The sequence below is a fragment of the Squalius cephalus genome (assembly GCF_949319135.1).
Source record: "Squalius cephalus genome assembly, chromosome: 22".
Lineage (NCBI taxonomy): Eukaryota > Metazoa > Chordata > Actinopteri > Cypriniformes > Leuciscidae > Squalius > Squalius cephalus.
In genome coordinates this window covers 4365802-4644956 of record NC_137143.1, presented here as the reverse complement: position 1 = coordinate 4644956, position 279155 = coordinate 4365802, and the positions used below count along the sequence as shown (strand labels likewise).

The 279155-nt window shown below is 39.0% G+C and overlaps 2 protein-coding genes across 11 annotated transcripts in view; both read right to left on the bottom strand.

Moving 5' to 3' along the window:
- Positions 1-62982: 62982 nt before the first annotated feature.
- Positions 62983-248757, bottom strand: cpne5b (copine Vb). 2 transcript variants are annotated; one of them, XM_079857316.1, is made up of 21 exons: positions 248312-248731; positions 191535-191575; positions 189894-189940; positions 171228-171331; positions 168665-168704; positions 168401-168418; positions 168211-168287; positions 135346-135409; positions 117138-117241; positions 116342-116446; positions 109021-109062; positions 108856-108931; positions 103155-103208; positions 102385-102446; positions 92620-92666; positions 89854-90035; positions 89392-89519; positions 87716-87818; positions 68741-68798; positions 67675-67748; positions 62986-65928 (listed from the first exon to the last, which is right to left on the bottom strand). In XM_079857316.1, the coding sequence occupies exons 1-21, from the start codon at positions 248419-248421 to the stop codon at positions 65740-65742; spliced, it is 1725 nt and encodes a 574-aa protein (XP_079713442.1). In that variant the 5' UTR covers positions 248422-248731; the 3' UTR covers positions 62986-65739. The 2 variants fall into 2 exon arrangements, with proteins under 2 accessions (XP_079713443.1, XP_079713442.1); XM_079857317.1 differs by lacking the exon at positions 168401-168418 and having other exon boundaries at positions 62983-65928; positions 248312-248757.
- An 18898-nt stretch (positions 248758-267655) lies between these two features.
- kif21b (kinesin family member 21B) overlaps positions 267656-279155 on the bottom strand; it is a 99689-nt gene continuing 88189 nt past the window's right edge. For 5 of the 9 annotated variants that reach the window (XM_079857305.1, XM_079857308.1, XM_079857307.1 and 2 more), the window contains 4 exons: positions 278593-278763; positions 275724-275923; positions 273987-274121; positions 267656-269078 (listed from right to left, as the gene is read on the bottom strand). In XM_079857305.1, coding sequence (XP_079713431.1) covers positions 274022-274121; positions 275724-275923; positions 278593-278763 — 471 coding nt within the window. In that variant the 3' untranslated portion in view covers positions 267656-269078; positions 273987-274021. The remainder of the gene's footprint in view (positions 269079-273986; positions 274122-275723; positions 275924-278592; positions 278764-279155) is intronic. The other 4 variants (XM_079857310.1, XM_079857311.1, XM_079857312.1 and 1 more) reach the window with 2 other exon arrangements.

Here is a 279155-nt window from a genome sequence, read left to right as displayed (position 1 = left end):
TTGGTTCTTGCTGAAGCTCAAACTCAAATCCGATCCAGCACCTCATTTGGGGGATCCATCATCTCAAAATACCTCTGAAAGATATTTTTGTTATGACCAATGTTCAGGAAAATTAAGTATACTAATAATTATAATGTTATCAATAACTTGCTATATCCATATTAAATGTATAAAAAAGTAAGAAGTGGAAGAAATGCCTCTACAAAGTGCACTACATGTCATGTTTTGGCGATGATCTATTGGATTTGACTGCTATTCGTGTTTCCAACACAACAATATAATAGGCTATAAAAACTTAGATGCGCTTCTGTTATTTGTGAAGCAGTTTTCTGAAATGTATCCATGGCATAATTGGCTTATTTTGACTGTTGGGCTAATGTAAGTTGCAAGATAATGAGGTTGCATAATACGCAACTTTAATGGTTCTCTGAAAAACTTTACGATATGTTTTGATTATTGCCAGAAGACGTGAACAAAATCTCCAAAATTAAACTTGTACACTCGCTTGAGAAGGAATGTAATATGTGCATTTAGAAAGCGTGGCTGAATAATTCATTCATAATTGGAATAATCGGACAAATCAACACATCTGAAACTTTGATCAAATCATAAAATGTAAAATCATTCTGAAATTTGGTGTTCTAAAATTCCAAAGCCAGATTGTAGAGTCGAATCTGTCGAATACAAACTTAAACTGTTGAAGAGTAATCTTTATAAAGACACTTTATACATCTTAGATTTAAACTGCAAATTCATAATAATGAACGAACGCATATAGTGCTCCAGGTGACACGGTGCTGTGCTGTCATTCCCAGAAATTGGACATGTTTTATCATGTTTTGGCTGTTAATATCTTATTAATATTAAAGTCATTGTTAGAAATCCCGGGAAGTGATGATTTTGTTCTTTTGAACAGAACGAGAAGAGATGGAAACGAAGGTTAAGTTGCATATATTTATACACATAACTTTGGTAACAGGGTTGATGAATGTAATCAACACTATGGATTGAGATTATTTTCCCATCATACTCTAGAAAGAGTTCAAATGATGTCACTTCCTGGTTGTTGCCATTTTATAAGGAGGAAATTGTTGATTGATTCAATGTTGAGTGAAAAATTTACAATGGCTAATTAATTGTTCATTTTAAATTAGTAAGTAATTACAACTTTTTTATTAAAATAAATGTAAAATTTTTCTGGGAGACTGTCAGAACTGTATTACTGTTGTATAGTTTTAAAATGTTAATATTATTTTAGATAATTGTGCAGTTGATCTAATATATGCTACAGAAACATGGGACTTTTAACTATCATTTCAGATGTGATGCTGGAGAATGAGGAGAGTGAAGAGGAGGAGAAACATCCTCATGTCAAAACTAGAGAAACAACTCATTTACAGACTGAAAGTATTTCTTCACTGAAAAGAAGAGACAAGAAATGTTTCACCTGCCGTCAGTGAGGAAAGAGTTTCACATACAAACAGAATCTCAAGGATCACACGAGGATCCACACCGGAGATAAACTGCACGAATGTGATCAATGTGGCAAAACATTTCTGAAGGCTTCAAACCTAAAGAGACACATGACAGTTCATTTCTCCTGTGGTACATTCATGCTCTTTATGTGGAAAGACCAAATTAAAAGATCATCAGAAAATGCATACTGTAAGAAATCATATGTGCTTTGAGTGTGGGAAGCCTTTTAGCTGAGCTGGAGAGCCACCCAGAAATTGCTTTTATCTGTCCTGGCTTTTCATACTGAAAATCCTCTCTTGGTAAGCTAAGGTGTTCAATGAATGTGTGTGTGGAAAAACCACGAGGTGGCAATGCTAGCTCCAATTAGTGATTATTCAAACATTTTCTGTTGTTTTGAAGGAATGTAACATGATAAAATACATTTATTTCATGGTTTAAGAAGAAATGTAAACTAATTTGGCATGTATTACAAAAATATGCTTTCGTAACATTTTTACCTTGTGGTATATATGTGACTAAAGGTTAAAGTTACATACAGGAGAATATAAAATATCATTTTAAGTTATTTAAAGTGGTTAAATCAGCAAATGCTGTAATTCATATAAATGGTTTTCAATTAAAAACTATATTTCATTTATTTTGATTCAAAATCTAAAAAACATCCTATGTAAAAAGGGATTAAAAGCAGAGAGAAAAAGTTCATTAGTACAATGTGTTCCTATAATTACATTCATTGTAATGACATAAGGTTAAAATGGTATATTCTAACTTTAATTGTTAAAATAGCTATTGTTTTCTTCATGTGAACTATGCTATGATATTTTCCGAACAGTAATATAATGTTGTACAACACTTCAAGAACTAGTTGATATCATAGATTCTGGACTGAACCTGTTCTATATACAGGTCAGGTCTTTTCATGAGGCGAGCAGAAGTTCCAGAAGCTCCAGTCCTTGAATCATACCAGGTGAACCATTGATCCATAGATGGCGAGCCTTTCCAATGAACTGTGAACCTTCACCACAGCATTCCGGAAGCCTGTGGTAGGATTGTGTCAGTTCAACAAACCGACACCAACGAGATTTTCCCTTTCGAATATTTACTCTTGACTTTGACTATTCCCCTTTGACTAACTGACTCGAACTCTGGATTGAACTCTAGGATCCCTAAGAACAATTTCCAAGGGACATTTTCAAAAAGGACATTTATTTTATTTTATTTTATTCTAAATTTATTTTGGGCCTATAGGTAGTGTGCACACAATTGTTGTGAAGTGTTGAAATATTTTGTTGAACTAAAAAGTTTACACATTTCAAAACGTTACACCTGTGTTGCTTGGTTATTACTGTACTCTTCAGCTCCTACGAACCTAGGGTGTACATACTCTGAAGTGGGTTACAGTACTGTGAGGGAGGCTGTTGTTGTCCGCTTCTGTGGCTTCCTGCATGACACACTAACCCACCTGAGCAACCTGTCTGCCTGTCTGCAGAGGTCCACAATCACCATAGCAGAAGCCCACAGCTCCTTGTGCTCAACACAGGCAGTACTAAGAAGTACAAAACCAAGTATGTTAATTTAAGCTGCAATAAGAAATACTTAAAGAGAATTAAGAGAAATGATTACATCAATAAGAGAGGGAGAATGTGAAAGAGTATGTGAGAATGTGAAAGAGTATTAGCATTTTATCATCAGAAAAGGGCCCATGATGAAGGCCACAATGGCCAACAGCTATGAGGGAGTTTCGCTGACCAGAGGTGACAGCAAGACCCTCGGCCTCATCGTCTCACAGGACAAAATGCTTGACAGTCTAGTGGAGAGTATGACTGACAGGTTCCAGGATGCCAGTGTAGGGGTTCTGAGTGCAACCAAGCTGGTCAGCTTCACCAACTGGCCAGAGTCAGGAGATGCAGCAGCAGGTTTCTTTATGTTTTGTATTACAGGGCAGTCAGGTTAGGTTCAGGTTCATGATCATATTTTTATAGTTTGAGAAGTAAAACTGCATGATGCTTTTTGTAATGTTGTATAACATTATTCTAGATTTTGGTGACACTAAACTGGAAACCTTGGTGGACCACTTCAAGCCTGTCCTGGAGGCCTCTGGCATCCATGTTGAAAAAATCCCTGACCAGTGGACAGTCCTAAAGGTTCTGATATACCAAGAGCCCCAGTCCCTGGAGAAGATATCCTGGTTCCATGTCAACAGGAGCCATCAACATTCCTGCCCTGATTTGCTGGCTTTGGTTGACCTAGTCCTGTCCTTCCCTGCCTCCACAGCTGAATGTGAAAGAGGTTTTAGTACCATGAAACAGGTGAAAACCGATTGGCGCTCCAACCTAAAGTCTGATACACTGTCAGATCTCCTTATGGTCCAGCTGTCCTCTCCAGAGATCAGGGAGTATGATCCAAGCAAAGCTGTGATGCTGTGGCACCAAGACTCTGTCAGGAGTAGGAGGCCAGAATTCATGGACCATGCAAAAGGGGTAGAGACTGAGCAGTGGGATGAGTTTTAAGTTAATTAGATTATGAGCAGTGGGATGAGTTTTAAAGGACAAGTTCGGTATTTTACACTTAAAGGTAGGGTAGGTAGGAATTTTATAAAAAAACTTTTTTCCAAATTTGTTTAAACTTTCTATACACATCAATACATAATTAAAATGTAAGTACTCTGAAAAAAAGAGTATAAAAATCGAGTGACTCTAGACCGTTTAATCTGCATTAAACACAGCTCATTATTTCCATTCGGGACGAAACAAAGGATTGGCTTAGGCGACTGTTACTCTCTCGCAACCATGGCAACCACCCTTTTGCCACACAGGATCTGCCCACTTGCGCGAACCCGTTTGATTTGAGGAATTCAACAGGCACGGAACCTAGGAATAGCAAAACAATGGCAGAGAAAGAGCAATCAAAATTCACATTACCGGCATATGCAGTTAGTGAAGGCAAACAAGGCAAAAAAGGAAGACAGTACTAGAAAAGGTAATGAACAAAAAGTCTTTGGATAAACAAAGAAATAAAACACATGTCAATATCCTCAGACCCAAGTTGCACGGCCTCTTGCACGACCTCCTCTGCTTCGCCCTCGACCCCGGACCTGTCCTCGAGCTGACGACGCGGTACTTGTCTCCGGAGTGTAGTCCTCATCAGAGTCAACAATGTTTTCATCATGGAAACTCTTACATGCAGAATACCATATATGTTATGAATCTTACACGAAATTCATCTTCATCACAGTGTAACTATAGCCCCTTTCACACAGCGCTTTGAACCCGGGAAATTGCCGGCAAATTGCCAGAGTGCCTTCTGTGTGAACGCAAACACGACCCGGGATTTATACCAGGATCGATGCCGGGTTGGGGACCTAGTAACATTGCCGTGTTCAGTCCCGGAACACGCGCTGTGTGAACAAAAGCCGTAATAATGCCGTGTCGTAGTGATGACGCTGAAGCACGGGATCGTTCGCCAGCTGTGAAACGGTACGTAATGCGCAAGTTTATGATCGAATCAGAGAAAAAAATGCACAAGGGTGGTTTCTCTCGAGAGAAATCGCAGCTCATAAGCAAACTTAAAGGACAATTCCGGTATTTAACACTTTGAGTCTATTTTGTAGTTTGTTTTGGATGAACAAGAGTGGTGGACAAAGAAATTTTGACAATGGTTCCTGTCGCGACTTTTTGACTATTTAAATGGTAACAATGTCGCGACAGGAACCATTGTCAAAATTTCTTTGTCCACCACTCTTGTTCATCCAAAACAAACTACAAAATAGACTCAAAGTTTTTAAATACCGGAATTGTCCTTTAAGACGCTGCTGAGACATTACAAGTCACATCGATGTCACGTGTCTTTACGGGATTTTTACGGGTTGTGTGTGAACGCACTCTGTGAATCCGGAAAATCACTGGCAGTGTGAATGAACCAAAATCAAAAGAACCCGGGTCAAATCCCGGGTCACTTTATCCGTGTATTTTCCGGAATCTCTGTGTGAAAGGGGCTTGGGTAATGGAAAAACGTGTATCAATGCAACCTGTTTTTAGCTTTGCCGTATAGATATAACTAGCTCGTTAGCGAATCAAAAAAAATATATTTTAAACTTTACCAATATCAATATGCTAGCTTGATAGTGAGTACTAAAATACATCTTATTTGTTTATATTCATAATGATAAAGTTAGATTTTTTTATTACATGTGATTCTGACATGATGTCACTACATGCACTGTGCTCCTTCCTCTCCGCTCGTCTCAGGTAAATAATGCGTCCTCCAGCTCAGCGGTCGGAGTCGCGCGTTCATGTGTTTTGGGGGCGTGGCTTTGGAAGGAGCTCAGAAGGGAGGGGGTGGAGTGAATGGAAATAATGAGCTGTCTTTAAAACAGTCGTGAGAGGTCTACAGACACTCGATTTTTATACTTTCTTTTTCAGAGTACTTACATTTTAATTATGTATTGATATATAAATAAAGTTTAAACAAATTTGGAAAAGAAGTTTTTTAGACAATTCCTACCTACCCTACCTTTAAAGCCCTGTTTACAGAATGATGAAATAGAACGGTTAAGATGCTGCACATGTCCACATTTTAATCTTAACCGTTCTATTTCATCAGAAACTATCTGTAAACAGGGCTTTAAGTGTAAAATACCGAACTTGTCCTTTAAGTTAATTAGATTAAGCATCTGATAGTTTTACAAAACCTTCAAATGTACTGTTATGAGCACTAGTTTCATGCTCACATCTTCTATGTCTTACCATTTGTTTTTACTCTTATTCATTGTATATTCATATTTCTATGTACTCTTATTCATTGTATCTGACATGTTTCATTTGTTTTCATTGTGTGCCTACTGTTTGGCATTTTTGTACTCCGTACAGCACTTTTGGTCAACTACAGTTTCTATAAGTGCTTTACAAATAAAGTTGATTACATTTTGATCAATATATAGATTTTATTTTATTATACATTTTAAATTTTGCTCTGGACAATTTTTTTATGTTTGTATTCAACATAATACCTTATTATCTCAATTAAATTTACTGAAATTAATGTATATGTGACAAAAAAAGGCTGTTTATTATTTTGGCCGGTAAAAAATATGTTTGGCTGGTGGATTTTTTCATCTACCAGTCCCCGTGGCAGGTGAGCCAAAAAGTTAATTTCGGACCCTGCTTAAGTGAAGAAGTTCATAAAGTCATTACTGCTGTGTTGCTTGGAAACTTCTGGGCTTGAAGCTTTCTTTTTCGTTAGTTTAGCCACCGTTTCAAATAAATACCTAGGGTTTTGTTTATTTTCTTCTAATAGGGTTGAAAAATAAGCAGATCTAGCAGCTTTTGCCTGGTAATACCAAACTCTGCTACTTCGCTTTGCTTCGTAGACAGAGTCTGGAAGGGCATAATTGAAAAGCGTTTTCTTTCTCGCGGGGGGGGGGGGGGGGGGGGCGCTTGTCTGAAGTTTAAAATCATTGGTTACCCTGTAAGCCAATCACATAACGTTTGGTTATGGCGTGTGTTATGTGCATGCTCAGCCGCATCTAACTTCCACTGTAAACACATGTATGATGCGAAAACAAAATCATCGAGCGAAATACCGGAGTGAACATGGCTGTGAACGACTTTTGCAGATTATGTGAAGTAAATCTACGCATCCACGATACAATCAGAGTCTACGTCACGGCTCTCAGCCCGCCCTCTGTTCATTGATTGGCCGGCTGTTTTCAGGCCGGAGGAAAACGGGGAAAACGGACGCTATCTCAGACTGAGTACAGAAGCTAAATGAAATTGAGCGAAAGTACGAAGTCTGACGTAGTCAGGCTAGCTTTTAAAGCCTCTCTGTACGTAATCGAGCTCTCCTTCCATGAAATCCGAAATACCTCTAGTTTTGTTTTCTTCCAGTTGCGCTCCATTTTTCTGGCTCCTCTCTTAAAGCTGCCGTCGGCAACATTTTTTTGATCATATTCAGTGAAATCGACACTATAATCCGACAGAACAACCTAAATAAAGTGGTTTTAGAAAAAACCCTGAGCTTCTAACTCCACCTGGAGCGTGTTATTTGTTTTGCAAAAATCCACCGCTCCCAGATCATCGGGTCCAATCAGCGCAGGGGGGTGTGAGATCTGACTGTCAATCACAGGTCGTGCACACGCCACAGATCCCCTCTCCCTTGCGCACATTACAATATCACATGCACACGACACGCCTGAAGTTCGCCTGAAGATTGTACGAAGCGTGATGGCGGAGAGAAAATCTACTAACAAGCTTCCAATTCCTCGGTTATTGCTATCTATGGATAGATTAGCCAGGGCAGCCTACCTCCGAGTCCATGGTGTTGATCGATGCTGAAGAGACGGACGCATTCACAGAAAATCTGGTGCACACGCACTGACGATGGGCGGGTGCTCGTTGGTAGTGGGGGAGGGGCATGAGCGACCCAATCTGCCAGACTTGCCGACTGTAGCTTTAAGGGCCCGAGTGTGCTCGTTGTACCACGGCGTTGGACTATTTTCTTTAATCTTCTTTAAGCGCAAGTGCTGGAAAAGAGAGAGTTAAAAGTTTCTGTTGTAATATCTAGTTCTTCTAAGCTATCTGAGATGCTGAGATGATGAAACTGATTAGGAAGATTATTAATAAAGCAATCTTTAGTGGCAGAAGTGATAGGTCTAACATATTTGTAACACGGAGTCGGCTTTGCAGCCTTGGCTAAATGTAATTTACACGAGACTAGATAATGATCTGAGATGTCATCGCTCTGCTGCAGAATTTCAACGGCATCAACATTTATTCCGTGTGATAATATTAGATCTAGAGTATGATTACGACGATGAGTAGGTCCTGACACATGTTGTCTAACTCCAATTGAGTTTACAATGTCTTTAAATGCCAAAACCAATGCATCTTTTTCATTATCGATGTGTATATTAAAATCACCAACAATTAGTACTTTATCTGCAGTCAATATTAATTCTGATAGAAAGTCAGCAAATTCTTTGATAAAATCTTTATGGTGCCCTGGTGGCCTGTATACAGTAGCCAGCACAAATCTCAAATATGATTTATCGTTTACACTAAATATTTTTACATTAAGCACCAACACTTCAAAAGAAGTATATTTAAAACTTGATTTCTTAGTGGTTTTGAAAATATGACTATAAATTACAGCAAAACCACCCCCTTTGCGTTTTAGGCGAGGCTCATGTTTATAACAGTAATCTTGCGGGGTGGACTCATTTAAAGTAATGTAATCGTTTGGTTTTAGCCAGGTTTCTGTCAAGCACAGCACATCTAGGTTATTATCTGAAATCATATCATTAACAATGAGTGCTTTTGGAGTAAGGGATCGAATATTCAGCAACCCAAGCTTTAGTATTTGCTCATCTGTATTATAGCTGTTTTTTATTTGTTGGACATCAATTAAATTTTTACCCTTAGATGGTTTTGGACGTTTTTCGGATTTCCAAATTCGGGGAACAGACACAGTCTCTATATGATGATAGCTAGGTGAAAGAGGCTCTATGTGATGGGATTTATCTGACCTGGGTGACGCGAGGCCGCTAGCAGACGGTCGGTTAAGCCAGTCTGTCTGCTTCCTGACCTGAGCCCCAGATTGTCATGTTTGAGCTCTAAGACTATGAGCCATATTACTAGAGAGAAGAGCAGCACCATCCCAGAAGGGATGAATACCATCTCTTTTCAACAGGTCAGGTTTGCCCCAAAAACTTTTCCAATTGTCTATGAATTCTACAGGGTGGGCCATTTATATGGATACACCGTAATAACATGGGAATGGTTGGTGATACTAAAGTCCTGTTTGTGGCACATTAGTATATGTGAGGGGGCAAACTCCTCAAGATGGCTGGTGACCATGGTGGCCATACTAATGTGCCACAAACAGGGGTCCGTTCTTCGTACGTCGCTAACTCACTTAGCTGGATTTGATTGTTGGCGATTTGGCATGATCTTGGATTGTTTGGTTCTTCAACGCTCATCCTGGACTTGCTGTCATAGCAACATGTGCGCAAACTTAAACCTGCTCGGGAGCAGGCTTATTTCATGTTAACAGGATTAGATCCCGGCTTCATAAGCGGAGCTGATACGGGAAGTCCAGCGCAGCGCGAGTGCACTTTCTTTCTGAGATATATATTTTTTCTCGTGATTCGTGAGATTGTCGTTTTTTGTCGCTTTTATGTTTAAAAATTTTTTTTTTTTTTTTTTTTTTTGTGGCATTTCCAAGCCACTTAAGACCCAATGTTGTAAAGCAGTTTTTTTTTTTTTTTTTTTAGGCTATCATAATTTTTTATGAAGATCATACAATCATGACCATGCCGATTACAGATATGTCACTCAGGCTTCACTAACGTCATTGGTACCATAGACTATACCATAGACTGCCATCAAGGCCTCAATGAAGGGGATTATGTGAACAGAAAGGGGGTTCACAATGTAAATGTGCAGCCCAGTTACTATTGTGATTCTTAATATTCCAGATTAGTAATATTATATCAAAAAAAAAAAAAAGGCAGTTGACTAAAATCTCCCATATCACAAAAGTGAAAGCAAAATGGCCAGGATCTGTGCATGACTTAAGGATTTTCAGAGATTCACATTTATGCACATTATTTGAAAGTGGTAAGGAAAGTTCCACAATTAAATATCAAGCTCGCTGTATTACACACACTTATGCTGATCCTAACAGAACTGCATTTTTTCATAGGTGATTATGACATGTTCCTGCAGACAGGTGTTTTATGACCCCATTCCCTGACCCAAACCAGTTACAATGCAGCTCTAGCCAGGACAAGGGCACACAATGAAATGAACTTTGGCTAACTAAAGGGAAGATTTCAGTGTCTGAAAAGTCTGAGGGGTTGCACACCTGACAGGGCCTGTGACATTGTTGCATGTGCCATATTACACAACATTGCCAAAAAAAAAACACTTTTAATTAAATGTTTAATAAAAGACAAATATGCTTAGTTCCTTGAGTTTTATTTCAATTGTTCTTTGTAAAGAAAAGCCAGTGGTCAAGTGCCTGCAAGAGATATTAGACACATGCCTCATGCAACAAATAAAAAGGAAAAGTTGTCTATACACTGCCCACCTCTAGGCCTATGTCTCCTCTGCCTGTGCAGACTCTTCTGTAGGCCTTTGTGTAGATGTGGAATCCTGCAACTCATATTGCAGCAATAAAGCATACAAGTATAAATGAAGTAAAGTTATTTATGCACTTGCAGGTAGGCTAGTTCCTCCATATGACAGTTATCTGAGAGGGTTTATTCACTGTCCAGTGCAATGGAAACAAATGGACATTACAAAGTCTTATACTTTTTTTTCCTTTGGAAAGTTAGAAAATGTCCACTTACTGCACATATTTCAGCCACCACTTTCTTGGGAACAGATACAAGTGTTGGTGTATTATGTAAAAGTGCACAAAAGAGGAAAACACAATGTCATTACAATGAACTACACTGGGGAAAAATGTGATCAATAACTCATGGCAAAATATTTTTACATTAACATAAGTTTATCAGTTTTCACTTTCACAATCCAAAGCAATTCATCATTACTCAAGATTTAACAGTTGAAATGACTATACAGCCTTAATTTAATGCAGCAAAAATGATTTTACAGTGTAGGCTACTAAGATCTTTTCTTTTCTTTTTTTTTCTCAGCCTTTTTCTTGGTTGCTTTTATAAACAGAACACCATTTATTTAACAGTGCCTTTTATAAAACAGACTATAATAGGCTAACTAAAAATTACCATTATGTAGAATATTTTTGTACTTAAATTTTATTTGTTCCCATGTTCTAGTATGGTGACTGACATTACAATGAACAAAGTAATTATGCAATTATTAAAATACAAAAATATAGGCTAATAAGTGATAAAACCATCTAACATGGCCACTTCTAACGGATTTAAATTGTCTGCTACTTTTTGCCAGCCCTCTCTCCTGGCTTTTGCAGACTTTGAGGTGTTCCCTGGCGTTTTGATTAAACATTAAAATTCTGAATAGACTTCGACTATTAGTTCTTGCTCTGCTGAGGAGAAAAACTGAGCGCGCTCTTTGGCCACGCTGAACAGCCAATAGCAGCGTTGCTGATCAATGTTTCTACTATCGATACATATCCCCTTTTAACCAGCGCATGAACGCGCAATTATCTCAGATAACTCAATCCAGCGATACTAATCATATCTGGCAAGTGTGTTTGAAGAACCGAGTTAGCCAGATCATGATTCGCACGATGATATCATCTTGGATGTGTCATTTGATCTCGGATGTAATAAGCAACGTACGAAGAACGGGCCCCAGGACTTTAATATCACCAACCATTCCCATGTTATTACGGTGTATCCATATAAATGGCCCACCCTGTATATTATTAAGCGGACACCACTTAGACAGCCAGCGATTCAGAGAACACAATCTACTAACTATCTCATCACTCCTGCGAACAGGAAGGGGGCCAGAGCAAACTATAACAAAACTGATTCGCTGAACTGATTACTGATTTATTGACATGATTTATAATGATACTATTATAATGATAATATCATTAATGTTTCCAGAGTAAAATTGTGAAGGTAGGCTACAAGAAAGAAGATCATCTTGTCTGAGGTGAGGTGGGGAAAGAAAGGTGTCCTCAATCTGTCACTCCAAACACTTCTACTTCCTGTTCCACGGCTCATATTTAAGTAAGCCCAACTAATTCGATTTTACAGTGTACGGGCACAAGTAAGTGCCAAGTTTGACGTTGTTTGGATGAGAAATGCTAAAGATATCGTTAAATATATAATGTTTAGAAGGTTGTGGTTTAAAAATAAACATTCTGACATAATGAGTTGTGGTTTAAAAATAAACAATAAACAAACACTCTCTGGATGTTAACTGAATCTGTAAGTCACGCTGTTTACTTCTTAATATATTATTTAATGCGCGTTGAAGTTAGCCTGTAACTAGGCCTATGTGATGTTTAATATGTTAAAGGGGGGGTGAATTGCTGTCTCATGCATACTGAGTTTTTTACACTGTTAAAGAGTTGGATTCCCATGCTAAACATGGACAAAGTTTCAAAAGTTAAGTTGTACGTTTGAAGGAGTATTTTTGTTCCAAAAATTGTCCTTCCGGTTTGTCACAAGTTTCGGGAAGTTTTTTTCGAGTATGGCTCTCTCTCACGTAAGAGAGGGCGGAATTTCCTTATATGGGTCCAAAGGGCACTTCCCTCGGAAAGACGCACGCGCGCACGCACTCAGAGCAAGAGAGTGAAAGCAGTTCGCCATCAAAGCGCCCTGCCCGGCTTTTGGGAAGCCAGTGTCACCAAAGAAGTGTGTTTTTGGTTGCCAGGGCAAGACAACCCTGCACAGATTCCCAAAGAACCCAGCGTTAAGGCACCCGTGGATGGAGTTTGTTTTTCCTGAGCATAAACGGAGGTGTAGACTGTTTGTTCCCTGCATTTCGACGATGATTGTTTTATAAACAAAGCCCAGATCGTCTAATGCTTAAGGATCGAGCAGTCGCAATAAAGGTTCACGGTCGTGCGTTGGAACCGGACGGTGAGTAACTGTTGAACAAATAATGTCTCTGTGTGTTGTCACTAGCTCGGCGCGTTAGCACAGCTTTAGCTTCGCCCACACGGCCCGCCCCCAGCCGCTCGTTTTTTTCCGGAAAGACTCGGTACACCCTATCTTTCTTTGATTAATATAACAAAACAAAAGACTTTTTGGAGATATGAAGGATGCAATATTACTCTATAGGTACTCAAGATTAACAGGAGATTGAGTGAAAATGAGCATTTCACCCCCCCTTTAAATAGTTGCCCTGCCTATTCAACAGGATAGCTGCTCTAGGCTATGCAGGCTTAAACGAGGTTAACTATCCTCTTACCGATCAACCCAGTCTCACGGCAGTTCGTGACATAGTCACGATCGTGACGGCAAATCCCCATCATGGCGTGTCCGTTTTTATTTCGGCTCCAATGTTAACAGGTTAACGTTAGTTAGACAGTGTTTCCCAACCCTGCTCCGGGAGGCACACCAACAGTACACATTTTGGATGTCTCCCTTATCGGACCCATATATTTTTGGTCTTGGAGTCTAGACTACTAACGAGCTGATGAGTTGATTCAGGTGTGATTGAATGATTAGGAAGAGTTGGAAAATGTGTAGTGTTGGTGTGCCTCCAGGAAGAGGGTTGGGAAACACTGGATTAGAGCTTGCACACTGCCTGCGTGACACGCGCGTCTCGCCGAAAACGCGTGCATGCTAGAAATTGAACCGACTATTTTTCACGCGACATGCAAGCGCGTTGGAAGCGTTTCCAGGCTAAATAGAATAGAAAAACGTTAGCCTCATAGCATAATTGCCTACGTCCTATTAAAAAAAATGACTTAGGCAATTATGCTATGAGGCTAACGAAAATATGTTTAGATGTCATTTTGACACGAATAAACATAGATTTTTGGAGGTTTTGACATAAATGCAGATATAGTTGTAATTTAAAAAAAAAAAAAAAATATATATATATATAATTATCGATATTCAAATATTGCACCTGTCAATACAGAATGAAATATTCTGTAGCCTATTTTGTCAATACTGCCGACGTAGTCTTTGCTGTATCAGTAGGCTATATATTTATGTTTAACATGACTTATAGGCCTCCACAACACTCTCCCCATATTTCGAACAAGGGTGATCCAAATCCCGAGATAGTACCCTCATTGTACCTCACTGTACCTCATTGTACCTCATTGTACCTCACTGTAGGCTACCTCATTGTACCTCACTGTACCTCATTGAACCTCATTGTACATCACCTAGCAGAAGCAGCGCCGCATCAGACACGTTGGTGTGCAAAGACAGAAAACAGCAGCCAAATTAATTATAGCCTACTAGTTATAATAAAAGCCGCATTATATAATTTTTTTTTTTTTACCTTTATATACCAGCTGACAGGGCTCTCAGCATTAGGTGAGATTTTTTTTCTTGAGAAAAATTAACATGTAACGTTATTGATATTGAATCAGCATCAGAATCAAATCACAAGATTTAAATTGAAATTGTGAAATTTGTGTCAAGCAAATATAAAAACAGTATAGCCTACCAGTCATTGTAGATGTAAACATTGTAACTTGTTGTCACTAAAAATTGACAATCATAATACACTTTTTGTTATGCAAGGCTTTTTTTACATCCTGTTTTCCCCTCGTTCATTATGCTGATGTCTTCAGATCCGTAAATTGCAACATTAAGCTTATTTTGTTGTCAACAGACTTGAGCAAATGACAGGATCAGCTATTGTGACATCTACAAGATATAGGCAAGTTTTATAAAAACATCTATGATAAACCATGTTTCACATAAAACACAAAAGCTAAGACAAAAAAACAAAAAAGTTGTCATGTTGGTGTTTTATTTAGTGGTACTTGCAAATTTGTACAATTTTATTTCTATTTATTCTTTCATTTTTATTCTTACATTGTTTACATTTGGTATTTTTTAATTGTTTTTTTATTTTTATTTGCCTATATTAATGAGAGGTAAGATAAATTAAAAAATTTAAGCCTACGTTTATGAAATTCTTAGAAATAAAAAGAGACAGAGTTTGTGAATTAGTAAACACTTTGCAATTCATTTACTTAAAAGTTACTTTACTAGATGGAAAGGTGAACATAAATACTTGTAAATTGGTATAACAACATAATTGAATCTTGATTTTGACAGATTTTTAATGCAATTATCATTCTTTTACTAATGCGCACATCAATTCACTAATACATGCTGGAATATTCCCATCAGCTACAAGTGAAGACGAGCATCAAACCATCAGGAAGAGCTGAAATCTGCAAAGACAGAGTTTATTGAAGGACCGTGAGAACATGAGTGATCCAGAACACTGCAGAATGAAACACACTGAAGAACAAAGAGGTTGGTGTTTACTCCTGATTCATCATTAGTGAGGCTGAAGAACATTAAGCAGTTTATCAGATTTAGAGTTGTGAAAAAACAGTTAAACCAATAAGTAATATAGGGGACACTTTATATGTGCATTGGTACAAAATAGGATCTGAAACTCAAATGTTTTTTGATTTTCTTTGATAAACATTCACATCGATTGTCAACATCAGATCAGAAGACCAAACTAAATATGATATAACCTGTTTGATTTTGCATTTCTTTGATATCTTGTTCACAATTTTTGTTACCCTGCAAGCAGAATTTGGGACATACCTAAATACACTTTACAACCCTGACACTGATTTTGTGACACTGTAAATTAAGCAAAACCTGTTTTATAATTTCTGATAAAGTTGTATGTAGGCATGTGACGGTACCAAATTTTCATATTGCGACATTTGCTGAAACTTTTATCACGGTATACGATATTTTCTCGACACAAAAAAATATAATACTATAACAGGTTTAATAACTTTTCTTCTTATAGCAAAAATAACTCTGAACATATAAATACAATAAAGCAGTACACAAAAAAATATAAAGTAAACAAATCTTTCAAACAGATTAAAGTGCAAAAGAATTAGAAAGAACAGTATCGCTTTACAATAAGATCTTGTTAGTTACTGTTAGTTAGTGCCTTAACTAACATGAACAATGATCAATATAGCTACATTTGTTACAGAAGTTATTAGGGTTGGGCCGATAGACAATGCCATCGTCCATTGCAATGGCTGACAAGACATCACGATGTTGAGCCGGTGTGGTGAATAATACGGTCACTTTGGTGTGATGAGTCCGGGCTTAGGACCCAAGCAATCCGATTGGTTCAAAGCACGTTTTATTGGTAATCGCTTTAGTGCCTGGTTACAAATCATACAAAATCATTTTTATTATAGAAGACGTTTGTACTATGTTATAACGAGTCATTAATGTATTTAATGTATTTTCAATTATACGTTTCATATACTAGTATTTAACCGAAGCTATAGATTGTGAAATTAAACATTTCTCGTTGTTAGTGTGTTTTTTAGTTAGCTTAGATCATCGGATAACGTTAGCTGTATGCTATGCTATTATCGATGGAATGTCAGGACACCGGCTCAACATCGTGATGTCTTGTCAGCCATTGCAATGTAATTAATTGTTCATTTTAAATATTTACAACATTTTTATTAAAATAAATGTAATATTTATCTGACAGACTGTCAGAACTGTATTACTGTTGTATAGTTTTAAAATGTTAATATTATTTTAGATAATTGTGCAGTTGATCTAATATATGCTACAGAAACATGGGACTTTTAACTATCATTTCAGATGTGATGCTGGAGAATGAGGAGAGTGAAGAGGAGGAGAAACATGACAGTATTTCTTCACTGAAAAGAAGAGACAAGAAATGTTTCACCTGCCAACAGTGTGGAAAGAGTTTCACACGCAAAGAAAGTCTCAAGATTCACATGAGGATCCACACTGGAGAGAAACCGTTCACATGTGATCAGTGTGGGAAGAGTTTCACACATAAATTGTCCTTTAAGATTCACATGATGATCCACACTGGAGAGAAACCATTCACATGTGATCAGTGTGGGAAGAGTTTCACACATAAATTGTCCTTTAAGATTCACATGATGATCCACACTGGAGAGAAACCGTTCACATGTGATCAGTGTGGGAAGAGTTTCGCAATAAATTTATCCTTTAAGCATCACATGAGGATCCACACTGGAGAGAAACCGTTCACATGTGATCAGTGTGGGAAAATGTTTTTCAGGGCTTCAGACCTGAAGAGACACATGCTAGTTCATACACAGGAGAAACCACATTCATGTTCTTTGTGTGGAAAGAGTTTTTTACGTCTGCAGGATTTAAAAGATCATCAGAAAATACATACTGGTGAAAAAGCTTTTGTGTGCTTTGAGTGTGGGAAGCCTTTTATTAGAGCTTCAACTTTGAAAGAGCACCAGAGAATTCACACTGGAGAGAAACCTTACATGTGTTCACACTGCGACAAGAGATTCAGTCAGTCACATAACCTGAAAACACATGAGAGGATCCACACTGGAGAGAAACCGTATCACTGCACTGCATGTGGGAAGAGTTTCAGTCATTCATCTTCTCTACACAGTCATACAAAAAACAATCACAGCAAGTAGTTCCTCAAAAATCTTTTCAACAGCCTCCTAAGACTGTAACTTGATAAATAAATTCATTACAATAACCTTTGACCATTCACCTTTGTTATCCAGACTTTTTCTTGAATCTACAAAAGCCTGGGCCTATAAATATAGCTCGATAGGCTGACAATCTGGTTTTTCATCGCCGAAGCGAACCAGAGCATGTTGCAGGCACGGCAAAGATACGCAGTACTCGTTCTCTCTTCTAGAGAGAACCGAGGTTACGTTAGTAACCGAGTACGTTCTCTTATGAGAGGTTCTCTCGTACTGCGTAAAATCTTATGCTATGGGGAACACAGTGTAAAACGCCGTGCATGCTGAGATCCAATACCAAAGTCCCAAGGGCAAGTGCCCGAGGCTCATATAGTACATGATCATCAGGGACTCGCAGAGAGTCCAGGAAGAGAGGCTAGAATAGCATCATTCCTGTAATAAATAGCATCCTATAAGGAGCAATTATATTGATAGTGTTCCACACAGCCAGGGCGAAAAACTCGGCCTGGTCTGATGAATTTTAGGGGTCTTACACACTGCCCATAGAGTTGCATGATCGATCAGCGAGTGTCGCTCAAGCAGTTTCAGTATTCTGGGCCGATAGCATCGGGGCAGACAATACTGATCTATAGACCGAAAGCTGATCTATAGACCGAAAGCAGCTTAGCCTGCAAGGCGGGAACCTCTAGGTTATAAAACCTTATAAATGTAGACGGGGAGGCCCAGCCTGCTGGCGGATACAGATATCTTGCAAGGCAATCCCACTAGACCAAGCCCACGACGAGGCCATGCCTCTTGTGGAGTGTGCTCTGACACCTAATGGGCACTGCAGGCCCTTAGAAGCGTAAGCCAGCGCTATAGCATCAACTATCCATCTGGATAGGCTCTGTTTCGACACGGCTAGTCCCTTAGAACGTCCGTTGAATGAGACAAAGAGCTGCTCTGTCTGTCTGAAGACAGTCGAGCGAGACACATAAGCCCTTAATGCCCTGACCGGGCAAAGGAAGCTTGCGTCCTTCTCCTCATTAGAGACCGGCAGGGCCGACAGGGAAATCACCTGAGCCCTAAACGGTGTGTTGAGGGATTTAGGAACGTACCCGTGCCTCGGTTTGAGTATGACTTTCGAGTCATTTTGCCCAAACTCCATACATGTCACGCTCACTGAGAGCGCTTGTAAGTCCCCTATACGTTTTACTGAAGCGAGAGCCAGAAGAAACACTGTTTTGAAAGACAAGTGTTTGATATCTATTGATTGGATTGGCTCGAATGGGGCACCTTTCATGGCTTCCAAGACCGTAGAAAGGTCCCACATGGGAACTGAGGGAGGTCTGGGAGGATTTAACCTCTTAGGTCCTCTAAGGAAGCGAATGACCAGATCGTTCCTTCCAAGTGACTGGCCAAGTGTCGGTTTAGTAAACGCTGCTATGGTCGCCTTGTAAACCTTGAGCGTGGATGGGGTTCTGCCCTTATCCAGTAGCTCTTGCAGGAAGGAGAGAACCTCCTTCACCCCACAATTTGGGAGTGATATGCCACGGGCTGTGCACCAGCTAGAGAACACAGACCATTTTGAGGAATAGAGCCGTCTCGTAGAGGGGACCCTAGCCTGCATGATCGTGTTTAACACTCCCACCAGGAGGTTAGCGGGTACCCGTTGATGGCCCACGCATGTAGGGACCATAGCTCTGGGCGAGGATGCCAAATCGAGCCCTTGGCCTGAGAGAGGAGGTCCCTCCTCACTGGTATCGGCCATGGGGCAGTGCTTGTCAGCTGCATCAGAACCGGGAACCAAGCCTGGTTCTTCCAGAACGGAGCCACTAGTAGCACTGAGCATCCGTTTTCCCTGATCCGCTCTAATACCTGAGGTAGGAGCGTGACGGGGGGAAAAGCATAGAGCGGGCAGCGGGGCCAGACATGGGCCAGCGCATCCCTGCTCTTGGAGAAACACTCCAGACAGTAAGCGTTTTCCTGAGACGCAAACAGGTCTACTTCCGCTCTGCCGAATGTCTCCCACAGCAGCTGGACTGTCTGCGGGTGTAGAGACCATTCTCCTGCTGGAACATTGATCCTGGACAGTCTGTCTGGTCCCACATTCAGGTGGCCAGGCACGTGCGCTGCCCTCAATGAGCGCAGATTGTGCTGAGCCCAGACCAAGAGGCGCTCCGTCAGCCTGTAAAGGTTTCGGGACCTGATACCTCCTTGGCGATTTATATAGGCCACCACTGATATGTTGTCCGAACGGACCAAGACGTGGTGTCCTTTTATCTCGGGACAAAAGCGCGTTGTCGACTGCCATCATTTCCAAGCAGTTTATGTGTAGAAGCTTTTCCCGTTCTGACCACTGGCCGAAGAACGGTCTGCCCTCGAGCAGCGCTCCCCATCCTGAGGTGGAGGCGTCCGTAGACACCACCTTCACACTCAAGGAAGTCCCCAGGTTTACACCTGACCGGTACCAGTCGGTCGCTTTCCAAGGTTTCAGAGCTGAAAAGCATTTCTGATCGACCTTGAGGCGAAAAGGACCGGAGGTCCACGCTCGACGCGATACTCGCGCTTTTAGCCAGAATTGCAGCGGGCGCATGCGAAGCAGACCCAGCTGGAGTACTGATGATGCTGAGGCCATGAGACCCAGCATCCTCTGAAACTTTCTGAGCGGGACTACAGCGGAAGGTTTTCGTCATGCGCTGAATATCCAGTCTGCGCTGCGGCGATAGCTGTGCTGTCATAGACAGCGAGTCCAGTTTTGTGCCCAGAAAAGAAATTCTCTGACTGGGAGACAGTGAACTCTTCGCCCAATTGACTTTGAGACCCAGATCCTCGAGATGTTCGAGTAATATGGTCCTGTGTTCTATGAGCTCTGAGTGTGATCGAGCTAGAACCAGCCAATCGTCCAAGTAATTCAAAACTCGCATTCCCCGGAGTTTCAGGGGTGCGAGCGCCGCGTCCATGCACATCGTGAATGTACGGGGTGCTAGGGACAGGCCAAACGGCCAAGCCTTTGTATTGATTAGGCTTGCCCCCCCCTATTTTTTCGGTACCAGAAAATATCTGCTGTTTAGAACCCCTTCGCTCTGAGCTTGAGATAAAGGCTCTATGGCCCCTTTGCTCAACAGTTTTGCTATTTCGGCTCGAAGTAGATGTGCTACTTTCATTTTTAACGTAGTTTCGGTTCGCGCCGCGCAAAGGCGGGGACGTCGAGCGAACTGTAGCGAATAGCCTCTTTTATAATGTTCAGCACCCATTCTGATACCCCGGGGAGCTTTGTCCACGTATCTGCATGAATAGCTAGGGGTTGAATGAGATCTGGGCTCTGGTCGCAACATGGTGGCGACCGGAGAGCTCCAGTATGCTGTAACAGAGACGCCGCGCTTGCGGCGCTCGAGGCGGGGGGCGCGCTGATCACAGCGGGCAGCCTGCCCGCACTCGACTCTCCTATGGCGGCTTGCTGAGGGAGAGCGAGCGGAGCGAGCCCCGTGGGGCTTGTCATGTCTGTGAGTGAATGTGGGCGCGGGACAGCAGGCACATTTACTACACTGAAAACACTATCTGCATGAGCAGACTGTGCGAGCCCCGTGGGGCTTGTCATGTCTGTGAGCGAATGTGGGCGCGGGACAGCGGGCACATTTACTACACTGAAAACACCGTCTGCATGGGCAGACTCAATGTGTGTTGGTTTCGTTTTACAGAAACCGTGAGACATGTAGTATGTAGTGTTGGTGGGCACTACGTTTAATGCACAATCGACATGAGCCGATTTTATGTGTGCAAGCCCTGTGTGACGGGCTGTGCCTGTGTGTAGGGATGAACACTGAACTGTGGGCATTTTTACTACACTCATAGCACCATCGGCCGTGGCCGGGGGGGAACCCCGTGGGGCTTGTCATGTCTGTGAGTGAATGTGGGCGCATTTACATTTACTACACAGGAACATTTACTACACTGAGAACGCCGTCGGCTTGAGCCGACTGTATGTGCGTTGGTTTCGTTTTTACAGAAACCGTGAGACATGCAGTGTGCAGTGTTTGTGCGCACTGGGTCGTGGGCACATTCACTACATTTAATGCACAATCGACATGAGTCGATTTTATGTGTGCGAGCCCTGGAATGTGGCGGGCTGTGCTTGTGTGTAGGAATGGGCACTAGGCGTGGGCATTTTACTACACTCATAACACCATCGGCCGTGGCCGGAATACCAGAAAATACACTCTTTATGAGATTTATCTGGGCTGACGTAAAAACGGCGTTTGTGTGCAGGCAAACGTTTGTGTGCAGGCAAACGGGCTGTGGTACCGGCTTGTTTTCTGCAAAATACACTGGAACAGTCTCATTTTCTGGAACTGAACAAGCGTTAAGTTTTGGTGGAAGTATGGCCGCAGCGGGACTTGAACACCGTCGTTTTCCTAGGCGGGCTAGGAAGACTTTGAGGCCTTGCGAGGGGCGGGGTAGCTTTCTTGTAACATAAAGAAAGCTAGCCCCTTGAAGGAAAACATCCATCCAGAGAGCGTCATCATGTCTTGTGACGGCGTTCGTTTGCAGGCGTGCATGTATTACAACAGACTCGTTTACTGCAATATTGATATTTCCAGTCGCCTGAACTTAGGAGGGGACTGAGAAATGTGTGAGAAATGGAGGTTGGTCCGGCCTCGGCGGGACTAAAACACTCTCTTTCCTCCTGTCACCAGTGAGTGACGCACACGAACGGGGCGGGGTAGCTTTATTGTAACGTAAAGAAAGCTAGCCCTGCAGCAGGAACATCCATCCACATAGACACTGCTTCTTCATCGTCATCCATGACGGAAGCGGCGGCAGACTGCGGCCGCTGTCCGACAGTGAGAGACTCGGGCGAAGCAGGTGAAGCTGGCGGGCGAACCGGCGAGCTGTTGCTGGTTGGAGGAGGTTCCGGGACCCGCTGAGCACGGCGCTTTTACGGCGCGGCACCGCAGCGGGCGGAGGTGCAGTCTCGGTGAAAGATGCCAGGCGAGTCCTCAGAGTCACCATGGGCATCAGCTCGTAGTGAGGGCAGCCGCCGTCAGCGAGCGCGAGAGCTGCGTGATCCTCACCCAGGCAGGAAGCGCAGATGACATGGTGGTCCCCGTTGCTTAGTGGGGCTCGACACGAGCCACAGAAGGTGCAAGACATCTTAAAAAAGACGCTCGGCTCTTTTAGTGCAGAGAGTGTGAGTCGCAGCGGCGAACACACACACACACACACACACATAATAGAGAAAGGATATAAACGCAGGAATGGCGACTGAAGGCGGCGAGTTGTTGGCCAGCGGCTTCAGATGCGAAGGCTCGTCCCGCAGAAGGCTTTCTCAGACGGCGCAGCTTCTTCCTCTCGGGATCCAGCGATGCGTGAGCTTCGCTAAAGAGATGAAAAATCTGATTATCAGCCTGTCGAGCTATATTTATAGGCCCAGGCCACGCCCGTTTCGGCGGGACGTGACGCAGTGGGCGCGAAGCGCCCCCATTGGATCTGGCGTCACGATGGGGCCTCTCGATAGGCTGCTGCAGTTGCCGCAGGGCAGCCAATAGGCGCGCGAGCCGTCTTGCCTATGTCTGCATGCTGCCGCAACGCGTTTTACATTATTCCCAAAATTAAGGATAATTTTTGGCTTCAGTATCTCGCGGAAAAGAGATTTCCCCATAGTGTAAGATATTATGCAGTACGAGAGAACCTCTCGTAAGAGAATCACTTCTATCGTTTAAGGTCTGTATTGTTATTTTAAAGACTCTTTAAAGTCATTCAGTTTTACTTTTAAAACATTTACAAACTGCCCTCTAAATGTATAAGATCTTAACTGCCTGTAGCATGATTTCTTTTAACATCTCTATGTCTATGATTTTCAAATGAAACACTTTACCTTACTATAAGTAGCTTATTATCACATATGACACAGGCTCAGATAACAGCTTTTAGCTGACAATGAATGAGAGACTCTGAGGCATTCAGGACTGGTACACTGCACTCTCATAAACTTCTAACATCAAACTTTATCTACCATCTTTTAACTCTAGCCCAGCTTAAGGCATCTTTGCCGGAAATGACATGCATTTTTAAATAAACATAATTTTTATATATTTTTGCAACTCACATTTGTTACAGTCATTAATTTTACATCAACCTGTATTTATCAATTCACTTATACAAATTATTATTATAGATCTTTCCTTCAAAAGGATTCCCTTAAAGGGATACTTCAGGATTTAGCATTAAGCTTTATATTAGTATAAAACTTGTAGTATTTTCAAATTACTGTGCTTTCCACCCTCATATCCCCCTGAGATGAGAGATTTATGTATTTTTTGTCTGGAAAAAATCCTCTGATGACGCAAAAATTGTCATTTAGCTCATCGGGGGATTTTTTGGCCAGAGGCTAAAGACTACAGCCAGTAGTAGGGACTGTCCCGCATGTTTTCAACCCGCCCATAGAGGGGGGGATCTCACTCACAGAATGTACACATAGTGTCAGCCGTCTTTTTTTGGAAGCTAAGCTAGCAGGCTCTTGTTCTGTGGAGAAAGCTGAGTAGTAGGGGTTACCATCCTCTTTTTCCCGGACATGTCCGGCCGTCGAGATCGTCCAAAATGTTCGGGATTCAGCTTTTACTTTCTGCAGGCGCCATTCATTGTTTACATGCACACCTTTTGTTTCAATCTAACTGAATTCATTCCGATTGGTGAATCTGAATGTAGTGTTTACATGAACGCTAAACAAGTGATCGGTTGATGTGCGTTTTAACATTGCTAAGTAAATTCCTTCTCCTCCGTGTGAGATACGAGACCAGTGCGTCTCACAGGTGTCTCATCAGTAATCATGGCACCGGCCTCGCGCTGTTCTCCCGCGGCCCTCAGCCTCGTCCTGCTCGCCACAGTAAACATGATGAATTGCGACTGTAGAACGCAAAAGCCGAATTCCGGACATTTTGGGCGATCTCAAAATCCCGGGCAGACTCATCACGGAGACTCACTAGTAGACTAGTCTTGTTTAACTGTGCGCTCTTACCGGTAGGCGTGGCTTGGGAGTGGCCTCGTAGAGCAGCGAAGCAAGTGCATTCTGGGAGTTGTTGTCTTTCATCCACATAAGCCAAAATACATTTTCTGGCTTTTCTCAGTCTAGAAAGCTCCAAATTCAAAAATTATTTCACATTTCTTCTACATAAATGACCCATTTTAAATACACATTCATCTTTCCAGAGGTGAAGTATCCCTTAAGACTTCAATCTTTTGACCTGGTTTTTATCTCTTATTCTTTCTCAGACGGAAACTTTAATACCGTCATATTAAACACTGATATACTTTCAAACCCACATTTTTAGCAGAAATTTCTGTCACTTTATTAATTATTCATCAGCAGGTTTGCGGCGCACTGGACCTACAATCCAGGGACGTCCTCTGCTTGGGCGGTGCAACCAACAATGCCCAGCAGGGCCCCCACAGAGCACTATTCGCTTGCGCTGTCCGCTGCCGTTAACCGTAACAGCGCTATCAGTGACTTCTTACACTCTCAGCATAATTATTTAGCACTTGTGCGTAGCGCTGCCTGTTGCCTCTATTGACACCATCAGCGACTTCTTATACTTTAGTATAATTAATCCTCACACTCCTCGTTGGAGTGAAGCTCTTCTGCTCTCCTTTTCCAATCTCTTCCATTCAGACAGCCCTAACCACATAATAAAATCTGACTACCTTGTTTGTTGATTAGCCAGGGATGTAACTAAAGAATAATTTCCCGTGCATTCTCCACCATTACTGTTAGGGGTTAATAGTTTAGGACTCAAGGACCAGATGTTTGAAAGAAGACCTGGAGTCATAATAATAATAAATTGAAGAAAAGTTTTACTGAAGATAGTTTGCAGTTTCATCAGCAGGGGTGGTACTTCCGTCTACAGCGTGACCTTTCCAACGTGATTACGTAATGCCTGGCAGACCAGCACTAAACAGACTAGCACTAAACGAACAATTGTGGTTAAAAATTATATAAATTTTTATTTTGTTAGAAAATGGCAGATCGTTTCTCTAGATAAGACCCTATTCCTCAGCTGGGATCGTGCAGAGCCCCTTGAAGCACTTCAAAGCCCTTTGAAACTGCATTGATTTGCATTGATTTGCATTGTGTGGAGAAAAATCCTGAAATGATTTCCTCAAAAAACTTTTCCACCAAAGAAAGAAAGGTGTGAGTAAATTATCAGGAAATTTTCATTTTGAGGTGAACTAATCCTTTAAAGGGCACCTATTATGCCCCTTTTCACAAGATGTAAAATAAGTCTCTGATGTCCCCAGAGTGTATATGTGAAGTTTTAGCTCAAAATACCCAACAGATCATTTTTTACAGCATGTTTAAATTGTCACTTTTTGGGGCTCAGAAAAATGCACCGTTTTAGTGTGTATTCCTTTAAATGCAAATGAGCTGCTGCTGCCGGCACAGAGGGCGGAGCCTCACAAGCTTGCTCAGTAGCAGGACAATCTCATCGGATAATATCAAAACAGACACTCTCAGTAGCGGTGTTCATTTCGACCCAGAGTCGAACAATAATGCCTACAGAGTCAGAGAATATATATGCTGTATGGAAACAGAACAGTGTTTATATTAGTCCACACTCAGAGTGTTATAAGTAACACTGAAGCAGTGTTTAAGTTAATGAGATAATTAAGTGATTAATTGAGTGATGATTGAGCATTATTGAAGACACCTGATATTAACAAGCAGAATCACTGAAGGAGAAAACTATGATTGGTATATGTTACCATTATGGTGATCAGTGTTTGATTTAGTTGACCCTTAAGGCCCAATCCCAATTCTATTTTATACCCCTTCGCCTACCCCTTACCCTTGCACTTGAAACAGAGTGGCAAGGCGTAGGGGTGAAAATATTCCCCTAAGAAATGGGACACCACTACTACACCGTTACACGTCGTCGCTAGCGCCTACGTCACAGGAGATGCGCCAATGTTTATCACAAACTTCCAAGATGCCGTCGTCAGCTGTAGTCTTGCGTGCAGCTATTTTTTTGCATTTTTCTTCTGAAGTTCGAAGCCTAAAGCTGCGTTCACACCAAACGCGAATAGAGCGTCTGGCGCGAGTGATTTCAATGTTAAGACGCGTTTACGCGTGTCTGGAGGTCTTGCGGCGCGAATGAGGCGTTTAGCGCGGCGCGGTGTATGCAAATTCGCCTCATTCGCGCGTCCAATTCGCTTCAAACTTTTGCTTTTTACACGCGTCATATTGTTAATGAACTTTAACGTTTTTTTTTTGCAACCGTTTCTTTGAAGAACATGACCGTAAACACAAGACTGAATGTGACATAAAGAAAATGATTATGACAGTCATGTTTCCTCTGTAGCCGGTGTATGCAGGTACATTTCTCATAGCCCTTCGTTTGAAGTGTGGTCCCGAAAAATCTTCGTTTCAAGGGCTATCTGGCCCTTCCCCTTACCCCTACCCCTCCAACCAAAAGAGAATCGAGACAACCCTACCCCTTCACGGGAACGCGCAAAACGGAGGGGTAGGGCCAAGGGGTAGGGGCAAGGGGTGAATTGGGATTGAGCCTAAGTCATTAACTTTAGATTTTGTTTGGCTGCTGTACATGAGTTATTACAGCCAGATGAACAAAGAGGAAAAGGTGATATGATGGTGTTGGTTGTGTTTTAAAGTAATCATTGTTTCACAATCACTGAACTCATATAGAGCCCAATTTCTGAGTTTGATTTACTTTTATTAATCATAGCAGCACTATACTTGAAAAGCATAATATTGTTAACTTTCACAATGTAATCCAAATAATTTCCAAAAAGTTGTCACATAAAAAAAAACACAAAGCAGGAATCAGCCTGTGAATCTCAACAATGGTGACAATTATAAAGCATATTGCAGTGCATTCTGGGTGTCACCAATCACAACTCATTCATGGCTCCCATCATACATTGATGCATGAATAAATAATAAGCTTATGTTGAGAGTTGATCTGTTTGTCACCATTGTTGAGAATCATTCGCTAATTCTTGATGTCTGTGTGTGCCTGCAAAAAATACTTAAGAAGGTTTTTTTTTTTTTGTAATTGATTCGATCATTTGGATTTCATTGAAAATGCTAAAAACGGCAAGCTCTACAAGGACAGTGCTGCTATAATCCATAAGGTAAACTTAACTCAGAAATTATGCTCTCAATGATTCAGGCCAACTAATGATTGTTACAACACAACCAACACCATCAGATCACCTTTTCTCTTTGTTCATCTGGATGTTATAACTGAATTACAGTAGACAAACAAACTCTAAAGTTAAAAAAGTAAGGGTCAAGAGGCCAACTAAACTAAATACCGATCACCATAATGGTGACACTTTTAAAATTAATTTTCTCCTTCAGTGATTCTGCTTGTTACCATCAGGTGTCTTCAATAATGCTCATCACACAATTAATCACTTAATTATCTCATTAACTTTAACACTGCTTCAGTGTTACTTATAACACTCTGAGTGTGGACTCATATAAACACTGAGAGAGTTAGGCCACATTTACACATAGCCGGGTATTTAGAGAAACGAATATTTTCCCCCCTCCGTTTTCAAAAATAACATCGTGCACACAACATCGTTTTCAAAAAAGTTGTCGTTTACATCAACCCGATTAAATTCGCCTTCGAGCGCCATCATAACCTATGGGCAGCGGAGGGAGGGAGCGTAGGGAGAAGGATAAAGCCATGCAAGCCAATCAGAATCCTCAAAATCGACAACAACAAATAGCATGAGCGACTTCCAGTTCCTTTCAAAACAACAGACGTTGGGAGGCAATGTACCGGCGTCTTGGAAGGAAAAGCTGCTGTAAAAATGCTGATTTTCGTGTACTCCTTCGCCTCTGCTCCTCGATATCAAGGATCAAGAGCCCAACTAAAGCCAACACTGATCTCCATAATGGTGACTTACAAATTATGACTCTTTCCTTTAGTGATTCTACTTGTTACCATCACTAATGGTCAATCGTCACTGTAAAAAATTCACCCGTAAATTTACAGTAAAATACTGGCAGCTGTGGTTCCAGCCCTTTACCGTAATTTTACGGTTTCAACAATGCTGTTATTTTACAGTAAAATACTGGCAGCTGTGGTTACAGCCCTTTACCGTAATTTTATGGTTTCAACAGTGCTGTAATTTTACAGTAAAATACTGGCAGCTGTGGTTCCAGCCATTTACTGTAATTTTACGGTTTCAACAATGCTGTAATTTCACAGTAAAGTACTGGCAGCTGTGGTTCCAGCCATTTACCGTAATTCTACAGTTTTTAATTTTATGGCTGTGCTTCACAAAGTACTAGCAGTAATGGTTCCAGCTATAATTCTATAGTATAAAAAGTTAGAATATAAATACTGTTTTCTATTTACTCTATTGTCCGATATCTATTAACATCCCTATATTTACTCAATGGAAAAAATGAAGAAAATATAGATTATGATACAGTATTGTTTGCCATTTATTTAAAACAGCTAACAAGTTAACAATACATTAACAGTTAAGGAAAAAAAAGTCATACATTGTATGAAATACAAAATACATTGTAAAATTCAATGTGAGGAACCAGTAGGCAAACAAAGAAACCTTACATTCAACATGTCACATCAGCATGGCAAGAGAGGAATTCTGAGTCTGAGAGGAAAATGTTGAGAACCAATGGATGAAAAATCCTTGATAGAGGCAAAAAACTGCCAAAACATCTCAAACCTGCTTTTGAAAGATCTGGTCTGAGGGGAAATCCTGATCTGAGAGGACAAGAGAACCAATTGGTGAAAAAACGTAGGAAGAGGCAAAAAAACCTGCCAAAACGTCCCACATCAGCTTTTGACACTTCTGGTCTGAGAGGAAATCCAGATCTGAGAGGAAAGAAAATCAAGAAAATCTTAGTGGTAAAATAAATCACATGACAAAAACTAGTGATCACATATTCTACGAACACTTTTAAAAAAGACATAAAATGATCATGTTATTGTACATAACTAATCTTAGAGATTATCTATACTTTACTAAACACATCTCATTAAACATTCACAGTGCTGCAGAAAGTGAACTTCTTGTTACTTAATGACCCACAAATGTTTTTTTGTTTGTTTTGTTTTTGTAAAAGTTGTTCATGATTCGCTTGTTTGTTCTGAGCAGTTAAACTGTCCACTGTTCTTCAGAATAAAATCATCCCCCTGGCACCCTATATAATAGCGGAATCCTCTAACTAATGAGTAGTTTTCATTGTGAAAAGATGGGTGTTAAAACCATGCAGTCACTATTGTAAAGGGTTTAATTGTTCAGAATGTGCTGGAAAACCAAAGACTGTGCAAGACATGGTGGATTTTTCTGAAGAACATTGGGCAGTTTAACTGCTCAGATCAAACAAGGTACTCATGAACAACCATCACAAAACAAAAACAACATTTGTGGTTCATAGAGGTAACAATGTAGCTTACAAAATGTACATTTTTATTACACTGCACTGAGAGTGGCTAATGGGATGTTTAGTAAAGTCATGAAAGATTATAATTGTTTGTGTAGCTAGCTTAAACACTTTGTTTCTCTATACATGTGACTGATGAAGACATTTTATGACCAATTAATGCAGAAAATCATCCAATTCCAAAGGGTTCAGATACTTTCTTACCACTGAATATGAATGCAGTTAAGAGGTGTTGATTATTTTAGGAAGCTGCACAAATGTGAGTGTCAGTGGGCATTTAAGTTTAGTTACCTAGACGAAGTTCCATTCGAAATCGATGAGGTTCTTCAGGAGAGAAGCAACTTTGGGATTGACAGTGGCAGACTTCTTGCTGACTGCATTCTGGGTGAATCATACCAAACTCATCAGTGGCTCCCAGAGCAATAACCTCACCATTATTGAGATTCGTAAGCTGATTCTTACGGTTTGTGTTCGTCTTGAAGAAGAGATTTAAAACTTGCTGAGAAGTTTTTTTTTTTAATTGCATTTTTATGTGTTGGATCTCATACTGTAAAGTTCAAGGACTGTTATAATCATGAAAAACTGGTACTAAAGATTAGACTCTGGTTGAACCAGAAACCAAAACATGATTTGCCCACACAGAGGTCTGTGTGTGCCACTGTGTTTTAATTACACCACTGTCTCAAAACACCTACAAACTTTTACAAATCTGAACCAATGATTCACAACACAACTACATATTGGGTAGTTTAACAATAAATAATAGATAAATAAATAATAGATAAAATAATAATAAATAATAGATAAATACTGTAATAGTAACGAAACAAAATCCTTGCATCACCAGAAGTGTATATGTGTATTTGATTGTCAAAATATTTGGTATCTGAACAACATTTCATGGAGATTTAGATAGAAAAGAACAAAATCGACCATCATTAAAATCTTATAACAGAATAAAACCAACAGTCGCTGAAATCTCATATAGTCGAACAAAACCAACAGTCATTGAAATCTCCTAACAGAATAAAACCGACCGTCATTGAGATCCCGTAATGGAACTAAACAGACCATGTTTTAAATCTGGTAAAGCAGGGGCGCCCAAACCTGTTTCTGGAGGTCCACTGTCCTGAGGGGTATTGCACAAAAATTAAGAAAGCCAGGATAACAGAACAGTCGCGGCTTGACCTAGTTTAATCAGTGCATCCTGGCTTAATCCGTTGCACGTTTTCTGAGCCAGGATGAGAACGCGCGGATATGTCAAGTCAGGTGTATATAGTTTGGATAAATGCACGTTCACGGCATTCTTAAAAAGATCACGAAATCGATCATAGAATCACCGATGCAAAAATGGACAAAACCCGTGCGGCATACTTTTCGCCTAATGAGCAACAGCTTCTTGTGGAAACGTATGAAGAAGTGAAACATATAATATGTAAAAAAGGCAATACAGCTGCTGTAATAAAGCAAAGAGAGAATTGTCACAGGGTGACGATTAAGCGGATCTGTCTTTCTCCATCCTTGTTTCTGGAGGGAACGAGTTAAATGTAACACCAGAACGATTCCGGGTCTTTATGTGTAAACAGTCTGACGGAGCTTGCTAATGAGGGAATGAGCGGCAGCTGGGCAATGAGCAGAGATTGAGCAACGAGGGATATGGATTTGTGAGGGGGATTATAAAAGGATCCGGTTGATGTGCAGCAGGGCGAAGCATCTTAGCGTGGTAATCGTTGGTGTGAAGTATCTGAGGGCGAAGAGACTTTGGAGCGAAATCTTTGGGGCTGATGCAGACTGGAGGAAATCTTTTGTTGATGATCTGCTGATCACGTCGAGCAGTACACGAGAGGGCAGATCGTTAAAGGACAGGAAAGACTGCATGTACAGAAGGAAGAGCTGGAGAGCAGCGGTATGATCGAACTGTGTTATCTCATCGAACAGATAAGTGTTATCTGCCAGTCCTAATAGGAAGTTAATGCCTGTAGTGCTTGCTACCCGCTATGATTCGGTGAGGCCGCCCCGGCGTTCAGTGAGGTTTGTTTGGAAGTCTTTCAATGTCAGTTGTGTTTCCATAGTCAACCACTTATACAGCATTGGATGTACAGTTTGTCAGTTGAGCGGAGAGAGTCGGCTGGGACCACGAGAAGAGACCTTATTCACTGTGAGTTGATGTGAGTTGCAGTGCCTAATGTGAAGTGAACACGTGTGATCATTTGAAGTGACTGAATTGTGCACTGGTGTGGAAACTGTAATTTTATGTCTGTCCGTTCCCCAGTTGGCATACTCGTGGCCCTTCGAAGATCAAACTGAAATTAATTAACTGCTGTGTGTTGAGCATATGCCGTACAGGAATGCAGCTTCATCCTGTCTGAGTTGAAGAGGATTTATGAGAGATTTATGCATCGCTGTTCTGTGGTAAGAAGACCCCGTTGTTGACTGTTCAATCCTGTACTCATCACTGTTGTTCTGTGAACATAGAGAACTTGCCCTCTGCCATTGAATGCTGCCATCACCGCTCTGTGGTAAGAAGACCCAGCTGTTGATTGTTGAAACCTGTACTCACCATTGTTGTTCTGTGAACATAGAGAACTTGCCCTCTGCCATTGAATGCTGCCATCACCGCTCTGTGGTAAGAAGACCCAGCTGTTGATTGTTGAAACCTGTACTCACCATTGTTGTTCTGTGAACATAGAGAAATTGCTCTCTGCCATTGAATGCTGCCATCACCGCTCTGTGGTAAGAAGACCCAGCTGTTGATTGTTGAAACCTGTACTCACCATTGTTGTTCTGTGAACATAGAGGAACTGCTCTTTGCCAATGAAGGCTGTGACTACTGTCTTGTGGAAAGAAGGCCCAGCTGTTGACTGTTGAAACCTGTACTCATCACTGTGGTTCTGTGAACATAGAGAAACTGCCCTCTACCATCGAATGCTGCCGTCACTGCTCCGTGGTAAGAATACCCAGTTGTTGATTGTTAAATCCTGTACTCACCACGGTTGTCCTGTGAACGTAGAGAAATTGTCCTCTGCCAGCGGAGGCGGCCGTCACGGTTCTGTGGGGAAGTTACTGTCCGTCGCTGCATTTCAACTATCGTCGGCTTGTGGAAGGAGAGTGGCCCCCAGCTAGCGGGTGTGTCTCGTGGAGGGAACGAGAGAGCCCCCGGTTGCCATCTGCGACGGACTACTACATCGCGTCGGAAGATCCCCTGCCCTATCCTCCCCCCTATCCCAAAAAGAGGTGACACTCAAATGGTTGATGCTGTCCTGTGAGAAGAGTGACCCTTTCCCTTGTTGTCAATTTCCTGCCAGTGTCTGCCCCACTACTTAGGTCTGGCCGAAGAGGAGTTGCTGTGTGAATCCTTGCCAGTGCCTGTTCCATTACTCACCCCCGGCCGAATCCTTAGCAGTGTCTGCTCCATTACTCACCTCTGGCCGAAGAGGAGTTGCTGTGTGAATCCTTGCCAGTGCCTGTTCCATTACTCACCTCCGGCCGAATCCTTAGCAGTGTCTGCTCCATTACTCACCTCTGGCCGAAGAGGAGTTGCTGTGTGAATCCTTGCCAGTGCCTGTTCCATTACTCACCCCCGGCCGAATCCTTAGCAGTGTCTGCTCCATTACTCACCTCTGGCCGAAGAGGAGTTGCTGTGTGAATCCTTGCCAGTGCCTGTTCCATTACTCACCTCCGGCCGAATCCTTAGCAGTGTCTGCTCTGTTGTTCGAACCCTTACCAGTGTCTGCTCCATTGTCTGCTTCTGCCTGTCCGGAAGAGGGATTGTTGTGCGAACTTCCCACGCAACCTGGTAGAAGCGAGAGGAGGATCAGCCAGTGGATTTTAGTTTGAGATTGGACTTATTTTAACTAAATAAAATACAAGTTTTTGATAAGTATCTTGTCTGGTCTTTGGTGTCTCTGGGTAACTCCTCGAGGTGGTACGTTTAGAAGGGGAGGGAAGGCCGCCCAGGCCTGTGACAGAATGCCTGGCAAACAATAGCGGACCGATTGAATGCGTAATAGTCCAAATAACCAGTGCTCCACTGAAACCCTCATAATTACAATTCAAGGAGTTACTTGTCATTTTCAAAAATAATTGTATACTTTGCCTTAAATGTGACCAGTGGACATGCATTTAACATGAAGAATAATTGCAAACACTTACCCACTATGTGCATCTATTTGATCTATTTAGTTTCTTTTATGTCTATAATCTGTTTAATCTTTTTACTCTTATCTATTTGTATGTAGGTTTTGTTTCTAATTGATTTGATGTAATCTATAATCAGATAATTTGCTCTATTTTTATCCATCTAATCTATTTTATCATTTGTATCTTATCTATTCCTCTTAAAGAACAAACATGTCTGGCCAAAAAAGGACTTGGCAGCAAGTCGAGATTAAATACAAGAATATTTTGCAGGCTGGTAAGTGACTTGTTTGCGCAGAACATAGGTGACATGTTTGCTGACATTTTATTGTCTGTGCTGATTTTAGCAATAAAAAAAAAAAAGTCATATATCTGGTATGGGGGGTGGCCCTCCAATCCAAGACTTCACCACAGCAGAGGAGCTGGCCCTGGACTTAAATAAAGGGAAGCCAGTGATTGAAGGGATCCAGGGAGGGACAGCCACTGACTCTGGCCCAGCAAGGGATACTGGCCTCTTCATACAAAGCACATTATTGGCTACTGCACATGGAAAATATTGAAATCCATATATATTTTGTTATGTGGACTGTGTGACTTTGCCTTACCTTGCAGTGGCTGGTAACACCCTTACACTTTTGGAGCCACCAGACTATGATTTGCCGGTGAGTACTGTTTATTAAATCATAGGCTTTGCATGTCCTGTCAAAAATATCAATACAAGTATTGAATATGGCAGAGGGAAGCCACATCTACAGTGGAGTGCACTTCTGCCGATGATGAGACCGTGTCGCTGGACTCCAGAAGGCTCGAGGTATCATGTAAATTTTGTGGAAATAGACACATTTTTTTAAGTTCATAATAGATAAGAAGTCAGGGAAGTGGTACTAATAGAAAATATAATTTGTCACAGAATCCTGACATTGGGCAGCCTGATAAGCAGCCTGGTAACATAGTGAGTATTGCCTAAAGTAAATTTACATTATGCAAAAATTCTGCTATGCTAACTAAAAGGTGTTCACAGAATTCACAAACTGTCAGATATCTCTACACAACGCATCTTAAGAGACAGATCGAGCTGACAGAAGTCAAGATTGATGTGAACAAAAGAAAGCTGCAGGACATGGACCTTGAGATGCACATTAAACGCAAGACACTGAGGAAACTAGAACTGGAAATCCAGAAACTAGAAAGAGAAGTGACTTCAGTTCATACTGTAACCATGACTGTAACACAATGTATTAATCAGCAAAATAATAAAGAAAAATATTCCAAAACCATTGTGGTCTTGTTACTTTTTTTATTAATGTCAAGTACACTTTATTAGTTATTGATCCAGTGAAGTGGAACTAGAATTTGGGAAGATAACCACAGTGTGTGCTACCAATGCCAAATAAAATGCATGTACACATGAAAAAGTTATATAGCCTACATTATCCTTTATTATACCATGGTCTGGGTGAATACACGATTCTGATTGGCTGCAGGGTGTCCATTAAAAAGTGATAATGTACACCTAGGAAAGGCGTCCCGTCAATTTGCCTGATGACAGTTCTCAATGATTGCGCTGGCTCAAACTTACTGATCAACTGCTGCGGTCGGGTCGCTGTGGCCACGTTGCTTGGCAACGCCTGTATACGGGAGATATTAAATAGTGCGCTCGACTTAATAAATAAAAACCCTCACGATTTTTACTCTAAAACACATTAAAGTATTATTAATTGATTAAATCTTTCTTTCTTTCGTAAGTGACCATGGTATAAGCGGGATAATGCCCTTCGAGGTGTCCATTAACAGAAATGAATGGACTTCGCGGAAGCAACCGTCCTCCGCTTCGCGTCGAAGTATTGTATTGTTGGCATACTTGGCAGTCTCTACAATAATTCCAGACATCTTTGCGTATACTTGGCTAGTACACCACTTCTAGCAGCCGTAGGAGAGTTTTCATCCTTTCAAGATGTCCACTCAAAGGACTATCGTGAGCAAACTTCAAAATTTCCTCCCGGAAACATGTCGGAATGACTAACTGAAACTTATGTCCCTGCTGCTGGCTTGGCACACTACGGAATAAATATCCATTTTCATTGGTGTAATGTATTTTTGAAAGGTCACGGTCAATTTGAGGTGGAACTTTGGCCATCATTTCTTTGACTTCATGGTCTTTCTGTTGTGCTTCAGCTAATCCATCCCAGTCAATCTGAAGGCTTGCATAATTATCCGACACTTTCGGGGCTCTGCATACAACAAGCATTGCTGGAGAAGTTATGTCATCCTTACTTCTGGACAACGTATCAGGTATGATATTACATTGCCCTTTCCGATACTTTACCTCAAAGTCAAAACTCTGGAGCCGAATGGTCCATCGTGTTAGTCTGGAGGAAGGTTTTGGATAGTTGAAGACCCAAGATAAAGCTGCATGGTCGGTGATAACCTCAAAGCGTTGTCCTTCAAGGTAAGGTCGCCACTTTTCCACAGCCCAGATTACGGCGAGACACTCCTTTTCAGAGACTGAGTATGCTCTTTCAGCACCATGTAGTAATCTGGACGCATATGCTACAACATGTTCCTCGCCTTCATACTCCTGGGTCAACACGGCTCCGAGACCCACTTGACTAGCATCAGTCTGAACTCTGAATGGTCTGTAGAATTCTGGAGGACTCAACACTGCAGCTATGGCAAGTGATTGCTTTATGTCGTCAAAAGATTTCTGACACTCTTCAGACCAGACCCACATGGCGCCTTTTTCGTTTCAAGGCATGGAAATATCGGCCCCGTAGTAGCGGTAGGAGCGGTAGGAAGTTCACTGTAGAGGTTACAAACTGAGTGTCAATCACTCGTCCAATCACCTCGAGGAAGGTCTGAGACAAGAGCCAATCGCTGTCCTCACAGGACATCGTCTGAACAGATGAGCGAGTGCACAGGAAAATGGGTCAAAACGCGGTGATCACGCACAAGACGTTGGTAAGCAAAATAGCGAATCAACTGATGCGATCCCCGTACGGGCCACCACTATGTAACTATCTCGCCTTTTTATTTCATAGACTATAAGTTACATAAAAGGGGAATTCACTTTTGCTTATAGTTGTGTTCAAATTAAATACGAGTCTCAATAAGGGAGTGAAAACGAATAGTATGTATTAAAAATGAATGATACCAATAACAATAGACATACTGATGAAACCCAAAACAACATTTCACATAACCAAGCTCAATACTGTAAACAAACAAATAAACATATCAAACTCAAACCCAAAACACAAATAAACAAAACAGGAGAAATGAGGTATGGAAGGTGTAACTGCAGTATGAGAAGAGAAATACAGTCTGTAATGCAAATCTTCTTATCTGAATGTTGGTAGAAAGTCCCAGTCTTTGCAATGTCCCAGCAGGCAATGAAGATAGGCAATTAGTTCAAATAATTCCACTGGTGTAATCCAACACAGGTAGCGTAATCCAACACAGGAAAAAGTATATCTCATCAAAACTCTTGTTTCTCTTCTAAAGCCACATTACAGAGTCCTCTGTGAGCTTCTCTGCAAACATCCTTAACCCAATGGGTTTCCACCTCCTTTTCACCCTCAACAAACCCCAAACCATCACCATGCTTCCATCTCTCTCCCTCTATGCTATCCCAAACTTTAAACCATTTCCTCCTTTTGTTGCCCTCTTGAGGCCAGGATGAACACTTTCATCCTTGTAACAGGGTAACTGTTACAGTATGATGGGAGCCATGAATGAGTTGTGATTGGTGACACCCAGAATGCACTGCAACATGCTTTATAATTGTCACCATTGTTGAGATTCACAGGCTGATTTCTGCTTTGTGTTTTTTTTAATGTGAACAACTTTTTTGAAATTATTTGGATTACATTGTGAAAGTTAACAATATTATGCTTTTCAAGTATAGTGCTGCTATGATTAATAAAAGTAAATCAAACTCAGAAATTGGGCTCTATATGAGTTCAGTGATTGTGAAATAATGATTATTTTAAAACACAACCAACACCATCATATCACCTTTTCCTCTTTGTTCATCTGGCTGTTATAACTCAGGTACAGCAGCCAAACAAAATCTAAAGTTAATGACTTAAGGGTCAACTAAATCAAACACTGATCACCATAATGGTAACATATACCAATCACAGTTTTCTCCTTCAGTGATTCTGCTTGTTAATATCAGGTGTCTTCAATAATGCTCAATCATCACTCAATTAATCACTTAATTATCTCATTAACTTTAACACTGCTTCAGTGTTACTTATAACACTCTGAGTGTGGACTAATATAAACACTGTTCTGTTTCCATACAGCATATATTCTCTGACTCTGTAGGCATTATTGTCCGACTCTGGGTCGAAATGAACACCGCTACTGAGAGTTTCTGTTTTGATATTATCCGATGAGATTGTCCTGCTACTGAGCAAGCTTGTGAGGCTCCGCCCTCTGTGCCGGCAGCAGCAGCTCATTTGCATTTAAAGGAATACACACTAAAACGGTGCATTTTTCTGAGCCCCAAAAAATGATAATTTAAACATGCTGTAAAAAATGATCTGTTGGGTATTTTGAGCTAAACCTTCACATATACACTCTGGGGACATCAGAGACTTATTTTACATCTTGTGAAAAGGGGCATAATAGGTGCCCTTTAAAGGATTAGTTCACCTCAAAATGAAAATTTCCTGATAATTTACTCACCCCTTTCTTTCTTTGGTGGAAAAGAAATGAATTTTTTGAGGAAATCATTTCAGGATTTTTCTCCACACAATGCAAATCAATGCAGTTTCAAAGGGCTTTGAAGTGCTTCAAAGGGCTCTGCGCGATCCCAGCTCTTATCTAGCGAATTGATCTGCCATTTTCTAAAAAAATAAAAATGTATATACTTTTTAACCACAATTGTTCGTTTAGTGCTGGTCTGCAACGTGCCAGGCATTACGTAATCACGTTGGAAAGGTCACACTGGACGTAGACGGAAGTACCGCCCCTGCTGATGAAACTGCAAACTATCTTCAGAAAACTTTTCTTCAATTTATTATTATTCTGATTCCAGGTCTTCTTTCAAACATCTGGTCCTTGGGTCCTAAACTATTAACCCCTAACAGTAATGGTGGAGAATGCACGGGAAATTATTCTTTGGTTACATCCCTGGCTAATCAACAAACAAGGTAGTCAGATTTTATTATTTGGTTAGGGCTGTCTGAATGGAAGAGATTGGAATAGGAGAGCAGAAGAGCTTCACTCCAACGAGGAGAGAGGATTAATTATACTAAAGTATAAGAAGTCGCTGATGGCGTCAATAGAGGCAGCAGGCAGCGCTACGCACAAGTGCTAAATAATTATGCTGAGAGTGTAAGAAGTCACTGATAGCGCTGTTACGGTTAACGGCAGCGGACAGCGCAAGCGAATAGTGCTCTGTGGGGGCCCTGCTGGGCATTGTTGGTTGCACCGCCCCAGCAGAGGACGTCCCTGGATTGTAGGTCCAGTGCGCCGCAAACCTGCTGATGAATAATTAATAAAGTGACAGAAATTTCTGCTATTAATGTGGGTTTGAAAGTATATCAGTGTTTAATATGACAATATTAAAGTTTCCGTCTGAGAAAGAATAAGAGATAAAAACCAGGTCAAAAGATTGAAGTCTTAAGGGATACTTCACCTCTGGAAAGATGGATGTGTATTTAAAATGGGTCATTTATGTAGAAGAAATGTGAAATTATTTTTGAATTTGGAGCTTTCTAGACTGAGAAAAGCCAGAAAATGTATTTTGGCTTATGTGGATGAAAGACAACAACTCCCAGAATGCACTTGCTTAGCTGCTCTACGAGGCCACTCCCAAGCCACGCCTACCGGTAAGAGCACGCAGTTAAACAAGACTAGTCTACTAGTGAGTCTCCGTGACGAGTCTGCCCGGGATTTTGAGATCGCCCAAAATGTCCGGAATTCGGAATTTACTTAGCAATGTTAAAACGCACATCAACCGATCACTTGTTTAGCGTTCATGTAAACACTACATTCAGATTCACCAATCGGAATGAATTCAGTTAGATTGAAACAAAAGGTGTGCATGTAAACAATGAATGGCGACTGCAGAAAGCAAAAGCTGAATCCCGAACATTTTGGACGATCTCGACGGCCGGACATGTCCGGGAAAAAGAGGATGGTAACCCCTACTACTCAGCTTTCTCCACAGAACAATAGCCTGCTAGCTTAGCTTCCAAAAAAAGATGGCTGACACTATGTGTACATTCTGTGAGTGAGATCCCACCCCCTATGGGCAGGTTGAAAACATGCGGGACAGTCCCTACTACTGGCTGTAGTCTTTAGCCTCTGGCCAAAAAATCCCCCGATGAGCTAAATGACAATTTTTGCGTCATCGGAGGATTTTTTCCAGACAAAAAATACATAAATCTCTCGTCTCAGGGGGATATGAGGGTGGAAAGCACAGTAATTTGAAAATACTACAAGTTTTCTACTAATATAAAGCTTAATGCTAAATCCTGAAGTATCCCTTTAAGGGAATCCTTTTGAAGGAAAGATCTATAATAATAATTTGTATAAGTGAAATTGATAAATACAGGTTGATGAAAAATTAATGACTGTAACAAATGTGAGTTGCAAAAATATATAAAAATTATGTTTATTTAAAAATGCATGTCATTTCCGGCAAAGATGCCTTAAGCTGGGCTAGAGTTAAAAGATGGTAGATAAAGTTTGATGTTAGAAGTTTATGAGAGTGCAGTGTACCAGTCCTGAATGCCTCAGAGTCTCTCATTCATTGTCAGCTAAAAGCTGTTATCTGAGCCTGTGTCATATGTGATAATAAGCTACTTATAGTAAGGTAAAGTGTTTCATTTGAAAATCATAGACATAGAGATGTTAAAAGAAATCATGCTACAGGCAGTTAAGATCTTATACATTTAGAGGGCAGTTTGTAAATGTTTTAAAAGTAAAACTGAATGACTTTAAAGAGTCTTTAAAATAACAATACAGACCTTAAACGATAGAAGTGATTCTATTTTTTTTTTTTTTTTTTGACTAGTTTATTTTAGGACCAGTAACTTCTTGTTTTAGTCTCCACCATACATGGCCATAGGCTCCGGCTACAGATGTAACGGTACACTGAATAGACGGTTGTGATAACTAAATTCACTGAGTATAAATAACCTCAGCATTGCGATTTTGCTGATTTGGAGATGTTTAATGGATTTTAGTGATTAAATACTGCTGTTATTAACCTGTCTCCATGTGTTAACACTATTAGGCAACCTGATGGCTCTGGTGACTCTTGAATGCACCTTCCCTAAGCTCCAGAAAACAACTGATTATGTTGAAGAAAACGGTCAAAGATTCTGTTATGGGGAAGAGCGGTTACCAGTGTGCACGAGGTGATTTCTCAACGACGGGTAAGATCCTCTTTGGCCAAACGAGGGCAACCTAAGGCAGGGGGTCACGCCTACCCTGATGGGAGGTGTGTTATGTGAGATGGGTATGAGAGTGGAGCGGATGACTGTGAGGCCAGCAGCATCATTACATCATTAAGGGGAGATGAGCTGTGAGGAGTTTCGGCAGTCTGACCCAGAAATGTGAGTTCCTCCATACCACTCACCAGAAACCGCATTCATTGCATGGCTTGTTTTTCATTGTGACAAGTGTCTGCAACTATGCCAGGGGACAACACCCTGATGGAGATTAAAGATAAAGAGCTAATGGGAATGGGCTTTCAAGAACCAGCTGAGACCATGAGGTGATTGTCATTATTTGATGTGGAGACAGTAACAAAACTTCTTAATTTATATCAGGACCATGATGTTGGTTGCCTTATGGGCAAGAAAATTTTTTTATAGAAGTGTTGATTTTGAACTAATATGTCTATAACATAGTTTTATCTCCTGAAGGTCGTTAGACATGGTGGTGGCTAAAGATGAAGACCGCTTTTGTAGATTCAAGAAAAAGTCTAGATAACAAAGGTGAATGGTCAAAGGTTATTGTAATGAATTTATTTATCAAGTTACAGTCTTAGGAGGCTGTTGAAAAGATTTTTGAGGAACTACTTGCTGTGATTGTTTTTTGTATGACTGTGTAGAGAAGATGAATGACTGAAACTCTTCCCACATGCAGTGCAGTGATACGGTTTCTCTCCAGTGTGGATCCTCTCATGTGTTTTCAGGTTATGTGACTGACTGAATCTCTTGTCGCAGTGTGAACACTTGTAAGGTTTCTCCCCAGTGTGAATTCTCTGGTGCTCTTTCAAATTTGAAGCTCTAATAAAAGGCTTCCCACACTCAAAGCACACAAAAGCTTTTTCACCAGTATGTATTTTCTGATGATCTTTTAAATCCTGCAGACGTGAAAAACTCTTTCCACACAAAGAACATGAATGTGGTTTCTCCTGTGTATGAACTAGCATGTGTCTCTTCAGGTCTGAAGCCCTGAAAAACATTTTCCCACACTGATCACATGTGAATGGTTTCTCTCCAGTGTGGCTCATCATGTGAATCTTAAAGGACAATTTATGTGTGAAACTCTTCCCACACTGATCACATGTGAACGGTTTCTCTCCAGTGTGGATCATCATGTGAATCTTAAAGGACAATTTATGTGTGAAACTCTTCCCACACTGATCACATGTGAACGGTTTCTCTCCAGTGTGGCTCATCATGTGAATCTTAAAGGACAATTTATGTGTGAAACTCTTCCCACACTGATCACATGTGAACGGTTTCTCTCCAGTGTGGATCATCATGTGAATCTTAAAGGACAATTTATGTGTGAAACTCTTCCCACACTGATCACATGTGAACGGTTTCTCTCCAGTGTGGATCCTCATGTGAATCTTGAGACTTTCTTTGCGTGTGAAACTCTTTCCACACTGTTGGCAGGTGAAACATTTCTTGTCTCTTCTTTTCAGTGAAGAAATACTGTCATGTTTCTCCTCCTCTTCACTCTCCTCATTCTCCAGCATCACATCTGAAATGATAGTTAAAAGTCCCATGTTTCTGTAGCATATATTAGATCAACTGCACAATTATCTAAAATAATATTAACATTTTAAAACTATACAACAGTAATACAGTTCTGACAGTCTGTCAGATAAATATTACATTTATTTTAATAAAAATGTTGTAAATATTTAAAATGAACAATTAATTACATTGCAATGGCTGATAAAACCAGCCATGAGCCGGTGTCCTGACATTCCATCGATAATAGCATAGCATACAGCTAACGTTATCCGATGATCTAAGCTAACTAAAAAACACACTAACAACGAGAAATGTTTAATTTCACAATCTATAGCTTCGGTTAAATACTAGTATATGAAACATATAATTTAAAATACATTAAATACATTAATGACTCGTTATAACGTAGTACAAACGTCTTCTATAATAAAAATGATTTTGTATGATTTGTAACCAGGCACTAAAGCGATTACCAATAAAACGTGCTTTGAACCAATCGGATTGCTTGGGTCCTACGCCCGGACTCATCACACAAAAGTGACCGGATTATTCACCACACCGGCTCAACATCGTGATGTCTTGTCAGCCATTGCAATGGACGATGGCATTGTCTATCGGCCCAACCCTAATAACTTCTGTAACAAATGTAGCTATATTGATCATTGTTCATGTTAGTTAAGGCACTAACTAACATTAACTAACAAGATCTTATTGTAAAGCGATACTGTTCTTTCTAATTCTTTTGCACTTTAGTCTGTTTGAAAGATTTGTTTACTTTATATTTTTTGTGTACTGCTTTATTGTATTTATATGTTCAGTTATTTTTGCTATAAGAAGAAAAGTTATTAAACCTGTTATAGTATTATATTTATTTTGTGTCGAGAAAATATCGTATACCGTGATAAAAGTTTCAGCAAATGTCGCAACATGAAAATTTGGTACCGTCACATGCCTACATACAACTTTATCAGAAATTATAAAACAGGTTTTGCTTAATTTACAGTGTCACAAAATCAGGGTCACAATCAGGGTCACAGTGTCAGGGTTGTAAATTGTATTTAGGTATGTCCCAAATTCTGCTTGCAGGGTAACAAAAATTGTGAACAAGATATCAAATAAATGCAAAATCAAACAGGTTATATCATATTTAGTTTGGTCCTCTGATCTGATGTTGACAATCAATGTGAATGTGTCACGGGTCTGTCTGTTCATTCTGTGTGTACTGTTCTGGTCTGATTGTCTATCTGCGTCAGCTGTGCTGACGAGTAATCAGATCAGCGGCAGGTGTGTCTCGTTTATGGATCCTATATGTAGTCTTGTGTTTGTCAGGTTCAGTGTCAGATTGTTGGTTACTGCTTCCTTGTGTGTCACACTGTGCAGTTCTCTCCAGTTCCTGGTCACCGCGGACTATCCTGCCTTCAGTGCCGTTTGCATTGGACTTTGCCCGAGTTTTGCCGCTTGCCGTTGTTTTCTACGGTTCCTGTCTTCTAGGAATTATTCAGCCCACAGCAGTCTCTGCGCTGCCAAGGACCAAACTGCCGACCAGAGACTTTCCACCTGCCTTGCCTTGTTCTCCTGCTGTTCTAATAAACCTTATACTAATTCGCAATTGGATCCAGTGTTTTTGTGACCTGACATAACGATCTGACCCTGAGATGGATCCAGCGAGTGTCATCGAGCTGAGAGACATTTTGAATAACAACAACGCCCGTTTTGATCGTCAAGATGAGCAAATTACAGCGACCGGTCGAGCAGTTCAGGCCTTGGTAGCGCAGGTTTCGGATCTTACCACCCAGTTGCAACATCTAAGAGTCGAGCCTGCCCACGTGCCCACTGCGCCCGACCCGTCACCTGCTGTTCCACCCACGGACCGACCCATCAACAGCACGGAGCCTCGTCTGCCATTGACTCTGCTTTTGCTCCTGTAGTTTTGGGGCACCCCTGGCTTACCTTACATAATCCTCACATAAACTGCCATCTGAACACTGTCATGTCTTGGAGTGAGAGCTGTCATGCGTCTTGTTTGGTGTCTGCTTGTTCTTCTGTGTCTTGTTCTGTGTTGCAGGATGAGCAGGCGGACCTGTCTAACGTGCCCGGGGAGTACTTCGACCTGAAGGAAGTGTTCAGTAAGTCTCGGCTGCTTCTCTTCCTCCGCATCGTCCCTATGACTGTGCTATAGATTTATTGACAGGTACGTCTCCGCCTAAGGGCAGATTATACTCACTTTCCGCTCCGGAGAGGGAGGCCATGGAGAAATATATTTCTGATTCTCTAGCAGCCAAACTCATCCGTCCTTCCTCCTCTCCTGCAGGGGCAGGATTCTTCTTTGTGGGTAAGAAAGACGGTTCCCTGCGTCCTTGTATTGATTATCGAGGACTGAACAACATCACGGTAAAGAATACCGGAAGAAGAGGGGGATGAGTGGAAAACTGCTTTTAACACCCCCAGGGGGCATTTTGAATACTTGGTCATGCCTTTCGGCCCGTCCAACTCCCCCGCGGTTTTCCAAGCACTCGTCAATGACGTGCCGAGAGACATGGTCGATCAATTCATATATGTTTACTTGGATGACATATTGATTTTTTTCTTCGTCTCTCCAGGAACCCGTTCAGCACGTCAGACGAGTGCTTCAGAGGCTGTTAGAGAATGGGCTTTATGTCAAGGCGGAGAAATGCGTTTTTCATGCACAGTCTGTTCCCTTTTTAGGATACATCGTGTCGTCTGAGGGGGTGCGCATGGATCCCGACAAGATTCAGGCAGTGGTGGATTGGCCAACTCCAGATTCCCGCAAGGCCCTGCAGAGGTTTCTGGGTTTTGCCAATTTTTACCGACGTTTTATTCGCAACTATAGCCAACTAGCCGCGCCTCTGACTGCCTTGACCTCCACCATGATGACTTTCAGGTGGTCTAGTGCAGCCGAAACGGCATTTACCAAACTCAAGGACTGCTTTGTTTCAGCCCCCATTCTTGTCGCCCCTGATTCCTCTCGTCAGTTTGTGGTGGAGGTCGACGCGTCAGAGGTGGGGGTAGGTGCGGTTCTTTCCCAGCGCTCCTCCGCGGATGGCAAGGTACATCCATGCGCTTATTTTTCTCATCGCTTGAACCCGCCGAACGTAATTACGACATTGGTAATAGAGAATTGTTGGCAGTCAAGTTAGCCTTGGAGGAGTGGCGTCATTGGTTGGAGGGCTCGGGGGTACCTTTCATTGTTTGGACCGACCACAAGAATCTTGAATACATCAGATCCGCTAAACGACTTAACTCTAGGCAGGCTCGGTGGGCACTTTTTTTTTGGTCGATTCGATTTTTCCATTTCTTACCGCCCAGGTTCTAAGAACATCAAACCTGACGCATTGTCCCGTATTTTTGACCAATCAGAACGCCCGGTTTCTCCCGAGTTCATCGTTCCACAGAGATGTGTGGTTTCAATGCTAACTTGGGAGATCGAATCGAAGGTCCGCACGGCCTTACATGGGGTAGTGCCTCCGCCCGGGTGCCCACCGGGTCGGTTATTCGTGCCAGAGAGGTTGCGGTCCAACGTTATTCAGTGGGGTCATTGTTCCAAGGTGGCTTGTCATCCAGGAGTAAATCGTACTATTTTTCTCATTAAGCAAGGCTGCCGTGCAAAGGCAAATGACCGTAACTTCGTTTTTGGTCGAAAATGAGTTATTTATATTTTTGGCACATTCAAGACCTCCTTTATCATGTGGATAAGTATCTTAAATCAATTCCGTTGTTTTTTCAGGAAAATAATGAATTGTCTTAACAGTAACTTCCAAAAGCCCATGAGAAACAAAGGCAGAACACCGTAACATCAGTTACCGCTCTTTGGCTTTGTTTTGGAACGCTCAAATTGAGTTACGGTGCTCTGCCTTTGTTTAGCCGCGCGTCAATATTACTGTGCCGGTGTTCTATAAAATAATGCTGCCTACCAGATTGTACGGTTATCTGCCTTTGTTTTAATGTTAACATTATGGTGTAGCCTGTGTACTTTGTCCAGCTGCCATCAGTCCCTCTAACTTCTGATGTCCTCAGAGCTTTGTCCTGCACAACTGAACCCGCCGTCGACTAACGTGCGATATCGATCGCGAAGGATTATGCAGAGTTGATAGAAAAACGTTACGCATTGCCGTATCAGATGAATACAACCAAGAATTAAAGCCCCGCCTCTCTCAGTTCGGGTACAGGACCTGGTTGAAACACTCATGCATCTAGCTGGCAGATTGCCAAAACTTCGCCGGCGCCTTCAGCCCCGCCCTAAACACGGTCGAGCCAATGCTGAACTATATCTATGGAGGTATTTTGTCATGTCAGATGTATTAAAAATGCCATCAGAATGCAACCAAAGCCCAGGATAGCAATAAGTAGATGGCTATAAATAATTGTAAATCATACAAAATAAATGCCATGATCACTAGATTTTATACAGGTGTTACTATAATGATTTTGTTAATGGTGATCAGCAACCAAATATTGAGAATGTGGAAGTTACTGCCTTTTGCCTTGGCATGACTTCTCACTTTTTGCTGACAATACAAAGGCAGAGTACAGTAACTTTAAAATAGTGGTCAAAAGTCAAGTTTGAGCTCAATTTTTTTTTATGTATATAATTTCCATTACTAAAACATCTATTTGCCAGATTTCCAGTGTCCTACCTATGATTAATTTGACGGGACAACAAAAAATCTTTAAAGTAATTTTTCTCAGTTCCACACTCTAGCGACTTAAGGTCTTTTGCCTTTGTAGGGCAGAACGGTTCTGGTGGCAAACTATGGCTCGCGACACTCGTCGTTTTGTATTGGCCTGCTCGGTCTGTGCCAGTTGTAAGACTTCTACTCGACCTCCGGCTGGGTTCCTTCAACCGTTGTCAGTTCCTTCGAGACCCTGGTCACACATTGCGCTAGATTTCGTTACAGGCCTCCCTGCCTCACAGGGTAACACGGTGGTTTTAACCGTGGTGGACAGGTTCTCGAAGGCTACTCATTTCATCCCTCTGCCCAAATTACCTTCTGCCAGAGAGACAGCGGTTGCTGTCATAGATCACGTTTTTCGTATTCATGGCCTCCCGACAGACGTGGTCTCTGACAGGGGTCCCCAGTTTATATCCAAGTTTTGGAGAGTTTTGTCGGTTGCTGGGGGCGAGTGTCAGTCTTTCCTCAGTGTTCCATCCCCAGAGCAACGGTCAGACAGAGAGGGCCAACCAAGAATTGGAACGAGGGTTACGATGTTTGGCGTCACAGAATCCGTCCTCTTGGAGTCAGCATATCTCATGGGTTGAGTACGCTCATAACTCATTACCGGTGTTGTCCACGGGCCTGTCTCCGTTTGAGTGTAGTTTAGAGTACCAGCCACCAATTTTTCCCAGTCTGGAATCCGAAGTCGCGGTTCCCTCTGCTCACGAATTCGTCCAGAGGTGCAGACACATCTGGAGAACAGCCAGAGAGACTCTCCTCCAGGTGGGTTTGCGCACCAAGGCCCAGGCTGATCGCCACCGGTCGAAGCCTCCCGTCTACGTCGTTGGTCAAAGTGTGGCTTTCATCTACTGATATTCCTCTCCGCTCCGTTTGTAGAAAGCTCGCTCCCAAATTCATTGGCCCATTTACCGTCACCAAGATCCTTAGTCCGGTGACGGTCCGCCTCAAACTTCCTCCGGCGTACCGGAGAATTCATCCCGTCTTCCATGTTTCAAAGATTAAGCCCCTTATTCGTTATGCTATTAATCCGTCTACCCCGGTTCCCCCACCGCCGCGAATCGTAGATGGGGAGCCAGTTTATTCGGTTAATCGTATTCTGGACTCAAGGCGGAGGGGACGCGGATTCCAGTATTTGCCCGGGACATATTGAATCACTCCCTTATCGATGATTACAATCGCCAGGTAGGACCCTCTGGAAGCGTCAGGTGATGCTTCTAGGGGGTGGGGTAATGTCACGGTTCACAGGTCTGTCTGTTCATTCTGTGTGTACTGTTCTGGTCTGATTGTCTATCTGCGTCAGCTGTGCTGACGAGTAATCAGATCAGCGGCAGGTGTGTCTCGTTTATGGATCCTATATGTAGTCTTGTGTTTGTCAGGTTCAGTGTCAGATTGTTGGTTACTGCTTCCTTGTGTGTCACACTGTGCAGTTCTCTCCAGTTCCTGGTCACCGCGGACTATCCTGCCTTCAGTGCCGTTTGCATTGGACTTTGCCCGAGTTTTGCCGCTTGCCGTTGTTTTCTACGGTTCCTGTCTTCTAGGAATTATTCAGCCCACAGCAGTCTCTGCGCTGCCAAGGACCAAACTGCCGACCAGAGACTTTCCACCTGCCTTGCCTTGTTCTCCTGCTGTTCTAATAAACCTTATACTAATTCGCAATTGGATCCAGTGTTTTTGTGACCTGACAGAATGTTTATCAAAGAAAATCAAAAAACATTTGAGTTTCAGATCCTATTTTGTACCAATGCACATATAAAGTGTCCCCTATATTACTTATTGGTTTAACTGTTTTTTCACAACTCTAAATCTGATAAACTGCTTTATAACCTTAATGTTCTTCAGCCTCACTAATGATGAATCAGGAGTAAACACCAACCTCTTTGTTCTTCAGTGTGTTTCATTCTGCAGTGTTCTGGATCACTCATGTTCTCACGGTCCTTCAATAAACTCTGTCTTTGCAGATTTCAGCTCTTCCTGATGGTTTGATGCTCGTCTTCACTTGTAGCTGATGGGAATATTCCAGCATTTATTAGTGAATTGATGTGCACATTAGTAAAATAATGATAATTGCATTAAGAATCTGTCAAAATCAAGATTAAATTATGTTGTTATACCAGTTTACAAGTGTTTATGTTCACCTTTCCATCTAGTAAAGTAACTTTTAAGTAAATTAATTGCAAAGTGTTTACTAATTCACAAACTCTGTCTCTTTTTATTTCTAAGAATTTCATAAACGTATTTAAATTCTTACATTAATCTTACCTCTCATTACATTTTTTTTAAAAATACCAAATGTAAACAATGTAAGATTAAAAATGAAAGAATAAATAGAAATAAAATTGTACAAATTTGCAAGTACCACTAAATAAAACACCAACATGACAACTTTTTTGGTTTATTGTCTTAGTTTTTGTTTTATGTGAAACATGGTTTATCACAGATGTTTTTATTAAACTTACCTATATCTTGTAGATGTCACAATAGCTGATCCTGTCATTTGCTCAAGTCTGTTGACAACAAAATAAGCTTAATGTTGCAATTCACGGATCTGAAGGCATCAGCATAATGAACGAGGGGAAAACAGGATGTAAAAAAAATCCTTGCATAACAATAAGTGTATTATGATTGTCAATTTGGTAATTAAACTGAATTTTAGTGACAAGTTACAATGTTTACATCTACAGTGACTATACTGTTTTTATATTTGCTTGACACAAATTTCACAATTTCAATTCAAATCTTGTGATTTGATTCTGATTCTGATGCTGATTCAATATCAATAACGTTACATGTTAAGTTTTCTCAAGAAAAAAAATCTCACCTAATGCTGAGAGTCATGTCAGCTGGTATATAAAGGTTAAAAAAATAATTATATAATGTGGCTTTTAAAATAACTAGTATTAATTTGGCTGCTGTTTTCTGTCTTTGCACACCAGAAACGTGTCTGATGCGGCGCTGCTGCTGCTAGGTGGCGTTCAATGAGGTTCAATGAGGTACAATGAGGTAGCATACAGTGAGGTACAATGAGGTACAGTGAGGTACAATGAGGGTACTATCTCGGGATTTGGATCACCCTTGTTCGAAATATGGGGAGAGAGTTGTGGAGGCCTATAAGTCATGTTAAACATAAATATAGCCTACTGATACAGCAAAGACTACGTCGGCAGTATTGACAAAATAGGCTACAGAATATTTCATTCTGTATTGACAGGTGCAATATTTGAATATCGATTATTATTATTATTATTATTGTTTTTTTTCAAATTACAACTATATCTGCATTTATGTCAAAACCTCCAAAAATCAAAATGTCATTTATTAATATGTATTCGTGTCAAAATGACATCTAAACATATTTTTCTATTCTATTTTGCCTGGAAACGCTTCCAACGCGCTTGCATGTCGCGTGAAAAATAGTCCGTTCAATTTCTAGCATGCACGCGTTTTCGGCGAGACGTGCGTGTCACGCATATAACCCAGTGATTCCCAACCCTCTCCCTGGAGGCACACCAACACTACACATTTTCCAACTCTTCCTAATCATTCAATCACACCTGAATCAACTCATCAGCTCGTTAGTAGACTCCAAGACCAAAAATATATGGGTCCGATAAGGAAGACATCCAAAATGTGTACTGTTGGTGTGCCTCCCGGAGCAGGGTTGGGAAACACTGTCTAACTAACGTAAACCTGTTAACATTGGAGCCGAAATAAAAACGGACACGCCATGATGGGGATTTGCCGTCACGGTCGGTAAGAGGATAGTTAACCCCGTTTAAGCCTGCATAGCCTAGAGCAGTTATCCTGTTGAATAGGCAAGGCAACTATTTAACATATTAAACATCACATAGTTACAGGCTAACTTCAACGCGCATGACTAATATATTAGCATTTACTACAAATGATGGCCGTGAAAGAGACTTAGCATAGTCTACTATTAAACAGTAGCGATAATGTTAAGCGCACCAGAATTAAATAATATATTAAGAAGTAAACAGCGTGACTTACAGATTCAGTTAACATCCAGAGAGTGTTTGTTTATTGTTTATTTTTAAACCACAACTCATTATGACAGAATGTTTATTTTTAAACCACAACCTTCTAAAAATGATATATTTAACATATCTTTTGCATTTCTCACCCAATCAACGTCAAACTGCACTTACTTGTGCCCGTACACTGTAAAATCGAATTAGTTGGGCTTATTTTAAAAAAGCATGCAAACCGATTGCCTTAAAAAAAGCAAGTAAAGTGAAATAGGAATAGTATGTGGTACTGACAAATGCTTAGTTAGTATAAATCAGTTTGTGGGATTGACAAAGGTGTTACATGGTTGTGTACATGTTTTTGTACTTTAATAAGTTAACTCAGTGAACTCTGTTCTCAAATAAACTAAAAAAGAATGTGAAAAATTATGCCGAAGTATGAGTTTTATTACATCTAAATGACTGTTGCAACTACCCCTCAGTACTGTTGCAACTGCAACATTTTTCAGGGTCCATTTAAGTACAAATTACTTTCATATTATCACATGTACACATGTTGCAACAGTATGGGCAGGTAGGTGACACATATGGGTTTAATATATATATTTTTTGTCTTTCTAATACAAACAGTCGCTGAGAAACGTGAGAAAATGTAAAAAGTGCTGCAACCGCCCCCACTCTCCCCTATAGTTCACTTACACAAGAGTTCTAGTAACTAAAAAATAACTGTAGAGAGTACTTGATCATTTACTTGAAATAAAATATAATTGTTACCATTGTTGTGTTTTGCATGCTGAATGTTGAAGTCTGTGTGACTCAAGTATGATCAATTGTAAGATTGTCACAAATATAGATGGATTATATAAACCCAATTAAAAGTCTCACAAAATGTTTAGGACATAAGTGTTAGCAACAAAATTATAAAAGATCATTAATTGACATGAAATATATGCTTAGTTATGTTATAATTCATTCATTCATACATAATATATATACACGTTCATAATAATATATTAATTGTAATTCTCTTCCCATTGATGCAACGATTGCAACTAGAAATCAGTTATATATATATCTCTTACTTTGAAACCGAATAACTGATTTATTGTTGCATCAATGGGAAGAGAATTACAATAGTATAAATGAAGTTAAAGAGACCCCCACAAAGATGAGATAGAAATGAGTAGTCTTTAAAGCAGTAGTAATTAAACTTCGCCAAAGTTATCTGTATTTTGTTGCAGATCATTAAAATGTCAATCAACTCATTATTACAGGTAGGTAATATGCCATTATGCTTGTGGGCTTTGACAGGCCACACTAACACCTGAGGTCAGTGGGACAGTTTCCAGTGAATGTAATGTCAGAGAATGTGTTTGAAGGAGGAGGAAGTTGAGCTGCACACAGATATCAGCGCACTACTGACAACTGTTGAGAAACACCAGTTCCTGCAGCAAGCTCTCAGTGTTTTCATTTAAATTATTAACCAGAAATATTCATGTGCCGTGAATGATGTACAACAAAGCATTGACGTTACCTTGCATGATCGTCTAAAACTCGAACCGCTCCTCACAAAGATCGCTGTACAAGCCACACACACACACACACACACACACACACACACACACACAGAGACACACAGTGACAGACAATAGTCAGCCTTTTTCCTCCAGAAAAATCCAAACACAAAGATTTTAAATCTGTTCATTTATTTCTGTTAAATATGAGCCGTGGAACAGGAGGTAGAAGTGTTTGGAGTGACAGACTGAGGACACCTTTCTTTCCCCACCTCACCTCAGACAAGATGATCTTCTTTCTTGTAGCCTACCTTCACAATTTTACTCTGGAAACATTAATGACATTATCTTTATAAATCATGTAAATAAATCAATAATCAGTTCAGCGAATCAGTTTTGTTATAGTTATTTGGCATTATTATTTTAATTTTTTTGTTATTTGTGCTTATGCTAATAAATGTTTGTGTTCACTCACTTGTTCTTGTTGTTCTTGTTGAAATGTATTGAAATAGTTTCATTTTCAATTTAATGACTTCGGTCTACATATAATATATACATTTTGTATTGCACAATCATAAGGCTGTGTCTGTATTTAACATCACACAGATGGATTTAAAAAAACCTTCATGCTTTTTTTTTTTTTATTGCACCAAGGCTGCAATAATTTGACTTTTTTTTCAATATTACAGTTATATATTAAAATAGAAATGTTATTTTAATTTTTAAATGTAGCCTAATTTATTAGCATTAGTCTGCACAAAAATTAGCACATTAGAATGATTTCTGAAGGATCATGTGACACTGAAGACTCGACGACGACGGAGTGCTGGAATGTCCATAAACAGTACATATTGATTTTTCCCCCTGAGGATAAAATGAGTAATTATTGCAAGTTTACTTTTTCTTTTTTTTGAAAGCCATCAAACTGCAAATGATTAGATTACTGTATTTGTTCATGTACAGGTTATTATCAACATTAACAGAACATGATCAACAACTTTTAAATACACTAATATACTTAAACTTAAAGCAATTTAGCACACAAACACATTATAATAAATATCACATAACTTTTTATGTAAAATGAATCTGCACTAAATAAAGAGAGGAAACATGCTCTTTGGTTTGATTGAACATATAGTTATTTATATTCTTTAGAAATGAATATTCTTCTGCTCTTCTATAAATATCAGCTCTAGTTTTCCTTTCCATATAAAAAAATAGTTAAAGGAACCGTATGTAGGATTGTGGCCAAAACTGGTACTGCAATCCCTTTAAAAATACTGTAGAACGGTGTATCTCCTCCCCCTACCCCCTGACTTGAGGTTGCCAGATAAGCTGCAGGATTCAGCAGAAACGGCTGATTCAATGAGAGCTTCCAATGGCAAGTGACGACAAGATGTGTACAGAAAGTTTTTTCTGTTAATTATGTTTATGCTATAGATATTTTGATAAGTAATTATGTATTTAAAAAATGTACTAATTGTCATTAGTTAAATATAATCGTAAAGATTTATGCTGCTCGTATATAATCGTAAAGATGTATGCTCGTATGTGACAGACCGGTAGCTGTTAGTCTAACTTGTAACGTTAATCTGTCATTAATGTAAGTACAAGCACAAGCCTATGTCACTATGTGTAACCATAGATATCATATATGATATCTATGTGTGTAATAACCAATATCAAAGATACAGCTATTCATGAAGTGAAAGTGGCCAGCTGTATTTTTTTAATACCCTGCAGCACACGTCCATAACGCTAAAATATGTGATGTGAAATACAGGTCAACTTGCAGCATGTGTAACTAGTCCACGATATACGTGAAGAACGAATGACGAATCAATCATTATTTTTTCTGAGGTAAAGTTAGGCTTCTGTCTCAATTACGTTTCAAATTGCCATAATGGGCGTGCTAATGTTGTTTTCCTCAGCGTCTCAGCATAATGACAGAGAAACGGGCTCCTATAATGCATTGCTAATGTTAGCATATACGTCCAAGTGAGCTAACGTTACATTACTTTGCACGAACATGCATAACTTTGTTCGACTGTCATGAATATATGAAATGTCCATTGACATCAAGTACAAGTTAGCCAAGCATAGAAGAATCTTACCTGTCCAGGAGAAAATTAGCAACGTTGGCGTCTGTGTTCAAATTCTTCTCCGTTTTCAGCCGTCTCCATCTTTCAAAAGCATCTCCAATACAAATTCTGGTTTTATTTCGGACTTTGTCACGGCGAATTTCTGAATTATAACGAGGTCTTTTTGATTTAGTAATGTTAGACATTTTTATCCGACTAGAGTTTGGGTAGGTTAGAGCAAAGCTGGCAACCCGGATCCCGAAACACTACTGACTTCGTGATTGGTAGATAGGTGGAGGGAGGGAGGCGCGTCAGGCCAAAACACAAGATGACAACATCAACATCAGTTGAGGGCTGCAAGTCCACTTTTTAAATGACAATATCCTAGCCATACTACTGTTGTCAATGATATAAGTATTTGAAATGAACATGATTTCTTAATGTCTAGTGACACATCAGGGCCATTTTATGATTAATTGAAATAGATTTCTTACATACAGCTCCTTTAAAAAGTTCTTTAGATTGACATCTTCTTGCTCCACAGCAGTGTGTTGACATCAACTGTCCACCAGGAGGCGCTGGTCATCTCCAAACCAATGTGCTTCACTGCTGGACAACCACAGAGGGATCTGTTGCTATTTGTATTTGTGCAAAAATGAATGAAATCTGCTCTCTACGATTTTTTTTTTTACAAAATTTATGTATGTTGTCTATTTTGTCTCAGTGTTTATTTAATATTTATCCCTTGATAATCATAATTAGGTTTCCAGGGTTGCTAAATTCCCAAACTTCATAAGGAATAAGAGACCAACAATATAAATATAATATCTGATGATTTTGAAAATATACATTTTCCGAAGTGCACCTCCTTTCACTGACTTATTTTTTAACGTTTCAGGGAAATTTCTCAGTTCATGTTTCGTTTACCTTTCTTTTCCATCATCATAAATAGCCTAGGTCCTAATCACAAGTTCAACCCTGGGATACCTAGCCTACTGTATGATTAAAATGCAATTAGTCTAAGATAAATAATAGAAAAAACATCAACAAAGTCTTTAAATTAACATCAATTTAAATGCAGTAGCCTAAAAAAATATACAAATGGCCGCTGTCATCCCTCAAGACATTGAAACTAATGGGGCACACTGGTCTGGATTCATCTGTCAGCTACGACACAGTTTACTCAGAGTCAATAGGAGAACGTGCTGGTAATTGTGTGGGTGCAGGTGCCTGTTCTCAGATCAGATCTGAGGCTCTGACAGATGCTCGAGTCCCACAGATGTCACAGAGGAGAAGCCTCTCATTAAGGAAAGGGACTGAGAGAGAAAGAAAGAAAGACGTGACAACACGTTCATTCAGAGCTCACAGTCTTATTGATTCAAGTGCCAATTCATCAGTAACTGACCTTTAACTTTAATCACTGCCGGTGACGGTGAAGGCTGTGATCCTCAGTTCCATTCCTCATTCAAACCGAGACGTAATAAAAAGTTACATGCAGATCAGAACCTGGCCCATTCAGAGCCCATTCATTTACAGTCTTTTTTCATGATGACACACTGCTGTTTAACCAAAACACAGACCAGAAGCTTTTAACTACAGCAGGTCATTCATCACTGATCAGGGGTCAGAAAAAACAAATAAAAACAATGATACAAATACAAATTACAAAACACAAAACGCCTGTGTAGGAGAGCAGTAAATCAACTTTTAAAGTCCCTGTAGTCAAGAATTTTATCCCTTAAAACTCATCTTTGATCACCAAAAATACACATTTAAACTTTTTTTTTTTAAATAGCTTGAATGTAACTCTACACCCTTTCTGCATTTAGTATAGCCTACACTGTTCTATGAATATGCAAATGAGCCCCGCCTCCACTCACTCACTCAGCTCAGAGATCCACTGGTTGACGATCACACGTTGATCTGATTGGTTACAAGGCACGTCACAAACACCAGCGATTTCAAACCTTGATTTTGAGACTGTTTTCAAGAGAAAATAGACTAGCCTACTTATGAATTTGCACATGGTTCATCTTAAAGCATATCAAAACAACATAGGCGTAAACCACAATAAAAGCTTGATTTTCACCACAGAGGGAAAATGCCTAAGTAACACTTCCTACTGTATCATATTTGATAAGCACATTTCTACAGCTTCTAATGATCAAAACTTTGCTGGAAATGCCTTCTGTCATCTGACTGATATTCAGTTTGAAAGCCCCCCTTCAGGTCATCAGTTCGGTTTTATTATTACTAATATTCACAGATGCAAATTAGGTTTACTTATTCTATACTTTTTTGTTGTTGTTGAAAAATCGTGAGTATCAAATACTGATCCGTCAGGCTTTTGAAGAAGGTTTATTTGTTCATCTCTCAATCATCATTATTGCATTGCATTATATGTTTATAGAGCTTTGATCATAAAGCTAAGCATTTAAACATACTAGACATTATTGTCAAATAAAGAGTGACGACTGATATTTATATGCATTTTATGTAAAGATTACAAGCTATCAGAATTTCATACATTCTGGCCATATAAATGTCATGAACATATAAATGTCATGTTATTATGATCTCCCTATATTCTCAATATCACAATATAAAGAGCCAGAAAAGCCTGATGTATATTCAATAAAAATCACATATCCATTAAAAAAAATCACAAAAACTGTTCCATTTCAAGTCCAGTTCCATGATTATTATTTTATGTCAGGATTTACATGGTTATAAATGTTAAGGTTTAAGCTTTTGCTTTACTACGGCAAACATCTTTGTCACTTTATGTCCAATGCAAAACCAGAATCAAAACCAGTTGAAATCACTCCAGTGGAACACAACATGGTACTTGTGTTGATGATTTCAGTAATTCTCTCCTTTTCCCCTCCTCGTTTTCCGCTTAGTCAATGACGTTCTTTAACGAAACTCACCAAACTGAAAGTGGCTTGACAATATTACTCACTCTCTGGCTCAGAATAGTCTTCTCGGCCTCTCTGAATGCGGCTCTTGTCGTCTCCTGAAGCTCTAATTGATCCGGGATGGTGTTCATTATGTGTGAAGAGCTGTTGGACACGTCACAGTGTTCCCGCACGACTCGACAGAAGCGGAGAACAGCAGGACCGCAGTCTCCAGTCAAACCTTTCAACACCAGCAGCTATATATACATTCTCCAGAGAACAAGAGTTTGGAAAAGACTTCATTTTTTATTAATATTTAGTTAAGGCATTTCAATACAAAGCATTTCACAACCCACCGTATGACAAAGATCATGTACAATAGAATTTGTTGGGAGCAAACATGCAAAAGAAATTACAACAATAAAATGGTCTATTGTGTGTTGCATTAATAAAATTGTTTTCATTTATTTGTATGTTACAATGTGTATTTTTAATTAATAATTAATAATAATAATGGCCATGATATGCTGGTTGGCTGCCAATGCCTCAGATGAAAATAAATAATGATTATTAAAATATATTATAATATATATATATATAAAACATTCCCAACATAACTACAGAAATAGGAAGAGAAAAACAACCCCAATCAATCACTAAACTAAGGCCATACATGCACAAGTATTCCGATGAAAACAGTCTCTACAGTATGTTACATGTGGACAGCGCTCGATGTAGTGTTACAGGTCCTGCGTCACCAGAGGTCGCGTCAACGCAGTATGTTCCTGACTGATTTCTAAAGGGCTGTCCGTCATTTTGACAGATTACACTGAGGGTGATCTGTAACTTGTAACTGTAATTCCAGTCCAGTTGGTGGAAACAAAGACAAAATGAAAACTGCCAAAATGTGCAAAATCTAATGACAATTGCCTCTGCATCAGCCTCCCTTGGCGAGCACCCAACAATGAAAATGTTTTCATCATTTACTCACCCTCATGTTGTTCCAGTTTCTTTCTTCTGTTGAACAAAAAAGACATATTTTAAAGGCCCCCTATGTATCCCTTAAAACCAAAATGACATATTTAAACTCTACACCCTTGCCTCATTTAGTATATGCAGATCCACGAATATGCAAATTAGCCCCTCCTCCACTCACTCACACCAGCTTTGATTGGTTACAAGGTAGTTTGCCACGTCAGAAACACCAGCGATTTCAAACCGTGTTTTTGAGACTGTCTTTGGTTCACAAGGAGAAAATACTCAGCAATGGTGTTAACTTATGAATTTGCACACGGTTTGTCTTAAAGCATATTGTTGGTAATCAAACAGTTGATGGCAGCCATTGACTTCTATCATAATAGGAAAAAAAAAAAAATACTATGGAAGTCAATGGCTGCCATCAACTGTTTGATTACCAACATTCTTCAAAATATCTTCTTTTGTGTTCAACAGAAGAAAGAAACTCAAACAGGTTTGGAGCAAATGATGAAATAATTTTCATTTTTGGGTGAACTATCCCTTTAACGCGATGCGGAAGATTTGAGTTCAGGCATCCTTTAGATCACTTCATTTTTTTTAATGTTTTGCCAAAGAGTATAGAAGTACCAAGAGGCGAAACTCAATAGAACGTTCCATTGCAACAAACGCACCCATGCGCAGAGCTGCAGCTCCGCCATCTTGGACTGAACACAACACAGCTGTCATAGTCCAATTCAAAAGCGGTTAAGGGAACTAAATAGTAGTTTCTTTTAATATCTCTATAGCAGACATCCCAAGTCTCCCGGAAGTTCATTTTCTTGCAGTTATAGAGTAAAACATATTTTGAAATAGGATATAAAATATAAATAATTATATTTTTAAATTTGTACATTTTAATAAACTCAAACTTATATAACTTTTTTTCTGTTTCACTTTCATAATCTATTTCACTTCAACAATAATCTGGCAATGTCTTCTTTAAAACAAGACCAACCATAGGTCTATATTCCAAAGCATTCTTGAATTAACGTACAACCATTTAAGTTTGGATAGTGATTTTCATGTTTATGCGGGGGCGGGTGACAGTTAAAGGGTTAATTTAGTGATAACAATGAATTAATAAAGCGGTCATTTGCCAGGTTAGGTGTTCATAAGCCCATTTCGAGTCTTGACTAACGTTAGCAAACTGTTACTGTGGTTATATGGGATAGCTTACAGAGCGCCTGTTATCGTTGACGTTAGCTCACTTTAACGTTAATAAAAACCTTTTCTACTTTACCTCTCTGGAATATTTGGGGAATCTATGAAATGCTAGTTGATTGGTTGTACACTGGTAGTTGTTGCAGTTTATGGCAGAACACTGTTTTCTTTGTTTCCAATCATTTTCAGACATAATGTTAATGCTATACGGTAGTTGTGCTAACGGTAAAGCCGTTGGTTCAGTCCAAAATGGCGACAGCAGCGCCATTTAGCGATTGTTGTCAAAACTGCAACGGAGTTTCGCCTCTTGGTACTTCTATACTCTGCTTATACCTATAGGCTATTATAATAGGATTTTTGTGTGTGTAATATATCGCGTTGACAAAAGGTCATGTTTTAGTGGCCTCCGCTGGCTGTCACTGCGCTAAAGAAACAAACTGCTTCGTGTGGAAAAGTGTGTGAAAAATGACGACAGTCTCCGTTAATCTGACTTCTTAAATAAAAGCTATATGCTCGTCCTGTAAATTCACGATTAAAAATGAAAATGTGAACGAAAACAAAAGCTATTAAGTCTGAAAATTAAAATGACGGGTAATAATAGATTATGATGGAATTTTAAATGTGACAGACGATGAGAAAGTCTCGCGACCTCGTGGGTCACGCGCGTCCTGTAATATCCTACATTCACGCGCTGTCTTTTGAAGCGATTCAATCCTCATGGACGCTGGTCAGTTTATTTGCGGAGGACTGTATTTAATGGCTTATCGTACATTCCAGACATGAACAAAAATCGTTTTCCTTATATCACTTCAAGAAAGGAAAACCAAGAGATCATTTAAAGCAGGCCTATGACTTTGCAGTAAAATTCTCCCTTGATGTTTCAGAGAGATGATAACTGACCATGAAAACTAGTTAACTGTAAACTTTTGTAGGTCCATGCAGAACAACAAAACATCATACAATACCAGTATACTCTCAATTCCCAATTCACTCATTCCCATTCACCACTGCAGTGTTAAATGTATGCTATTCTTGCATTTGAAAATGGTTTTAAAATTATGCAATTATAAATGTTTTTTATGAATGTAATCATGCGCTAGTTAGTTTTTGTGAAGTTCGTGCCTCAGGACCTTGTGTCGTTTAGCATTTTAGTGCAAACGGTCAGCATTTAAGTTGAGGTTTGGGAGCTTTGCAAATTTAATGCTGATACAAAGCTGTTGTGTTTTGCACACCAGTTGTTCAAGCAAATGTCTTTTGGAAACATTTGAGCCACATTAATGCAGTGGAATTTGCATATAACGCATGAATAATATAACAACATTTAGGCTATATGTGTTTTATGGAGGAACATTTATGTGGCCAAGTGTAAATGAAATCTGAAATCCCCAGCTGAATGCGATCATCATTTGGACAGCAGTGATGATGCTCACGTCGCTGTCAGACCTCAAACCTCTTTTGTGGGATTTCTAGATGAACACACAGGGCAAATCTCCAAAGTGCTAATTCAGTAGATCCAAGCCTTTTATCAGATATTACAAGCACAATGGTGTCCCTGCCAGTAGAAAGGAATTGATGTCACTGATGTGAAATGACAAAGAACTGATAAACAGTTTGAATAGTGGGATTGCTCCAGAAAAAGGTCATTAATTTGAAGGCATTGAAATGGACGAAGACAATTCCGGTGCCTGGTTTAGAGAAACATCAATGGCTCCCAAGATGATCCATGATCCCGCTTTGGAGAAACTGCAGCGGTGTAAACATTGATTTTGATTGGGAGTTTTTCCGGTTGTAATGTTTCGCCATTTTCCAAGCCAAAATGAGGCAGTTAGACTCTATGTTAAGTGTGAAATAGTTTTAGTAATTACAAAGTGTGAGTGTTGAAAACATTATAATATCCTTAAACGCTAGATTTAGGAAATGTTCCTCATACTGGATTGATTCCTGTGTAATGAAGGTCTATCATTAAATGATATGCATAGTTAAACTGGTTTCTTACTGGCATTTACATGATATCCTTTGGGATAAAGGTTTAGCAGCTTTCTGTTAAAGTAACAATATTTCCAATGATTATCTTGAGAGCAGGATATTTATTAATGTGGTGTATGGAGATTAGAAATCTCATAATTTATTCAAACTGAAAAAAGGAATAATTAAACCATGAAAATGTAGAATTAAACAAAGCAAGAATATAGTGTGTAATAAATACAAATCGATTCAACTGAAGAAAATCAAGTGATTTCAATCTGAAAAAATAAACATTATTTTGAAATTTAAAATGAGGTGGAAAACACAAATAGACATGATAAAATGATGAAAAAGGACTTATTAATGTGGTATATTGTGTGTAAAAATCTGACAATTTATTCAAACCGAGAAAATGGTACTCAAACTGTGAAAATGTGGATTTAAAAGAAGCAATAATATAGTGTGCAATAAATAAAAACGATGCAACTGAAGAAAATCAACTGAAAACTAAAAACAACTGAAAAAGTGCATTTTTAAATAAACACAAATAGACAGAATAAAATGATGAAAAAGGACTTTGATGTTTATTAATGTATATGGTGTTTTTTTACTAAAACCGTGAAAATGTAGAATTAAAAAAAGTGTGCAATAAATACAAACCAATTCAACTGAAGAAAATCAACTGGAAAAACAAAACAAAAAAACATTATAATGAATTTTAAAATGAGGTGGATAACAGAATAAAATGATGAAAAAGGACTTTTATATTTATAAATGTGGTATACAGTGTTAAAATATCAGATCATTTATTCAAACCGAAAAAATGGTACTTAAACCGTGAAAATGTAGAATTAAAAAAAGCAATAATATAGTGTGCAATACATACAAACCAATTCAACTGAAGAAAATCAACTGAAAACTAAAGGAACTAAAAAAAGAACATTATTATGAATTTTAAAATGAGGTGGATGAACACACACACACACATTGATGACATCAGGGCAGTGATGTTCTGATGCTCTATGGTTGGCAGGAATACATCTGTAATGCTCATGGTTATTATAGCCTGTAATGCTCCTGTACTGGCGGAGTGCAGATACATCAGGCACTCTTATTTGATTAAAAGCCTCTTGACAAAATTGAGTTGGTGAATGAACTCCGGTTGAGTGTGTGACACCATTCTGAGCTCATTTCTGCCGAGAGAGGACACGTATCGCTGAGCCGCACTTATAGGGTCCGCCACAATGGCATTCCTACCAAAGCGTATGAGTGAGAGTAGCGCATCACAGCTTACTGATGCAGGTTATGCTTCTGTATTGACTTCTGGCAGGTGTTCTGTGTGGAATTGTGGGAAAATAGTCAAGGCTCATTGGAAAAACGTGCCAGTGGTGACATTTCTGAAAAATGATATTGCATTGTGTCCTGCACATTTTGTGAGACTTTCGAGGTGAAATGTACAGTGAGTGGCGCTAAAAGTGTGTTCAGTTTTCTCTGAATCTGGCAGTGTTTTATTACATTGGTTGTTGTCATGTTCGGCAAATAACATTACCTCTTCCACTAAACCCTAAACATACCCGATAGTGTTAACAAAAGCAAATGTGAGCTAAAAATTTTAGCTGCTTGAACTTTGAGCTGTTTTATTTCACTCGTACCCGAGCAACACTGTACCAGGTGAGCTAACAAGCAAGTTTACTACATCAGTAAAAGCCACACAGCTGGTTATGTGCTGCAAACGTTAAAATGACTTAGTTTACAAATCATGCACTATGGTAAAAGTGTTTTGTGGTCATATAATATTCTGCTAGGAGCCGAGCAAACATAAGCCTTTATTAACTCTTTCCTCGCCAGTTTTAAAAAAAAGTTGTCAGCCACCAGCAGCGTTTGGCCCCCAGAATATTTCTTGTATGAATATCTGAACGTGCAATATATAAAAAGAAAGAACAGAGCCTCTGCTTTTAAACAAAAAAATAAATATGTGAAGCAATCATATTTCAATCAATTCAAAACCATCACGTCGAGCAGTGCGCATCTGAAGCGTCTCAGCTGAAGGAAATAATCCGTTATTTATCGACTTTAATATATAGCGGACAAATTTTCTTATCGGGCCGATAACGATATCATTAAAAAAGAACATATTTCGGCCGATACCGACATGGTGGCTGATATATCGTGCAGCTCTATTCTAGCTTCATGCGTTCTGTTTTTATCAACACATTAATGTGGGTAAGTTGAATAAAAAAACGAAATTGCGTTTTGTCAAAGACTACATCCAGATGGGATTCAGAATGATGATCAAAACACAGATGGAGTAGATCGAGTCCATCAAAAGCTTCAGTCATTAACCCTTCCTGGGTCGACATTTCATTCTGTAACATTGATTTGATTTATATGCTGTTAAATGTTGATTATTTTACATATATATGATTACATATGATATCGCATGTTTCTGCATTTTCTTTTCATGTGTTTTGATCAGGAGATTCAGCACTCCTTCAGAAGACGTGTAGTAGCGCCCCCTACCGTATAACAGTGGAAACACAGAAACCGGAACATTCTGTCAATGGCAGGGAAAGAGTTCATCGATAATCTGCCCCTGTAATCATAATGTTCAGTGAAAAGCAGTAAAAGTTGTTGGTGTTTTACTGCCTCTAGTGTTCATTGCAGCTGAAACTGCAGAGATATGTATGTATTGATTGTGTATTGGTCCATTTTTTTTTTTTTTTAAGTTAGCTAAAATGCAGGTAGAGGCACGTTTTCCCAAAGAGCCTGTGTTGCAACTAGTACATCTCTCATCCCAAAATGATCATTTTCCTAAACCATAATGGATACTGACAAAGAATCAAATAACATTTTTCCACAAGCGATGTTTAACATAATAACCGCAAACCGACACAGGCCTGACCTGATACGAAATGAAAGCGGTACGAATCTAAAAACGTCACGCGCACACTCTAGTCTACCGATGTGGAGAACGGTCCAATGTCAGATTAGGGCACACTTGTCCTGGGACACTGAGACAGTCACACACAGGCACAAGTTGAAACCACAAACATCACCCTCCTCCTCCTCATCATCCGGCTCTTCATCCTCTTGTCAACTGATCCACAAAATAAGAAACAGTCACAGGCCAAGATATAGATATTTTTAAACAAAACAAACAAAAAAAGCTGCCCTTGGGTCACACTGTCCATCCCAGAAAAAAACGGGCAGAAATTGAAATGGCACGAACAGAAACGCCACTGTACCTCGGAGTGTCTCGGAGAGTTCAAACACACGGTGACACTGGGAGCGAAACCCTAAAGCTCCGGTTCAGGAGCTCAGATCTGTGTGTGGTGTGTGTGTCCCGGTGGTGTGTATGGAGGCGGCGCAGGATTGGGTTTGATTCCCCGGCTCTTCATGTAAGAAATGAACTGGTCGGGAATCTCGGCCAGAACGTCTTTGGCCAGTCGTGCCATACTCAACACGTGGTTTCCCGTCCGGTCCATGTAATCCCGGAACGGCACAAACTGTGAGGGACGGAAGCAGTGTGAACATTTATTCATCCATTCACTGACACAGCGCTCCTTAAACTCTCTGACTCGAAGGCTCCACATATATTCAAAGCCCAATACTGCTTGTTATTAACAGAAACTGGCAGAGTGGATATAATTAAGATGGTCAGAACAGAAATTGTAAAACTGTTTGGGAAAATATACATGAACTTTCTCCATGTTATTTTGAGCTTTCTATTCATCAAAGAATCCTGAAAACATACATTTATCACAGTTTCCATGAAAATGTTGAGCAGCAAAAACCGCTTTGATAACTTTGATAATAATAAGAAACATCAATAACAACGGACAATAACTTGAACAGCAAATCATCATATTAGAATGATTTCTGAAGGATCATGTGACACTGAAGACTGGAGTAATGATGCTGAGAATTCAGCTTTGATCTTTTTTGATCATTTTAAAATATATTCAATTAGAAAACAGTTATTTTACACTAATAATATTTTTGTAATATTACTGTTTTTACGGTATTTTTTACGGTAAAAAAGAGACTTATTTTTTAAATATTTGTATTATTCCAAATGTTTGACTAGTAGTATATGATTTCAATGTACATCTTAATTGTAAGATTTTAGCAATTTAATTAAGTGAGATTATTTTAATATATTAATATGAATTCTACAAATAAATAATTTTAAGTCATTTTACGGTTCACTTGGAATCCAATCCATCCATCCAATCCATCCATTCATCCAATCCATCCATCCACCCACCCATCCATCCATCCAATCATTCATCCACCTATCCATCCATCCATCCATCCAGTCCATCCATCCATCCATCCATCCATCCATCCACCTATCCATCCATCCATCCATCCATCCATCCATCCATCCATCCATCCATCCATCCATCCAATCATTCATCCATCCATCCATCCATCCATCCAATCATCCATCCACCTATCCATCCAGTCCATCCATCCACCCAATCATCCATCCACCCACCCATCCATCCATCCATCCATCCATTCAATCATCCATTCATCCATCCACCCACCCATCCGTCCATCCAATCATCCATCCATCCATCCAGTCCATCCATCCAGCCATCCATCCACCCACCCACCCACCCATCCATCCATCCATCCATCCATCCATCCAATCATCCATCCACCTATCCATCCAGTCCATCCATCCATCCATCCATCCATCCATCCATCCATCCATCCATCCACCCACCCACCCAATCATCCATCCATCCATCCATCCATCCATCCACCCACCCATCCATCTATCCATCCATTCAATCATCCATCCACCCATCCAATCCATCCATCCATCCAATTCAATCCATCCACCCACCCATCCATCATCACATCATCTCTTCTCTGGTATCCTTTCGTCCTGCATCAAACATATTAAAGAGCTCCACGAGTGAATTCTCTTCACTTTTATAGCTGTTTGTGACTCGGTTGCCAGAGATATTCTTATTACTACTAATGACAGGTCGCATTCACAGGGGACCTGCATAATGATTTGCTTTATAATAATGTGGGTTATGGTGTGGAGCGGTTACACGAGGGCTCAACTCCACAGTGACTGAATTAGTAATTAAAATTCTCATGCTTAATGGATTTGATTGCTGAAAGAAGTAGACAAAAGGGCGACAAGTCACAGCTATTAAAAACCCCAGAGTTAACATAACATGCTTGCAGTTCAAACAAGCTTAAAAACAGTAGACTGCTACTGGTGTCACCTGGACAATGTCCCGCTCTGCTAATTTCCCTCTTGAGGAGATCCTGATGTCATCACCATCCAACTCAACCATCGCTGTGGGAAAAGACAGGAAGTTTAATAAATCATTGGACTTGCGTTCATACATTTCATTTATTTGCATGAATCAATGTTACACTTTATTTTCATGAGGAAAAGGGTAATGATTTTGGAATGACACAAAAGTGTGTAAAAATTTTTTTTGCATGAACTATTCCTGTTATCATCTGCAAAGTGATGATTTCAGTTGTAAAGTTCATTTCAGGAGTCTCAAAACTACTAGGGCCATCATTTCCTTCATCATCTCGTCCTGCTCTGACACCAGCTGAATGTAATTGGTCTGCGTAACTAGAATGCACAGAGAGATTTCCATCACGGACTCCTCAAACAACAGGCTCTCTCCACATGACCTGCTCACCTCATCCGACAGGAGCTCATCTTCCACCTCGAGCGCGTGAGCTACAGGATGTGGTTATTCTTGGAGGAAGCTTTCAATATTGATTAAAGCGTCTCTAGAATTCCCAAGTCGTCCAACGGATCATTACACGCCCTGACATTATAGTGTCCAATGCAATATATCTGATAATGACTGTGTGATTAGCCCAAACCAGGCCTCTTTAAACGATCTCCTGATTACAGTACTGCGCTCAGCTCTGAGCGAGAAACACAACCGTGGTAATTGCTTACTTGACTATTCGCTATAAACAACTGTTGAGGCACTCAGCTGGGTTTAAGTAAAATGAAAGATTTGAGTTATTGACTTTGATTAAGCTTTTTTGTTAATAATGCATGGGGGAAAAATCATTACCTAGTAATGTTGATTTATTTTTTCTTCTATAAAGTAAAAGAAACTAGAGCTCTCCAATGAGTGAAAAATAATTAAAAGAATTACATGACAAGGTGATTAATTAATCAGATGAATTAAAATAATAATAGTTTAAAGTCATCATATAACTGTGGGAGACCAGTTTATAATTATAATTTTTTTTTTTATAATTGATTGTACTAAACTTATAGATCTAATCGACAGCCCTTAAAGAAACACTTACCATCAAATTCAGCCTGTCCTACTCCGACAATAATGATGGACATGGGAAGCTTGGCAGCCTGATGGAAAAAAACACACACATTTGCATGCCTTTTTAACAGATACATTGGGCCTTGTTTATGAAACACAAGCAGAATTAATAAATGTTTATAAAGTAAGAGAGATAGATAGACAAACCGATAGAATTATAGAGGGATAGATAGATAGACAAACCGCTAGAATTATAGATGGATAGATAGATAGATAGCAATACATCCATAATTTAGACATTAATATTTTGCACCACCATAACATTCTAAATGTAAAACATGGCAATAAACCATAAAAAGGCAAAGTATTATGTGTAAAACCATCAGTCGTATGCAAGATACAGGTTTATGTAATAACCAGGGATGTGATTGTGCGAGTGAAAAAGACCCAGCGTGAAGCACTTTTGCTTTTTAAACACCTAAATCAGCCATTTACTGCAGGAACTGTGAAGAGTGACACATGGAAATATATTTACCAGCTATAATTTATTTCTGGCAAAAACAGGATGTCTTAACTCATCTTTGGGGAAAATGTAAGGGTGATAAGTGCCATTCTGTAGTTCTGTAAATAAATCAACTGTGCTTCCAATACCGATCAATCTCATTCAGTGAATACAATTCCACTCAAACTTCTACAATAGGAATAGGCAACATAAAAATGTTTTTGTGTTTTGGGAAACTGCACATCATTCTCTGGCTACACAGATAAAACAACCTAAGAACTGTTCATGAATTATATTAATGCTGTTTACGCATTAGAAAATTAAGACTACACATAATCTTATCAGCACGATGAATACATTATATTAACTGGAATAAACTGTACACATAAGGGAGCAGAGAATGTGACCGATCGAGCTTTGCGTGCTCTTTATACTCATAAATGACCTTTTACGTGCATCCAATAGAGTGTTTGCACCTCCGTCACGGTTTGGTCAGTTACCCGGATGCGCGGCCATATTGGAGATACTCGGATGTCAACAACAGCATGGATTGCACTCTTTATGTACTACTGAACACATTGTTACACTAATTTATCTAAACCATGGAAAAAACACGTGGAGGCTGCTAAATCATATAGAGAAGGACTTTTGACAAACTAAAGTTAATATGTGCAAGATTCGAACGAGCTAGCTTCGTCATGGACTGACAACCCGACAATTCTTCCTTCTATTTCTTATCCCCACATAGGCTACCTTCAGACTGTCAGTCCATATCCGCTTTTTGTTCATATCCGATTGAAATCTGATCAGAATTAGTTATAATCAAATCTACATCCATATGTGGTTTGAAATCCTATTCAGGAATTCCGCTTCAGTGTGAACGCTCTGAACGGATTTCGCGTGGTTTATGTGACTTTCTCACGCCACGTAAAATGTGAACGTCGGACTCTGTTATAGGAAACATGCTGAAAGTCATTGCCGTGTTGTTGAAAAGTGCAACTAATATATATTTATAAAAATACATATTTAAATAAATTAGAAAATAAATCAAAATGAAAATTTGAACTTAATTTGAAATATCATCACTGTCAGGTGGAAACCTTGTATCTCCATATTTAGTCTTTTTTTTCTCCTTAAATCATTACTATTGGTCACCCTTTACTTTTGTCTGTGAGTTTTACAAATATTTCACCAATGAAAACTATTGAAAAGAGCCAACTCCATTGGCTCCTCAAACTGTCGGCAAAACCTCCGTCACCTCTCTCCATTTTGAACCGCCTCTGCTTGTTTGCAATGCAATGGCAAATAAAGAACTGTTTGTTTGAATAAGTAAAGTGTTTTCTTTACTCAAGAAACTCTGTATATAAAGGCTAATGCGTTATGTATTTGCAGTGCAGAGTGGAGAATAGTGTCTAGCATTTGCCATCGAGTCAAAGCCAAGCCAATACTGTCTTAAATGGCTTGTCTTTTAGAAAATGAGATTTTGACCAAATGACAGAGAAAATCTGAGTGACCACAGAGCTACGGTAAACTTTATAACCTGTAAGTTGATAAAAAAATAATGCGATGCGCTTATTGCCTCAAATGCGGCTGTTCCAGTGACAAACAAAACACTTGTAACGCCATTTGAGCTTGATTCTGGTAAAATGTTAATAATATAATGACACGTGCATATAAAGACACTATATCAAGTTTAATTATTTAAAAATTGTTTTTTTTTTTCATTTCCTGAAAGGTTTTGGACATATTGGACAAGTTTTCTGCTCGACAGCTACGGTATTCAAAGACTTGTTTAAATGATGTAGACTGCTGAATGCCGATGGAATTTCTAATAAAGGTAAAAGCCATACTTGTCAGTTTGGGTTTTGTTTCTTGTCATTGTCATGTTTCTATGTCTTGCCATGTGATTCCCTGTTTGTCATGTGATCCTGCCATGTGTCTTGTCATTGGTTAATCGTCTGATCATTGTTCACAGGTGTTCCTTGTCTTGTAATTAGTCTATGTATTTAAGCCCTCATGTTTGCCCTGTGTCTTTGTTGAGTATTGCAGGATTGGGTCTAGTCTATGTTCTTGCTTCTAGTTTCCATGCTTCGTCATGTTTTTGTTTTATGTTTAATCTTGTGTTTGATAATTAAAGTTGCATTTGGGTTCTCTACATCTTGCCTCCAGTGGAATCATTCGTAACAATACTAGTTTTTCATACAATATTCACTCTCTTTCTTTAACGTTTTTTTTAGATAGAACTGTTAAACAAAGACTGTAAACTATGAAGACAGAGAATAAAAGCTTCTGTGCATCTGTGCTCAGGCCAAACAGACCATCTGCTACATGACATGGTCAGGAACACTCAGCTGGATTCTTTATCAGTGTGGCCATCCAGAAACTAAGTAATACATTCCTGTTGTGGCTCTGTATTACTTATGAACACAAACACAAATAAAATGACAGGAACTACCAAAATGCAATCCATTCAGCATTATCAATGAATGCAACAGTTGGTGTTGGGCAGTTTCCAGTGGTGGAACAGAAAGTTCTAGAGGGAGAGGGAGGCGGAGCCAGTGTGATCGCCATGGCACCCGCTTCTCTAGCAACCCTCCCACCTCCCACTACAGACACTTCATCATGGATAATTGAGAATATTACAAGCAAACATTCATCATTTTATACACAGCACACTCACTGACGTTTTGCATCATTTATGTGCCCTATTTGATTATGGGGTAGAATGGTTTCAGGGTGACAATTTGCACAGAGGTCTAAATATCACAGCTATTTACAGCCAGACAAAATCACATCTGAACCCACTTCAGCCTCCTGTGCTGAAAATAAACCCCTACCAATGGCTGCCAGAAAAGTGGCAGAAAAACAAATACTTGAAGAGTGAGCAGAGTACTCTTTTCCTTTAAGAGATTTAATGCTAATTATAGTATATTACAGCTAACATGACCAAACATAGTTATTAGCTTGTTAGGATAGCATGGCCAGAATGAAAGTGCATCTCACGTACTTATGCTGTGCCGTTTTACACTGAGAAGTCCAAAAAGAAAAAGTGCACTTTAAACAGGGTTCGTACAGATACTGTAAAATGAAATTCCAGAACTTTCAAGGACTTTTCAAGCTCTACTTTTTTGGTTTTCAAGGACCTCAATCATAGATATCACTTATCAAAACAATATCTTTATTATCTTATACAAATATACAAATAAAACAAAGTGCAGCACATGCAAAGTATGCAATGACTGTGGCAAGATTAACCATTTAATGGTTAACCATATATGACAAAGATATCGCTTTTCTTATTCAAACTGATTTTTTTCCCCATGACTGACCTGATGAATGAAAGCTGTATCATATACTTGAATATTTATGAGCAATATCACATTCGTAGTCATGCAAAATATCTTTATATCTTAATCAGATGGGCTGCAATGTTCACTTTGCATTAAAGTATGGTTTCATAGAAAAAATTAAACACTAATTTCATATATATTGTCTTTCAATAATTCAAGCACTTTTTGGCTACGACAGTTTTCCAGGACTTAAATTTCAAAAAGTCAAATTGACCTTGTACGAACCATGATTAAATACCCGGATGATGAGCTTATTTAACCGAATAAAGCAAAATGTGGAATATTGGACACTTCATAGGCTCCTCAACTGTCGTAGTGGAGGAGGATACTGTAAAGCACTGTAAAATATTTTATGATCAGTAAGTCATGGCAACTGATGTTTTTACATGATTTAACTCTTCAAAATAATTAAGCAATTACTTTTTTTTTATAAGTTATACAAGATGAAACTCATTTTTTTCAGTCGTTTAATATAATTTAAGTTGAATGACTTGTATAACCAAGTTGATTCTACTTGAAAAATTAAGGCAGCAACTGAACTCAAGTTTTTAAGTTGAAATAGGTGAAAACAAAGTGCATAGTGTATTGTGTGTCATAGAGTTGTGCAGCTGTGATGTCTGAACTCGCAAGAGTAATTCGCCCCTGGTTCCTTCGAGATTTTCCTGCCTGTGGTAAACACAACTTGACTTTACTTTGCATTTTGTTCATACAACGTAAATCACACACACCCATAAGCCCCTTTCACACATACAGTCTTTACTGGTAATTTCATATGTGAACAGGACCTTTTCAAAAATACCGGTAAATTGGTTCTGTCAATTTGCAAATTGTATTTTTGTAAATTGTAAATTGGTTCTGCCAATTTACCAGTAAGGAAAGTTGTAACAGTAAATTACCGGTAATGTGCTCTGTGTGAACACAGAATGAAGATTACCGGTATGATCAAGTACGAGGTCGCGATGACGTAAGAAGCCTGCTTTGGGCCAATCATAAAGACTTATGAAGATGACGTGATTACTCTGCGCTTATACAGGATGATTTTTAATAGTCTATTTAAATATGCTCTACATGTAAATGATCATCTTTGACCGTTGCGTCACGTCTCGCAGCTTTTTCAGCGTGTCGCGCTCGAGACTAGGCCTATTATGCGCGTCTCGCACTTTTAAGAGCAAAAACGCATTCTGTCTGATCATCTGTTATGACTTTCAATCAAACATCAAATTGAACAGATAGTGAAACTATTCATGCAGATGAATGAAGACAACGGAGCGGCGTTTAAAGATGTTTTCTGAGGACTGATATCACAGAATTTACCGTTTTTTTGGTGCTGATGTGTGAATGGTCTCTTACCGGTAAAAAGCCAGAATGCCGTTGCTTGTGTGAACAGCATATTTGAGTATATTTACCAGTAAAGTCATTCTGGTAATTTTACGGTAATTTACCGGGATTGCTGCATGTGTGAAAGGGGCTATAGTGAAAATGTGAATTTTGAAGCAGATATGTTTATTTTTGAAAACATACGTTTTTAATAAGTAACTAGACAGTTTAGGGTGTGAGTGTGTGCAGTGTAAAAGTATTGTCAAGTTATGTTTACCACAGGTTTACTAAAAACAAAACAACATATAAAACAATCTTTACCACCATTAACAATTGAGTGCAAAACCAGGGCGAATAAATTGTAATTTAGACCACAGTGCCAAAGGTATATGTGTAAGCTCCAGCCACAAAACATGTCATCACTACTGCAAACACCCGAATGGCTTATAGGTGAGCTGCAATAAAAGAGTAAAAAGTAGTTGAAAAAGAGTAGGTGTTAAATGGTCAGGAGTCAGGAGTGTGTGTACGGGTAACAATCCTTTCAGAGGAGTTCTGAATGAACCGCAGTCGCTGAAGTAGTTTTTCAGGGACACCAAATAAAAGAGAATTGCAATAATCAATCTGTGATGTTACCGGAGCATGAATAAGGGCTTGAGACTGAGAAAGTGAGGAACAAAGTCTAGCAATATTACGTAAATGAAAAAATTATATGTAATATGTGAAATATTATTGATATGAGAGCTCAAAGAGAGCAAACCATAAAAAATAACAAGGTATTTCACTTGGGTTGAAATACTAACTGGACAGTTATCAATAAGCAGAGATAAAAACAGTGTTTTAGATAGACCCAATAAGAAGAACTTCACTTTTGTCAGTTTTAGGAAATAATTAGATCTATATGTTAACAAAAGGGGATGGAAGTGAATTATGTGATGGTAGTGAATGGAAATGTACACATTTATTAAATAGTAAAATACCGTAACTGATCAAATGTATTGTTTAAGTATAATGTTAAATGTAATGTTGGACTGTGTTACAGCTGTACTACATTACATTTTAAACTTCTGATGGTAGGCCTAAATGTAAAAATATTTGGAAAGCTGCTAGAAGACCTGCAAGTTGACCAATGTTTTTATTGTTCAAAATTAACTCAATCTAAATAATGAGTCAATACTTTTTTATTTATTTTTTGCTTTTTTTTTTAAATACACCATCAATCCTTGTTCCAAAACCTGTTTTTGTCTTACAGTAATTCACTATGGTAAACCTTTTATATGTGTTTATTTTATAGTGTTTTATAGTTTCTCACGAAATTGCATACTATTTTCCTCTTCCTATACTGTTTTCTATACTATTAAACACTCTGCACATGGATCCGTATGAGCTTTCTGCGTCTTCATCATTACAGATGATGCCGTTTTTATTCCTCAACAGCTGAGTGATGTATTTTATTTAACAGATAAACTGCCACATGCATCTCTCTAACAGAGTTGATTGTAAAGCATCATCTATTGTGAAGGCTCATTTCATTATGTTTGTTGTAGCGCTGTGCTGGAATCTATTTTCAAGGAAGTAGCGTGTCTATTAATGGGCAAAATTACAGTAACATCTTCAGCTAGTCAGCTTGAGATCATTTCCATCTAAACTGCTTATATCTCTTAAGCTTAGTAGTGAATGTTTTATGAACTAAAATGATTTAAAAATATTCATCCGCACAGTCACGTAGAGCCGAAGCACAAACCAGAAAAACCAAAACAATGTTCTTCCGCAAAATGCATGCAGTTTTGTTTTTTATGCAAGTTACATAGTGTACCTTTAATTATTCTTTCCAAACTTAATGTTTACTTGCATCATGTGGCACTTTCAGAGTGTTTATCTTACTGTATGTGTAAGAATAAACCAATAAAACCCCACTAAAGCACATCCGACCATTTTCAAGCTGTACTTCCTGTGATGGCAGCCCAAAATAATAACACCATTTCCCTTTGAGATGTTCTGTAGAAAAATCTGTCCCGTTGCTCATCTAATGGGTTCAGAGACCAAAACTTAATTTCTCGGTCCGAGACCATAACAACAAATAGACTGTTACTGACAGAGAGTGCAAAGCGTTTCCATCTTCTGCAATCTTAAATGATCAGTGCCGAGCTTATGACAGTCCTGTCGTGCCTGCATGCCATAAATGAGAGGACGGGCACCATGAATAATTGAAGTTGGTTGCCCCATTTGTGTCATTGTGTTCTGTCATGATTGACAGGGCAGATTTGAAGTAATGAGAAAACAAAACAGTCTGTTAGTTCACCATAGTTTCCTTGACAACAGCTCTTCAACGTCACACGCAGCCCCAAACGCCCACGCCGACATATATGAACACAGATACTCACAAATCACCTGCTCTGTGTTTCTTTACAACAAAAGCTGCACGCTCACACGCTGACAGTATTATTATTTGGCGAGAATGCTAATGTAATGTCATCAGTGCCCAGCTGCTGTGGGAAATTATCATTACGCTGGTAAAGAAAAGACATGGTTTGGATAATTAAATTGGCTTTTGGACATTAAAAGAACAGTTTGGCCAAAAATGACAATTCTCTCATTATATCTACTCCCCCTCATGTCGTTCCAAAACCCTGTGCTATTTTCTTCCCCCTCTGGAACACAAAAGGAGAATTTTTGAAGAATCTTCTGAAGATTTTTAATTTAAGGTGCTGTATGTAACTTATTCACTCTTCTAAAGCATAAAAATACAAGTTCACATACTCGTTTCTCTGAAAAACACTTCTACAGCCAGTTATTTTACTTTTAAATGTGCGTTCCGTGTTGGAATGTCTGTTTTTGTTTTGGTCTGTGTGACTCCGCCCACTGCCAGTTCACCCAATAGTATTTCGACACCCCGGGATGCCAGTTGGGCATATTAAAACGCAGATAAATCAACTTACAGTGTGTAAGTCTCCTCTGCTTTCATTGTCAATTTTGCTTGTTCCTGTTGCGTGTCCTTAAACTGGCAACCCGCATGTGCGTCGAGTCTGAGGAGGGGGCGGAGGACACAACGATCTCTGATATTTAGAATTTGGACTGCAGTACCTATTTCAACCACTAGCTGTAAATCTTACAGACTGCACCTTTAACTTGAGACCTGATTAACGTGACCTCGGTTGGCTTAGTTTGGCAGACACACAGCAGCTCGGTGGGGAGGAACGTAGCTAAAGCTTGGAGAACAGCTTGGAAAAAAGTTGCGCACAATGCTAGGAATTTGTGAATGATTGGATACAATCCCCAAAACTGCCATGAAACACCCTCTCTTTCAACAATATGTACATAGCTTTATTAATAAACTCATAATAGTTTAACTATCAATATTCTGTTTAAAGTAGACCATTAAGGAAACCCATTAACATAATGACAGAATTTGAATTCTGGCCAAGCTATAAGCTAAGCATTCAGGTCTTCTATACTGTAAATGAGGAGAATGCACCGTATGACAGACAGTTTGAGGCTAAACTAATGATGCCCATGCTGTAACGAAGGGTAGAAATAGCAGGATCGAGTCAGAAATGGCATGAAATATTGTCAGGGTGTGACTGAGGACAGGAACTTCTATTAAGACTATCATCAGTCACACAGCGAGCGGGCGGTTCAGTCTGACAAAGAGCTGTCTAATTGATGAATCCCGCCGTCCTTCATGTAACACGTCATATCTGATTGGCGGATGATGGACCTCTGCTAGCGCTTGGGCTTCCCGACTGGCTTATCATTCCAAGACTGCCCACGTCCAACATGACAAATGAATGTGCTTCAAATGTTGTTGTTTCTCATTATCATCCTCCGATTAGCCCTTACCCGTGCATATTGTTATTTGTAATTACCGTGTCAAATAAAAAAAGGCTGCATGTCTTCAGCTGACAGATGGGAGGATTCCAGCTTTCAATGCTAATTATCTAAGACAGAAAAATGAATATGCGCGGCTCATTAGTCTGCCAGAGCCCAACACAGAACCACAGCATTTTAGACTTAAAGGAATCATTCACTCAAAATGAACGCTCTTTCGTTTCTGCATGCTGCTATTTTTTTGTTTGTTTGTTGGTGGAACACAAAATATTAGATAATAGTTCAAGTGTGCTGCAACTAAATGTGAGGTGCTAATTTGCATATTTGGAATAGGAAATTATATTTGAGAACTACATCAGATGTTATCATATTCACTATATTTCAAGACTTATGGAGCCCTATCTTGCACCCAGCGCAATTGACTTAGTACACCGACGCATGTATCATTCCTATTTTGCACCCGACGCACAGCGGACTTTTCCCTCCACAGACGCACGTCGGTTAACTAAGAAATACACTTGCGCTCCCCGAGGCGGTTCAGCGCAAAGAGGAGGCGTGTTCCGGCGCAAACGTTCCCTCATGCTATTTTGCAGGTTTAGAAAACAATTCCGCCACTAACCGAAAAAATCTAGTTTAAAGTCAGTTGCGCATGTTATTCATATGCTATTTTAAGGGCGCATGCTTGGCCATAATCAATGTAGCGTGTGCACAACGCGCATGCACTTTGATTCTCTCATCTACACAGAAGCAGCAGTTTTCATTTTTGCAAATCATACATTATTACGATAGATAGATAGATAGATAGATGGATAGATGGATAGATAGAAAGCCTGAGGACTGACGTTTTTGCCGGGAAAATTAAAAGGATCTTCCTTGTGCGCTCCAGAGAGCCTCTCCTCCATTCAATGACACAGGAAATGAATGCATATGCGATGTTCAGGATAATGAATTCTGTACTGTAATGTGTTATGCAAAGAAAATGGATTAATTCAGACTATAGATTCACATAGTCAGATATAGTCTATAGTCTCAAATATACTTTATAGTCAAACTCTGAATTGCAGAGCTTGAGCAAACAAATCCACATCAATGATTAGATTGATTAGATAACCCTTTCTTAAAGGGTTAGTTCACCCAAAAATGAAAATTCTCATTAATTATTCACCCTCATGTCGTTCCAAACCCGTAAGTCTTTCATTCATCTTAAGAACACAAATTAAGATATTTTAAAGAAATCTGAGAGCTTTCTGTCCCTCCATTGACAGCTACACAACTACCACTTTGCTGCTTCAAAAGGTTCATAAAAATATCGTAAAACTAAGCTAGGCTTTTATTTACATATAAACATTCATCAACACACATTAGTTGTGGTAAAAGGAAGCTCAAGCATGTTCACTTGACAGGCAAGAACCAATGAGGTTCAGTCTCGTGTTACGCATCACGTTTGAGCTTCTGTAAGAACCAATGAGGTTCAGTCTCATCTTACGCATCACGTTTGAACTTCTGTAAGAACCAATGAGGTTCAGTCTTGTGTTACGCATCACGTTTGAGCTTCTGTAAGAACCAATGAGGTTCATTCTCGTGTTACGCATCACGTTTGAGCTTCTGTAAGAACCAATGAGGTTCAGTCTCGTGTTACGCATCACGTTTGAACTTCTGTAAGAACCAAGGAGGTTCATTCTCGTGTTACGCATCACGTTTGAGCTTCTGTAAGAACCAATGAGGTTCATTCTCGTGTTACGCAGCACGTTTGAGCTTCTGTAAGAACCAATGATGTTCAGTCTTGTGTTACGCATCACGTTTGAACTTCTGTAAGAACCAATGAGGTTCAGTCTTGTGTTACGCATCACGTTTGAGCTTCTGTAAGAACCAATGAGGTTCAGTCTTGTGTTACGCATCACGTTTGAACTTCTGTAAGAACCAATGAGGTTCAGTCTTGTGTTACGCATCACGTTTGAGCTTCTGTAAGAACCAATGAGGTTCAGTCTCGTGTTACGCATCACGTTTGAACTTCTGTAAGAACCAATGAGGTTCATTCTCGTGTTACGCATCACGTTTGAGCTTCTGTAAGAACCAATGAGGTTCATTCTCGTGTTACGCATCACGTTTGAGCTTCTGTAAGAACCAATGAGGTTCAGTCTTGTGTTACGCATCACGTTTGAGCTTCTGTAAGAACCAATGATGTTCAGTCTCGTGTTACGCATCACGTTTGAACTTCTGTAAGAACCAATGAGGTTCATTCTCGTGTTACGCATCACGTTTGAGCTTCTGTAAGAACCAATGAGGTTCAGTCTTGTGTTACGCATCACGTTTGAACTTCTGTAAGAACCAATGAGGTTCATTCTCGTGTTACGCATCACGTTTGAGCTTCAGCAAGAACCAATGAAGTTCAGTCTCGTGTTACGCATCACGTTTGAGCTTCAGCAAGAACCAATGAAGTTCAGTCTCGTGTTACGCATCACGTTTGAACTTCTGTAAGAACCAATGATGTTCAGTCTTGTGTTACGCATCACGTTTGAACTTCTGTAAGAACCAATGAGGTTCATTCTCGTGTTACGCTTCACGTTTGAACTTCTGTAAGAACCAATGAGGTTCAGTCTCGTGTTACGCATCACGTTTGAACTTCTGTAAGAACCAATGAGGTTCAGTCTCGTGTTACGCTTCACGTTTGAACTTCTGTAAGAACCAATGAGGTTCAGTCTCGTGTTACGCATCACGTTTGAACTTCTGTAAGAACCAATGAGGTTCAGTCTCGTGTTACGCATCACGTTTGAGCTTCTGTAAGAACCAATGAGGTTTGTTCTCACATGTCAAGAAGGTACGGTTGAGCTTCTATTTATATTCGCTGATCAATGCTTACATGTGAATAAAAGCCTAAATTCAATCTGGATTGAATGGTAACTGGATATTTGTTAACAGTATATTGCTGCAAAGGTATTTCCAACTTATTTTTACTTCTAAGCATAGAACAAAAAATAACTTTGCCAGTATATCTGCCATTAAACCACGTTCAGTCTCTTGTACGTTACGTGTGCAAGTGTGAGCACGAGCAATAAGTTCTTGACTGCGTGTTCATCAAATTAACGGCCCCTGATGTCACTAATAACAGTGGTTTCTGAATTCCACAAATAGCCACATAAATTATACTTTTATGTTGTTTGGTTTTGTTTAAATGGAAAAGAACTGCATGCCTGTTTTTTATTTGTATTCTCCTGTTCTGTAACATGGAAAAAAATACCAGCAAATAAATAAAGTATTAAATGTAGCAAATGGTTTTCACATTTTTGGTGAACTTTTCCTTTGAGAAACTGCAATACACTCTTAAAAATGAAAGTCCATTATTGGTATCAATGGCTCCATAAAGAGATTTTATTTTCTAAGATTTTAAAATGTTCTACACACTAAGGCCCAATCCCAATTCTATTTTAAACCCCTTCGCCTACCCCTTACCCTTGCCCCTTGAAACAGAGTGGCAAGGCGTAGGGGTGAAAATATTCCCCTAAGAAATGGGACACCACTATTACACCGTTACACGTCATTATACGTCGTCGCTAGCGCCTACGTCACAGGAAATGCGCCAATGTTTATCAAAAACTTCCAAGATGCCGTCGTCAGCTGTAGTCATCTCAATTGCGTGGGTTACAGCTATTTTTTTGCATTTTTCTTCTGAAGTTCGCAGAAAACAATAGAGATGACGATATCTTCGATGCCTAAGTATTTTTGGACTTCAGGAAACATTGCTCGTTGTCAGCGCGAAAACGAATGGGCCTCCGGGTTTCCTCAGGTGTCCCTGTTTGATAAAGAACATACAAGACTGGTTGATCATGTTGCAAAAAGCACGAAACTGTGTAAGCACTGTTCGTTTATATCGTGTTCACATATAACCACAAGAAAACAATGCGTTCATAGCAGACGTACGGTGAAAGATAAGCCAATTCCCTTCCGCAATTACATTCACCAGTTATCAGACATGAAAATATGTTGCGGGACTATCGTTAACGAACTTCAGCGAAATTTGATTTTTTTTGCTAAATGTTTCTTTGAAGAACATGACCGTAAATATGAACACAAAAATGAATGTGACAAAGAAAATGATTATTGGCAGCCATGTTGCCTCTGTAGCCGGTGTACATTTCTCATACCCCTTCGTTTGAAGTGTGGTCCTGAAAAATCTTCGTTTCAAGGGCTATCTGGCCCTTCTCCCTACCCCTACCCCTCCAACCAAAAGAGAATCGAGACAACCCTACCCCTTCACGGAAACGCGCAAAACAGCGGGGTAGTGGAAAGTGAAGGGGTAAGGGGTAGAACTGGGATTGGGCCTAAGGGAATAATAGTTATTTTGAGAACTGTTCACTTAAAGGTTCTTTGGGGAACCAAAAAAAGTTATTCTTTTTAAGAGTGTATGGTAAATGTATAGCTCCACACAGCCACATGTTTGAGGAAGCTTAGCTGGACATCTACAGAGGAAGCCATATTGCGAAATCCTAAATAAAGTTGACATGTGACATATAAAAAGTGAAAACAATGTACTTTAGGCTCAAACTGTTCTTTGTTCATTTATTGCTTTATACGCATATGCCACACCACATGTCTACATTCACATTTCTGCTGAAACTGTAATGAGACAGCTTAGCGGCAAGATGCTGTCAGCTGTTGTGGAAAGTAAAGAGATGTTGTCGAAACACTCATAGATCAAAAAGGCCTTCCGTGGGCGAATGTCCATTCCTCTACGACCTGTTTTTCACTTAACAAGGAGGATGAGATGCAAACAGCTGCTTCGAGTAGCAGCTTTTCTCATGAATGATACATGTGTCTGTCCCAGTGAATCAGAGTAGAGGAGAAAAGTAGGTCAGTGTTCCTCTGTGTTTTCTGTGAACACTTCACACGCCGTTATGAAACTCTGAACATAATGTGTGCCACTCAGGACCACCCAAAACAGGGGGATCTATAAAAATGTGTAGGAGAGTGGTCCACCTGGACGTGTTAACAGACCTCCTACACTGAATTTCCGAGCAATATTATGATGAGTTTTAGAGTTGATTTCGCACTTGTGAACATTGTTCAGCATCATAGATGAGAGGAAAGCTCAGATTGTGGTAGAACTTTATATAGCCTTCATTTCTTACACATTTCCCCCAACATGCAGTTGGAAAACAGACTGCATCAAAACATACCATTCACAGAAATGTGAATGACAATTTATTTCAGATTCTGGTAATAGGGATAGTTCACCTCAAAATGTCACCATTTTCTCATTCTCATTCCGCTCCAAATGTGCATTACGTCTGTCTTTTGTGGAAAACTAGGTTGAATGTCCAGGGTCCAAAAAGCACAATAAAAATATCCTAAATATAGTACATACACCCAGTGGGCTGAAAGCACAAGACAACTGTGGCTAGTGAAAAGACAAATATTTAATTTGTTATTCACTTAAATCTCATTTGCTGTCAAGACCAAAATTGCCACTTTTAAGTTTGAGGTCTGAGATGTTATTGGTAAGGCTACACGCTGAATGCTTCACAGTGAAGTGCAGCACTGTGGTTTTTATATACAGCTCCTGATTCAGTGTTTTCAGTGTCTCAGAGCAGCTCTGTTATTCCCAGGAAATGCTCGATTATAATGTAGATTTAGGAATAAAACGTGCACCGACCAGCTTCCCGAACATATAAACTGGCTGTTGTCAGCAAAAGCAGAGCTTTAAAGGGATGGTTCGGAGTAAAATCAACCTAGGGTCCTTTGCACCATGACCTCGAGCCAAACACCCCCCCCCAGAAGCCTTTTTTCCCTTGGTTGAACATTATTAAAGTTAGAGCTTATTTAGAGATATCAGCCAGATGGCTTAGTGCAGGCGTTAATGGATCCCATGATGTATCTCGTAAATTACCCCACTATTAATGCCCAGAATGGTACCAAACTTCTACAGTAGTACAAATAGGTTCTGTACTCATAAAACGAGGCATTGGAAAGTTTATTTTATTTAAATAACACTTGCCTGATGGCTTTGCTAACGCTAATCCGGACATCGAGGTCACTTCAGTGATTTGGGAAAAGCAAGTAAAAGTCCTGGCAGAAAGCCAGTATATCCATTTTGGATGGGTACTTCATAGGCCTCTCTTGTAAGACCCATGGTCAATTCTATAGCTCAAAGAAGTGGCTTTATTCAAATCAGGGTTGAGCTGCTCCGCCCTGGTGCAATTGGTTTTTTTAAGAAGAGCATAAGCTCCTCTGCTGCCTCCTTGAAGTTAGAGTAAGTTGTTCCTTCATGAGTAAGAGTAAGTATGTAAGCTTCCCCTTACATTGCAAATATTGTAGCCTGAAGTGCTAATTACTGACGTTTTAGCGCCTTGCACGTTTCCTTTGGTAGATGCTCTTTAGGTGAACTTAAGTATGGCAGACAATTTATATTCCCTCCCCAACTTTGCTCCCCTTTTCGTTTGGGTTCCACGTAAAGTCTCTCTAGTACGATCAATGTTTAAAGAACCTGACAAGTAATTGTTTTCTCTCCTAATTGTTTTAAGGTGTTTAAGCGGATCTGGAGCAGCCTGTGTGTTTCCCTAGGGGTTGTGTTTTCATGGCGAGAATCTTTGGCAACTATATTATGCCGCTCTCATATTTGCCTCCCTTCAGATGAAACTGAAGGTTGCATTCTCCCCCTGAACTAGCTATTTGTATTCCCTCCCCAACTGGTGTTGGGTCTTAAAGTAGAGCTTATGATGTGTATTACAGGCGCTCCGCTAGGGATGTCATGGTCTGTTGTTGGCCAATAAAACTGGTGTGTTTGTCACACTTGCTTCCGCTGATGGCGTTCCTCAGAGCATCAATCCAAGACGCAGTGTCTCGTTACCCTTCTCAGGGAAACATGGTTACAATCGTAATCTGAGACGGTTTCTTGCAAGATCATTGGCTGAAAACAATGCTAAAACGGGTTATTTCAGTAAACGTTTTTTTTGTTAGTTGCCCACGTATTAGTGTGTATGTAAACATGCAGTGTCAAACCAAGTGCAATGTGTCTTCATGCTCCATATTTGAATTGAATGAGATTTGAGAGCTATGGCAGAGGGGATGAATGCCAAATATTTTCTTAAATTTCAGACTGTTTATCACAAAGTTATCGTATGTGTGTAGGAGCCTTTAATGGGTTCATGTAATTTTCCTTCACACCACTAGAGGGCGCATACTGTATTTATGTTGTCAAATCGATACAGAAGGGTGCACGAAGGAGGTCAAACAAACTTTTTGACCGTGACGGACTTGAATGGATTGTTTTTGATAAGGTGCATGAAATGGACAACTCTTTTCTTTCTTTTTGTTTTGTTTTGTTTAATCTTGAAAGAAATGGACAATAAATGGATTGGAATATCCAACTTTATTTTCAAAGGTTTACTTTTTATCTGTTCAACAAACATTTGTGTTAAAACAAAGGATCTAAAAATAGGACAAACGCGCGCCTACAGTGTGGAAAAAAATGTGCAAGCTGGACATATACTTTTTTTGATGTTTTGGATGAAATCTGCTGCTAAATCGATCATTTGCAAATAAATGTTTTGTGATGCTTTTTTGAGTCCCAGTCCTCACTATGAATAAGAATCTGTCTTTGTGGTTCCCAGTAGAAAGAAAGTTATGTTTGAATGTTGGAATATATGAATATTGGAATGTTGGAATATAATATTATGACAGTTGTTGTTGTTTTTTTTCATGTGGGTGAACCTTCCCAGTGAAGATTAAAATATATAAATAGTTAACAATTTTCACATTTCAATATAGTAATTTTAGGATTGATGCACACATGGCTAATCACATACCAAGACCACATGACCTTTTCATTTGATTAAGAGATGCAGCCCCCTTCGTGATTAGATTAGTCTTTTTCTATGCTGATATCAGCTGTTTCTGATTCAACACCTCCTGAAATCATTAATCAGATCCGCACCGCAGCGTAACATCCGTCATATTTAATTATTTCATTACATGTCAATTAAAATGTCTTGTTTTAAATTCAAATACTCAGATTTAGATTTAAAAAAATGAAAAGTCCTTTGAACACACAAACAAAAATAGCTTTCACTATAGGCCATTTTTTTTTTTACCTTGCGTTCAGGTCTTAAATGTCACACACGAGCAGAAATGTGAGTCGTCTTGGCAGATGCAGGCCGTTGGGGAAAGAGCAGCAGGCAAGATCTTAAAAGGAAGGTGTGGCTGTTCTACAAATCTGACTAACAGTCGCAAATTCCCTTTAAATCCAGTCTGCTGGGAAATCGGGCCTGTTCATTGGTTGGATAAATGACATGACATACACCACTGGAGACGAGATTGACCTTTTCAGCATAAATGATGACCTCAATACAACGTGAGTCATCCACTTTGCATGTGACATGCATGCAGCCTTAATAGATTATAACAATATATCATCTATAATAAGATCATAAAAAACCCATATCAACCACCGCCGATGCTTTAACCACACTGGAGAAGAGGACCTAATACAAAACGTGCTCTGATGCGAAACCTAGCAATGCGCCTTTGTAGGCAGAATTTTTACGCATAATAGGTGCGCTTCCTCCTAAGATACTTTGTTAAGGACAAATTTTAAGGAAGCATTCCATTTATAAATCCCAGAATGCATTGTGACAAGTTTGATAGAGTGAAACAGTCAGGTTTTGGAAGTAAAACCTCCTACCTACTGTGAACTCAGAGGTTGTTAATTGCTTTTGTTGAACTTATTTATTTTATTTAATAATCATGATTAACAGCTGAATTCATGGTGAAAAACTACATTACCCATGATGCTGTACAGAAAGTTCCACCAATCATAGAGTAGCAACAAGCAAATTACGCCAAAAGAGCTCCTAGCTCCTCCCACTCCCTTGAAGCACTGTGAATGATGTAAGACTCAGTCTCCCTATGCTTTCAAACTTTTAAATACTTAAGTATTTGTGTGTGTGTATATATATATATATATATATATATATATATATATACTTCGCAACAAACTTAAATTATATTGTTTCTATAGAACAACTTTAAATTAATTATTGCATATTTTTACGTTTTTTTATTTAATTGTCATTCACAGTGCTTCATGGGATTGTAGTCTTTTTGCCCAATTTTAAAATACTTTTTTGCTTAAAATAAAACTTTGTTATGATATGATTAATCATTCCCTATGGGAAAACTGATTGGAAAAAATACTTCCGGAACCAATGCAGCTGGAAAAGTGGGTGGCGCACATGTTGTGAAAAGTGAAGCCACAGCATTTAGATCGCCCCCTCGTGGCTGGTTGCAGTATAGCTCATAAACCCCGCCCTCTCCATGTAATCGATGGAGGCACTAGCCAAAAAATAAAATAAAAAATCCAATTACACTACTCAAAGGTAGGTTTTGTCCTTTTAGTTCTTATTTTTCCAATAAGTTTGGTTTTAGTTAGTTATATTTGATGCTATAAAAGCGGGGTATAACGTGATGATTGACAGCTGTGCGGGAGTGTGGGCAGCACTTTGAGACTGCGGCTCTAACTCAGGATCACCACTGCGCAGACTCAGGATCCAAATGACATAATCGGCAACGACCGTTTCTGGGATGTTTTGGCTTCATTTTTCTATAGTGGAGACACGTCGTCCATCTTTTTTACAGTCTAGGGCGGGCACTAATGGCCTCTATAAATAAAAAAATGTATCTAATTGTGGGATGTGGGATGAAAGAAATTGATTATCTAATTGAATATTTATCCTCTACTTGTGTTTATTATGCTTTTTGAAGCACTATGCTTAGCGACATGCTAATGCAAAACTCCATTGGAATCAATTGTTAGCTAAGCGCTCCTTCGAGTGAACAGATTTTTTTCATGAAGCGTGTGAAGTTGCAGTCACTTCACTTATGAGGTTTCATTTCAGTTAGGATGAAGCCTGAAATATGAGGTTTCATTTCAGTTAGGAAGAAGCCTGAAAAGTAGGGTCTGTACCCTCTCCAACCTATCCTGTAGGGACACTCGTCCTCTTTTAGTGGTCATACTTACATTCACGATGGCCTCTTTGGTCTGTGACATATCTGATATGACCCCGTCTGTGATGATGAGGAGCACAAAATATTGCGAGCCGTCCTGGACAGCAGCTGCGTAACTTCAGAGACAAGAAAAAACAACAATACACACTTCAAGACTGCTCATTTTTCTTTCTGCTACATTCTCCTTTTCCTGGTTTTCTCAAACTCATTTCACCATGTTCTGCTTTGTTTGTTTAAATAAACCTTTGCCTCCGCCAGTTCTGAGCTAGAGCCTGAGGAGGTGTATCATGCTTCAATTTAGAAAGTCTAATTCAAATCTGCGGAAGATGGCATTTTTAATTACCACAGTGGATGCGGTGTAATCAGATGGAAAATGATTTGGTTGTGTGATGCTGTGACACGAGGGAGGGGGTGGAGATGTCTTCAGACAATTACTTTGTCTGCTTTTTCTGGAAACACACCCACTATCCTATCAAATAATGATTAAAAAATAGCTGCAGTCAGTACTGAGTCATTCTGTTATGACACCTATGCTGTGTGCTTTACAACGGGATAACAAGCTTGCTCCATGTCAGCAACTTTCTTTTGTCAGTTTTTGGACTAACACAAGCAGCGTATGGGCTCAAACCTGAGAGTTTGGCTTTCGTGGACAGACACAACCATCGTTTAGAGAATATCAGAGAGTCATTCAAGCTGAAGCCGAGGAAATCATCTCAAGTGTCTTCAAGGATATGATCCGTAGAGAAAGTGCACAGGCAAACATTTTTTCTTATTCTGATTCATGATGTGTCTGTTGTTCATATATGCCATGCACTTAAAAATCTAAACCAAGATCAATTTTGCTATTCATGCAGTAAATAACATTTGCATTGCATTCCACTAAATCTGGGCGATCTTTCATTTGTATGCAAAGTGCAAACAGGCTGACATTTTACATGACAACAACAACAACCGGAATCGCTTTTGAATTTTGAAATGACACAAGAGCGGTCAAAGCCAAGGTTAGCTAGTGGAGGAGTGCTAAATAAATATCAATTTGTGCTGTGTTTAGATGCTTTTACTCAAGACAGTAACCACATATTCAGGACTGGCGGGTACCAAATGTAATAATTTATCAATCTTAAAAACCCATGTTGTCAGGGATGAGCCTTATGCGAAGCGGTCTGACATGGCACAGCTGAACTTCGGCTGACCAGAGTTCGAGTCCCGACTCGATATAATATAAATATTAGATGAAAAACAAACTTTTAAAAACTTAAACAAAAACCTTCAGCTGACCAGAGTTCGAGTCCCGACTCGATATATTATAAATATTAGATAAATAAAACAAACTTGAAAAACTCTAACAAAAATTAGAAATGTTGCCGTGGAATTAACTGAAATAAATCAAACTAAAACTAAAAACAAATCAAAATAAATGTAAGCTATTTTTAGAAAGGTATTTCAATAGTTTTTAAAACTAGATTTTAGAACAAAAAAAGACAAAAGCACATAACAAAACTTATGCTAAACTGAAAAAAGAAGATTAAAGCTAAAAAAATAAAAAAAACTTCCTGGTCTTTCGAACCTGGCATCAAACCAATAATAACTTACTTTTGGCTACCCCAAAAAAAGGTTCATGAACACACTGACAATATAAGCTGATATTAAAAATGATTGTGTATTTTCAAGGATTTTGGAGAAACTTACCTAGCCACGTGATTTACAACAGGAGCAAAGTTAGTAGGTCCGTAAAGCTGGACGGTCTTTAGACTCTGATGGTACGCCTCCAATATCCCCTCAATACCATTACAGTAGGGATTTTCGATATTTCCATTCTGAAAGACAGGAATCAATGGTTCACGTGTGTGCCTTCATTTAAGCCAACAGCAGATCAACAGAAAACAATGCTGAGGAGAGAAAACATGGATTGTGTCAATCAATATGACAGCAGACGTTGCCAATTATAGACGTCTCCCACACAGTCTTGTCTCAGCAACATTGAACCGCTTTGAAAGCACCAGCACAACAGCATCTCACGCTCTCAAGTTTACAACCGAGAAAGTGAGAAAAACAGAAAGACATTGAGAGTCTTGCATCAAAAAAAAAACTTTTTTTAGACAAATCACAGGGAGTTTGGGACTAAAGGAAGTTGAACATGAGCTCACTCACCAGGGGGAACTCATGAGACACCCGTCCGTCGGGGGGCAGCTTGGCTCCAAACCCCAGCGCAGGGAACATCTTGTCACTGTCGTAGTCCTGGATGATTTCTCCCACTGCCTTCAGAGCCAGGGCGTAGGCGTTCATCTGGTAGGGGTTCATGTAATGGAGAGACGTGGACTGGGATGGGTTACCTGGAAATTAAACAGCAAACAAAAAGATATTTAGTACTACAAACATATTAGAAAAACAAATTGAAAGCATTTTTCAAGAGTGTGAAAAATTCATAATACTCTTCATATTCAAATGTCAACACAAACAAAACGCATAAATTCAGGATGGCTGATATGGCAATGGAAATGATGATAGTAAATAAGCTTATATATTTCATTAAATAATTAAAGCTATTGCTAAACAGTTTAATCATAACAACTAGTTTAGGTATGTTAATGGCTATGACAATGTTAATTGTATTTGGACTAGATTTGCAGAGCAAGAATAGACTTGCTGCTGCCAATATACACACAGACACGTTGCTGTGAGCATGTAAGGTGTGTTGCTGCTGTATAAATAAGTATACATAAATCCCATAGCAGATCTAGACAGGTGGAGCTGAGGGAGGTGGAGGTTTTCATTGCAGGACCTGCTTACAGCGAACACTGAACAATACTATGTAAATGTTAAAGGGATAGTTCACCCAAAAACGAAAATTACCCCATGATTTACTCACCCTCAAGCATTCCTAGGTGTATGACCTTTTTCTTTCAGACGAATATAATCGGAGTTTATTAAAAAATGTCCTGGCTCTTCCAAGCTTTATAATGGCAGTGAATGGAGGATGAGATTTTGAAGCCCAAAAAAGTGCATCCATCCATGATACAAGTACGACTCGACTCCAAGGGGGTTAATAAAGGCCTTATGAAGTGAAGTGATGCATTTGTGTTAGAAAAATATCCATATTTATAACTTTATCAACTAAAATAACTAGCTTCCAACAGACGGCCGTACGCATCGAGTTACAGCGAAAGAGTAACACTTGACCTGACGCACAACGTAATGACGAACGCGGAAGCGCAGAGGATCGAGCAAAAAAAACACCAGTCATGAATTAGAAGTCTAAAACGACAATTTTTAAAGAGAAATGTCGGAAGAGCTTGAGTTTGTCGCCCAGCTCTGTTTGTTTGTTCAAAGCTTACGCTACTCCTACATCCTACGTCATACATTGCATCAAGTGTTACTCTTGTGGCGGAAGTCGACTTGCGTAGGCCGTCTGCCGGAAGCTAGTTATTTTAGTTGATAAATACAGATATTTTTCTTATACAAACGCATCGCTTCGCTTCAGAAGGCCTTTATTAACCCGCCAGAGCCGTACGGATTTACTTTTATCATGGATGGATGCACTTTTTTGGGCTTCAAAATCTCATCCTCCATTCACTGCCATTATAAAGCTTGGAAGAGCCAGGACATTTTTTTTTATATAACTCCGATTGTATTCATCTGAAAGAAGAATGTCATATACACCTAGAAAGGCTTGAGGGTGAGTAAATCATGGGGTAATTTACATTTTTGGGTGAACTAACCCTTTAAGCAAGCAAAAATGTTGAGGCTAAGCTTTTGCATTGTAGTAAGTGATGTGATTGCTAGCAGATGGCATGTAAAGGGCCTATCAGCCTGCTCCATCCAGAGGTTCATTTAATTACCAGAGTAATTAAAAATGTATAATTTTATCCAATATTGTTGTTTTCTGTGTATTTTTATGCTTATTAGAGTATCGCGCAGTAAATTAAAGAACATAGACGCAGCGAATCATTTCCATAATGACCAACGCAATCTACAGCAGCGCAAATTAGTGTCTAGTTTAAGATTTTTTGGGCGTTAAATAATGGCACAAATACAAGGAAACTGACTAGCGCAAATCACACTGCATGATTAATTTAAATATTCTCCTCCCAAAAATATTGCGTCTGAAAGGGAAACTCCTACAAATGCATATGCAATAAGATCAGCCGCAAAAATAACCCTGTCCACGCATTTTCAGCACTGATTTTTCACTGCGTGTCTTTAGTAAATCCAAGAGGGTTTGCGCTGGCTCAAGCTGTTAGTCAATCTGGCTGACTCATGGTGTTAGAAGGCAAGACCTATGTAGGCATCAATGCAGCTCATTAGGTTTTGTAACAGAGCAACTGTGTCCACCGTAGAAAGTCATGAAGTATATTTAAGAAACACAAATGAGTGCTGCAATTCTGTTGTCAAGCTATTGATGTTGTTCAGGGCTTGGAACAGTTGGGATCCGAACAGTTGTTGAGCGACGGCTGCACTGTAACTAAACTAACTTTACAATTCAGCTCTCTTGCACTTCAGGCACCCAGCCACCTTCAATAAATCTCTCAAAAGAGATTTCCATCGTCTCGCTACACTGTTCTCAACAAATCTAGTTAATTTGCTAAATAATTCAAAGTTGTTTGGAAGCACTTACTTGTGAATGAACAGTAATTATTTGCATATACACTCCCAGCAAGTGCGGTCTCGAAAACAACAGGGAAACGCATTCACCGCCGGCTTGTGTAGCTGGGCCATTTTAGACAGTTTTATTCAACCGCTCACCTCTCAGCACGACTTGAACCCTTCCACGACTCTCCGTTCTGCCCCACAGCACAGGGTGCCGCAAACTGACCACTAATGGGAGCGTATTGAGCGACACAAGCAGGCCAACGATTGGGTTTGGATCGCCCAACCTTTTAAGAGGTCACATACCGTTCTCTCCACTTAATTGCTTACCATTAGAGGCGGTGAAATCAATGGCCACTGTGAAATTGATCTGGGTCCTGGGAAAAGAGGCAGAAATGAGAAAACAAGAGTAAGCAAAAATGCTCTCTGCAGTGATTTAGTATCTTCTGTAGAGACAGGTACATATGTCTGTGTGTGGTGTGTGAATGAGTCTGATGTGTGTAGTCAACCCCAGCTGCACGCTCTAATTGGGATAAACGGGAAGAGCCATTACTTTGAGCCCACATTACAAGTTTTACTGTGCTCAACAGCAGGGTAATGCAGTCTCCACATATCCATCTGGATCCCTTCACATGGTGTTTCCTTCAGCCCTGGCTTCCCACCGGCCACAAACACACCATGTGCGGCATGTAAGCTAAATGAGTCCCATTGGAACCTTTAAGGATGACATGCTTCCTGACAGAAGATGCGGCGAATAGAGAGAGTTAACTTTGAGCTACGGTAATTAGCCGAGGCTAACATGTTGGACTTTAAAGGCTTATCATTTAATAAATGCATGTCCAGTTGACCAGACATAATCTATTTGTAATGTTTTGGTTTTGGTTTCATGTTCATGTTTCCTGGTTTGACATGTGCTCCCCTTTGTCATGTGATTCCCTTGTGTCATGTGATCATGTCATGTGCTTCCCAAGTCTCATGTGTTATGTTGTCATTAGGCTTGTTCGACTTGAACCGGCGCTGCACAGGCCGATCAGTTTTTGACATCAAAGTACCGCGAGAGCGATTAGAGAGCAGACGGCTCCATATGCTTTTGAATCGCTCTCGCGGAACTTTGATGTCAAAAACTGATCGGCCTGTGCAGCGCCGGTTCAAGTCGAACAAGCCTAGTGGTTTATTGTCTTGATTGTTCACAGGTGTCTTTAATCATCAGTCCTTGTGTATTTAAGCCCTCATGTTTGCCATGTTACTTCGTCTAGTATTGTCCCTGTAACCACTGTTGGTGAGTGTTGTGTCAAGTCGTCGTGTGTCGTGTCAAGTCAAGTCAAGTCAAGTCAAGTTGTGTCGTGTCGAGTCGTGTCGTGTCGTGTCGTGTCCAGTCGTGTCAAGTCAAGTCAAGTCAAGTCAAGTCAAGTCAAGTCAAGTCAAGTCAAGTCAAGTCGTGTCAAGTCAAGTCGTGTCGTGTCCAGTCGTGTCGTGTCAAGTCAAGTCATGTCAAGTCGTGCCGTGTCGTGTCGTGTCGTGTCCAGTCGTGTCGAGTCAAGTCAAGTCGTGTCCAGTCAAGTCGTGTCGTGTCCAGTCAAGTCGTGTCAAGTCAAGTCAAGTCGTGTCAAGTCAAGTCGTGTCGTGTCCAGTCGAGTCGTGTCAAGTCAAGTCATGTCAAGTCGTGCCGTGTCGTGTCGTGTCCAGTCGTGTCGAGTCAAGTCAAGTCGTGTCCAGTCAAGTCGTGTCGTGTCAAGTCGTGTCCAGTCAAGTCGTGTCGTGTCCAGTCAAGTCGTGTCGTGTCCAGTCAAGTCGTGTCAAGTCGTGTCGAGTCGTGTTGAGTCGTGTCAAGTCAAGTCAAGTCGTTAATTTTGTATATGTTCACGTTGGAAGTTAATAAATACTGCACTTGCGTTCTATCAAGCTCGCCTTCAGTGGAATTCTTACACTATTATTGTAAAATTTGTTTTATAAAATCCCCTGCTGTATATTAACATACTGCAACATTAGCATATCACAGATATGTTTAAGGCCAAGTAATTAAAATGACAGAGCACTTAAAAAGGAAATAATAATAATAATAATTGTATAATAATAATAGCTTGCCAACAGCAAGATATCAGACAGCATTCAACCGCTCTCACCAAAAAGTCAGTGGCCCATTAGGGATTCAGTCGGTCGGAAGAAAAATAAATTGATAAAACATAATGGAAAGCAGAGAAAATTACATTAACCTTTAGAATCCCAGGCTAATACATGACTCATGCCCCTGTGTAGCCTGGAGAGTAATTATCCTCTTTATTAATTCATTAAAAGCCGTTTACTCTCGGGGGCCAGCGTATGCGTCAAAAAACAGTTTGGGAATCAAGGTGACCGAAGCCGTGATTAGAAAATAAGATCTTCTAAACTAAAGCAATTCCTGAGGATCACGTTATCGAATTTATCTTTGATTAAGACTGTTTAATTATACATTTATGAAGAAAATGAAACTGAGGAATTTTCATTTTGATTTCCACTTGTTCATTCTTTAATGTGCCATTCCAAATCAGAGCAAATCCTGAGCTAGTTTGAGCAGTGCTGTTGTTCTGCCAGCCGTTTCAGCCTGTGGCACTGGGGCATTTCCACGGCACAGAAACCTAATAGGCTGTAAAAAGGATCCCCTGCATTAGGGGTTAGTGTAATGCAGTGCAGCAGAGTCTCTTGGGATGGGGTAAACAGAAGGACAAGAAGAATCGATTTTCAGAGACGTGCATGTCACTATGTGTCTCCCTCTCATTTGTCAGGTGCAGTGCTGTGGGAGGCAGGGAAGCCCTGCATAAAAACACACACATGAAAACACCTTCATCTAATGGAAGAGGCTGGACCGCACAGCACAGATGATGCTGTCTCTACGTAGTATAATCCATTAAGGCCCGATATATCCCTAGTTAAAAAGAACTATACCAAAATCTATTTAAAATGCATTTATTTCATACTAAGTATACTTCAAATCCATTGGCATTTCACTTAAAAGTTAAATGATATAAAATTATAATTAAACTTTATTTGGAGTATTTCTTTATTGCACATTTCTTAATATCATGCCTAAAATGTGTTTTAATATCACTATTAATAAGGATTGTATGATCTTTGTATAATATCGGTCTTTAAATGCAAGATATTTAAAGTGTGCCAAAAGTATACTTGCAATAGTTCCACTTTAGCACAATCATAAATACTTAAGTATATTTTTAGTTGGACTTCAGCACTATTTCCCCACAATTAAAGTGCATTAAGTACAAAATTAGCTTTCAATTTAGCAGACTTTAAGTTTAGTATACCGAAAGTACAATTGCAGGGTATTTTATTAAAGCACGTAAATATGTAAATGTATTTGTAGTATACTTATCACAAAATAAATGTATACCTTTGAGTGTATTTACTTTTCCACTTGGGACATCAAGCTAAATCAAAGAACGAACTAGTGTGGTGTCATTTTGAACAAAATCAGGCAAAAACGTTTGTTTGGTGTTCGTTTCGAGAGTTTGAAACGCCTTGCCAAACCAAACTTTATGGAAAAACAAATCTCATTTCTGCCTGAAGTTAGTTCAGGCAAGAATTAAAAACAAATTAAATTAGTACTCAATTTAAGCTTGTAGAATTTAAAGCGTAAATATTAACGTTATAAAATTAAGTTAAACTTACTCAACTTTCTGATACTGGTGTTCCCATCATGCACTAAATAATTAATAAGGTTGCATTTTTTACAGTTTCCCAGCTGGATTTACACTGTTTTATCATTGCCTTTGTTGTTAGGTTTAGTAACTTGCTGTTTTGTGACATCTGGAATTTTTGCGACATCATTTTCTACTCAAAATGACACAATCATACTAAAAAAATTATCTAACGAATGTTACTGTTATTTTGTATTGTGGTCTCGATGTTCGGGTGGGTACCACATTGCTTCTATTATGCAGATCTGTTATATCTAATGTATTATTTACTTAGATGTTCTAAGTAAAGCACACTTTAAAAGCGTGGTTTAATTCAGTGATATATTGTCTGAGAAAAATTTACTTGAAACAGAGTTTTGCAAAGTAAACTTCAACTAAGTATAAATTACTCAACAAACTTTAACTGGCAAGGTTAAAGTTACTTATTTTCTTTGTTAATTGTACTTTAAAGTGATAGTTCACCCAAAAATGAAAATTCTGTCAGTAATTACTCACCCTCATGTTGTTCCAACCCCGTAAGACCTTCGTTCATCTTCGGAACACAAATTAAGATATTTTTGATTAAATCTGAGAGTTGTCTAACTCCTCCATAGGCTTCTAAGGGACTGAAACTTGCTGGCCCAGAAAATGTATTAAAGACATCGTTAATATAGTCCAAGTGACTCCAGTGGCTCGATCTTAAGTTTATAAAGCGACAAGAATACTTTTTGTGCGCAAAAACAAACAAAAATAACGACTTTATTCCACTTTTCATTTCCTTCTCTCTGGGCCTCTGGTCTTTTCATGTAGTGTTTAAGCGTAGCGCGTCTGTGTTGTACGTCACCACGTATCACACATGACCAGCGTCGGCCAATAGTGAGCCTACGTGGTGACGTGGAACAACATGAGGGTGAGTAATTACTGACAGAATTTTCATTTTTGGGTGAACTATCCCTTTAAGCAGATTTTACTGTATTCAATATGTAAAAGGAAAAATGTTACTTTTTCAGTGTGTGCAAACATATCCACATTGCTATGATCAGATGCTTTCTTAACTACTGTTTTCTCACCCCTGTCGTTATTGTTGTGTTTATTTTGTTCCTGAAACAAAAGCATACAGCACATATTTACACATTCATCTAGACGTCACTCTCAGCAGCAGAAAGAACAGACTTTCACCCTGGGCAGCACAATCTCATCCGCCTTAATAGAAATGTCAAAGCTGGTCCTATACGTGGGATGCACAAGCTGGCTGGAGACTCGGAGCACATTATAACAGGTTATCTGCCACTCAGCCATAAGTACTTCCATGCAGGTAAAGGTCAGCGCTTAATCAGAACACACACTCACCGCAATGAAGGCGGAGCTCAGCATAGCGCATACGTTCTTCATTGGCAAGGGCCAAAAAAATTAAATAATTATTCGTAGGTTACTGGGTTTTTAAAATATTTATCTTTTTAAGCTTGGCTGCACTCAAAGAACATTTTTAATCAGTGTGTCCTGTTTTCCAGTAAAAATCATATTGTGAATAAAAATATAATGGCATTTTAAACAAGATACATATATCTGAGAATCAGAAGAAAAAAAAATCTTACCTCACTGGCATATTGTTTTCTCTTGATTTAAGCTTACTTTTTCCTGAATTATAGTACGTGTTCATTAAATTAATAGAAAATGACAGTAAATATGTTCTTAATGTTACAAACATTTTCTATTTCTAATAAATGCTGTTCTTTCGACCTTTCTATTTATCCAAGAATCATTAGGATAAAAATTAGATTACGGTTTTCACAAAAATATGAAGCAGCACAACTGTTTTCAACATTGATAATAATCAGAAATGTTTCTTGAGCATCAAATCATCATATTAGAATGATTTCTGAAGGATCATGTGACACTTAAGTAATGATGCTGAAAACTCAGCTTTGCCATCATAGGAATAAATTACATTTTAAAATATATTCAGATAGAAAATAGTCATGCTTCCCTTTGTATTCAATTTGTTTATCAAATAATGCAGCCTTGTTCTTGGACTTCTTTTAAAATCATTAAAAAATATTATACCGCCCCTGAACTTTTGAATGGTAGTGTGTGTGTGTGTGTGTGTATATATATTTCGATACTTCTTGCATGTTTCGTGACTCTTTCAAAGTGAAATGTCCAGTGAGTGGCACTAAAAGTGAGTTCAGTTTTATCCGAAAACAAATAAACGTGGATCTGGCAACGTTTCATTTCAGCGTTTGTTGTAATGCTGAAATGTTTTCAAATTTTTCTTCATTAAAATTCTATTTTAAGATTGTTCCAATGTTTTCTAATAAAAAAAATGGCAAAATACTGATGTAGCAACCTATTATTTGCAGTGTGCAGAACATTTTCATGATTATAATAGATTTTCCTCAGCAGACCGAGTGCTGTCTGGTCATTTCATCGAGTGATGGCGAGGTCCTAGACTTTGATTGGCTCTCTCCTCAGCAGCTCGGGTCTGATGTGCTTCAATTCTCCCCGTCTTCCACCCATCGTCTCTATTGCTGTTCTCGACTCAGTCACTCAGGGAGTAATATTTGTCAATAATGCAGAGGGCTCTTCTTCTAAGTGGCAATTTCCTGTTTTCATTTAGGTGAGGGCTTAATCAATTTAAGGTCTGTCAGAGCACTAAACAATCCCACATGCTGCGTGCGCTCTGAAACACAATGTTGCAGCTCCATGAATACACATGCGCACACAAATGCGCCCACGCACGCTGTTGTTTTCTCCAGATTTCAGTGCATTGTCTTCATGTGAGCGTGAACCTGCGGGCGGTCTCTCGGTGTTGACACAACCCAGCGGCAGTAAACCCTCTAACTCTATCAGGGCAGTCAGTCGAAACTGACAGGGATTCACCTAAATGTCACTTTACATTAGCCTCAAAACGTCTGCCCCACTCTTCGTCAGCTCACGGTCATATTTCACTACTGACTGCAGTGGCTTTTATACAGTAAACCCCAGGAGAAGATCTACTGGTCCCGTAATTCAATCAACATGAAACAAAACATTTCGTGACCATCAGCTCTGAATCCAGATGACAGAAGAAGATGGCCACGCTTACACATTCCTTCAGTCGGATACTATCTTAATGTGTGCACTTCCCTCTAAAAAAAAGAGTCAATTTTCACTGTTCTTTGGGGTGAATAAAAGGAAAATCAAAGCATAGACTGTTTGGCATATGGTGTGAAAGGAGAACATTATAAAGTACAATGTGCACTAGTGACAGTCAAAGTTGCAGCTAAAATGAACACTAGTACAGTACAACAAACGCTGAAATGAAACGTTGCCAGATCCACGTTTATTTGTTTCGGATAAAACTGAACACACTTTTAGCGCCACTCACTGGACATTTCACTTTGAAAGAGTCATGAAACATGCAAGAAGCATCACAATATCATATTACAGAAATGATGACACAGACATAATGGGTTGAAATGTCTTGAATTTCACGAAAATTTCAGGGGTAGTTAGTCGTTAAGATTAGAAACTATGAGAGGATTAAGTTTGTTCTAGGACCAACAAAATATTGATAAAGGAACATATCCTACTTGATGAAATCATACCGTGCAGGGTGTGTTTCCCGTACAACGACGTAACTCACTGATTAACTACTATAGTGCGATGCATCGTTGAAGAAATCAACTAGCTAGTCACGACTGTTTCTCGAAACCGTATTGTCACACACATGGTGGAGTAATAACTTCTATTAATGAATTCATTTGAGATTGAATTAATTTATGCGATAAATTACATGCATGTCATCTGAAGAATAATTCTAATTTTTCTCAGTTATTTTGCTTTATTTCCAGATTCAATCATAGGCTCGTTTTAACGCACTAGAGCACGTTCACACATGTGCACTCTTTAAAAACGACACTTTAAATCTCTTGACAAACTAAAAGACGTAAATGGCATTTGTATGTATTCTAAATAAAACATATAGATAGTACTGAATGTCAGCTTGCTTATTTGGCTCAAGATAAGGGTTTATTGAGTCCACATGTCATGCAAACAAGAAACTGCTTTTAACCACAGGTCGAGAGCTGTCGTTCCAAACACACACCTTTGCGATGCTGTTTGCGATTGGTCGTTGGAATGATGTTTTTGGGAAACACCGACTCGTTGAACTATCCTTTTGGGAAACGCATCCCAGATTAGCTATTACATGTTTGCTGTATGTAACAAGCAGAAGTTATCCTAACATTGGTCTTTTGCTGAAACACTATGTTCAAGGTTGAAATTTGAGAATGTGTGAGATTTCTGGCTGTGTGAACGATAACATATCTAACATATCTGAGCCAGTGCTTAGAATAACCCTCCACAATCTCAGATATATTAACCACACAATCTTCAAGGTCGAGAGGCATATCTCAGATATAAATCTGATTTTGATGGAACGTGTGGTGTTCAGTCAAACAGCCTTGGAGGGCTTTGCGCAGATTGATGCTAAGAGATGACCCTGTCCTTTTTTGTGAAACACCAGATATTGAAGAGAACAGCCAATCTCTGCATACTCCAGTGTAGTGATCACTGTCCTCAGATCAAGCCCTTCAATTCAAATGATCCTTTCTAAGATGCACAAAAACGTTTTAACCTTGCTTAAGAGGGTCCTGTTCAGCCTCTGTGATCTTAGGATCTTGTCTTCTAAACTTAAAGCATTAAATTATCATGAATAATATGCATGAATAATTGGTAGTTGACACATTAGGTCTGTGATCTCTTTTTTTAAACAACATCAAGAACTGAGATTAAATTTACATAGTAAGAATGTAGCGTCATATTTTGTATTATTGTGTGCTTAGTAAAAAATAATTAAATAATATAAAAGCAAGGTTACATTACCCTGGTAATCCAGAGTACTCGCGAGAGCACAAGTTGAATTTGCTCAGCGAGTTTACTCTGGTGTCGAGTAATGATGCTCATTAAATATGCCCTTGTATCCGAGCTGCACCAATCACATCGGGTTATCTGATATAGGCGGGCCAGAGGCGAGCTAAAGATGACGACAGCGCTGTGACGTCCAAGTCATTAGTAAACATTGCAAGATGGCTATGGATGAACACCAGTTGTTTGAAACGGCTTTGGCCGCTACAATGAACGAGTTAGACTTGGCTTTTTATCTAAAACAGGAACAGAAGACGGCGCTCGAATTGTTCCTTTGCAAGAAAGGCGTTTTTGCTGTTTTGCCGACCGGATACAGCAAGAGTCTAATCTACCAGTTAGCTCCGCTGGTAGCTAAGCGTATGGGGCTTGTTGTGATTGGTCGTAGTGTTATCCAATTGCGTGCAGTGAGATTTTCAAAGGCATGCTTGGTGCCGCCCCTCGAGCTGGCCGATTTTCATTAGTCGACGCCAGACCATTAATCTTTAGGATTTCCAGGCTAAGATTACATCGTGTTACCTTGTAAGATACATTGTTACAGTTTTCATGTCAAACACAACTATACAAAAAAGCTTTTTTTTGCATTTATTTTTGGCCATATGACAGAGATCTGATATTTTATTTGTCGTATTTCTGTTTTGCATAAAACTCCAGAATATTTGGTACATCCTATACTGTGTTCTAAAATGATCAGATATTAACTTTTGCATGGATTTTATTGAAAAGAGCTTAGGCTCATGTAACCAGCCTATTTTTGCAATGTTTGACGGTGTGCTGTGAAACGTTGAGGGACCATCGTAGTGGTTTTGTGCACTTGAACGTCACGGCAACATACTACACCAAGTACCTCACACGGGAAACATTTAACGTAACGCGTAAATGCGCGCAACTAACACAGATCAAGCAAGCTAGTATTCATAGGCCACGAAGTGTTGGCGAAATAACGCATTAGTGGACCGGAGGGAATAATATGGAATTTTTTCCAGAAAACTTCTCGCACAAAATAAATTCAAGCACTTTCAAGGACCCGTATCTATGTATGTGTATTTTCTAAAAACTTCCAGAGCCTTGATTTTTTTTTTTTTTTTTCAGATTCACAAACTTTCAAGGATTTCAAGGACCCGTAGGAACCCTGAGTTATAATTATAATAAAATATAAAAAATAAAAATAAATAAAATAAAACAATATAACTTGTTTTTGCTTGTTTGAAATAAAGCTGAAAAATAAAAAAAGCTAGAAAAAACTAAAACTGAAATAAAGATACATTAAAGTAAAATAAAATTGTTTAAAAAAGTAATAACAGTGAACATTTTTAATGAGAATATAAAAATATAAAAACTGAAAATATAAAAATAAAAGGCAATACAAAATATTAATAAATCCTATAATAGAATATAAATAGTATTAAAATAATTAGTCATTGTAACAGCAAGAAATCTATGTGTAATTGTAAAGTCATGTGACCCACCCTGCGATTGAATCTTCAGTAATAGGTGTGATTTGTTCTTCTCTACTCACCCTCCTTTGATGTAATCAAGGAAAGTAGACTCTGACTCCACTGAGAAGGACAGCAGTGTCACCTGCATCCAAAACACATCAAAACACACAACTGAATCTACAACAAAACACACACGACAAACATATGCAGATGATGTCATTCTGTCATGTCAGAAACTGTCCTAATACACCTTGTTTGAGGTGGTGTGAACGAGGCAGTGATTGAATGCGGGCGATGTGTGTGTCAGACGTTCTCAGGCTGATCTCATAATATCGAGCAATAAGACAATTCTGGCACAGCCATCAATCAAAGCATGATGCTCATATCAAATTATCTACAAATTCCTGCTTTCATATTCACTTCCACGATCTCTCTCCACCCACACTCCCTTTCTCTTACACACACATATTCAGATATTTACAGCGGTGTGTGCCATTTGGTTTAATACGTGCGTCTTGACTGAGCGTCAACCTCCACTATATGTTGATTACAATGAGCCAAACACACAAGCGCTTAAACACCACAGACCCGTCGAAGGAAAACAAAGCAAAGCTCTCCTGTTTTTTGCACTTGTCTTAATTAGCACGGGTTTAAAAGGGATCCTCATTAATGCAGGAAGACATTTGAAAACTACTGGGAATGTCTTTGCTTTTCCCATCACATTATTGAACCGGCGTAATTAAAGGCTCTGTCTGTGTGTGCATACATGTGTGTGTGAGCGTATGCTGTGATACACATGCACATACACACTCACATGTTAGTAAGCTAATCTCTGAAAGCCACCACTCACCGTGCCCGAATTGACATATTTCTTCTTCTTCATCTTCTTCTTTGGATTCACCACCTAAGAGCCATTGAAAAAAACAAAAAAACAGAAATCAAAATAAGCTTCTACAGATGGTAGATGTGGAGAACGCAAAAAAATAAAGTCTTCACATTGAATCCTCCAGTTTTCAGCACTAAAAAAGAAGATATTTGGAAAGATTTCTCAGTGTCAGTGTTGTTTTGGACCCCACTGACAGTGAAACATTCGGTAACACTTTCTATGAAGTCCATGCTTATAATGAATTATAGCCCCATTTATGCTTATTTATAAATAAGTATTATTCTATATTTATAAAGACTCATTAAGATCTATACTGTATTATAACAACAGTTACTTTTATCTTATTTGTTTTTATAATTACTTATAAGTAATGTGCCTGCTTTTTCAATGTACATGCTCATGATCCATTGTACTGACTTATAAATGGTCAAATGATAAAATAGATCCAGAGACACTTGTTTGCTGTACCAGTTAGTTATCGATGATGTCTTTAATGGCTAATGTTTGCATTAGAGGTCATGAATGGTAATTTTGTTCAAATCTATATCCCTCAGCCATATTAATGACATTATACTTTAAAAATATTTTTGCAGTGTTTTGCTAGTATGCAACATTAAACAAGTTTTTTCCCCCCCAACTGTTTGTATAAATGATTTCTGATTTTTATTTATTTTTATTATTGTTCATTAGTTACATTTAAAAATAAACTTAAAATGTATAATTAGCGCATCTTCATGATTTCTTAACATTTGCTTTAGGAAAATTGCATCTTTTGTTTTCACTTTACTTAAAGCCATCAATGACGTATTTATGGAGGTTAGTAACTATTATCACTAACATTAAGTATTTATTAGAACACAACATGGCTATTAATAACAATATATTCACTTATTTGACAGAAATACATCTGAATTACTAAAAAGTCATTGTAACTATAAATATAATAACATTATAGCAATGCAGGTTGCGTCTTTATAAATACATTCATGGAACCATACGACTGATTAATTAATACTTAATCAGTGTATAATGGATTATGAGCATGCACATTAAAAAAGCAAAACATGTAGATAAATGTAACCATAACTCTTCTTATAATGCAGTATAGGTCTTAATGAGTCTTTATAATATATTTATAGTAATACTTACTCATAAATAAGTATAAATGGACCTCATAGAAAGAACCCTTCACAGAAAGTGTTACCAAACATTCTTTAAAATAGATCTCATTTTGTGTTTCACAGAATAAAGGGTGAATAAATGATGACAGAATGTAGGTGAACTATCTCTTTAAGAAGAAATTGAGCAATCAAATTAAGAACATAATGAGTAAAATATAATACATAATACAATTTGAGAGCTATATACAGACCCTTTCCAAAAAATTTGAATATCATGGAAAAGTTTATTTATTTCCATAATTCCATACAAGACATTAAACTTCCACAGATTATAGATTCAGGGCCCACAACTTAAACGATTTCAAGTATTTAGTTGTTTATTTGTACATAATTTGGGCTTCCAGCTCATAAAACCCACGAAAACAGGATTTCAAAAAATTAGAATATTACATGAAATCACACAGTAATTACACAGTAATCCCATGGTCATTGAACCAGGTTTTGGTTATTTTGGCAGTGTGGGCAGGTGCAAATCCTGCTGGAAAATGAAGTCAGCATCTCCATAAAGCTTGTCTGCTGAAGGAAGAATGAAGTGCTCTGGAAATGTCCTGGTAGACGGCTGCGTTGAGTGGACAGCACAGTGGACCAACACCAGCCGATGACATGGCTCCCCAAACCAACACAGACTGTGGAAACTTCACACTGGACTTCAAGCATCTTGGATTGTGTGCCTCTCCATTCTTCCTCCAGACTCTGGGACCTTGGTTTCCAAATGAGATGCAAAATTTGCTCTCATCAGAAAAGAGGACTTTGGTCCACTGTGCTTTATTAAATCCAGAGTCAACGCAGCCGTCTACCAGGACATTTTCAGAGCACTTCATGCTTCCTTCATTTCCCAGCAGGATTTGCACCTGCCCACACTGCCAAAAGAACCAAAACCTGGAAATCATTTAAGTTGTGGGCCCTGAATCTATAATCTATGGAACTTTAAAGTTTTGAATGGAATTATGGAAATAAATAAACTTTTCCATGATATTCAAATTTTTTGGAAAGGGTCTGTATAACGTATGTCCATAGCAAAAACGAATCAAGAAGAGTTTTGCAGTGTAGTTGTCATGGGTGGATGCAGGAAGGTAGATGAAGATGCTGAGTATAATTCCAATACGAAGTTTAATGGCGGTAATACTAATAATACAGGAAGGGCAACACATACTAAATGCAACGTAGACCGAACAGAGAATGAATGTGAGGGATCAACCTATATAGCAAACACAAACGAGGATAATTAATGGAAGACAGCTGAAACCAATGAACAGGAGCGGGAAAACTGAACAATGGAACACATGATGAGAATGAAAACGATTACGGTAATTACGACATGGCACAAACGCACCATTTTGAATGAGATACGACTGCATGCGTTCACAGAGCACGATCATTTTAATAAACTAAAAATCCATGATAATGACACTAACAGAACATAATGGTGACAAGTAGTGTTGCCCTAACTATCAGCAACAATAGTAGTGTTGCTTTACTTCTTACTTTTATTTGACACTTTCATTTACGATCCATGTAATCACAATGATTCCTTACTGTATATTGCATCCCACTTGTATTATGATTGTTAGAAATCATGAAGGAGTGCTGGGTAATGCATTGACAAAAAGGAGCTGGAAAGATAGGCTTGGTCAAGATTATTGTCTATAGAAGAGAGAAGAAAAGAGGCAGAGCGAGGAAGAATAAGATAATGATGCTGGAAAACACACAAATGAAAGTGGGACCATCCATGCGACCTCTTAGCTGTGAGGGGTGGAGTACAGAAGAAAGGACCAGCAACCCCTGCTCGTCCCCATTCATGTCACAACACAGAGTAATCAATAGCTCAAATAGACTCTTTGTGTTAAAATCAATGCAAGGATCTGGACTTGAAAAGAGTTTTTGAACATGTTCGCTCTAGACGCATGACCGATCACTCCTTCAGGTTCACGAAACCCTCAGAGACGAGATTACAGGGTAGAAATGTGTAAGATGTAAATCTAAAAACTTTAATGTACCTGTATAAAAAGGTCACGTACTGTAATAAAACGTTTTATTGCACTGTAATTACATTGTTTCCTGCAAATGCTTCAGGCAAAACATCCTCTTGTGTTGCGGAATATTCTTACCCTATACAACACACCACAACTCATTCCAAGGTAAATCAACAGACTTGACGCTTTTGGTTAAGCCTCAACCGTAAACCGCTTTCTCTCAGAGAGACACTATGAATGTTTGATCAGCTCAACAACATTTCCACAGGCCACATGAATCCCTGCTTCGTCTGCCATGAGATATTTCATAATGTGTTGATGATGTGTTGGCATCAGCACGTTAGAAGGTAGGAGTGCTGGGAATGCTTGCGATATCAGATCCTTTGGGATGGGGATGGTAAATCACTGTAATAATTCAGAATCCCGGGAACACTGTCATAGTAATTCCCATTTGCATGCTTACCAAAGACTTTTAGATCCCTGCGACATTTAATGAGGATGGGGGTGGTTGGCAACTATAGAAAGGATTATGAAATATCCATAAAAAAGAATCAAAATTAGAATTAGAAATAGAAATAGAAAAACATAGGACTCATAGGACTGTGTCTTTCAGATTGAGGAATCAATTTTAAATTAAGAATGAAAATATTTGAGGGGACTTTTATGTGTTAGCTGAAAAATTAAAGCATCCGTATGGCTTTGAATATTTGACTTGCTCCATCATTCTGAGTCGTTTTGACCCAGAAACACTTTTTGAGTTTTATGCACTGAATAAAAAAAAGGAAAGTCTGCTTTCTAGTGATAATAGTTATTATCTTTCTAACAACTTTTCCGATATATGATCTGCTGCTGACATAGAAGGAATACGTAACTTGCTCCAGCATCTTGAGTTGTTTTGACCCAGAAACACATTTCTAATTATATAATTATCTTTCTAACAATGTTTTTGATATCTTTTGCTGACATATAATGATTTAAATGGTTGCTTTAATAAAACTTGTTTTTGAGAAAATGGCCTTCAAAGTGCCCCATTATGCTTTTTCAGATACTACCTTTCATGTAGTGTACTGTAATATAGCTGTTTGTGAATGTAAAGGTTTATTGTTATTGAGTAGAGTTACTGTCTCCCAAATAAAGAACCTTCTGAAGTGCTGAAACGAGTCGTCAGTAATTCCAGTCTCACTTCCTGCTGAATCTGAGTAGGTTTGTAGCAAAGTCTATGTTCTTCATAGGCTGCCATGAACAAAGTCTACTTTGACCCTCAAACACTAGTTGTAGCTGAGACTAGAAGAGTTTGGTTCGTGTTGTTCATGCCGAGAAGACGCTGTTTTCTGCACTGCAAATCCATTTTGAGGAAGTTCCAAAGGATGAGACTCGAGCTGGAAATGAACGGTACGGTACAACCATTGTTACTGTTCGTATCACTGTGTATCGAGCAACAAACAGACTGGGCCGTCTGACCAATCAGAGCAGAGTAGACCAATCACAACAGACTAAACAGAGCAGAGTAAACCAATCACAACAGACTGGGCCATCTGACCAATCAGAGCAGAGTAGACCAATCACAACAGACTGGGTCATCTGACCAATCAGAGCAGAGTAGACCAATCACAACAGACTGGGCCATCTGACCAATCAGAGCAGAGTAGAGTAGTAGACCAATCACAACAGACTGGGTCATCTGACCAATCAGAGCAGAGTAGACCAATCACAACAGACTCAGCCATCTGACCAATCAGAGCAGAGTAGACCAATCACAACAGACTGGGCCATCTGACCAATCAGAGCAGAGTAGACCAATCACAACAGACTGGGCTATCTGACCAATCAGAGCAGAGTAGACTCTCGGAAAGGAGGGTTTTAGAGCAGTTTTCCTCAACTGGTGGGTCCCGACCCAAAAGTGGGTCTGAAAAGTTTTCCAACCTTTTTCCAAACGTTTTTAGACGCGGCATGTGAACTGTGTGTGTATATATATAGCCTATATATATATATATGCATATACTGTGCTCAAAAAGTACTAATACATTACGTGACTGGTACGTTGTATGTTCACTGGGAAGTATTTGCATGCAGGTATAATGTTCATTCTATTCATTAGGATCAGTGTCCATATGTTTCATTAACAGTTCATGTTAGTGTTGTGTATTTACAATGGCAACTTCAGTTTCCAAAATGCTACTTTATTTTCACTTATTTTCTTTATGTTTAAATGACTGTGGTGGCTCATGCCACCAAACAAAAACTAGTTTGAGACTGCTATTTAATAGCCTTATCTTTCACAGTTTTGTCTTACAACTTGTGTGTGTGACAACAATTTTTGTGAAACAAATTTGCTTGGTTTTTCGGCCAAACCATTGGTTTAGAGAGACCATATCCATTATTAAACCGTTTCAGACACTGAGAAAAAGAGATGATGCTAAAACGTATATTATGAGAAAATGCATGTTTTTTTGAGCACCCACCACCACACAAAAATCATTATTTAATAGAATTACGAGATCAACATCTCACCTCATATATATTGAACTGGCTCTGACCTCGGGCTAACTCTCTGTAGCTGGTGGTGAATTCACCGATGAAATCATGGCTAAAAAGATGAGAAGATGAGAACTACAGTGAAATATCACCACACAAAACTCTTTTGTTATTCACATTAAAAGCCAGTCATCAGCTTACCTGCCATCACGATCCCAGTCATACACTTCCACTTTGATTGTTCTGGAAAACATAAAAAAATCCCAGGTGTGTTCGACAAATCAAAACATTAGGAACTTGCATGCACTTTCTGTGTTGTTTTACAAATGCACATCAAGTAATGGTGCCAACATTGCCCAAAATTGAAGGCTGAATGCAATTTGAACAGCATAATTCCTGTTCAACATCACTGTGATGTTCAGCATCCCAGACACCTGAATATTGGCTCTTTAAAGTGCAATCGACTTGGATATTTGCCCAGTTATAATGCTCTTCTTCATTTCTTCATTCATGATAAATTACTCTTTACTTTTTTATCATTACCATGATCAATAGAAATTTTAAGAACATATGCATATGAACATATGAACATGTATTGTTAAAACTTCAGTTTACCACCTGCTTTCCTCAGGCAGGAGTAATGCATCATTAATTGGATCAGGAAAACTGCGGTGGGCTTCGTATCTTCTGTATAATGAGCTTATTTACATAAAATTAGCATATTTACAGATGAGTTTAGCATATACAGGATTATGATGCATCATCCAATATACTATTTAAGGGAAATAAATGATACCTTTGCTAATTTAGCAGCTATAGCAAAAAAAAAAAAAAAAATTGAAATAAATAAATAAAACCTGCCCATTATCCAACATAGAATTAATTCAGCAAATCGCAATTATCTAATGAGAAAAAAGAAAAGAAAATTTAAGTACAAAAGGAATAAATCTCACAAATGTTGATGTAACCAAATGTCATCTTAACACATTAATTGATTGTGTATCAAAAGAAAATAACAGGTGATTTAAAGTTAGGGTTCATCTTACCACTTTTAAGTACAACAGATAATAGTGACAAAATCAGCTTATTCCAGGAAAATAATGACCATTATGTTGTGTTGATTCAGGAGGATTCCATGGCTGAATAATTCAGACACTTGAGCAAGACTTGCTTCTTGATGCTAAGGCCTAAATTGAGTCATCAGTCACAATTAAACAAAAGCGTCGGGGAAAGCATCCTGTGGCAGGTGTTCGCTCAACGGCTTACATCAACACCATTTTCTAGAGAAATCAAGCTAGCTACTGCCCATATTAATGAGGATGAAACACAGTCTCCTAAAGCTTGCTCATTAGCAAGACTGAGAGGCATTTCAGAAAACTCTATAGTCCGGCAAAAAGTTCCTGTTTGCTTCCTATCTGCAAACAGTCCAGAACTCCCACACAAATCATTACAGCCGTTTATGAAGAACGTGAATAAATAAAAGCACAGTGATTCTGGAATAAAAGTGCAAATGAATGTCCTGGGGTTGCTGGCTCAGTTCTGCTGAGTTGTCTTGATGTTTTTTTTTTTTTTTGTTAAGCGAATGAAAAGGGCTAATATGTCCCTCGATATCCGTAATCTCCGTGAGCAGCTCATGCAATTCTAAACCTGCATGACTTTTGTTTCTTCTGGGGAACACAAAAGGAGATATTTTGGGTTTGTTTAGCCAATCATTTAAAGTCAACAGGTCTGATGTGGTTTTGGACCCCACTGACTTTCATTGTATGGACAAAAACATTATTCAAAATGTCTTATTTTGTGTTTCACAGAAAATGAATAATCATGTAGGTTTGGAACACCACGAGTCTGAGTAAATGATGACAGAATTGTTACTTTTGGGAACTGTTTGAGCTATCTTTCCTGTAGCTCAAACAATAGAGCATTGGCGCTTGCAACGCCAAGGTCATGGGTTCGATTCCCAGGAAAAGCAAGAATTGATAAGAAGAATGTAAATGCAATGTAAGTCGCTTTGGATAAAAGCGTCTGCCAAATGCATAAATGTAAATGTAATGTAAATGTATCAACTAGGAAACCATTGTTGTATGTGGGTAACAGCTATATTGACAAAGTGTTGATACCTGAACACTGTCGTTTGACTTGTAGGCAAAAGTTTTGCCCACCTTACCAGCAAGGCAAAGCTAACGCAAAATATCAGAAAATCTCCTGTAGTCGAGGAAGTAAGGAATCTAAAAAGCGCTCCCTCCGTGGGATTGTGGGCGGTAGCGTCTTTTGACGTTCGTTATCTTCAAAGTAGTGTGAGCACCTCTCTGAGCATCTGTCACCTGGGCGTCATGTTCCCTGACAGTAAGAGAGAGCAGATGCCAAGACGGCTCCCTAGGCTGCTGTCTATCATCCTCACAACAGAGGAGGAGAAAATAGATTGTGCTCTGAGCCCAAACAGCGAAGACGGGAGGCGGGGAAGAAGATATTTAAGGCTGAAGGTACAATCCAGAGCTGTCTTTAATTCCCATACACTGACCTCAAACCAAAATGTTGATCCGAGTTTCTCGACGCTTCAGGCGTTGCATGAAAAACGTATCTGTGTGGGACTGGAAAGCCACGCTGAATGTCAACACCAGCGTTTATTGCAAAATTGTGGCGGTCTCTTGGTAAAACATTCATATATTTTGTTTGACAATCGTCGTTTGAAAGAGGAACATCAGTGAAAATCTGATTCCTCCAGAATTTCCGAAAAACTTTCGGTTTATTCTTAGCCTAAAGTAGAGCATCTGTGATTCATTTCATTAACATCTCAAATTAATTGAGATCAGAATAAAACCACGGAGACGTGTGGGGGATGTTTCATATCTACTCTTATGAAGCTTGGAATAAAATGGATGCACACTGACATCTATTTTAATGGGCTCTGGAGCTATAATTTGTTCCCCCTATAAATGCATGGGTGATATACTGACACTGCCCTCTATGGGAACGTCGTTCACACATATCGCCACAGGTCAAAGGAGACAACCGCCTGTGGTGGCATTGCAACATCATGTTATTTATGCTCCATATATATTCACTGTCCCGGTTTATTTCCCTGCTGTTAGCGCTCTTTTATGATGTGTATGGCCTGTCAAAGATATGTCCGTGCCTGAGTGCCAGGGCTCTGCAGTGTGATGAGCTGAATACAGAAAGAGTTTTATATTTCAAATGAAACAGGCTGAAGGATTTGTAACACAGAGGTAAAGGGTTAGTTCACCAAAAAATGACAAATCTGTCATCGTTAACTCACTCTCATTGAGAGTCAGTGCGGTCCATACAACACTGTACCCCACTGACTTTGAAGTTCGCATCACCCTGGTTTCCTCGATAAAAATTTCTTCCATTGGATTTTGGATTATTCCAAAAAATAAGGTCTGTGTTTATGAAAAACTTTAAAATGATTATGATTCTTACACAACTTTTATGAATTTTGAAGCCTGAATGCAATTGGCAGAAAAGCTATAGACTATAAACGAACTACACCACAGTCACATGACTTCAACGTCACCATCACTAAACTTCCGACAACTCTTTCAGTCTTTATTTTAAAACCATTTTCCTTGAAAGTTTGAGTTATAATAGTTTGCAAGAGTGTGATTATAAACTCAACGAGAGAGTGAAAGCGACTGTAAAAAATTAAATGATCAATAAGTTATGACAACATATGTTTTTACATTGCTGTAACTAATCAAAATAAGTTAAGCAATTTTCTTTTTTTTTCTGTTATACAAGACTCAACTCTTTTTTTTAAGTCAGTTTAATGTAATTTAAGTTGAAATGACTTAAACTTCCAAGTTGATTGTACTTTTAAGGCAGCAACATTTAGGGTTGGGTACCATTCACATTTTAACCGGTACCTTTTTTGGGTAATTTAGGCATGTTTACCTCAACAACTGTCATTTGTCTAGTGTCATTTGTAGAAGTGTTGTTGACATTATGCCAGAGCTGCCTTGGTCACTGTCTGCCATTGTCTGTGATGTCTGAATATTATTAAAAACAACCATTTTAGTAATAATAATAAAAATGAAATGTTTTGTTTTCCGCAAATTCTGTGTTGTGAATTTTCTAGTAATCAAATGAAGACATAAACCTTAAACAGAAAAAAAAGTGTGATTATTCCTTAAAAAATTGTTTTTGATAGTAATTTATTATTATTAGTGTTAGTATTATTATTAAACTGAGATATCTAAATTCTACTGTACAACAGTAATATATTATCAAGTTAAATCGAACTTTTATTTTGACGGGTTGTGGTGAAGACCTTTAAGTTTCCGTGTGTTAATGATATAACGATAGTTTTTCTTAAATGAAACTGTAAAATGCTGATGAACTTCAGTGACTCTCAGAGCGGCTCTGGAAATGCATTCATAGGCTGAAAACACAGCGAGCGTCACGCATGCTTCAGTGTGTGTGTGTGTGATAAACGAAACTGTGCATCTGTGCCACTCATTCACAGGTACCGAAATTTGGCACAGATTGATTTCATGTGAATCGGTACTCGGTAGTACCGACGTAATTCGGTCGGTGCCATTAAAAGTACAGAGTCCGGTACCCAACCCTCGCAACAGTTTTATGAGTTGCTGATGATGTTTAATGTCCCAGACAACCTCTGTAGTCCCATTTAGACATTTTACAAGACAAGTAAAAGCTTTAAAAAAAAAACACAAGCTGGTATTAGTGATGTATTTTATGTTTTAGAATAAAACTTGAAAATATCTAGAGCTTGTGTTCACCAGACCTTATTTTAGGCTTTTAACCAAAAACATATTCACTTTGGGACAACGGTACTGGAACTAATAAAATGCAACTTGTTTATGGGTTCTGGCCTACTGTATAAAAATCCCTGCAGCACACAATTATACATATATTTTTTTCAATTTTGGAGTGAACAATAAGTTGCAGCTCATCATTTCTTCACATTCATAGATGAAGTGTTTTTGCACCCCTAGTGGCAGAAAATAGAAATGCAGAAGTATTGACTGTTACAAATACGTTTCTATTGCTATTGGACGAACAAACAGGTATAAACCCGCCATAAACTCTTGCCACTGACAAATGTTTCTTTTGAATGCAGGCACTATGAAAAGCCTCACTTCCTGATTTGGCGTGGCATGCGGGACATTTCAGCGGCGTATTGCAGCGCGGTGCCTGTCACGAGAGATTAACCCTGGAGAGCAGCTACAGCACACACAGGCAAGAACGTAATTTTGAGACACGCGGTTTTGGTTCCCCAAGCTGATTGGTCGTGACAGGGTGGTGAACCTCGCTTAGGGTTGCCAACCATTCAGTATAATACGGAATCATCCCGTATTTAAGACATCAAAGTAGTGTTCCGTATTAAACCCATACACTGCAAAAAATGTTTTTCTTACTTAGTATTTTTGTCTTGTTTCCAGTCCAAATATCAAAAAAATTCTTACATCAAGATGCATTTACTAAAGTAGTAAAAAAGATATTATGTCTTGTTTTCCGGGGGAATTAATCAAAATTAAGTGAGTTTTTGCTTAAAACAAGCAAAATTATCTGTCCATGGGGTAAGAAAAATAATCTTGTTTCTGTTTGAATTAAAATTATTTTTCTTACCCCATGGACAGATAATTTAGCTTGTTTTAAGCAAAAACTCACTTAATTTTGATTAATTCCCCCGGAAAACAAGACATAATATCTTATCTAATTTTACTTATCTAGTAAAAGCATCTTGATTTAAGAATTTTTTGATATTTGGACTGGAAACCAGACAAAAATATTAAGTAGGAAAAGCATTTTTTGCAGTGTACATAATGCAGTTTGTCCTGTATTTTGTGTAGGCCTATGCCTACCAGAAAATGAGAGACCATATCAAACTCTTCATTGAGAATTAATTAGTATTATTATTTTTTTTGACAATCATTGATTTGCAAACATAGCCCTTCGAGGAAGGCTATAAGACCTGTCCTATGAAGACCGACAGGTCGCTCCCAGCGGGACGTGTACTACAGGCGATTCCTATTCAACGTCCACTGATTTCAGCAAATCAGTTTAGGCGAATGCAGACAACTTGATTATTATTCATGAGCACCAATATCCAGCTCCGAAAAAAAAAAAGCAATCTACCTGAGGGAAGATGTGATCAAGTCATCTATCACTGTTGTAAATTAGGCTAAATACAATTTTTTTTTTTTATGTCATAAAAAAATCATTATTGTTAGTCTTTTACAGAAAAAAAACACGAAATGAAAGTCTCAAGCATCCCCAGCAGCTCATACTAATTCTCTCTAAGGGCCAGTTCACACAGAACATGTTTTTACTTTGTAAATCGCGAGACGCTGGCAGTGGAATGGGGAAAACACAAGGTCTCGAGATTAGTTTTTTTCAAAGTCGAACTGATTTTAAGTTGCGCATCGCGTTTTTGTGTCATGCGTGAGACGCGAGCGCAACGGTCAAACACATTCGTCTAGTCTAGTGCATGTTTCCATGGGCTGTGTCCGAAATCTTAAAAATGCTGCCTTTGGAGGATGTACTCCAAAGTAGGAAGGCATTAAGTCGAATCCAATGTTCGCTTCACTTCCTGTTCCCTGAGATCCCTTCATCGGATCGATTATTGAAGGCAGCATAGATGTAGGTTACATTTTATTTTAAGGTGACGTAGTTACATTGTACTTACTCATTTAAGTACTAATTAATATTAACTAAATACATGTACTTACTATAGAGTTAGGGTTTGGTTTAGGATTAGTTACTTGTCACTATGCGTACTTTGCTGTTATTACTACAGTAAGTACATGTAGTAAAGTGTAACTTGTCACCTTAAAATAAAGTGTTACCAAGATGTATCCTTCGCTGCCTTTGATATCCCACAATCCCGTGCTTTCCATTCTATAATGTCAGTTGAGCTAAAAAATAAACATGCCATCTGAAAGTTGCGGTCGGTGGTCAGTTTGTTTCAACGTTTCCACTTTTGATATCATTTATATCAAGAAATTACTATTGTAGCAATCAAATCCAAGAGCAACACTGTACCAGGTGAGCTAACAAGCAAGTTTACTACAGTACATCAGTAAAAGCCACACAAATGGAGCTGGTTATGTGATGCAAATGTTAAAAATCATGCACTGTGGTAAAGGTGTTTTATGATCATAACATCGTATTGTGCAAAGAATAGCATGGAAATAAGTGTTTATTAAATCGATAAGTAATCGTAATTATAATTGTAACCATTAATTATCATTTATGTGAAAAGAAACACAAGTTACAGTGTGTTAGTGTTTTACTGCCTCTTTTTGTACAGTATACTGTAGGTTTTTGGAGTTTTGCACAAATGTAGGTAGATGCACGTTTTTCCATTACACACAAGTCTCATATTTCACCTCAAGCTCTTCACTGACACTGCTGTCTCCTTGGTAACCAACTATAGTTACCTTTTAAAAAAATGTTATCAATGGCAAAATTGTTGGTTGTGTTGGAAATGGTGTATTATATATCATTTTCACGCAATTAAGACATTCAAATAACTACTTACCTGTCAAAGTCTCCATTGCAGAGAGCTCTGACTGGAATGGTGAACGGCTGCCACACAGGGTTGAGGGTGTTCTTCACCACCTCTGTCTTGTGGCAGATTGTAAACCTTCATGTTGAGAGAACGAACAAAAACACAAAGACATCGAGGCACTGCAAAACTTCTGAGGAAACTCGAATACGACTGTCATCCGCCACCTGCTCTGTTTATCTCATGGTGATCAAAGCTGACAAACCATATGGTTTGCAAAGTGTTAGTAAGTCTACAGACATCACATTGGTTTTTAGACTTTGCAAATCAGAGATTTCTCTTTATTTTTCATGTAAATTATAAAAATGCTCTCCAAAGATCATTTTAGCCTAATTATCAAACTTCAAAAAGTATCATCCTTCCATTCTATAAACAGATATTACTTAAAATGTGATTATTAGCCCCTTCATCAGCATCATTAAAACACCCTAAGCCTGTTTAAACACTGTCTGACTCTGCAGAGCTTTTTGTAGTTGCTCCGTTGAGTATTTTTGATCTGAAAGACAAAATGAGCAAACTACAGGATCATGGCTCTTGAAAACATGATACGCCGGTCACTTTAGTAAAGAGGCTTTGATAGGAACTCTGGGTTACATAGAAGGACTTTTCCTCTTCCTCTGTATGCACACAGAGATTCATTTCCAGCCCATGAATTTCCCCACAGAGCAGCAACATGTTTCGCCAGTCTTACAGTATGGGGGTGAGGTTGGGCGCTGAGAATCATGGGAAATATTCTTTTCACAGTTACAAATCGATGTAGGACACTTACGTGCCATCTTCATTGCTTCTGTAGAAGACCATGAAAGGATCGGATTTCCCAAAAAAGTCCTTCTTGTCCAATTTGTTGGCACAGAACTGCATGGTTGCACTGTCCTATAAAGAAAAAAAGAAAATATATCAGTGCTGTATGGCAAAACTATGTTTATATATAGCCTATTGTCACGATCCTGGTACTGTGCCTTTTGTTTTGTTTGGACTTTTATGTTGAAGTGCATTCTCTGTTCTCATTGTTTCCTTCCTGTTTGGTTTCTGTGCCTCCTTGTTGTCGTATTAGTTGTTATAGTTACCATCATTAGTTACACCTGTCTTTAATTATCATTGATTTCTGTGCATTCAAGCTTTTCAGTTGCTCTTTGCTAGTCATTGTTTGTGGTGGAGATATTATATATATATATATATATATATATATGAAGAGTTCAGATGCAAAAGCCTCTAAGTGCCATCTGAAATTTCCTTCTATAATGATCATTTTTTATCAAGTTTGTATGTTTATGTTCACTTATTTCACACTACTGGCAATGAAAATTACCTATTAATTGTCATTTAAGTGAAATTACTGAACTTAAATATACGAGCTTGAAAAAAAATGCTCATTTTAGAAGAAAATTTCAGATGGCACTTAGAGGCTTTTGCATCTGAACTCTTCATATATATATATATATATATATATATATATATATATATATATATATATATATATATATATATATATATATATATATATATATATACACACACACACACATATATACACACACACACACACACACATATATATATACATATACATATACATATACATACACAGTACTGTGCAAAAGTCCCCACCCCCCACAGTACTGTATATATATATACACACACACACATACACACTATACACACACACACACACACACTCACACATATATACATACAACATATATTTGAAATATTTATATATTTTGCCCAGGAACAAAATGGTGTATGAGCTGTGCTGACATGACAGCAACAACACAAAATCTGCCCTGAATCATGCATTATAATGATCACAATGCAGAAAGAATAGATCCAAAACACTTTCATTTAATTCTTCTGGGAGAAAGGGAGGCTCATTACAGCAGGATCAGTGATCTTGTAGAAGTGAACACACAGATATGGATGAAGCTTTGGGATTTGAGCTCCATTCAGTGACAGGGAGCACTGGTCTGTGATCAGCTTCTGCTTCACTTGTCATTATGAATATGATCATGCCTGCCATGTAGAAACAACTCCAGGTCAACAGTTTAATGCTGCGATAAATTTGGATGTGCATCAACGCATGCCAGTAACTTTTGGAGATGGCCCTTGAGATCAAAGGTGAAGCACATTCAGTGCGGAAGATGCGTCTATTTCAACTAGAACGAGTCTGTCTGAAATATTTTTTTGATCATGTTATTAAATTAGACTACGTTCTGAAGGTTTGAAAGTTTTACATAGACATTATATAAAGACAATTAGTTGTACATACACTGACTGAATATCTAAAGGCTGTTGTTTGCAGGAGCATTTTCTCTGAGGAGGATAAAGAGGAAATGCTTCCTCGACAAATTTGGATGAGAAAATAATGAGTTCAAAACAGTTAAAAATAAAACAAGAAAATTACATAATTTGTGGCGGTGTGTTTTTTTAATAATGCCTGCCTGTCATCCTTGCAAAATGTCCATAAATCATCCCGAATGGTGGAAATAGAGCAATTAAAAGCTACTCTCTCCTTCTTACACCACATCTACACCAGACGCGAGCGGCGCAACACCCCTAAAGCAAATAGAACCCATTATAATCAGTGATGCTGTCTACACTGAATGTGACGCAACAATACAAATTCAATAAATTTAATGCATCCTTGTTAAATATTAAAAGTATCAATTTCTTACAAAAAAATACAAATCTTACTAATCCCAAACTTGGTAATGTAAATCACAACTTTGAATCACTTACGAGTCAAAATAAGCTTGAAATGATGTGAAACGAAGATCACTGAGAGAACTGGTCATCAGTGAAAACCCCAAAAATTATAAGACAATAATACTTGAATTAGAATTATTGATTAATGGCACAAAAAAGGCTATAAGTGACTAATATTAATAATATTAATTAACTGAATATTATTATCAGAAAGCAGTTAGAATGAAACAAATGAAAGATATAACAATAAATTATATATATATAATTTATTGTTATATCTTTCATTTGTTTCATTCTATATATTTATATTGCTTTAATGTAGAAGTTACTGATTATTGCACAATCATTTTGAAGCAATTTTAAAAGCAGTATTTTACACAGGTATCAAATTTGTTACAATGTTACAATTTCTTCTTGGTTTAGTTCACTTTCACAAGGCAAAATGTCTAAACAGACCACTGACAGAATTTGTTAATTCAAGTCATGTGCGAGTAAACTGTCCTCTCATTGGTTAGGCCTGTTCATGTTCCAGGATTCCACTCATAGCGGTCATCCATCAGTTTCATATCTTTATTATTTTGAGCAAGAATCAAGGCTTTGTCTGTATTTTATGTGTTTTGGACAGTTCTGAAATATGTAAAATTTCAATTAGGCATTTCACTTCGTCTTTGCTCTAGGTTACCCCACAATTCATTTTGAGAGGCGTTAGCAGAAAAACACTGCTGCTTTTGATGCAACGTACCGACTCACCATATGACGTTTACATGTAACCAAATAATCCGTTAGTAATCGGATTGACGGCTCAATCGTTAAAATAGGCCCCATTATGCGCAAACAGCGGGAAACTCGTTTATATTCGTGCAGTGTGAGCATGTCAAAAAATCTATTACGACTTGAAGCTTGTGACATAAATGCGCACATCAACCCCATCACGTTTAGCGTTCATGTAAACACTACATTCAGATTCATCAATCGGAATGAATTCAGACCGATTGAAACAAAAGTTGTGCATGTAAACGTAACCATTGTGATACAGCCTGGTCTGTTGGTCCACGGAGTCAAATTTTCAGAGTTTGTTCTCATGCGGGCCGAGACCACCTCATTCAGGCGATCTGAAACCGATTTTTTTGATGCCAGGGCGGAGCAGGCGGCCAGGGCACAGCCGACGGAGGGAAGAACCATGGAGGAGGCAGGGCTGACGACTCCATGGGGCCGACTGACGGGGACGAAGCAGGTGGGAGAGGAGACCAGGGTGGAGCCGGAGAGCTGACGAGCCCAGGCGACACCGATGACCCGGCGGGACATAGCGATGCCGCAGGCTCTGGCGACTGAGGTGCAGACGGGGGCACAGAAGACTGCGGTGGAGCCGGAGTGCCAGAAGACCAAGGTGGAGCTGGAGGGAGCGAGGAGCTCAACGGAGCCAGAGGGACGAAGAGACGAGTCGAAGCCAGAGGAGTGTAGTCCCTAGGTGAGGGCAGGGCGAGGAACGACCAAGGCAGAGCCGGGGGGACGAGGGAGCCCGGCGGAGCTGGTGGACTGATGGGCCACGGTGGAGCTGAGGGAGGTAGGAGCCAAGGTTGAGCTGATGGACTGACAGGTTGAGGTGGAGTCCTGGTCACGGAGGTTGGAGGTGGAGACCGGGGATCCACCGACCATGCTGGTGCTGAACACTGGTAGACTCGCGAGCTCACCTCACTTAAAGTGGCATGTGGGTGGGCTATGGGGCTAGCAGGAGGTGGCAACAGCGTGGTTGAGGAAGGGATGATGGGAGGAGGTGAAAGAGGGAGGCTGGGTGGGAGTTCAGGAATAGGGTCAAGAACAGGCTGAGGCTCGGGAGCAGACTCAGGAACAGATTCAGGCTCGAGAACAGATTCAAGCTCGGGAACAGAAGACTCAAGCAGGGCGGTCTCGGCAGGACGAGACTCAGGATGGGTGGTCTCGGCGTGACGAGACTCTGGACGGGCGGTCTCGGCGTGACGAGATTCTGGAACAGGGACAGGAACAGGTCTGGGAATATGGACAGTCCTTGGGGCATAAACAGGTCTGGGAACAGGTATCGGCGTGGCGGCGGCCATCCTGGATGAGGGCTCAGACAGTGAGGCAGCGGCCATCTTGGCTGAGGGCGCAGGCGGCGAGAGGGCAGCCATCTTGGCTGAGGGCTCAGGCGGCGAGGCGGTGGCCATCTTGGCTGAGGGCTCAGGCGGTGAGGCAGCGGCCATCTTGGCTGAGGGCTCAGGCGGTGGCCATCTTATCTGAGGGCTCAAGCGGTGAGGTGGCGGCCATCTTGGCTGAAGACGAGGGCTCAGGCATGGCGGGCATGACGTGATGAACAGGTTCGTCAGGCATGACGTGAAGATCCGGCTGGTCAGGCAGTGTTCTGGATAGGGGCGCGACGCTCTCCAGACACCTACTGATGGTCTCTTTCCAGTCCTGTGGTGTCTGGGAGATTGCTATGGTGGTTGAAAGTTGCCCCGATCCAGAACAGGGTCCTTAGGGTCTCGGCGTCCAGGGCGCTGGTGGTGGCAAGACACATGAAGTTCTTTATAAAAGAAAAAAGGTTAGGGCTCTCCTGAGCCAGGACGATTATTCTGGCCCTATCATCCACTTTGGGCGGTCCGTTCTTCTGTCACGGTGTGGTGCAGGCAGAAGAAGACGAGGGAGAATCAAAAGTTCCAATGCAAACTTTTACTTACAATATAATTCCAACAGGTACAGACAGGCAGAATGTCCACACACGCTAAAAAGGATTGAGAACGGACAATGACAGACTGCACAGAAGATACTTAAATACAGACACAGATGACACTGATTAAAGGTAGGGTAGGTAGGATTTTTATAAAAAAAACTTTTTTTCAAATTTGTTTAAACTGTCTTTATATACCAATACATAATTAAAATGTAAGTGCTCTGAAAAAGAGAGTATAAAAATCGAGTGACTGTAGACCTTTTAATCTGCAATAAACACAGCTCATTATTTCCATTTGGGACGAAACAATTGATTGGTTTGGGCGACTGTCACTCACTCTCGCAACCATGGCTACCACCCCTGTTGCTACAAGATCTGCCCATATGCGCGCGCACCCGTTTGATTTGAGGAGTGCAAGAGAGGCGCGGAACCTACGAAGAGTAAAATTATGGCAGAGAAAGAGCATTCAAAATTCAAAGCACCTGCATATTCAGTCAGCGAAGGCAAAAACTACATCCTCGGACCCTGGTTGCCCGCACTCTTGAACGACCTCCTCTGCTTCGCCCTCGACCCCGGACCTGTCCTCGAACCGACGAAGTGGTACTTGTCTCCGGAGTGTAGTCCTCATTAGAGTCAACAATGTTTTCATCATGGAAACTCGCAAAACACCGTATATGTTATGAATCTTACACGAAATTCACCTTCATCACAGTGTAACTGATGGTAATGGAAAAACGTGTATCAATGCAACCTGTTTTTAGCTTTGCCTTATAAATATAGCTCGTTACCTATAAATATAGCTTGTTACCGAATCAAACAAAGTATATTTTAAACTTTACCAGTATCGATATGCTAGCTTGATAGTGAGTACTAAAATAAATCTTATTTGTTTATATTTATAGTGATAAAGTTAGGTATTTTATTACATGTGATTCTGACATGATGTCACTGCATGCACTGCGCTCCTTCCTCTCCGCTCGTCTCATTTAAATAAATGTGTCTTCCAGCTGAGCCTGAGCGTTTGGCGTCGCGCGTTCATGTGTTTTGGGGGCGTGGCTTTGGAAGGAGCTCAGAAGGGAGGGGGTGGAGTGAATGGAAATATGCGCGCGATGCAGTATTTGCGGTAAAATAATTGCTGCAAAGACCGGTACCACGACAAATATGATGAAGATCTTGACAGTGCACGGAGTAAACATAAGAGCAGAAAGTTGCTCCGTCTTCAACTGGTAAATGAAGAGATACCTTACTGATCACTCTGACAGTGTTTATATTGCAATAATGACCTACTGAATGTACACTGCCGTTCAAAAATGTGTTGGTTGGTCAGAATTTTTTTTCAGTAAGGATGCATTAAAGTGACCTTAAAACATGTGTAATGTTACAAAAGATTTCTGTTTCAAATAAATGCTGTTCTTTTGACATTTTTATTCATCAAAGAATCATGAAAAAATGTATCATAGTTTCCAAAATATTAAGCAGCAAACTGTTTTCATATTTCTGTAGGATCATGTGACACTGACGTAATGATTTTGGAAATTCAGCTTTGACATCACAGGAATAAATTACATTTTGAAATATATTCAAATAAGATTTTAAATTGTAATACTATTTCACAATGTTACAAGTTTTACTGTATTTTTGATCAAACAAATTCAGCTTTGGTGAGCATGAGCTCTTTATAAAAAAAAATGTGTTCCTTTGTGCACTGGCTAAGGAGCATGAGTCAAACTGAAAAAATAAAACCAAAGTTTTTCTGAGGTAATGTCTTATATAATCTTGTTAAAATGGATTTCATAAAATTGGTATTGAACAAAGTATCGTTTGGAACCGGTATCGAAATCAAGGTATTGGTATGGGTATGGGTATTGGTATCGAAATTTTTTTAACGATACCCAGCCCTAGATACAGATGATGATGATGATTAACTAAACACAGGTGATACGGATGAACTGATTAAGACAGTGAAGACGACACGTGACGTGATGACAGGCTGACAAGTCCAATGAAGACAAACTAAACAGAACACAAATGTGACACTGACACTGAGCACTGAGTTCCTGGTTTTCTTAGGTCACAAAACTCGCTGAATAAATCGCCTTTATCAATGACTACGTTTACAAGCTGTTAAAATTCGGGTTATGGTCGGGTTAAGGTCACTATTTGGGTTTCTGAAACATTCGGAATAACCCGTTTACATGCGTGAGCAGAGAGAGTTACTCCTGTATACATGGAATTTGTAATCAATTGGCAATATCCCGATGTAAACGGCGATGCATGGTTAGCGTCTGGACGTACGGACAACCTTAAGACGCAATATGCGTCATTTCCGATTCTTCTTCCTGTATCCAAAGACAACAACAACAGCAGCAGCACGCGGATAATGAATAGTTCGGGGCAGATAGCGATCGCCTTTGTTTGCGCTTTCCTCCTCGCTCCAAGTGCTGTGCTGCGTCTCGCCATGTTTACCTCTACTTCTTGTTTACTTCCGGTATACTGCACGCGGGTTTTTGTATGCGCCGTCTCTACTCAAAAGACCAAGATTCCTTGCGAATAGAACATGCGTAGAACACAAATCAATGTTCCTTTTGATGGGGATATGCCGATACGCGTTTACATGACCAAATATTCAGGTTAGAAAAGGGGTACCCCAGGGATCATATCCGGGTTTTTAAAAACCGGGATATGAGCATATCCGGGTTTTTGCCGGTGTTTACATGGCCGTGCGCGACTGGGTTATTGCTAATATCCCGGTTTTGAACGGGTTATTGGCTGCATGTAAACGTAGTCATTGAGGTGCCACACAAATGTATTTTTACGGACGTCCACATAAGAAACAATAACCGTCCGAATTGGGCTTTAGCTTGGTTTTGTTCTGTTCCTGTTTGCCTGTGTTCCCAGTGATTGTTTGTTTCTATGGTTACCAATGAGATTATTGATTAGTCGCACCAATCTCTTGTTGCCCTCAGTTGATTCAGTTCTTTGTCTTGTATTGTACCTCTGTTTCGTGCATGTTCTCCAGAGCACTCCTGTGTGGATTATCTTCATTTAGTGTTTATTAAAAGAAGTTCTGCTATAGATCCCTTTCCTCTTCATTTGTCTACCAAACTGTGACAAGTTTCCCATCCATTTAAAATAACTCAGTAAACTGCTCAGTTTGACAGCAGCGGTCAGAGTCTCTGTGATGTTTTAATGATTGACACTGTTCAAATGAAAATGTCTGAATTGTCTCATTCACAGCTCTGCGCTCACAGAGCTCCCTGGAAATCAATTCTCACTTCCCCTGCTAGTCTCCCTCTGTGAAAATACTAGTACTTTTCCTGAGTTTTAAGAAAACTTCATAGTGTTATTTTAAGATGGTAATTTGTCATTTTCCTTGCATGTGAACACTGACATTAAACATTGTGTTGATTGGCTTCCAGAACTGAGCAAGAGACTTCTACCATATTATCTGAGCTTCGGCACACACACACAAATGAGCCAAAGAACAGAAACACTACTGGGATTCTTCAGTAAGTGGACTCGAGAGAAACACCGCTCAGTGAAGTCCTTGTAATGATTCCAGTGATGGCAAGTTTGAAGAGCCCACATACAGTGTTTTATTAAATCCAAACATGAACAAACTCAAAATAAACAAAGACATGCTTGGCATGAAACTATTAACTTAAACGTTAACAGAAAACTCACCAAACAGAAGTAACAGGGAACAAAGATAGACCTTACAGTACTAGTGTTTCTGTATCCTCAGTTAGTTTAAGTCTGGATCCTCTTATTTCTACGGCCTTTAGAAGTGTGGAGAATTTTGTCTTCAGTAAACACTCTGTCAACTGATTCAACTTAAACTTTGACTCCTGGGGCCCTATCTTACACCCAGCGCAATGCAGCGCCAAGCGCAACGCAAGTGTTTTATGCTAGTTTCAGTCCGACGCAGTTATCATTTTCACGTCCTGCGCCACGTTGTTTAAATAGCAAATTCATTTGTGCCCATTTGTGTGCCCATGGGCTGCTGGTCTGAAAACGAGGTGTGTTCTGGCGCATTGTTGGAGCGTTGCTATTTTGAGACAACTGAAATAGACTGAGTCATTAACCAACTGAAACCTGGTCTAAAGTCAATGGCGCAATATTTTTATTTATTTAATGAGCGCGTTAGTAATGTGTGCCTATAGGCGGGTCCACAACGCGTGTACACTCCGCTTATTAAACACACAGGGACGCACAGCAGCACACAAACATGCCAAATATTAAAATTAAAGGATTACAATGTAAAAGATTATTATTGTGTACATAAAGATATGGTGGAATCCGGCTTGTCCCGTAGATGGTCTGCTTGCGCACTTTTACCTCGCGCACGAGCAGATCTGTTTGCGCTCTGGAGACGCGTTCGGTCTTTCCACTATCAAATTCCATCATGTAAATAGCGAATCTGCCATGGCGCGAGCGCAACTGGCATTTAAAGGGAATGTGAGATGAGACTCTGATTGGTTTAACAAACATAAATCCCAAAACACACCCATTACTCATTATGAGAATATGGACAACCCTTTTAGACCATGCGCCGGGAGCGCAGACCATTTTTCCCGTCGTTAAACTAGCAAAAGTGAATTCGGACACTCCCTAAGTGAACTTGTGCTGTGCGCTTTAGACCATGCACTTAGATCGTTAAAATAGGGCCCTTGGTCTTCATTAAGCATATTGGTCAGTAGAATATCTTACACCTTATGTCAGAATGGAGATTTATGACCCTAAGTTGTGTCCATAATTTATGTCTATGTGTCACTCAAACTGACTGGTCAGTTATTAGGGCCCGAGCACCGATGGTGAGAGGACCCTATTGTTTTTGCTCCGTTTATTATTATACTTCTCCAAAGTGAATCGCTTTTTAGAGGGCCTAAACATGCTCGAAAACTCATGAAAGCGCTTCAGAAGTGGTGAAAATTTACATGTGATATGGTTTTCAAAATTGGGTGGGGCAAATTCGGTAAATTATTGCCCCCACATTTTGCCCCGGCTCCTGGTTTCACTTACAGGTATGAAATTTGGTACATTCATGTAATGACCCAATACCTACAAAAAAGTCTCTTGGAGCATAGCCCTAAACACAACAGGAAGTGAGCTATTTTGAACTTCCTCTCAGATTTTGGGCATTTTTCACCATTTCCTGATGTTGTACTTTAACGAACTTTAACAGATTTGATCTGATCCTCTTCAAATTTGGTGAGTGTAATCTTAAGGCCTTTGCGACGTTAAATTGCGAAGATCTAGAGTTTTCATCGAAGGGTGTGCCCTCGGCGGCCTGACAAATGTTCACCCAATTTCGGCCTTTTGGTGATATGCATGATCAGATAAGTTCAATATTAATGTTGCTTGCAGTTCCGATGTTGCTAGGCAACCACAGACAGCCTGCAGTAACTCAGGCATGCAATTTCCAATCTGCCCCAAACTTCACATGTTTGATAAGAGTCCTGTCCTGAACACATGACCATGCTCATATTTGGTTATAGCAATAGCGCCACCTGCTGGTAGCAGGAGGTGTGGCAAATACAAAACGTGCTTGAAAAATCATGAAACTTTGCACACGCTTCAGAAGTGGTGAAAAATTACGTGTGATGTGGTTTTCAAAATTGGGTGGGGCAAAATGGCTTAATTATTGCCCCTACATTTTGCCCCGGCTCTACGTTTCACGTACAGGTATGAAATTTGGTACATACATGTAATGACCCAATACCTACAAAAAAGTCTCTTGGAGCATAGCCCTAAACACAACAGGAAGTCAGCTATTTTGAACTTCCTCTCAGATTTTGGGCAGTTTTTGCCATTTCCTGATGTTGTACTTTAACGAACTCCTCCTACAGTTTTGATCTGATCCTCTTCAAATTTGGTGAGTGTAATCTTAAGGCCTTTACTAAAGACGCCGGTTGGCGGTGGCAGGGGTGCGAGGGCCCTTTTCATCGCTGCTTGCAGCTTTAATTGTCAAATATATTTTATGGGGGTTATATCTCACCCCTGGTTGACAGGTCAGTGGCTTTGAATGAGATATAGGATCAGATGGATTTATAGTTAGATATATGGGTATATTTATGAGGGTTATGCCTCATCCCCAGATTGGCATTTTTATGACATTTGTTGAACCCTGAATTTGTTATTTAAAAAAGGTTTAGAGGATACACTGTTGAACACAGATGTCTTTCTGCAACTCTCCTGTTACAATGGCTGGTCCAAACACTCCTAAATCTACAAGAAAGGTGAATGTGTTTTCCTTTGATTGTTGGTGGTAAAATTCACCCAAGCAAGTTTTACGTTATGTTGACACCTTTGTGTCGAAATCATTGCTGTTTGATCAATAGGGTATATGTTAATTGGTTCAAAATATTTGAGTCAAGACATTCAGGAATACCATTACCCCTACACCACACTGGCTATATTCATTATAATAACATGTCTGGGCATGTTCTTTTTAGAAAAACTGTGTGTGTGTGTGTGTGTGTGTGTGTGTGTGTGTGTGCGTGCGTGCGTGTGTGTGTGTGTGTGTGTCAGCACCTCAGTAGAATCAGTATAGGTTAATGTTAGTGTCATTTGTATGTGTTTTCTAATAAATGCTGTTCTTTGGAACTTTTTATTCAGGGTCCAGAAAAAAAGTATGTAAAAATGTAATATATATATATATATATACATATCAAGCAAATCATCATATTAGAATGACTTCTGAAGGATCATGTGACACTGAATACTGGAGTAATGATGCTGAAAATTCATCACATGAATAAATTATTTTAAATTTATTTTAAAATATATTACAATAGAAAACAGTAATTTTAAATTGTAATTTTTGATCAAATAAATGCAGCTTTGATGAGGATGAATGGGTTCATTCTGCTTTCATTCAGTATTTGAATAAAACAAGTACACACCACAGGTCTGATTCAGAATATCTTCAGGCAACATGTTTACAAATGGATTACAAAAAGCGAGTTGTTAAGAGTCCAGTGTGTTTTTCAGACTACATGCTCTTGTGTGAGCGATTGCCGGGCCGGACTCGTGGCTAATCCTGAAACGGTCCTGTTATCTGCACAGCTCTTGTGTCAGAGCACTAGATCGCTCTCAGTAAACAATCTTTGTTGTTGTAAGCTCTGATGTCCATTGCTGATGACATGCTAATAGACATTTACTGCTGATGAGAGAAGATTCACATGTATTAAACATGAAGACGCTCTGCTTCCAGAGCAATTAAACTTTAAAGGCCAATTCCTGCTATATAAACATATTCTGAGAACCTTCTTCCCTCTAAGAACTCGTTCCTGTCCCGCAGAGTAATTTGCCCTTGTTCCAACAGCCCAAGCCTCGTGCAGATAGTCTGGCATTACAGATGAGAGCTATCACATCCCCTCTATCACCCTCCCATAAAAAGCCCAGTGGCAAATGATGCCGTGGTGCCTTTTCACATGACAACCTTCAGGAATCTGCCAGCTGTATAACACTTTAAAAACAGCTTTACACCGTGTCCTAACCAGACGCGATAGATTCCAGCTACAAATAATTTGTCTGTCCACACTAGATGCGACGCGACAGCTAGATGCGTCAAAATCAATCAAAAGCCAAAGCCAATCAGAGCAGCGTGTGGGCGGAGTCTCGCGGCGAGTGCACGGCACCAGAGAGTCATCTTGACAAGAAAGAAAGAAAATGGATAAGTAGCAAGATAATCAAATTCATCAATATTCCACCATTTAAACATTATTCAAACACACATGCTGCTGAGTTACTAAAACAATCTTTGTCAAAGAATACACTTGTTTGTTCACAGTTTGAACGTTCTTGTTTCCATTTGTTTAATTTGAAGATCTGAGGTGAATTATCCATTGTTGCTTTTACAGCAACAAAGCTGGAGCACTAAATGATAATCAAAGTCACATTACACGCTTTTACCATTAAATAAAGCACATAAAGAGTACACCGTGTCCTACATGTAACTACACACGCCGCGACGCGCAATAAAATGCCTCTTTTCCATATTAATCAGAGTTTTTGTCCTAACCAGCTGCGATGGCGACACACGACGATTGTATTTTAGAAACGGTTTCTATTTTTCTGTGACGTCACGCTGGAACAACAAACACAAAGTGTGGCAATGATAATCTCAGGTACTGTTTATGTGCTTTATTTAATGGTAAAAGCGTGTAATGTGACTTTGAATATCATTTAGTGCTCCAGCTTTGTAGCTGTAAAAGCAACAATGGATAATTCACCTCAGATCTTGAAATCAAGATGACTCACTGGTGCTGTGCACTCGCTGCGAGACTCCGCCCACACGCTGCTCTGATTGGCTGTGGGTTTTGATTGATCTTGACGCATTTCGCAGTCGCGGCGTGTCTAGTGTGGACAGACAAATTATTTGTCGCTGGAATCTTATCGTATCGCATCTGGTTAGGACATGGTGTTAGGGTTCTCACTATAAATCATCAGTGACGCCCGCTGAAATGAGGCGGTATGAATATCTGCCTGAAGCGCAGACACCCTAAATAGGGCACATTATAAGAGGGTGGAAAGTTCAGAATGCACATGGATTGACATGCAATCTCCACCCACACACCCCTTCACAGATAAAAATAATGCCCCTCCATGCCCCCAAATCCTCATAAATACATTCTGCGATCCTGGATGTGAGAGCTATAAAGGGGAAGAAAGCCTGTCATTCTCTCTCTGCCAGCTATAACATATTCTGATCACATCAGACGGCAGATTCTCAGTGACTCTTCTCAACGGCTTCTGCTTCAGGACCCAGATTTCACATTAGATATCAAGTGGTGACCTGGTTTTATCAAAACATTTTGTGTTAAAATGATTATGCTGCAAGTAAACCTGTGTATAAATGTAGTCAGTGTTGTATTTTCATTATCATAATGTGTTTCTGGCTTTGGACTTTTGTACTTGTTTTCCGTTTCCCATTCCCATGGCCAGCTCCCGAGGGTTTGCATCTGTGTGCATTAAAACACATGCGCTTGCAGTATCTTGGTCAGGTTTTGTCCATCGCTGGCATGCTTAGTTTTGTTCTTGGTGTTTCGAGTTCCAGAGTTTTTTGTATTATGTTCTTAATTTTCTGAGGTTTGTTTGTAATTTTTTCCCCCAATAAATCATCATCTGTACTTGGATCCAGCTCTCCATAGTCCCTAGTCTCACCATCGTCACAGTTATTTAGACACTGTAAGGTAACCTCCCTTATAAATGTAGTAATGTAGCAAATTTATTTCAACAATTGAACCATGTCAGGTGAAAATAATCATGATTAACCGCAAGTCCGCAACCATAATATTAACCACGTAATATATTTAAACTAGTGCTGTCAAATCGATTAATCTCATCTAACATAAAAGTTTGTAAAAAAAAATATATAAATATATATATATATATATATATATATATATATATATATATATATGTGTGTGTGTGTGTGTGTATATGGCAATGGCATTTTTATCAATAAATAGATTTTTTTTTTCTGAGAATAAAACAGTTTTAGCTATTTAACATATCTGAAATGATCATTCTTAGCAATTCATTGGCCTAAAATATACATGCTCAGACAACTGTTTATGGTTTATCATTTATTAACAACAAAAACAAATTATTATACACATTTTTGTGATTAATAAATAATAAAATCAATAGTTAAAAACACTATGAAAAATATTGGATGGAACTTAAAAATGCATTAAATACATTTAATAATGCATATTTACCTTCTTTTTTTTTTTTTTACCTTCAGATCATCAGAACATAAATGGCAAGTATAGAAATCCAACTACAGGAAGAGTTCATGGACATATTTTCTTATTTTTGTTATAATCCTTAATCATACACTACCTTAAAAAAATAGGGCAGAATTTAGTTGATAAGAAAATTTAGTTCAAGTCACAACCCTGAAATCTAATTGTTTGGTCAAGAAACACTTGGCTGATTTAGAGTGGGGAAGATGTACTTGTGTTTGTAAAACATGAGCTTTCAATGTACAAACCAAGTGTCTACATCTTTGACGAGCAGATACAAGAACTGGGATGTGTGCCTGAATAACATCTCCAAAAGAGTTTTTTTCTGGCTCAAAATGAATCGGAGGTACATTCTGCTCTTGAGAAGCAGCAAAATGTAGAGCAGCAAAGAGTCAATTTGCTGTGAAAGTGAAGATAGTTCAGAAGCAAATGATGTACATGTGAAGTCAGCTATCGACTCTCGGCAGGGGCTTTCAGGGGTCAGTCTGAAAAAGAGGTTATCTGATAATTTTGTCAATCATCGTTGGGCTTTGGTGCTTTTATATGCTGAATTCTCAATACAGACAGACAAAGACAATGCCAATTTGCCTGAGGGTGTTAAAAGAAATCAATATTACCAATATTGCCGGTGTCCAATTTCTTTTCTCTGAAAGACAAACATGGGCCCTTGAACCTGGACACAGTGTTCAATTTCAGACCATCAGAAGACACATAAACCTAAATGAAGTCACGCAACTTACTTAAAGGGATAGTTCACCCAGAAATGAAATTTCTATTATCTTTTACTCACCCTAATGTTGTTGCAAACCTGTATGACTTTATTTCTTCTGTGGAACAAGAAAGAAGATATTTAGAAAAAACATGTTTTTTTTTTTTTTTTTAAGTCAATGGGCTCCCTTGGTTCCCAATCAAAATAGCTTATTTTGAGTTCTGCAGAAGAACGTCTTACAGGTTTGGAACAACATGAGAGTGAGTAAATTATCTGATGTAAATGATGAAGGTCAAACTCAAACCGTTTGAGGAAACCCACTGCCTTAAACCATTTAAGTTTAAAAACCAATAAATATGAGTACTGTGAACTTATTCCATTTGAGTCCACATTAAGAGAATATTGTCACGTTGACGTTATGTTCCTTTGTAGTTCCGTTCATTGACTCTGGTTCGATTTCATTAATAACGTGTGTTTCTTTGTCTTTGTTTTCCCGCCACTATATCATTCACCATGGACCCAAATCATCACAGCTGTTCGTCTTTTAGTTAATCATCTCTGTGTATTTAAGTTCCTCCCTTTGTTATGGTCTTTGTTGGTTGTTGTCTGTCCACTAACACACTGTTTCGTTTGTTGGCTTGTTATTCTGAGTTCACAATAAATCGTATGTTCTTTTATAATCATCTTTGTCTTCTGTGGATCTAATATTAAATTAAAATATAAATCCACTTAAATACTTTGTGTAGCTGAACCTCAACTGAATTGCGTAAAGCCATTAAAATCTGAATCTTTAGATTAACTCATATCTCTTAGGGTTAACTGCAAATTAATTAGCGAAGAGACTCGCTGTGTCTCGTTTAAAAAAAGTGTTCCTTATGAGGCGTAAATTCCTGTAATTTCTTTCTTTGCAATATAATGGGTACTTTTCTGAAATGAGACAGACTCAATTGCGTATGTAGCCGACAATTATAACGTGTTAATTTATTTAAAATAATTAACTCCTTAATTAACTTCAGTGTACAGTAGCTACTTTTATGTTATTTTAATTCATAGCTACAGTAACTACATTTTAGAGCAACTTGACAGTATTTGAAGTACTTCAAATTGATTGTAACTTGGCCGACTACAGTGTCAAAGTAGCTTCCCAGCACATTAAACTCATTGAGCTGGCCCGAATTCAAGTTTTTGTGGGTTTGCTCTGTTTAAAGTTTCTTGTTAGCCTACAGCAGGAATTAGCAAGAATCATTAGTAAAGAATTTAGGATTGATTTTCCTATACGCTGATGGCTCAAGGTTTTCCCTCCTCTCACGCTCAGTACATTATGCAAAACACAGGCCTGAGTTACATCTTACATAATGTTTACACTTGGATATCAGCCTATTAGAGCTGTCTCTGCAGATTAAACTAGGACTGAAAAACTTTCTAACATTGAACCACAACACATTTGTCCATGGGGCAAAGAGGAGTTTTTATGAGCCCTTTCTATCGGTTTTTCCTCTAATCAATGTTTATGTTCTCAGATGGAGTGTCCAAATTAAAACCTCCATTATTATACTTCTTCACACTGTAATGAAGGTGGGCAAAGCCTTTATTGAGCTGGATCCTTATATCAGGGCTCTTGGCGGGCATGTGACTTAAAGCCCAGAGGAGGGATCTGGGACTGGTGCATAACAAGAGTCCATCCCATCGCATTCACAATACCTTGAGCTCAAATTAAAGCTTTTGGTGTGTAAAATATGGGCAGCGGGGCAAAAAGAACTACAAATGAACTCTGCCATTGATCCAGAGAGCAGGGAAGCAGTATAAAATCCTTTTGAAATTGTAATGAAGGTGCTTCACAATGAACCCGCAGACATATCGCTGGATGCTTCCGCCCCAAACGCATCTGTTAATGGAGGTGAAATACACTCTCTCTTATTGACACTATGCCTCGTGTCTAAAATCACAAGCTGAGGTGAAACAGCAAACTTTTTCAACCGAACCCCTTTGACATGAAATATTTGAGATTTTTGTTCATTTTTGCATGTTAATGGTCTATGGAAGTTTGTTTCCGCCACAGAATAAAACATTTTAAAAGATTATTGCCACTTTTTTTTAAAAAACTTTTTCAATTTAACAATTGCGAGTTTAAATCTCACAATTCTGACTTTATTTCTCAGAATTGCGTGATATAAAGTCGCAATTGCATGTTATAAACTTACAATTGTGAGCTATAAACTTGCAATTGCGAGTCCAAAAAAGACTTCAAACTCAGAATTGCGAGTTTATATCACAATTCTGACTTTTCCCAGGTGTGTTCCCTAACTGTTCCCAGGTGTGTCCGTTATATTGTTAGCCTTGGTGTATTTAAACCCCAGTGTTTCCGGTGTGTTCACTTCTGTTTTCCTGGTTTGTTTTGTTTTGTTATTATTAGTTAAACCTTCTGCATTTGGATTCTGCTCTCCATTGTCTCTGAGTTTCACCCATCATTACCCTTCCACGAGATTCACTTTGCTTTTAATTGTGTAACAACTATTAACAACGTTATTAAACACTTAGCTCTAATGCCATTCGGTAGTAGTATTATAGTCTTGCATGGCATACTTGCTGACAACATGCTCTTATAACTATGACTGAATTGACCTTTTCAAATGAGGGTGATGCTGTTAATTGGCAGCCTCTGCCATAATAAGGTCTGTTTATTAATGTTGGGCAATGATGATGTGGACTTTTTTTTTATACAACAGTTACCTGTCTCTTTCCATCTGTGCCGCCACACTGACCTGACGGGCCTCTTGTACAACAACACATCTATTGGTTTCTTTCCCTTGCAGTTAATTCGACTCTATGCTGACAAATCCTCACATGCCTCCATGACCGTTTAAATGAAATCTTATTTTTCTATTTTAAAGACCCTCACAGTCGAGACAGTCGAGTCGCTATGATTTTGTCTTGCACGGATAAATTCATAAACTGGGAACTTGCTTTCTATCTGCACAGCAGCACTTAAATGAGACCGAGTGTTTTTAATTGAAGGTCACAGAGTAAATTGCAGGCTTCTGCTTAAAACACATTTCTGCCTGTCCTTGAAGAGAGAAAACAATGAACGCACATCTAAAGACACACTGTGGACTGACAGACTCACCCTGCAGTTCCCCAGTTCTTCAGCAGATAAGATGATAATACCGCAGTTCTTTCCCAGGATGCCCCTGAAATAGACAAAACAACGATGACATCAAACCATTAGATGTTGAACCCAAAGTGATTACACAATAGCAGTAATGAAATAAAAACACAATAAGGAAGTCGAGGTCAACGGGTTCTCTTACTCAGGAGTCGTTTTCTGTGCTAGTTTCAGGCGTGGGATCTCCCAGAGTAAGTGAATGAACTTTAAGATGGTTTTATGCAATTGAACAAAAATTTTCACCATGGGCAACAAATTTCACATCATGATCATAAAAGAACACTGTAGTTGTATGTGAGACTGGAAGAGTTTGGTTCATGTCGTTCATGTTGAGAGGACGCTGTTTTCTTCTGCCAAAGGATGAGATTGATACAGTAAAACCAACACCATCGTTACTGTTCACTGTGTATCAAGTGCTAAGGAAGATCCAGAGCTGAAATTCAGATCCAATTTAGACCAATCAGAGCAGAGTAGACCAATCACAACAGACTGGGCCATCTGACCAATCAGAGCAGAGAAGACCAATCACAACAGACTGGGCCATCTGACCAATCAGAGCAGAGTAGACCAATCACAACAGACTGGGCCATCTGACCAATCAGAGCAGAGTAGACCAATCACAACAGACTGGGCCATCTGACCAATCAGAGCAGAGTAGACCAATCACAACAGACTGTGTCATCTGACCAATCAGAGCAGAGTAGACCAATCACAACAGACTGGGCCATCTGACCAATCAGAGCAGAGTAGACCAATCACAACAGACTGGGCCATCTGACCAATCAGAGCAGAGTAGACCAATCACAACAGACTGGGCCATCTGACCAATCAGAGCAGAGTAGACCAATCACAACAGACTGGGTCATCTGACCAATCGGAGCAGAGTAGACCAATCACAACAGACTGGGCCATCTGACCAATCGGAGCAGAGTAGACCAATCACAACAGACTGTGTCATCTGACCAATCAGAGCAGAGTAGACCAATCACAACAGACTGTGTCATCTGACCAATCAGAGCAGAGTAGACCAATCACAACAGACTGGGCCATCTGACCAATCAGAGCAGAGTAGACCAATCACAACAGACTGGGCCATCTGACCAATCAGAGCAGGCTCTTGGAAAGGCGGGGTTTAGAGAGACTAAATCCTTGATCAAACCGTTTCAGACACTGAGAGAAAAGAGCAGATGCGGCAGTGGATATTATGAGAAAATGGAAATTGCAATTGGAATCGGCCAATTTGCTTGTAAAAAAAATTGAAATCTGCAATGAAAAATCATGATCGGTGCATCCCTAATAAAGGCTTTACCATTATTAAGAGCATTTTTACCACAATTCTGTGGGCATTTCTGAGATAATTGCAAGTCATGTGATATTTATAGGCACACATGTAAAATTTATAGTCTGTGAATAAATCTGGCTCCGAGCAGCTGAACGCGTTTGGCAACTACAGCATTCAGAAGGCGGCTGTGGATTTGGGCTTTAGGAGATCCATCACATGCACATCCCTACATTCAGATTCTCAGGCTCTCATTAATACAGAAATCACAAACACAGTCCCTGAAATGCATAACAGCTTCATTAGCACTGATGTTGTCCATATGGCTAAGTTCTCCTTCAGGATTCTTCATTTGCAATAGAGACAGATGCAGGCAGTCTGTGTTAGCGCTTTAGCCATGTGTTCACAACTGAAAACCATTTTGCCAGACATGTTTTTCTCTAGCTGAAAACCATAATGGCTCCACATGAGCACTGCCAGTAAACATCCTGCTGTCCACGATAACATCTCCATAAAACTTTGTCATCAGACGGACATCCTGCTTATTGTTGTGCCAATGGAAGACAACAAAATCACCAAAACAATTGGTTTCTCAAAACACAATTGACCAATTTTGTCTACAACAACATCACACCTGAATGAGGTTGGGCCAGTCAAATTTATTTCTACTGTCACACATCGTCACCATAGAAAGGCACTGTGGGTGTATAACAGGTAAAATGTCCCTGGGAGAACCTGTGGTTAACCATCCAGTTACCCCTCCTAAACCTTAAAGGGATAGTTCACCCAAAAATGAAAATTAGCCCATGATTTACTCATCCTGAAGCCATCCTAGGTGGCTTTTAACTCACACTTACTGTGTAAGAGAATGCCATTTCAACTCATCTGTTTGGACGGTGGTCCCACAGGTTCTTGCTCACACTCCAGTGTTTGCTAATTGGTTCATTACTCAGTTTTCACGTCCCCCTGGAACAGCAGGAGTCCTGGTTTATATCGTTGTACTACTACAAAAGTGCCTTGTACAAAACATCTGCAAAGGCTTGTCTGGAGAAACAAACAGGACAGTCTTTCCTGTTGTTGACACCATCCAGCGAGATAAAGGTTGAATTTTTAATGTGAAAATGTTTTCGCTTCTGCAAACTGAGCACCCATAATCATAAACGACTGAAAGTGTCATAAGACAGTATTAATAACACATAGAGGGCTATTGAGACAACAAATTATATATAAAATATATACATAAAAAATAAGTTTAATAAAATGTATTTTATAATCATAATTTTATTTGTAATTATTTTACATTTTAAAATAAAATATTTTAATAGTAAAATAATACACACAGACACACACACACACATATTTTCTGTCTGATGTGTCGCATAATTGTTTACAATTTTTGCTATTAAGAAATTTAAATTAAAAATTTTTAATTATTAATTGAACCAATTTGGGTTGCATATCTGGACCAAGATCCATTATTTGTGACATTTGAAACAGGCCAGTGCTTACTGAACACAATAAATCAATAAAGGAAACTAAGAAACACCTTCTCAGAAAGCAGCTTAATTAACATTTATTTGAAATGCTGAAAACACCTTTCCAGAAGGCTAATGTATGACCCGAGAAGTCAATCTGTGCGGCAGTGCGCTTCTGAATGCAGATATTATTTCATAATTATGCCAACCAGAATCTAAAGTAGGGATGAGCAGAGCATACTGTGTGTATGAGCCGGTTTAACTGTGTCTGCCCAATTAAAGCATGCGGAATATATAACAAAGCCACATCTCAAAGTTTCATTCCTCTACTTTTCAAGGAAAAGAGCAAAATGTAGCTATTGGTGTTTTAAGATTTCACTTTATCCAAGGTTTGTGTGTGGCTGAAAGCACTTCATTTATCTGTGGTGTTTACTTCAGATGACATTGATATAGTTTGCAATAAATTAAAAATGATTTCATGATTCATGGGAATCAACTTTAGGCCCTCCTGTACGTGAACCAACAATCAGTTCATGTCAGTAAGTCATGCTCTAAAAGTGTCTTTACTTGCTTGGTTTAACCCTGATGGCCTAACTGTGTGCATTCACATCTACACCCTGATCATCTCCAGTCGCTCTTGGATCTTTGTGGAGCTCTAGATTTATTTCTGTTCATGAGTTCAGATCTAACATTACTTCAGGGTGTGTTCCCATTAGTAACCTGCCAGTTGAGTACATTAATAAAATATATCATTACTTGCAAAGTCAGTACGTGGCTCGGGCTTTGAACATAAAGCTCCCGGGTCCCAGGAACGCTCAGATGCTTTGTGCACCCCATCCATATTAAAATCTGAGCTTGACTTATATTTTCACTAAGCTTCACTGTGGGACTTGGACTGAGTTGTAATCAAACGGATGTGGACTTCTGTTCTTCCTGGAAACCCCAGAGCGTTCACTCACTGACTGGATCATGACTCCCTGCTTTACTGCTTTTGTTCTCAGCAGCAACAAGAGCTCGTAATTACAAACCCAACAGAGAGAAAACTAACAAAAGGAGAAATGTAATAATGGAGGCGGCACTTTACATATTCATCTCATATTTGCCTTGGGAGCTGGAGAGATATGTGTGGGGGTGCAAGCATTGTGGAGAAACTTTCTTCAGGCAGTGCACAAAGAGATCATTTGAGATTCCCATTGTTATCCTGAGCTTTTCATCAGCTTTTTGCTGGATGTATACATATGGCATAATGTAGAATATTGCAGTTGACGGTAAAGACAGTTGCACTCTTGTCTTGACTCATAATCATTACCAGCAGGCAAACGTACAGAAGCGGCATGAAAATACTGAAAAAGAACAACTGGGTCAATGATAAATAAACGTACCCACGATGAAGAAAAGGGAAAATCTCATTTAAAAAGCATGAGCCAAGCTATTAGAAATGTAATCTCTATATTCAGGACTGGGAAAACTTTTATACAGTTTTCAACAAAAGTTGATTTTACTGATGTAAAAAACTTCATGTGGTATAACCTTAAAAAAAAAAAAAAAGTTTCCTCAAACCTTGCATAAAAGTGTATATGTGACTCTGGACCACAAAACCAGTCACATGGGTCAATTTTTTGCAATTGAGATTAATACATCATCTGAAAGCTGAATAAATAAGCTTTCCATTGATGTATGCTTTTGTTATGATGGGACAATATTTGGCGGAGATACAACTATTTAAAAATCTGGAATCTGAGGGAGCAAAAAAATCGAAACATTGAGAAAATCGCCTTTAAAGTTGTCCATTTATGTTGGCGATTGTGCTGCATTCACTCACAAAAATAATGTTTTATATATTTACGGTAGGAAATTTACAAAATATCTTCATGGAACATGATCTTTACTTAAAATCCTAATGATTTTTGGCATAAAAGAAAAATCGATAATTTTGACCCATACAATGTATTGTTGGCTATTGCCACAAATAAACCCGTGTGACTCGTGACTGGTTTTGTGATCCAGGGTCACATATTATGTAGCTATTTACTTATTTATGACAAGACAGGGTAGTTCAGCTTGTAAAATGTAATGTGGTGCAACTCCCCAGATATCATTGGCCCTGTTTACACCTGGTATTAAGATGCGTTTTGATCACAAGTAGATGACACTAAATACAGGTGTAACCGGGGTCTTAAAGGTTTTGAGCTTGTCCACTTTCGACCACTTCCAGAGGTTGTCGAAAACGCATTAGACCGGATTGCTCTCACAGTGTAAACGCTCATGTGGTCGAATGTGTTCGAACAGCCACAAAAGACCGTCTACTCTCCGCCTACTGACCTAATGAGGAACATTATAGGAAGCGCACTAGCCAGGCGGGATTTAAACTTTGTCGGCTAAAGATTCAAGTAAGGTTTGCAGATGAAAAACACACCAAGCACAATGTTCTCTCTCCATTCCTGATTTCTAACACTCACGCACAGTGTTTGGTATTGGGCTGTCAGGAACAGAAACGAAAGCTGATGCTCTCCGTATGTTTTTCCGTTGTCTCCGTGCGCGTTCATATGTAAAAAGCTTATTTCATCCATTAGATCGAAAAATCAGGGGGAAAAAACTACATTTAGACCCTTCCCTCGAAGAAATCAGGACAGAAGTGGTTGAAAGTGGACAAAAGAAAGGGATTAAAAAAAACAGGTGTAAACGGGAATGTGTCTCCTTCATCCACTTGTGATCCGATCAACCAAAACGCATCTTAATACCAGGTGCAAACCAGGACTTTTATGTTTTTGGGGAGTCGCACCACATGACATTTTGTGAGCTGAACTAATAAAATATCACGCTAAACTATACTTAAAATATTTTCTTCTCAACTTCATTCTTTAATGAATGTTTGTTTCTTCGTTATAATATCAGCGCAGCTAAAATATCAAAAAACAATATCAAAAATTAAAAGCATGTTCATCACAGAAGAGGTATCTTCCAGTAATTTTATTGTATTTTTTATATATTTTTGTATAAATTCATATATCCAGACTGACGAGCAAAACATGTTTGTCACCGACCCAACTGGCTGTTGTATAAAAGCTCTTCAGGCGTTGTATCTTCACTCTCTCACTGGAGAAAGTGTCGAGCGTTGTCGTATGAGCAGCTGTCTTCTGTTTGCCAGTTAGTACTTCACAGCAGCGACTACAGACTCTCAAGGCATTAAAGCGTTCAATAAGTCACAGTAATGGGTTTCTAATGTTGCTCTGTTGGCTAGCTCGCCTCGTAGCGAATAATGCCGAAGGCTACTTCTGTTGGCAGTTCCGCGCTGAAGTTATCAGCTGTAATCTGAGCTTTAAGGAAGGTTTCTGCAGTTTTCAGGCTTGACATCTTACAAGACGGCACCCTGGTGGTTGTGCATCTACACAGCAGGCCTGCATCCATCTGAGAGACTCGAGAGCAGCTCGGTGATGCATCATTTGTGGAGACGGCAAAAAGAAACAGCAGAGGTCTGGAAACGGTTGTTATTAATGTATGGATTTAAAGATGGATGAATCTCTGAACAGCAGGTACTGCAGCACCTTCGGGTCGGACACTAATGTCCCTGAAAAATGATAAAAGAGCGCGGTAACATTTACTCGCAGCTATATCTCAAAAGGATTCTGTCATGCATTTTGGAAAGTCGCTTTAGCGCACCTGTGCAAAACAAACACATCTGTGCGGGTACCATCACAATGGACAACAGCAAAGTGGTTCGCTGAGTGGGCCTTCCCACACAAATAGTGTCATGCAGTTTATCGACCCATGATTCCAACTACAAATGCAGCCAGGAGCAATTAAGCCAGCATGACATGTTTCCACCACACAGAGTCTGACCTTTGCATTATTCTGGACACAATAGTTGCATGGAAAGGGTCAAAAGTAGTGAGAGGTCCAATCAGGAGGGCAATTGAAAAAAGTTAATTATTATTATACACTGAGACCCAAGAGGAAACCTGTTTGTGAGCACCTAATTTCACGGATATCTGCGGAATAATTTGCATCGATGCACATTCGCACTGACATGATTGGATTAGCCAGTACATGTAATGAGATGTCTTGGCGGTGGCCGGAGAGTCAGCAGTCATTTCTACTGACGGCCATTGAGCGGTGACGACTGTCTCTCTGTTCAGAACGCATTAGTGCGATAACCCGCAGCATTCACAGCAGATTGTGAGGTTAAAAACCTGCGGCAGATATTGTCTATCTATCTATCTATCTATCTATCTATCTATCTATCTATCTATCTATCTATCTGTCTGTCTGTCTGTCTGTCTGTCTGTCTATCTATCTATCTATCCATCCATCCATCCATCCACCCACCCGTCTGTCTGTCTGTCTGTCTGTCTGTCTGTCTATCTATCTATCTATCTATCTATCTATCTATCTATCTATCTATCTATCTATCTATCTACCTGTCTGTCTATTCATCTGTCCATCCATCCATCCATCCACCTGTCTGTCTGTCTGTCTGTCTGTCTGTCTGTCTATCTATCTATCTATCTATCTATCTATCTATCTACCTGTCTGTCTGTCTGTCTGTCTATCTATCTATCTATCTATCTATCTACCTGTCTGTCTGTCTGTCTGTCTGTCTGTCTATCTATCTACCTGTCTGTCTGTCTGTCTGTCTGTCTGTCTATCTATCTATCTATCTATCTATCTATCTATCTATCTATCTATCTATCTATCTATCATTTTAAAAGCAGGGTAATAATTCTTGAAAATAGCATAAAAGTTCTTTAAAACCAACGCAGAAAACAACTGTAATTGTAATTTATTTTATCATCTATATGGCATGTTTAGAGAAATAAAGTAGGGCCATAAGATTACATTTATTTGAATGAATTAATGAGAGAGAGAAAGAGAGAGAGAGAGAGAGAGAGAGAGAGAGAGAGAGAGAGAGAGAGAGAGATTGTGAGTGTGAATTACCTGTGGCTGTATGTAATATTGAAGCTGTGAGTTTAATTATTAAAACAGAGAAGTTATCACCTCGTTGCAATATAACATCGCTTTCAGAAGCAAAGATGTTTTATTTATACTCACAGGGAAGAGGCTGAAAACAAGTTGCTATGCTCCTGAATGTTTCTGTGTGGGCAATTTCTTACCAATATAGAATGTTTCTACCTCAGAAAAAAAAAGCTGTGAGTTTTAGTGTGAGGTCCCTCTTCTTCATAATACGGCATTAAAAAGCTATCTTTGTGGCCAAACGTGTCGCCAAATCAGATATAAGTGCTAGTGATATAGTGATTTAAGATGCAGGACAGATGTCCAGATATTGGATATGTATCTGATTGAAAACCAAATTTGGAAGAGGCAGGCTTATATGTAAAAATATCAAGGCAAATTTGATTTCTCATGTCATGACCCCTTTAAATATTCCAGGGTTCTCAAGTTTTATCAAAAGCTTGGAGTGAGATCACATGTGGTTGGGGGAGGAGCCTAATGTAGCCCCGCCCCCCAATTTTACCCATTGTTCATAATTAACCAGCACAAATTGAAATGATAACAATTGGTAAATCTAATAAATGACAGAGCAATTCATCACATCAAATATACTCTTTAATGTTATATTTCAAAATTACAAATAAGTTATACAAAAATATAACAAATTGCTCCAAACAGTTTGGAAAAACAAATATTTTTGCATTTTGAATGTGTCTAGTTGAAACGGTATAATGATTTATTGTGTGGTGGGACATTGTGAACAAATGACATATTAGAGTATTATTAAGGTGTGTGTGTGTGTGTGTGTGTGTGTGTACACAAGAGTACACACTCCAGCTTATGAAATGTGTTTTGTGTTGTAAGTGTTTGAAAAATACAAATGCAATGGCAATGATTAATGTATGTTTTGACAGGATATATATTACCCAGAGCACTCTGCTTTAATACGTATGTAGCCTTAATGTAACTAGAAAGACTATTAATACAGTATAATATATCATTTAAAATAAAATAAAATAAATAAATACATTTTAATTTATTTAAAATAAAATGAAATAAAAAGAAATACATCTTCATTCCTTCCCATACCCACTAACATTTCCCTTAGTTTCAGATCACGTAAGCTAGCCAAACTGAGCCAAAGCTTATGGCCTGGTTGCAGTAGTTGTAGAGTTTTTGACTGCATCAATAATAATGTATACGATGGGCTATATATTAAATGTTCTAGCCTTAAAATGTTAGACAAGCTTTCTTCCAACTTACCTTCTCCATCATCACAACGTGTGTTCGCGCGATGTTGTTGGTTACCTAGTAACGAACGTACGGTGGCCGAGAATGTTCCGTCAACTTCCGTGTGTTCGCGCATCTGTTGCCTACGGAACGCAATCTGGCCGAGATACTTGCTGGCGGGAGGAAACTTCACTTTGTGTGCTCGCGCCTCGTATACAACGTTATATATAAAGCTTGTAGGACAACTTGGTTGGCATTGCCTTTTCAGCGTGAGAAATACACGATGTGGCGTGTGAGCGTGTGAACTGGTTGAATTGCGTGTGTCTCACGGCCAATGCGTGAGACTTGAGAACCCTGTATTCTGTGCTTCAAAACCTTTTCTTTAAAAAAAAAAAGTAGTTGTTAACAAGTTGCTATATAAGGACTACAAAGCAAAACATCTAAATCCCACTGGAATCTGTTCAAGTACCACCGGTTGAGAATCACTGGTGTCACTTATGTGATTAATCTCCTAATGAAGCTAAAAAGAAAAAAAAGTTTACTTTTCCAATTAGCGGGGTGTGAGGAGCAGGTTTTTGTGCAGTCATCTATAATGGAGACAGCAGGTCTCAGAGATGCAGTGGCATCGTTCAGACGCTGGGATTAATGAGTTGCTGCCGAGAAAATCTGCTAAAAACCTGCTCTCAGAAGAGCAAAGTGGCAAAGGAAAAGCCTTCCCAACTCTCCAGGACATCCAACACCCACACTCTATTTACACACACACAGAGGCGCAACGGCGCAGTCATTATGGGGTATGTATCACCATTGCTGGCACCCACCAACAAGTTGCTCATATAAAGTAAATCTGTCAATGTTACAGGGACAAAAATGCTCCCAAAAAATGTGTTTGCTAGCTGTGACATTAAAGTTAATGGCAGCTAAATAAGGGTAAACAATTTAGAAAAATTTACTTTTGAAAGAATTTATGGCCCTTTTGGCTTTCTGTATTAAAATGTGCATTGTACACTGACGACGAATGCTGCCAGAAATTATCAGAAAAAAATCTCCCACTTCTGAAGTTGTGATTACGAGCTCGTGCCGTTTTTTTCGTTTGCCGTTTCCTGTTTTTTTGTTGTCGGAAAGAAAAGGACTCATGGAGGACACCAGGTTTATTTTTGCCTATATTTGCCTATATACAATTTGCGTGGGGAAAAAAACTAATTCAGAATACCAGTCACAGTATCAATTAGCTTTGCCGGTGATGGTGGCAGTAAAATATCTCGACAAAATTACGGTAAGTATGACACAGTCCATATAGGTTGATGAAAAGAATAGCTGGATCACAAAACCAGTCACATGGGTCAATTTTTTGAAATTGAGATGTATACATCACATGAATAAAAAGCTGAATAAATAAGCTTTCCATTGATGTATGGTTTGTTAGGATATAACAATATTTGGCGGAGATACAACTATTATGAAAATCTGGAATCTGAGGGTGCAAAAAAATCGAAACATTGAGAAAATCGCCTTTAAAGTTGTCCATTTATGTTCACGATTGTGCTGCATTCACTCACAAAAAGAAATGTTTTATATATTTACGGTAGGAAATTTACAAAATATCTTCATGGAACATGATCTTTAATATCCTCATTATTTTTGGCATAAAAGAAAATCATTTTGACCCATACAATGTATTTTTGGCTATTGCCACAAATAAACCCATGCAACTTGTGACTGGTTTTGTGATCCAGGGTCACATATAAATTTCAACCCGCCTGGCCAGTATATGAGTGACTGCGCTACACGCCACTGCTGAAATCCTCCTGCATTTGGCATGTTGGCGTGTGTTGATGTCAAGCCCTGGTCTTATCTAATACGTTATAAGATAGAACTGTTAAACAAAGAAAGCAAACCGTTTACGAAAATAGTATTATAGCATTTGCTGTGTGGCTAATGCCAAATGTCGCTAGCCGAGCAGAAATGCATAATCATCTTGATCCCTTCAAAAGTCGCGTTGGATTTCCTCAGCGCCTGTCCATCTATCGCTGTTTTCCATGTTCGTGGAGTTAGTTTGTGAAGACTTTCACGTACGTTCGACCAATCAACGTACACTTCCGTCACTGGTAGTTCAAATTGTGCTGGTTTAGACCCGACTCTGAAGAACTTAGATCCCAGTTACTGTGGTGTGAACATGCCAAATAGTGTGCACTTCCACCAATAGTTACAGGAACTATGAAAATGTTCCTCCAGTGGGAACTTCAAGAGGGTTACAGAGGGTTTGCGCTGACGCAAGCTGTTAGAAACTCTGTCCCTAAGACTAGTGTTTCCTCTAAATGGAGGAACAGTGAGTTCTAGAAGCTTTACAGAACATCAATGAATTCTCTTGTGAGTTTGGCTGAATGTCATGTGAGCGATGGTTGGAGTGATTGGTTGGCTTGCTTTAAATCCTTAAATATATGAAAGTTGAAAAAAAAAAAAAGGATATTACATACTCGGCTACATTTCAGTAAGCGTGTGATAGAAATAGATAAAGTGGCTTCGGTGCACAATATAAATATTTTGATGAATGTATTCTTGCAGCAACACTCCTGTGGCAGCTGACTCATTGGCACAGCTGTGGGAAAAACTCTTTCATCTTCTTGTTTCATCTTCTTTGATTATCCATTCCTTCTTTTTCCCGAAAAAAAAAAAAAGCCTTGTGAATACTCACCGCCAAAGGTTTAAATATTTATCCACACAATTTACAATAACACTGAGATATTATTAGTGGAAGTTTTTTTGTTTTTTAATTCTCAAATTTAAATATTTGCAGCCCTCCAAGCTCTTTGTTATAGTTTACAATGGAAGATGAATGTGATGAAGCAGATGAACATGATGCACATCTAAAATTAGCAGCATGTATTTACAGTTCTTAAGATTGAATCACTTCGTATCTGTATGTTAGGAAGATGACTGCCATATGGGCAGAGCGAAAATAATCAAATAATAGTCTTCCTGCATGCCTTCTGTTGTGAGATTTAGCTGACAAACAATTGGATACGAGCTGTATTTTAGGTATTTTATTTAACTGTTACTACTGTTACGACTGGCTGCTTTCACTAGAATTACTCCGAAAAAAAGAAAGATTTTTTATTTATTTATTCTATTCATGTTTATCTTCAGAAAATATAACAAAACTGGAGGGAGAAAATCAACAAAACAATATGCTTTAAATTGACATACGGTTCCTTGAGAAAGAGCAGCCATGATTAAGAAAATGAAAAATATCTTATCTAGTGAGATATATCTAGTGTAAAATATGCCTGTGCCAAGTTCAAAGAAAAAGTACATTTAAAATGTCTGGTGGTTTAATCATTTAGTAAAATGCATATTATTTACATTAACATATATATATATATATATATATATACAGAGTATATATATATATATTAGGGCTGTCAACTTTAGTCGTTTAGTCGACTAATCGGTCGATGCCGTCTTGGTCGACTGACATTCTCATTGGTCGACCAGTCACATAATTTTTTTTTTTTCACCAATAAAGAAATTTTCATTGATTTACTCCTTGATATTTATTCCTTTATAAGCAGTTATATATTACTGTATTCTAAATATAATTAGCCTATGTTTTTATCCCCAACTTTAAATGCTTTAATTTAGGCTATTTTTTAACAGCGCCACAGTTTAGCGCACCACGTAGAACACTCGGGAACCGCACCTGTGGCTGGCTTCGCGCTCAGTAAGGAATATAGGTAGTAATCTCTATGTGTCTGTCTGTCCGTTTGCATTTTGATTATTTCGAGAACCGTTCATCCAATCGACTTCACAGTGCAGTGTCGCATTTGGTGCAATATAGACAGACACGCGAGACGCGACACGTTCAGAATTAATAGTAAACTACAGAACAGCGCGAACGGGAAGCGGCGCACCTCACGCGAGCAGGGCTATATACTGCACTAGTGATATAAAACGCACACAGTCTGTTAACTTAAGCAATACTTTTAAGGTAGTCTAATATTTTTCTGACTAACAAATTACTGACACAGTAAAGGGTAGATTTAAATAAAGAAAAACGAAATTTAAATAAAGAAAAACGAAATTTAAATAAAGAAAAAAACGAAATTTAAATACAGAAAAAATTAAATTTAAATAAAGAAAAACGAAATTTAAATAAAGAAAAACGAAATTTAAATAAAGAAAAAAACGAAATTTAAATACAGAAAAAATGAAATTTAAATAAAGAAAATCGAAATTTAAATAGGTCTAAAGAAAAACTAAATTTAAATAAAGAAAAAACGAAATTTAAATAAAGAAAAACGAAATTAAGTTAGCCTAAATTAAAAACGAGATTAATTTAGATTGATAATAACGGGTAAAAAGTAGGGCTGAACGATATTCTGTTTTAACATCGACATCGCGATGAGCGAATGAGCGATAGTCACATCGCCGGAACATGCGATGTGACGGGTAACGTTAGTAGCACCCATAGTGTAAGAGAACGGTAGCACCAGGGTAGCACACAGTAAACACGAGTTTGTTGTATGGCTTTTTGCTGGGGTCACATACGCGTTCCGCGTGCCTGCACAGTGATTGGTTCGCTGTGCCGCGCTCACCGCTCACAGCCAACATTCACTGGCAATCCTATAGCTAAAAATGCGCGACGAAGAGGATCCGCCGCAAAAAAAGTCTAATCAGCTATTTGGGACTAGCCTATTTCGTCTACAAAAAGGAGGATGTTGGCCAAAAAGAGGTAGGCTACTTTGTGTTATAAAGTTGTGGATGGTTGTCTTTTTTTAAAAAGTCGTTTCGTGTTCGCATTTATGAGGAAAAAACAATGTTAGCCTACATGACATTACGGACACGTCACGCGACCGTTATGAAAGCGGCACTAAGACTGCTTTAAAACTTTCACAGAGACCTCAAACAGAAAGCACAAAGGCTTTCTTTAAAACGAATTTCGTTTTGTATTAATTGTATCTTAATTTTAATCAGTATTTCATTATCCAATTTCCTGGATTTAATAAATAGCTTAAAAATTAAATATAGCAGCCAGCGCCTGAACTGGAGATTAAGCTATCATCCATGCACCGAAACTCAGCATAAAAGGTAGCCTACTCGCCTCACACTCCTAAAAATAACAATAATAATAATAAAATAGAAATATAACTATCATCTACAGAAGAACCATTAAAAAAAAAAAAAAAAAATCTATATGAAAAGTGCATTTCTCCTGATCACTGCTAAGATCACGAGTCAGTATTGTCAACTTCATCTTTAAAGAAAACACTTGTTTATTAATAAACAATTAAAATGTCTCATTGTAATATTTTACATATTATTAATCATTACTTTTGCTGGTTCTAGGTGCCGTTTACATGAATCACGTTTCATGTGATTCATGTTTACATGTTCACTGAATCAGCACAGAAAACATAATTTTTCGGGTCCTAGAACCTGAAGAACGTTAGGTCCTGTGTAGAACGTTCACCGAATTCTGAGAGATATATGTTTCTGGAATAAAATATTAAGTGGCCTTTTTGTCACTTGTAATGAAGCTTGCTTATTAGTGAAATTATTAATAACATGGATTGGTAATTATTGATATATCGCGATATATATCGTTGGGAAAAAAATATCGCAATGTAATTTTTTTTCCAATATCGTGCAGCCCTAGTAAAAAGTCTAATACATTTTGTTTCTATTATTCTATTTTCCACAATGTCAAAGCAACAGCAGCAATACAAGCTCAGACATCCACTCCGGTCCATACAAACTCCGCTGTTCTGCGCTCTAGCCAGAGAACACTCCTGTGGTTCTATTTCTAGCATGCACACGTTTTCCGCGTGGCTCGAACCGCGCCTGAGACGCGTGTCTCACGCAGGCAGTGTGCAAACTCCAACCTATTAAAATGGGAGCCGAAATAAAAACAGACACCCAACGCAGCTGAGACTCTCACGCCAGCAGCCAGTTTGTCGCCGGCCTTATTCAAGCGCGAATGAGAACCGTTTCGCGGGGGAACCCAGGTGTCAATAAAAAAATAAATAAAATAAAAACGTATTTTCGTTGATGTTTTATATATGCTCTATGACAATTGTTTAATAAATGTTCAATCAAAATGCGTCTTTTTTTTTCTTTTTTTTAGTCGACTAATCGTTGTGCAGGACAGGACTTTGGTCGACTAAGCATTTCTTTGGTTGACTACAGCCCTAATATATATATATACTCTGTGTGTGTGTGTGTTTACATTTTAATCATGCTTTGATCTGGCGAATAAACAAAATATTAATAGGAAGTAAAGCATTATATACTGTATATATAAATGTACTGTATATATATATATATAAATGTACTGTATATATATATACAGTACATTTGCAGTTGCAGTTGACTGTTTGCAGGTTTGCATTTGACTGTTTGGAACTGCAATGTAAGAGGCAGGAACAGAAAGAAACACCACCAACATCATCCAGCACTTCACAGGTGGATAAAACAACAGCGGTTCACTTCTCAACAGACAAAATCTACTTCAGAGTACAAACAAGCCCACTGGCCCTCCTTACCACGCTCACGAACGGGACCACAAGCAACCATTCATCACACAGGTACTTAGAGGAGGAGGAAAACAGCAGAAAGAGAGTGAGAAAAAAGAGATGTGTGTTAAAGGAAGAAAAAGAGACCCCAAAGAACTAATTACAGTACATAGATGGTCATTATTCTTCATCTCGACGTTACACTTCCGTCTCTGACACACAGAACCTGTCATCATACTCTTACAGCAGGACCATCACAAAGACATGAGTGATGGAAATCATATCTTTCATCACACTACAGAGAATACAGCACTGATGGGGACACGGGGAGACCGGAGAGAGTAAGAGTAAAGCATGTGATGTCTTAATCAGGTCACATGACCTGGGGGGGGGGGGGGGGGGGGGGGCGTCCACTATCTCCATCACTTCTGCAGGAACACCCGCCACTCCTGCTGTTGTGTCGGTCTCCCCTACGATGTTCCGATGGTTTACATGGGAAAATAGCTGTCACATTAAACTACGGATGAAAGCACTGAGAGAAATCATTTTTCCAGCAGAGGGAAATATCGTCACTCAGAGATTTCTCTTTCATAGCTTGACATTTTGACAGCTGTGTAACATTTAAAGGAATAGTTCACCCCAAAATCGATATATCGTGTCAATTTTTGAGAGCCTGATTACAAACACAAAAGCCATGTCCCAAGCACAATTGTAATAATGATGTTCTCATTATAATTTTATGTAGCATATAAGACTTGTGCTGCACATGTTTGGAGTGATTCCAATCATATTTCAAGCAATTCAAAACCATCATGTTGAACAGTGCTATTCTGAAGTGTTTCAGCTGGAGGAAATATTACATTATTTATCAGCTTTAATATATATCAGCCAAATTTTCTTATCCCGCCGATAACGATAACACTAAAAAATAACATATATCGACCAATACCGATATGCTGGCCGATATATCGTGCATTAAACATATTTAATTGCAGGTTTGCATTTGACTGTTTGTATTGATTTTGAGGAATACTGAATCTGTTTTTGTGCTAGTGAGATGAGCAAATGCTCACATTTAGTCTAGAACTACAATACCCATCATGTTCACACACAGCGCACACAACATATCTGCGTTTACTCACGATTTCTCTGTCAGTCGATAAATGGGAAAACGAAGGCCACGTTCACACAGCAGAATACGGTTGTCATTTCTGTATCTGAGTCCTGGTTACGTTCACACACAGTTCGGTTGTTTACTGGTAGGAGAATACTGGCCTGACTCCAGTTGCACGTTCATACAGACAGTATTTGATACGCTACTATATATATATATTTGTTTCTACATTTAAACAGCTGAACTAAGATCTGAATCATCACAGATTTCCCAGTGTAAAAAGCAGAAGCAAGACAAATGAGCTGCAAACAAAATGCCATCTCTTTCCTGGAGCTAAAAATACTCTCCTTATCAAACCCAAACGCAGGCTGTAAAGGGCGGTTTGGAAAGCCAGCGAGGGTAACTTATTATGCAGCTGCTTTTATACACATCTGCATATCAGAGATACACAATAACAAACCTCAAAGCACCCGCCACTGTTTAGGTGTCGTTCTAAAATAGCTGGTCGCCATACCAACGACGAGGTGTAGCGTTCGTGAGGTGTGTGATCTCTCAAACCTGGAGTGATTCTGGGAGACATGACAAATCTAAACTCTCACCTATTACACATGCACATTTCATCATCTATCAGGATTCGGGACAAATAAATAGCTTGTTTTGGCAGCGCATGCTTCTGAAAGACAATCAATAGAAGTGCAGGTTTTGCTTTCTGATCAAAGGAGGAAGATATGGCTTGATGTCGACACATGAACCAGAGAAAAGATCATTCAAAGTCTTCAGTTCCTCTGGCTTTCAATGCAGAGCAAGAATGAAGGATATTACCACGGCTTCATGAAACACAAATGAGACGGATCCTTTCAGATAAAGGTCTTTGCTTATTTCCGTCTCGCTGAAATCTCGCAGTGCACGCTTGGACTGTTTTGGTTCGGTTCATTATTGAGAAATATGTTTTAGAAATGGCTGGTAAAATTGCTTGGCAATAGTGTTTTATGATGGACTGGGAACTTACAGCAACAAGACATTAATGTTTGATCTCATAAGAAAGCATGGTCATAAACTGTTCGATATAGAAACTTACACAAATACTTCATACATTATGGTTCCTACAAAGTACCTGTTGACTCCTTCCATAATTCACACACACACACACACACACACACACACACACACACACACACACACACACACACACACACACACACACACACACACACACACACACACACACATAGCAGAAAATATGTTTACATTAATGCACTTTAAATGGAAGTCTAGCAGTCAGACATACTAAAGGGTTTAAAGCACAATTTTTTTTGAAGAAATCTGTATTTTTGATAAAGTGCTTACATTAATTTTTCTGTAAAAAAAAATGATTTAGTCATATTTTTGAGTAGGATGCAATTTATTTAAATAAAATCAATATCACGACATGGCTTAGTGTGACTATCAAATCGCAAAAGCTGCAAAAAGTTTTTTTTGTCGGCAATCCGTCCAAATAAAAGCATTATGGTTTAAAATTTGACAAGATATTTCATATTTTGTTTAATATTTTTATTGAATGATAATCACAATAAAGTCATATTATTTTATAGTCATATTGAATGGGTCGAAAGTGTTACACTTTACAATGAGTTACCCAAGTTAAAAAATAATGTTTGTGTCAACAGGTGTTTTATTAATTGACAGCCCAATGTTTGCAACAATTACGTCTCTTACATGTATGGTAAAAACATTAAAATAACATTTTGTATTTAACATACAGTAGGCAAAATAACACGTTCTAAATGGACACGCAACATTATATCCTTAACATCCACGTCTTTCACGGTGAACAATATGTGCATACATATATTTATAAAATTAATTTTCATATAAAGTTTTACAGGTCTTCAACAGTAAAAACAAAAACAGATCTGTACTCGCATCTCTTAGATCTTCACTATACCAGTTCAAAATAGTTTAGAATAGAGTAAGACAAAATTCATGTAGTCTATTCGCTGTCAAAGACAGAAGACCTGTTTTTGGTTGCGATCATGGCTTGTTGGTTTGCGTTTGTGTCGACGTGAAGTTATGCTATCGCTCACGCCAGTACTCTATGACTTCTAACTAGTGGTTGAGGTAGTCGACTACCCAACTAGTCCATGTAAGCCTTAGGGAACAGTTTTATTTTTAGCCCTTAAAGGATGGTTTGCACTCAAAAGAAAAATTGTCACCTTTTTTTTTTATTATTTATATTTTTTATGCAGATACATTCCTCTATTAAATCACCCAATCATTCTAAAATGACTTATTCCTTACGAAGCCCCTGAAGGGACATGAAAAAAATATGAGATATAAGGAAAAATTATGTTGATACTTTTGCATTCCCCGGGAAACTTTTCTTTTTTTTTTTTTTTTTTTTCTTTTTTTTTGTGAGTGAAAGCAAAGTTTCTTGGCGAAACACAAAAACACAAAAGCATTGACATATTTTTTCCATTACCATGTCCCTTTGGGGCTCCGTAGCTATTCAAGCCATCTGGTAAAAATTAATGTATTTTTTCCCATCCAAAAAAATCGAATCATTACAATGTCTGTTGTTTTTTCCAATATCATGCATTCTGTACATTAAGTTGTGTGCCTTAAGTGCATTACGGCCATATTTCCTGCAGGTCTAGTTGTGAAAGTCACCAGGTTAAATGAATTTGCATGGTCATGACTTGAGCTGAAAAACTCTCAAAACAGTGTAATGGTTGTTTCCATGTAAAACTGAGGGATGAGTTGAAACTCGTAATCAACAACATGTCACAGATGCCATTTGACAAAAGATCTTTCTCTTTCTCATATTTTAATAAAATATAAATCTGGTCCTGTGGTACATTTGCATAGTTTGGGATTCTGGGGAATAACTAAACACAAAGATGAATACAAAGTGATCTTATAGGGCAAAAGCTTGCATTCTCAATGAGCTTTATTCGTCGTGCAGAGAAAATGTGTAAAGAGAATTCGCACATTTCTGAGACCAATAAGAAATGAGGGATTATATTCAACATGGGCGCTATCAACTCAATGCAGTGATAATAAACAATTCAGGTGTTTTGTATTCAGCTCAGTTAATCTAATTTGATATTCCAAAGAGAAACAAAACACCGAAACTCTCATCTCACCGCACCGCACTAATTTGAACTTTGTGTGTGTAACAGGTTTGAGCTTGAACTAAGAAAACTTCAGGTCAAGAGATGTTAATTGCTTTTATTCTGTTACTCAGCCTGCAGAACTGTCTTTGAATTTCAATAATGTGTCATTTGTATTCGTGCCTAATTAGAGGTCATCATTAGCCAAATAAAGGCTAAATCCCTGTTGATTATGTTAGACAACATCTGGTTCAGAAATAAAGTTGTGGTTATGATTTAAAGTGAATTCTTCTGGACAGGCTTGCTGTGTTAGTCAGGGTTAACGGTGTTACACAGTGTCCAGCCGCAATGTTGAAGATTTTATTGTTTAGTAATTTAGCTATATATTTGTACACTATTATGTGACTTTGGTTTGACTTTTGGAAGCCTGAAGAAAGGCTGCAGCAGAAAATTATATTTTAGTATGTCACATGGTACAAGACCTTTACCCAAAATATCTATAGGGTGTGTTACCATTTTTGGAAAAGGGTGTATGGTGTATATGTGTGAGCTGAGCAAAGGTCTGGAGTGATCTTCTGCAGAAGATGCTTGGCTTTGTTGTAAAAGATCTCTGAGAAGTGATTTCACAAAAGAGAGAAACCACAACAGCAACACCGTTACATCCACTGCCCCCGCCGTCGGTTTGATTTTTTATAGTAATAAAAATCATGTCATTCAGTTCAAGAACACACACTACAATGAAAAACTGAAGGCGTCTGCTCAGTTCAGCGTGAGCCGAATGAGAGTCGCAGCACAGATCAGGAGCAGGAGTCAGATTTCATCTCACTTCGCCCATTTCTCCTCAATCTTGACCAAGCGTGCCGCGCAAGTCCTGAAAAGTGAAGCCAAAGCGTGTCGATCGTCCCCAGGTGCTGGATGCAGTATAGCTCATAAACCCCGCCCTCTCCATGTAATCTAATGAGACGTGAGACAAACTAAACAATCAAATTAATTTTATCCAAAGATGGTTTCTGTCACTTTAGGTAGTTTTTATCACGCTGATGTAAGTTCAAGTGTTAGTTAAAAAAAAAAAAAAGTTTGATGCTGTAAAAACGTGAGTGTGACATCATGATTGACAGCTGAGATTGACAGCTTCTTTGAGCAAAGTTTTCTTTTTCGGGATTTTTTTTTTTAGAAGGAGATTGGAGCTTTAACTTCAATTTCTACATTTCCATAACTGTTTATTTACTGCAGTAAACTATACTAGCCGATTCTGCGGGAGTGTGGGACGGGCTCCACTTCACGCTCATTACCGCGCAGACTCGGGCTCCAAGATGTCAGCGCCATATTGGGACATTGCCGGCTTCACTTTTCTACAGTGGAAGAGAGTGAAGGTGCATCGTCCATCTTTTTGTTACAATCTATTCTCTTGACTGACAAGACGATGGCGGAAGATTCAAAGCGAAATGTAAAAGCACCTATTTTAGCAAGTTTGTCATTGTACTGTTGTTTTGTTGTGTTTATCATTAAGAATAATAATGAACCCACCATTCAAGCAATTGCTGCCCCCGAATTGGCGCTAATTCAAAGGATAAAGTAAAATGTGCACGGCGGCACAGGCATTCATAGCGGTGTGTCTCCACTGGCGTGGAGTAGAGTGAGGATTTTCAGTTCACATGGAGGTTGAGCTTCTATAGGAATTAATTGAAAACACTCACTTTGCTCCGCGCCAGTAGACACGAACCGAAAGAGATTTAAAAGAGGTGGAAAAAGAGGGAAAAACTCCAACGTCTCCAAACTCCCCTCCCCCGGTGATACCGGTGTTACCGGTGTTATCACATGTTGATTAACTGGATGGAAAATTTCCTCACCGTCACATCCCTATTGTGGGGTGAAAAATATTACGACTGATGATCTATTTCATAAGCTGCATCTTAAGATGTTGGCCAGTTGCATAAACAGAGCAGGTAACAGGGTTTTTCCTCGGTTAGAAATGGACTTCGGTGGTGGCGGACGAACACGGTCATCCACACACACAGAACTGACAATAAATACAAAATATATGCAAAGAAACAGTTTGTAATTAATTAATAATTAACTTATCCTGTTTTTTCGTGAAATAAAAAACAATCACTGTCAGGACAGATTATAAAACAAAGTGCTTAAAAGGTGGTCCAACAAAGTTACACATTACACAGAAAAAGTGGCAGGTCTATTATTTTGCATTTACACTCTACGGGCCCTATCTTACACCCAGCGCAATGCAGCGTCAAGCGCAACGCAAGTGTTTTATGCTAGTTTCAGTCCGACACAGTTTTCACGTCCTGCTCCACGCTGTTTAAATAGCGAATGCATTTGCGCCCATTTGTGCGCCCATGGGCTGCTGGTCTGAAAACGAGGTGTGTTCTGGCGCATTGTTGGCACGTTGCTATTTTGAGGCAACAGAATTAGACTGTGTCATTGACCAACTGAAACCTGGTCTAAAGTCAATGTCACAATATTTTTATTTATTTAATGAGCGCGTTAGTAATGTGCGCCTATAGGCGGGTCCACAACGCGTGTACACTCTGCTTATTAAACACACAGGGACGCACAGCAGCACACAAACATGCCAAATATTAAAATTAAAAGGATTACAATGTAAAAGATTATATTGTGTACATAAAGATATGGTGGAATCCGGCTTGTCCCATAGATGGTCTGCTTGCGCACTTTAACCTCACACACGAGCAGATCTGTTTGCGCTCTGGAGACGTGTTCGGTCTTTCCACTATCAAATTCCGTCATATAAATAGCGAATCTGCAATGACGTGTGCGCAACTGGCATTTAAAGGGAATGGGAGATGAGACTCTGATTGGTTTAACACACGTAAATCCCAAAACACACCCATTACTCATTATGAGAATATGGACAACCCTTTTAAACCATGCGCCGGGAGCGCCGACCATTTGTCCCAACGTTAAACTAGCAAAAGTAGATTCGGACACGCTCTAAGTGAACTTGTGCTGTGCGCTTTAGACCATGCGCTTAGATCGTTAAAATAGGGCCCCACGACTTAATGCACAGATCATTTGACATACAGTATCAGATTGTTTTGTTTCGTTTATTGCTATGGATATCACTTTTGAAGGGGGTGGACTTACAATCCCTCTACTTATATTATATTATAAACTGAAAAAAATAGTTTTCTTAAAAAGAGTGGTATTTATGAAACAGGTAATGTCTGTATCTGGTATCTGAGAGGTGACTGAGGGTCTGACGCATGTCAGGAATGCAGAAACAATGTTTACTCATTTAGCCGGCTTCCAGAGAATAAATGCTTGTTTTATAGTTAATAATTTAAAGTTATTCTTATTCTTATTCGTTTCATTCTGCTGTTCTCATGATAGCTGTATAAGACATGTAAAGACAACTGTATCTAAGGTCATGAAGGTCAAAAACACACTACATGTATCCAGTAACACATACGCATACTAAGCATGAGTAATTATTTTTAGAGTCTATAGCACCACTGGTCAATGTGTGTTAAAATACAAATCATGTGTAGAAGTCTGTTTCAGTGCTCTGTCTGTGTGTATGTATTTTTAATATTCTGTTCCAGTGAAATTTTGACAAAACTCAGCCTTGAAGGGAAAAGATATTGCAAAAGTTTTTTACATACAGTATATATATATCTGTATTATGTAACTTATGTTGCGTTAATCAAAAATGTTCATTAACTTCAGCATTACGTGATACTATTTCAAAGTGATTTCCGTCATTTTGACAGATTATAAATTGCATTTACCAGTGAAAACAAACCTGGAAAGAGACGTGAGGATTTGAGGAGAATAACGAGAGATTCTTCGTGCATTCCAGTGAATTATTAATGGAATATATCGTAAATTAAATTCGGGAGAACAGACCACAAATGTGCAGTAAATGTTGTACTTTTTCATACTTTTGCAGCGGATTGCAAATGGAAAAAAGAAATGAATCACGAGGAAAATAAAGCAGCGACTGAAAAGAGCTCTTGCCATAGATATTCTTGTTATAACATGTCGTTAAAATACCAAGTATAACGTTATTCTCATGATGTCTGAAAATAAATCATGAAGGAAAATTGACAGCTCATCCAGTCAAACTGACGGATCAGCTTTATTTGTAGGGCAACCTTATGATTTGAAATGATTAGTTTCAGCCTTTTTTAATGGAAGTTCCCCAAACTAAAGTGCCACCCATAATTCAAAACGCAGTTAGGTCGTCAGGAATAAGGTGGATAGTTAGTTTGAGGCTGGATCCTCTTATTTCTACGGCCTTTGGAAGTGTGGAGAACTTTGCCTTCAGTAAACTCTCTCTCAGCTGATTCAACTTAAACTTTGACTCCTGGTCTTCATTGAGCATATTGGTCTCCAACAGTAATTCACCTACACTGACAATCAGATTCAATTGAGCATTTAAATACGGTTGTCAATCCAGAAACTTTGTAATGTGTAGTTAGCAGCATGAAAAATATATATTATATACAGAAAGCGAGAAAAGATCGCTGCCATTTTAGGCTGTCGACTATAACCTGAGGCACACAACCCTGTTCTCTTGCGAAAACTCCTGTTACAATCAACAAAGCTGTATACACTATTCAATGAATCTCTTATTGACATCATGTTTATACTTTGTTGGTTTTAATGAAAGGAGCATGCATGCGAGCATGGAGAAATCGCGCTGACTAACTTAAACACATCTGATTGGCCATTGTATTCATGTGCTCAACAGATATGTCTGTTATTGGCTACAAAGTTCAAAACATGTTTTAAATAGAAACCTTTGACGCTCTTCACAGAGCGCTTACTCAGATACACACAGATGCAATTGAAAACGTTTTAAAGCAGACAGCTATCAGTGGGTACAGGTACTGCAGAACGGCAGGTATCGTCACAGTAAATGATCAAATAAACCTTTGGCAGGACAAAGATTCATTTCGGTGGCCTCCTCATTGCAGGAAAAAACCCTGGCTAAGTTAAGACTGTCTTAAAACTAATCAAACCAAACTAGAAATTAGCAAATTACCTTTAACTGACATTAAAAACCTGAATTTTCAGCATTATTACTCCAGTCTTCAGTGTCAGCAATCATTCTACTATGCTGATTTGGTGCATTTACATTTTACATTTAGTCAGACGCTTTTATTCAAAGCGACTTACAAATTAGGACTAAATTAAGCAAGTCATCGAGAAGAGGCAAAAACAATGCAAGAAGTGCTCAAAATACAAAGTGCAAGCATTGCTAGTAGCATAAGCCAGACAAGGGAGGATTAAGGGAAAAGGAAAGGAATTATAATTTTTTTTAAGAGGTTAAGTGCTCACGGAAGAGTTTTATGAGATGAGTCAGAGTGCTTATTATTATTAGCATTATCAATGCTGAAAACAGTTATTTGCGTGGAAAACATACTTTTCTTTCAGGATTTTTTGATGAACAAAAAAGTTCATTCGAAATCTTTTGTAACATTAAAAATGTCTTTAAAGTCACTTTTGATCACATTAACGTGCCCTTGATGAATAGAAGTGTTAATTAAAAAAAACTAAATCTAAACTTTTGAGCGGTAGTCTACATCTCTCTCAGATTCTCCGGAACAATCTCTCAATCTGCTGAACAGCAAAGAAATCATTTTATTTTGATGCTCGATTCTTAAAGTCTGGGGTTTTGGCTCTCAGATACGATTGTCAGAAATGATAGCATTTCATGTAAAGATGAGAGGAAGCACTTTAGTTCTTAATCTGACTGTCTACACGTCTCAATCTCTTTATCTCAAGAGGCTTTGATCTGTCTCACATTAGAAAGCATCAAGTGCATCAATACACTTTGACTTCTCTATAGTGGAGAATCTTCACTCAATACTTACTCTGTAAGGTTCTTTCTAAGAAGGTCAGTTCACATACATTTTCCTTTTAATAAACACAGTCAATACATTTCGATGATTCTAACTGGAATGGAAAACCGATCTCTGATTTTTGAATAGATACATAAAATAAATTAATTAATTAACTAGTCCAGCTGCTTTACATTATACAGATATTTCAAAGAATCTTGGAAAAGCTCAAGTTATTTTTCCACTGTATACATGTAATTAAATTTTGGCTGATCAAACACAAGGGCACAAAGTTTGGCTAGTAAGCATTTGCCAGTTAACCCCTGCTGGTCGATGTCACAACTACACCATCTGGACACAAAAAGCATCCAAAAGTCACTGTTTATTCTGACAAAATAAAACTTCCCACAACAACACATAATGAGTAAAGATAAATTAGCCGCACTGAGATGAACGGGAATGCTAACAGAGAGCTCCCGTTTATTTTTATCTTCAAATATAATCTAGTCTCTTGAGGTGTCTTCCTCTTTGTCTCTGCACTTGCTCAGAAATGGCTCGTTCTTATTGCTTGTTACCTTCTAGCCCGTTATTCATATACCATTCAAGCGCACACACTTGATCTATAGAGCTTTTTGCTCTGAATATGCTCAGTGTTTTCCTCGCCTTTTCTCTCTCACATCCCTCTTTCATCATCAAAACCCAACCTGCGCCTCATAATTAATGTGAGGTCCAATTTCCTGAAGATTAAAGGCGAAACAATTAAACGCAGCAGAGAAAGGAAGTGGAAATGGAGGAAGAAATGCAGATAAGAAGCTTTTGTTTGCTTGTTTGGAGAACAGCACTGAGGTGTTTTTGAAAGAGCCACTGCCCACAAGAACTTAAAACGAATCCAAGCCCAGAGGAGGGACAAGAGACAGTTTATGGTTTTCGATTGGAAAGATGTCAGTTTTTTAGGCCTCATTCTTACTTTCCAACAAAATGTGCAATTAGTTGATCTGAAGCCTTAACACACATTTTACAAGTAAACTGCAGTCTTCACACCTCCTCTGACGATCTGCTCGGTTCGCTTTAGAGGGTCTGGGTTCATTTGAAACACTCACAAAATTCGAGTGAACCTCTAAAACCAGCCAAATGAGAAATCCCAAGCTTTCATCCAACCTTTTGACATCAGGAGAGGCAGCCAAATCACACCATTTTGTTATTGCAGACGCATTTGATTCAGATTTAAGTATTTTCAAATTCCTTCAGTAATACAAAACAATATAATTTAATGTAATACAAACTAATATAATATAATGTAATACAAAAAAATATAATATAAAGATAAAGAAGATAACAAAGATAATTATTTATTATTGAAGATAATAAATATGTTTTGAATTTAACAAAATTATTAAACTTGTAAATTGTATTTTGAAGATAACAAAAATATCTTCATGTAACTTTAATCAAAATTATGACAGAACTCATATTATATCATTTTACTTATGAATACAATATTACAAGATAAATGTATGCATTTGTTTAGATTTGGATCTATATAAAGATACACTAACCTAAAGGATTATTAGGAACACCTGTTCAATTTCTCATTAATGCAATTATCTAATCAATCAATCACATGGCAGTTGCTTCAATGCATTTAGGGGTGTGGTCCTGGTCAAGACAATCTCCTGAACTCCAAACTGAATGTCAGAATGGGAAAGAAAGGTGATTTAAGCAATTTTGATTCAAGACTGATTGAAGAGCAACTTTGACTGAAATAACCACTCGTTACAACCGAGGTATGCAGCAAAGCATTTGTGAAGCCACAACACGCACAACCTTGAGGCGGATGGGCTACAACAGCAGAAGACCCCACCGGGTACCACTCATCTCCACTACAAATAGGAAAAAGAGGCTACAATTTGCAGGAGCTAACCAAAATTGGACAGTTGAAGACTGGAAAAATGTTGCCTGGTCTGATGAGTCTCGATTTCTGTTGAGACATTCAGAAGTCAGAATTTGGCGTAAACAGAATGAGAACATGGATCCATCATGCCTTGTTACCACTGTGCAGGCTGGTGGTGGTGGTGTAATGGTGTGGGGGATGTTTTCTTGGCACACTTTAGGCCCCTTAGTGCCAATTGGGCATCGTTTAAATGCCACGGCCTACCTGAGCATTGTTTTTGACCATGTCCATCCCTTTATGACCACCATGTGCCCATCCTCTGATGGCTACTTCCAGCAGGATAATGCACCATGTCACAAAGCTCGAATCATTTCAAATTGGTTTCTTGAACATGACAATGAGTTCACTGTACTAAAATGGCCCCCACAGTCACCAGATCTCAACCCAATAGAGCATCTTTGGGATGTGGTGGAACGGGAGCTTCGTGCCCTGGATGTGCATCCCACAAATCTCCATCAACTGCAAGATGCTATCCTATCAATATGGGCCAACATTTCTAAAGAATGCTTTCAGCACCTTGTTGAATCAATGCCACGTAGAATTAAGGCAGTTCTGAAGGCGAAAGGGGGTCACACACAGTATTAGTATGGTGTTCCTAATAATCCTTTAGGTGAGTGTATATATATATATATATATATATATACACACACACACATATATATATAAAATATATACACACACACATATTATGTAAACATGCAATTAATCGTGATTAATTGATTTGACAGCACTACAATTTATATAAATAAATATATATATATATATATATATATATATATATATATATATATATATATATATATATATATATATATATATATATATATATATATACACACATTTTACAATACATTTACATTACATGGTTCAAGAAGTAACCCAATTCTGATTTGTTTCCTCCCATGTGGCACAGATCGGATATGACCCACGAAACAGGAAAAATATTAAGATTCTTAGATCGGTTTCATGCCTCATACATGTGTGGAAATAATTCTGATATGAATCGGATGTGCATTTGAGTCTGCCATGTAAGCGGACAGTTTGGATATTCCCGTCAATGTCGTGAGTCGTTAAAAAAGTGACAGTGGCGAATGACGTCAACTCAGGTGGACAGCAACCGTGATCACATGACTCTTTTCAAGGCCGAAAAGGAGATGAAGTCTCAACTCAATGTTTTGCTGACCTTTAAAGATGGTGCAGAAAGCAAAAGCTTGTATTATAATTTTGTCTGTGTCCACTGTACATCGTGCCGTTTTTACGTCCTTTTCAGCCTAAGCTTTTCTGCCTCAGTACATCTACCTTGGGTTGTTTTGCCAAGTGTGTAGTGTAAATGCAGATATCAGATATGGGTTACTTTTAAAAGAAGATCTGATATAGTCAACAAATAGGATTTGGGCATCAAGACCTGCAGTGTAAATGCAGCCTTAAACACACAACATGAATGTGCAGTAGGAGAGCTTATTAAACCGTGGAAAACAGATTGTTGTGCGGGCTTGAGCAGTCTCCTCAGAGACTCAGACATATGTGTGCTCAGAGCACTGGGATTGTCTGGGTCCGGGAATGGTCGGAAATGAACATGAAAACCTCACATACTCTCAACTTTTGCTCTCTCTCCATTTAATTATACACTGACATTTACATCCACTTGTAATAGAGCTCATTATGATGGGGGGTCATCCAGTACTTAAAGTTAGCTCCCTGCCATCTGCAGATGGTGCTCATGCCAGGAGAGTTCAAGAACACTAATTGCAATACTTGTGGGATACGCAGCCGCTCACTGCAGGACACAACTTACACACTGTAACATCTTTTAAAAGAAATATCACAGTGCATTGCAAGCAACCTGGTTGTCGTTTAAATTGAGTAGCGCTCAGAAGGGTCAAACTAGTTTGGGGCCAAATGATGAGAATGTATGATTTTCACAACGGAAGTGAATCAAGCAAAAAACGTACTTTAGCTGGACAATAACTTTATTCTAGAGCTGCTTTAAACCAAAACAATCTCTGTTCCGTTAATTTCCTATTATCACTGTAAAGCTTCTTTAAAACAAAAAAGCGCTATATAAATTAAGATGACTTGACGACATAATATTTAGCAATGCCTCACATGTTGTGTTCAAGCCTGTTACTGCATGTCCTTCCCAAAAATTTTACATTTCACTCACAAAATAACATAATTTGCATTTAAAAAAATGGTGGAAAGACAAGTAAATTATCTTATTCCTTTGTTTTAAAATATTATTACACAAATTGTATTGTAAAAAGTTATTGCAAGGGAAATAATTTATTTTCTCCAATGTACACGTTTGTCAATAAATCCAAACTAGCAACTTTTCATGCTGGGTTGATTATCTAACATATCTACAGTATATCTACTACTCCATTGAAAAGGGGACTGATGATTTAACAAAAGTAACGGGACATCGAATTATACCCTATTAATGGAAAGTGGCATTTAAGATCTGTGTGTGAATGAGCATCTGCAGGGTGTTTGAACCCTTAACACATCCGGATCAGCCGATCAGGCTAGCCAGACATTAAACTTTCAGTTTACGGAGTTTAGATCTTTTTCATCCGTCTCCTGTGGTCAGCATCTCTTTGGACGCCTGCAGGCGATTCAGGCTTAGCCTAGCGTGAGCTCGACACTATAGCGGCAGAGCAAAACTCAATTCTCTTGGGCGTGATAGAAACACACATGCTGACAGCGAATATCCCTGGACTTGCTCACATAGCCTCAGAAGTGCACCGCGTTATCCCTTTCAGTTTATTAGACGTCTACAAGCCTGAAGGAGGCAATTTAGCACATGTTTGAGTCCAGGTATTCCCAAAAGAACATGTTCATATCTCCACACACACACACACACACACACACACACACACACACACACACACACACACACACACACACACACAAGCACAAGCTTTGAGGAATACATGTATTGTGTGCTTCATGTATGAAGGCCTTGAATCAAGACCGGAGTAATTTTACGAACAAATATTGTCATTTGCAATGCATTAATGTAAAGCTCATGTTAATGCCTTTCCCGGCTCACAAATGATTTCGAGACTCAACAACAACAACATGGGAGTTACTGTATTACATTTTTTCCAACTAATTCCATCTCTCATTAAAAGTTGTGTCTGCCTCGGGACTTTCTGAATATGTAATTCTGCTTTTGTAAGACATAACATAGCAAAAAACGTTCAGAGAATAGCACAAAATGCATGTCTCAACAATTTTACATGAAGAAAAATATCCTCTGACAAGTTTACCCACAATGCACGGTTCTAGCTAATGAGGATCACTAGCTAAGCCTTGAAATCTGTTGATCTCACACATCAGGGTACCTCTCTAATTAAAGAGTTTCTCAGCCAGAAATATTGCACTCCACGATCAGACTCCATCTGGATGGACCTGCTCCACCAGGGCCAATGACGGGGAAACAAAAAGACTAACAATGCTCGTCAAAAAATGGGCCACAGATGAGTGCGTTTGCTAATGTGTCCTCTGCCAACACTGAAACAGCCAACAGAAACAAGCAGGGTGCAAAATTACTCCGTAGTGTAAATAAAAAAAGTTACTTGCCAGTGACCTTGTTAAGAGCTGCAACATTTACATGCATGGTTTAAATCGAATTGTAAGAATGAATAAAAATAAAGTGATCTGACCTTCACTGATGTAAGTTATAACAATGACCTGTGCTCAAGTTGTATATGGTCACAGTATAGATTAGGGTGCGATTCTCCATATGAATAAACTATTAACTACAACTTTTGCCCTTAAATAAAATCCTATAATAGTTAGTAAGTAGTTATAGGGCCCTATCTTACACCCAGTGCAATGCAGCGCCAAGCGCAACGCAAGTGTTTTATGCTAGTTTCAGTCCGACGCAGTTATCATTTTCACGTCCTGCGCCACGTTGTTTAAATAGCAAATGCATTTGCGCCTATTTGTGCGCCCATGGGCGAGCTGGTCTGAAAACGAGATGTGTTCTGGCGCATTGTTGGCACGTTGCTATTTTGAGGCAACAGAAATAGACTGTGCCATTAACCAACTGAAACCTGCTCTAAAGTCAATGGCACAATATTTTTTGTGTTATTTAAAGAGCACATTAGTAATGTGCGTTAGAAACTCTGCTTATTACACACACACTCTGCTTATTACACACACAGGGACGCACAGCAGCACACAAACATGCCAAATATTACAATTAAAAGGATTACAAGGTTAAAGATTAATACTGTGTACATAAAGATATGGTGGAATCCGGCTTGTCCCGTAGATGGTCTGCTTGCGCTTTAACCTCACACACACACAAACACACACACACAGCTTTAACCTCTCACACACACACACACACACACACACACACACACACACACACACACACACACACACACACAAACACACACACAGCTTTAACCTCGCGCACGAGCAGTTCTGTTTCCTCACTAGAGAAGCATTCAGTTTTTCTGCTTGCAAATTCCGTCATGTAAAGTCGTTAAACTAGCAAAAGTGAGAATTTAATAGTGAGAATTTGTCCCTAAACTAAAGTGTAACCATATATACAGTAAATACAATGTTGTATACATTTTCAAAGGCACTAAAAAAAATCAAGGCCGCTAAATGCACCCGCCACTGGCAGGTGTGGCTTAAATTTGGACCCTGGAAACAAGCCAGCACAGTTGTAGGAAACACCTGAGACGAATTCTACCGTGAAAAAAACTATAAGTAAAATTTACTTAATTTTTCTTTTGCAAGTTTTTGCACGAATATTTTTTAAGTAAATTTCACACGCATAGTTTTTAAGTAAATTTTTCATATGAAATTAAGTATATTAATTAAGTTATTAAGTAAGTATATGCTTTACTTAGAAATGTCTAACTAATTAATACAATTGATATTGTGTAAGACACCATATCTACAATTCAGAAGTTACCTGTTATGTGACCGCAGAGACCTCAATACTTGGTAGACAATACACAATGACAGAAACATTTGATGGGTCGTTTTGGTGTTTGAATGTGTCATTTTGAGTAGAAAATGAACTCCAAATGTCACAAAATGGCAAGTTACTAATCCTAACATCAAAAGCAATGATGAAACAGTGTAAATACAGCTGGAAAACGGTGAAAAATCAACCTCATTAATTATTCAAGGCCCAGTGCATGATGGGAACACCAGTATTAGAAAAGTTGAGTAATTTTACTTAATTTTATAACGTTGATATTTACACTTTAATTTCTACACACTTGAATTGAGTACTAATATAGCATTTACTTAGTGTTTTTAATTATTGCCTGAACTAACTTTTTCATGTAAATTACATTGTTTTTTTTTTTATTAGTATTTACTTCAAAATAATTTTTATCAGTGTACTCACCCAAGAGGTTTCTCTAGTCGGCTGGCCGGTGACCCCACAATTTCCCCCAGTGTGCAGAACATCTGTCCAAGAAAGTCCTAGATGGAGTGGGTAGGATCAAGCAGAAGAGGAGGTAAGAGTTTATCAAATTCAACAAATCCCAACGCTCTGCCCTCTTGTTATAGTAGTGAATTGAAAGGCAAAGACGTACGTATAGTTCAAGGGGCTTCTGGGAAGGAGCACGGCCATGTTTTACAACAGAGAACAGCATGTAACAGAAAGCACAAGACACAAATACAATACCAGCCACACACACACTTTCAGGGGTGATCAAACCAGGGAAGAGAGAGAGATAGTGATGATTAGTGGCGTCTACATGATCAGTCTGCATGCATTAATGACGGGGGATGGAAATACCAGGAAGGGGGACAAGGTAAATAAAAAATATCCAAATATATTGTGTCTGTCTACTTACGTGTTTGGAAAGATCAGGACTTTTAGAGTCGACATCATATCTGAATTAAGTAGGAAATGACACACACAAAAAAGAAAAACCATTGTTAGCCAAAGTCTTCATACACATTGAGTAGCTAATTAAAAGATATGCCATAAAAGACTGACTTTAAAAGGAAACAACTACTTTAATGCTTAGAGAAAATACACAAAAAAAAAATGTCTTTCAACTTCTGTAAGCATGCAAAACTACATAATGATCAAACATGCTTGCCGTTGACAGACACGTTTCATAAACTGCATAAAGTTTAAACTATTGCACTTTAATCTTTTAGTATTAAAGCAATGCATCTGTGACTGAATGCACTAAACAGTCTTTACATTATTTTTCTTATTTTCTACACTAAGAATGAAGTTACGAATATTTTTGTGTTCCCAAAAACATTGGGATACTTCTTAAGAATGTATTTTTTCCCTTTTTTCCCTTGGTTGAACATTGTTAAAGTTAGAGCTTATTTAGAGATATCAGCCGAATGGCTTAGTGCAGGCGCTAATGGATCCTATGATGTATCCTGTAAATAACCCCACTAATAATGCCCAGAATGGTGCCAAACTTCTACAGTAGTACAAGTAGGTTCTGTACTCATAAAACGAGGCATTGGAAAGTTTGTAAGTACATCAGGAGTTTATTTAAATAACTCTTGCCTGACGGCTCATGCTACCGCTAACCCGGACGTCGACGTCACTTCAGTGATTTGGGAAAAGCCCGTAAAAGTCCTGGCAGAAAGCGATGCACAAGGATGTAGTGTAATGACGTCCAGTTCCAGGAATGCACTAATATTTTGTTAGTAGTATCAGTTTGCAACAATTATTAGTTTACACTAAGTTGTTAACACTTCGGGAAAAATAATAATTCGTCGTTACACTACATCCTTATGCATCGCTTTCTGTCAGGAATTTACGGCTTTTCCCAAATCACTGAAGTGACGTCGACGTCCGGGTTAGCGGTAGCATTAGCCGTCAGGCAAGTGTTATTTAAATAAACTCCTGATGTACTTACAAACTTTCCAATGCCTCGTTTTATGAGTACAGAACCTATTTGTGCTACTGTAGAAGTTTGGTCCATTCTGGGCATTATTAGTGGGGTAATTTACCAGATACAGCCTTGGATCCATTAGCGCCTGCACTAAGCCATCCGGCTGATTTCTCTAAATAAGCTCTAACTTTAATAATGTTCAACCAAGGGAAAAAAGGCTTCTGGGGGGTGTTTGGCTCGAGGTCATGGTGCAAAGGACCCTAGGTTGATTTTACTCCAAACCATCCCTTTAAGAATGCTCTAACTTAAGAATTTGAAATCCTTAAAATCCAAAAGAATGTTCTTAAAAATCAATGTTTTAAAGTTTTAAAGCATAACCTCCAACTTGCACAGTGCATTAAAAAAAACGAGCGCTGAACTCCCGCCAAGCCCTCATTATAATTATGACGGTAATCTGCAGGCAGTGCAAAAAGACAAAAGTGTTGATAGTCTTTGGCAAGATCAGCCATTCAGTCAGATACTGTAACACCAGTATTATTCTTAAGGAAAAAATTTTTTGAGAACTTTGTCAATAATTTTACATTACATTATTATGAACATTCTTGCAAACTTCTTTGAATTTCTGTTAATAAATGTACATAATTAAATGATTAATAATAAATATCATGATTATTTCATGAATCTGTGAATTACACACTTAGCTTTAAACAAGTCTTTAGAGGAATTTATTTCAAAGGTTATTCTTTTGAATCCACTCCAAATACATAAAGCTTGTTTTTCTACACTGTAAAAAAAAATATTTTTCAAAATTGAAAATTAAACAAGGATTATTGGAGTATGTTTTACAAGAAAATACTATTCCAGTCTTTCTACTAAAAAACTGAACGTTTAATTCAATGTTTCTTGCCTTTTCTTGTACTTAGTACTATTTTACTAACAGTTTCTGAGTACATAGACACACACCTTTCTTTTAGCGTATGGAAAATAATTGAATTTTGAATCCAATATTCTAGATTTGTGCACATCAAGGATGATAACTATAACGATAATGACACAATCGCTTTCAGGGTACAGTACATTACATGACAACCATTTACTAAAAGCAGAAAAGTATAGTTATCAAAATTCACCTGACTTTTAAGAGCTCGACAAAACTGCAGCACAAGCTTATCGGTGCCTTTTGACGCAATGTAGTCATTATTTTAAGTATTGGTGTGAATGGGCTTTAAATCCAAGACCATGAAATGCAAGTAAACAACAAATGACAAGAAGCCGCTACCAAAACATTTGCTAATTAAACAGACCATTAAAAAATGCATGCTTACTTAATAACTCGCTTAAGATTATGTTAGTAAGAAGGCCAAAAACAAATTGTAAATCAGATGGTTAGATTCATTTCGGGATCTGACACACTGCATTGGAACATTCCTGATTCCTGAAGATCAGTGACAGAAGAAAGAGGAAGAGGGAGGAGGTGAGAGGCTTTTCTGAAGGAACATTGGTGTGGATGCGAGATTCCTCAGGACAGGGATCTAAAGCAATAACTCACAAATCAAAGCGCAGGCTCTGCTTCTCCTCAAAGAAGTAGTCCAGGATGTACTTCCTGACAAAGTCCGGATTTAGCGTGTTGTCAATCACCTCCGTTCTTCCAAACTAGAAAGTGAATTAGGGACAGCAGAGGAAGAGATAGGGTCAGAGAGAGAGGAAAGAAAGAGGGTGAGAAAATGAAATTGGATGATATAAAAGTACCGAATGAGAAATGGAGAACCGAAAAATTGAGAATTGGAAAAGTTTGGAACAAAACACTGCAGATATGAGAATTAAGCTGAAACGGCAACTCCTCTCTAATAACATTGGTGAAATCCCCCTGATCTCGCTCTCTTTCTCCCTTGTTACAGTCTTTTTCCTTTACTCTCTATATCCTCCAGAGACTCGTCTAATGCCGGAGGGTTGGTTTGCAGAGGTGTGTGAGAACTGGGAAGGTTTAGTGAAACTTTAAGTCCTCAGTGGCAGCACTAATTACAGCGCTGTGGCTATTCGACAATTATGTGTGCATAATTCAGGCAAACAGCGAGCTATATCCCTCTGAAACACAGCAGATAGGGCACCTCACTCCATCATTAACCCCTTTCCCCTTTAAAAACGCAGACTCAATAATTGGACAGGTCTTCTCCCCTCTTTCAAAGTCTAAATGCGCGACATGGAATCAGGCCACCTTTTCACACTGAACTGATCCAAGCCAATGTTTGTTTAGTTTTGCCTGCATTTCACCTAGAGGCTTAGTGACTTTTCATGCAATATATGTCGACCATAAATTATTCAGTGTCTGGAAAACTTTACATAAATGAATGAAAACCCTGCAAACAGTTTCCATAAGCTGGTAAAAACAGTTGTGTTGTGTTTGCATTACTCTGCGGACCATGAAGTGTTTTTCACAGTTTACTCAGAGGGGACTTAAAGCAGTGATATTGAAAAACGTACAGAATCACAGAATATTGAATCATAGAATTATAAAATGAATCGTCTCTGTTAAAGCTGAAGTCGGCAAGATCTTTTGATCATATTCACTGAAACCGACACTATGCTCTGACAGAACAACATAAATCAGCCGGTTTTAGAAAAAAACCCGCGCTTCTACCTCCACCTGGAGCCTGTTATTTGTTTTGCAAAAAGCCACCGCTCCCAGTTCTTCTGGTCCAATCAGCGCAGGGCTGTGTGAGATCTGACTGTCAATCACAGTTCGTGCACACGCCACAGATCCCCCTCCCCCTCGCGCAACATCACATGCACACGCCTGAAGTTCGCAGGTGTGTTGGATTGTACGAGGCGTGATGGCGGAGAGAAAATCTACTAACAAGCTTCCAATTCCTCGGTTAACAACCAGAGCTAGGAGGTCCAAAACAACCAAGGAAAAGAAAAAGATGCTTCGATGCTGAAGAGACGGGCGTGTTCACAGAAAATCTGACGAGCACGAACTCGATGGGAGGGTGCTCGCTGGTACTGGGGGAGGGGCATGAGAGTTGTAAACATTCAACATTTTGGCTAAGTCCCCTCAATCTGCCAGACTTGCCGACCGCAGCTTTAAGTAAGTCAATATAGCAACACTCAGTCTGTTAAAGGGTCGATGACAAAAAAAAATATCTGAGTTAATGGGAATCTTAAAATTATCTAGTTAGAAATGCATTCATAGTCATTTCATATATTTTTTGGGGAAAAAAATGCTCCTTGAAAATAAAAACTTGTTTAATATCCTTAAGAATGTCAAGTTTAATCATTAAGTTAATAAAACATGCAATAGGCTTAATCACTAATCATGTTCCTCCGTAGGATATTCAAAGAAGGATAAAAATAAATAAATACAAATATTTTTTATATTAACAACTAACTTTGCCACTCAAAAAAGCAAGTTTTTTTTTAAACAAAAAAGCATCACTTTATTTTAAGTAATAATAAATGATTATGCCAAAATAGGTAGCCTACATCAATTGTTTTTTAAAGACACTTTTCAAGGACAATTACACTGGCTGGATATTTATTAACTTATAAACTTATTTATTTTTCAGACATTTATAAGAGGTTTAGTCAAATAATTGTCTGTATGAATTCACATTTATGTATTTTTAAATAATATCTGAACATACAATGTGATCAAAAAAAATTTTTTTTTAATAAATAATCATAAAAATGCTAGAGTTCAATCCAATTGCAAAACCTTGTAAAAGTCAGGAGTTCAAATTACTTATGCAACAATTAGGCAACAACTTTAATTGCAGCGTCCACCAAGGGCTTTCAACCATCTTAATAATAAAATCTAATTAGAAAACAAGTAGTGCGCTGCTGTGAACCCTTCACACTGCTCTGTTCATTTCAAATCAGAAAGCTAAAAGTTATATAAAGAGAGCCTTAATTATCAGTAATTATTGACAAATGTGTGCAATTGGTATAATCACTGCTCGTCTAAAACAGATAGTGTTCTCTCTAGACTGCATACTAATGTTCTACTGTACGTTTCATTTTACGTCCATTATGCAAAGAAGGAACTAAAAGGTCTATGTAGCTTTGCAATTACTTTGTCAGGAATGACAGCCTTTTAATTAAAATATTTGTTGATAGAATATACTAAGCGGTGTCTTCCTTCACTGTACTCATGATTTTCAAACATTGTGAACTGTATTTCGGCTTGTTAAAACCGAAACGAATTAATTAAAAACTTGATGAAAGATCTACATTAAAGCTACACTGTGTAACTTTTTTAGTTGATTCTTAGCAAAAAACACTTAATTCTTTCAAAAATATATGTGCTCATTAATGTATATTTACTTCTTTCAAGTAATAAAGTATTCTCTTAAGTTTATAATCTGCCATTGAAAGTACATACGGGTGAGGGGTTCGAATGCCGGTCGCCATGTTGCCCCTCCATCTTGAAACTACATTAGCCAAAGAGGGACATACCTGTAAATTCAAGCTTCGCCTTTTGCGTTTTTCACTCAGTGACACTGTGATGAATGCGAGGGGGAGATTACTCGCGAGCTCGCGAGTGCCGGCAGATTTGAAAGATAGTGTGGTGTGTGTGTGTGTGTGTGTGTGTGTACTCACATTTGAAAGAGAGAATTAAAACGTCAACGCGACAGACAAATCAGCAAGACCATAGTCAATATTGGAGTAACTTTTCCCAGATGGAAAGAGCTCATGAGGAGAAAAGATTTTAAAACGGACGCCGAGGTTGCCTGCTTTCTTCTCGACAGGTAATTCAGCCTGTTGTAATTCATTTGTGTAAATTCAAAGTTTTATTATTATTATTATTTATTATTTATTCAAAGCTTGTCTAACCATAGCATGGTTGTGCATAACGCCAGATCGACCTCTAGTATAACTTCATCCTCGCGTCAATGGTGAAAAAGTATTGTTTACCTTGTAACATAAATCTGTGCTGCGACGGATCACAGGAGATGAATAGTTTTAAAGGCGCAATTTTTTAAGCTATATAAAAAAAAGGACACTGTAAATTTTAGTTATTTTTAATTGCTTTTACTTTGTACACATTGTAACGTTAGCCTAATCTGATTATGCTGGGATAGCAGATTCCAAGGGTGACGTTTACCTCCTGACATCTGTCCTGTAGTTTTATTCATTTTAGACGTATTGTTTATTATTGTCATGGACGAAGTCGATAACTGGAAGCCATGTTAATCTTGGAATAATACGGCCACCGTAGGAGTGAAAACGCCCTCGGAATTGAGAGGAACAGAAACTAATATTAACTGGGTAGTCATATACAATTTCACCGCTAGATGGGGGTAAAAATCACACAGTGTAGCTTTAAGTTCTGCCCCTTTGATTACTATAAGCTTTACAGAACGTTTAGTTATTATCGCTTCTAATGTGAGCTGAATTACGTTAGTTGCATTCATTTAACTGAGAGTGAACACTGATATATAAGTACTTAAAATCTCCCTGTAGTCAATAATTTATCCCTTTAAACTCTTTGATCACCAAAATTACATATTTAAGCGTTTTTTTCTTTAAATTTCTTTAAAAAAAAACATTTATTCATGCCTTAAAATAGCTTAAATGTAACTCTACACCCTTGCCTGATTTAGTATATGTGGTTCTATGAATATGTAAATGAGCCCCGCCTCCACTCACTCGCACCAGCTCAGTGTCTTAAAGCATATTAAAAACACTACATAGACATATAAACAATATTAAAACCTTGATTTTCAATTTTCTTTAATGATGTTCTATAACAAAGTACTGGAGGAAATGGGATTGTTATATATATAGTTTTTTTTTTTCTATTCCTTGTTTTTTTTCCTTTACTTTTTTCCCTCCTTGATGTGTACAAAAAAGCAAAAACTGTTTAAAAAAAAAAAAAGTAAAAAAAAAAATCTGATATGTGTCTGATAAAATTGGAACTTCAACAGTTGTAAATGCAGGACTGGTCAGCAATATTTTAAAAAGAGTAAATTGAAGTTAAAAATGAAACATTTAATATATGCACAATGCATCATGTTGTTATGCATTATTTCTGGTGCATATGAAGCTCTTTAATAATCTAACTAGACTCAAAATCTAAGAAATTGTTTGGTTCATACTTCCTTCACTACATAAAGGTTATGTGAATCCCCTGGCCCACGGCTTCATCAAACAACACAAGCCATGTTTCTTCCATGTGACAACACACGCACACACACGCACACACGCGCGCGCACACACACACACACACACCTGCCAGTGAAAGGCAGTGACCCGTATTGGTCAGTGCTGTCATATCTACAGACTGCACACACAAGCCAGAGCGAGCTTAAGACCGTATGTCAGCACCAAAGGGTCTTTTGGTGGTCACAGTGATCAAATTTATAACAATGTAAGTTATTTTACATGGTATTAATGTGAAAATTATAAAGCTGGTGAATTACACTTGTGCTGCGGTAATAAATGGCCAGTTTTCTTATTTTATGTACACTATAGGGGCATTCGCACCAGAGGAAAGTTTTCATACTGGCGGAAGTAGTGTTCACACTGCAGGAACTGGGAATGATTTTAGCTCTAGCAACCGCTTTTGGGAGGACTAAATTAGCTCCTACTTCAGAGTGGGGTCAGTGATGTAAGTGTACGCTGATTGGCTGAACACAAGCCATAAGAAACTCGGGTATTTTTAAAAAGCCGTGAACACACAGTTTACATACTTACTCCACAAACTACCTCCTCCACTGGCGGCTAGTTCATATAAGGGATCTGGTGATCCAGCACTCATTATCGGTATCGGTTCGATACGGACCATCAGTACAGGACTGATCCAAATTCGATACTGTGTTTTACCCATGGTTGTTACTGTTAAGCACAAAAAAGGATCACCACAGAATGTACACTCACCTAAAGGATTATTAGGAACACCATACTAATACTGTGTTTGACCCCCTTTCGCCTTCAGAACTGCCTTAATTCTACGTGGCATTGATTCAACAAGGTGCTGAAAGCATTCTTTAGAAATGTTGGCCCATATTGATAGGATAGCATCTTGCAGTTGATGGAGATTTGTGGGATGCACATCCAGGGCAAAAAGCTCCCGTTCCACCACATCCCAAAGATGCTCTATTGGGTTGAGATCTGGTGACTGTGGGGGCCATTTTAGTACAGTGAACTCATTGTCATGTTCAAGAAACCAATTTGAAATGATTCGAGCTTTGTGACATGGTGCATTATCCTGCTGGAAGTAGCCATCAGAGGATGGGTACATGGTGGTCATAAAGGGATGGACATGGTCAGAAACAATGCTCAGGTAGGCCGTGGCATTTAAACGATGCCCAATTGGCACTAAGGGGCCTAAAATGTGCCAAGAAAACATCCCCCACACCATTACACCACCACCACCAGCCTGCACAGTGGTAACAAGGCATGATGGATCCATGTTCTCATTCTGTTTACGCCAAATTCTGACTCTACCATCTGAATGTCTCAACAGAAATCAAGACTCATTCAGACCAGGCAACATTTTTCCAGACTTCAACTGTCCAATTTTGGTGAGCTCGTGCAAATTGTAGCCTCTTTTTCCTATTTGTAGTGGAGATGAGTGGTACCCGGTGGGGTCTTCTGCTGTTGTAGCCCATCCGCCTCAAGGTTGTGCGTGTTGTGGCTTCACAAATGCTTTGCTGCATACCTCGGTTTTAACGAGTGGTTATTTCAGTCAAAGTTGCTCTTCTATCAGCTTGAATCAGTTGGCCCATTCTCCTCTGACCTCTAGCATCAACAAGCCATTTTCGCCCACAGGACTGCCGCATACTTGATGTTTTTCCCTTTTCACACCATTCTTTGTAAACCCTAGAAATGGTTGTGCGTGAAAATCCCAGTAACTGAGTAGATTGTGAAATACTCAGACCGGCCCGTCTGGCACCAACAACCATGCCACACTCAAAATTGCTTAAATCACCTTTCTTTCCAATTCTGACATTCAGTTTGGAGTTCAGGAGATTGTCTTGACCAGGACCACACCCCTAAATGCATTGAAGCAACTGCCATGTGATTGGTTGATTAGATAATTGCATTAATGAGAAATTGAACAGGTGTTCCTAATAATCCTTTAGGTGAGTGTATAGTGCATTATATTCCAAGTCTTCTGGAGCCATTAAATTGCTAATATGTAGTTAATGATATATAGTTAGATATTAGAAACTGATCAAGAAAAAAAGCAGTACTGGTATCGGTTTGGTATCGTATTGGCAGATACCAAAGGCTGCAGTATCAATATTGGTATCTGACATGAAAAAGTCTAACCATCCCTTGTACCCAGTCCCTATCACTACCCGGTGCGAAAGCCCCTTATATCATGTTAATCATTGGGCATTTTGTTGGCCTGTGTAGTTCTTGCTGATATTAATACAATTACATGTTCGAATTTAAAGGGGGGGTGAAATGCTCATTTTCACTCAATCTCCTGTTAATCTTGAGTACCTATAGAGTAATATTGCATCCTTCATATCTCCAAAAAGTCTTTTGTTTTATTATATTTTTAATTGAAAGATCGACTGTACCGAGTCTTTCCGGAAAAAAACGAGCGGCTGGGGGCGGGCCGTGTGGGCGAAGCTAAAGATGTGCTTACCCGCCTAGCTAACAACACACAGAGACATTTGTTCAACAGTTTTACTCACCGTTCCAACGCACGACCGCGAAACTTTATCATTGTGACTGCTCGATCCTTAAGCATTAGACGATCTGCAAATCCGTAGATCTGGGCTTTGTTTATAAAACAATCATCGTCGAAATGCAGGGAACAACAGTCTTACACAACTCCGTTTATGCTCAAGAAAACAAACTCCATCCACGGGTTCCTTAACGCTGGGTTCTTTGGGAATCTGTGCAGGGTTGTCTTGCCCTGGCAACCAAAAACACACTTCTTTGGTGACATTGACTTCCCAAAAGCCGGGCAGGGCGCTTTGATGGCGAACTGCTTTCACTCTCTTGCTCTGGTCTACGAGTGCGCGCGCGCCCGCGATCTTACCGGAGAAGTGCCCTTAGGACCCATATAAGGAAATTCCGCTCTATCTTACGTAAGACAGAGCCATACTCGAAAAAACTTTCCGAAACTTGTGACAAACCGGAAGGAGTATTTTTGGAACAAAAATACTCCTTCAAACGTACAACTTAGTTTTTGAAACTTTGTCCATGTTTAGCATGGGAATCCAACTCTTTACCAGTGTAAAAAACTCAGTATGCATGAAATAGCATTTCACCCCCCCTTTAAGGATGATTTTTTTTTATTTTTTATATATAATTTACAATTTTTTATTATGATGTTAAAATGCCAACATATAAGGTACATAAATCAAAAATCAGATTAAGACTTTAAGGATATTTTGTTACTTTTGTACAATACACTTGATGCCCAATGTAAATCTGTCACATCTGGGTCTTCATCTGGATACATTAAAAAAAAAAACTTTAAATAAAGGTTTAGTATTTATATAAAATGATGGATTTTTGTGTGGTTTCTTTTTTTAAGAAAAACTCGACAATAGCTACTATAGCTATCTTTAACGCTCACACTTCTGTACTCAGAGAATTCAATTCTCTTCCAGGACTTGACATCCCGAGGTGACGGTTCTGTCAGAAAGCAAGCTCTTGCGCAGGGATTGCATGGACACTGGGCAGGATGTCATGAAAGCATTGAAGCCTATATAATAAAAAGGCCCAAAACCCCTTCTCAGTACAGAAAACCAGTCAAGATCCTCACAGAAATGAGTTGAGGAGACCATGCCTGTCAGTTCTGCAAAGTGTATCTGTGTTATATAGTGTGAGATAGAGTGACCGTGAACAGAACCAGCACTTATCATCTCCTGTTGTTCAAATGCGTGTATTATTGAGGGTTAAAAGGCAAAAGTACCTCTTTATCATACCTGAAGACTGAAATTTAACTCAACAACATGGCCAGACTGATATAAGTTTATGTCCCTGCATGTTTTATCCAATTATAAAGTGATCTGTGATTCCCATAACATAAGCAAGAAATGAAAGCTTCTAAGCAAAATCCAAAAATCACAAATAATAACCTTTCATTCAGATCACCTGAACTCTTTAATGACAGTCTCTCCTGTTCTTCAGAATATGAGCAGACTGATTATAAAAATAGACAGCTGAGAAGCGAAGTGTGCCAGGATTTATTGCTGTGGTGAGCTGTCATCGCCTACACGAAACTCTACAAATATTCAGCCGGTGAATGAGGTCTGCTCCAGCTCTCAGCTTTATATGTTACAGTCAGGGGACAAGCCACTGGAGGAGAAATTTCTTTTTTTTTTAATACAAGGACCTCTGTGTTGTATTTAACATTTTGAGAAGTGTGAGTTTGTTTTTCATATCAGAAATGAAATTCAGACGGAAAAACAGTGATTTCTTTATCAGTTGCGGTTATATTGAGGTTTATACTAGTTCTAATAATTACTACAATATATATATATATATATATATATATATATATATATATATATATATATATATACAGTACAGGCCAAAAGTTTGGACACATTACTATTTTTAATGTTTTTGAAAGAAGTTTCTTCTGCTCATCAAGCCTGCATTTATTTGTTCAAAAATACAGAAAAAAATGTAATATTGTGATATATTATTACAATTTAAAATAATTGGTTTTCAATTTATTATACTTTAAATTATCATTTATTTCGGTGATGCAAAGCTGAATTTTCAGGATCATTACTCCAGTCTATCAAATGATCCTTTAGAAATCATTCTAATATGATGATTCATTATCAAAGTTGGAAACAGTTCTGCTGCTTAATATTTTTTCATAACCTGTGATACTTTTTTAGGATACTTTGATGAATAAAAAAAAGAAGCAAATGTTTTCAAGATAGAAATCTTTTATAACAACAATATACACTACTGGTCAGTAATTTGGGGTCAGTAATTTTTTTCTTTATTTTTTTTTTTAAATCAATAATTTTATTCAGCAAGGATGTGTTAATTTGATAAAAAGTGATAATAAAGAAGATTTATATTAAAAAAAATAAATTATTTTGAATAAATGCAGTTCTTTTTAACCTTTTATTCATCAAATATATTAGGCAGCAGAACTGTTTCCAACACTCATAATAAATCAGAATATTAGAATGATTTCTAAAGGATCATGTGATAGACTGGATGTCACATGTGACACTGAAGACTGGAGTAATGATCCTGAAAATTCAGCTTTGCATCACAGGAATAAATGATAATTTAAAGTATAATAAATTGAAAACCAATTATTTTAAATTGTAATAATATATCACAATATTACATTTTTTTTCTGTATTTTTGATCAAATAAATGCAGGCTTGATGAGCAGAAGAAACTTCTTTCAAAAACATTAAAAATAGTAATGTGTCCAAACTTTTGGCCTGTACTGTATGTATGTATATATATATATATATATATATATATATATATATATATATACACACACACACACACACACTCATGTGGTTCAAGACCTTACATTTCAGTCAGAAGATTTAAAATGGAAGTAATTCACTGAAAATCTTTCACTCCCACTACAGCTCTAAAAATCATTCATGCATCCACACAGAGGCACATTTGGCACTTTAAAAGACATGTGAGAACTAATGAAATTTGTCACATATTTTAGGGATTACCGTCCTGAATTTTTCAAAAAACAATTTTATCGCATGACTTCAGAAGTCTTGGAATATAGCGTATGAATCATATAGACCACATTTCAGCTGCTCTTTTGATGATTTTTCATCACTATGAACTTTATGAAAAGTTTGTAGCGTCTGTTTTAGGGACGGGACGATTACCAGTTTCACTATAAAACACGATAAAATGTACTGAGTGACGGTTAGTATTATCGTTTAAAATTGAATTATTAAAACTGTGTTTGATTATCGCGATTTTAATAACTCACTGTAAATCCTGTCCAGCCAGCAACAGGCTGAGGCAGGCTCAGCGCGCAATGTTGTTGTTTTTTTTATTCAAGAAGGAATGACGGAAGGCAGATTAATGTTTTAAATCTTACCTGTTTATAAATTAATTTTGTACAGCATACAAAACAATCGTCTAGACAAGATGATCACAACAATATTATCAAACTCTGTAAATAATAAATCAACTCTGATTTCATTTTCAATACAATCAAAAACGGAGACGCAAGACGGCAAGTTGTATTTGAATGAAACGAGAGAGCGCGTCCGTTGCGATACATGGATGTGGCGCTGTTATAATGCGTTGCTATTGACGACGATCATTATAAAGGAAGGAAATGCCACAGAATAGAATCTTACTTAAAAATGTGCATAGAACATAGAACTTGTTGAAATGTTTTCAGTGTGAGCATCAGTTAATTTTGAACACTTTCATCTCGTTTTAACAAAACCGTGATAATATTGATAATCACGATAATTTTGGTCACTATTATCGTGATATGCAGGGCCTGAAATTAACACCCGACCACACGCCAAATGCGGGTGAATTCTGCAATTGGCGGGTAACACTGTCAATCTACCTGCCACACTGGCAGGTAGCCAATAAGAATCGACCCTTCGCGGGGAGTTTGATTGACGGCTATCTGGCCAATCACAATCCGCCGAATCCGCCTTTTTTTTTTGTCCGACAAAGCAGTCAGGAGAGTTCAACTTTGGATGATTTGAACTTGAAAAAACGGAGTGTACTGAGTAGACCTACTGACATCTTTCCGCAGTTAAAACTTCATTCCTTCTTATGTTCATTCATGTTTATTTTATGCTATAAATTAACTAGAAAGAAGAGATGATCGGTTCACAAGCAGGCACCACAGCGATCTGTAAAGACACATTACAGAGCCACAAAAACGGTAGCCTATTGTCTAAATTTCTTTAAAAATGACCAAATTTTAACGTTGATACTTTGTTTAAATTCAAAGTAACCAGGACTGTCTTGTCTGTCAGCGTGTTGTCAGTGTCCTCCTCTCTGCTGCGCGATGTGTTTTTCATTGCGTGAGATCATGGTTTGGCGTGAGCGCGGTGTAGCTTGTCGGACATAGCAACAGTAACTAAAGCGGCTGGGTCATTCTATATAGATCAGTGGCTGGGTCTTTGCGGTTTTTTTTTTTTTTTTTTTTTTTTTTTTTTTTTTGCAACTGTTGTTATTTGACATTTAAACGAAGTCAGCCATACGCACCAAACGCGAATATGCGTCTAAATTCGCGCCTGACGCGCTATTCGCAACATAACGGTTCCTGAACGCTGTAACTAACAGCTGCCCAGCGATCAACACAGCCGCGTGTGATTTGTTTACATAGTACGAGCTGCACTCGGTCTATATCTGTATTCTAAGAGTTATTATTACTTGTATGGATCTCGTTAATAACTTGACAGCACTTAAATGTGTATTCTTACAAGTTAAAGAACAAATGTTTGTGCAGTTCCTTTTTTTTTCACCTTTTATGAGGCAAAAAAAAAAAAAAAAAAAAAAAAAAACTGGCTGGTAAAAAGTCACTGTGGCGGGTGGATTTTTAAATCCACCTGCCACAGTGGCTGGTGGTCAAAAAAGTTAACTTCAGGCCCTGGTGATATGAAATTTTCATACCGTCCCATCCCTAGTCTGTATGCTTTTATCATAAGAACAGCATGAACATTCTTTAAAATATCTTCTTTTGTGTTACACAAAAGAAAGTTATATGGATATTAGGGCTGTCTGCATTAAAGAGATAACACATGCGATAAATGCGTTAAAATAATTGGTTGCACTTTATTTTACAGTCCTATTTTACAGTTTATTTTACAGTAAATACAATAACTGGGTTATAACTATGTACCTACCCTAAACCCACCCCTACCTTACTTTAACTCATGTAGTTCCCTTATATTACCAGTACTTTCTTGGGTAAGTACTCTGCAAGTACACGTACAGTAAAATAAAGTGTAACCAAATAATTTAACACAAATAAATTACAGAAGCACGTGAAATTGCGTCATTAATGTAATGTCACCGCTGTTTGGCCAGATGATACGCAAGCTACGTTTCTCAGCTGGATAAAGCAAACCAGTGCCTCGCTAGTGAAGTTTCGATGGATGCCGACTGTAATCGAGATAAAGGCGATCACAGTGACGTACAGGAGTCATAACACACTTAGGGCCCTATTATAATGATCTGAAACGCAAGTATCAAACATGAAACGCAAGTAACTTTGTGGGCGGATCTCGCAAATCTAAAATGAGTTGGTCTGAAGTAGCTTCATTATTCATAGGTGTGGTTTGGGCGTAACGTGAAATAAACCAATCAGAGCGTCATCTCACATTCCCTTTAAGAGCAGGCACGCTTATTCCATGGCGGATTGCTATTATAACGGCGGATTTGCCAGACGCACGCCAGGAGCGGTTCACAGCCGAGGAGACCGGCGTTCTCGTCAGGGCCGTAAAACACAGAGAAGTGACATTGGGGATGGAGAAACACACCCAAATTAGCTTCGGTTAAACAGGCATATAATAATTTGGGTAAATGTGTAAGCTAGATTTATGCCTATTTTTTCACATCTTCATGGACACCACAATGATTTCCCTCGTGTGGTAATATTTTTCCTTGTAATAATGTATGATTTGCAAAAATGAAAACTGCTGCGTCTGTGTAGATGAGAGAATCAAAGTTTATGCACGTTGTGCACACGCTACATTATGGCCAAGCATGTGCCCTTAAAATAGCATCTGAACGCGCCACTGACTGTAGACAAGGTTTTTCCTGGAATTGTTTTCTGAAACTGCAAAATAGCACCAGGGAACTCAAGGACTCTGATGAAGATGTAACTTTACATCGAAACGTTAGTCATTTATTGTTATGCACCTTAAATAAATATTTTAATTAGTAGACATCTGTGCTGCACCGGCGATTCCTTTTGTCTAGCACCAGGGAACGTTTGCGCCGGAACACGCCTCCTCTTTGCGCTGAACCGCCCCCGGGAGCGCAAGTTCATTTCCTAATTTACCGACGTGCGTCTGTGGAGGGAAAAGTCCGCTGTGCGCGGGTGCAAAATAGAAATGATACATGCGTCGGTGTACAAAGTCAATTGCGCTGGGTGCAAGATAGGGCACTTACTGCACATGTGAGTCTGTTATATTGATGCACAAAAAAAAAAAATGTGTATGTGCACTCTCGATGCACTGATCGCACATTGTAATTATCCACAGACGCATTCACATCGTTTCCACACACATTCAGGATAATGTTTTTATATGTCATGTGTATGTTGCTGTGTTTAATCATTCTGAATGGATGCGTGTACTGTAGTTAGCACATGCAGTCAGGTCAAGGTGTTTGGTTTAGGGTTTTTATGGCATCTCCATGTGGTCCTGTTCAGTGTGACTTGTCTAAAAGCTCTTTGCTGTTGCACTGTACACATACTATACACCAGGGATGGCGCTAGGGCTGGGCTAAGGGAGCTTAAACCCCGGGTGTTTTTAGTAAAGCCTGGAATATTTTGTTACCTTGTCTCTCTCATAGAGTAAAACAATTAATCAGAAACACAAATGTGAATAAGATTACAGCTGCCGCGATTACTTTATCATGAAAAGTGCATATTACAGTTTTTTTATATATTTTTCCCTTTTAATTAAAGGTACTTACAACGTGCTTTTGCAGCGTTGAGCATTGTAGCCAATCACAGACATGTCTGTTGAACGCATCGGCCAATCAGAGGAGTTTAAATGAGTCGCTGTGCTTAAGATGTGTTTTGCGCGAGCTCACCAAGTTCAACACTTTCGCAAAACTGTCATTATTATTGTCAATAAACTTAAAGGGATGGTTTGGAGTAAAATCAACCTAGGGTCCTTTGCACCATGACCTCGAGCCAAACACCCCCCCCCCAGAAGCCTTTTTTCCCTTGGTCAAACATTATTAAAGTTAGAGCTTATTTAGAGAAATCAGCCGGATGGCTTAGTGCAGGCGCTAATGGATCCTATGATGTATCTCGTAAATTACCCCACTAATAATGCCCAGAATGGTACCAAACTTCTACAGTAGTATAAATAGGTTCTGTACTCATAAAATGAGGCATTGGAAAGTTTTTAAGTACATCAGGAGTTTACCTAAATAACACTTGCCTGATGGCTAATGCTACCGCTAACCCGGTCGTATTAGTGCATTCCTGGAACTGGGCGTCGTTACACTACATCCTTATGCATCGCTTTCTGCCAGGACTTTTACGTGCTTTTCCTAAATCACAGAAGTGACCTCGACGAGCGGGTTAGCAGTAGCATGAGCCGTCAGGCAAGAGTTATTTAAATAAACTCCTGATGCACTTACAAACTTTCCAGTGCCTCGTTTTATGAAGTAGAAGTTTGTAGAAGTTTGGTACCATTCTGGGCATTATTAGTGGGGTAATTTACGAGATACATCATAGGATCCATTAGCGCCTGCACTAAGCCATTCGGCTGATATCTCTTAATAAGCTCTAACTTTAATAATGTTCAACCAAGGGATAAAAGGCTTCTGGGGGGGGTGTTTGGCTCGAGGTCATGGTGCAAAGGACCCTAGGTTGATTTTACTCCGAACCATCCCTTTAAAATGCAAATAAGAGATTTACTGCAATGTATTTGATATTCTTGATGCTGCTCTGATGCACTCCATTACGCACTGCTCTGTTTGTTGTTAGGATGACTAAAAGTTCAGTGTTCTAGCTCATCAATGTCAAAATGATTAAAGGGGGGGGGGGGGTATAATGCCCTTTTCACAAGATGTAAAATAAGTCTTTGATGTCCCCAGAGTGTGTATGTGAAGTTTTAGCTCAAAATACCCCACAGATATTTTTATATAGCATGTTAAAATTGTCCATTTTCGAGGGTGAGCAAAAACTCACCGTTTTGTGTCTGTTCCTTTAAATGCAAATGAGCTGCTGCTCCCAGCACAGGGGGCGGAGCTTCAAGAGCTTGTGTCATTTTACCTCACACAGACATGCACTGAAAATTTCAAAAACGGATTCAGACAATGATGGAGAGACTCAAGAAGAAGTGACAACATGTAGAAGCAACAGGACGTTTCTGAATGTTTAGTTGATGAATTTATTTAGCTTATGTGTAGTTATCTTCTAGTCATTGATTAGCATATTCTGTCTTGATAATCTATAAATCGTGTTCAGGGGGCGGGGTTTATGTAAATTTTAGGGTTGGTGATGTCACTAACCCGGGAGGAATGTTGTGTAGTCCCTACCAGCCGTTTGTTGTAGTCCTTAAAAAGAAATTTATTTAAAATAAAAAATCTCCCTTTGCTTTGAACTTTGAACATTGTAACTTTGCAGATATTGTTTATGCTCAAACAGCAACATTACACACTAACTAAAGTTAGAAAAGTGAACTCATAATCAACCACCCCTTTAAAGAAGGTGGGACTTACTGTTCACAGAAGGGTGTTATCAGTGAACGAATGCCTAGTAAAATGTAAGTAGATAAACATTTATATTTGTAAATACAATATAAATGTCCAACTACCGACTGTATCCGATGACGCAAATTACTCAACTTAAATTTTGCCTTTTTGAATTGAAAATATGCTAACTTCCTTGACTCATGTAGAGAATGTATGCATACTTAAAATAAAATATTATTTGCAAAAAGTTATTTCACTAATCCAATAAGCCTTTCTTTTTCTTTATTCCCTTAAAGGTCCCGTTCTTCGTGATCCCATGTTTCAAACTTTAGTTAGTGAGTAATGTTGTTGTTAGAGTATAAATAATATCTGTAAAATTATAAAGCTCAAAGTTCAATGCCAAGCGAGATATTTTATTTAACAGAAGTCGCCTACAAAAAATGGCTGGATTGGACTACATCCCTCTACTTCCTTCTTTAATGACGTCATTAAAACCGTGTTTTGACTAACCTCCGCCCACAGGAATACAGGCGTATTGATGGCGAAATGTCAACAGACGTGGTTGATGTTTATCTATAATCGGATACCGCAAAAGATTAATTCGAAGTTGTTAGTTTGCTCTGTCCATTTCACCACGGACTGTTTTTCTAACCTGGGATAATATCAAGCAGGCTTCTCTCAGCGTTTCATACTGACGAAGGGGACAATTTCAACTATATTCCAGCAAGCGGTAAGTAGTGATTTACTATGGAAGTAGCGATCAACTTCACATCGTTTCTCTTAGTAGGATGAAAATAATCTTACTTAAACTGTGATTAATATACAGAAAGCGATCAAAGAACAATCCCTTTCCAATCGCCCAAGCTGTCAATCACACAGCGCGAGTTTATCTGGACACTTGCCAAACCTCGTTATGAAATCAATGACGCTGTTACACTGCACAACGAAGCTCTTACTGTATTTATATACCTCATGTTTGCATTGGTGAAATCATTAGTGAGAGTAGCAGAAACTGCGTTGCAATGATAAGATCTTTTTTCACGCGATCAACAGACTGTCATCTGCTCAATGCTCATCACTGCAACCTTTTATGTGATTGAAATAGATCTAAATACTTAAAAAACTTCTCACGATTCGTTAATCCCGATAGCTGTAATAGTAAAAACGTATAATAGCTGTAATAGTAAAAGTTTTCCAGATAGTTCCACATGTAATGCCAGATATTTCATATGCAAGCATGTCAGCCAATCACAGCAGAGGGCGTTTACATTGAAGTCTCACAGCAGACACGCCCCTTCAAACAGAGCGTTCAAACCAGGTGATGAAATCAGGCTAGGAAAAATGGCTTTTATTTCTAAATTATAAAAAAATTTGATCTAAAAAACATACTAACATTATAAGGGCACCCCAGGAAACATTATAAAATAATAAAATAATCCATGGAATGGGACCTTTAAATGGCTTTTATAATTAATGAATTCCTTTAAATAAGAATACACAATTTGAGTTTGTGCTAAAGTCCCGAATATCCACTGACCTTAGAACCGCCCCTGATATACACTATGAATTCTGAGAAGATTTTTTCTGTAATGTTTTTTTAATGGGTGCTTTGGTGTGCATAAATTTCTGAATTATGGACACCTTATATAATTTGGTCATTGGTGACCTTTTGGAGTCTCCAAGTATTAACTCTAAAAAAGCTTGTAGAAAATACAGTTTTCTGAGAATCACCCTTCAATCTCTTGGTTTACTTTGCTGGATACTGCAAATGATGACCAAATGAACATATTAAATTGCGTATGCTTAATTTCACGATAAGTGTGCAATTAATCGTGATTTAAACAATTAATCTATTGACAGCTCTAATGGATATACATGAGCACTTTAAAAACATGGAAATCAACTCATTTATATAAAATCACAATAACAAAAACTCCTGTTTGTGTTTAAGAAAGTCTTTAAGATAGTTAGTTCACTTTGGATGAGACGATAGCCAGCCAATTGTTCTTTGAAGATTACTGACAGAAATTTCTTTCAGTTGACACACCTGCTTCTACAAGTGTTGAGCTCTTTTATTGAGTGTCGTGAATCATGTTTCAAGGGACTCGTACCCAAACGCTCTGAATCTGAAGTGCAGTGCTGTACCAGGTGAAGAACTGAGCAAGTTTACGACATCAGAAAAGTCATATACATATATTGAGTTGGTTATGTGAGGCAAATGTCAAAATGTATTCGATTACTATATTTGGTCTGTCATTGAGAGAAAACAAGTCTTTGCAATAGAGGACATAGTTAAGCCGCACAGATTTAGCCATGTAGCTATTCTGGCGTAAGATAACAGTGGCACCACTTACTTATTTAAATCTTTAATGCTATTAAAGATAATATGCATCATACTTCTAAAGCTATTTAGAGGGTAAAATGACCAAATGACAGAGTACCAGCTCTTATCACGAACCTAGTGGGAAAAACACTGTTCAGAACAGCAGCACCCAGCAGGACAGTCTTCTTCTGATTCATTACCTCGAATTGGGAAGTACGGAAACTGACTCATCACTACAACAACACTGTTGGAGAAACAACCCTTGCTCTGTGCAGCAGGTCGAGACAGAACAGAGCGCTGATGTACAGGCGCTGAACTGGGTGTTGCTTGTTATTGATAAGACACTGGAGGTGTTTTGATGGTGTACAGAAGAGGAAGAGCAGACAGACGCTTGACCGCATGCTGGTGCGGGGAGAACCGACACGCCTGATTGGACAACAACACCAGAGCGTATGAAACCATAGCAATGCAAGCTGGGAACAGTCAAGGTGTGAGTGTGTGTGTGTGTGTGTGTGTGTGTGTGTGTGTGTGTGTGTGTGTGTGTGTACATACCTCTCTCCACTGCTTGGTCTCCACACCCTGAGTGTACAACACGCACACTGTAAAAGGGACAAAAATAGCAAACATTTAGTGCCATTGTTCGCTTACATACAAAAATACAGAAATTAAACAATAATATTATGAACTTCTCAAATTAACATTTCAGATATGAGATATGAAACTATAAAAATTGTTATTTACTGAAAATCTTGTCAATCTAGATATGCATCCATTCATGATGCCTTAAAGTGCAACACATCAAGGTTGCCATCAGTGACGTCATTAACAGAAGATAGAGAAGGATTTTAATGAGTCTGCTTCTGTAATGGTATTAGGAAAACAGAAATGGAATTATGTTGCCAAATGCTCAATCATTTTAATACTAATTGAAAAACAATAAATGTGGAAACATTTAATTCATTACTTTTTCAATTCATTTCTATTTTTATAAAAATACCATTGGCAAAATTAATAATGTGTATCTTTATGACACTTTTATGGTGATCCCTATTCATGTTCATTATGTAGAAGCTGCATTCTTCAGCATTTCTCTTCTGTGTGTATCACTGAAGAAAGTCATACGGTTTTAAAGTGCCCCTGTTATGCTATTTTAAAGATTCCTAATTTAGTTTTCTCCAACAATAGGTTTACAAGCATCTATCGACTCACTTCTCAAAGAGTCTGAAAAAGGTGTGTTCGAAGATTCAGTCTCTCTAAACCCTTACTTTCCACGAGCCTACTCTGCTCTGATTGGTCAGATGGCCCAGTCTGCTCTGATTGGTCTACTCTGCTCTGATTGGTCAGATGGCCCAGTCTGTTGTGATTGGTCTACTCTGCTCTGATTGGTCAGATGGCCCAGTCTGTTGTGATTGGTCTACTCTGCTCTGATTGGTCAGATGGCCCAGTCTGCTCTGATTGGTCTACTCTGCTCTGATTGGTCAGATGGCCCAGTCTGTTGTGATTGGTCTACTCTGCTCTGATTGGTCAGATGGCCCAGTCTGCTCTGATTGGTCTACTCTGCTCTGATTGGTCAGATGGCCCAGTCTGCTCTGATTGGTCTACTCTGCTCTGATTGGTCAGATGGCCCAGTCTGTTATGATTGGTCTACTCTGCTCTGATTGGTCAGATGGCCCAGTCTGTTGTGATTGGTCTACTCTGCTCTGATTGGTCAGATGGCCCAGTCTGTTGTGATTGGTCTACTCTGCTCTGATTGGTCAGACGGCCCAGGCTTTTGTGATTGGTCTACTCTGCTCTGATTGGTCAGATGGCCCAGTCTGTTGTGATTGGTCTACTCTGCTCTAAAAGAGCTATATTACGCGCTGCATGAAGGGTAATTTTTGAAAAAGTATATTAGGGCACTTGAAAATGTTGTGAAGCTGAGCTAAATAAAAATTTTTGGGTGAACTATTCCTTTATTATAACTCCCTGTCTACCACTCCAGCAGATGAGAATTTGCTGCCATTCTGAGTTCATGTTTCATTCAGGATAATCGGATACACGCAGAGCTTTGCAGATGAGAAGAACTCATCAGAATCACGCTGGTGTTTGACGAGAAGCGAAAGACAGGAGATCAAGAAGAAAACGAGTGGGGGTCGCTAATTAATGCAGAAAGAGTATAAAATGAAAAGACAATCTTCCATTGGCTGTACTCACGTGGATCAGATTTGGAGAACGTGTCTCTGTCTAAAAGATTCCTGCAGAGAAAGAAAAAAAACAAGATCAGTATAATTCTGACAGCTTGATTAAACGCTATCAGTGACACACTGACATTTGAAGCTTTACTGAAGAGGCTTTTTGACAATTTCATTAAACTGTATTATTGGAATTCCACAAAAGCAGATATCAGGATAACGTTTCAAGACAAAGTGTTGACTGTAGGCTCCATAAGCATAACATAAATAACACAATAAAACATAAGCATTTAATAAATAACATCACATTTGTCATTTGAACTACATCAGCCACTTTCAACATGTGAGCTAAAAGGTTAAAAATGTCACAATGTGATGGCAAATGCTCCACTATATTTTTCTTTTATGTTTTTCAATAGATGTTCAAGCTTTTATTAAAACTAAAAATTAAACTAAAATTAAATTAAACTAAAAATATTAAAATTAATCCAAAAAAACAAACTATAATAGAGTACAAATAATACTAAAATAACACTGTTGTCCAATCAATCCAATAGCCAAGTTTACTAACCACCCAAGTATGCAAATAAGAAGAGGTTTGCAAATGTATTTTAAAAACTTGAAACCTGATTACAAAAAAAAAAAAAAAAAAAAAAACAACACACACCAAAAAAACAAGAGCACAAATCAGATACTGGAATATACTAACAAAAAACTGCAACAATGACAGCTTAATTTACTTTTAAAATGAACTTTTATAATGGTTTTATAAAATAATCATGAGGACATGCCAATCAAAAATCACATGATCAATGGCAAATCTTCATATGTATATTTGGTTTGCAGCCAGTAAACCAGCATTTAGTTTAATGTGGACATCTACCATGGAAATCTCAAGTTTGTTTTTGATAGTAACATGGTATTCTTTTAATCACATTAGCGTACCCTGTGAATAGCATCATAAGATAATCATCAAGTACCATGGTATATATCGAAGTACCATAGTATTATATAATACCATGACTGCACCATGTACACTACAGTACTTTTTGTGCAAGTTCACAAAAGTTTCTGTTATTCTATGTAACATTCATTCATCCAGAAACTAGAAACTGTCACATACTCCCACACCAGAGACTGGACTACACTCTAGAGACCAAACAAGAGTTTTGCAGCGAATGTTTACAGTACTATGTGGATTTTTATTTATCTGTGGAACTGTGGTAGATTGTTATCTCTGTTTCTAATTGCAGCAGATCTTCGTGTACATCCTACCCAAACTTTTTTTTAACCAACAGTAATTATCAGACATGTTTTTTTGTTGCTAAGGTGTTTGCTCTCTGTCAGGGCAGGTGGTTCAAAAAGTGATTTTCTGTTTTTCTCTTGTTGTTTGGCTCATATTAAAACAGGGCTCTACAGTGTGACAATTTAAGTTAGCAGCACCGCCTTCTCCTTGGAGAACTTAACCTCCTGGTGCCTCTTAAAGAACCTGATAATCAGGTCATGACTTTTCCAAGGACTTACCATTCACTGTATTGTGATGTGCCGCTATAGCAGCCACACACACTTTTAAGGCGGAGGGGACAGCCACCTCTTCTGCAAGAAGGAAGCACTGATCTGAATGTGCATCTCTGTGTGTCTTCCCTCAGAAAGAACACCAATCTGCAAACAGATGCCACTATTCACCGTAGGTGATTGTCCACATAGGTCTTTTCAAACTCCTGTCCAAGGGCCAGGCATGGAGGTTCCAGAGGTCTGGGCGTGGGTACCAAATTGTGCCCTCCCCCTAGAAAGAAGGTCCTCCCTGCAATTCACCAGAAAGGGGGTTTCGCAAGGAGCATGAGCTCCGAGAACAAAGTCCATACTGGCCAACCATCAAAACCTGTTCTTTATCCTCCATCCTTTACACGACGTCTGTGCAATTAGACTCACTGGGGGAAATGCATACTTGCGAAGGCCTTGGGGCCAGCTGTGTGCCAGCACGTCCGTGCCGAGCTGAGCTTCGGACAAGGAATACTACAGCAGGCAATGGGAGGGTTCCTGGGAAGCGAACAGGACCACATGTGCTTCGCCGAATCAACTCCAAATCAGCTGGACCACCTGGGGAAGGAGTCTCCACTCTCCTTGAAGCCTCACTCATCACGAGAGCACGTCTGTTGTGTGATTGAGTTCAGTCGCTACTGACTCCAAAGGAGGAGATGGCGGGTGAGATGCAACATGCGACGTGAGCGTAAACCACCTAGGCGATTTATGAGCGGGCGTCTGGTGAACTGAACAGGGTTGGAAGCACTAGCCACACATCCAATCTCTACCAGAGGGGCACCAATGAAACAAAAGTTTTTCGACATACCTGTGGTAGGTACTTTGTGGTGAGGCGGAGCCGGTGTTGCCATATAGAAAGCTTTGCTTCCTGATCCAGGTGGCCATAAGGTGTTGAGACACCTACCGTTCTTCAAAGGCCCACAATAGTATCGGTCAGTGAAAGTTGAGAAAGACTTTTTTTTTTGCCTCCACCTAACTACTGCATTTCCTCGACTATTGAGTGCAAGGATGTGCACCGCGACTGCGTCTGTTTTTTTTTTCCACGACTGTAGGGCAACAGTCCTCCACAGTGTCGTTGAATAGGCCTTCTTGGAAGATGGGGCATTGAGAAAGCTTAAGGTGGACGCATAGGTAGCGCTCCTGGACCACAGAATTGGACATCGCCAAAATCCAAAATAAAGAATAAATAAAGTGGACATCGCCTGACCAAATGCCTGAGCTGTGACCTTCGACGTCCCTAGGGCGGAATTGGACAATGAGCACAGTTTCTGCATGAGCGCTGGGTCATTGCTGCCATGGATAACGTGAACTTACAGGCTTTGGACGAGAGTCTCAGACGGTTCCTCCAGGTGGTGGCGTGTCGTAGGCACTAGTGTTGTCAAAAGTACCGGTGCTTCGGTACCAAGTCGGTACTGAATTTTTTCAAATGTGACGATACCAGCATTTCTGTAGTACCAGTAGTACTGAGTACCGGGTATATTCGGTACCCACTAATAGGCAGCTGCTTTCAGTCGCTTCCGTGTCCTTAAGCGCGGGGCTCCAGACTAACTTTTTTACTAGGAGCACTGTAGCCGATATATACCACGATATACAGACCCTTTCCAAAAAATTTGAATATCATGGAAAAGTTTATTTATTTCCATAATTCAGGTGCAAATCCTGCTGGGAAATGAAGGAAGCATGAAGTGCTCTGGAAATGTCCTGGTAGACGGCTGCGTTGACTCTGGATTTAATAAAGCACAGTGGACCAAAGTCCTTTTTTCTGATGAGAGCAAATTCTGCATCTCATTTGGAAACCAAGGTCCCAGAGTCTGGAGGAAGAATGGAGAGGCACACAATCCAAGATGCTTGAAGTCCAGTGTGAAGTTTCCACAGTCTGTGTTGGTTTGGGGAGCCATGTCATCGGCTGGTGTTGGTCCACTGTGCTGTCCACTCAACGCAGCCGTCTACCAGGACATTTCCAGAGCACTTCATGCTTCCTTCAGCAGACAAGCTTTATGGAGATGCTGACTTCATTTTCCAGCAGGATTTGCACCGGCCCACACTGCCAAAAGAACCAAAACCTGGTTCAATGACCATGGTATCACTGTGTAATTACTGTGTGATTTCATGTAATATTCAAATTTTTTGAAATCCTGTTTTCGTGGGTTTTATGAGCTGGAAGCCCAAATTATGTACAAATAAACAACTAAATACTTGAAATCGTTTAAGTTGTGGGCCCTGAATCTATAATCTATGGAAGTTTAACGTTTTGAATGGAATTATGGAAATAAATAAACTTTTCCATGATATTCTAATTTTTTGGAAAGGATCTGTATATAGTGTCTGTGTATATTAAACCACAACAAGACTATTTAAATATTAACCCTGCATGTTCTGCTGGTCTCTGTCTCTCTTATATTAGACTACTGTACAGTAGATTTAGTTACGTCTCCATGTATTAAAAATACTACTACTACTAATAATGTGTGCATAGAAGGTTGCTTATTTTTCACTTGATTTTTTTATAAGCAATATTTACATTTAAACAGCATGTAGCCTTCAATGCATATATGTATTATTTACTTATGATTACCGTCATAAATAATATTAATTGAATTGAATTTAATGTTTTTTTCAAATAGTTAAAAATAGTCAAAATAGTTCCAACAGATTTTGCTGTGGTACCAAATTGGTACTGAGAACCGTAAAATTGTAATGGTATCGGTACCGACTACTGGAATTTTGGTGTCGTGACATCCCTAGTAGACACAGAAGCAACACAATCGCCCGCTCAGCCTTGATGCGCTGGAGTAATCCCTGAGTATACCGTTGTGGGTAGTGAGGGTGGAAGAACCTGCGGAGAGTGTTCTGGCGGTAAAGGAAACTGTGGGAGAGTGAGGCTGAGTGAGGTGATCCAAGACCAGAAACCAATCATCTAACCGTGATTGCTCGGGGCAGGAGGAATCCACTCAACAAGCCGGATGTTTGCGGTAGCACGGGCAAGCACAGCAGCCATCTCACCACCTGTTGGTGGGATCCAGGTGAGTCTTCCACGCCAGAATGCCTCCGATAATGTAATTGAACTTTCTTGCACTTATCTGTGCGTATGAGAGAGAGAACCGCTGAAATGCACTGTAAGAATCCAACAAAGCTTCTAGGTAAAGGTGAATGAAGAGAGATTCACAAGCTCTGAAGAACCAATCTGAATGAGTGGATGCAAGCCACCTTCTGTTATACCCGTATATCCGCCAATTCTGAAGTATCACCCTAGTGTCATCACATTGACAGTTTTCAGAACTGCTTCCACCCGGCATGGTATAGGCCTAATAAATGATCCGTTGTGTAATTTGAGCTGAAACATCACAGACACATTCTGGGGACACCCGAGACTTATACATAGGCTACATATTGTAAAAAAGAGTTAATAATAGTTCTTATTATTGTCAATGTTGAAAATGTTTTTGCTGCTTCATTTTTTTGTGACTTTTTTTCCCCTTCTAAATAAAAAATAAAACTAAATAAAATATTAATAAAAGTATTCATTTCTTTATTTTTTTATCTAACTTGTGAATGGTAGTGTGCCATGGTTTCCACAAAAATATTAAGTAGCACAACAGTTTCCAACGTTGATAATAATAATAAAAACAAATGTTGCTTGAGCAACAAATAAGCATATTAGAATGATTTCTTAAGGATTATGTGAAAATTCAGCTTTGATCACAGGAATAAATTACATTTTACAATATTAAAATAGAAAACAGTTATTTTAAAATGTAATAATACTTCACAATATTACTGATTTTATTGTATTTTGTTCAAATAAATGCAGCCTCTGTGAGCATAAGAGACTTCTTTCAAAAATATTTAAAAATCTTTTCTCTGAACACAGATATTAATTCAATAGCTATATTTTCACTTCTGTTGATATGCGCTATGAGGACGATGGCTCTGCCTCACTCCCAGCGGCACAACAGTCATCACATCTCAACTTCTAAATCAGAGATGGCATTTCTATTATGAGGATTACACACACATACCCACACACACACTCAGGATGGACTCAGGCAGAATAGATGATCAGAGGGAAATATGAGGTTTCGGTATCACTAAAAAAGCAGCTGTGATTACAGATTCTCTCAGCATCCGTCTGGAAAGGCCCTCACCCTACATGTTTCTGCTTCACCTCTTCTTCACATCTACAGGAATCTCTCTGCTCATAATCCTTTCATCTACCCAAATCAACCATGTCTGCAGATGATAATTAGCATGTTGGCCCGAGTCATCAGGAATACAGGAACTGACAGAAGAAAAAAAAAGTGGCATCTCACTGCTTGTGCTCTCAGTAATTTAGTACGTTTCATTTATGGACACTTTTTGTAATTTACCTTTTTACATTACACACTGAACTGTGATTGGTCTTGTGTATATTTAACCATTCATAGCCTCTTTTACACTGCCATTTGTTGTTGAAATAATTGTAATTTTCATTTATGAAGTATTTTGATGATCAAATTTTCTGATTAAATTTAAATCATAAAATTGATAAAAAGATAAAACATAAAATGGTTAAAACAACTGTAATAAAAATAATTGTATTATTAAAATATGAATATAAGAATATTACAACTTGCACACGTCTTTGGGTGTATTTTAGGTCACAGCAAATGTAATTGTAAATTACTTTAAAAATGGTTTTCAAAAAATTTCCAAAGAAATTATTTTTTTGACCATTGTACAGTATATACCAGGATTTTGTTAGCCGGTAAATACCGTTTTTTGACCATTAAAAAATTCCAATGCCCGATAAAATAAAATAAATTCAGACACGTATGGTAAAAAATATTAACACGAAGCAAACATACATTAGATAAATTACATAAAAATGGTCTCTGGTTGTGCAAATATATTTTGTCACATTTATCCTGTAATGTGTGCTATGATTAGTTTGCTATTACATCCTCGATACTTACATAAACTGTAAAAAATATCCCATTAATTTACAGTAAAAAAATACTGAAATTCAGAAATTCACTGTAAATTCACTGTAAAAATACCAGAAATTCACCTAAAAAATACTGTGACAATCAGCGCTTAATTTGTAAATTAATAATTGCCATATCGCAGTTTCATGTTCGGGATCTCTTTTGCTCAGAAACACCATCAGCTTTACTCGTGGATATGGAAAATTAAAATATGCTTTTTGACATTGGCGATATTAAATATTTTTATTAGAATAATTCATCAGGTAGATATACACTCTCTTTTGTGAGCAAAACAATTAGCAGTAAGCACCAACCAATGAGAGTGATTTTGAACTTAAGAAAGCTGATCACAATTCTAAACACAACCTCCAAATACATCTGCATAAACCTGCACACGCTCTGTCTCTCACACACACGCACTGTCATCATGCCATGCACTTGTTTATGCCGGATCATTCAGAGATAAATACTGGAACGTAAAAATCTGGCATTTTCTGGAACAGGATCCAGCTCAAATTAATTAGTTAGAAGTACTTTATTGTTCAGCCTTAGCTGAAAATTGGTCTTTGGTCTCACCATACAATCACAAAACAGTTAATAATACACAATACACAACACACAACATCCACCCGATACATCTAACAATACAAAACATCCACAATATCTAAGATTAAAATATTCACATTTCCAAACTCTTATTCAAAAGACTTATTGCATTTGGTACACAGCACTGGTGACAGTAGCTACGTTTACATGGACACAATTGGAATGAAATCAATACGATTGATAAATCCGAACAAGGTGTTTAAATGAATGATAAATAAAGTAATCGGGTTGATGTGCGTGTTTATATGTCACAAGTTTCAAATCGGATCTGATGTTTTGACATGCGCACACTGCACGAATATACAGAGTTTCCCGCTGTTCGCGCATAAATATTCTCCTTCTTTATTTGTTTTAAACAGCAGACGTAATATTAATTCGTCTCTGGTCATAATTATGACCGCCGCTAGCGTAGCTAGCGAAAGCGGTCATATAGGGATTGTCAAAGTTTTTTTTTTTTTTTTTTCCCGTCACCTTACTGAATTTTTCGTCAACGATACCAGGGACACCGAAGCACCGGGGAACATGAAATTTGGTGGGCATGTAGCCCCACTAGACTTCTAAGGAAAAATTTCGTTTGGTCCCCGGGGGCCACTCCCCCCCCGCGCTGGGCCCCCCCAAACCCCAAAAAATGCAGTTTTTCCTAAATAACTACCTGAACCGTGGCACCGAGGATGAAGAAATTTTTATGGTATGTTGGTCTACTAGACTTTTACGGAAAAATTTCGTTTGGTCCCCGGGGGCCACTTCCCCCCCCCGCGCTGGGGCCCCCTTAAATTTTTCGTCAACGATACCAGGGACACCGAAGCACCGGGGAACATGAAATTTGGTGGGCATGTAGCCCCACTAGACTTCTAAGGAAAAATTTCGTTTGGTCCCCGGGGGCCACTCCCCCCCCGCGCTGGGCCCCCCCAAACCCCAAAAAATGCAGTTTTTCCTAAATAACTACCTGAACCGTGGCACCGAGGATGAAGAAATTTTTATGGTATGTTGGTCTACTAGACTTTTACGGAAAAATTTCGTTTGGTCCCCGGGGGCCACTCCCCCCCCCGCGCTGGGGCCCCCGTAAATTTTTCGTCAACGATACCAGGGACACCGAAGCACCGGGGAACATGAAATTTGGTGGGCATGTAGCCCCACTAGACTTCTACGGAAAAATTTCGTTTGGTCCCCGGGGGCCACTCCCCCCCAGCGCTGGGCCCCCCCAAACCCCCAACAATTCTGTTTTTCCTAAATAACTACCTGAACCGTGGCACCGAGGATGAAGAAATTTTTATGGTATGTTGGTCTACTAGACTTTTACGGAAAAATTTCGTTTGGTCCCCGGAGGCCACTCCCCCCCCCGCGCTGGGGCCCCCGTAAATTTTTCGTCAACGATACCAGGGACACCGAAACACCGGGGAACATGAAATTTGGTGGGCATGTAGCCCCACTAGACTTCTACGGAAAAATTTCGTTTGGTCCCCGGGGGCCACTCCCCCCCCGCGCTGGGCCCCCCTTAACCCAAAAAAAATGCAGTTTTTCCTAAATAACTACCTGAACCGTGGCACCGAGGATGAAGAAATTTTTATGGTATGTTTGTCTACTAGACTTTTACGGAAAAATTTCGTTTGGTCCCCGGGGGCCACTCCCCCCCCCCCGCGCTGGGGCCCCCGTAAATTTTTCGTCAACGATACCAGGGACACCGAAGCACCGGGGAACATGAAATTTGGTGGGCATGTAGCCCCACTAGACTTCTACGGAAAAATTTCGTTTGGTCCCCGGGGGCCACTCCCCCCCCGCGCTGGCCCCCCCCAAAACCAAAAAAATGCAGTTTTTCCTAAATAACTACCTGAACCGTGGCACCGAGGATGAAGAAATTTTTATGGTATGTTGGTCTACTAGACTTTTACGGAAAAATTTCGTTTGGTCCCCGGAGGCCACTTCCCCCCCCGCGCTGGGGCCCCCGTAAATTTTTCGTCAACGATACCAGGGACACCGAAACACCGGGGAACATGAAATTTGGTGGGCATGTAGCCCCACTAGACTTCTACGGAAAAATTTCGTTTGGTCCCCGGGGGCCACTCCCCCCCCCGCGCTGGCCCCCCCCAAAACCAAAAAAATGCAGTTTTTCCTAAATAACTACCTGAACCGTGGCACCGAGGATGAAGAAATTTTTATGGTATGTTGGTCTACTAGACTTTTACGGAAAAATTTCGTTTGGTCCCCGGAGGCCACTTCCCCCCCCCGCGCTGGGGCCCCCGTAAATTTTTCGTCAACGATACCAGGGACACCGAAACACCGGGGAACATGAAATTTGGTGGGCATGTAGCCCCACTAGACTTCTACGGAAAAATTTCGTTTGGTCCCCGGGGGCCACTCCCCCCCCCCGCGCTGGGCCCCCCTTAACCCAAAAAAATGCAGTTTTTCCTAAATAACTACCTGAACCGTGGCACCGAGGATGAAGAAATTTTTATGGTATGTTCGTCTACTAGACTTTTACGGAAAAATTTCGTTTGGTCCCCGGGGGCCACTCCCCCCCCCCCCGCGCTGGGGCCCCGTAAATTTTTCGTCAACGATACCAGGGACACCGAAGCACCGGGGAACATGAAATTTGGTGGGCATGTAGCCCCACTAGACTTCTACGGAAAAATTTCGTTTGGTCCCCGGGGGCCACTCCCCCCCCGCGCTGGGCCCCCCCAAAACCAAAAAAATGCAGTTTTTCCTAAATAACTACCTGAACCGTGGCACCGAGGATGAAGAAATTTTTATGGTATGTTGGTCTACTAGACTTTTACGGAAAATTTTTGTTTGGTCCCCGGGGGCCACTTCCCCCCCCGCGCTGGGGCCCCCGTAAATTTTTCGTCAACGATACCAGGGACACCGAAGCACCGGGGAATATGAAATTTGGTGGGCATGTAGCCCCTCTACACTTCTACGGAAAAATTTCGTTTGGTCCCCGGGGGCCACTTTTACAGGATGCCTGTATATTTTATAACTTATAACCGTATATTTAGTTAAGTTATATAATTATACAAAATTTGCCTTTTTCCCTTAAAAGGTACCGACAACCATCAAAATAATACACGTGGAACACTATAAAGTCACATGATGAATCAGAGTTCATCGTAATTGGCCGGTTCATAAAACATGATGAATACTCGTATATAGAAGGTGCACAGGGTCACATACAAAGACAAAATACCATCAGGGTAACACATATGAAACTAAAATGATGCAATAAACATTAACTAAAGAGCAAAAAATATAATACAAAACACAAATGTACATTACTGATAACAAAATAAGAAAAAACTAAATAAAAAGTGTAATCATATGCGCAAAATTCATTACTGATCATTTAGTCATTACTTACAAAAAAACTAATTTTACAGTATTTTACAGTAAAACAACCTGTGACCTGAGACGTTTTTCACCATATATCGTTAGGTACGTGTGTGTGCGGGCGTGTGTATGTGTGTGTGTGTTTGTAAAAATGCCATTTGGTACAGTATCCATCCTGTGTTGATATTGTGCGCAACCTGAAACAAGCATTTCATTTACACAGAACCAAACCCCAAACCTAATCTTGCCTAAAACTTTAACATGATTCAAGCAATATCCTTCAGGAAAGGCCAAACTATTTTTCTTCTTTTCATTCACTCTGGATTTTCAATATGGAAATGAATCTGCCCTGCTCTTTCGTGAAAGGTTGCTCAGAGGCCAAATGTCAGCGACGTTATTACTTTCCTCGCATGCAGAATAAACACAGATGGCAGATAAGGTTTTGCAAAACATTTAGAGATCTGCATTACTAAATTTATTCTGAACTTATCATCATCCATAACACTCATCCATGCTTATGCGCAGAATATTTAACATGAAAATATGAAATGCTCATGGCATTCCCATTAACACAGAATACACAGCGATTTGCTGCGACAAAGCTACCAGAAGTCTTTTATTTTCGACGAGAGTTGATGATTTGAGGCTAGATGAGCGACAGCAACCGTTGGCAATGCAAAAAAGTTGAGCAGAGCATAAAATGTATGCAAATTATTAGAAATGCATTTTTTGTATTCATGCTGGTTTCATCTTGTGTTGAAAAACATATAGCAGAGACAAAATCTGCTAAGGGGAAATAGCTGTTGGTTTGTTTGGTTTTCTTGATTGCTTTGTAAAGCACTTTAGGCTGCACTTGTGGCAGTAGAAATGTGCTTTATAAGAAAATAAACTAAACTAAAATTGGAACAACGTTTTTAAAAAATATATTTTTCACTATTATTTACAGGATCTGCATTTTCGTGGGCTTAAATAAAAGATTTTTGTAATAAGACACAATAAAAACAACGGTACAGAATTAACGACAGCTGAATGTAACATTTTTGACAAGCCAAACATGCATTACGAACTACAAAAAAAGCCTTTTGAATGTCTCCAGCACATTTTATAATAATCCACAAATCTAACGTAGTTCACCCCTCACAAATGTTACTGCGTCCGTCAAAAACAATTGGAATATTAGAACTAAAAACATTGACATAACACACTCATGGGCATCAATCACTTCAATGAATACTTGACGGCTAAGAAATAAATGACCATTACCTTACAATCCATTTTTTTTTTTTTTTATCCACATAATTTAAAATCACGACATTGATGTCTGTCAAAGAATAACGTGCACAATATACAACAGTATTTACGAGAAGAAGAGGTCCAGTGAGTTCACGGATTTCCTAGAGAACCAAATCTACCGGATGTTTTGAGTGCGTCATCGCTTTCCGAAAAGAAGGAGAAAATGCTGGCTTAGGGTGCGTTTCCCGAACAACGACGTAACTCGCTGCTTAAATACCATAGTACGATGCATCAGAGTTGAAGAAATCAACTAGCTAGTCACGACTTTTTCCCAAAACCGTATTGTCGCAAAGTGGTCGTTCAACCATGCTGGTTTATGGCATCACGCACGTGGAGGAGTAATAACTTCTTTTAATGAATCTGTTTGAGATCGAATTAACGCTAGGGGCCCTATCTTGATTGACAAAGATAATTGACTTTGTACACCGACGTATGTATCATTCCTATTTTGCACCCGATGCACAGCAGACTTTTCCCTCCACAGACGCACGTCGGTAAATTAGGAAATGAACTTGCGCTCCCGGGGGCGGTTCAGTGCAAAGAGGAGGCGTGTTCCGGCTCAAACGTTCCCTGGTGCTATTTTGCAGTTTCAGAAACCAATTCCACAGACCAGGAGAAACCTCGTCTAAAGTCAGTGGCGCGTTATTCAGATGCTATATTAGGGACGCATGCTTGGCCATAATGTAGCGTGTGCACAACACGCATAAACTTTGATTCTCTCATCTACACACAGACGTAGTTGTTCACATTTTTGCAAACCATACATAATTACAAGGAAAAATATTCCACATGAGGGAAATCATTGTGGTATCCATGAAGAAGTGAAAAATTTACCCAAATTATCATACGCCTGTTTAACCGAAGCTAATTTGGGCGTGTTTCTCCATCCCCAATGTCACTTCTCTGTGTTTTACGGGCCTGACGAGAACGTCGGTCTCCTCGGCTGTGAACCGCTCCTGGCGTGCGCCTGGCAAATCCGCCGTTATAATAGCAATCCGCCATGGAACAAGCGCCTGCTCTTAAAGGGAATGTGAGATGATGCTCTGATTGGTTTATTTCACGTTACGCCCAAACCACACCTATGAATAATGAAGCTACTTCAGACCAACCCATTTTAGATTTGCGTCGTCATTTATCCCGCCGGTCATTTATCCTGCCGGTTTACTTGCGTTTCGCGTTTGATACTTGCATTTCAGATTGTTAAAATAGGGCCCTAGATGTTTTGATATAAATTACAGACATGGCATCTGAGGACTATTTCTCATTTTTCTCAGTCATTTTGCTTTATTTACAGATTCAATCATAGGCTCGTTCTTACTTACAGTAGTAGAGCACGTTCACACATGCGCACTCTTCAAAAATGGTGCTTTAAATCTCTTGACAAACTAAAAGACGTAAATGACATTTGTAAGTATTCTAAATAAAAGACACATTGTACTGAATGTCAGCTTGCTTATTTTGCTCAAGATAAGGATTTATTGAGTCCACATGTCATGAAAACTAGAAACTCTGCTTCTAACCACAGGTCGAGAGCCGTCGTTCCAACTACACAACGTTGCGATGCTGTTTGCGAATGTTCGTTAGTACGATGGTTTCGGGAAACACCGACTCGTTGAACTATGCTGATAACGACGGAACTTGCGAACATAATTGGCTAACGATGCTTTTGGGAAACGCACCCCTGAGCAGCTTAAACATGCTTTCTGTCAGAGACGATGACATACGTAATACATAATATAACACAAGTGAGTAAAAATTTGTTCTTCACTCGCTGAAATTGATTCGGAATGATCAGGAAATTAAGTGCAATACTTCACATGGATACTAAAAAGCATAAATGCCAATTTAATTTAAAAAACTTCAAACATCGTTCAATGTGTTGGTTTTGACTGATTTTTTTTACGCATGAAATACACATTCTGATTCTGACATTCATGATTTAAATATATAAAATATAAAAATATATCATTTATATTAATTATATATCATATATAATTTACATTATATATAATTTATATTATATAATTAAATATATAATTTTCTATTCTTGACTAATCCTTTTTTCTCATCATTTTGGCAAAAGATACACGGCTAAATGAGATGAGTCCCTGTAGTCGTCCAATTTGACTCTCCTATGCTGATGCAATATATATTATTATAAACTTGACAGGTGATTTTTATAACATGTAGTTTGATCACTATCTTCTCAGTTCTTGCTAGTTTTGCTAAATCTAGTTCGCTAAAATGTTTAATTTTCCAACAAAAAATGATACATTTTTACATAATTTGTTATATTTAATTACCACAGATTTTGAGCCATATAATTAAATGAAACAAATATATATGAGCAACCCCACACTCATAGTAATGCGATATGGCTCTATATCAGCACGGCTGTGATTCGCCACAGGCCGGTCAAGTGACACTGCAAGCGCTTGCACAAAAGCTCTTAAACCCAAACACTAAAAAACAACCTGCGGCAACAGTGTAAAAGTAGCCCATCTTTGCAAAACTGCCTGGAGCTCACATCTCCCAAAACATCTAAACACATTATCAAATAGGTGCTATGTTTATTAATAAATCTCATATATGAGGTCTAAACAACTACATTCTCGCCTGAAAACACTGAAGACTACATTCTGTGACACAATAAAAGTAGTATTTGTAAAATTATAGTGGGTTCGCTCTTCAGCCATTGATGACCGCTGTGAAATGCCGCCAGTATACAGTAGATCTGGCAGAAATTAGCGGAGTGACACAACTATATATATATATATATATATATATATATATATGATTTGTTAATTCTTAAAGGGGTGGTATAATGCCCTTTTCACAAGATGTAAAATAAATCTCTGATGTCCCCAGAGTGTGTATGTGAAGTTTTAGCTCAAAATACCACAGATATTTTTATATAGCATGTTAAAATTGTACATTTTTGAGGGTGAGCAAAAACGCACCATTTTGTGTCTGTTCCTTTAAATGCAAATGAGCTGCTGCTCCCGGCACAGAGGGCGGAGCTTCAACAGCTTGCACTCACACAGACACGCACTGAAAATTTCAAAACCTTTTAGCCTTTTATGTTCAAACCGGAGTCAGACAATAGCCGCGTTTCCATTACCCTTCAAATTGCGCAAATTGAAATTGCGAATTGAAAATACGCTTAATGGAAACACGTCAATTTCGCAAAAACTCCCATTTATCGCAAAAAAGTTTTTACGCTCTCATGAGGTGGTTTTTCAGGCAATTCGAAAAAGGAATATTTCGCAAAACTGCAATGGAAACAGTTTTTGCGCATTTACAGTCACCTGACTTAGAAGACGCAGTGTGTTTGAAGTCCATGTATAGCTACGCAAATAATAATAATTTTATATTATTTTATTATAACATTTAATAGGCTATATTTAGAAGACGCTTTTATGCAAAAAAGGAACAAAGCTGAGCGTGGAGCGCGCACTGCATGGCACGGAGGCGCGATCGCGAACACTTGCATTTTCCTATCAAAAGTGGAAACAACTTAAAATACTCTATCATTTCTGGTCAGACAGAAAATAATAATACATTATTCTCAACCACTTTTATTTGTGTAAACTCACAATAACAAGAAAACGCTGTGCTTTTGTAAAATAAAAGAAAACAATCAGCACTTTCATGATCTCCGTAAACTGGAGCGCGAGAACTGAAACAAAATATAGCCTATGTAGGCTAAAGCTTGAAATGTCCACTTTAAAACGAACAAATTCGAATCGAAAGCTAATACCTTCTGATTATGTAGGCTAATCCGTATGAAAGTTGCATTTCTCTCTAAAAGCGCATCTGCTTAACAGCGGAGATGGAGATGTGATTTTAGCCGACACTTAGAAAACAATAGTTTATTAATTATATTAATGGCTCTTCTCATTCAGCACTGCGGGAAAGACATCAATTCCAGTTTCTAATTTGGCCTTAGAAAACCAGTAAAATCGACATGTTTTCCATATTAATTTTGTGAATATTTTAAATGTTTTATAAAGGGGCAAAAAGTCATAAACAAAGCGCAGCAGTTGGTGTAGCCAGTTCAAATTAAAATTTTGGTGTTCAACTTTGCGTTTTAAAAAGACAACAACCGTTAATTTTTCGTTTTTCAATTAGGGGTTAAAAAAGGAAAAACAAATAGACACAAAAGTAGCCTACATGGATCGTTTGGACAGAATACAGAATTCTTTATTACATTCATAAAAGAAACAATAATTAGCCTATAGGAATACTGGATTCTAAATCTCAAAGAAATGCCACAATCAAATCCTCGGAGCAGAAATGAGGGCGAAACACCCAGAAACTCCTTATATGTGTCGTTCGGGGGTCTTTCCCTGTTATTAATGCTTGAATAACACGCCATGTCTCCTTCCATTAATAATAATAATAATATCTAATGCGGTGGCTGTGATATTATAACCAACGTCCGTTGCCGTGATTTTTGGAATGACTTATCGCGAGAGAAAAAAATACGTTTTAGTCGCATAACATCGGTTAATGGAAACGCCGTCATTTCGCAATAGTTTTTTATCGATATTTAGATAATAGCGCAAAACATTTGCGCAAATCTGTAATGGAAACGCGGCTAATGATGGATAGACTCACGAAGAAGTGACAACATGTAGAAGCAACAGGACATTTCTGAATGGTTAGTTGGTGAATTTATGTAGCTTATGTGTAGTTATCTTCTAGTCATTGATTAGCATATTCTGTCTTGATAATCTATAAATCGTGTTCAGGGGTTTATGTAAATTTTAGGGTTAGTGATGTCACTAACCCGGGAGGAATGTCGTGTAGTCCCAACCAGCCGTTTGTTGTAGTCCTTAAAAAGCAATTTCTTTAAAGGCAAATATCTCCCATTGCTTTGAACTTTGAACATTGTAACTTTGCAGATGTAGTTTATGATCAAACAGCAGCATTACACAATAACTAATGTTAAAAAAGTGAAATCATAATCAACCACCCCTTTAAACATCATAAAGGTTTTGGGGAGTCGCACCACATGACATTTTAAAACCTGAACAAACCTTGTCATAAAATAGTCAAATTATCTGATAGTAAAGCTATATAAACAAGTATTTAATCAAGTGTTTACATGAAAACATGTCGCCATCTCCAATTTCAACAAATCTGAAAGAGATTTTAAGAGATTTCAGAAGAGAATTTAAAGCATTCTGACAACAATGTGTGAAATGTTGTGCCTGTCCCCAAAGAGCCCATCGAAAAAAAGCAGGAAGCAGCTGTGGATGATTATGATCGTAAATTGCACTCTTTGCTTGGTGAGTTTAATTTCAATTACTCATCCACTTTTCAACGGCCCAAAATGTAATTAACTTTAAGTATTGTCCTCTGCATATCAAAGAGCAAATAATCAGCCCGATCTTCTCCGTCACGCTTGTTGAAAGACACCGCGAGCGCTCGCACAATAGAGCAGGAACTGTTTAGAAAATAACCAAACAAAACCCTCCGCCTGCTTTGCTGAAACTATAAACCTCTCGCCAATAATATCCAACACTGAAATCATCTTTCAAGCATTCAAGACCATATAAGATACATTTTTAAGTATCAGGATGAAGAGCTGTTCTCTATCATAGTAATGATGGCTCAGCATGAGTACCTGCCATTCTTCATTAATCACTCTATGGCACCAAGTGCCACCATTAAACCTCATTCATGTCCTTCTCATCACACCTATTGAAAATCAGAATATCTTGTCCAAAGCTCAGCAAAGGTTCCTTTCTCTGTCTCCAGGAATCCTCCAGGAGGTTTAATTATAGCTCTTAAGAGCCTCGAGATGAAGCTGAATGCGTTATGAGTGCAGATCTGAACCCCTGTGTCTCCAGAGCAGGGAGCCAATCCACCAAATATCCGTGTCCATCCATCGTTCTCCGGTGAAATACATCCCGGTTCGATACTCCATGAGAAATGTGCTGTTGAGGTCAACAAAGAATTCATTAAAGATTAATCAAAACTGGTTGTTTCATTTTGGAAAGGTAATGTGAGAGCTGTGTGGATGGACACGGGCGTCTTGGACACGTCTGGAGGACCGGGATTATGAGTTCCTCTCGCAATGGGAACGATTGTATTGTTGAGTGTGACACGGTGTGATCATATCACAGTCGAATAAAGGTTAAGCAGGGTTTTGTGACTTTAAAGATCAATGAACGGGTTCGTTTCTGTGGTAATGTGAAGGAAAGCCTGTGCTAAAAGGGATATTCAATGTAATATATTTCTAATGCTTGTTTTACAATCAATAGAGAGTGTACTGTAGATCCCTGTATTGTACTGACACACTGTGTTTTTGTCGCATGCACTTTTAGGTTTACAATGATACACTTACAGTGCTGGTCTTAAAATAACTCGACTGCTAACACCACACTGAGTAAATACTGGGCACAACACATTTAAACTAACTTAGCATGTTGGATGACTCGTTTTAACCCAGCCGGATGGGTGGTTTTATTCAGCGAGGACGCATTAAATAGATCACAAGTGAAGGGTACAAAATAAATAAATGCTGTTCTTCTAAATTTGTTCATCAAACAATAATGAAAAAACAACATTTCAACACTTTATTACACAACGCAACCATTTTTAATGAATAAAAATAATAAATAAATGTTTTTTGAGCACCAAATCAGCCAATTAGAATAATTTCTGAAGGATCATGTGACACTGAAGACTGGAGTAATGCTATTACAGAAAAAAGAACAACCATTTTAAATGTTAAAATATAAAAATTATATTTTATAAATTATATTAATGTTTCACAATATTCCTGTTTTGACCATTTTTGATCAGATAAATGCAGCCTTGGTGAAAAACAAAAAAAGTTTAATGGTTTTGTTTAGTTGCAGGTTCTGTTGCAGGTGTGAATCACTAAACAATCAAGTAAGTGTGTTTATCATGGAAAAATACTGAATTTGGTAAAAAAAAAAAAAAAAAAAAAACAATATATATATATATATGTGGATTTCATAGGGCCCTAAAGTGCATTTTTTATAGATTGCTGTTAAACCATATAAGTGTCATGATTTCAATTATTAGACTGCTTTTTTGATTACTAAAATTTAACCAATGAAATAGAATTCAGAAAAAGAAAAAAAAGACGAAAAAAACCCTAAATCTATTATTATTTTTCTTATATCATAGGGGATATACATGCTCCTTTTATATGCGTATTTACTGAAAACTCTTTTTTCCATCAGTGTCACATACTGTCCTGTGTAACTGACCACAGACAGGTTGAAAATAACTCTGATAAGTTCCTTTAACACAAAACCACACTGCTCCAGGACAGCGGACAGATTCCTGACGTGAGCGAGGGAATGTCGGAGTGACCTGTGAGTCTGCGTTTGAAACGAACGGCTGGCTGTTATCACACCCCGAGAGGGCTGGTGTGTGTAAGCAGTGCAGTGCTGTGAGGTGGCAGTTTTGCTTTTCCACCAGATCCGTCAGGCACAGCAGAAACACTATAAAGGAAGCGTCTACAGGCTTCTTCCCTCAAGAGAGAACATACTGACTGCTCTGGAAAAGATGCCAGCTCTATTTTCTGCAACCTTCTGCTTGATTTCACATTTTTATCTCATCAGTTCTCTCCTTCCATATCTCTCTCTCTCTCTCTCTCTCTCTGGCCTCAAACTCCCATTACTATGAGCTCCAAAGCTTTGATCGCTAAAACACAGCATACACTCGCCTCTCAGTAAATCAATGCCCTGGAGTCAATCCTCTTGTGTGTATGAGTGTGAGAGTGTGTGTGCGTGTGTGTGTGTGTGTGTCAGGTATACCCTACATTATGGGGACAAAATGTCCCCACAAAGTTGGCAATGAGAAATAGTGAATAATCTCATGTTTCTCATGTCGAGTTTCTTTTTAAGGAATAAAAATGAAACCGTATTTGCAAGCTTTGTCTGTTTGTGGGGGACGAGTCATGTGATCTGTGTACTGTGATATTTCATACCAGTTGAGCTTCAAAGATAATTACATTTTGGAGGCAATAATCAAAAGTCTTTTAATGAAGACGTTCCAAAATAAGACTGCACTTTCTGTCACCATCCCAAATCGGTCCTTTAAATCTCACAGCAACAGAGCTTTGATGTTATCTAGAAATAGCTGCAGGCAAGCCCATTTTCTCAAGCTGTATCAGAGGAGATGATGTAATGCCTTTCACAATATCATGAAGGATGTATCAGTTTGACAGCTGGATCTCTGAATAAAGGAGATCTTCAGGGGGAGCTGACACATGATGTGTGTGAAGGGTGTGAACAGCCATCAAGGGACCTTCTTCATGGTGATGAAGATGCAGACTGGGCTTCTAGTATCACCGGATGACAGATTCATTCATATTAGGAATACTAAGCAACCCCTCAGCATCAAACCTATAAAGACAATTGGCAAAATGCATATCACATTATACTACTGAAGCAAAAATGGTCAAATTTAAAGTGCCCCTATTTTAAAGGTTCCTAATGTTCCTCCTACAATATGTTGGCATGCATCAAAGTAAAAAAAAAAAAACATAATATACATAACATACATTTTTCAATGATTCTCAAACGATTCAGTCTCTCTAAATCCCTCCTCTCTGAGAGCCTACTCTGCTCTGATTGTCCAGAAACAACATACTTTTTTTTTTTTTTTTCAAGTTCTACAATTTAATACTTCATATGTAATGGTATTATATGATTTGTTAATTGTATTAAAAGATTACACCTTCAATAAAACATTTGCAATTGGTTTGTAATAGGTGTTGTAATCCATGTTTTTACTTTGAGTTTTCATTGTGTTTACGCTGTTCTGACCAGCAGGGGTCGCCAGTGTGGCGTTTCGAATGCTTCGAAACAGTGAATCATTTTACGAATCAATACGCTCTATGCACGAACGCTGCTGACGTATTTCCAGTAGAATCTCAGCCAGCGTCTTTACTTTCGCATAGCGCGTTCTATAGCGAAGTGTACTAGCGCCAAAACTTTCTTAAAGGGACAATAAGTAACTTTTTAGGTATTTTATAATCTAAAATCAATATTTTTATACATAAATATGTCCTCAATGGTGTCCAAATACCTCTGCCAATGATCTGACTTATCCTCGTAAACGAAGAATTTATTATCTTTATATACATAGGACGGGTAAGTCCACGGAGGCTTCCATGTAGTTCCGCCATCTTGAAAAACTATAATAGCAGAGAGGGACAAAAAGTACTAGGCCAACGCGTTTCCACAACGCGTTTCGTTCAGAGCCCGCGTCACGTGACTGAAACCAGCAGAAACGGAGCAGAGCAGTGAGAGGCGCTTTTGTCACTGCCCCGGCAAGTTTAAGCAAAAGTTAAATAAAAAAAACCCCAGCACATTTCAAGGTATAGTATCAAAGTAGTATCTCTACTATTGAGTAAAGTAGAGAAGGCCCTATAAACAAGGTTGTAAGTTTTGTTTGTTCAAAACTGTAACATTCGTTTGTTCGTTGTGTCAAGTTGTAGTTTGTTTGAAATAACAAACCAGTTCACCCGAAGGAAAACTCGATGAAGTGCTATTAGAGGACATCCTGTCATAGCTTTTTGGTACATAATGGCTACCGTAGATGCAACACACATTTGAAAATGCGAGGCGCTAGAGAGCACTATTCATTTGATTGCAAAATACAATTTCACCACTAGATGGGAGAAAATCCCACTTACTGTCCCTTTAAAATTAATTTTCTCAGAAACGGAGACAACGATTTTAGAAACTGATTCGCTAGTCGGATTTCGCATGATATGAGAGAATACTTACCCTCAAAGCTGTCAATGTAGCTCGAAATATATAATTTAAAGCCCTTCTCTTTCTTACTCTTAGGTGTGACAGCTAACTGCCTCACAATACTGTTAACATCATTCAAGTTAACCGCTCGAGTGTAATTTAGTGGTCGACCGATATTGTTTTTTTGATGGCCGATGCCGATATCTTAGAGAGCAGGATGGCTGATATAAAGCCGATATTTTTATTATATACTTTATATTTATTTTAATCAATATTTTATACATTTTAAATAAATTAGAAAACAAATCTTTAAAATAAACATGCTTATACTTTAGATGGCAACTTCTTGAATCTGCAATCCTATTACAGTATTTTTCACAAGTAAAGTAATTGTTTAAAAATATATGAATATGTGAATAAAAAGGAAGTAAACACTGATTTTGAAAAAATCTGGTAATTTTGTGCGCACTGGTAATCATATTTTTTCAAATAAAGACAAGGTAACGCTAATATTACATACAGCACACAGTGAAAACGATATGAATATGACACAGTGGGCAACTGCAGCATATTTTAAAATGAAGGATTTAAAGTTTTTCGATCGCATCTCCTGTGAAGCTGATCTTCTGTTTGCATTCACTCACTTCGCACGGACCGACCGTCATTCACAGTAACACGTTTATGCAGGCTACAAATGCACACTTCACAAGATATCACAGCTGGATTCCATTAAATCTGCAAGGTTTGTGAAATTAAATGTTTATTAGATATTCAGAGATTTGTTTAAATGATGTAGATGCGCATTTGCTGAATGTTGACAGTAAATGAGAAAGTATTTTAGCCTGATTGTTTGCCTTTTCTGTAACAAATAATATAAAAGCAACACTTTACTTTTTCACATACCATTTACTTTCTTTGTTTACCAGTTCTGTCTAACAAAGTATTAGATATGACTGACAGAGATCGTAAACTAATGAAGACGGAGAATGTGAGTGAGCGCTGTGTGATCAGGCACTGATGTTCTCAGCGCCGCCCATCAAAATACAAGTCCGGAGTGCCTTCAAAATAAAAGTCCTGCTTCCAACACATCGGCCAATCAGAAAAACTTATCGGCCGATGCCGATATTTTAAAAGTGCCAAATATCGGCCGATATATCGGCCTTGACGATATATCGGTCGACCACTAGTGTAATTCACCATTATCTCCACCGAATGCAAAAACGGCTTCCGACGCAGCAACACATGTAACTGGGCAGGCTAAGACAAAACGCGGAAGCGAACGTGCATAGAGCCTATTGGTTCAATTGATTCAAAGTTTCAAAAAGCCTTGTTTCTCCCATCACTACAGTAAACTACCTATGAATGATGACAAGGCTGTCTACACAAGCACTGAAGCTGTTTACTAACACAGAAAGTGTACTAACACAGAAAAATTTGCTTTGACTTCAACAACGTAAAATAAGTAAATAACTATGTATCCTATCTATTCTTTTTAATGGAAAAACATTCATAAATACTTATTAGGATCTGGTTTTGATGTTTTTGATGTTACTTTAAGCTGGTAAACAAGAAGTTAATGACTAACTTACATTTTCGACAGGATATTGCTTTTGTTTTTGCTCCAGCATTGAAATAGTTCCAAACGAAGCAGAATTAGTGTGCATTCCGTAATGCATTTCGACGAACACACCGTAATGGCGTTCGTGAATTAATCTAAATTGGCTGAATAAATGATTCAATGAAAATCGTGAAAATAAAATTCAATGAAAATAAAAATTGTCAGTTGTTGCCACCTAGTGGCTTAACGACATAACTTCCAGAAAGAGTCATAGAAAATCCCACTCATATAGACCTTATGTAGCTCCGCCCCTTTTTAGCGCTGCATTCGTTGCGTTCTGTCTTGCGATTTGTATTTCCAAAGCACAAAGTCTGTCTGGAACGCACGCGCAAATGCATCTGGACTGGTACAATTCAGCAATGAAAGTACGGAGACAATTGACCATTGACCAAATATGATTTGGGAAGTATATTTTATATACTATAACATTTGTATAGTATGAAATAATTATTTCCACCATGCTTTTGTGTTTGACTGCAAAAATATCGCATTCCCCTGAGAAACAGCTATCTCTTAAAAGCATTGAAATAGTTTTTCCTCCCATCTCATTATTTCCATCACCAGGTTTGTGAGTGAAAGCAAAAGTTTTGCGAGCGAGTGAAGAAAGCATTGAAATATGATTTTGTCCCTATAGGGGATCTGTAGTACAAGAGATCCAAAAATAACTCTTCCTGAAATCTTCTGAAAAGTGTTTAGAGTTTTAGTGATGGATGAATAAATATCGGTAGAGTGACATTTCTTTTTGAGAGTAGGTCTACTTTGCATACAAGAGAAAGCTATTAATAACTGCTTATTTTCATAAAGGAAACGTGTTATTAAAATGTAATAACAATGTTTTCTCCATGACCGATTAGCTTCAGAGAATACAGTATACTTATAACTGACAGCAAACACACCCACAGTCTCTGGACATCACGTACTTCATTGGTTTTTTGTGGAGTTCTGTATATATAAGTGTGAATGCGGGGGATATGTGTGATAATATCTGTGATACAGACAGTTGAAACGATCTGTGGGAGGCCATGTTTTGTTCCCTCTGTTTACTTCCTCTTTAAAATTGCATTTTCTGCTGCTTTTTGCCTTTCCTTCAGGGAGCGATGTAATTAGCCATGATTAACTAGATATCTAATGTGCATGTAATGACACGAAATAACCCAAAAATTACACGGAAACATGCGCTTAATGGACTATAGCTCTCCAGGATTCACTCACATCATAAGCTCAATTAAAAATCACCCATGGGAATAATTCTACCTTGAGGTCCATTTTTGGGCCTGTTTACACCTGGTCACTTCATGCATTTTCTTGGGAGGGAGGGATGGATGGATGGATGGATGGATGGATGGATGGATGGATGGATGGATGGATGGATGGATGGATGGATGGATGGATGGATGGATGGATGGATGGATGGATGGATGGATGGATGGATGGATGGATGGATGGATGGATGGATGGATGGATGGATGGATGGATGGATGGATGGATGGATGGATGGATGGATGGAAAACTTAAACAGTTTCTACAAAATATATTGACTCAACCAAAGGATTTTAATCCATTGTATTCACCATCAAATCCCATCTTAATGTAGCCTGGAAATCCAGACCTACATCTGAAAGATTAATGGTCTGGCGTCGACTAATGAAAATCGGCCAGCTCGAGGGGCGGCACAAAGCGTGCATTTGAAAATCTCACTGCACGCAATTACAATCACAACAAGCCCCATACGCTTAGCTACCAGCGGAGCTAACTGGTAGATCAGACTCTTGCTGTATCCGGTCGGCAAAACAGCAAAAACGTCCTTCTTGCAAAGGAACAATTCGAGCGCTGTCTTCTGTTCCTGTTTTAGATAAAAAGCCAAGTCTAACTCGTTCACTGTAGAGGCTGAAGCTGTTTCAAACAACTGGTGTTCATCCATAGCCATCTTGCAATGTTTACTAATGACTTGGACGTCACAGCGCTGTCGTCATCTCACCTCTGGCCCGCCTATATCAGATAACCCGATGTGATTGGTGCAGCTCAGATACAAGGGCATATTTAATGAGCATCATTACTCGACACCAGAGTAAACTCGCTGAGCAAATTCAGCTTGTGCTCTCGCGAGAACTCTGGATTACCAGGGCAGTCTTAATGTACGACTGAGATTCAAGTCAAATTCATTTGTATACCGCATCACAATGCACTTCGTTCAAAGCAGCTAAACAAAAAAGTCATAATGTTATGTAAATAATGTCTTAGTGCCTAACAAGTTTTAGGGCTGGGCGATATGATGATGATATAAGTGTCTAGCAGATAAAGTTCAGGCTTTGCTTTGTGTATTTTTATTTTTTATTTTTTGGTAGGTTGCAAGGATCACTGTCGAGTCCAACTGTCTTTAATTTAAGCTGATAATTGTTTGTTTTTGCAGTTTCCCTTACTTAAGGCAGCGCTGTTGCAGGATGTTTTCCCTCTTAGTCTGACTGAAGGGGCGTGTCCTGCCGGGAAAGTGATGTCACTGCATACCCTCTATTGAAAATACAGGCTTTCTTTTACATCATTCATGTAACGTAATTCCTAACTGAATGTGATAAGACAAAAATCATTAGCGGAGCCGTGTGTTGCATAATTATGCATCCGATTAAGAGTGAATGTGTGCATATTTATAAAAAATATATATATATTAATTTGTAAATAGTTCAAATTGAGGACTTTACAATAAATTCTTGTTCTTTTACCCCTCTCCCCACCCATGTTCAAGATGTGGTTATGAACTTGGTCAGCAAACATGATGGATTCTCTTGTGTATCTCCGGCGCTAGGCTAACAGCATGTGTCATCTGCACTCAGGGGGCGATACGCGACATAAAACAGGCCTTTTTCCTTTTTTTCTCTCCAACCGAGCCCCCCTGTGCAGCTCCCCTGAAGTTTTAACTCACACCCCGCAGAGAGCACACTGGAGATACTACGTCTAGGACTGCCCGTTCCTGCCCTTAAAGTGCCTCCAATCACCAGTGCCAGCCTCGCGCTCGACACTCGCCGTCAGAGAGGCCAGAGAGGCTAAGCTCCATTTGCTCCATTAGAGGACTATTTTAGTCCCATGGCTGGAGATAATGTCCACTGTTCGGGCCAGAAAGAGAGGCTGTTGAGGGAAAGACCGGCGATATCTCGGAGATGGAGCCTCATTTAAGGGGTGGGGGCAGTGATTTGACCCTGAATGGGGCGGAGGGGGGTTTTAATACCGAGCTGATTATAATGCCTTCTGAATAACGGTCACCTTCGGCCCCCAATCTGTTGGGTCGCCGACTTTTTCTCTGCATCTTCCACCCTGTTTCCTTCCATTCAGGTATTTTATTTTCACGCACAAGTGAGCATTTTACACATTTGGTTTTGCATGCAATATATATGATCCGCTCCAGTGCACTGAGGCTTTGTTGAAACATTAATGGACACTTGAAGATTACCAATACGCTGTGTTTCCAACACCGGTTGCAGCCGTCCCGAAGATGTTGGAGAAATGTCAGACAGGAGAAATTAAAGTGCTCTAAAAGTATCCTGAGCTTGTTACAGCCCAAACCGGGAACATGTTGTTCCAGCGCTCTGTAAAAACACAGGGGATAATTTGACACGCATTACGAGAGAGTTCTGCAACAGCTGAAAAAATCAGTTGTCAGAACAAACAGAATTGTTCATCAGCATGAGACAGGGAGACAAGACACAGTGAACTGAAACAACAACATGCTGTGGCTACAAACACCAAAACCTAAAGGCCTGTTCACACCAAGGAAAATAACTATAACAATAAAGATCTGGTTTTAAAATTCCTTGCAAATTTAAAAGAATAGCAGAGTACACTATAACTATAATGGTAACGACACAGAGGAATCAATTTCAAAGCATTGTTTTCCAGCTGATGAATGATAAAAACATGGACCGCCAATTAGAACCAATGGTGCTTTAAAGAGCTCAAGCATTTAAAGCATCAGACAACAAAACTGCAGCAGAAGCTTATAAGAAACAGATCAATTTCGTCCACTGGTGTGTTACCATTATAGTTATCTTTATAGATATCATTCTTGGTGTAAACAGGCCTTTGTGCAGCGATGGAACCAGAGATACAGTCATAACACAATCACAGCCCGTCAGAACATGTTTGCATTTTTATATTAAAAGTGAACATTAAATAGCATTTGCATCCCATTTTACTTCTGTAATGTGAAGTACTGCTGAGTGAAACAGAATTTTCAATGTTCAAAACAACCTGGCAACAGAATATTTTAAATGGCATTGTTTCAGCGCGTACTGCGATGTGTGGAAACTTGTTTGCGCCCCGGAATAAAACGATTTAAAAGATAATTGTGACTTTTTATCTTGCAATCCCTAGTGAAAAATAAATACATTAAGATGTATTTGAAATACATTTATTTTATGCTAAGCATACTACAAATACATTTACATATTTATGTACTTAAAATAAATACATTGCAATTGTACTTTTGGTATACTAAATTGATATACAGGGTGGGCCATTTATATGGATACACCGTAATAACATGGGAATGGTTGGTGATATTAAAGTCCTGTTTGTGGCACATTAGTATGGCCACCATGGTCACCACCCATCTTGAGGAGTTTGCCCCCTCACATATACTAATGTGCCACAAACAGGACTTTAATATCACCAACCATTCCCATGTTATTACGGTGTATCCATATAAATGGCCCACCCTGTACTTAAAGTCTGCTAAGTTGGAACAACTAATTTTGTACTTATCCAGTTATCCAGAAATAGTGCAACTAAAGATATACTTGAGTATATTTGATTGAGCTAAAGTGGAACTATTGCAAGTATACTATAGGTACACTTTATATAGCTTGCATTTAAAGACACAGAGATCATGCAATCCTTACTAATAGTGATATTAGATATTAAACACAGTTTAGGCTTAATATTAAGAAATGTGCATTGTGCAATAAAGAAGGACTCCAAATAAAGTTTAATTATAATATTTATATCAGTAAGCCTCAAGCGATATGTCAGTAAATGTTAATGGATTTGTAGTATACTTAGTATGTATTTTAAATACATTTTGGCATAGGTTTTTTTCACTAGGGATTCTGACTTTTTCGCTCAGAATTGTGATATAAATTGTGACATAATGCGAGTTATAAAGTCAGAATTGCATGATATAAAGTCACAATTGTGAGTTATGAAGTCAGACTTTATGGAAGACTTTATAACTTGCAATTCTGACTTATTTTCTCTCAATCACAAGTTTATATCTCGCAATTCTGACAAACTCACAATTGCAAGTTATAAAGTTCAATTCTGAGGGAAAAAAGACTGACAATTGTGACTTTATATCACGCAATTCTGAGAAAAAAGTCAGAATTGAGAGATAAAAAGTCCCAATTACCTTTTTTTTTTATTATTCTGTGGCGGAAACAAGCTTCCATAGCAATGCCATTGAGACGCATGGAAATGCTAATAGGAATGAATAGGAATGCTAAAGCTAATGCTACAGTCCTCCTTGGTTTGGACTTTTTTTAACTAGAGCGTAAAAGCTGAAGAAAAAATGTAGATCTCATGTGAGTGACAGGTTGCCCCGCCCTCACACCAGTAAACACATTTTGGGAGGATGGGAGTAAACACTCCCATCCTCTCCAGCAAAAGCACTGGTTTCCTCACATCAAACAAGTGTGGTTCAACAGGTAGCCATGACAACTCCGAAACTGATGCAATCACAGGACTGTTGGATCTGTCAGAACGACTTCAGAGCTTAAATTGAGAGGTAGAGAATGAAATCTGAGTCAAGGGAGGAAGATTCAGAAAATGCAACAGCAGAACAGTCAATTGTTTCTGAAATAAAGGGAGCGATTGAGTCTTTTCCTCATCAGACAAATGAAACATCAAAGGTGCGAGGGCAATAAAAGTGAGCAACACAGAGAGAGCTGAAACAGCCTGTCCGGAGTGGAGCCATCAGCACAATTAATGCTTTCAACACCCTGTTTGACAGCACGGATCGAAGACGAATGTGAATAACGCCTGACTGCATCGGAACGCATTTTCATCACAACACTTTCAGATGAACTCACTGAGCCGGTACACCCACACACACTGAAGTTCTCAAACTTCATCTTGGATGGAAACCACAGAAGACGGTCTCCTTACAGCAGCCTTTGAGATTTAAAATGCAAATGATATGCATATGTAGCGGTGTGTTAAATCCCGACAAGAAACGCAGCAGCATATGGCGATGTTTGCTTATTGCTCGAATGATCTCTTTATTAGCGTTTATATTGGAATTGATATCCGAGGCCATAGTGCGTGACTGATTACGTGTCCCAAGAACAGACGCTTTGTCGGGCGGTCTCTTATAATGGATATTGGATAGATACAATTTGCTCCAACAACATCACAACAAACCCCTCCAATCCCAGAAGCAATTAAATCCCGGATCTCAAGAGAGACCAGCGCAGGTCTATGCCGTAGTTTGCAATATTTCTGTTGAAATTATTTTTCGTGAGGTGACCCCACTGCTTGTGAGAGTAGACAATCTTCCAGTCCCATCATGTCACCGGCATCCTGGAAAACCTCTAGAGTCTGCAGGCTTTTAGTCATGATGGCGTTTGGGAATTCTAGCCTTCTTCTCCGCATGCTAATGCTGAGTTTTCCTCTCTTCACAACCCAGATCAGAATGAATCAATCCCATGGTGCAATCTGTGGTGGATGGGGCCAGGTTGTCATGAAGCCTAATTGGTTTTCATCCCTTTAATAAAAAACTCAACATGTGCCCGGCAATGGGAACTCGAGCCTGGACTCTCTGGATCGATATGGATGCCTACGCAGCATGCTTTTCCCACCATCTATTTAATTATTCACTGCGGCCGGCGACCCCTCCAGGGCTTTCCGGGGAATGTCAGAGGTACGGATGCAGAGGCAGGCCTGGCTATTGCAGGATCACTGTGGCGTCCCACTCTCTGGAGGAGGAACGTGACACCACATCATGCATACAGCTCACAGAGAACCACATTAATTGGATAGTTCGCTCAAAAATAAACTCACCCTCATGTCCTGTACATTTTTTGAGGGATTAGTTAACATTACCATCAGTTAAAGAGATAGTTCACCCAAAAATGAAAATTAGCCCATGATTTACTCATCCTCAAGCCATCCTAGGTATATATGACATTCTTCTTTCAGACTAATACAATCGGAGTTATATTAAAAAATGTCCTGGCTCTTCCAAGCTTTATAATGGCAGTGATCGGCCATCAAAGTGCATCCATCCATGATAAAAGTAAATCCACACAGCTCATGGGGGTTAATAAAGGCCTTTTGAAGTGAAGCGATGCATTCGTGTAAGAAAAATATCCATATTTATAACTTACTAGCTAAAATAACTAGCTTCCGGCAGACGACCATACGCATCGATTTACGGCAAAAGAGTAACACTTGATCTTGACGCATTATATTTTTTAATATAACTCCGATTGTATTCGTCTGGAAGAAGAATGTCATATACACCTAGGATGGCTTGAGGGTGAGTAAATCATGGGCTAATTTTCATTTTTTGGTGAACTATCCCTTTAACTGCATCACAGTGTTGAATCAACATTGAACTGCCTTGAGCTGAATAATTACACTACTGTCTACTTTAGGGCTGAATTGAACTCTGTTTACATCACTAATCATTATTTTCCTTTATCACTGTGACGCTGCTTTGAAACAATCTGTATTCTATTGCCCATTGTAAGTTTATGTTAACTAATGCATTAAAGGATTAGTTCACTTCAGAATTAAAATTTCCTGATAAAATACTCACCCCCACATCATCTAAGATGTTCATGTCTTTCTTTCTCAAAAAGAAATTAAGGTTTTTGAGGAAAACATTCCAGGATTTTTCTCCATATAGTGACTTCAATGGGGTCCAACAGTTTAACCCATTCAGACCTGAATTATGTTTTAGGTTTCTGAAAAATATAAAAGTACATTTTCCCAGCTCATGAGGCTTCTATAAATGAGACCAAATGAAAAAAAAAGTAAAAATGTTTTGCTTTAATTGTAATTTTTTTTGTCCATTTCAATGGACGTCAGGTCAAAACAGGTGTACTTCACAAAAATGTACCAACATAAAATTAAATAATAAACATAAAAATTGTTAGTATATACTTAAAGCTTTTTCTCAAGGTCAAAAACTTTCCAACAGTATACCATTTCAACTTTAATTTTGAGGTTTTTGTTTTACAGATTGCACATTGTTTGTAACAAACTAAATATCTTAGAATCAATCAATATGGTCATGTTAGAGTCGTTTTCTTTGCGCATCTTTCTTTTTTAGATCAAAAACTTGAACATTACAACATTTCAACTTTAATTGTAAGGTTTTTGCTTTATAGATCGCACATTTGTTTATTCATAACAAAATAAACCTAGGAATCAATCAACGCATTCACGTTAGAATAATTTACTGTGTGCATCTTTGAAACAATTACTCTGTTAACGATTTTCTTGTATTTCTACAGTACATTACTGGCAGTACGGTTGCCATCCATGATACATGTATTTCGATTTCCAGTAACTGTACTGTAATTCACTTTACAGTACACAAGATCAGTACTGTAAACTACCAAATAGTACTTTACTGTATTTGTACTGTATTTCGTCATTTGATCTGCTTTTGCTGTAATTAATAATACGGTGTTGTACTGTAATATCTATATTGATAAATTGCTGATAAATATTATTATAATTTTCAAAATAATTACTAATAATGATAATATTATATCATAATAATATAATATGTCGTTATTAGGAAATATAGGCTATAGTAGGAAAAAATATGGAAATCAATGGCTATACTGTCAACTGTCTAGTTACCGACATTCTTCAAAATATCTTCTCTTGTGTTCAGCCGAGTAAAGAAACTCATACAGATTTGGAACAACATGAGGATGAGTAAGTGATGACAAATATAAATTTTGGGTGTACTATACCCATAAAGGGATTGTTCACCCAAAAATTTAAATTGGCCCATGATTTACTCACCCTCAAGCCATCCTAGGTGTATATGACATCGTTCTTCTTTCAGACGAATGCAATTGGAGTTATAATTAAAAATGTCCTGGCTCTTCCAAGCTTTATAATGGCAGTGAATGGTTGTTTCTGTTTTGAAAGCCCATAAAAGTGCATCCATCCATGATAAAAGTGCTCCATGCGGCTCTTGGGGGTAAATAAAGGCCTATTGAAGCGAAGCGATGCGTTTGTGTAAGAAAAAATAATTCATTTTCAAGTTACGCTTTAGATTTATGTCAAATCCGTATGTTTCGTTTGGCCGGAAGCTAGTCATTTTACTTTATAAAGTTTTTACAGATATTTTTCTTACATCTCCATCTTCCTCATCATCACTCCGCATAAAGTCAACATCTGAGATACTTCCATCAGCTATATGTTCAAGCACTTCAAGAACTATATATTCTGCATATGAAAAAGTAAAAAAAAATGTATCGGTACTGTCATATAGATTTTTATATAAGAAATTTCAATCAGCATTACTGGACTTCAATTACTGGAATATGATTTCAGTAACAGGCTTTTGAACCCACTGTCCATTCTAATGGACAGACACATTTGAAAAAATCCTGATTTAAAATTTGAAATTCTACAATCGATTTTTAACTTTAATTAATAAGTTCAATCTTTCTATTTTACATACAAACTATGAAATACTGACAAACATATCAAAAAATGTAAATAAAACCACAGAAAATGTTGCTTGCTTCTGTGTTTGGAGTGAAGTGCTGACATGCTTCTCTTCAAAGTAGTGTTTTTTTCTATAATTACTACATGCAGAGCTTTACTGCCATTTGATTGGATGACAAGTGTCCAATCTAATGGACTGCAGGCTTTAAACTAGGTGAAATGCTTCAGAAGTAAAAAAAAAGGGGGGTTGACATGTGATGTCCATTGTAATGGACGCAGGGTCTGAATGGGTTAAAGTTACAAATTGCAGTTTCAATGCAGTTTCAAAGGCTCTACACGATCCCAGCCGAGGAATAAGGGTCTTATCTAGCTAAACCATCTGTCATTTTCTAAAGAAAAATATAATATATACACTTTTTAACCACAAATGCTTGCCTTGCACTAGCTCTGCGATGTGCCACACATTACGTAAATCACGTTGAAATCTCATTTTCTCCTCCAACTTCAAAATAGTCTGACATAGTTGTTTTACCTTTTATTTATTTATGTTTTTTGAAAGGGCATTTGACTTAGTCTTTGCACATTCGCTTTGTAAACACTAGGTCTGTGCTTCCGCCTACGTCACGCGTGACCTTTCAACGTGATTACGTAATGTGTGGCACATCGCAGAGCTACTGCAAGACGATCATTTGTTGTTAAAAATATATATACTTTTTTTTTTTTTTTTTTTGAAAATGAACGATCGTTTAGCTAGATAATACCCTTATTCCTCGCCTGGGATCGTGTAGAGCCTTTGAAGCTGCATTGAAACTGCAATTTGGACCTTCAAACTGTTGGACCCCATTGAAGTCCACTATATGGAGAAAAATCCTGGAATGTTTTCTTCAAAAACCTTCATTTCTTTTCAACTGAAGAAAGAAAGATTTGAATATCTTGGATGACGTGGGGGTGAATAAATTATCAGGAAATTTTAATTCTTTAGTAAACTAATCCTTTAACTAACATTAACTAATGAGACCCTATTGAAAAGTGTGACCATTTTTGAAGAATATCCTATAAAATTTTTCAACATGATAAAAGTGAATGAAAACTGGGGCTGTCAAGATGATTCAGTCATATTGAATGAATAATTCTTATGTGTTGAAATACCAAAGTACTGTCTGAGTAGGTACTACATTTTTTTAACAGTTGCATAGTATGTTCTTTTTCAATAGTATGAGTGCGTGTAGTATGAATGAAATTCAGGGGTATTACAGTTCATAAATCCTCTCCCGTGGCCTCATGGGATAGTAAAGTGTCTAGTGGATGTGCACTTGAGAATCTCACGGGAAGTGGTAGGTCATCCAGGTACTTTTCGCCTACTGTTTGATGAATACTGTGAACAGGCATTCTTGGGCATATTTGGACGCAGAGTCCGATTTTTTTTCAATGAATGTGTTTGATCCAGTTTACAAAACTGGTCTAAATGATTCACTCATAAATCACTTATTCAATGATAAGGGTCTTATCAAGCTAAACCATCTGTCATTTTCGAAAGAAAAATAAAATGAATTGATTAAATGAATTGATCCAGCTCACAAAATCAGTCTAAACGATTGCTTCACGAGCTACTGACTGATTAATCACTTAAATTTTAGGATGTTTGTCACACAAAGCTATTGTTTGGAATAAAATAAATCACTGGAAAGTAACATATGGACTACTTTTATGGTACTTTTAATACTTGTGTGAATCCATTTTGAAGCTTGAAAGTTCTAGTTTAGATCTCATTCACATTCATTGCATGAAAAAGAGCAACCAGGACATTCTTCAAAACGGTGGTTCTCAACTGGTTTGGCCATGGGACCCACATTTTCCCATTAATTGTGCTGCAGTAGATGTGAAAGAGATGAATAAAAGTGATGTTAATTCATCCAGCGCACATACCTGTATTTTCTTCCTGTTTTCGGTCGAAGTCCACAGTAATCGATTGTCGAGTTGATGCTCATAGGTTTAGTTACCTATGATCACGCGCGTGAACTCGACAATCGATTACTGTGGACTTCGACCGAAAACAGGATGTAAATACAGGTATGTGCGCTGGATGAATTAACATCACTTTTATTCATATCTTTCACATCTACTGCAGTCAGATTCACCCGTGTTCACTCTGAAGGAATCACTCACATGGCTGGGCACTTGTAATGACACATCAAGGATGTTAAGAGGCTAAAAGCAGGTTTAAAACTTGCCCCATTGAAGTCAACAGGGTGCACATTTTAAAAAGAGGATAACGCGGTATAGGCAACACCGATTTTTGTCGTTGTTCTCTGTACTGACAGCACTCCAAATTTACAAAAAAATGAGCTCAATGTTAAAATTGACCGGAGTTCTCCTTTAAGCCGCAATGCAATTTTTTTTTAGGAATTTGACCTAATTGCTCAAATATACATACGTATATATACTGGTTAAAGAGCAGTTCCAAACTAGTTTTTGTTAATACAATAATGTTAGTAAGTTGGTATGAGCCACCACGGTCATAAATATAAAAAATATACAAAATAACACAAAGAGAAAATAAAGTGTCATTTTGGGTTTACGGAAACAACAGTTCCCATTGGTGAATACACAATACTAACATGAACTGTTAATGAAATGTATGGAAACTGCTTACCTGCATGCAAATCCTTCCCAGCTAACACACAACGTACCAGTTACGTAATTTTAGGTATTTTTTAGTCATTTCATGACTTACTAATTGACAACATCACTATGCATGCTCATAATTTCTTTTGAGCTTTATTTATAATGAAGTGATATGCAGCACGCGCCCCCGCATTTGCTGATGCAATCGAAGAGCTCAGTATAAGGACAGGGAAGTTAGTTTTTCTGTGGTGAGAGAATTTTTTTTGTAATAAGTTATTAAAAAAAAAAAAAAAGTTAGAATAATGACACTGACTGACACAGGGCCGTAGGCAGGGTTTTATAATCACAGACCCAAATTTGAGGTAGTCAGGGGGATTCGGGCTCCCCTGAGAAAATTTTTATTTCTCTGATCTACATATGTGCATTTCAAGACGTTTGAAGGCCAAAAAACTGGATAAGAAATAGCTGTCAGTGGGCAGTAGATTATTTGTCAATACCTGCTCTCTCCTCCATCATTCTTTCTTTTTCTCTCAGTCTCTGCCTTTCCCCTTCCTAAAGCTGAGCTTTGACTGATAGTCTTTTCATTTTCATCTGTGTCAGTGAAGAAAGTAAACATATAGGGTCAACTGATATTTAGCCTATGTGTTTTATGAATCATAATCAAAGTTAGTTTACTGAAGGTTACGAATGCTAGATAAATACGTTTATTTAATTCATTCACAATATGTACACATTCATTCATTGTCCCCTCGCATTGACAGTTACTAAATATTACATTACATGAATCACGAAGATTATATAATTATCCTAAATCACCTGTCAAATATGAAATGTTTAGCTTAGCTACTGACATCTTATCTTGTACTTTCTGACTGTCAACTGAAGTTGCGCTGGAATTTGCGCTCCGCAGCTTCTGTGAACATAAAGCCGCCTATTTGATTTGATTGGAACACTTCCTATAACACCCGATGTACTCATTACATCACAAGAAGAATGGCATCTACGCTAATGTTAGTCTTTCTGTTTATTTTGAGGTTTACTGTAGTCAGCCGAATCCAGGCCGTGTCCAGACCAGATGGAGGACCTGCGCCTAGACACGACCACAACGCATGATGTAGTCAGCCGGATCAGGGCCGGATCCAGACCAGATGGAGGACCTGCGCCTAGACACGACCACAACGCATGATGTAGTCAGCCGGATCCGGGCCGGATCCAGACCAGATGGAGGACCTGCGCCTAGACACGACCACAATGCATGATGTAGTCAGCCGGATCAGGGCCGGATCCAGACCAGATGGAGGACCTGCGCCTAGACACGACCACAACGCATGATGTAGTCAGCCGGATCCGGGCCGGATCCAGACCAGATGGAGGACCTGCGCCTAGACACGACCACAATGCATGATGTAGTCAGCCGGATCCGGGCCGGATCCAGACCAGATGGAGGACCTGCGCCTAGACACGACCACAACGCATGATGTAGTCAGCCGGATCAGGGCCGGATCCAGACCAGATGGAGGACCTGCGCCTAGACACGACCACAACGCATGATGTAGTCAGCCGGATCCGGGCCGGATCCAGACCAGATGGAGGACCTGCGCCTAGACACGACCACAATGCATGATGTAGTCAGCCGGATCCAGACCAGATGGAGGACCTGCGCCTAGACACGACCACAACGCATGATGTAGTCAGCCGGATCAGGGCCGGATCCAGACCAGATGGAGGACCTGCGCCTAGACACGACCACAACGCATGATGTAGTCAGCCGGATCAGGGCCGGATCCAGACCAGATGGAGGACCTGCGCCTAGACACGACCACAACCACAACGCATGATGTAGTCAGCCGGATCCGGGCCGGATCCAGACCAGATGGAGGACCTGCGCCTAGACACAACCACAACGCATGATGTAGTCAGCCGGATCCGCGCCGGATCCAGACCAGATGTAGGACCTGCACCTAGACACGACCACAACGCATGATGTAGTCAGCCGGATCCATGCCGGATCCAGACCAGATGTAGGACCTGCACCTAGACACGACCACAACGCATGATGTAGTCAGCCGGATCCGCGCCGGATCCAGACCAGATGGAGGACCTGCACCTAGACACGACCACAACGCATGATGTAGTCAGCCGGATCCATGCCGGATCCAGACCAGATGTAGGACCTGCACCTAGACACGACCACAACGCATGATGTAGTCAGCCGGATCCATGCCGGATCCAGACCAGATGGAGGATCTGCGCCTAGACACGACCACAACGCACGATGTAGTCAGCCGCATCCGGGCCGGATCTAGACCAGATGTAGGACCTGCACCTAGACATGACCACAACGCATCCCTGAAGTGTCGGCAGAGATTGTCAACTAGACTCCCCCCTGTAAGGCCTCATCGACACGACAGCCATCGGCACTGATCCTCAACAAACCCGTATCCATACCGGCGTGATGACGACGATTTCAACCAGATGGAACTGGATAATATTCTGAATGTTCTCAGCGCTCACAAAATCGCCTGCCCGACGTCCTGGGGCTATTGTCTTTTCCAGTCGGGCTACCAAAATGCATAACCGGCCTGCCCGACGGGCTATCTGAAGTAGTGTTCGCTTCAGTCTTGTTATAATCAGATTCAGCGCGTTATTCATCTTCAATCCGCAGCGGCGCGCACGTCAGAAACAAAGAGGACAGGGTGTGTGTGTTCATCTGAGTCATAGACTGTAAAAAAATGGTCTGTCACTCATTGGTCTGTGGTGCTCGTCAATGTCAGAATATTTGAGATGACCAATCAAATCAAAGTAGGCGGGCTTTATGTTCACAAGAAGCTGCTGAGCGCGAATTTGAGCAGAGCGACTCGACTCTTCAGTTTATGGTCAAGTGCGAGATAAGATGCAAGTAGCTAAACTAAACATTTCATATTTGACAGCTTTTTTAGGTCATAAATGTGAAACGAATGACAAAAATAATCAGGCAAATGAATATACTTTTGTCTAATTTCGCCATTTTGAACTGAAAATAGGCCTGTAATGTGACTAATAATTAGTTTACTGTCATTATGAGGGGACATTAGCATTTAACAAAGCCATTTTCATCATAGGCACAAGATTAAAAATGTATGTGTACATGTTGAGAATTAATATACAATTTGTAGCCTTCAGTAAATTAAAAAAGTTCAGCTTTAGGTGGGGAAGAGGCAGGGCAAGATGAGGAGACTGATGACATGGTTTTAAAGCTATTTCTTATCCTTTTTTGGCCTTCAAACATCTTGAAATGGACATATCAGAGAAATAAAAAATTTGAACCCCCTAATAACTTTAAATGTAGGACCTCTTTGATTATAAAGCCCTGTCTACGGCCCTGTATTAAGAATAAGATCAATAATGAATGTGAACATATTGTGAATGAATTCAATAAACTTAGTTAGGCTACCTAGCTTTCCTAGTAGCTAGCTTTCAGTAAATGAACGCGTCTGAGAAAATAATTCATAAATCAACCTGTCAGTTGACCCTTTGTTTACTTTCTTCACTGACAGACAAAAATTAAAAGCCTATATCAGTCAAAGCTCAGCTTTAGGAGGGGAAGAGACAGAGCAAGAGAAAAACAAAGAGAATAGGAGTGTGATGTGAAAAATAAGGAGGAGAGAAAAATAATCAGCTGCCCACTTACTTGGTTTTAAAGCTATTGTTATCCAATTTTTTTGCCCTTCAAAACATCTTAATATGCACATATGTAGATCAGAGAAATCAAAATTTTTGATTTCGAACCCCGAACCCCCCTAACTAGCATATCTCACATTCAGGACCTCAGTGATGAAAAAAACCCTGCCATCTGCATGTTAATGAAACAAGTTAATAGTGAGTATTAGACCCTAAACTAAAGAGTTACTTTTATTTTATTTTATCATACTCTCATTGGGGGCTGAGCCACAGACACACACTGATTCATGTTCATACTGGTCACACACATTTCACTTCAGTTAGAACCAGATGCATACTTGTTGATATTTGTGTTTTGAAAAAGTTTTTGATTCATTGTTTTGACTCCTAACCAATATTCTACATTAAAAATTGTAGTCTTTTTATATGGGCTAGTAAAATTCATTTCGGGCTACCAAAATCTGAAGAGTGCCTGCCCGAAGGGCTACCAGCGATTTTGAAATTTTGCGAGCCCTGGTTCTGATCCAATCTGACTTCTGACCTGTAATGCTGCCTGAATCATAATCAGACACTGTTCGTTCATTGGCCAGAGGAGAACTGGCCCCCCGACTGACCCTGGGTTCTCCCAAGGTTTTTGTTCTCCATTCTGTCTGCTGATGGAGTTTGGGTTCCTTGCCACTGTTGCCATTGGCTTTTGGCTTGCTTAGTTGGGGACATTTACTATTCAACAATATTATTGATCTGCCTGCATTGACACCATTATATGAGAACTGAACTAAGCTGGACAATGACATCTTGGTTTTCTCCAGAGCGGCTGTATAGATAAATTAACTAAATTAATAACTTTTTGCGACAAAAATGAACCCTCACTGACCTTACTTAAGCTGGACTGTGATGTTATTTTCTTCTAGAAACAAACCTTGCTGCATTATTTTCCTGTTATCTCTGTAAAGCTGCTTTGAAACAATATGTATTGTAAAAAGCGCTATATAAATAAAGGTGACTTGACTTGACTTGATTGGTCATCTCAAATATTTTGACATTGACGAGTGGTGACAGACCGCAGAGGCAGCTCAGATGAGAAGATCCTGGTGCTGTGTAATGTCCTTCCAGTTAATACTATTATGCAATTATTTCACAACATTTATTATAGCCTATTCACCTCTTTGACTGCACACTCCGCGACCCACTGAAGAGAAACATTGCTTTAAAATATCAGCTTTTGTGTTCAGCTGAAAAAAGAGAAAGTACACTGATGTGAGTCACTTTGGAAAGAGTTTGGTTCTGGTTCTTGAGTCTGGTTCTTGTCAACTATCCCACTGATGCAGAGCTGGTCGTTTCTCATGGGTCGTCTCAGCACTGCAGCTCTGAATGCTTAGAGAATGAGGCATGGGTCGCAGAACAGTAGAAGTGCACCAAAGCATCTCTACAACACCTGCCAAAGTGCTTTCCAGCACAGTGTCTTCAAAGTGAGCTCCAGCTCTCTGTAGAACGCTTGTCATGTCTTTTCCTCCAAGCTTTTCTTTCCATGAATCTGTTTTAAGGGTCCCAGCTACTCTTATCTCGGCTCTACAACCCCCTATTTCCCCATTTTTGCTGCCTCTCGTCTTTCTGCTTCCCTCTTCCTCACTCACTCACTCACTCTCTTCAGCCCACAGTCTCATTAATAACACATTCTTGTGAACTGAAATTTTATCTTATATAAATGAAAAACAGAAAAAAGTGCTCTACTCAAATGCTTTTATCTGAGCAATCTTTACAGAGTGTGAACTACAGCGTGCGCTTTGCAGGATTGTTAGAGATTTTTTGTTCTGACCATGACACTGCTGAATCACGTTCAATAGAAGTGACTGCCAGCGTAATCCTGAGCAAACAGATCAGATCTGTCCTCGATTTTACAGCCAAAGCCAAGCCCACACAGTCGTTCTCTAAAGCAAAATGCGATATTTGGTTTTGATGATAATTTTTTCCCTACCAGCTTTAACCTACTTAAAAAAACTTGCTAAAGAGTCACGTGCACTTGAGAGCAGTCCTGCTTACTCACTAATGCAATGTTCTGGGTTCAATATACTCAAGCTCCAATCACAGCATCTGTGTAATGCTGTCAGTTACAGCACACGACAATATGAACCCACACTATATGGCAGTCTAAGGCCCGGTTTCAAAGACAGGGGTTAGATTAAGCCAGGATTAGGCCTTAGTTCAATTAGAACATTTAAGTAGCTTTTATAAACGTGCATTAGAAAAATGCATTACTGGTGTGAACCTTGAGATGGCACTGACATATTTTAAGATATATCAGTGCAAGATGCTTTCAGTTAAAACAGCTCAAACATGCATTTTAGTCGGGGACTAGCTTAAAATCAATCATTTTATCCCTTAAAACTCATCTTTGATCACCAAAATGACATATTTAAATGTTTTTTCCTTGAAAAAAATAATTCTTCATGGCTTAAAATAGCTTGAATGTAACTCTACACCCTTGCTTCATTTAGTATATGTAGTTCTATGAATATGAAAATGAGCCCCGCCTCCACTCACTCACTCAGCTCAGAGATCCACTGGTTGACGATCACACGTTGATCTGATTGGTTACAAGGTAGTTTGTGACGTCAGAAACACCAGCGATTTCAAAGCGTGTTTTTGAGACTGTCTTTGGTTCACTGCAGTTTTAAGGAGAAAATACTCAGCAATGGTGTCGACTTATGAATTTACACATGGTTTGTCTTAAAGCAGATTAAAAACACATTAAAAGCTTGATTTTCACCACAGGGGGATTTTAAGCCTTGTCTGTGAACATTTAGAAAACAACATTTAGAAAATATGACCACATATATTGGACATCATATGTGATAGCATAAGACAAATTGAAATAAATAAATAATAATCAGTCACCAAACTCGTCCATGACATTTTTCAACCAAGTGAAGCTGGTAACCACAGTAACCTTTGCATGATGCCTGCAAGCATTATGCTAGTAACACATAACCAGAAGTTCAGGGATAAATGACATGATGTCATTGAATCTATTAATTTATTAAAAAATATTTTTATTTTTAAAGTTCATGATATTTGTACAGTAAAACTGTGCTTACTTTTTTTTACTTTTAAGAAAATTATTCAGATGTGTAAACTAGCATGCATGCAAGGTTTAAGGAAAATGTTTTACATTGTAACAACACGTCATATTTTTACAATCATTACATTTTAAATTTCAAACTGAACACAGAAAACCATTTGACTACAAATAGTACATTTCTTTGCTTTAATCTCAATTTTTCAAAAGAAGCCTATTTGTAAAATATGTACATAATTTATGTAAGTGCATTAGTAAACATACAAGCTTCACATTTCTGCTTTTACCCCCTTCAAGATGCATGAACGAGTCCAAATCATTATCAGTGGTAATAACAGCATGTCATAGATGCTGTTGATTGAGCTTCATCTTTTTTAAAGCAAGAACATTACTTTAAATCATTAATGGAGAGTTTTAAGAGAATTATAACTATATATTGCACATTCATACCTTATTATAAGTGGAGCTAATGTTCATCAAGTTTTCCCAAACGTACATTTCATAAATGCGTCTCTAGACTCCTACATCCCTGAATGAGGGCTTTTTTTCTATTGAGTTACTCCTACATACTGTGTGCAATATTTCTCAGGTTTTGGTAAGAAAGTGACTAATAAATGTCTGAGCACTTTGAATAAAACTCAGAATAAAGAAGCAGTACTTGAGGCTTGAGAGCTCCAGCAGTGCAGTTGAAGCCTTGTTTGAAATCTCACCCGAGAAGCCAAGACGTCAGGCTGCCAACGCTGTTAAAAAATAATGTGTTTTTTTGGCAACTATGGCTCCATAAAGAACATTTAACATCCATGGAGCCTTTCCATAGCACAAACGGTTCTTTAGATTGTTATATTGTTCTTTATACTAAGAAAAAAAAAGGTTCAATGGCATTGCTTTGAACTCTTTTCTTAAAACCTTTATTTTTTCAGAGTGAGGGACTAACTAAGAGAAAACTAGATGTAGTGTCACAAATCTAATCTTGAACTCAAATGCAATGGACAGAATAGAAACTCTGACTGAGCTACAAAAATGCAAAAGTACAACCATTAAAATTCAAAAGCATCCCCAACTGGCCACCGTGCAAATCCAAGCAAATTTAAATCAATCCAAAAATAATAGAAAAGGTTTTAGCATGTTCCTAACAGCGCTGGTGTTTAACAGCTGTACCGAGCATGCTCTGCCTTGGCATGTGCATTCGTTCTAATAAAGCAAAACCTAATGGAGCTAATCCATCATCAAGCTAGGGAAAACACGGCGACGGCTCACGTGATGAGCCCCGTCAGGGAACATATGTTGCCCAAAATGAAAACTACCACTGCTGCCAACCGAAATGACACGTTTCAACAAGCAGATTGGTTGAGACACAACCAGAGCCTCGACCACAAAAAAAAAATAAAGAATCAATTATTCGAACACTCTCAACGCTAATGAGGCGTTCCATGTGTACTTTGATATCACCTCAGCCCTTGGTTCAATTAGTATGTAACATCTGGATTAGTCTCGGAGTCATTTTAATTGGATTAATATAAATGGCACTAAATGAGCAACAAGGACATTGTGTGGCATTTAGTGCCTCTTGTGTCATTATAGGAAAAGAAAGAGACATTTGAATGGCCCTTCTTCAAATATTCAGATATTTTTGAATGGAGTATTGCATTATTTAGATGAGTAAAATTGTTAGTCATTGAATATAAAGTGGCTTTAGAAATCTATTGTTTTATTTCCATAAACTTTCAGAGGTTCTTGACGAGTTCTGATGGTGTAGAAAAATCCCTTTATACAGAATTTATGTCAGGGACATGCCTATTTCCTTTTGTCATTATTATTTTTTATTTAATTAAATTTGATGTATTGATATAATGTATATTTTTACTTAATTAATCTAATACTTAAATTATACATTAATATTGTTAATTAATTCATATTAAACATTAACTTAAATTGACAGCCCTACTTTACAGAAAAAAATATGAAAGGAATCTGTAATGTATTAATATAATGTATAACATTTTTTTATTCAATAAAATGTGTTATATAATTAACTGATATAATTAATTCATTAATATTAAATGAACATTAAATTGACAGCCCTATTAAAGAAAAAAAATTACAAATAGGATTTTATTTTTCTTATTTTCTTTAAATAATGTAGTTCAATTAATATTAAGTGAGCACATTAAATGGACAGCCCTATTAAAAATGATTATTATTATTTTTTTTAAACATTAAGAAGACTTATTGCCGTGGATGACCGTATTCAATTAAAGCATTCTGAAACATCAAATCTTTCCTTGAAGGGATTTTTTTAAAACGTTTTTTTCAAAGAAAGAAAGAAAGAAAGAAAGAAAGAAAGAAAGAAAGAAAGAAAGAAAGAAAGAAAGAAAGAAAGAAAGAAAGAAAGAAAGAAAGAAAGAAAGAAAGAAAGAAAGAAAGAAAGAAAGGTTTGGAGTTTTTTTTTTTGAGTGAACTTTCCTTTCAATTAGCAAGATTTCTTTTCTGAAATACTTTCCCTAAGTTTAAATGAGCTGAACCTCATCACTGGTTTTAAACCCAATGGTGTCAAACTCCTTTCATCCACCAGTAATTTAATTATAACTTCAGAGACTCATTATGAGACTATCTTTCCTGTATTCCACACCGGAACTGTCTTTTTGGTAGTCTTGAGAAAGTCTGCATATAAAAGCAGGTCCCTCTATGCTCCACTAGCCAGGTGTGTGTGTGTGTGTGTGTGTGGTGTGGTGTGGTGTGGTGTGGTGTGGTGTGGTGTGTGTGTGTGTGTGTGTGTGTGTGTGTGTGTGTGTGTGTGACGAGACAGATGGAAGCACAGGGGCGTCCTACTTTCCCACACACATCCAATTCTGCCACCGCAATCGGCATTCCTTTCAGTTTCGCAGTCTTCACGCTGGGCCCGGAGCAGTTATCAGCTCCAGAAAGGGTCCACACTGCCAGTCGCGTCTGGGCAATTTAGCCACAAAGAACAGGAGGCAGATCCTTTTTTTCTTTTTCTTTTTTTGATAGAGAAAGAAAGAGATCCTGCACATGAGTCAAAGGCAGATGGAACAGAGGAAGCCAAGTGGATAGAAGAGAAATAGAAAGATGTGTGAGGAAGGACCTCGTGTTCGTCACACATTAAGGAGCCATTAGTGATTTAGAACAATTAGCACAGACTGGGAAGTTCACAAGTCATTAAAACTAGAAAATCTGGTTCACATTGCAGTTTATTCTGGCCAAGAGCCACCAACAGTACTTACACAGGAAGAAAAGGCCAACACCAATCACAATTCTGGGTTCAGTAGTGGATAATTCTGAAATATAATATAATATAATATAATATAATATAATATAATATAATATAATATAATATAATATAATATAATATAATATAATATAATATAATATAATATAAATAGATAATTATATTGTTGCATAAAAACTCATAACTTCTTAATACAACAGCAATCTCCACTTTAAAGGATAACTCTTGCCAAAATGCAACCTAGGGTCTTTTTGTTAATCTACCCGAGGCAAACTTTCGTTTAAAAGCATAATTAGAATGGAAACGCCACTTTTTAGTTTGACCGTATTTTCGTTTTCGGTCAAATTGCCTTTTGAATGGGAGTGCTTGGGGCACTTCTATGATAGCATCAAAAATCACTATTTTTAAAACACTAAGAAGGCTCGGCACAACATGAAACTTTGCTGGAAGTCTCACCAGGGGCTCTACACATGAACTCCAGCATTGAGAACATTGTTTGTGAACACAGAGTTTACTAAAAAGAAAGATTCTGAACAACATTTTACAGTTGCTGTGTCCGCCAGTGTTTTGACAGTCAAAAGTAGTCGATCTCCATAACAGAGGAGAGTAAAGATGGAAAGCTCCTAAAGCTTATTAGTTCCATATAAATTCACAGATAATTTGGTGTTTTGTCATTAGTGAAAATCAATATTGACCTTGTATTTGAAAAAGGATCCTCATATAAGAAGCAATGCTAAAATTCAGAGTCAGTTCATTCGCATTCGGAGATCGACTATTTTTGACTGTCAAAATGCCGGTGGACACAGCTACAGTTGTTCATGTGTAGAGCCCCTGGTGATACTTCCAGCAAAGTTTCATGTTGTGCCGAGCCTTCTTAGTTTTTAAAAAATAGCCATTTTTGATGCTATCATAGAAGTGCCCCAAGCACTCCCATTCAAAAGGCAATTTGACCGAAAACGAAAATACGGTCAAACTTAAAAGTGGCGTTTCCATTCTAACTATGCTTTTACATGAAAGTTTGCCTTGGGTAGATTAACAAAAAGACCCTAGGTTGCATTTTGGCGAGAGTTACGCTTTAATGAGGAGTTCACCCAAATCGACACAATCAAAAAGTCCCGCTCATGTCGTTCCAAATCTGCATGACTTTCTGCATACTTTCTTTAACTGGTAAAACTTCTCGATGGTAGATGAAGCAAGGTCAGCATTAGAGTGTGTAGTTTTGAGGTGTGTGCGGCTCAGGCACAAAATACCCACAGCAGACACACGAGAAATTACTTCATGTCTTAATTAATTAATGGGTATTAATGTCTTCAAGCCATGCAATGGATTTGGTAGGCTAGCCGTTTATTTCGAAACATTATTAACCAAGGGTCCACAAACCCCTCCAAACAAGTGATTTTACTGAACATAAGCACTACTTGTGTAAACGCCACATACATACAGTAGAATAAACCATTAATAAGATCCTGGTTGATGAGTGCTGATCTTCCAGCTCTGTTTCAGCTTCACTATTCGGTGGCGCATAATAAATCAAGACCTTTCAATCTGAGCGATCAAACCAATAATTCAAGCGCACTCCAGCTGTAAAACAGTGTCTGATTGGTCTCTACACATCGTCCCTACCCACTATACCCGAGATCCAGTTTCCATTGGTTGAACTTTCAGATGACGGTGGAAAACGCTGCGTCATGATCTAGACTCAGACAGAGCACTTCTAATATGTCAGCAAATTTAAAAGCACTTGTTAAGTGATGGTAATCATTTGGACCCTCCCAAAAGGGATGAAAATAATAGTTTGGGGGGTACTGAAATTTTTTAAATAAAATATAATGTTAGCCTATCTAAAATTGTATGTATTTAAATGCAGTATTACCAACAATTCAGGAAATAATCTAATGAAATACGATTTCCCCATTGGGCTGTACCATTTCTCTGGTACGTTCAGACTGTGTTCTTTGCTATGGTTCTTTGATATCACTTCACTAGCTGTCTAAACGTATGTACCGGGTACGGGTAAAAATTAAGAGTAAGTGGCTGAATCAACTTTAATCTCTGCCTATGGTTTTGACTGCCATGTACAGTATATCATCATGCGTTGTGCTTTGTGGTAAATGTTATGAGCAGCTCGTCATCTAAACAGGTTTTCAGAACTGTATATGGTGGAAATAAATACTGACAAACTAAAACAAAAAAATGCACAGTGCAGGCTGCAAATGCCTGATATACGAATGGGTTTACAAGCGGTGGCCATACATTTGTCTAATATTTCACTGCCTTTGTAACATAGTGATAGCCAACCTTTGAAAAACATTGAGTAGCAAGATCGTTATGGTTTAACCGGAGGACCATCGCTGCTGCTTAACTTAAAAACATTAGGCCTAAAATCACACGCCGTAGCAGGAGTTCGTTAGATATACTGCACGGGGAGAGGTTTAATCAGGCGATTTATCATTTAGTGCAATTTCTTTCTTTATGTCTTAACAAGAGGGAATCTGCACTAATATTCAGGGAATTTTGCATATAGATTAGTGGTTCTCGTGTCAGTCCTTCCAGTTTTTCGCGATTCCACGATCGCTGAATACAATGCAAAATCAACAAAATGTCGCATTTTTTGCGATCCTGCATAATTCCTAATTTAACCGCAAAATAATCACAAAAATGAAAAAGACCTCACAAAACATTAAATTATAATCACCCAATTGATATATAGTATAATTAAAGTTTCAATGCATTTTTACGTGGATACAGATGTTGCGGGAAAAGGGGAAACTCCTTTTCCTCGATTTACTGAAGCCTATAATGTAAAACGCATTTGCAGCTGCACAGCTAGCACAGTGAGTGTCTGGCTCACTCATTGGCTGTGCTGCAGCAACTGCACATCAAATGGCGCGGGCGCCTCTGACGTGTGCGCCAATGAGCTAGCATCACGCCATTACACGTCAGAGCCCGCCAAGGGACCGCGGCCTTAGCCTATATTATTCTTTTACTGTCTATGATAATAGTCCCCGAAAAACGCCATTTTAGCAGGTTTAACGACTGAAGCGACAACTTGCCAGGTTACTATAGTGCGGCCGGCTACGCAATACTCGTTCCCTACTCTCAGGGAACTGAGGTTACGATAGTAACCGACTCACCGAGTAGTTCCCTTTCGAACGGTCACTTCGTATTGCGTAGCTATACGCAGTGGGGACGCCATGCAAAATGCCGCACTGTAAGTAGCCTAAGTGGTTGCCTTCTGCAGCTCAGGACCCCGCAACTCAGAGTTCTATAAATTACTGCTGTTAATATTCACATAGGTCAGGTAGAAAAATTGCCCATAGGTTGCTTTAAAAGTTAATTTGATGAGAATTTTATTAGACCAAAATAAACAAGCTTTATGCATTTTGTTTGTGATTTGTGTCATGTATGAATATTGTGCAACTGACATAATACTATTATGGTAAATGTGATGTCCTAATTATAAAATATAAAAATCGCAATTTTTTTCACAAATTTCTGGAAATTACCACCACAAAATCAGTCATTTTGATCGCAAAAATCACACAAAAACAAACGTGCAATCCTGGAGGGACTGTCGTGTGTGTAGGCCTATATAAATGGAGAGTGACGTCATCAGTCGAAATAGCTGTACCCCCTGAAGCTCATGGTATAATTTGAACACTGATGGTAATATTCCTTATATTCACTGTAAAGCCAAGCTTCTAAGCTTTAAAACGACACCTTTTTTTGTGCTGGTAAACCTACTTCATATTTAAGAGGTTAAGGTTAACGATTAATCAATTAATTGAACATTAATTTTAAAGTCCCCCTGTGGTGAAAATCAAGCTTTTAAGTTGTATATGTCTATGCGGTGTATTTAATGTGCTTTAAGACAAACCCTGGGCAAATTCATAAGTCGACAGCATTGCTGAGTATTTTCTCCTTAAAACTGCAGTGAACCAAAGACAGTCTCAAAAACACGGTTTGAAATCGCTGGTGTTTCTGACGTCACAAACTACCTTGTAACCAATCAGATCAACGTGTGATCGTCAACCAGTGGATCTCTGAGCTGAGTGAGTGAGTGGAGGCGGGGCTCATTTGCATATTCATAGAACTGGGTATACTAAATGAGGCAAAGTTGTAGAGTTACATTCAAGATATTTTAAGGCATGATTAATTTTTTTAAAACAAAGTTTAAATTTGTCATTTTGGTGATCAAAGATGAGTTTTAAGGGATACAATTATTGACTACAGGGGAACTTTAACAACGATTGATTATGGGAATTTATGTAAATTGTCATCCCTAATTTTAAAAGAATGTTGGTAGACAAACAGTTCTGGTATTGTATGTTCTCAAAATACAATATCTAACAGGTCACATTCTGATTCACTGAAAGAAATCGGTCACTCGTTCAGGAATCAGAGTACACTACAATCTACTTCTCTGAGAAAAAAAGAAGACTACTTATGCTACATTAGTTACTTAGAATCAAGACTTAAAAACTTAGTAAATAAATACTGATGTTAATAAGATCAAGTTGTATCTGTACAAAACAAAAGCACTTATGTCTCATTGAATCACACCTAGAGTACAGCATGTATCTTTCAGTAAAAATAATTTAGCACCTGACTTGACATTTTGATTTATAAAGAATGCTTTCTAAAATCACTTAAATGAGAAAATCAGTCGAGTCGAGTGGCTCATGAACACACTCACTAAAAATAATTCACAACAGAGAGGCTCTTCTGCTTCAAATCAAACTGAAGAAAACTCCGGCTCTCTGCCGGCATGGCAACCATGACCGGGAAAATGAACAATTGGATGGAGTTATTTACGGCACCTCTCCCACGTTCATCAGAAAAACCAATAAAAAGCGCCAGTCAGCCATACTGAACAGCTATTTGTGTGAGACGACAATTGCCATGTGTCTGTACATGTAAGAATACAGGGAACAAGGGTCAGACCTCTGAGGATCAGAAAAATCAATGTAGCTTGTGATCATAACATCTCAGGCTGGACTCGTTCTCCACTGGGTTTCCAGGGTTGTCACCGCCTCCGCCTCGAACACCAATCACTCGCTGATCCTTATCGGCGACGATGGCCGAAATTCTGCTTCAAGAAATGTCTTTTGCTCTGTTGGCTTGAGTTTGTTCTGGTTTACTTCCTCAGTGCTTCAGTGGACTGCATCTTCATGGCGGATTGTCTGCTGAATCTGTTTTGGTCATAAGAGTGACTGCAGAATGTGGGCAGGCTTTCAACACTGCTCACCTCAAAGACATCCACTGTGCTTCCAACTCTCTCTCCAGTCCTCTTTTTTTAAATGAAGAGAGTCTTTTTTTTCCTAACGGCCCCTCACAGATTCTGCAGAGAGGCTTAAAAGTTTGAAAGCCGCCCACTTGGTTCAGTATTTAGGGCAGAGCGAATCGAAGGAGATATTAAGGGCTACAAATGGGGAGTAGTGGAGCGCGAGCGATGCCACCTGACCGTGGAGCGCCATTGTCCTCTGCCCAGCGTAACAGCCTGGATAGACACTGTGTGAAGTGGGAGAAAATAAAGCCAGAGTTCAGGAAACTCTTAGGGGACCTTAAACCAAATAGCAGAAGCTTTCAGAAACGATGACATAATATGAGGTCCTGTGAGATGTGAGAATGGAGCATCAGTGCTCGATGGCTGGTGTAGTGGATACAACCTCTGGATTATAATCATAAGGAACAAACTCCACAAGGGCGATTCACAAATTATCACCATTGGCACAAAGGGCTTGACCTGGGTTTCTCCAGGGGGAATAAGTGTGCTAGAAATATTTAGCATGAAGCTAAATCACCTCATTAGCTAGGGTTACGGCAAGCTGATGAAAAATATATCTAGCTAGCTAAGCTAATCTACTCTAGAAATAGTTCAGCTAATTGAAAGCTACTGTTTAGAGAGAGAAAACGAGTTACACTACCAACTATTTGGCAGCTTGCTACATTAAAGCTGCATCATCATGATATTTTCATGTTAAAAATTAGTAAGGTAATTTATTCACATCCCTGTTTGTTAAAAATATCCAAAATAGGCAATATCATAATATATCATCATACATCACATATCATATCATACATCAAATTATATCATAATATCACATATCACATTTCATATATCATATAATATCACATCACATCATATTGTTTGTAACACAAAACAATTCCAAAACACTTCTGGAGATGTTTTTTAATTATATTTGTAATTATATTGATATATATGGAGCCCCTAAAGGGACATGGTGGTGGTAAAAATAAAATTAAGATGGGAAGAAAAATAATAATGCTTATGTCTCAGTAAAAGTCAACTGCATCATCTGATTTAGTCAAGTGAGTGAGTCATTTATGCTGGAATCACTCCAACTGATAAACTCAAACTAATATCCAGTGACTTCAGTGATTCAGACTGGTTTGCCTGATCCATTGAAAAGAACCGATTCCAAAGAGTCATTCATTCTCAAATTGGACACTGTTTGTTCTGATTCTAAATAGCCAATAGAGAATACTGAACAAATAGGGTTTCACAATGCTACCTCACTACTTAATCAATACAATTGCTTTGCTACTGGAAAACGACATGCCTATTGCTTTAATTAGTAAGTTAATTAGCATCCCACTGGTCTCACTCACTCACAGTACCAAATGGCATTCTCAGCCACATTTACAGAATTTTGGTGATATACCTCGTATGGACCTTTAGGTAGTAGCCCACTGTGAAGGGTGAGTTGGGGCAGTTAAGGGGGCTCTTGTCTTGAGGATCCTTTTCAACCCTAAAATGACAAATATGTCATCCTACTGTCTTAAAGCGTAACTCTCGCCAAAATGCAACCTAGGGTCTTTTTGTTAATCTACCCGAGGCAAACTTTCATTTAAAAGCATAATTAGAATGGAAACGCCACTTTTAAGTTTGACCGTGTTTTCATTTTCGGTCAAACTGCCTTTTGAATGGGAGTGCTTGGGGCACTTCTATGATAGCATCAAAAATCACTATTTTTAAAACACTAAGAAGGCTCGACACAACATGAAACTTTGCTGGAAGTATCACCACGGGCTCTACACATGAACTCCAGCATTGAGAACATTGTTTGTGTACACAGAGTTTACTAAAAAGAAAGATTTTGAACAACTCATAGAAGCTGTGTGTCCGCCGGTGTTTTGACAGTCAAAAATAGTCGATCTCCGAATGCAACGTAACAGGGAGGAGAGTAAAGATGGAAAGCTCCTAAAGCTTATTAGTTCCATATAAATTCACAGATAACTTGTTGTTTTGTCGTTAGTGAAAATCAATATTGACCTTGTATTTGAAAAAGGATCCTCATATAAGAAGCAATACTAAAATTCAGAGTCAGTTCATTCGCATTCGGAGATTGACTATTTTTGACTGTCAAAACACTGGCAGACACAGCAACAGTGAGTTGTTCAAAATCTTTCTTTTTATTAAACTCTGTGTACACAAACAATGTTCTCAATGCTGGAGTTCATGTGTAGAGCCCCTGGTGATACTGAGAGCAATGTTTCACGTTGTGTCGAGCCTTCTTAATGTTTTAAGCACCCAAGCACTCCCATTCAAAAGGAAATTTGACCGAAAGCGAAAATACGGTCAAACTAAAAAGTGGCGTTTCCATTCTCATTATGCTTTTCAACGAAAGTTTGCCTAGGGTAGATTAACAAAAAGACCCTAGGTTGCATTTTGGCGAGAGTTACCCTTTAAGGCTCATTCTCCATGTTCAGCTCCATCTCACTCCCAGTCTATGACTTATTTTCAAGGGCTCAAATCACTTGTACATGCGCTCTTATCCACGCAGAAGCACTGATGAAGAAAATTGCGTCACGCAGAAGCGGAACGCACACGAGGGAAGCATACTTTCAGCTTTATGGACTTCAAGCGAAGGCCAATGAAGCAGTTATGTGTTGCTTTAGATGACAGCATATCTCTGTCATCAGATCTGATAAATAAAACAGGTTTTTGCCGTTTCCATTGTCGATAGCACTTGAAAAGTCTTGAACCGCTTGTGGTGTAATCTTCCTTCCGCCTTATCCGGCTACAGTAATCCCAGCCTTATCTCGCCCGCCCCGAGCAAGAGAAAAATACGTCACAAGGGTTTTTCTCTGACAGGTTTCTGATGCCTTATCATTGTTACAGGGATTTCAACGAGGGAACCGGTAATTGCTCTAAAATCACAGTAATTACATGCAAAAGACAGGCCGTAATTTTTATTTTCCCCAGAATCCAGAGAAGAGTGAATCACCATATCTGTGTGGTTTGAGGAGCAGACGGGAGGGGGGAATGGTTTTGTCCCCAGGTACACACTGACATTTCACACTGACGCTTATCTGTATTGTGATTGGCTGCAGGAAGCGATCAATCAACAAACATCACGCCTCCCACAAAGCTCAGAGAATATGAAAACTGAGGGAATTCTTTGCATTTTGAACCCATATTGCACATTTATCTCTTGAACGGCATGGGTAATGAACCTGGTACGATCTCTGGTGGCCAGTGAGTCTTTTGTGCTAGTGAATCTTGCACTTTAAAGATAAAGTATTTACAAAATCATAAAGGAACAATGCAAGGGAGCTACACCCCGGAGTGCACCTGAAAAACATCACAGCATTCCTCTCGTCTCTCAAAAGTCTCCCGAAAGCAATACAAATCAACACGAGTTTGATCTATGCGCCACATCCCTTTCAAGCTTTTTTTTTTTTGAAAAGATGTTGAATAATTTAATGCTCGCGGTTAAAATCAGGACATGTCTAGTTACAGTAGGTATAAAAACAGACTTCATAAGCAAGCACTCTTATCACACGATTATCTGAATTGTATAATGAGCACAAAGTGTTAAACAGGCACCAATTAGAGATTTGGATGTGTTATATGAACAGGAAGAGGAGGGTGTGTGTGTGTGTTTTAGATTGCGATTCAAGAAACCAAATGAATTCTTGAATGTTGCATGAATAAAAATGGTTGGCATTCTGATAACAGTCTCCTGTTAGCAGAGGAATTGCTTGGGAAGGAGTTCCTGAAAAGGAAGTCGCTGTCATATTATGTCCAAAGTCATCATGACGACGTGCGCACTGAAAGAACATCTCATTGATAATAAAAGAGCTTAAATTGAAAGAGCGCCATGTGATCCAAACTCCCATTTGCCTTACAAATCGCATAACCGTCACACGACCATTCAGATGTAATGGAGTCTATTTGGCCGGACCTTTGAATGCAAACTTGTTGAAATCCATTATAGATCTCATCTGCTGATCCTTCTGTTCGTCACTCTATGACAACAGCTCTCGGTCAGGCTCTATATATGTGACTGGAATGCCAATTGAGGTCTCTAGGGTAAATGAAGCCCCTGTTTCATGGATCCGATGGAATCACGTTTATGCATGTCGATCCCCCACGTCCCGCTCCAGTGCCCGAGGTCATGCTCACCCCATTACCACATTCTACAATCCACTAATTAATTATTACTTTTTAAATAATGGATTATGTGCAGTCAGCTGGTCATTAGCGCAAAAATAAATACGTATTATATTACATATACATGTGTGCATACATATCTAATCATAATGTGCTGTATTAAGCATGTTGGCAGTGGATATACAGTAGTGTTATTTTTGAGGTTTCATCGTAACTCCGGGCTTTTAAAGTAAAGAAAATGCTGCTTTTAAATAACACGTATGGATTTCACACTTATTATTCATTGTTATTTCCACTCACAGTTAATCCCCAAAGGGTCATAAAAATCAATATCACCCACTATTTATCACATGTTAGCAATACATGCAGGAAAAAGATAAATGGTCCACAGGTGCAGGCAGCCATAAATCACCGTACAAATGGCTTCTTTCTCTTCCTTTATCTGCAAGTAACTTCAAATCAAGACAAATCATCCTGGCACAAAAATAATTGCACTTATCCATTCCACAGTGATTCATTTTCATTTAAATGCAATTAATCATCTCTTAGGAATCCGCCTCATGTATCATCACTTTTGTGCAATGCAATTCAGATTTCATTTTTAAATAATGTTTTTAAGCTTATATTCAACCAGTGAACAAAAGACTGCCACTTCCAGCACAGCAATATGAATATTCATGCGTGTGAATCAATAACTGGGACATTCCTGGTGTTTGACTCGGTCACCGTAACACAGCGGATCAGCTTTCTCTTATATTGCATGTTGAGATGTTATCAGGGTAAATCCACAACATTTTATTAGACTTGCAAATCAGTAGATTGGGAGGACATTTTACTACTAAATTTTACAGTTAAAATCACATCTTAAAGAAGGTAGTGTTGACTTTACACTGTAAAACATTAAGATAATCTTGTATTGCATGAAGCAATTATGACAATCTTAATCACAAATGTATGAAATAATCCCAATTATTACACAGTAAGACTAGTAATCCAAAAAAGGTTTGTGTGGATAAAAGGGAAGGACTGCACTGCACAGTGATATTTTCCATGTGTCTTCTTGAAAGTTATTTCTGTATGTATTGAAAATGAGGAACGAGAAAGCTCTATCATGTCTGTCTGCTCCTCTTTCAAAACCTCATGAAGGTCCACCAAACTTATGTCAGCCTCCTGACAGGCAGCTCTTTTATCAGTAAAATACAAATCCAGGTACGTTTATGCAATTCCTACCCAAAACATAAAACAGGGGTGAATTCAGGTTGATTGGGACACTTTCCCAAGTCATCTCAATATCAAAAATGGTCCCAATCATCCTGAATTCACCCAATATGTTGCACCAAAAACAGGTAAAGCAGAATACAGATGTAACCCTAGGCTTCACTCTGCATTCATTAGAGAGTGTTTACACAGTCAATCAATCAATGAGTGCAGCTATACAGCTGCTGTGCAACATATAGAGTGTGTGACCATATCGAGCAGAGAATATATAATGAACATGAGAGCAGAGAGAGCAGAGCACATCGTGCATTCATCGCAGATGTTACATCTCGACACATGTGCAGTCACACGTATTCCGACCAAAATAACTGTTGTAACACTGTAAACAAGAAGCATTGTGTATTATTGATACTTAGAGGTAACTGTCCCCACCCCACCTATAAACAAAACTTCCTAATTCACAAAAATGAACCGTACAAATAGGCCTAGAATGTAAAAAAAAAAAAAAAAAAATCCCTAGTCGATTAGACTTAACGCTTTCTTTCAGTGTTTAGACTTAACATGCTTCTTTCTTCGTGCTCTATTATCACGTGCAACATCTATTCAGTGCCATTCCCAACAACAGAATGATAGTTTTGGATAACTTCTCTCACTATAAACGTCGTTGATATATCCTGAAAGATGTGTTATTCTAGCAGAGGCGTATGTGGTGATGCACGCGCGTTTTCCCCCTCCAGCTGCGCGCGCTGTCACTCACACCGGACTCCGGGGTTCTTACCTGCACGAAACTGTGATCTCCACTTTGGTGGCGGGGATGTTCCCCGTTAACGGGTCGAACTCGTAGACCGAAGCCATGTCCTCCAGTTTGTCCATGATGTCTCCCTCCATGAGCGCGGGCGGCTCGGGGCAGTTCCACGGCTCGCGCAGCCTGGCCCCGCGGAGGCTGTCACGGTCCCGCTCGGACCAAGCCGGAGTTAACAAGGCCAGGGTATTAATGAAGAGTCCCCCTACAACTCAAGAAACTTGAACGGGGTTGTTAAAGTCGGGGGGAAGTCGCTTTAAACTGTGCTGGAGAATCTGGTGGTCAGCTGGCGTTCATCAGCAGAGAGAGGGAAAGATCTCCTCTGCACATCAAGTACTCTAACATGTGCGCTCGTGAAGAGCATCCAGCCAGCGCGCGCTCCAGCCCTACCCTACTATCTGTTCAACACGCGCATGCGCACTGATGCTCTCTCCGGTGCGTCTGCTTATAGCGGCTTGAATTACACGGCAATGAAAAGCGAATCACAATTATGTTGTGCCAAAATGTATTCTACACATAAAAGCAATAAGACACGGGTGTTTGTGTCATTTTACCATGTGTAAGGAGAGTTCTTGGTCACTGGGGTTAATAAAGACTTAATTTAATATATATTTATATTAGCATCATGTTTTATGAAATAGCAGCTTCATAGCTAAAACAAAAACAAAAAAACACTAACTTTCAATAAATCATTACATTTGTCATTTTAAAATAAATAAATAAATAAATTATATAAATAAATTATTTCGAGTAGTATAGTTGCCATAAGGTTGCTATAGCAACATGGCACATTAACACAGGATTCAACTGGTGTGTGTGTGTGTGTGTGTGTGTGTGTGCGTGCGTGTGTGTGCGTGCGCGCGTGCGTGCTATGGTTATAACTTTTTGACTTTTTTTCAAATAAAACATGTCTTGTATCATAAAACTATGAACTTTTCCTTAAAAACAATGAAAAAGGCCTAAATTCACAATCTTGGTTTTATGAGCAAACAACTCAATTTTATACTTTTGATATTTGTTTCAGTAGCAATATATAATGTGGCACAAGATAAGTGATACTACCTCACAAAAGAACAAGGCTGTCTGGGCAAATAATCTAGTGAGATTTCAGCAATCAGGAAGTGTACCTTTAAGAGAATCTGAACTTGAAGGAAAGCGCAGAATGCCTCTCCAAATGCTAATTATTGGATGGTACCAGTTTCTTGGAGTGGAAATCAAAGGAAGAAAGGAGTGAATAGTGGACATTTTCATAGAATATCAAATGTTTGGAAAACAGATCTAGAAAATTCCAGAAAGTTCTAAACAGTTCTAAGTGCTACTTACTTATAAGCAGTAACATTTGTTACAGGCTTGTTCCATTTAAAACAAAAAAAACAAAACAAAAAACTTAGAGGAATTAGGACATTGTTTTAGGCAAAAGTTCAACGGTTTATGATACAGGAAATCTTTTCTTTGACAAATAGTCAAAGTTATAAGGCTAGAGTGCACACATCATCCAATCAGAAACGTTCCCATATCTGTCTGCTATAAAGTAAATAGTAAAGTAAATATAAAGCATATATAAAGTACAGACGTCTACAGCTAATCTTAAACTGTTAATTAAAGAAGAGAACCTGTTGATGCAGATGAGACCAGTTTTGTCATTTAACAACCATTAATCGAATCAAAATGAAATTATATACATAAAAAAAATAATTTTTCGTTCCTCCAAACTGGCTATTGTCATGTAATCCTTTATACAAAGGAACTACTTTATATATGATATATTGCTTTAACCTCAGGAGGGTGGCGGTCATATATGATTGTTTTTTTCTTCCCTGTGGCTAATTTGTAATTGGTTAAACTGACAGCATTTGTGTTACACCTCGCCTCTTCCCCCTCGACGTTATTATTCATTGCGGATTAACAATCTAATGCAAGGCCTCCACTAATGATTCTGTGCTAAAGCTGATGAAGTTCCTTTGTAATATTTACCACCATCTTCTATTATATCCAAAAATGCATCCATAATAAATTAAAAAAGTAATAATAAATAAATAAAATAAGAGAGAGAGAGACTGGGAAGGATTGTATGAATTCAGCACCACTACATGCGGACAGCTCCCAAGAGCCAAAGTGAACAAGTTCAGCGTGTTTCCCGAACGGCAGATTTGTTGACTAGCAGCTCAACCACATAAAAGCCAGCCATTATTTGCAAACACTTTCCCTGTTGCCTCAAAACTAAGTGTTCAGTGTTTATTTAAAAATCATGAGCAAAAAAATTAATGATGTATAAAATGGGGACAGTAAAAGAAAACATCATGCAATTAACGTGCCTTTTCTTTTATATTACGGAAAAGCAGTGCACATTGTTATTTTTTTCAGGGAGTTTGACTGCAGCAGACCTTTTCAGAACCAAAAACAAAACATTTCCAAGAAACGCCAGAGCACAGAAGGAAAGTACTAAATTCACACAAATCCTCAGTTCCTAGTAGCCGCATTTTTTTCTCCCTCAGGACGTGGGTCTATTAAAGGCACTCGATGGTTTTCCTCCCTTTTTCTTAGACGCTTTAAAGGTGCATTGTGTAATGTTTAAGAGGATCTGTTGACAGAAATGCAATATCATACATAACTATGTTTTCAGTGGTGTATGAAGACCTTACATAATGAACCGTTATGTTTTTATAACCTTATAATTAGCCATTTCTATCTTCATACACCGCGGGTCCCCTTACATTGAAATAGCCATTTTGCACTGCCATGTTTCTACAGGAGCCCTAAACGGACAAACTACTACAGTGCGCATTTCGTCACGATGTTGTTCTTCGTGCAAAGAAGCAAGCTAAAGTCAGCGAATAAAACACTGACACAATGATGAACAAGTAACAATAATATTCGCAATAAATGAATAATTAAGTAAACATAATTTCTTAATTTATTTTTGTAAATAAACCTCAGTGCTTAACTGGCTACTCTCTGCTGTCTCAGACGATGAAATCTTTTCCTTGCAATTCGCAACCTCACCACTAGATGCCGCTAAAATGTACACACTGTACCTTTAAGTAGAATGGTCTAAGCCACTTTGGACATCAATGGGCACGGAAACAGCCTCACGCTGGCACCGAGACCACCCTCGCCTCCCCGAACCCTCCCGCGTGAGTCATGAGTGTAAAGGCAATGTTAAAGCAAGTGGGCATCGGGACGGGCGTGTGGGTGGACGTGAGGACGTGCAGATGTGCTCCTAGTTTTGAGGTCTAATTGAGCCTCATGCGGTGCCTTCAACACCACACCAATGAGAAGAACCGCTGCCAGTATTCAACTTTGACCCCATGACAAATATTAATTAACACCCAGTGCCAAAAAAGCCACAGTACGTGATCTGATGGCGGTGCCAGGGTGAGGATGGGATGCAAAACTGGATCTCCGCATTGGAAAACCGGGACCAGATGGGAAGGCAAAGCTGCCACATAGAACAAAGACAGGAAAGAAGAATGTTTTCCATAATGTCAGCCAAACTGCACCATTCACTGTGATTTGGGGCTTTAATTACTGTGTTTCTTCCACATTGCGTCAACGGGGCCAGAAATAGGCCTGTTTGAGTGCAATTAAACGGAGGGAATTGAAGGGGTAAGGTCCAAATGAAGACCCTTGCGAAGTCTTGATGAGATGATTAATACGGGTGCGAAAAGGTCTGGGGGGTTAAATACAGACAGGCTTATACTTCCCATCCTGCTCGGCATCTAAGACAGAATTTGTGTGAAGTCACATCTATTGTGGCGCCATCTTTTAAATAGGAGGCCTTGTCCACACTAATACGTTTTCGTTTGAAAACGCATCTTTTCCTCTCCGTTTTGGCCTTCCGACAACTCTGAAGGTGATGATACACAGGGCAATGTTACCGAGCGATTGTTGCTTGGGCACTTTCCCATTGAGAACAGGCAACAAATTTCGATCTGGATTATTTCGATCGGTCGTGGGCCCTGTGTCTCTCCTGGTTGCCCGTTGACGGCAACATTCCCCAGCAACATTCCTCAGAAAGTTCCCCAGTGTATCATCACCTTCAGATGTGGTTTTCACGCTGTAGTGTGGACTGTCAAAACTGTTAAAAATGATGATGTAAGTTTAATGTGACGTATATTGTACCAATAGATATTCATGTTTATACCAGTATTGTGCCTGTTATGTCCTATTCGCTTTCACACAGTTGCTAAAATATGTAACTTTGCACACTCTTCATATCACAGTCCTGCAAAGATGACAGAAAATTCCCTCACATTTGCTGTCCTGCGGCGAAACATGAGAGCAGTCGGGCTTTAGACCAAACATATAACGGTGACTGAGAGCGACCTGGATGCATCAGTGAATGCTGAGATATTTTGCTTTAAAAAATGATCTTGTCAGAAGAATTGCACGATAACTTTATTATTTTATTTTTCCGTCTGTATCATCTCAGTGAGCTTTTGTGAGGTTTTACGCATGCGCGGTATTCCAAAAGTTTCTCATCCACACTGAAACTTCAGAAAATACTAGTGTTTTTAAACGGAGAGCGTTATTAAACGAAAACGCCGTTTTCACATGTCTCCGGATTAATGTAGACGTAGTCTAAGACAATAGCCTACGCTCATGAATGAATCACATCTCCACCACCAACAGCAATTTTTGCATCCCACCAGTGTTTTTTTTCCCAGTCCCTGGCAAAGGATAGAGGTGGCGGAGGACTTTTTCAAAGCAGGCCGTTCCTACGGCCTAATCTCTGCCAAGCACAGTGCACTAGACTAATCCAAGCATGTGTTGGAAGCTGGGACTCTCGGCTTCTCCTTTCATGTGTTTGATGCTAATACTAGCAGCCCTGCAGGCGGCTGTTGGCTCCTTCTCAAACTCCATTAGAGAGTAAAGGTCACTCTCTGGAGGCTTCCTGATGTCGGGAGAGGAACTTGCACTTCGCTCTTTGATGACATGTTATCTCGGCAAGAAGGTAATGTTTTACCTCAGTTGCCGGATGAAAGGGCGATAGGAAGTGCAGTGGTTATACGGCGTCCCCCAGTAGCTGTGACACATTCATATGTTGGCACCATGGTGGAGCTGGCGTTTTACCCAGCCGTGGCGCTCATCTATTTCTTCGGCGTGTTGCAGGCACACAAGGATGGCCGTGTGAATCTGCCCGACAGCGCTTCGGTCAACGTCTTCTGCCTGTTCGTGCTCATTCAGCCGCTGTGTTTGATCATAGGTGGATACACTGGAATGGCCACGTACTTGATTTCTGCATACGTTTCCTACACTGTTCTTCCCTGGAAAAAGCCGCCCGCTGCTCAGCAGGAGGATACGGAGAAAAAGAAGAAAAAGAAGACTAAGACTAATTAAGACGCTCTTAATTAAGACTTCAAACAACAGCTTTGCGTAGGAAGGAACAAAGTGCAAACGCGAAGCCGTGTGGAAGATCTCACGCCTTTCATAGATCGCTGCACTCTTGATGAAGAGGATGATGGTTAATTTGATGTAAAGAAAATGCTTTGAATTCCTTGCATGTGTATCTGGAAGTTCGATTTTTTCTCTCTCTAAAATTGTGAAGTTTCACATTTGGTCTAAAAACATTTGAAAAGCAGAATGTCTCCTTTCCTCAGGGAGAAACAGGGGGAAGGTGTACAGATGTACAGCCATGAGTGCCGGAAGGTGTTTGTGTCTTGTTGATCGACAGCAGTGGATCGATGGACTGGCTGTCTCTTTAAATGCCACTTTCACTACGTAGTTAAGACTCTCTCCAACACAGTTTAAAGAGGCTGTAATCTGGAACACACTGATGACTTCGATTTCTGGGCAAACTGCAAAGATTTTTTCCCATATCTGTCCTTACACCTACTTATATATCACTTATATAATATATTTTCGATCATGAACATTTTACTGCCTGTACCATTTATACATATCATTTCTGTTGTTGTTGTTGTTTTTTATTGTCCATGAATCTGAATCTATGAATGTGCCAGAAAATTACACTGATCTGACAGGGAATGTACAATGCATTAACAAGATTTACATAATATATACATATATGTTTTTACTAAATTAAAGTTCAACTTCCAAGCTTCAACTGTATATTGTTTGTATAATGCTCAAACAAAGACAAGTGTGAAGAAAACTGTTGTTTTTTTAAGTGCATACAGGGATTGGACGATGAAACTGAAATACGTGCTTTTAGACCACAGTATTTTATTAGAATGGTGAAGGCCTTCACAGTGGTCAGAGGGATTTTGAGCCATTCCTCTTATAGAACATTGTCCAGGTCACTATGTGATGCTGGTGAAGGAAAACGTTTTCTGATTCGCTCCTCCGAAATACCTCAAAGTGGCTCAATAATGTTGAGATCTGTTGAGAGTGTGCAGGCCATGAGAGATTCAGCTTCACTTTCATGTTCATCAAACCATTCTGTCACCAGTCTGTGTGTATTGATGCATTATCATGCTGACACACGGCAGCCCCTTCAGGGTAAAATGTTTGAAACTTTAAGGGCCCTATTTTAACGATCTAAGCGCATGGTCTAATGCGCCAGGCGCAAGTGCACTTAGGGCGTGTCCGAATCCACCTTTGCTAGTTTAACGACGGGAAAAATGGTCGGCGCTCCCGGCGCATGGTCTAAAAGGGTTGTCTCTATTTTCTGAATGAGTAATGGGTGTGTATTGGGTGTAACTTGCAATAAACCAATAAGAGTCTCTTCTCCCATTCACTTTAAAAGCCAGTTGCGCTCGCGCCATGGCGGATTGCTATTTACATGGTGGAATTTGCAAGCGGAAAAACTGAACCCGTCTCCAGAGCGCAAACGGATCTGCTCATAAGCAGACCATCTATGGGTCAAAGTGTACGCACGTTGTGGAACCACATATAAGCAAACGTTACTAGCGCGGTCTTTAAATAAAAAAATTATATAGTGCGCCATTGACTTGGTTTCAGTTGGTCAATGGCTCAGTCTATTTCTGTTGCCTCAAAATAGCAACGCGCCAACAATGCGCCAGAACACACCTTGTTTTCAGTCCAGCAGCCCATGGGCGCAAATGCATGTGCTATTTAAACAACATAGCACAGGGCGTGAAAATGAAAACTACGTCGGGCTGAAACTAGCAAAGAACACTTGTGTCGCGCCTGGCGCCATATTGCACTGGTGTATGATAGGGCCCTAGGTCCTCCAGAATAGTTCGGTAGTCTTTGGCAGTGACGCACCCATCAAACACAGTCAGGAATACCATGATATTACATCTCAAACCATCACTGATCCACCGCTGGGCTTCACTCAGTGCATCAACACTCCAGGTGTTCAGCCTCTTTGGGATTTTGGGATTTGACATTTCTTCACACGGATTTGGGAAAGACAGTGAAGGTGGACTCATCAGAGAACAATACATGTTTCACATCCTCCACGGCCCAAGATTTCCTCTGCTGGCACCATTAAAACCAACATTTGGCATTGGCACAAGTGACCACACGTTTGGCTATAGCCGCCCGACCATGAATATGGACTCTGTGGAGTTCCTGACGAACAGTTTTGGTGGAAATAGGAGATTCGAGGTGCACATTTAACTCTGCAGTGAGTTGGGCAGCTGTGGTTTTATGTACACATTGGATATAATCCGGGTTAGTACCAGGACAATCCTTTCAGACAGATTCCTCTTGCGTCGACAGTTACTCCTGTTGGATGTGGTTCGTCCTGTGTGATGGTATGCCGATATTACCCTGGATGACACAGCTCTCGATACACCACAAAGACTTGCTGTCCTGGTCACAGATGAGCCAGTGAGACGCACAACAGTAATTTGTCATCATTTAAACTCTGATATACTGCATCTCCCATTATGTTGTGTGAACTGCAATATTTGATGTTCAGCTGTGCTATTGCTCTGCTAATTCAACCTTCACACTCCACCTCACACTCTGATGGAATGTAAAAACAGTGAAGATTTTATAAAAGTATAAAAAATATGGAATTATGGAAAATAATAGAAAACATGAAATAATTAGATTTACATTTATTCATTTAGCAGATAAAGCAACTTACAATCGAGGAATGTAGGAAGTTCCTCTAAAGAGGCAATTAACATGAGATGTGAAGGTAATATAAAGTTTCAGCCATCGTTCAGGATAGTACAATCTAAGGAATAGTGAAATAGATGTTTTTCATGTAGACTCATGAGAGTGAGTGGAGGTATGAGGGTGCAGAGAGGTGTGACATGGGGTCAAACAGCCATCATGGGGTAAAAGGGGGTGTTATGAAACACACCTCTATGGTATCAAAAAGTCGCCCCTGATCAGTTTGCATCCCTCTAAGCACAAGCTAGTTTTGGGGCTTTTTGCCTCATCTCTTGGCCTCAAATGTGTAAAAAAAAAACAAAAAAAACGCTAACGTGTTTTTTTTAGGTGTGTATAGCTGGCATTGTACTCTCCCAGCCCAGGTTCATGAAGCTTTCCTTCTTAAAATGTGCTGTACACAAGCTAACTTTTCAGTTGAAATCTTAACCACTGGTTCCTAATTTCATGCGTTTTTCAAAACAAAGGGGCTTCTGCTTTAAAGCGTATTTGTGACATGACAATACTAGAATTGAAGCCTTGTCTTCTTTCTTTGCGCATGCCTTTGTACGGGTATTATGCTAATATCTCATAGTGTGACATGGAGGTTTGTGGAATTAATATCTGGACTTCAATCAAGGCATTTTAGACAGGTCTGACTCAGTGTTCTCAATTATCATTTTGTGGGAAACTCTCCCCCGGTTTCACAGACAAGGCTTGAGCTAGTCTCAGACTAAAATGCACGTTTGAGCTGTTTTAACCGAAAGCAACTTGAACTGACATATCTTAAAATATTTCAGTGTCGTTGTTTTCCAGCTGAAGCGCTCTTTTAAAGACAGCTTGGAGATGTAGGTGTGATACTTTGGTCTATGATCGTAGAAGTTTTTATCCAAACCTCTCCTGTACACCACTGTCCTCTTTCTCTGTTTGTCTCTCTCGAACACGGTCACACTTTTACACTTGAGTTTTTTTTACTCGCAGCCCCCAGCTTTGTTTTCAGTAGAGAAGTCTCTTACAAACTGTGTAAAAGCGGGTCATCAGCACACACACACACACACACACAGTCCCCATGCAGTGAGCTCAGTGAGCCCTGGCCTCTCCCAGCGTCTCCGACACAATCTCTCATTATCACCCCTCAGCAGACTCTGCAGGACACAGAGACCGCCTCAGCACCACAGCCAAGGGGTGGGACCGCCAAAAAAATGGCAGATGTGCCTCAGCAAGACACACGGAGATGAATGAAAGGCTTGTGCTAACGTCTGACTGCATGTGTAATGTCTCCTCCGGAGCATATTAAGCATTTCCTGGCATGTCTAATAGTCGAATAATATAGCTGTGCCATTTAAGAGCAGTAAAGGCATAATTGGATAGTTTTCAGTATTTATTTACCCATGTGTCATCCAAACTTTCATTCATGGACCACAAGATGACTATGTACCCTTTTTGACTTAATGAAAGTGAATGGGGACTTCAACTGTTAAGCTCCAATATGACAAAAAACTGGCAAATGGACAGATTTAAGGTGTTATTGTTAGGGTGTTAACTCTTTTTTTTATGGAATAATGCAGAATTTATTATAAATAATTTATCGTTTTTTTTATTAATGTGCCTCACAATCTTGAATCAGAATAACTTCCCCTCCCTCTTGCAGCATCTCTTCTCTTTTCTGATGACGAGGGCGGGGCAACCTGTCACTCACATATGATCGACCAATAGCAAACCACAAACAACCAATCAATTCACAATGGACAAAATCAAGCCCCGCCCTACATTTGTTCTTGTTCCAGAAGCAGATTCACTCGGATATACATCACAATCTGGAAGACAAGACTTCCATTTCATGCCGACTTTAATGTGGCAAGATTTTTAGTCAAGGGTCTAGTGTTTAGTCTAGTGTTAATCTCGTAATATAATTTATACTGAAGAAAACACCAAAGGTTTTTGGATAACGGTGCATCATATTGACATTGAAATTAATTCAATTAAAACATACTGTTGAAAAAAATAGCAAAAAAACGTCTCAGGTTACAACTGTAACTCTCGTTCCCTGAGAAGGGAACTTGGGCTGCGTCGAAAGACGACACTTTGGGGAACGAAATACCCATTGTGCCACACTGACTAGTGTCTGTCCTTGTGTGAAGCAATCTAGCACAACTCAAGACGTGAGTACTTGTGAATACGGTGTAGAGGGCAGATCCAGGCTATAGTATTTTCTGAAGGTGTGTGGGGAGGCCCAACCAGCGGCATCACAGACCTCTTGAAGGGAAACCCCTGCTAGCAGGGCCTTAGAGGATGCCACTCCTCTAGTCGAGTGGGCTCTTATCAGGAGAGGCGAAGGCAAATCGCGCGCCTCGTACGCTGGAGGAAATAGCCTCTAAAATCCACCTGCTAAAAGTATGTTTAGTGGCAGGGGAACCCTTCTTAGGTGACCCAAAACACACGAGCAACTGGTCCAACTTCCTCCAGCCCGAGGACCTATGTACATAGGCCTCCAAGGCTCGGACAGGGCATAACAAATGTAGCTTCTGTTGATCAGCTGACACATGCGGTGGAGGATGAAATGCCTGTAAGATGACAGACCGTGCCACACTCGATGGCACTTTGGGCACGTAGCCAGGTCTAAGGTGGAGGATGGCTCTCACTCTGCCAGGAGCGAACTCGAAGCAAGAGGGAGCGACAGATAGCGCCTGCAGGTCCCCAACTATTTTTGAGGGACGTGATGGCTGGCAGGAAGGCTACTTTCAGGGATAAAAACCTCTCAGACACCTCGTCAATGGGTTCGAAGTGTGTCAGAGATAACCCTTCAAGAACCACAGCCAGGTCACAAAAAGGAACCCTGGGCTTGGACGACAGGCCTCATCCTAGCTCCATGAAGGAAACGTATTATCAGTGGGTATCTCCACATAGTGCCCTCACTTAGAGGCGTGTGGAAGGCAGCTATGGCTGCCACATAGACCTTAAGCGTGGATGGGGAGAGCCCGCCAGAGAAACGACTTTGGCGGAACTCCGGTACTGAAGCCACGGGGCAGTTAACTGGGTCCAACTGATGTTCTTTGCACCATAAAGTGAATACATTCCATTTTAAGGCATAAAGTTTCCTCGTGGAGGAGGCTCTAGAGTTTAGAATTGTCTCAACAACCTCAGTTGAGAGACTAGCATTTACGAGTTGGTCCCCCTCAGGGGCCAGACCCACAGCTTCCACAGCTCTGGTCTGAGAAAGAAGGTCCCTCCTGATTGGGATTGGCCACAGAGGTCCTGCTAGAAATGCTATGATGTCTGAAAACCATACTCGGGCCGGCCATACTGCTGGTGGACCCTCTCTAGAACCTCTGGGAGCAGAGTGATCGGGGGAAATGCGTACAGACGTTGCCTCGGCCACGCCTGTACCTTGGCATCTAGCCCTAAAGGAGCTGGATGCGTGAGAGAAAACCGAAGCGGACAGTGTGTGTTCTCATAAGAGGCGAACAGGTCCACTTCCGCCTGGCCGAACTTCCTCCAAATTAACTCTGTCTCGGGGTGGAGTCTCCATTCCCCGGGCCTCAGCCCCTGCCTCGACAGGATGTCTGCCTCCACATTTTTGTCCTTGGGCATAAACATTGCTCTGAGTGAGAGTAGTTTGCCTTTGGACCACAGAAGAACCTGATGCACCAGTCTGCATAGAGGGTCCCTGCCGATTTATATATGAGACCACTGATGTATTGTCTGTTCGTAATAGAACATGATGGCCTTTGAGGTCTGGAAGTAACTGTTTAAGAGCCAGAAACACTGCCAACAACTCCAGGCAATTGATATGCCATGAAAGATGATGGTCCTTCCAAAGGCCCCTGGTGTTGCGGCCCTCCATGACCGCTCCCCAGCCTGTGAGGGACGCATCCGTGGTCACTATCTTTCTCTGACACGGTGCTCCCAACACAGGGCCCTGGGACAGGAACCATGGTTTCTTCCACATGACCAAAGAACGAAAGGCACATGACTTTGATCGTGCGAAATGGGTTCCCCTCGGGTAAAACCCTCTGGTCCTGAGCCACCACCGCGGCCTCATGAACAGCAGGCCAAAAGGTATGACTCTGGATGCTGCTGCCAGGAGCCCCAGAAATTTTTGAAAGTGTTTGACAGTGATGGCCTGGCCTAGCTTGATACTGGTGACTGTAGTCAAGATGGTCCTTATACGAGCTGGAGACAACTATGCCCGCATCGTCACTGAGTCCCATACTAACCCCAGAAACGTAGTTCTCTGATGAGTAATTAATGAACTCTTTTTGACATTGAGTCTCAGCCCCAGGCACCTCAGATGGCGCAGAACGACATCTTTATGCCGAACCGCCATTTCCTCTGACTGTGCTAGAATGAGCCAGTCGTCGATGTAATTGAGGATACTGTTAGGGGGTAACAGTTTAGGACCCAAGGACCAGATGTTTGAAAGAAGACCCGGAGTCAGAATTATAATAAATTGAAAAAAAGTTTTACTGAAGATAGTTTGCAGTTTCATCAGCAGAATTCTGCTTCAAGACTCACACAGGAGTTCGTAGGACGCCCTGCTTACAGTTACAAAGTTGCGTGTAGCACGAATTCGGTGCCCTGAAGCAACTGATTGACAGGAGACAACCGATTTATATTTTCTACAGTCCTCGTGAGAGGAAGCAAACTCGACAGGGCCGCAATGTTTTCGGGTGGACACTGCAATTTGCGTTCGCTGGAAACCGATGCGTCCCGGAGCGTGCAAGGCGGCGGGAAGCATACATCGATTTCCTGAGGGCTCTGCGGAAGAGCGAGATGTTGTTGCTCGCTCGCCTGAGCATCTCATCAAGGCCTCTTTGCCGAAGCTTTCCTCACCTGAATGACAGTCCTCAAATCTGCCTTCAGTTTGGAGGACTTCGGCTGAGACTGTTGCCTCGAACCCCAGGCCTTTTGTGGGTGGGGGCTCGAGAGGCAACTCTCTCCCTCTGCTGCTGCAGGTGCGAGGAGTTGGAATGAATTGAGATCTCCCACGAGATCTGGAATGACGGCAGGGGATTAGCTGTTTACATGCAGCTGACTGTCGCTTTGCCCTCCCGAAACCTGTGTTGACTGTGTCGCCGAAGAGGCCAGCAGGTTAAAGCGGGTCATCGAGGCAGAAGGCCCTGTCCTTTTCCCCAATGCCCGACAGATTCAGCCACAGGTGTCTCTCCGTGGCTACCAATGCTGCCATGAAGCGGCTGATGGCATGGGCTATCTCCTTGGTAGCACAGAGAGACAAGTCTGTCACTCGATGGAGCTCTTTAACATTGTCGAGCGCAACCTCCCCACTGTCGTCCATCTCTTTAAGGAGGTCGGCCGGGTATGCCTGCATAATGCCCATCGTATGCAGGCATGCACCAGCCTGACCCGCCACCATATAACCCTTGCCCACCAAAGCCGATGTAGTACAACAGGGTTTGGAAGGCAACGGCAGAGCCTTTAGGGATGACGCAGAGTCAGGTGAAAGATAAGATGCCAGTGTCTCTTCCACCCGTGGCATCACCCCATAGCTGTTCTCTTTCGGGCCCAAAATAGAAGAATAAATATGGACATTCAGGCTCGACAAACGTGACGAGAACGGCTTATTCCACGATCTTGACACCTCGGTATGTCTGAAGGAAAGCGTTCTGATAGGAATAGGACATGAATAGGACATGTGGCTTTGCATGGTTAATCGACGTACAGCTATTATCACTTAGGGTGTACTCATTTTTGTTGCCAGCTATTTTGACAATAATGGCTGTATGTTGAGTTATTTTCAGAGGACAGTAAATATATACTGCTATACAAGCAGTACATTGACTACTCTAAAATATATTCAAGTATCATTTCTATAGTATTGTCCCTTCAGAAGATATACTAAAATGTTTGCTGAAATGTGAGGGGTGTACTCACTTTTTTGAGATACTGTGCATATATATATGCCAAACACCAAATAAGATGCACAAGGCAACATAGAAGACCAGATGATCTGGTGTCTCTTTATAGCTTCCGCTACGCCGTCACATGCAACGTCACTAGTTTCATACAGGCTTCAGACGCGTCACGCTGAAGGCGTTCCCCAAAGTGTCGTCTTTTGACGCAGCGCAAGTTCCCTTGAAAGGGAACAATAACACGGCAAGATTTAAACCTTGCACCAACACGTTTTTGAAGAAAAATCTAGTAAAAAATAAAATAAAAAATACGGTCAATAATATTGGGAATTGAGCGGAGTGAACTGAGGCTAAAGAGCAAGTGAACACCAGTAAACTGAAGTGCTGTGCTAAACTATTATAATTCATATCAATTATATGCCCTTTTAATCAAGGTAAAACTAACTTATGAACTACCCAAATACATCACTGAAATACTGTTACATGGGTTTGGAAGGACCTGAGGTGAACTATGAAGATTCCATTGAGGGCCAGAGCGTGTGATGGAGGATGTTTGTGAACGGTCTGAAAGAGCTCCTACCATTTCAGAGCCGTATCGCCTCAATCACGCTGATGCCACTCGTCCATCATCATCCCTTCATCCTCCCGAGGAAAGGAAGACAAGCACAGCCTCGCCAGTTAATGATGATGATTTACACGTGAAATGAAGATGTATGACTGGCTTTTAAATTGCGTTGGTTTTCCGGAAAGCTTCATCTCCCTATGCTCTCTGTAACAACATCAGGGGCCGAGGCAGATCGGCTGAGTCAGTGTTCAAACAACAGTCAATATAAAGTTGTTACAAATACGTTTTTGTCACCGTAAAATGCTTTTGCAAGTTCAAAATTCGACATTTTCAGAGACATCCGCTGGGAAGCAGAAACCTCAATCAATTCCTACTAGAAATGTCACATCCGAGTCTTTTGTCACCATTAGCCAGGAAAATATCACAGTTTCTGTGATGAATAACTAAGGTTTTTCCCCTCAAACATTGTCCATGTTATGAACAGCAGACATTATTTGTATCATCTGCGACATAAACATCATGAAAACAGTCATCAACATTATATTGTTATTTTATTCATTATATTAACTAAAGATATTCACTTCCATTCAAAAGTTTGATGAAATGGAGAACTGGATACTGCAAGGATGCAATATATTGACCAAAAAGGCCAGTAAAGCCAAAATACAGATTAAGCCAGGATTAGGCCTTAGTTCAGTTAGGACATTTAAGTTGCTTTTATAATCGTGCATTAAAAAAGAACATCATTGGTGTGAACCTTGAGACAAAACAATGGCAGTGATATATTTTAAGACCAGTGCAAGTTGCTTTCAGTTAAAACAGCTCAAACAAGCATTTTAGTCTGGGACTATCTTAAACCTGGTCTGTGAAACTGGGGGAGAGAACGTTACAAAAGATTTCTGTTTCAAATAAATGACCTTTATAGTTATCAAAAGATTCATCACGGTTTCTACATGCATATTAACCTGCACAACTGTTTTCAACATAATAATAAGACATGTTGGTAACACTTAAAGTTTACTTGAAATTGGTTGTTTGATGCGTTTTAATGCTTTATACTCTCATAAGAACATACAATGCATTATAAGGTGAATTACAAGGCATAATTAATGCATAAAAGTTACTTTTATAATGCTTTCCATATCAAGGCGTTAAGTAAAGTGTCACTGAAGTGTTTCTTGAGCAGTAAATCATCATATTAGAGTGATTTCTGAAGGATCATGTGACACTGAAGACTGGAGTAATGATGCTGAAAATTCAGCTTTGATCACAGGAATAAATTACATTTTATAATATGTTCAAATAGAAAACATTTAAAACTGCAATAATATTTCACAATATTACTGTTTTTTTTCTTACTGTTTTTTTAAACTAATAAATGCAGCCTTCTTTCAAAAACATAAAAGATAACCTTACCAACCACAAATTGATAGAAATTCTATAAAATACTATACATATATATACACAATTGAATTGCATGTATTTTTAATGAAGCAAAATACTTTTTTCCACTCTTGATTATGGTGTGTGAAATGTGACCTGATGTTTTCATGAGATTCACCCTGTAGTCTGACGTGTGTGATGACAGCAAGCCAGTGATCGTATATGGACAGATCGTATCTGCAGGATCATCACAGACAGGAAACGGGCAGGAACTCCACCGTAATTCTATCCGAGAGATAAACAGCAAGAAAACAGCACAAGAACACTCAGAACAAACTCGAGCCACGAGTAAAAAAGAAAATGGACAAATGATATTATTTTTTTTTAATTTTATTTATTTATTTATTTATTTCCCTAGAGGAATGCTTGAACTGTCATTAAATAAAACCTGTACAGTATTTACAGTCAGATATTTTACACCCAGTTTGGTCGCATGCACATGTAACAAACAGAAAGAAAGTCTGTACAAACATTTACATTCCTTGGGAGGAGTCCGTGCGATAAAAGGCACCCGTGAGCGTAGTTGGTATCCGCCCCGCCACACTTCACCTGATCAATAAACCGTTCTGTCCAGCCTTTCATTTCAGCCTCTTTTTCTCCATTACTTAAATGTCTTTTCTAATCTGCGTATTAACTGCATACCTGGGTTGCCAGGTAACTAGAAAGCACCCATTCAAACAGATTTCTCCAAAAAATGCATTTAAAGGCATTTAAAAGCAGCGTTTTGCGATGGCATGATGTTCCACAAGCTGAAAGTGAGGTAAGGCGTCAGGCGTATTGCAGTGTGGCCCATAAGGCAGCCGGGACGACACCTTTGGCATTACAGGGGGGCAAAGCCTCAGGCTAACGCTACGCTGATCAATAGACACAATCTCCCCTGTACAGAAAAGCTTTCCTTTCAGATTCTATACAGATGTAGACGCTTATAAAGCATGTCCATGCCATGCATCACTGGCCTAGAATATCAAATATAAGCAACTATAAAGCTACATCACTAAACGTACCCCCGTAAACTACTGCTGTGAAGCTGAACGCGTAAGAAAGATAAACCCCCAAAACTTCAGATACATCGAAAATGTTAAGAATGTCTTTAAGCCAGGAACGTGGAATTGCAGGATAATGACTGGCATGGCTGGAAAAGCATTGAGTATTTAAGGTTGTAACTGTCAATCTCAGCAGCAGCCTTATAAACCAATGAGCTTCCAGACACAAGGAGGGAGAGAGAGAGAGAGAGAGAGAGAGAGAGAGAGAGAGAGAGAGAGAGAGAGAGAGAGAGAGAGAGAGAGAGAGAGAGAGAGAGAGAGAGAGAGAGAGAGAGAGAGAGAGAGAGAGAGAGAGAGAGAGAGAATCATCCGTGTGGACGACATGTTATGGAACTGTATTCAACAACCAATTTCACAGTCTTTAAGTCCTAGCGATACCGATACCGATATCCTTTCCCAAGAATATTACAGTTGTACCAAAAAAAAATGCTATTCAAAACAATGCTTTTTCATTTCTAAAATGAAATGAGTTAAAGACGCACAGTCTTTTGTTATCTCACTAATGAGGGGCACTTATTACAAAAAGGGTTGACCCTGTGATTGGATGCATTATTAGAATAGTACAACGATTTCTAAGCCTCAGTCGTTGAAAACAACAGAATGAATTGTGGAAATTGTATGTAAAATGATGTGTGGAAATTGTTGCACTGAATTAAAATGCACGTTCGTCAAGCTCATGTTTCCAGAATGTTTCGCTTGAACCATAACCAGTATAAATCTACAATTTTGCAAAGTGATAAATTGGGGTGGGGGGCAGGGGGGGTGCAAGAGATTATTTAAACTACATTATTTAAGCTTTGGCAACATGTTTGACGCCCGTTTTGATCTCACTTTAAGAACAAAACACAGACGCATTTAAAAAAAAAAGATGCAAGGTGGTATAAAGCAGCATTTTTCACAGTTTTGAAAACAAAAGTTCTTTGAAGTAGATTCTCTGATCATTATTTAATAAATTTGACTTTGTTATGAAAACTTCACAGAAAAGGTCCAAAAACTGTTCTTTTTATGAGCGCATCACTCAGTTTCAAAGGACAAAAATGGATGATTTGGTCAAAAACAGCTTATATTGTTAATAGTTCCACGTTCTAGAATGGCAAACTCGTATATAATCTTAACGAGGATGACATGCTAGCTTAATGACGCTCACAGTACACACTTCTGTCCGATCTAAAACCGTGTATATGCTGCGAACCATTGGCAGAAATCTATTAACCTAAAAGCTAAGGAAGTCTCAACTGCATTCTTCCTCATGAATATGTATATATGTAAATGAGCTTTACATTATGCAAATGACTCTAGTCTAAAGACTCATCCTTAGAAACACATTGTAGTAGCTTTAAATGACTGACAGCAGCAATGCCACATCACGGTGTATTTGAAAATAGGAAAATATACAGATCAAAAAGAGTAACTTGCAAATTTGATCAAATCGCTTGTCGTAGCTTGGGAATCCCGCAGCGCTTGATGTGCGATTCTCCATGCAGTGGGTCGTTCATCAGATAAAGCACATCCCCGTTGACGGGAAATAAGAGCTTCTCCTTACAGCTGCTCGTGTACACGACTGCGTTCAGGTGGGGAATCGCCACGGGCCGCCCAAAAATCTCTGTGATAGATGTGTTTCATTAAAAAAGAGTGTAAATCTGGGAAAGCCAGAGAAGGGAGTGGCGTGTGGCACAGCAAGATTGATGGCGTAAAAATAAACAAAGTTGCATGTGTTCTACCAAGACAAGCTCGCAGACGCCCACAAACCCCCATCAGGCACGGCGAATCCTCCAATGCAGAGGAGGCTGCTTCCTATTTCATTTAACAGGGTGTGAAACTCTGAGAGAAGGACTGGAAAACACACTGCCGGATCTGACCTACTTTAACACGGCTGCTTTTATCATGGAGGGAGAAACATCAGTGGCTGATGTTCTTCTCAGAATGATTTTACATCTTATTAGGGATAAATAGATCACCTAAATATTTTAATTCTGTAATACTTTACAAAACTTATTGTCGTTCCAAACCTGAATGACTCTCTTTCTTCAATGGAACACAAAAGGAGAAGTTTAGCAGATTGTTCCAGCTGTTCTTTTCATTGTAACGACAATGAACGGAAAGAATTAATAAAAGTAGTCCACTTGACTTGTGCACTATATTCCAAGTCTTCATACCTATGTGACAGATTTGCGAGAGAAACACACTAAAGTCATTATACATGTGAGACTTCTTTAAATGTCAAATTTGAATATACATGGACAAGAATCAGAGGAGAAACAGATTATTTTTATTGAGTAACTCATTGAATTTTAAGTCAAAAATGGACCGTTTGGCTTCAAAAGACTTAGAATATTGAACAACAAATTTATATATTACTGTTTTTTTTCTCAATTTTTGGAGCTCAAAATGGAGCGTCATTGTATGGAAAAGAGCCGTTTGAACAATCTATTACATTTCTCGTTTACGTTCCACTGAAGAAAGAAAGTCAATTTTTTTTTATTTTTGAGTATACTATCCCTTAAAAACGCATAGCATGGACCAGGCAGGCTAAGCACCTGGAAGAAAATCAAAAGGCGTTGTGCAAATTCTCATAACACTTCTGTTTTAAAGTGTTATAGAGGGTAGGCATAATATAGAAAAATATAGGGCTAACAAAATTACCAAATTTATAATATCCAACTATCCAGTGATAGATTGTCTGGAATTCGGTTTGTCGTACCAGGACTGTGTCCAGCTACTGTACATTAAACAAAGCCTGCTGAATCCTTCTGTACTCTCCTCAGGGGATCATTGCCTTCGATCACATGCTTGAGCCTGAGGAAACATCTAATTCTGCCTAGAACTGTCTGCAAGTGTCACCAAACTCTACAGTCCCTCGAAGAGACGGGCTTATTACCCTCAAAATGTCCACTCAGCAGACTCTGAGTCCTGCTTTACACTTCTGAGACCTCTGTTCACACATCTAGAAGACAATAAAGAAGTGCAAGAAACCAGAATCAGTGAAGGTTTCACACACACACAATCTAACTTCAAACCTGAGGTAGAAAACATAAAATTCACAGCAGGATGGAGCGAGCGAGGTTAAAAGCAAAGGAAGCCTATCGGAAGAGGGCTGTACACTGTTTAAGGAAGCCATTAGTTATTTGAAATGTTCATAGAAACCCCCTGAAGAGGAAGGCGTCGGAAAACGTGGTGGTCAGTACTATTGCACAATGTTTTAAGGGAACGTGGGACTGGGATTGACGGCAACTCTGCTCATCCTTAGTAAACACAAAATCTTCTGGATGCTGAAAAGAAGTGATTCGGTTTCTGGAAATAGGTCAAGGCTAAAGTCATATGGCTCTCTAAGGATAAAAAAAGTGACCCAGCTCGGATCATTCAGTTTCCTTGACGTGATACATATTCAGAAGTAAAATCAGCAGCTACAGATGAAGTCATCTCAAGAACAGGAAGTGCAGAAGGACACTTCAATGTACAGATTACTCAGTTTCGGCATCACCAAAATGGCACCTTAAAACATCCAGAAGAAAGCAACCGGCAGTTCCTCAGACGATCGCGCTCCTCGGATGCGTCTGATGCGGTTGAAAGAGTCGTGTGTCCTCTAAAGCAGACGGCCGTGTCTCATCTCCCCGAAACTGGCCTTCTGGATTGAGACGGCTGACCCCTGGACTTCTTTCCCAAGGTCGGTTTCGGACACCTAAAGTTGTGGCGTCCAATTAGCCCAAAAAGGCACCATCGAAAACAAGCTAAAGGAGGATCTTCACCTTTTCTTCCCCATCTTCGGATTCCAAATCTTCACTCTCATGTCACTGTGTGGGATGGAAGAAACAAACAAAAAAACAGACATAAAATTAGAGGTGGAGGAGATGCACAAGGCCAATAATCAGAAAGACCGAATCTTCAGACACTCCTCGCACTGAAGAGACGGCACAGACATCAAAACCCAGAGTTCACAAAAGGAACCGCCACACGAGTCCCCGCTCCTCTCACCAATTAGGCGCATGAACTGCTTTATCCCAATAAAAATCAAAACCCTGCTGTGTGAAGCAGCCCACAGAACCACACGCTCGCGTCTTAACTAACACACCGCGTCTCGCAAGAGGAAGATGAGTTCTGAATCGCAGCGGGATGCAAATGAACGAGTCATTAGGTTGGGATAAAGTTCAAATAAGTGCAGATTTATAAAGATGTCATTATTTTTCTAGAAAAAAAACAGGATTAATTCACTTGAGATAATAATACATCTATATATTAAGCGCTATCAAAATGAATGCACAAAATAAATGTTTCGGTTTAACATGTTAAAAATATTATTAACGCAGTAAGGATTATAATTTATGCAGTGAAGACTGTGAAGTGTTTGATAACTTTATTCAATTTCTGTATATATCCTTCCTGTTAGACCTAGCTGAAAATTATGTGAAAATTGTTTTAAGTTCACTTAAATTAAAAGTTATTTTATTTAAAGCCTAATGAATGTAAAAAAAATTATAGCTTTCAATTATACTGTAATGGTGAATGCCTAAAATTAATGGTTAAAATTGAGGACAAAAAAGTACTGATATTACCGATCATTACTGATACATTTATAAAAAGATGCCATTAAACAAATATTTAAGATATAGACTACTGTCTTTGTTGTTTCTACATTAATTTGGAGATTAAATGTGAAATTATTACAATATTAAAAAATATTAAAAAACTTTTAATGTTCGGTTTTATTAATCATGATTAATTACAGAAAAAATGTGCGATTAAATAGTTAATAGTTTAATCGATTGACAACACACATACTGTATACACACACACACACATATACACACACACACACACATATATATGTGTATATATCAGTCCCTCCAGTTTTTCGCGATTCCGCGATCGCTGAATACAACGCAAAATCAACAAATTGTCGCATTTTTTTGCGATCCTGCATAATTCCTAATTTAACCGCAAAATAATCACAAAAATGAAAAATACCTCACAAAACATTCAATTATAATCACCCAATTGAAATATCTCTAGTTTAATTAAAGTTTCAATGCATTTTTACGTGGATACAGATGTTGCGGGGAAAGGGGAAACTCCTTTTCCTCGATTTACTGAAGCCTGTAATATATATATATACATATACATATATATATATATATATATACATACATATATATACATACATATATATATATATGTGTGTGTGTGTGTGTGTGTGTGTGTGTGTGAGTTTTCAGTTGGGATGAAGTTCAATATTAATAGCATATATTTTTATCATCATTCCCCCTTCTGAATTCTGTGAAGTTTTGTTCTGTCATTTTTTTTTTCTCCATTTTTTCCATGTGTGCTTTGATGAACATCAATATATGATTCCTTATATCATTTGGTTATTAGGTGTCCTTTTGGAGCCCCAAAGTGTTTTTTTGAAAGAGACAAATTTACCTTGAAAAAAGCAGGTGTATATATACACACAAGCAATATTCCGAAGATAATACCACATTTTTAGGGAAATATAGCTTAAATTAAATAAATCATTACTTAGCCCAGTAGAAAATATTTTTTCCTGTTTAAGGCATAAATCATATGTAATTTCATGTGATTTACGCCAAAAAAAAAACAAAAAAAACCCCTTGCTGATTAGATATGAAAAATGTTCTACGAGAATGTTTTAGCCTACATTCCTAACACTGACATCATGTCTTGCTAACATCACTTTGGTTTTGCGCTAACACATGACCAGCTAAAAACAAGAATACTGCAGTGGATCCTGGTAAAGCAGGGCGATAGTGCGATGTGTCTTGTGGTTCCTAGACCTTAACTTGAACCAATTAAAAGGATTTACGCCACCGGTGGTCAACACAATTGAAGGTGCAATACGTTTTTATTGCTCTCTGAAACATGAGAACACTGAAATGGGTGAAAAAACACCACATGGAGTTTAATTAGTGAATTCTTCTTTACTGGGCCAAAGTGAAAGAGCCGAGGGAAAGTTCTGTGGAATCAAACATCTGAGAAGTTGGCCTGTGAAACAAAACTGGTGCAAAGTATGAGAGGGCTGGAAACAGATGGATGATACACAACTGACAGAGCGAGAAATAATTGACAACAACAAAAAGACGCAGCAACATCGTTTGTTCTCCGACAGTGCAGCTCGCGTCCCCTCGAGCGCATTCGCTCGTCTTTAACCTTCAGGAACTGTCACGCCTTTGCTCAAGTGTCTGCCAGAATACCACTCAGTTTGACCAGCAGTGTTAAAGATGGGACGAACCCACTCAGCCTGGAGTAAACGGCCCAATATCTCCCTTTCTCTCCAATATAGCAAAGCACTGAGTCAGATTCATGTTAGAGAATCAGTCTATTTAATGAATTCATTCCAAAAAAATGTATTTACTGATTTTCATATATAGATGCTTTCACAAAATGTTATATTTTATGCTGATATATTAGCCTGGGAAAACCCAGACAACTTCCGGCAAATTTAGATTTGCTCAGCAAGTAGTCTGGCAAAGAGCCCATTCAACCCCATTTCTAATACGCCGTAATCGCGGCACCAATCAGAAACGTTGAGGCGGGCTTTACACGATGACGATCGCTCTGATTGGTTTTAGGTCTATCCAATTGCGCCCAGAGGCATTTGAGCGACGTCCATTGGTGAAGCGCTCATCATTATATTCAAATTGCAAACACATGAGGACAGTCTCCATGAAAGGCCCACTGGCATGAACGTGCTACTACATTTCTCTCCGAAACGGTAGGAAATTAAATTAGATTTAATAGAGGATTTTAACTGTGACATGATGATTGACAGGGCAGTTTACGTGACAGGATGTACGCGACAGATCCGTCCGATAAAGATGACGAAGTAGTATGTCCCAAAGCTTGCCTGCTTTTTTGCTACACATTCAAAAGTAAATACCTTTTCTTCACAAAAAGAGTACATACTTTTATGGCGTAGTGTAACTTAGGGACGCAGCATATGGCTTTACACGATGCCGATCGCTCTGATTGGTTTTAGGTCTATCCAATTGCACCCAGAGGCATTTGAGCGACGTCCGTTGGTGACGCCCCTTTGGAAATGAGTTATTAATGAAGCTTTGCCAGACCATAACTCAGTTACTACTGAGAATGGTCTGGTTTTAACCAGGCTACTGATATATTACAATAAATATTAGATTATTCAAAATTACGAAAAACTATTTTTTTTTTTTAATAAATTTTATTTTTATTCATAATCTAACCAATTACTCATTTCAAATAGTTTCGTCACATCATTAACACAATGATTTGGGTAACACTTTACAATAAGGTTTCATTAGTTAACATGAACTAACAATGAACAATACTTCTATAGCATTTATTTAATTAGTTAATGTTAATTTCAACATTTACTAATACAATATTAACATCTAAAGTTGTATTTGTTAACATAAGTTAATGCACTGTGAAATAATATGAACTATCAATGAACAGCTGGATTTTTATTAACTAACATTAACAAATGTATTGCTCATTGTGAGTTCATGTTAGTTAATACATTAATGTTAACTAATGAACCGTGTTGTGTTCCCATTAATTCAATTATGGGAATTATTCATTAATAATTACATTAATTATCATTTGTTCATCATTTTGCAAACATTTGAATATTTGATTGGAAGATCAGCAGAGAGAGTGTTATTATCTGTCACTTTGAAGGACTGGGTTAAAAATGTCCCATCTACCTCTAATAATATCTGACAGTAAAATATTGTAAAGCTTCATATATTTATATCACAAGACCTTCTTCAGCAACAGCTCCTTCATTTTTTCCAAGCTTTTTGTAGGTTCTTGTTTTGTTTTTGTTTTAGTTTTAGTTTTGTTCCGCTCTTGCAATGTGAAGACGACAACCACTCCTGCTCACACTGACTTAATGAACAACATCTCATGAATTATTCCAGTAGAATAAACTCACGTTCTCTCCCTAAATCCTCACTTATGTATCTCTCTTGGTCTATTTTACATTTTTAGGGGGGAATTTAAAGTCGGCGTGACATCAAAATGGACAATTCTCAATTTTAGATGGAATAATGCAGTATTTATTATAAATAATTTATCTTTTTTTTTTAATTCATGTGCCTCATAATCTTGAATCAGAATAACTTCCCCTCCTTCTTGCAGCATCTCTTCTCTGATGACGAGGGTGGGGCAACCTGTCACTCACATGAGATCCACCAATCACAAACCACAACCATCCAATCAATTCCTCACAGACAAAAGCCCCACCCTACATTTTTACTTGTTCCAGAAGCCGTTTCACTCGGATATACATCACAGTACAACTTCACTAGCTCCCCTTGTCTTCACATTTATACCATTTTTTTTAAACATTCTGTTGAAATGTTTGCACACTTTCTGAATATAAAAACCCTCTACAATGCGAGTGAATCACTCGCATATGTAATTAAATCTTCACTCTGTGCGACTAAATAATGTCTATCATTAGCCATTGGCTGATAAATTCTTAAGATTTCACTTGAAGTTCTGGAAGATTCTTGACACTTTTATGTGCGAAACGCATCTGATAAATCACAGGCGCACCGGCTGAGGCTGAAACGACCACTTTCATGTGGTAAGTATGCTGTGTTGTACGAGTTTCAGCTGAGGACTTGTCAGAGGGAAAAGGGAAAAGGGGAGAAAAGTACTGAAGCGGAGAGACATTAGAAGATGAGCTAGAGAAAGGACAGTACCAGAGGGAAGCAGGCAGGAGGTGGTTAGTGGAGGCTCATGGGAGGCTGGTGGCCCGGCCCTTGATGGCCAGGACCCGACGGGGCAGACAGGGCGTGAGCCCGGGGACATAACTCCACAACTTCACACGACAGTCACTGCAGTTATGAAGGCATGAGAGAGAGAGAGAGATGAAGGAACAGGAGAGCCGTTAATGAAGAACAGTCAAACAATCCCACAATCCCCTGCCTGTACCATCTGCTCTACAAACAAGCACCCCGAAATGCACAAAAGTAGGTCTTAACAACATATTAGTCTGAGTGAACATTTCTAAGCAGTCTACTGTCTGGAAAAAAGACGTCACAAGAGAATAAGAGACTGAACAGTGTCACAGAAACAGACGAGCAACACATTACGGACTCGTTGAGCTGACGACCCATTTAGAACCATTACAGCGCCGCAAATAACTGCTTATATTATCATTTCAAAATTACCATATTTAAAACCTGTTCTCTTCATCTCGTTTTCCCAATGCACCTCAGAAGTTTCTGCTAATTTGGGAAGTTCAACCTACGAACAGGGTCTTCGAACAGACAATTCGTCTTTTAGATCAATGCATTTCCACACATTACGTGACATTTTAAATGCTTTAAACTAGGCATGTACAATATGTATCGTCTACGATAATATGGTAATTGTTGTTTTAATGATGTGAAGGCAGTCATTTTGTCTCTTACTCACTTTGTCTTGAGAGAGAATGCTTTCATTGCATGATGTGGTCTAGTTGAAAGCAGTAACAACAATCACCCTAAATTCAATATATGGGTGCAAAACTGCCTCTGTATGAGTTTTTGTCTTATATTTCTATGATATCGAAATATAAAATACAGACTAATGCTGTGTCTGAACATGCCTACTTCTATATTACTACTTCTGACTTCCAGCGAGTCTGAAGTGTGTATTCGATGGACACTTTACTATCCCATGAGGCCACAGGAGAGGATTTCTGACTGGAGGTAATGCAAGCACAACTGATGTCGTAGGTCACATGACAACGACAACATGGCGGATGTAGTACGACCAAATTGCATTCATACAACCCACATTCATACTATATAGAACATTTTTTAATGGTCAAAAAGTACGTTTCAAACCAAATGTAGTACCTACTACACAGCATGCGATTTCAGACGCATCATGAGTTCCTGCTGTTCCTAAACGCTTCCACTTTCCAATAATACCACTTACAGTTGACCACAGGATATCTAGCAGGGATGAAATGTCACGAACTGATTTATTGCAATGGTGTATCCTGTCACAGTACCACACTTGAATTCACTGAGCTCTTCAGACACATTTTTTTCCACTGATGTTTGTAGATGCAGACTGCATGGCTAGATGCTTGATTTTATACAGCCGTGGCAATGGGTCTGATTGAAATTATTGAATTCAATAATTAAGAGGTGTGTCCCAATGCTTTTGTCCATATAGTGCAGCTCCAAGCAAAGCCACAGCAGAACTGAAGTGCATCTCTGAGTAACACACAGCAGTGGTTCGTTCCTTATACATTCATGCTCAACTCATAAAGCTTTGCTCTAGAACGAATCAGCTTTTTGAACAAATCGGTTGAATAAATGATCGCAACTTGAAACTTAGTGTTCAAGTGTGAAGTCTAAAAGACTGAAAGAACCAAACACACAACATTGTGCATGAGTTGCGTATCACTAATAATTTAGCTTCTTCCTGCATGAGCTATGTACCTGGAGGCAGTAAAGATCTGTTTGGAATTAGTGCAGATGGCATTGATGGGGCTGTCATGGCCCTTTATCTCTCCGATGGGCGTGAAGTTGTCCACGTTCCACACCTTGAGCATTCCCGCCCTGCAGGCGCTGAGGAGCATGGGCCGCCCGGGTACAAACGCAAGAGCACACACCCAATCCTTGTGTGCATTTGGGATTTGCTGTGGAGAAATAAGAAACATTCGATTTTTAGACCACCTCTCCTCTATAAAAGCACAAAGTCCCTCCAGCGGGAGTTCTTCTCTTTATCTGTGTCACTGTTTCTGAACTCCCTGAAACACCTCCACTGTAGTCTTGAGTTTTCTTCAGGGAACGAACACGTCACAATATTCTTCATATAAATAAGTGATATGCAGAATAAAGGATGAGGTCTGGGTGAGTTAGTTAGTGTGTTGAGACTGGAGGTTATGGTAATGGGCGGGACATTTCCCAAACACACTTAAAGCGTTTGTCCAATCACAGCACACTGATCCAGCCGACCAATCAGAGCACACTGGAAGTTAAGGAAGTTTTTACACATAAGAAAGTTTTTATAATAACGTTATAATACATTTTTAATTCCATCATTATGTTTTTTTAATATAAACATTTAAATGGTGGCTGTCATAAAATGGATTTATTCAAACACATTAATTGAAGAACAGGTCAAATTACAATGAATACGCAATACAGTGCATATATTCAGCAAAATGCTCCTCTCTAAGTTCATTTTTCTAGCTGATTAACAATTCATAAACGCTGATGAATGGCTTTTCTGAGGTAAATGTGATGTTATATGACATTGTTTACAAGGTGAACGTGATTTCACCAAGTACCACATGTTCCTGGATCAGCATCTTTGTTGATCCTTGAACAACTTTCCAATCAACCAATCAGATTTGAGGGACAAGTTTACAGTTTATGTCAAGTTTAGGCTTAGAACGAGGGTGAGGAGCTTCAACATCAGTGTTATTCACCAACCTTTTCCCTCTGATTTTAGGGAAAAGTTATGGGTAGGGATAGGTTTAGGGGTAGGGATAGGGTAAGGACAAAATTTTGGGACAGGAATGTTATTCCAGGATCAATAAAATATGTCGATCCAGGAACATGTCTTACTTGGCAAAATCACGGTGATTTTGGCGTTTTATTGACGCCTTTCCGCGGTTGAACCACAGATTGAGCGATTACATGTGATGTACGGATTTCAGTAAGTTGTACTTTATCTTTCAACATACCTTCTGATGTTCAATGATGTTTATTATAACTAGTTAAGCGGAAGAGATGAACCCAAAAACAAAATCAAGACTTTGAAAACGGCCTCTTTAACTCTTCAGTTTAGGTGTTAACCTCAGCTACAGTAAAAGTGACAGCAAGCACCACTAATAATAAGACCACAAATGAGTTCAACAAACTAGCCAAATTAAAATTTAAACAAGCCTCAGAGTAATAGAAATACAGAAATATAAAATAAAATTCAGATACTAAAGAAGGATTATACATGTGCTATAAAAGAGCTAAGAGAATTAAGAATCTTTTTTATCCACTAAGCTCCAGCTGATTCAGGCCTGTGGGGAAACGGACAGAAGTTCTCATAAAAGAGAGCAACCAAAGCACTTTATCATGGCAGATTTCCCCAGTGGTTCAATCAGAGAGGACAGGCGTAATGTAATGTGTGTGTTTAGATAAACTCACTGCTTACACACTGTTAACTGCACTGGGATTTAAGCATCTTCCTATTGAGGGGAATTCTGTCAGTCAATAAAAAAATAAATAAAAAAAAAGATATGGATGTGCAATAAAAGCTGTGAACTGATTTAGCCCAGATGTGCGTGTGTATTTAATATAAGAGTGAGGGAATGCTGCATACATTTGCATAATGAAAAGAAATTAAAGATTGACATGAAGATATCACTTTATATAAAGGAATCTTTCATCTTCATGGCCAAAACTGACAATAAACTAAAAATGTTTACAGGTAAATACATTTAAAGAGCTTCCGGCATCATGGCACATTGTTTCTCCAGGTGATATTTATTCTCTATTTCCAATTTCAGCATCAAAATGCGATGAAATTATCAACATGACAATGAAATTTACCTGTGTAATACATAATTCAAATATCCTTGACGGGTAGGAGACTCGATATGTCGAACCCATTTTCATGTCGTCTTATAATAATCTTCCATTATTTTTGACCTTTAAGCTCTGGATGATGGGAAACGTTGGAATGTGTTTTTGTCTAATATAATCAGCTGGAGAAACCATTCAAATCAAACTTATTACTAAGAGCTTCCTCAGCAGTCAGAGCGCCATGTGTCAACCTCCAGTGATGAATCAAGCTATTCTACATCTATTGACACAGGAACAATAGGTAAACGCTGGATTATTGCCTTATGAAACATCATTTGTCTGTGTATATATTATTTTTCGGGTTTGGATATTGTAATTTTGTCGCTGTCAATCATGTCTCAACTTTAATACAATTTAATCTCTTTAAAGCACTTACAGCTTAATAGTCAGACAGTTCTTTGCTTATTTTTCCTAAATTAATATTTAACTTGAAAAAAAATCTTACTGACATTTTTTTGAACGACTAAATCTACATTTCATCTTAGTTTCTTTGGGTAATTACGGGAAAAGAAGGAAAAACATTCTCCACACATGGCTCTTTGCTTTGACTTTGATTGTACATAGCACAGGAATTCATATATTTAACCACAAATAGTTGATACATTATAAACAGGGTTTATGTATATTATGGGTGGGGTTCATGTGACATGACATTACGTTTTCACGCATTAATACAAGACCAAAATGCGCATACATGTAATATTAATCTTTTAATTTTTACCTGAATCAGTTCCTGCTGTCCCAGATCCCATTTCTTAATGCCGTTGTCACGGGAACCACTGAACAGTATGTCACCGTGCACAGCGAGACACTCAATCCCATCGTAATGAGGGGGCTCGAAGTTATGAGCCGGTCCGATGTTGCCCTGGGCTCCCTCCGCAATGTCAAATATCTGCATTAAAGGAGTCATGAATTGAGAAATGAAATTTTCCTTCATCTTTTCGACATAGTGCTAAAAAAACAAAAACATATTGAAAGTTCCAGAACTCAACTTTCTTGTTAAGGTCCATTCACACTAAGAATGACAACTATAAGATAATTATTATTACGATAACTATATTAGCGTCCACACCAACGAACGATATTGTTCTGTTTATTATTAAGTGAGAGCTTGTCATCTGCTGCTTTAAAGGTCCCGTATTATGCCACTTTTCACAAGATGTAAAATAAGTCTCTGATGTCCCCAGAGTGTGTATGTGAAGTTTCAGCTCAAAATACCCAACAGATCATTTTTTACAGCATGTTTAAATTGTCATTTTTTGGGGCTCAGAAAAACGAGCTGTT

What these genes read in the sequence shown, in the direction of transcription:
- cpne5b (XM_079857316.1), bottom strand. Translation starts at nt 248,421, where the DNA reads ATGGAGGGAGACATCATGGACAAACTGGAGGACATGGCTTCGGTCTAC. An exon ending in AATATGTCAATTCGGGCACG is followed by an intron (nt 102,447 to 103,154) that starts GTGAGTGGTGGC and finishes TTTTGGATGCAG; the next exon opens with GTGACACTGCTGTCCTTCTC. An exon ending in CAGAGCGGGACATTGTCCAG is followed by an intron (nt 65,929 to 67,674) that starts GTGACACCAGTA and finishes CGTCCCTCACAG; the next exon opens with TTTGTGCCGTTCCGGGATTA.